The sequence below is a fragment of the Trachinotus anak genome, unplaced genomic scaffold (assembly GCF_046630095.1).
Source record: "Trachinotus anak isolate AG129_WGS33_773 ecotype Australia unplaced genomic scaffold, CSIRO_AGI_Tana_v1 ptg000003l, whole genome shotgun sequence".
Taxonomy (NCBI): Eukaryota; Metazoa; Chordata; class Actinopteri; order Carangiformes; family Carangidae; genus Trachinotus; species Trachinotus anak.
The window spans coordinates 16946586-17155179 of NW_027273854.1; the positions used below are offsets into that span (position 1 = coordinate 16946586).

Below are 208594 nucleotides of genomic sequence, written 5' to 3' on the forward strand. Positions count from 1 at the left end.
ACCATTGACAAGGAGAGCAATTGTGTGTGTGTGTGTGTGTGTGTGTGTGTGTGTGTGTGTGTGTGCGTGCGTGCGTGCACGCCTTGAGTGGAGTAACACTATGGCCATCTGCAGTGTGAAAAAAAGCCTTGGAGCTGTGAATGCTGCTCAAGCAGAGAGAGAGGGAGAGAGTGAAAGGTGGAGGAAGGATGGTGGAGGGGAAGAAGGAGAAGGGAGAGGAGAAGGTGTCGAGGGCTGAAGGCAGCAGAGGAGGGATGATAAGGGGAGTGTGAGATCAGGATAAAGAAAGGAAAGTCGAAGATGCCAGGGAACAAGAGAAGGGGAAGAGGAGGGATGAAGATGAAAGGGGGTCAGTCATCTGCTGATCTGTTTGGTCCAAACAGTTGGTTTTCTCCCAGTTCGGCCTTCCAGCCACTAACATGAAAAACACCAGTCTTGTATTGTGTAGAAGATAAGGAAACTCAGAGTATGGACAATGAGAGGTCGTTTAGGTCGGAGGATTTGATGGTAATTAAAAATGAAAATGATCATTAGTTGTGTTTCTATTATGCTTCACACCTGATCATTAAATGATCATTGAAAATACTGAAAATCGCATTAAGCAGTGTACAGCAATGGACTGACAGAAGAGATTCAGTGATTCCTCTACTCTTTTTGCATTTCAGCATCAACAAAACGATCTGAAAATCAGAACGAAATGGAAAACTCACATCACCCAAACACATTTCCAGATTCATCAGCGTTAGCGTCAAAATGGCCAACAGACAGAAGGGCAGTCAGTCAGTCAGCTTGCCATTATATTTCTAATCAGTGACTCATTCAGCTATCTAATTTATTAGTTCTGTCAATTAGTCAGCAGATCTGGGTACAGGTAGTCAGACAGTTAGCTACTCACAAGAAAGGATCAGTTTGCATTGTTCAGTTTTGGTGGGAATCTGTCCTAGCAAAATGCAAACAGTATGGTTTTCACAGATTATATGCATTATTTTACACGTCATGACAGCCTGTATTTAGTACTGGAAGATCACTTCTGTCAGGAAAAGAGCTAAAAGCTAAAATAAAAATAGTCATTGTAAGTAAAAAATTATGAGAAAGAAAGTCAAAATTGTGGCTTTCTATCTAACTGTCTTTAAAATTTTAGACTTAATGTGTCATAATTTTGCTGTCCTATCTGAAAGTTGTGATTTACTATGAGTATTTCTACTTTTCCATCTATTTTTTTTTTCTTTTTCTGGCTGAAATGGGTTTCCTTATGCAAATACACAAACTATAATATACTCCCATTTAAACGCATCATGCGCCAGGATATGAGATTGTTTCCAAGCAGGTCTTTGATGGCTGAGTCACTGAACATGTCCTGTATCATATCACGATAAGAAGAACATCAGTTTAAAGGCAGCAGCTGTTTCCCTTTCATCCTCTCTCCCTCTCTCTCTCCTTCTGCATCTCTCCATCCTCCCACTGCTTTCACAATGGTGTGCTAAGCCAGGGAAGATAGGGCAAATCCCTCCTCTGAGCAGAGCAGGCAGGAGAGAAAGAAGCCGAGCAAGAGACGGAGGAGAGAGAAGACTGAGCGTAAAACACTCCCTCAAACGCTCCTCTCTCATCTCCCGGTTCTCTCCCTCCATTTATCTGAGTCCAACCAATCAGCTTGCAGTCCCCAGTAAACCACTGTCTACTGGCTTCACTGTGATATCCATGCCTCATTGTGTGTTCGTGTGTATGTGTGTGTGCGTGTGCGTGTGCGTGTGTGTTTGTGGTGCCCCCCCCCCCCCCCCCCCCCCCCCCCCCCCACCAACCTGTGGCGATGATGTCATGGAGTCACAGAAGATTCCTGCCTCCTAAGCCCCTTGCTTGCTCTCATCTTGTTTCCTCACTTCTTTTCTCCTTCTTGTCAGTGGCTCCTGACGTCTTCACCACCTTGAAGATTTACATATACATTTCTGTCTCTTCTGCTGCTATTGCCAAGACACAAGCTAGTTTAGCTTAAAGGGATAGTTTGAGAAATGTGTTTTTTAGCTTTCTTGCCCAGAATTAGATGAAATACATCAGTACTGCTGGGCATCGCCAGGAGAGGGTTAGCTTAGCTTAGCATGAAGACTGGAAACAGGGTGAAACAGCTAGCCTGACTCTGTCCGACAGTTACAAAATCCACCTACTAACACCAACAAAAACCAACAACATATGATATATGTCAGTGAGCTTTAGAGGTATTATAGTATATACCACTAGACAGAGTCAGGCTAGCTGTTTACCTCAGTTTCCAGTCCTAGGCTAAGTTAACTAGCTGCTTTTTATTTTATATAATTCTCTCAACACTTGACAAGACAGTGAACGACCACAGAAATGTCAAACCATTACTTTAAGTTTTTTGTTTTGTTTTTTTCCACACATACCAACTGAATCAAATTAAACTGTTATAAAAAAGAAAAATTTGATTTTGAACATTTATTTTTGTTGTTGTTGCTGAGTACAAAATCTCAATGGCTTCCTCATTCAAAGGAACCTCATTGGATTTTTGCGCGTAGTTAATCTATACTGTGCAGTCACACAGCCTGACACTGGGCTTTATTCAGTCAAGGAGATAATCAAGCATGTTTTGATTTGGCAGTAATACCAAATATGTCAAAATATGAACCTTTCAGGGTAACAGCACACTGCAGTATGATTCACAAATCACAAAATAGCACCATAAATGATGCTTTGTCTCCCTCTAGTGGATTATTCGGGCTGCACACGCTCGGGCCTGCAGCCAGCTATTAAGTTTTGTTGTTAATTGTATGCATTTTGTAGCCTATAAAACAGCAACTTGTTTCCTCCGTGGTACTGAGTCTCGGTGAGCTTGGCCGGTTTGCAGTGATTCCACAGGGAATTGCAATGCGAAAAAAAAAAAAAAAAAAGAAAAAAAATTAACGTGTCAAATCTCCAACATAACAACTGAGAAAGTAATAACGATTATTTAATGTATAACGGGTGTAAATCTGGTTTTCTTTGAGCCAAGCCGGTGTGTTGTCCCCTGAGCCCAAACAGGTGCACTCCTCTGAGAGAGGACGCAGGATGTTGCCTTCAAGTGTCGGGGAAAAATGTTGTAAATCAAACAGAGGAGCTTGGCATACGACAGTTGACTCTTTAAGTTGTGGAGTGATTTCAGAAATAAAATAAGACATGGGTTTTTAGATATTAGTTTCCAAATGTTGTACGTAGGTCGCATTTTATGTTTATGCGATTATATTTAGTGTGGGATTTTCGCATTAGCTTTTCCTTTTAACAATTGCATTGATTGGGTTGACTTTTTTTGTCTTTCCCCTGCAGCACAACATTAATTAGACACTTGGTCTTTATTTCAAGACATGTTGTACATTTATTTCCTGCTTTTTGTCCACACTTGAACATACAGTGAGTGTAACTCATCTACAGTTTTAGAAAGAATAAAATAAAGCTGCAACAACTACTTGATTAATTGATTCATCGATTGACAGAAAATGAATCTACAACTAATTTACGTCAAGTAATCTGCATCACTTTAGTTATTAGTTTATTATTAGTTCTTTTTTAAACTGAAATGCAAGCCATTTACTGCTCAGCTTCTCAAATGAGATGATTTGTCATACATCACTGTAAACCTAATGCCTCTAGGTTTTGGACTGTTAGTCAAATGACATCTAGACATGTAAAGACATCTCTTTGGGCTATGGGAAATTACAACAGATATTTCTCACTATTTTCTGACATTTTATACACACAAAAAAAAACAAACAAATAATCGATTCGTTAGTTGCAGCTGTGAAACAAAATGTGATAAACTTGCAAAAAAAAAAAAACGTTTGAAATGCTAAAAACATATACAATGCTTATATGCTCTGATTAATTTCTTTGAGTTGTTATAATTTCGCATGGCGTGAGTTCAAACTGAGACTCAGTTGTGGAAACTGAGTCAGAGCGAAATTACCATGCAACAGTAACTTAGACGCTTGGGAGCTGGAGTGTACGGGGGTCGCGTGAACGCAGCATCAGATGGTGCTCGCACTGTGCTGACGAGCCGTTGCTTGTGGAAACAGCTGGTGGTTTCTGTCAGCGGACTCCTCGGACTGATAGCGCCTATAGCGGGAATAAAAGTTCAAATTAGACTCGAAAATGACTGAATGCGCGTTGACTTGAGCCTCCGCTGCTGTTCCGCCAGACGCCGGGACATGTCATGCTGGGGACGCCACTTTATCCGGCGGTTGTTAATTAACCACCTAGCTTGTTAGCGACACCGCTGACGCTCGACGCTGCCGGCTGCTAACGCCAGCTAGCTAACTTTGTACCACCGCGGCAACTACCACGATATAGGTTTTGTGTCACCGTAGAACAACTGTCAGCTGTCGGTTCCCAGACAGCGTAGGACGAGTTTTCTGCTCAGTTTCAGCATGACTCACGTTCATTATAAATTCTCCTCTAAACTCAGCTACGACACGGTGGTGTTTGATGGCCCTCACATCACGCTGACGGATCTGAAGAGGCAGATCATGGGCAGGGAGAAGCTGAGAGCCGGGGACTGCGACCTGCAGATCACAAACGCACAGACAAAGGAAGGTAATCAGACATATGTGTGGGGTGAAAAGGCGTGTTTATTCTGACAGTTAAACGGAAGGTTGACAATTTGAACTATGGAAGAAAACACGTGGTTGAGATTTGACAGCTGTGGAGGGGTGGAGGGTTGCGTCACCTCTTTCGGCTTGACGGGGGTCCAGAAAAGTCAAGCCGGGACAAAAGGAGCTAATGAATGGGTCACATTCCTGCTGCATTTAGGCTTCGTGCGCTTAGTGAAACGGCCCGATGGTGGTGGATCAGCCCTGTCTGTGCCATGCATGTAAAAGTCACAGGAGAGGTGTGGGATAAAAATAGCAAAAGTACAGACGGAGCACAGCCTAGTCATGACCATATGATTAAAGTCCAGCCAGGCTGACACACATAAATGAAAATAATCAATACAGGAAACATCTGCTGCCATGACGGTAAAGTAAAAACTGAATTAGGGAGAGACAAGGAGAAAAAGTGACATTCAGATTAAATGATGATAAGTATCATCATAGAGTGTGTCAGTATCCTGTAGATAAGATCTGTAACCCATCATATGCTGCATAACCACAGAAAGAGACTCACCTACTGTGTGAGAAAATACAGACACATACACAACTCCTGTAACATGTAACAGTTTGCAGGGATGGACACCACAAAGTCAGTCTTGGCTGGCACACACCAAACAAGTCAAGCAACATACATTATAGGAGGTATTAAAGGAGTCACCCGTCCCAGAAGTCTTTCATCAGGTTTAAGTCCTGCAACAATGCTGTGTCATGCCGCCTGTGTTTTTTTTGTAGACCACATTGCAGGATCCAGAAACTATGGTTTTGCTCACAATTGAGTAGTTGGTGAATCAGAGTGATGTGACACTGTTGACATAGACTGTAGGATTAATATAAAGTCTTAATTGTTTTTGTTTTAAGAAATGTGAATCATCAAATTTAGGGCTTTTTTTGGGATAACTACATAAATGATCCATGAGCAATTCATTCAATTTGTCTTATTTAGTAGATTTACTCAGTAGAATTTTCAGACTTTATTCGTTCATTCAGAGCTGAAACAATTAGTTGATTATACAATAATATTTTTTGAAGCAAAATGCCTATAATATATATAGAAGTCAAGGTATTTGCTTGTTTTCTTTGCCTTCTAAAGTAAGTAGTAAAAGTAGTAAGTAATAGTAAGCAAACAGAATGTTTTTGGACAAAACAGGCCATCTGAAGCTGTTATCTTGAGCTATTGATAGTTGTGATAGACATTTTTTTTTTTTTTTTTTTTTTTACTATTTCATGACTTTTTATAGTCTAAACAGTTCATCAGTGAATCAAGAAAATAATCAGTAGATAAATAGATAATGAAAATAGACCAAAGCTAAAGACTTGTTATAAAACCAATTAATCTCTTCTCGTTGCAGTCCGAGACTAGACTTTCTGACATTCACTTCTCATTAACTGACTGTCAGTGAAGGGTGCAGGATTTCTTATAAACCCAGAAGATAAGACATCTTCATAACTGAAATTCTTTAATGCAAGCTAATCCTCAGACTTTAAACCTTCACTTTCATGATCTCTTCGGCTCAGAGTACACAGACGATGAAGGTCTCATCCCCAAAGGCTCCTCTGTCATCGTCCGGAGAGTCCCCATCAGTGGAGGCAGGTCCAGCTCAAGCAGCAAGACCCAAAACATGTAAGTGTTTTCTGGGGTTTGGCACCTACTGTAGCTGAATTTCTTCACTGTTATTAGTTTTGCTATCCCTGCCATTGCAATGGCTCCACTTTTCCTGCAAGAGCTACACCACCTGGCACCTACAAACCAACTTTTATTGTTGCAAAATCACCCAGAAACAGTGTTTCAGCCATTCACTTTGTTACAGCAAGCGTAAGATGATAGATCATTTTAGTATAAAAATTTGACTAAATATTTTTATATTATAATTTTGTTGGCACCACCCATCGTCTGCACAGTTATGGTTTAATAGATGAGCTAACAATGGATCCTAGTCAGTGCGTTCAATATATTTATAATTATGAAAATTATTCTAAATTAAATGACTGAATCACATGGAGACATGAATTGTCATTTAGTCATTTAGTCATTTAGCAGACGCTTTTATCCAAAGCGACTTACAGAAAGGGGAACAATCAAGGTTAAGTGTGATAAGAAGCGCAGCAATAAATGCTAGTGACGATTCTTTAAATGTAGATTTGTCATGTAGTGCTAGGAGAGAATTGTACATCATAATCTCTCATAAGGTCTTATTAGTGTAAACACCAGTCTGGAGGTTAATTAGGAACGGTCCTTTTTGCTTACTGGGTTGGTTTTGAGCAGCAGCATGAGTTTGCAGTTGGAGGGGGTTTCTTTTTAGGGACCACACTGGTGAAGGAGACAATTCTAGAAACATCATTAGGCTGATTCCCTGCAGGGGCCTGACTCAGTTAACAGTTGAGAGCTGATTAAACAGGGTTCTGCATAACATTTCCATGATAAAATATGCTCATGAAAAGAGAAAAGAGTATGACTATAAGTCCATGGTGACATACACAAGGATTACCCAGATATTAGTCAGGCTTAGACAGGAGAGCCAGCAGTGGTGTGGGTTTCATGCTTGGAAAGCAGGAAAAGACCTCACTGGAACAGACTGGTGGTCATGTGATTAGCCCCATCAGCAACCATGCAGACGGGCAGAGAGGAATGAGGGCTGTAACACTGCCCACAAGATTAGATGCAGCAAATCAACTCTCCACCTGCACAATCAGTATGACATTCGCTTAGTTTCAATGTGATGCAAAGTAAGCCTTAAATGATGAGCTGGTTTAAAGGCTTTTACATTCACATTTTACACTAAACTTCCCATGAAATTTTAAACTCAACCAAAGGAAAAAAACACACTGTAAAGGCACGTCGCTAACACTGTTAAAATAGTTGTGGGTGACTGGCCTTTATTGGTCAATTTTATTATTGGTAAACATCAGTTTATGATGTAGAGTAATGCCAACAAATGAAATCTCTTCTTGGAAGAAGAAAACGTTTAGTGATGCAGCACAATGTGTTTTCACATGGGGTGACTCAGGTTTAAAATTATTTCTTTTTGTGTTTCAGTGAGCGTCCAGATGTCCAGCTTCACCACACCTTCACCGCCTTCAAAGCAGTACGTAACCAAACCACATCCCACTGCACTTTATAGCACAGCTCAGCACACACATTGTTAACACAGCAGAATAGCTGTGCTGGGTGCTTTTGAAATTACATCTTGCTATTTCCAAACATAATAGAAGATATACAAATGAGACCTTCATTGATATCATTGAAAGCCTCAGTTTCCTCTATTGCAGTTTAAGTTCTTGTTGCAAAGAGGAAGTTGTTTGCTACTCAGTGTTTAATTTATAGCAGGCTGCTGCTCTGATAAATCAAAGTTGTATATGTAGTTGCAGCATGTACACATGAGAGAAATGAAGCTTATTCGTATACATAAGGGTAAAAAAACAAAAAACAACTATGATTTATTATCTCTCATGAAGGTTTTCAGCTGTTAATTTTACAAGCTGCTGTGTCACCAGTCGGTGTTCATTGTTGAAGATCATTCAGTATCTGTCTGTGGGTGGTGGGAGCTACTGGGGCGGGTCAGACATTATCATGCAGGCCAGCTATTCACAGCTGATAAACCCAACTGCTGTTTTATGATGATGGCTCTGCTGACGGTCTTCACTCACTTATCCGTCATCCATGAGCGCCTGTTGCACTTTCTCACTTACCTTATATTTTTTTATTTGTCTGAGTCACCTCACCACCACTGCAAAAACACTATACAGTTTTATTCTTGATAGTCTTCAAGTTAATTTTGAAATTGATTTTTGAAGTTTAGTATATTGGAGCAGTATCAGTCCCCCCAGATAGGACTGGAGGCCATCATCCATCAAATAGATGAATGTGTCAAAATGAATGATTTAGCATCAGAATAATGTACATCTGTTGTGGGCTCCACTGAGATGAACAGATGTTGGGAGAAATAATTAACCAAACTTTCCAAATCCAGTCAAGAAATTGAAGAATTTGTACTTTTTCAAATAAATCTTGCACAGCACTATGATGTCAATGGATCCATAATAGAAATGATCTCCCTTTATTATAGAGAATAATGGGATTGAAGAAGGCTAATCGAGGCAGAGTTTGCAGCATTTTAACTTTAGTGTAATAAAAGGGGCCTCTCTTAAACCCACTCTTCAAGGACCAAGTGGTGCACAATTGTTGTTTTCTGCTGAATTGTTGTAGCGCTGTTTTGTCTATGATCCTCATCTCAACTCAAACACGTCTCAAAACTTTTACTTGCTGCAGTCTGAATTCGTGTACTCTGACCTGACCTGACCTGATTTTTCTCTCGAGTTTCTCAGTAGGAGAAGTGTCTGCCATTCTTCTTAGCACTTTGAAACGTTTTGTGTGTGTGATTTTTCTACCAATAAAGTCGTTTGTATAAAACGGTCTTATGTATTGATTATGTGTTTGACTTGACTGGACAAAAGGGCGTCAGTACACAACTACAGTCACATCAGTCCCTGTCATTATTTGACATTTCTGATTGATGGTTAAAATCTTGGTTTCACATCTCACCTCTGCAACCAAAGTGGACATAGATACAACAGATATAATGCTATACACACCAGAATCACCACAATCACCAGAATGGCCGTTTGTCAGACTCAGAGGGGTATTGTACTTTCTTAAAATCTGTTTCTTGGAAAAGAAACAGATTTTAAAAACATGAAACAGCAGAGGCCAAGAATCCCTGACTTTAAGTTCAAAGCATGGGTCAAGCTCCAAAAACCTGGATCTTACACTTCCCATAATGCAACTTCATAGTGTCTTTTATTTGACTTGCCTTACCTTATACACATTTTAGTTGCTTTTATTTATTTTAATTGTCCTTTGTACGCCACTTTGGTCAGCTCAAACTGTGATTTAGTGTGCTGTAGACATAAAGTTGACTTGAGTTGACTAAATACTGGCAGTAAATCTGTCATACTGCTACCAATAATATCATATAGTGCAGTCAGAAACTATTTTTATTGCTTTGAATGCCACACATTGGATTTGTAATGAAACGGTGACTAACTGCTTCAATTTGAGTGTGGTAACATCAGATGAATAATGTAGGAATCAATGCCTGACTGTTATGTTTGCCAGGCCATCTACACTTCTTGCTTGTTTCAATGTCTTTTTGCCTGAAGTCTAATGTGTTTCACTTTAGTTTAATTGGATTTAATTCAGGTGACTCACTTGTCCAGTGGAGGCAACCAAGTCTTCAATTGTTTGACCATTTAAAAAAAAACAACTTTGTCTTGTTTGTATATTAAGCATCATTATCTTAGAACTGGGAGAAAGAAATGCTACAATATTTACCCAATACAGATGTGGAATCTAAAGCTGAAAGTCAGCTCTTTAAGCTCAAACTCACTGTTTCATTTAAATCTACTATGTTGGTGTAAAGCAACTTGTGTCCTGATCCATCCTAATACTTTCTGACTATACTGCAATTTACTCGTACAAGACGTTTGTGAAGGACAGCAGTGCAAATGACCTGAAGCAATATCTTACAGTGTGACAGGGGATGAATCATTGATTGGATAGACAAAATTTAGCTACGAATGCATTTACTGAATGAATGTTGTATCTGTAGTATAGTGGCAGTACTAGGCTGTAACTAGCTGACCGACTCCTGCACAAAAATGTAACCATCAGAGTAAAATCTTAAAATGTCTCATAGTTAATGCATTGAAAGGAATTAATCAGAAAAGGAGCTAAGTTAGCATGCAAAACTGCTTACAGTGACAATGCTAACATGCTAATGTTTAGCAGGATTTTTTATATTTAGCAGGTATAAGCTTTGAATTTTGCACTCAGCTTATGTGAGGACATTCATTAGCTTTGCAGATATTTGGTCATACACTTCAGTTTGCTGGTAGCATGGCAGTGTCACACACACTGAGTGAAACCCTACTCAGTCAGGGAGGGAAAAAAAAGCAGGCGATCAGAAACAAAAGGGAAGTGAGGTGAGAAGAGGCAGGGAAGCAGACGCTATTGTCGGTGATGAGGGCAAATATGTTTTTCACCCAACAAAACGCTCACCTGACAAGTGTAAAATCCCTAGGAAGCATTATATTGTCTGCTTTTTTTTTTTCAGTGTTCAAGGATGAGAGGAGAGTTGGCAGGAGGTGCTGAGGTAGAAATCCTGAGATGAGAACAGTGTGATGACATTTATTATCCACCCTGTATGAAAATCTCTGCTGGATGCTGGTGTAAATTTTATCTCAGTTAAAAAGGATACAAGTGTGAAATATAGCACTTGCTTTCATGTTACACAAGAAAAATCACCAAAGGTATTGGGGTGAAAAGCATGAAGTTTAACAGGACAAATGGTTGTGTTTTGAATCTTTTTTTGTGTGTCTTTGCCAGGCTGTAGTTTTTTTTCTCCATATGAACACAAAGCTCTAAGTCTTTTTGATATGGGAAACTTGAGACTCTCATTGCTTTATTAGTAAAACTGATTTGTTTAATTATAACAGATGGATGGCCAGACTTCTTCCAGTGCCTTGCCCTTTTTCGCCAAGGTATACTCTCTCTTTTCCTTGTTTTTTCATTAGTATTATCTAGCCTTTATATATTCATCTGTGTTTATGTGAAACGGTTTGAATTAAACACTGACCTGCCATCTCTGTGTCTGTTGCTTACATCCATGCGTGTGTGTACATGCAGATGGCTAACCTGGCTGATGCAGATGTGTCAGAGGAGGATAAGATCAAAGTTATGCTAAATCAGTCCACCTACGATTCCATGAAGTGAGTCACTTCTGTAATGGTTTAAAATCTACTCCTTCATACCCATCTCTTTTCTTAAATTCTATATCTCATTGTTCTGATGTGTCACTGTCAATCTCTTGGATTTCACTACTTTGAGCCTTCTCCATACCACACTCCATTTACTGCTCCATTAAATTTTTTTTATGTGTTTCAGTCTCAATGCTTTTCTGTCATTTTCTTCTTCATCCATCCTCCTCTCATTCTCTTTCTTTTCTTTCCAGTTACAACAAAAAGTTTGGTAATGTTCTTCCTGCAAACTACACTTGTTATCGCTGTGGAAATACTGGACACCACATCAGGAACTGTCCCACCAGTGGGGTAAGAGCACATTCTATGGTATCTCTTAATTGAGGCAGTTTCTTTTGCAATCTTGCACAGATCTTGCTCAACCAAGAAACTGGTTTGCTTAGTGTGTGTTATCCAGGGCTAAACTTATTTGTGTGTTAGTGTTGTTGACTATCAGCTAATATGACTCCAAGTGTGAAATGTAGATGTGTGTGTGCTTGACAGCAGGATAAAAATTTTGAGGCCCCACTGAGAATAAAGAAGAGCACAGGCATCCCTCGTTCCTTCATGGTTGAGGTGGATGGTCCCAACATAAAAGGAGCCATGCTGACCAACTGTGGACGTTATGCTATTCCTGCCATAGATGCGTGAGTCCGAGTGTGTGTGTGTGTTTTGAGTGAAAAGTCTAACATTTTAGGAAATACACTTTCTTGCTGTGCCTTAGATGAGATGATTGATACCACTCTCATGGCAGTCTGTGCAATGTAAGCCTATGGCCAGTAGCCAGTTAGCTTAGCTTAGCATAAAGACTGGAAAAGGGAGACAGCTAGCCTGGCTCTGTCCGAGGACAACAAAATCCACCTACCAGCATCTCAAAAGCTCAGTAATTAACACATTACATCTTGTTTCCTGTCTTTATGCTAAGCTAAGGTAAGCTAACCAGCTTCTGGCAATAGCCAGAAAGTTTGATTTACAAACACGAGTGTTATCAATCTTCATCATGTGTCTCTTGGGAAGGAAGCCAAAGACTCTATTTCTCAAAATGTCAAACTATCCCCTTAAAGATTATATTAAAGCATGCAAAAAATTTAAAAAATTTAAATTAAAAAAAAAAAAAAAAAAAACTAACCCTAACCCTAACCCTCACTAAAAATATTCGGGATTGCCTAATTTCAAGATGCTTCCTACCTGTTTTAGTTACTTGAAATTTTGTGTATACAAGTTAATTATTGCACCGATTTCAGGGGCAAAATAGTCATTAACAGGACCACCTAGAACTGTTAAATCAATGGATATGGATATGTTTGTGAATGTGTGTACTTTTGTCTGTCTGTAGAGAGGCATATGCCATTGGGAAGAAGGAGAAGCCTCCATTTGTTCCACAGGAACAACCCAAGTCAGCAGAAGTCGATGAGGATCCTGTACCTGACGAACTCCTCTGTCTGATCTGTCATGACCTGCTGAGTGACGCTGTGGTCATACCCTGCTGTGGAAACAGCTACTGTGATGACTGTGAGGGACACACACAGACACATATCATATATACTTGCTGTACATAAAGAATAAAGCCATTCTGCATCTGTAGATCCATATTGGCAGCAAAAGAACCAATGTGTATGTTTCTGTGTTACTAAGTAACTCCTACAATTAAAGAACTAGTTAAACTGCATTACTGCAACTCTATTGATCAAGTGTAAATGTTTAAATATATAAATGTTAAAAAGATAGTGAGCAGCCAATAATTTGTCTATATTTTATCTGTTGGTAACAAAGAACACAAACAAATATAAATTTAAGAATCTCCTGACTGGAAAAATTTAGTTTATTTATAATACATAAATAAACTACATTATACATACAAGCATGTGTGACAAATGTACTAATAAATAGTGCTGTGCATTCTTCAATTGAACTCATATTTACATTTCAACTTTCTTTCTCTCTTGTGCAGGTATTCGTACCACCCTGCTGGATTCAGAGGAACATATGTGCCCAACTTGTAGCCAATCAAATGTCTCCCCTGATACCCTGATAGCCAATAAATTTCTCAGACAGGTGAATTAGCAGATGAATAGGAAACATGAATTGACGTTGAGAGGGGGGGACTATAATCAGACCATAATGCATCTTACAATGTGTCAGACTTAAGCATGTGAAATGCTCTGACAGGATTCAGTCTGCTGTCTGTTTCTCCCCACACAGGCTGTGAACAATTTCAAAAAAGAGCGAGGCTACAACAAAAGTCTGACAAGAAGGTGTGGTACCTCCCAATCCCAAAATCCAACCAGGACACCAAGCCCTGTCCCAACCCCACCCCCTCTTACCGTGCAGAGCCAGTCTCAGAAGCCTCACCAATCAACATACAGCCAGCAGGTAAACCTCTAAATGATGTGTTTCATCTGGGAGGCAAAAAAAAATAGTCCTGTATCTCTGACTCAGGAGCAAAAGGAGTAATTACTGTTGTCACAGTCTGATGTTTTTCAGCTCTCAGAGTGCTAGTTCTCTTATGGAAACCATTGCAATAAGTGTTAGAAATGACAGTATACAGCAGGTTTTCTACAGTATCCTCTATATTTAACCTAACAGGAAATATGCATGTATATTACCAGTCCTCCACCAGTCCTCCATCTTAAAATTCTCCCTAAACTTACTCAGATATTTTCTCTTGTCCTCTCCCCTCTTAGGACTCTCTCCTGCACCTCCCACAGGCTGCAGACACACCGGCACTGTCTGTAAATCCTCCTGCAACAACAGGCACTGCCTCTGCTTGCAACACGCCTAGCACTTCCCTCCAGACTGAGCAAAACAGCCTTGAGATACCTGACAAGTATGTTAACACAGAAACATGTGCATTCACATGTTGAGGACTGTGATATCACAGGGATACAACAGATTGCTAATATATTGCACAAATACGTGTGTTGTGTAAACTGCTTTGTAGAAGTGATGTTTTACTCATTTGTGGTGCCTCGACTGCCTCTTTTGGATGTCAACAGATTAGATTTTATATCAAGGAACTTGAAGACTGTGCCATTTTTACAAAGTTCGCTTCATTGACACATTGCTTTTCAGATGCTCTGGTGTTGTAATTATCCAGTTCCTCCAATTTATGTCATGGAAGAGAACAACACTTGCTTAATTTACCAACAGGGCAATAGTCTCATTTACACTTATCATTTCAAGTGTCTCATATCCAGAGCAGATTTAAGACGCTTCTGTTGACACATGTATCACAAATCCAACTGTAATCCATCCTGTTTTCTTTCCCAGGCTACATGCAAGGGTTGGTCCTACTCGAGGCAAAAGTTTAATCGTTTACATTGGGTCTGAAACACGCTGCTTTCCCCTGAACACATTAGGGATAAGATAAACACTAGCGCAGCTCAGTGCGGCTTCTGTATGATTGTATGTTTTGAAATAGCTGGAGCTGCTTTTTCTTGTCACTTTAATGAGACAGGGGGAGGGACGGATAAATTAATGTAAATTCAGCTGCTGTTATCGGAGGGGACTAAGTGTAAAGTTAGAGATGAAACTTGAACTAAATGTGTCAGAGGTTTTTATAGTTTTTAACAGTTGGTGTCGGTCTAAAAACATTTATAACAGTCTTCAAGTACCCAGAGAAATAGAACATTTGGTGCAGTCTCTGATCCAGTATGGCACCATGGATTTAAGATTGAAGAACTGGTAAACAATGACACTGTTGTTGCTTTCATGTGGCATTGACTGTGATGTATCTGCTGTTTATTCAGGGAGGCTGAAGAAGACTCGGCTGCTGCTGCTGCTGCTGCTGCTACCACCCCTTCTGTACTGGTGTCAAACAAAGAGTCCACTGCTCCCTCACAGCTGATACCAGTGGTGAGGACAGACAGACACACACACACTCTTACATACTAACTGTATGCAGCAGCACATCTCTGTATGAAATTGATGTTTGTGTCTGTTCAGGTTAACCTCGCAACATTGGCAGAACAGCCCCAGACAGTCAGTGTGAATCAACAGCAGCCCTCATTAGGTGAGTGACTAAGAAGCTTTTAATTATACTGTCCCTACTGTTAATTATTTTCTTTTTGTCTTAATTATTATGTTTAGAACTGCAGTAACTTCTCAACATAAATACAGAATGACAAAACAACAGTTTTTTCTGAATCCCAAGGTCCAGCACCAGCACACTCAGGGCCATCTACCAGCTGGAGCGGGTCAGTGGATCATGTGTGCGTGTGTGCATGTGTGTGTGTTTAGGTACTGGTCTGTATTTGACACTGTGCACTGTTTCATGACTGATTTCCTGATTTCTTCCTCTCTCTTCCCCACAGCTCCTCTTCCTCCTCAGGTTGTCCCACTGGAGGCTGGACTGAATCCCAGCGGCTTACTTCCTCCTCCTCCTCATCATCATATTCAGCTACTCCTCCATCTCTCTTTCCCTCCCCCCTTTTTCACACATACCTCTCGGCCCACCCGTCTCACAGCAGTTACCCTCCTGGGTACCCCCCTACCACACCCATCTGGACACTCCCATGTCCCCAGGGTGCCCCCATCCCTTCCCTCTGCTCCTCTACCTCCACTTCCTCCATCCCTGCCCTCATTCCCAAGGAGTGGTACAGGCATCAGAGAAAGAAGAAGGAAAGGTATACTGAACAATCAAAGGCTCTGCATTTTTCAATGTGGTCATGTCTTAAAATGATATGACTCTTATTTGTTTAATTGTAAGGAGAATGAATGTGTCAGCTGTCTCTCAGCTGTCTCTTAGGGAATAACAGTAGGTATCCACCCCTACAGAAATGTCAAAGGTACAGTATGTTTATAGCAATCATTATACATTTTGTCTACCAGAGAGCAAAAACAATAGGATCAAAATGTTGTTTATATTATGTGTTGTATGTTTATTTATATTTATTTATATTTATTTATATTATTGAATTTCTTTATAGTGAAAAAAAATAGATTTCATTATTCGTCTGAAAAATCCTAGAACTGGTCAGGCTATACTGTGAATCAGGAATGTAACAATCCAACCCTCTGCTTTTTACTCTGAAGACAGTGTATTGAGGATAATATGAAATCTATACATCGACTCATTTGTTTCCCTCTCTTTTTGTCACTCAGATCACCTCACAGAGGATCTGCCTACAGACGCTCCTCCTCTCGCTCTAATTCAAAGTCTTCTAAGTCCAAGTCCTCTCGGTCCTACTCTCGCTCTTCAAGCAGGTCCAGATCCCGTTCGCGATCCAGATCCCATGGCAGATCAAGGTTCCCTTTCTTTAAAAATTTGATTTGTTTGTTTGTTTCTTTCTTTCTTTCTTTGGTTGTTTTTTTTTTGTTTGTTATTGTTTGTTTATTTGTTTGAAAAAACAGGTACTGTATTTGGAATTGGAAATGAGATACATTCAAATAATAACAAGGCAATGATGCATTAAAATGTTTGTGACATGATTTAAATATTTCCTGTGGTTTTTTATTGTGTTTTCATTGTTTTTTTCCAGGCCCCGCTCACCTTACTCCCGCCACAGAGATCTCCCCACCCGCTCTCAGCCCTCCCACTCCTATAGCTATGGCTACAAACGCCCACGCTCCCATACACCGTCCTCATCTTCATCACCCCAAATTGGTTACCATTCCAGGTCCAAGTCTCCATCAGATCACCGGAAAAACCGTCACCATAGCCGCCATCACACTAAGAAGTCTGCTTTGAGCAGCTACAGCTCCAGGAAACGAGGAGACTGCTCAGAGAAGAAAGAGGAAAGCTCTGGGGCGAGTTCAGCCACTTCGCTGTACGCTCACCACGCAAATCAAACAAACAGTCTGGAGCTGGAAAGAGAGCGCTACCTGCAGTGGAAGAAGGAGTACAAAGAGTGGTGTGAGAAATATTTCAGCAGCTATGTCAGCCACTTCCAGCAGCTGCCTCCTCCATTCATCAGTCTTCCTCCTCCTCCTCCTCAGTGGGAAGCAAGCAAAAATCCCTCACATTCCAACTCGGACTCTCGCTGCGGACCCACTGACCAGATGGACGGCCGCTCCCCTCCATCGCAGTCCTCCAGTGATATTCACTCCCCGTCATCGCAGTCTTCAAGTGACAGCAGCTCCACACCATCTCAGTCGTCTAGTGACAGTCGCTCCTCTCCATCTCATACGTCCAGTGACAGCCGTTCCCCTCCCTCTCGGTCATCCAGCGATGGTCGCTCCACACCATCGGAAGATGGAGCTCAGCCAAGGGCATATCAACAAAAGAAGGACAGCAACTTGCCTACCACCCTCGCAAAGGGCAGTAAGGAGATGGAACTGCAAGAAAACAGCAAAAACGACAAGCAGGTGATCCTTCAAAATTTGAAGGACCTCAGCACCCTAAAACATGAGCCAAGGAGGATAAAGAAACATGAGAAAGGAAGAGGAGAGGAGTCATCATCCCCTGATGCTACAGACTCAACAGATGACAGAAGAAAGGATGAGAAGGGGCACAACACTGGACCACATGCCTGCAAGGATGGCACCTCACTACAGGACGAAGCAGCTGCTGGCAATACCTTAAAATCTGTCCAACCTTCTCTTAAATCAGATAAGTCTTTAGATAAAGAGTGTGAAAGTAAAAGCAGAGAGCAAAGGAATTTGGAAGCAGAGAAAGGATGGAGAAGAGGCAAAGATTCAGACTCCAGGCAAGATGTGGAGAGACACCACAAAGTAAAGCCCAGTAAAGAGGCAGACAGGGTGGATTCAGAAAGATACAATAACCCTGGAGGCAGCAGAGCTCCTGACTCAAGATCAGAGAAGAATAGAAAAAGAAAAGGAGAGAACTTGGAGAGAAATGAAACTCACAAAAGTGAATCCCCCAATCCATTTGACAGTAAGAAGCAAAAGACGGAGACGAAAAAAGAGAGGAAAACATGGCCTGTGACAGAGAGGTCCCCCCTCTGGGAAGGAGGAATAACGGTGAAACCACAGAAGAAAATAAGCATCAACATCAACCTGGATGGGAAAAGGAAGGAGGAGAAAACTGCAAATCAGGAGAGTATTGTTGGAAAATCAAAGGATGAAACTGAGAGTACTGGTGATGGAGAAGAGGAGAATTTAAACAGAGATGTTGAAGTTAAAGAAAAGATGGAATCTGTCAGAGAAAAGGAAGGTGTGTTTAAAGAAAAAATAAAACCAGATGAAAGAGAGACAAGACAGTTATGGGAGACAGCCACCTTCAGAGATGACAAGAGAGAAATGTGGGAGAAAATTGCAGGAGAGAAAGAAGGCAGAGAAAAGAAAGAGGATGGTGAAGAGGAGGACTTTCACTTATGGCATTATGCCCTTAGAGCAGTGAAGGAGGAGATGACGGAGAGTGAAAAACAGTGGGAAGGAGATGGAAAGAAGGCCAGCAAAGGAGAAGAGGTCACAAGAGACGAGACTGGAAAAGAGGAGGAAGAAGAGAGAGTAAGGAAAGAAAGACGAGGGCAAGAGATGGGAGAGTTGGTCCAAAAATACCTGAGGGAGAGGGCAAAAGGAGAAAGCACATGCAAGGAAAACAAAGGAAATCCACCAGGGGACATGAAGCCAAAGGAGGTGCTGATGGAAGGAGTGAAGAGGGGGATGAGGGAAGAAGAGGAAAAGGACATGATGAGGTTCATGTCACAGAGGAGCAGCGCAGAGAGCCACCATGACAGAGCAAACTCCTACATGGACGATGGCAGGTCTGAATGTTATTGCTTTTTTTAAAAATTGTAATCCTACAGCTTCATTTAACAGCTCAAATTACAATATAGAAAGGTAATTACTGAGTACAGTTAGATAGAATGGATATTGCTGAAAAGGTACTCACTATAAAAAACATAACTTCACTTCATGGACTATAACTTTAACCATCTGCTTTATATTGTTTCTTTGTTTCTGTTTGTTGACTTTCCTACATGATAAAAATAGATACTTTAATTAATATGTTAGCCAAGTCAATATATAAACGCCTAAGTTGGATTTAGCTGTTAACAGTTAGGAAATAATTTTCAGTCAAAACAGCACAGGAAGTGATTTATCACTTCTTTAAAAAGAGGTTCCAGACATGAAACCAATCAATTGCTATATCATATATATTAAAGGCTTGAGAATGACTTCAAGTTTGTGTTTTATAAAAGCCTGAAAGCCTTTTTCTAATGTAGAGGTATTTATTGATTTCGCTGTTCTGTGTGTACATTAATGCAGCGGCTGCGAGGATTGTGAGGAGAGGAGGACAGTGGTTAAAACTCTGGAGGAGTACAGTCAGGGAACAGCCGCAGAGAGGGAGGACCAGCTCGTGCTCATACAGGTGTGTCTGTGAGCCCAGATCATGATGACTTATGGGAATGAAAATAAAACTTTTGTTTTATACACATTCTCTTTCATGTGTTCTGTATGAACCTTGTGTAAGTAATTTATTAAGAGTTAAACTCTGATGGATGCTTTGCTTTGTTTTAGGGGGCTATAAGTCAAGTAAAGTAAAAACTGCATGTTGTCTCAGTCACATTTTACCTGTCTGTCTCAGGTCCCTCACTCCAAATGGGAGATGGATCAGTCTGAGGAGGAGGAGCAGAATGAAGGAGGGATCACAATTCAAGACCCTCTACCTGTGGTTCTTCCTCCACCATTTGTGACAACAGCCAACAGAGAGACAGAGGGCGAGAGTGAACTAAAGAGACAGAGGTCAGTGGACAGAGAGAGAGACAGGGAAAGAGTGATACAGAGAGGAGGGGACAGGGAAAAAGAAAAAAACTTCACTCTGTCCAGTTTAGATGTGGGTATGGCTCCCTCTAGTGGCAAAGAGAGAACTGACAGCACATTGTGTAGTGAGAGACACAGGGAGAGAAGGACGGAGACAGAGAGGTGGAGGGACAGCCAAAGAGAGAGGGAGAGTGAGAGGCCGAGGGATAGACATAAAGAGAGTAAAAGATCAAAAGAAAGGGCAAAAGAGGAAGAGAGAGGGAGAGACAGGGGGAGAGAGAGGGAGCACAGCAGCTTTGTCATTGGTCATGTCTCCTCTTATTCGACGTATCAGGACACAGAGAGGAGAGACCGGCAGCGAGGAGAGCAGGACCATGAGAAGCGTTCCAACTCCTTACGTCCTGATGGAAAATTCTCTAGCAGTGGAAGCAGGGAAAGAGGCTCAGTAAGTAGAGCTGCTGTACTGCCTCACAAACACACACACAAAACATATGGAGACATGTCACTGGACTCGAAAGGTAAAGACAGAAACCATCCCCACCACTATCAAAATCACAGAGATCCATCAGGGAACTATAGGCACCAAGGCAGACCTGCAGGGACCCACCACTCCTCACTATACCACTCTCACAGCCACAGTAAGGAGAGAGAGCCACCCCCATCCCAATCCTCCAGCCCTAAGACCAGTAAGCCCAGAATGAGTAGCCCTGGTGAGGAGTTACTGCAGAGCAGAAGTAGAACTGAGAGCAAGGTAGAGAGGCATGAGTGGAAGAGCAATAAGGTGGATAAAGTAATAGGCAGTCACTGGCAAGATAAGGCTGATAAACTGGCTGGAGAGACCAAGTGGCAGGGAGGGAAAGAGCTGGAGGAGGGAGAGAGGCCGAGCAGTGGCAGCCGCAGCAGCAGCGTCGGCTCATCAGCAAGCCAGGAGAGCAGCAAAGACGACATGAGGAAAGAGCAGAAGAAGAAACAAAAGCATCACAAAAAGGAGAAGAGCCAAGCCAGCCCAGAGCTGCTGGAGGAATGGGAGCTGAAGAAACACAAACACAAGAAGTCAAAGAGAAACAAAGATGGGATGGAGGAGGAGAGTGGAGGAGAGGTGGACAACAGGTGGGAAAAGGAGGAAGACCACATTAAGCTCTTCTCAGTTATGTTATCTTGATTGTCCTGGAAAAAAAGTAAAATTTACTTGAATGATGTTTTTCCTTTCTATGTCCAAAAAGTGCCTGGATTTATTTTTTTGACTTGTTTTGTTTTTTTCCAGGATACTTTTTGTATCGACTTAAGGTCTCTCATATTAAAAACAATGCATCATCTGAAAGATAGAACCATTTGTAAAGGAAAAGCACTTTATAGTATATATAAGAAAATGAATGTGAATGAAAGCAAAAGTCAAACCTTTGACCTCTTGAATTATTTTAAGTTCAAGGAATTTGCACATGCTCACAACTTGCTCAGGACTGCCAGCAACTACGGTTCATATTTACTGAACCCGCAATGTTACAGCTTGCATGATGAAAGTCTTACATTTTGACAAGAGGTCAGTCAGTACTTTGAGTTGCCTCACACAGGAGTGCACATAGAGGATTACTGAAATAGTTTGCCATTAATTTAAAACAGATACTGTAAATATTAATGATTTGAACCTCTGTGTTGTATTTTGTTTTTCTTTTTGATTTTTTGTAAATGTTTAATTTAAAACCAACTGCTGGATGGATGAATAATTTACTTGAGGAAAGTTGAGTTTTTCCTGTTTTGAAGGGAATAAAAAGAAACATCCATAAAATGTTGTGGGTTTCTTCTGTGTAGATTACGTTCCTTGTGTTCCTTATAAATATGTCAGTGTTCCAAATGTTGTATATTTTATGTCTGGTTAGTAGAGTGACTCAGTCATGACTGTGGTCAGACTGGATTTACTGCTCTTTGTCTCTGGTATTTGTATTTGTCTGCCAGCTAGCTATCCATACAAATATTATGCTTTTCAAAAAAATGTGTAAATGTTTGTTGGGACTGTGATTTTATTATGCAACAAAAGTGGACCTTGTACTTTTTTAGCCACAGTAGCAGTGTGGCTCTAATCACACACTAATGGGGAACATGGAAACATGACAGCTGCTTATTGTCATGGATGTTTTGAGGAGAACAAATTCTGACAATAACAAGCTGCCATTAAAGACCAGAACATTTTCTCTTCAGTTTCATTGTATTTAATAAGTAAGGACCTCCTAGCCACTGCCCCCCCACCCACCACTTCCTATCGTGCCAAAAGCTCCTGCCACCTCACGCAAAACTTTTAGATCTACCTCTCATTCGTTAATTTTTAAAAAATATTTAGCTTAGCTAGTCTTGCTATTTTTCTGCTCACTTTTAACATCAGACCCTTTAAAACCTTTCAAACAATCAAGCAAAGCTTTATTTATATAGCCCATTTCATTGTGGGTGGAAGCACAATGTGCTGTGCAAAGCATGATTTAAAATGGAAGTTGCAACCAAGAAAACTGGATAGTGTGAAGATATAACATTAGACAGAAATTAAAACAAACACACAAATGATATGTATGAATTAAAAACAATTTAAAAAGTAAAATAATTAAGACTGACTACTGCTGAGTAAAAATAAGATGTAAATTAAAACTTTTTAAAAGTCGGAATAGAATATGATTAAATAAGATAATAGATACAGAAAAGACCAAACACAGCTGGACTGCATAATGAGCTGTTGTAGCAACACAACTATACTGACAACTTTTATTTTGAAATGGTTTTATTGAATGGTTTTTTGACGGATGCAATTTAGAGTTTCCAGTTCACCTAGCCTTCGTGTCTCGGCTCAGGTCTGTTCCTAAGGGGTTCTGTGATGAGCACTGCTGCTGGGGGGTAGGAGTCTCAGCTGGATGTGGAGTCCTCCTCCCACCTCCTGCTGTCTTGTTGGGATCCCTACCACTCTCATACTGCTTTATTAAATATGCAGCAAGAGCCAGTAGCCAATTAGCTTAGCACAAAAACTGGTTGGTGGTGGTGGTGGTGGTGGTGGTGGGGGGGGGGGGGGGGGGGGGGGGAGGATCTGGGATGGAAAACACCTAATTCCTATTGTATAAGTTGGAGTTATATACTTATTTGTTGACATAATATGTAAAGTTGTTTATTTGGCATTTCTTACTCTGAAGAAACAACTGACCACTGTGATAATGTGACATCAAATTTGACAATCTATGTCATGATTATTATTTTGTTATTACAGATGAGGAGTGGAATGAATGATCCCTGAAGAACTGTATTATTTATGATCATCTCTGTGCTCTATCTTGTTGTTGTTCCTCTGCCTGTAGTCATCTCTCCACTCCAGGCTCCACTTCCTCTCTGTCCAGCCTTTATATCAGACACCAGCTTCTCATCCAACCAACCACCTCATCCAACTGTCCCTAAAATTTCAGACAGTCTGCCACAGACTGAATACAACGTCTCCCCTCCACTAATCACCTGTATGCCAGGTAACGAATGCTGAATGAATATATTTTTTGTTCTTTATTTCCTCTTTGCAACTCGGTCGTTCTTTACATCAAAAAGAACCGAAACAACACCAACAACAGACAATTTAACCACGAACAAAGACGTCGCTCACACAGTCAGTTTTCAGACAGGTTGGTGGCTGTTCGCCTTGTTGGGGTTTTTGTTTGTGCAGGAGGTGGGAACATGTTACAATAAATATGAAAGACGTGTTCAATATGCCTGCTGTCTGTGCTGGCTTGGGTTATTGTGCCCACTGTGTGTGCATGTGCGTGCATGTGTGTGTATTTGTGTGAAAGTTGATGCTTGAAGTGTATCCAAGCTTTTCTTGCTTCATTAACTCACTACAAGGAAGACATGGCAGAGATCCAGCCTCTCTGTCTCTCTTTCTGTCTCTTCTCTGTTTTGCCATTGTGACTGCAATCACCCGATGTCATGCCAAGGCATGCTGGGATTGAACAGAGGAAATCTGGTGGGTGTGGGTTGCCCGACTTGGCTCTGGTCCAGCTGAGGGGTACAGGGACAGTTGGGCATTCGGACAGTCGGGCATCTCTAGTGCTTTAATGAGAAAAGGTATTGGCTTGTTGTGCACCTCTGCATGTCGTCCAAAATGGCCGATTAACTTCATCCCGCCTCGCCCCTGCTGCCTGTGGTGTCTGTTTCCTCTTCACTTCTTTGCTCTGAAGCTCCTGACCGCTTTTCTGCTGTAGAATCTGAAGCGGTTGTCGGTCCATCTGTGCTTCAGTTTGTGTGTCTGTAAACAGGGAATGCTGCAGCAGACAAACAGAGACAGACAAACAGACAGACAGACAGTAGTAGACTGTATCTGTACATAGACTGGGAGACTGGCCAGTAAACTACAAAAGATGCAGAAAATGTGAGAGAACAGACACAGAGACAAACAAACAAACTCAGAACAATACAGACTGACAGACGAGGAGTCATATGAATCAAAATAAAGTAAACTGCATTAAGATATGAAACACTCCAGGAAAAAAAGGGCACATTAGAAAATATGAGACGGACAGATAGGTGCAGATGGCAGACAGATGCACAGACACACAGACAAAGATCCAGGCTGGCAGAAGGACAGACAGACAAACAGACAGACAGGTGGACCCTGTAGCAATCAAGAGCAACATCCCTCCTGCTCTCCCTGTGTGGTGTGGATCAGAAACGAGGTACGCTTTTGTCAGATTTATCTTTCAGCCTTCTTTATTTCTGTTGTCCCGCCATCCGCTGCGCTCTGTGTTTTCCTGTGAGCTTATTTTAGCTTCTTTCTTTCTTTTTTTGTTTTGTTTTGTCTTTCTTTCGTCTGGATTTCCTTCCCTCCTTTGTGCCCGTGATGTGTGCCGACGTCTCAGGGCACTGTGCCAGTGCTGCCTGATGGAGACCAAGCTGTGTGTTCTCTTGTTTGTGTGTGTGTGTTTGTTGATGTGTTGGTGTATGCAGATTGGCTTGTTTGGGGCCAGTGGCAGCTGCAAACAGTTGTTTGTGGCGTTACATCTATGTGGTGATTGAGAAAAGGACCCGGTGCCAGTCTGTCCTCTGAGATAACAAAGTCTTACTTCATTATTTGATGTTGAGGGGAAAAATTCTGGAAAAATAAGAATAGCCAATCAGCAAAAGGGAAAGCAGAGCATAAGACATATTATATATTTAGAAAAATCACAGTGCACAATTCTGTGAGCAGGGACCATTTTGAAAACTAACCATGTTGATGCATTCAAGGTCACTCCAACCAAATTCACATTATAATTTTCACAGCTTGATCAATTTTTGTTTCCCTCCTTGATTTGATTTTGTGAGATCATAGCTAATCAGTGCACTGCTCCTCAGGAGCTTGGATGTTGCTGCATCTTTAAATGAACTGGCAAGAAGAATTTTGAAAATAGCCCATTACACAATACAGACCATCTTTAGTCCGATAAATTAAAAGTTAGATAATTGGCATAAACATGCAAAATTATGTGCCAGTGATAGAGGAAGCACCCTTCACTTAAGTAAACGAAGCAATAATATATATATTAAAGAAAATACTAAGTTACAAAGAAAAGTCTTGCAGTAAAAATGTCAGTTAAATAAAATTACGTGTTAGTAGCAAAAAATATAAAAAATTACTATTGTTAGTAAAGCTGGTTAAAGGTAAGTTAATTAATGCATTAATAATAACATACCTCATATTTTATAAACTAATCATCTAATCCGTGATGTAGGTTCAGCTGTCATATAACTGTAGTGGAGTAAAAAGTATAGTATTTCCCCTCTGAAATGTTGTGGAGTATAAAGTAACATTAAATGGAGAGTAAAGTACAAGAGCCTGTGTGGCAAGGTTGCATCCATCCTCCCAGACTAATGTAAGAAAAGAAAACGGCACTGATGAGATACATTTGTAGCTGGTAGAGCAACGGACTGACATGCTGTACTGGAAGTAGCAGGATGTTTCAGCCTGCTGTGCATGAGAATACATGAAAATATGATCTTATCAAGGAAAACAGTTGTTTTTCTGGAAAGCAATACAACAACACGTGCAACGTGCAGTACAGTATGTCACTAAGAGAGCAGGATGCTGTAGACTGGACATCAGTTGACTTTTCAGGTTATGTGTGCAGGAGAGAAAGAAATAAGAAGCTCATGGTAAAAGGCAGGAAACAGGTGAACACTGGCTAATATCTATGTGAAGGTCAGAGGTCAGCTTTAGCAAAAACACTCCTGAGGCACTAGAGCTTCTGTGTCATGCTCAAAGACTCCAGCACAGCAACGCACACACAAACTGAGTGGACTCTGCGATGCCTTACAGTTTACAGCACATTGTGAGCCACGCTGGGCTGTAGGAGACAACAACACTGTGGGTTTTATGTTGCTGTTGCGTGACTTCCCTGTCAGTCCCAGTCAGGAAAAGGTCATGCTTTCTTCTGTCAGACTTGGGTGTAACAGCCTCTAGTGGAAAGCTGTGGAAAAGCTGCAGTTGAAATCAAACAAAAATCAAAAATGATAATAAACCACAAAGTCCAAAGTCACAGTTAAAATACAGTATTTTTTCCACTCGATGTGGATTTTTAATGTGCAGACAGGTCACAGTAAAACAGAAAACAAGCAAAAACGCATAGTTGGTACATAGTTAGTCATGCTGTAACAGCCCAAAGATTCTCAGAGTAACCTGTAAATTCATACAAAGCAGTTTTTATTGTAAATTTTCTGCATACTTTGTATTTCTGATGGTCAGTCAGTCTCTCTGTGTTTCATGGAGTGCCAGGAGGAAAGCTTGCTTTCAGAGAGTCTATTGGTGGCAGATGTTCCTCTGGCAGTGATGGAATGTGTGTGTTTATGTGTGGTGTGCATGTGGGTGCGTGTGTGTGTGTGTGTGTGCGTGCGTGTGTGTTTATGTGTGGTGGGCATGTGGGTGTGTGTGTGCATGTGTGTGTGTGTGGTGGTATGTGCAATTGAGTCTATGCAAATTGGGTCTGCTTTTGTATTTCTTAATCTTGAATGGTATTTAGCATTTGTAATGTGTCATGACAACATGTGCCTCGCTGTGTGTGTGCGTGTGCGTCTGCACTCCTGCCTGGCCCTGTCTGTGACCACAACTGTGTGCAGAATAACAATGAGCATCTCAGGCTACTCAGACTGTGTTTGTGTGTGTGTGTGTGTGTGTATCTCTTTGCCAAGGGCTAGTGTTGCCCTATTGAGTTAAATCCCACCTCCTCTCCTCTCCTCTCCTTCATCCAATGCAAAGATCTAATGTGTCACTCCTGAAGTTGATTTTTCAACAACAAATTGAAAAAAGGTTCTCAATTAGTTTCAGTGCGCTACAAAAACCACCTTGAGGACACTCACAGAAATGTGTATATAGGATAATTCATTATTGTGAGCATTTTCATGTGCATTTGGAAGCAGGAATTGTTTCCCTGGGTGCTACAGGAAACCATTGCATTCACGGGATATGAACACAAACAATAAGCAAACATGGACGTATGTTAGATGATTATGTGAATTTAGCGGCTTCTTTTATTTAAAAAACCTGCTGTTTGGCAGCTGACTGGCTGTTAAGCCAGTGTTTTCTTATGCACATCTGAACCCATAAAAAAAATATAATTTAAACTATCCCTGCTTACAAATGCATTACTACATCTATCTATCTATGTATCTCAGCCTTATCAGAAATATATGTAAATTGTTGAGCATCAAAAAGTTGGAAATAGCAGTTGACAAAACAATCTTATCTCCAAGTCCATTTGTTCACTTTTCTGGTGTCTTTTGAAACATTTCATGTTTTCATTAGCAGGTGGAGTTTGTTGTGGAATTGTAGGTGTTCAAATGTCACCTTAAAGACTTCTCCATGTTGGCTTGAGCAACAGGGAGTTGTCAAAGGTTGAGTGTTAATGTATTTTCTAACATCGAGTACCTACTGTTTGGAAAAAAGCAATAAAAGGAAGAGGTAGAAAGACAACAAAGCAACAAAGCAGATTTTAAGTGTCCCTGTTGTGGTGTGTAGGTGAAAACAGTTCTACTGGTGTGCTGAAGTGTGGATCTGCCCGTGTGTGAATGTTTGTTTACATACCTTGAGGTCAGTGCATTATTTTGTTTGTGTGTGTGTGTGTGTGTGTGTGTGTGTGTGTGCATGTACACGGTTGTCAAGGCCAACAAGGCAAGGCATTCAGATGAAGCAGTCTTTCCTAAAGGACTACATAAGTCATACATATTTATTTATATCCTAACCCCCCCCCCTCCCTCTCCCTCTCTCTCTCTCTCTCTCTCTCTCTCTCTGTCACTCTGATGGTATGTATGTTCAACACACACCAGAGGGCAGACTGACGGCTGTGCTGTCTAGACACCTTATTTATGGTTGTATGTGTGTCTGAGTGTGAAAGGCAGTGACCACCCTAAAAAGGAAAAGTAGTCATGTTACTTCTCTTTTGCCTCTCTTGCCTTGACACACACAAACACACACAACCTACAGTATTTACCTACAGCGTGTCGTCATCCAACATGTGTCCAGACGAAAGAGGAGAGAGACTCAGGTTGGCCTCCAGTATTTGTGTAGGTATTGTGTCTGTCGTCCATTTTAGTGTGTGTATGTGTGTGTGTGTGTACATTTGTGTGCTTGTGCTTGCAATGGATTGGCCAGTAAATGTGTGTGTGTGTGTGTGTGTGTGTGTGTGTGTGTGTGTGTGTGTGTGTGTGCGTGATGTCTACATTCCGCTGTACTCCTGATTGGGTCAGTGTGTGGCATTCTGTTTAATTAACGTGTCTATGGCAACAGCTCATTAACATGCAGAGGGGAGGGGAAAAGAGGGGTGGTTATGGGAATTATGCAAATTGGCGTGCTGTCTCGTCATCGAAGCTGAACCCACATTCTGACACACACTCAGTCATGTCCTTTCACTCACACACACATAAAAAACTATACACATATAACTACTACTTTACTACTATTTTCATTTTGTGCATAGTCTGTATTAACATATTGTGTTTGTGTTTGTGTTTTAGTCAGCTCTGCTGCTGTTTGTCTTTGTTATTTTGTGCACAGTAATCTGCTGTAATTAATTTGCAGTAGGGAACAATGAATCCAAATATTATTGAAATCGCAGTAAGGCCAAGTTTAATATCTAAATCACAGAAACTGCAATCTTTTGATAAAGGTAAAATGTGTCACAACAGACAATAAAAGGAGCATTGTGGTGATACAGAGAGGCCCTGGCCCAAAGGTCATATTCTCCAGATGTAAGGGAACATGCTTGTTTGGCACAGACCCCAGCAAGCTGTTAAAGTGAAATGAAAAAATAGCCATATCATAATTGTGACTCATATCACTATCGCAATAGCTGTCAAAATAATCGCAATATAATTTTTATTTATTTATTTATTTATTTTGCATATCATGGCCCTAATTTATACTTTATATATATATATTTTTTTTTTTATTGTTTTCAGCTTTTTCCCATTTTGGCCTTTATTGACAGGAGAGAGTAGAGACAGACAGGAAACATGGCATTAAAGAGAGAGAGTTGGAGATGACATGCAACATGGGTCTCTGACTGGAATCAAACCAGGGATGGTGCATGTGGTATGTGTCTCCACCATTAGACCACTGGGACATCTCAATATACTTTATATTCTCTCTTATTCAAACAGACCATTTGCATGTTTAAACGTGAGATAAGCAGTCGTACGCTACTCTGCGGAATGACAAATCTCTATGGCACTTGGGCTAATGAAGCACTCTTAAAGCCATTTAATTTGGTTAAAATGCATAAGTACCTGACAGTTATGACTGCTGACATTTTCAGGATACAAGGCTTTAATCAGAAGTGCTGCTTTGTAATATTCGCTTTTCTGTTTCCATTTTAGACCTGCTAGTGAGAGCACTGGCCTCTCTCACCCAGTTAGAACAGAACTACTGGTTAGGTCTGCTTAGGTGTAAGCATAAGACAAAATTTATTCAATTTTATATATTATAAATCACGTTACCACGTTCCTTATGTAGAATCATAATGTTATAGCAGACTCTGTTTTTGTCACAGTTTTCCCAAAAGTTTTTGATGTGATATACAGTAATTTCAAAGTGCAGTATTATATTAAAGGCCCTGATGTGGTGTAGTGTTTGATGGTAACCTGTTGTAGACGAATAAAGAATATGGTGACATGTGTTTTTTTTTCTTCTTGTGAGTGAGAGAGAGAGAGTGAAATGCACAAAAGAAAGAGTTGGGCTGAGAAAGTAGTTGAAAGAAAATGAGGGAGAAAGAGCACTGTGTGTGTGTGTGTGTGTGTGTGTGTGTGTGTGTGTTTCTGCCAGGCTGCTGGTGTGAACCAGCTAGTTGATTGTCCTGCTGCCATTGATATGGAGATGGAGAGGAAAGAAAGAAACTCTCTCCCTCTCTCGATCTGTGTGTGTGTGTGTGTGTGTGTGTGTGTGTGTGTGTGTGTGTGGCTGCATTACAATTGCAGAAGTTGTAAAACTCCAAGACAATACTTAATTTCATCCAGAAGTAAATGAACTGAGTGCAGCAACAACAAATTTTAGATGCAATAAACAAAACAATAAAAGCTGAGTAAATGAATAAAATGCAGAAATAAGTTCCTGGTATATCATCACCTATCCTTTTGACAGGTCAACTTATATTCTTGTGATGAGAGTTTGAATTATACAATGATAATTTCCCTCTGAAATGTAGTGGAGTGAAAATATACAGTAGCATAAAATGGAAATTACTTTCCACCCCTGCTAATATTATTACTGTCACATCACATATGGATTTTAATATTGTTGAATGACCCAACCAGGTAAAACTACTGAAGTCCTGAGCGAAAACAAAGTGGGTGTCTGTTGTAGAAGCTAATATAAAAGGTAAAAAACTAACAAAACCAACACAGCCACACAAAAGACTATTAAAATCAAATAATAAACTCTATATTAATGCCAAAATGTACCCCTGCAACAACTAATCCTCCATTGTCTCATTGCTCATGACTGAGCTCTAGTGTTTGCTAACATTTGATAATATATGACATTTTGAATTGGTGATGAAAAGGCAAGCTAACGCTGGAAATCAAAGAGCTTGCTATCAGCAACTGTAACTTGAAGCTAAACTTAGAAACTGGTTAACAATATATCATTTGTAGATATGTGTCAAATTCAGAAACTCTGAAAGTAAAACAGTAAGGTCCAGAGCTACTTGTAAGTTAAGCTATTGCTACATAGCCAACGTTAGCATTAACAGCTGTTTACTTACCAGTCTAGAGTAAACGTGAGTTCAGCATCAAATTTCACTCCTTTACTCACCAAGAGCTGTCTCAACAGGTGGAAAGCAACTGTAATTGCAACTGTTGTTTCTATCACGTATTTTCTTCTACTGAAGTTAGCATGCTAACCAGCTAGCCTTGGCCTGCGTCAGCCTGTCTTGTCACTTTTCCATAGCAACTCACAGTAGCCTTCAATCTGTCCTGAAGCCATAGCACTGTTCAGAGGGCGTATTATAACCCCTTGTATTATAAAGACAATGATGGCTGAAGATCTTGTCAAGTCACAATCATCACCACCCACTCCCAGCAAGAAACCACACTCAGCAGCAGAGAAACCTTATAAATTGCCCCTTGAAACAGGCTAGGTTGTTAGCAACTGCTACTTATGTGTACCAACAGTGTCTGCGCAATGCACAGAAGTAGAAACTTGAGGACGGAGCCAGTGAAGGACAGGTAATATAGACTTTCAACTAAGTCAATTAGGGATGTCTGAAATTGTATCACAACATTCTTCCAGACACGACTGTGGGCAATATATTGTAATTGTAATTACCCTTATGCAGAAGATGATTATATAGAGAAGAATATGACCAGGAGAGATTTTGGAGTTAACAAGATAGAGTAACTGATATTATGTGATGATAAAATATCTGTACAGCTCTGTTAAAAATGTTCTACTTGGAGGTGAAAAAGCCTCATAAATAGTATGTAGATCATAGTGGGACACATAAACTCTCCATTAAAAATCAGCTCTGCAAATGAGGTTGGTATCTCTATCAAGCATTGTGATGCAGGCTGTACTACTGAAACTGCTTCCTGACAATACCTGATTATCACCCGATCAAAACAGGGGAACCAAATGAAGAGTTTCTAATTTTTTACCACATAGCATATGACATATACAGCTAACAGTCCTAACATGAGAGGTAATGTTTGGGTTGCAGCTTTAAGAGGATGTGCAAAATAGCTGTGTTGTAGTGGAAGCCCTAATCAAATCAAAGAAAGCTTTACAATTGCTCTGCAAGATGTTAGCAGAAGCTCCTTTCCAGCAACCAGTAACAAATTTGATGAGAGTCGAGACACTGGACAAGAATAGGAAACCAAAATAATGACCTAAAAGAGGCTAAAACATTCAGCAGAGCTAAAGGAGAGCTGCAGAATTCTCTGTGGGATTTTTACTACAAGCAACTCCCTTCACATTATATATTTGATCTACTGTTAATATAGAAATATTGATTGGTAAGCTGGTAGCTTTGGGTTATCAAAAGCGCCTTTCAGACATGGAATCTGCAACATTGCTGGATTCATCCATCTGTTATACCCTCTTTCCAGCAAAATTAGCAGGTATAAATGGGGAAAAAGAGTGAGCTGCTAGTCGCCATCCAAAATGGTAAAACTGGTCTATCTCATTTCATCCCTGGGTTGGTGCTCCTGTACAAGTGTTGGAGCCTCCATGTGAGACACTTCGATCGGTGATTGTGTGTTTTTAAAACTTATTTCAGGGCTGCAGCTCATTCTTTCATCCTTGAGCACACTGTAGCTTCTTTGTTTCTGGTTTAACAGCACTATGCTGGTCGGGTGACTGGGCTGTTTATGGTGTCTATGTGCGATGAAATACATTACAGCAGGAGAAGGGGAGAAAAGTGGCAGGTTCACCCGGGTGTTGTGTTTACATCTATGCTGATTGGAGCCGAAGCCAATAAATACCCATGTCTGCTGCAGAGTCATTTGACCCAGGTGTGAATGCCGTTTGTAGCCCTTTCCATTGCCAATAAAAGCCTGATGTTAGCAGGTCTTTGTAGGTTTTTTGACCAGTGGAAAAGGGCCTTTAATGACTTTTCACATGTACAAGAGGTCTTTGTGATGGAGAGGATCCATGTTCCTTTTTGGATTTCAGTGCATGTCTGCAATGGGTCATAACAGACAAAAAGATGGTTGGTACCTGAGGGGATGGTGTAAGGAGGAAAAAAATGCTACATGTTAATAGTGTCATTGTTACCTTAAATGTGGTCTTGAAGGTGTAACAGCTCTTTTGGTGTTACTGTATGAATTTCTGATCTAAATGAAAACCCATTACCAATTGCAATCTAGTAGCTTTGTTATAAACTTAGCAAACTGACCTTCATCTCACCCTCTGTCCTCCATGTCTTTATTTCTCTCTCTTACACTCTCCATTTCTAATCTCCACTCATTTCTCGCTCTGTCCTCCAACTCACTGAGATGTGAAATCTGTAGAGCCCCTTCCTTATGTCATTCTCTCTCTCTTTCACTTATTCTTTTAACCTCTGTCTACTTCTTTATCTCTCTCTTTCGTTTTCTCTCTCTTGCTCACACGATCACACACTCTCTCACTCTGACTGTCATTGCTGGTCTTTTGTTCCTGGTAGAATGAGAACCAATTGCCATTTGGCACCAGGCCAGAATCCAGCAGAGGTGGGGAGGGGGAACACACACACTTTCTCTCCCTGTCTCTCACACACATCCATACACACTCATGTGTGTGAGATCCTCATGAATTTCAAAGCGAACCACTGATGATCCAGGAAAGTCAAATCAGAGTAGTACTCATACTTTGTAGAAGCCCCTTTGGCAGCAAGTACAGCTTTGAGTCTTCTTTGGTAAATCTACGAGCTTTGCAGACCTGGATTTGGGCAGTTTATCCTGTTCTTCCTGGCAGATCCTCTCAAGCCCTGTCAGATGGGAAGTGTCTATGAACTGCCATCTCTCCACAGATGTTCAGGGTTTAAAGTCCGGGCTTTGGCTGGGCCACTCAAGGACAGCCAGAGGCTTGTCTTGAAGCCACTGCAGTGTTGGCTTGGCTGTGTGCTTCAGGTCATTGTTGTGCTGAAAGGTGAAACATCGCCCCAGTCTCAGGTCGCGTGCAATCTGGGGCAAGTTTTCTTCAAGGACGTCTCTTTACTTGGCTGCATTCATCCCTCTCTCAATTCTGACCAGTCTCCCTGCCCCTGCCGCTGAGAAGCCGCCCAATGGCATGACACTGCCAACACCATGCTTCACCATAGTTATGGCATTAGCCAGGTGATGGGCAGTTCCTGGTTCAAATCAAGTTTACCACAGGTGGATTCCAGTCAAGTTATCTCTAGGATAATTAAAGCAAAGAGGACATATTTAACCACAATCTGGAACAGCAATAACATTAGGTAGTAGAAAGTACTGTACATGCAAATGCCTCTGCATGCAGTATTGTACTCACAAGCCTTTATCAGTCTACTCATTTAAGAGGACACTTGGTCCTCAGACTTCACTCTATGTGTGTGTGTGTGTGTGTGTGTGTGTGTGTGTGTGTGTGTACACGCATGCACACACATGCACAGGTGTAACTTTATGCTGTTATGAATAAGTAATGCAGAAAGAAACTCTACACACACTCTCACACTTGCATAAACACAGAAGGATTCCTATGGATACACACACCTGTCTTCATAACACACACGGGGTCCTCCAAACTGTCACGGCTTAATAATGTGAGGTTTTATTAGAGCTTCTGAGAGTCATCACAGAGGACAAGAGAGTGGTTAACAGGGGTAATGGACACAAAGGAAAGATGAAAGGAATCAGTATAAAATAGAGAGATGCTGAAGATGATAAGAAATGGGTGAGAAAACTGTTAAAGGAAGGAAAAGAGAGCAAAGAATTGATGAATGAAGGGAGACAGCGATATGAGGAGTAAAATGTTAGGAGAGTAAGTGTTTGTTTCACACGTCACCTAAGCAAAAAGAAAGAAATACTAAGAAAAGAAAAAATAGAAATGAAAACCCTTTTGTAGAAGAATACCAAAACACCACACCATACAGTAGATGCTGAATATCCCAATATTGATCAAAAATGCAATGAATTCAAATTGCTGAACAAGTTCTAAAATGGCAAACCTCTAAATTTGACCACCCTTAGCAATGCTGGAGGTGAATGTTGATTCACATGGCTTAATTACCTCCTGAAGTTATGTGCTCAGTGTGTGCGTGTGTGTGTGTGTCTGTGTGTGAGTATGTGTGTGTGTGTGTGTGTGTGTGTCTGTGTGTGTGTGTGTGTGTGTGAGTATGTGTGTGTGAATGCTAGATCCAGATCCATCTCAGAATGAGGACAATAAAAGGAAGAATTAATGTTGAAATGAGAGTTGGTCCATCACGATAAAACTAATTTGCATGGCTAACCAAAGGTCTACTGCCAATTTAATGTGTGTGTGTGTGTGTGTGTGTGTGTGTGTGTGTGTGTGTGTGTGTGTGTGCTTGCGTGCATGTGTGCGTATGCTTATGCACCATCCTGTAGAAATATGATGCACTGCATCTGGAACCTGCTCTGGCGTTGCCATGGTAACGCCCGTCACGCTGGTAGGCCCCCATTGCGCACTGAAACACACACATACACAGGCACACACTCTGATATACACACTGGTAATGAGAGACCGAGAGACTGGCAGCATGCCAGGACAATTGACACACACACCCCTTCCCCCCATGCACTAGAACATTCTGAGCACACACGCGCCCAGCCACACACACACACACACACACACACATATATACACACACACACACACACATAAACACACACATAGACACGCACTTCATTTTGGGCTGCTCAGACTGGCATGGGGGTTGGGGCAGTGTGTATGTGTGTGTTGGAGGAAGGTAGAGAGAAGGACAAGAGGGAATAAGTTAAATCGCCTTGAATGAAGAAGAAGAACATAAAAGGCAAAACTATAATTCCATCTTCTTTTTAGCTTGTTAACTAGATTGAGAATTAACTTCAGTGTAATTAACTTAATTGACCTCCTTGTGACAGAAATACACAACAGAATAGCTGAGAGAGGATGCAGGATAGTCAGAGATTGATTAGACTTCTATAATGGCTACATGTGTGATTTATGTGTGTGTGTCTGTGTTTGTGTGTGCAGCATTTAATGTGATGAAATTCTTTACTGTCACGATGAGCTCTCAGTGGTTTCTGTCAGCTTCTCTGTCTCTGTTTCCCCCTCTCATCTCCTGTGCCTGCCACTTTTCCCCCTCCCATCACGTCATTCTCCTCTTTGTCATTCACACTTTGAACTGCAGTTACACACACACTCTGTCTCTCTCTCTGCAAGGGGTCTGCTGGTCTGTCCAGCATTAACAAAAGGCCAGCGGTGGCTCTGTCCATGACAATGGCTCTCAGGTCAGCCTGCGTGCCACACATTGCATCGTGGGCCAGTAGGAACTAAACTGTGTTTTACGTTACAAACCCACCCAAAAATGGGCTATTTACTGACACCACCTACTTCTAATATTCAAAGCCCAAGCCTACATCTTTTAAATCCTTTTATCTCAAAATGTCCCTGTGGGACTTTTTTTCTTCCCTAAAAATCACAGTTGTTCCATTTTCAAAATCACTGAAGGGTTAGGAGTTTTAATAGCATTAGACCTGATGACCTTTACCTTGTGTTGAATGATCATCTCGAGACTTAAACAGAGCACCTACAGCGACTCAAATTTATAAAAACTGACATGGACATAACTACAGAAATGAGTATGTTGCAAATAAACAAAGCCCTTCAAATACTGTTTAGTTTGGCGTATTAGCAGCTCAAAACTTTGCATATACTTTGTAGCATATATCATGTGATAATACTGTATGACTGGTAAATTCAACAAAGTAGAACAATCTAAATGTACATCTCAGCTGTTTGAGTGGTTCTACATTAACAAGAACTTTATTACTGCTTTAAAATATTTAAACAAGGCTAATAGTCTATGCTAGGGCCTCTGTACTCAGGCACAGCTAAATGTTAATGTTAGAATGCTAACATTCACACAATGATATTGTTAACATACTAGTATTACGTGGTCTTGTTTACAATGTATCTTAGTTTAGCATTATATCATGCTAACATTCACTTAAAACCAACAAATCACTAAGATACATCATCTGGGTACCATGAATATCTGTATAATATTTTGTGCTATTCCACCTTGTAGATATTTAACTGGATAAGGGAAAGCTTTGACCTGCTGTTGGTGCTGGAGGAAAATTCATGAGATCACCAAAGCCACTAGGATGAATCATCTGGGGACCATACATGTCTATGCAAAATGTCATTGCGATCCATCCAATAGTTGAGATATTTCAGTGTGGATCAAAGTGGTGGACCAACCAATCAACCATGATCCTGACATTGCCAGCCCTACAGCCAAGCTACTAGCATGGGTAAAAATCGTATTATTTTATCTCACCTGCGTCATTCTCTGATGTAAAATTGCATTAACAATACATCTGTAATTGTATTGATTTATCTGTGTTGTCTATTTTTTTCATTCCCATATGAGAGATGCTACTCAGGGAAAATTGTCAAACATTATGCTTCTCCTCAGACTTAACATCAGTAATATCAGATGTAATATTAGTCATGATTCATCTCAGCTCAGGTGTGGCTTACAATCAGGCTTCACTTCATTCAGAGGTAAATCTAAGTCTTTTTCTCAGTATTTCCTCTGTACATATTGACTTTGCAGGGTAGGATTTTGGTCTCTTTCCATCTTTCTGAATTACTCTGCCTGCAAATGGTCTTCTTTTCTTGGATAAACTTGGCAGATTGGTGGCACGATGACCAACATAGGCAGCAATGATTTACATTCACTGAGTGAATAAGACATCCTGTATATTCAGCATGTTGAAGCCACAGATGAAGTAACAAACTAAAAGAAAGCTTTGGCTCTAAAACGTTTTGTGTCGGTGTGACTGGTCTTTGAATGTCGACAACTGAGCCAAAAGGACATTATTCTTTTACTTCATCTGGCCCTCCCTCCCCCTACATTTACCCCACACCCACACAGATACACTCCACTCACTGAACAATACCAGGGTGCCAGGGCTGTCTTTACCACTTTCATGGAGTGATACTAGCAGGTTACAAGGTGCAGAGTTTTAGCATGTGACTGGATGTGTGCAATTTAATGTGTCTGTGGGATTCTTTGTGGCTCCTCGGCCAAGTGTCACCTTTCTGTGCACAGTAAAATATGTATACCAGAGATGGATGACAATAAGACCAGCCAATCACTGTACCCTGTGACCACCGATCTGCATGAGTTCCTGCAGTAATAGAGGAGCAAGGCCAGCATTGGATGAGGGATATGAATATAAATGAGAGTGAATTTAAATAAAGGGATATGTTAGAATATGTCATGTTGTCACCCACCACACTTATCAGGACTATCTGCATATTCAAGGCATGGTGATGGATTATGGCGGCAGAAGTGGAAAGCTCTCCTGGAAATAACACAATAGTACCTTTCTCTATACAATATGTTGTAGAATTACCTGTTGGTGTGTGTGTGTGCATTGTGTGCATGGAAAACAAAGTCTGCAAGGATGTATTAAAGTCATCTTTGTGTAAAAAAATCACAAACAAAACAGCTGATCGATTAGGTTGGTATTCAGCTTGTTGTGCGTGTCTGTGTGTGAATGCCCTATGGGCCGACGGGGGATGAATTTTCTGGTAATTGGTTGAAGACCAGGTATAATTTTAGCCACAACAAAGAAATGGGGGAAATAATAAGACAGTTAAAAGACAGAGAACTCCATAGAACATAGAAAAGTTTAGTACAATTTTTGGCTGGACTGCAACAGTGGGACCAGCCCTATAATCATGAATGTCTGTGATTGACTGACTGACTGATCATTGATCATATTTGAGTTGGAGTTTCTCCATTGGCTGTCAGCTGTTGTCTTTGACTTATGTGTTTGTTACAAAATCAGGATTTTAGCAGCAGCAGAGCAGCAGCTTGGAAATGGCTTGGAAGTTAACATGTAGTCTTAATGGGCCACATTTCAGTCACTATTTCAACTTGTTCCATTGTCTAAAAACAGGAACAGAAAAACGTGAATGAGAACAGCTTCATTAGGAATTCATCTGTATTAAAATACTGTATATGTGAGAACAGAGAGTAGGAGAGAAGCGAACAGATAAAGGGCTGAAACTTGGTAACACTGGATAAAATGCAAATGACACACATTATTAAATGACACGATGACTGATCATTTTTTTATACAGCAGTTTCACAACAGTTTTCAACTACGTCCTCAGTTTTGCACATTGACCATACGTGGTCCAGCCATACACTAGGTTCTGACCTACTGTTCTTTCTTACAAGTCTTTGCAGTCAACTGGAGCAGTGCAAACACTGTGTGAAGAAAATCATAAGCATAAAAATAATACCTTATAATGATTTTTTTAAAAAATCGTAATTATTTTTAAAAATATATCTTTGAGGAATTTCATGGTTGGTGCTGGAATCCTTTACATTATTTTGCAATATATTTGACGTAGGGTCAATTGTGAGGAAAATTGATAAATAAATACATCTACAGTACAGACTGGCTTAGTTCATTTCTGACTCTAAATACTAAAAAATGAAACAATTCTGTCTTTTATGAAATGTCAAGGTTGCCTTCTGTCAATATCCAAATTGTAGCTACTGTAGTTTCAACTTGTGAACTTGTGCTGAAAACACCAGTAAGGTTCGTCTGTAAGTTTATTGAACATATAAGAATATAATTTTCATACAGAATGAAACATACTGAACATTAAGCAAACCAACAATCAACTATTCAGTTAATCAGCTAATTGTTGCAGCTCTGGACTTGATGAAAATGAACACAAGGATAAATAGAGGGAGAGTCAGAAATACAAAGGGAGATAGCACATGAGCCAGTGTGTGTTTGTGTTGATGGAAAGTGAGGGAGGAGGGTGGAGGCAGTGAGAGGATAATGAGGTTGAAGAGGGAGAACGTGAAAAAATGAAGAGGTTGTGATGGTAAGCGTGGATTGGATGGGGGAGGAAGCCTGAACGAGTGATGAATGATTTGGATCAGACTCAAAGAAATGGTGAAGAAAGAGGCCGAGCGGCATCAAAGTCAAAGACATTCAAACACATATATATGTTGTTTTACGGGCTTTGAAACACAGGATTGTGACTGGAGAAGCTAGCAGTAACGTAAATGTGACAAGTGCAGCAGCAACTAGTTTAGGCCGGCGGACACAGGAGAAATAATGCACTGCATGCACACACGCGCGCACACTGCAGCATTATGAACACTGCAGCTTAGTAGTGTGCGTGTCTGTACTCAGGACAAGCCTATTACTACTTGACATGCAAATCTCTTTTCTGACCTTCTTCTTTCTGTCAGTCTGTCTCTCTCACACTCTCACCCCCTCCACATAATCTCTCTCTCTCCTCAGTAACTTTGTGTTCCCTGCTCCAGCCTGCTCACTTTCCCTTTTCCTCCTGTACATTCACATTTCAGCACAATTCTCTATGCCCCTTTCTCTCTCTCCGGTACAATGGTCTTCCCATTTTTACACGCTCCCTAACTCCTGCAGCTGCAACTTTTCACAGCAACCTGTGTGTGTGTGTGTGTGTGTGTGTGTGTGTGTGTGTGTGTGTGTGTGTGTGCATAAAAAAAACTGTGGATGAGATAAATCCACAAAACAAGCAAATGATGGACACAGAAAACATTTCACCCACCGAAATAAAACAACAAAAAAACTTAAACACTCAAATGTGTGTGCATAATGGACGGGTTGTAGGGGTGTGCTCACATATATGGAATTGCATAACCTTGTCATAGTCAGTGGTGAGCTAGTAAATGTGGACAAAAATGTGTTCTTGTAACATTTGTTTGCCCAAGTAAGCAGGCTCTATTTCTTGTGTGTGTGTGTGAATGATTAAACCTTGGCCTGTTCTGTGTACACTGCCCTGCGTGTCAAGGTGACTGCCTTGTCAGAGACTATTACCAAACTCTTTGACTTCACATCTCTACTCTGCTCCCAGTAAACCTATTCATACACACACACACACACACACACACACACACATACATACTTGTACACCATCTTTGTGAGGACACTCATTGACATAATCCATTCCCTAGCCCCTTACCCTAACCTTAACCATCACAACTGAGTGCCTAACCCTAACCCTAACCTTAACCTAAACCTAATTCTAACCATAACTCTAAAACCAAGTCTTAACTCTCAAAATGTGATTTGAAGGTGTCTCAAAAAGTGAGGACCGGCCAAAATGTCCTCACTTTCCCAAAATTTCCTCACTCTGTTAGTAAAATACTTTTTTTGGTCCTTACTATGTAGCAAGTACAAGTACACACACACACACACACACACACACACACACACACACACACACACCATCTTTCAAATTGTAGATTTATCATTCACTGTGACAAGCAGCCAAAAAGTTGTTTTCTGCCTTTTCAAATACACCTGCACACACACAGGTTACTATGGTGTTGGTTTGTGGGCCATTTCAAAATAAAAGGTAGAAGCTTGGAATATGGCCTGTGTACTCTTGATGTTACCACAGATGTGAAAATCCACCATTTTACTGATGCTGGTGATCTATTTTTGTGTGTAGCAAAGCTGTTTTGCTCTGTTCTCTCCTGTCCGTGTCTGCTCTTTATGTTTTGCTTTGGTTGGGTTTTAACTCTGGCTTTCTCTGGACTTTTTTGTTTCCTTACAGACAACCAGCTTAATCCCATGTTAGTTTGCCTCTGTATGATCTGAAGCATATGATGTACTGCAGTTGGCCTCACTTTTAACTTCACCAAACTGTGAGTCAGGGCTCAGGCACAACTTGACCTACGGGACAGGTTGTGGGGGTGTATGGTTTTATTGACTCTACACTTGCAGTATAGAGAAAAGCTTCTCTGTTAAGTCAACTATAAACCTAAATGCTATAACTGTTGCTGAAGTTTTCACCTTCAGCTGCACCAAACTTGCAAAACTGTGCATTTATACATTCTCTTTATAACTGGCATTTGCTCTAACTAATGCCAGTTGTGACTGTTGTGACACCGCCCGACAGGCCTGTGAGCTCTGTCTGGGGTTTGTTTGCATGCATGTGTCAAAGTGCCCCAAACCATCTGATATCATGTCAGTACATCCTGTAGTCTCCCATAGTTTTCTAGCTATCTACCTACAACATATACACTTGAACTGCAGGACTGGCATTTAATATTGATATGAAGTGTTTGTTGAAAGTGAAGTTGAAGTACAGTATAATAATATCAATGCTTGATTATATTTTATCAACATTACGGTCATGTTCTCTTGACTTCTGGTTGAACTTGCAAAAAACCTGTAATTTCTGGAAACATCCAGCTACTTAAAGGAGCTATGTGTAAATTTGGCTATTGCTACATAGCCAAAGTTAGCATTACAAACTATGAAATTACCAGTCTAGAAGTAGCGTTCAGTATCAAACTTCATTTCTTTACATGCCAAGAGCTGTCTGGGGTGCTGGAAAGCAATCCCAATGCTAAAGTTAGCATGCTAACCTGCTAGCTCTGACCCATCTCTTCACTTTCCGACAGCGACTCACTGTAGCCTCCAATCTGCCCTGAAGACGTAGCGTTGTTCAGAGTGCGTATTATAACCTCTTGTATTATAAAGACGACGACGGCTGGAGCTCTTGTCAAATGACAATCACCACCACCTGCTCTCGGCAAGAAACCATGCTCTGCGACAGGAAACTTACAAATAGCCCCTTTAAATATGACGATTAGAGCAGAGCAGCAGCAACAACTGTAATAGCTGTGTTGTGGAGCTCTTTAGATTTCTGAATAATATAGCCCACGAGTTTGAACTCAATCACCATATCCACCATCACCTAAAATACACAGTGATTACAAGTGGGAGCATTGGAAGCAATTGCGATACAATTAAAGAGTTGTGACGGTTTACTGACCTTTTTCATACAACAATAGAAAAAACATTTTCCTACACGTAATCCAAAGTTTGTGGTGAAGAACACGCCCATGTTCATGCATTACGCATCAGATATCTTTCCTGTCTGCTTGATTTTGTTGCAAAAGAATAATAATGCTTCCAAGGTATAATTTTCTCAAACTAAAGAACCAACAACCTCTGTGTCCTCCTGACATCCTCACGGTGCCTGGCTTTGTAATTATGACTTAACAACTGTGAAATAAGACCTTCAAACAAGTGGATAAATGCTGGGAGACAGACAGGGACAATCAACTAGATATTTTCCTATTTGGAGACCAATTATATCTGAATTCCCGGTCGTCACAAACACATCAGCAGCATTACGAATCTATTGGGAAACCAAGCTTTGGGTTGCATTTGGCAACGGCCCCCCTGGGCTGAGATCTTACTTGTTTATATACTGTATAATCTAATCTTGCTGTCTTTGATACCTGGTCAAATAAAATCATTACTTGGCAGTAGATGAACTCTACCTCCCTCTCTCCCTCACAGTCAAATACACACAGATAAGGGAGGTAATTCATGCACAAGGTTGGGGGTTGTTTTTGCCAGTGTTGGGTCAATGGTCATTGCTTTGCACACTCGTTTTGCTGGTCTCTCCTGTAAGCAGCAACAGCCTTTGTCTCGTTGGTGAAACGTTGGCAGATTCCACACTGTATTTGTTTCTCGTCTGTTTGGGCATCACCCCTCTTTCCCTCTCTGTCTTTCTCTTTTTTAAAAACTCTTTTTCAGTGTTGTTTTCTTACATAACAGCCAAAACCATGCATGGATGGCAAGACAAGCCTGTAAAAACAAAAGAAATGCTGAAATTCTCCACATTCTTGGTTTGTTTGTAAGCGTGTGTGTGATAGATATTTTCACTTTCATTTCAACACACATTCACAAGAACACTCAACAATGTTGTGCAGAGCATTTGCATTTCCTCTTGTATGTACCAGAAAAAATGGAGTCACTGCTGGGAGCTTTTAGTATTCCGAGTTTGCTCTCTCTGTCTCTCTCTCTCTCACACACACACACACACACACACACACACACACACACACACACACACACACACACACACACACACACACACACACACACACCAGGTCAGCTACCTGAGTTCAAGCTTATGCAATTAAACATAATGATAATAATGAGATCCATTACATCATTGACAAGAATGTTCTTATTTCACTTGATTTCTCCTCCACAGGGAGGTCAGAGGTCAGAGTCACCTGCTGTGCAGACAGACACTGGGGATTCAGTTCAGTAGGGTGTACATATAATTTCATGTTGATGTGGAGGTTTGACTCTCTGGTTGAAGGCCTGTCTCCTTTACTCCCAATCAATAAAGCATTAATGCTATTGTCTACATCTACATCTTTTTAAATATAAATTTGAAACTGCAGATTTAGTTCCATCTTACATAGTTACTGGTTACTGTGTGTGTGTCAACCTTTCTTTACATTCCTATATGAAGGCTTAAATGCTTTTGTTGTCATAAGCCAATTAATGTCTGAGGGGAGGAGGGGCAGAGACTGGCCATAGAAAACAAACAAATAAACAAAAACATTACAGAATGACCTAGTACAAAACAGTAACTGTAAAAATCACCTTATCTTGATACTTAACAGTTTAAAATAAATGAGAAGAAAACAACATAGATACCTTCAAATGGGGACTTAAAATATGTAAAAATATTTTAATGCTTTACCATGTATTTTCGGCTATAGTATTTCTAAGGAATTTGTGTGCCATTGAGGACAACAGAGTTATGTTCTCATTGTTTTTATTTATTTGTTTTATTCGTTTATTTAGTCCTGTTCCTGGGCAGATAAATATCAGTAGCATAAGATGTTTTTTTGTGTTTAGAACAATCATTTATTTATCTATTATTTTAAATTGCCCAGCCCAAATTTGTGGTGTTTGTATTACACGTGATGACATTTTTATTCTCTATGGAACATTTAAATTTTAAATATTGATTTTAATGTTTGTTTGTTTGTTTGTTTGTTTGTTTTTTAGCTCTGATGCATATGGCACCGTGCCTACCTTTCTCATGGGTTCATGAATTTGATGGGAGACAACTGCTTACCTTGCACAGGGTTGACATGCTTGGCTTCCCACAGTTTTACGCATAGTTTCTCTCAGCACCACTTAGCTACCTTTGCCTGTGTTTGGTTTTCTCAGTCAGAGGAAGTGGTGAATGTGTTTCCTGCCCTCTCTCCCCCCTCCAGAAACACACACACACACACACACACACACACACTGAGCCAGAGCTGAAGTGAATGCAGAGAGAGAGAGGAGGGGAAAGCAGAGCTCAAGCGAAAGAAGGTTTTAGCCAGCAGCGAGTGAAGAAAATGGCGATCATGCAGGACGAATTCCTCCCCTCGTAGATGCTGCAAACGCGCTGAATTTCTTTTAGCCTTACAGCCGGCTTTCCTTTCCACTCTGTTGCACTTTATACTTCAATGAGGTGAGGTTGGTTTTACGATGTTTTTCTTACCAGAGGACCGTCTCTTTTGTCGAGCTAATGTACACAGACAGTCCGGAGTAGGGAGACTGGGGGCTGGTGTAGATAAGTTGAGCAGCCGCTGTTGTTTAGCCGTGACTGGTCTGTGCTAGCCGGCTAGCCTCCTGTTCGGCTAGCACCTGACAAGGCGGCTCGGTTGCATTGCAGTTTGCCATCGTAAATGGCAAATGCATCGACTGACAAACCAGGGGGGTGCGTTAGCCTGCAGACGACTGGGCACTTCAAGGCGTCTGTGACAGGAAAACACTTGTGTTTGTCGGCAGCTTAACCTTGTGCTAACGCTAACTAGTACGAGCCTCGGTTAACCTTAACGGTAGCTTACCGGCTGTGCTTACATTTCTGTCAAGTATATTTCGCATTTCGTAATTTTAATGTCTCCTGTATTTGTTTTTCAGTAATCCGTCATTGTCTAGGGATTCCTTGTACCTCTGTGTTGAATAAATACCTCAATCGATGTATTTAAAATAAGACCGGGTAAGCTAACTAGCTGCTTCGTAACGTTAGCTTATCGCTAGCAGTAGCAGCCATGCTATTTTAACGACGTAGGTTGCTCGGTGGTGACTGCGGCTGATTGTCCGGCTTTTTGGTGACTTGCACAGGGGACGCGGTTGCTCAAGTGTCATTAAACATCCAAAAGTTTGGCAGTGAAAGGTGATATCAATGTAAATTTGGTGGTGAAATTGTTAACCTGCAGAGCTGTATTTGACCAGAGTGTGTAACACCCTCTGTCGGCAGAGAGACGGAGCAGCTGGTTAGCTCAATACCAGACCTCCGCTATGCTGGTTTTGCAGTCGTGTTCACTTAACTTTTTACACTCGGCCGACGACGCTGCAAAGGCGGCCAAACCAGACCATGTTTTAATTGCAACGACTGTAATTAGATGCCATGTTAAGGCCATTGTTAGTCTTGGCTGCGCTGGAAAAATACCAGACTCGAGAGAAGCCATGTTGGTTAAGCTGTAAGTCAGGCAACAGCTGAGATAATGGCCGATCAGGACCAGATCTGTAACTCTGACCTACGCACACACTAACTCTCTATGTCTTTATCTGTAGTTCTCAGACGCACACATTTTCTTTTCACTTTGATGGGACCTGCGCTTAAGGGGCCCTGCTCCTGCATTGCCCTGTTATGCAGTTCAGCCGGCATTTCCACATCGCCTAGCTGAAATACTTTTCATACGGCAATTAGTTTAGAGTCTCAGTGTTTTTGTGAATGCTTGTCCTTATGCAGATCATGTGGGTGGCGTTAATGTCTTTTAACCTGTGCATCACGAAGGACTGATGTTTACTATTTCAGGTGTAACACTTGTCTGTCCAACCCTCTCACATGACGTTATTTTTCTTACTGTATGCTGTTTAATCATAATAAACCAATAAAACTCTATCACACCCACATGCAGGTAATCTTCTATTTGTAGTCGAGGTGTGTTTTGATAAACATGGTCCTTATTATCTGAAGGATTAACCTTCTTATCTCTTTGTTCCCTTTCAGAGATTCGGAATTGGAAGCTGTTGCCACCAAAGAAACTGAAGCATCTTAACAGGTGAGTGTGACAACATTAACGCACACATACATTCACACTCAGTTTAAGAGCATGTGTACCACTTTATATCACCTGTCTAGCCATTTTCTTTAAATGGTAGCAGGACCTGTGTGTGTCTGTGCGGTGGGCTGCTAAAGGGGTGTGTGTGTGTGTGTGGGTCAGGGGGACACAGGATGGGCAGCTGCTGCTTATGCAAGCACATGCAGTTCCGTTTGAATTGAATTGGAGGGTCTGGGTTGGTCTAGGCCGTATTGTGCTGAGTAAGCTTTGCTGTTTTAAAATCGCTAAATGAGAAGCCAGAGTCCTGATGTTTTGTGTGTGGAGAGGTGTTTGTGCAGCTCATTGTGTCCATACAGTTGGGCTACATGCACGCACACAATAGAGCCATGAACCACAACTAGTCCATCACACTGCACCAAAGGTTGCTTTTAATGTTTTTTCTGTTTTTAGATCCTAAGTCTGTTTATGAATCTGGTTGTCATGCTCAATTTCCTGCATCTGATTTTTATTATGACTGTGTTGTAATTATAGAGAGCTGGTGCATCAACTCATTGCCTTTGACAGTTCTCATCTCAAAAAGTGTTGTCAGTGTTGGGGTATGTTGTTCAAACGAGACATATAAAACATATTAACTGCCTTTTTTTAAAATGCTGGTTGGGTCCTATGTCTGTTGAAATATATTTACCGTGTTTCAACGTCTAAATATATTGTTTCTCTAATGGCTTCATACTGTATTCTATTATGCTGGTTTGTTTGGAGTTTGTTGTTAAAGACAGATAATGTTTCACATTTTGCCAGCATTGTAGTGTTTTTTTCCAGGTGTGTGTGTGACTGCTGCTGAAGTAATGTAAGGGGAAGCAATATTAATACCCTGAGATGTAAAATAATGTGAATTATTTTTCATGTAACAAGTCACATTTGGAGCTGAATTTCCCATACTAAGTTTTAAATTATTTGCCACATGGGGACCATGTTTCATTTGATCTACTACATGAGCCTGAAATATGTTTCTCCCATTTTACCTCAGCTTAATTCTGGGATGTGTGCATTTTCGCTAAGTAATTAAGATAGAAAGTCTGATTTTGTTTCATAAATAACACACTGCTAGGTGTACATTGTTTCTTCAGGCATTTTCAGTTTCAATTCATAGTTTTTGGGAAGTGGTTTTTTTTTTTTTCAAAAAGATGTCCTGCCCTAAAGGCAACCCGCAATATCATAAATTTGATGTATTTACAGCCTTTGTGGCAACAATGAGGATTACATACTTGAATGTAAAAACTGAATAAGAGCAGAAGCAAAACTAAACTGTGAGGGCGTTGCTAGACACAGCCTCACCATCCAGCTTGCTCACAGATACTCACAGATCTAGTTCAGTTTGTAGTTGTAGTCATAACACAATGACAAAATAATGTATTTATGTATGTAATTAGTCGTGACTAGTGTTATCTCCTCTGACTTTGACTTTGAAGAACAATGTGCTGCTAAGCTTCACTTTCAGTTTTCATTGTTGTCTGGCTCCATTCACCAATTGCTGTCCTCTCAACATGTTTTTCATTCTTGTGTAAAAACAACAATTGCTGAATCTGTTGCACTGTAAACTCACATAAAATGACTCCATGCTCAAATAGCCAATTTGAGATTGTTGTATTGACAGTTTGATACTGCAGTGCTATAAATTCCTAAAGTCTTGCAGCATTGTTACATTGGTTGGGGATCAGGTAGTTGACCATTGCCCCTCTGAGCTGTAAAGCCACACCTGCAGATGGTCATGAGACTGGAGCAAGCAGGGAGCTGGAATGGAACATTTGATTTCTTTGACCTGCACAGGTTCAAACAAAATGCAAACCACACAAAGCCAATTTAACGTGAGCAAATCATTTAAACAGTGTGGATGGGCATTTGTGTCTTTACAATTTGAATCAAATTAGTATAGCTGAGATTGTGAGGCAGAATTTTTTTAGTAGAAAATTTTGACCTTAATTCCATTTAACCCTGGTGTAATGGTTTTGAAACGGCTAATACAAAAGGTCTATTAACTCTGTAAACTATTAAAATATTTAAATACAGTATCATTACTTCAAAAAAAAAACAAACAAACTGAATCTGCATTTCTGAAACCCGCAAAAAGCCTTGCTGCAGGAAATACTTTGATTCACATCTTGTCCCACCCTCTGCTGCAAGCATCAAAATGAAATAGCTTTTTTTTCAGCCTGAAATATCACATTGCCTTCCTTAAGTTACCATGACCTGAAACGAACCGGCCTGATTTTGACTTCTCGGCTGAAACGACAGGTTTAATGCAGCCAGGCTGGAAGTGTCACATCTTGCAATGTCAGCCTCGTGGAGCCTTCCCTGTTGGGCTGTTTGTGATGAGGAGATACCCGCTGTCATTCACTAATTGAGTGATGGCTTTCCTGAACGGAGGCTCCAGTGTCTAGCCTCTGTGAGAACATGCTAATGCAAATTGATGCAAATGATGTGGTGTTGTACATGCAAATTAGCCACGCGACTACCCTCCAGTTTTGATTCTTCAGGGACAGAGAACCCCTTGAGTGTGTGTGGATGCTCACGTCTGTTGGTTTATGTTTGGGTGTATGTCTGGTGTTTGTGTGAAAACGGGTACTTCCACAAGGCAATGCAATCAATACTCCGTCTCCTATAAATTTAACAGTCCTTGCTGGCTTCACTGCATGACTCACTACTGGGGGCGAAAAACACTCTCACAGGGTTTAAGGATGCAGTAGTCTAAAATCTCAGACTTCTGATCTCTACCACCTCAGAAATCCAAATATAGTTTGATTATTTTTAAAGCGTTTCAGCTTTATTTGACAGCAGGAAAAAAAGGACTCAGAAAAAAAAGGCAAGTGGGAGGCAGAAAAACCTGTCTACACTATGAATCCCAGCAGAAGAAGATTTAAACTATATGGAGCAGATTCCCTAAAGTTAAAAGATAAATTCAGGGAAATTAATGAATATAGAGATGGATTAAGCATTTTTTTCTTCATTAAAACCAGGATTCTTTGCCCAGTTAAAGTGGGCTTTCAATGACTGTAATGTTGTCACTAGTGACCTTTTACAACTATTTTCCTCCTCTTTCATCTGTCAGCTGCTCTTTATCCCTTTCAGCCCTCCCTCTGTCTCAAGATGGAAAAACCAAAAAGCATGGGCTTAATAGTGGAATCAACTGTCCAGATTGTTATTTTATCCACTTTAAACACCACAAAGACCATATTTAGAGATAGGATATTTTTGGAAAGCAATGCCTCTTTTTCTCTACTGTGTATGTTGCAGTGAAAATGGCAGCCCATTTTCTGTCTGAAATTTGTTGTAGAGTGAAGCAACACAATCAGAGTAGAATTAAAATGTATTTTGTGGCTTGGACAGAAACAGAATATAATTTCACATCTTCAGTTTTAATCACAATGCCCATGAAAATAATAGCAGTTAAACTTGCAGTTTTGTACATGCTGAATTTACTGAAGATCATCTTCACAAGTACCTGTGGTCATGCAACAGGGAAAGACAATTATCATATCCATGCATGATTTAATGAATCTGTTGTAGCAGACTCATTAAAGAACGGTAACAGTAAGTAATTACTAGATGTTTTGAATTATTACCCATTTATAAATACAAAGTCCACCTGGGGTGAAATGATTTTGAAACAGAGACTGAAACTGTGAAAGAAACGTCCACGTTTTCATGTCGTAGTACCAGAAGATGAAACTGCTACCAAATCTTACACCAAAATGCGAGGTTTGGAAAACATTTCTTGTAAGGATGATTTCCTGAGGAGATGAGAAGAACTTGTTGGAGGCCGAAGAATTTGACAGATATGGAATAATATAGTAGATACTGGAAGGTCGAAGCTCAGTTGAACATGCATTCAGGAAATATTGACAAAGAGCAACTCTTGAACACAGATCTTATATAGGTTATAACGTGTTCTAACAATATACCATACCATACATAGTAACTCCTGACTACCGTAAATCAGTATCTTCTTGCATATCTGCTAGACTCCCTGGTGCCATGTAAGAAAGCAAACATCATCACATTGTCAAGTGCCAGTTATGTAAGTACAGGTTAGACATAGGCCCAAAACAAAATTCCACTATCATTTCTCAAATAGTGAAATTAATAATACCAGGGAAGTAGTTTGTAATTATTTGAAGTTATTTTTTAAGTAAGCTGCCAGTTTCTGGCAAGGAAAAGCACAGATTTTTTGTTTTTTCAGATTGGGTCCACCTTCTTGAACCCTTAACATACCACACCCATAACCATGACCTCTAAAAGTAAATATTGAAGTTAATATTCCAAAATATTTACTATCTTTGGGTTTGGACTGTTAGTTAGACAAAACATGCAATAAGTAGGTGCCACTGGTGTGTTCTGGGAGCAGTTTTACTATTTCACAACATTTTATAGACTAAATATTCATTTAATTGGCAGATCAATCAATAATACAATGAAGCCAAATTAGTTGCAGCCCTAAAACTATGGCAGGAGACAAAATGGTTTTGCACATTATCATTTTTGTTCAAAAAATGGTTAATTATTAATTATTTAAAAAAAAAAAAAAAGCTTAATGAATGAAATTGTAAGGAAAAAAGGTTTTAAATTTTATAGACTCTAGAATAGATAAAACAAACCATAAAACATGTTTGGAGTCACAACTTTGTTGTCCTCTCTTTTCTGTCCCTCCTGCTGTCCTCAATGCTGTGGTCTTTATCCTTTCTTTTGCTTTTGGTGACTGGAGGTGCCCCCCTCCCTCTGTCAGCTGTAGCTGTCGGGGGATGGGCAATTGTCGGTCCATTCATAAACAGATGCTGTCCATGGTGTGTATGTGTGCACTCCAGGAGGGCCCCCACCATGCTCTGTTGGTGTTGTTGTTGTTGAACCCAGAGCCATCTGCTGAAGCACTTGATGGTTGGAAAGGAGTGGAGGAAGGAGATGGGGGAAGTGTGGGAACAGAGGGAGAAGGATGGTGTCTGACGGTGATAGGAAAAAAGATTGTAACTTAATTTGCATTTATAGTGTGGATTAAGTCAAATGCCCAATCTAATCAGACAATTACACACATTTACCAGGATAGTTTAGGGATATTTAAACCCATTTGTGTGGGAACTGAAAATATCTGACTTAGGTGACTTTTGAGAGCAGTGTCAAACAGCAACGCAGTCACAGGTCATTCACTGGTCGTCTTCAAACTGCAGCTCATCAGAGACTGTAATTCCACACATAACATTGTATCTCAAACTTCAGCATGTAATTAAGATATATCAGACCCTTTTCTCTCATAAAAATATCATATAGCACGGCTACAGTATTAGCGCTGATAACTGCTGCTGACAGAGGCTCAGTGCTGTTTGTAAGATCTGTAACTACACAGTACTGAAAACCCTAAATGTCCCTCTGACACTTACTAAACAAATCAGATGTGGTGGTTTCTTTCAGGTCAAGACATGGTAAAAGATTTATTTTTATTTTTCACAGGGACAATGCACATCGATCAACATCACAGTAAATGTACCAGTGGCTGATTGTTTTTGTTGTCCCTTGGCCAGTCACCAAATTATCCATTAGATTTAACTGATATTAATGAGTTGGTGCAGTCTTGAGGGGGTGCCTCCACCTGTTTCACAATAATTGAGCGTGATAATTTTTTTTTGTTTCTTAATTGTTTCCTAAATAGAATAATAGGAAAAAATATTCAATATTAAGTCTTTGTTACAGAATATTTTGGATCTTAATTTTTTATACGGTAATTGTTTCCAGCATACGAAACATTTTTTTGCTTCTGCAGGATCTTATACTAGCATCTTGTCTTTTATAGATACTGAAAGAACATTTTAATATTTCTGAGCTACTGTGCAATTTCAAACTAAAACAGTGCCAAATAGTTAAACATTTAATGTTGCAGCCACAATGACTGTCAAAGTTGTTTCAACATCTCTGTGCGTCTGTCTGTTTATAGCTAAGGTACGTGCTGTGCTGTAATCCCATTATCGGATTAGACTTTCTCCTGCAGGCTAAATTGCACACCCACCGGGACCAGTGCAGCTAAACTTAACACTCACTGAGGGAGAAGCTACAGTCTGATTATTAACTAATAGGACACTAATTGGAAGACATTTCTTTTTGGCAGCAAAAAGAGATCAGCCAAGAGCAATGAAGATGTTTTATTACAAATGTCTAAGTGTATGAGTTTTTCTGTTCTCAGGCCAGATGTATCATCTTGTTTCAGGTTGTCACCAAGCACTTTAAACTGATGTAATATAACAGTATTACTTTAAGTATAAGCAATAATTAACGTGAATGTGGTTTATTCTTTGAAAACACCATGAACCTAATTAAGAAACGGATTATATAAGATCTGCAACTAGTGATTATACCAGTCATTATAGATTCATTTGTTGAATAGTGTTTAGATTAATTGAATAGTGTTTAGATTAATTCAGTTAAAGGTTTGGTCTATTAAAGGTCAGAAAGTAATGAAAACTCCCAGAGCCAAAACTGACATCTTCAAGTTGTTTGTTTTGTCCGATCAACAAATCTCAAAGGTACTCAAATTACAGTGAAAGTATAAAACTGAGAAAATCAGATAAGCTTCCCATTTGCAAATCTTGACAGTTTAACATTTTTGCTTAATAAATTAAAGTATTTGTATATTACAAGAATTGTTTATTTAAAAAGGATTCCACTTCATTTCTTGTGAAAATAACCGCCATTCAATATAAAGACAGCGAATGGGAAATACATTTTGTGATTTAAAATAATGAAGTGAGACAGTATGGCAGCCATCTCAAATTTTTTTGACATGTATACAATAAACAACAAATATGCTCCCCACCAAATCATGTCCTTATGAGTAAATGGTGGAGTTTTCATGAGAACAAGTTGTCCATTAAGTGATGGTTGTGTGGATTTGTGCACATGTTGGCTCAAAATGAAAGATGTTGCTGGATACTGCTGGCACGCTTTATCTGCCATATCAGATTTTCCATACTGAATATATTAATCTCATCTTTTGTTTGGATGGCAACCAGCTCCCCCATCTCACAGTCAACTTTTCCATCCTTAAGTTCGTCAAGGTTTTAGAGGTTAAATTATCAGATTGGCTTGATCTGTTTTTAAAAAACACTCAAATCCTATGATGCCACATTAAACATAAAATTTAATAATGGATAATGTGAGTAATGGTGCCTCCCCCTGTTTTCCTCCACAGGGATCACACCCATAGAGGGAAGAACAGTGGATGGAAGAGAGAGAGAGACGGAGAGTGTGAAGAGGAAGGAGGATAAGAAGATACAGGACTGGACAAAAGGTGAGAGACAGTGTCTTGGCTTCTGTCAGGAAGCTGTGTGTTCTAGGTACAAAATAAAACATTCAAATGCTCATTTTTGTTATTTCCTTTAACAGTGTACTTTATGGAGTCATTAATTTGGACAACAGAGTTAAGCAAAATCATAAAATGATATGATCCCACTGAAAGCCGATTACATTATTGCTCAGTCCTAAGTCCAATTGTTTGTAATGATTTGCCATTGTTAAGGTAGTCTTCCTGTCTGTGGACTCTTCTGTATTATTAATTTGTCAGCATCTGCTACTTCTAGGATACCAACTTCTGTTTGCCCTGAACAGAGCTTTTCATCTATACTAAGCAATGTGCCACTAAAACAGTCAGGTCCAGCTCTCGTAGTGTTCAATAGGCCCATTTTGCCAACCACCAAATACAATTCTGCACAGTAAGCAAGGATAAGATTAATATTGCATATCAACAGAATTGTACTCTAGGTAGTAAAAACTGAACACTGCAAGCTTAAAATAGTTTCATAACCCTCAGTGCTGCAGTTTAGTGTAGAGAATCTGGCAATACATGATAGGAATTGGCTCAGTATGAAAATAACCAGAGCAGAAAATCCACAAACTGCTTGGCTCACAACATCAGAACAGAACACTCACATTGACTAATATTAGACTATTTATTCACTTAAGCTATGAAGCCTTCAAGAGCTTTAAAATATTAAAATGTTTATTTGTCCAAATTCTTTCTTCCTTGCATGGTCTGGGTCCTGTCCCTGTTTATCTGCCCCAGTACTGCAGTGTGCTTTGCTCTAATGACAGTGCTGGTGTACTTTGCCATGTGACGTAGTAGCGTTTTCCATTTGAATTGCCGTTACAGTTTCCATTGAGTCCTGTTTGTATGAGCCTACTACTGTTACAGCTGAAACTACTGCCATGGCTAGTTTAGGCAGGAAGTCTGATAGCGTATATCTCTGACCTTGAGTGTGTCTTTTGAGTTTCAATTGCTCTTTCAGTCTCACTTTTTGTTCTCACTCCTCTGCTGTAGTTCTGCTGTGTCTCTAGCTCAGTTTCTCCCTCTGACTGTATTGTTAGATTTGGTGGTCTGTCTAACAGACAAGTAGTTCAGAGTCTCTGTAGTACCAGAGTGTGAACTGGCACAGCCATTTATTGTCATGGAAGCTCTTCCCCCACATAATGGTTATACAGTAACGAGAGTGTCATCATTGTAAATCTGATAGGCTCAGTGTCTATACTCTGTTACTATAGCACAAGTTTATAGGTTAACATTTTAATCCTGTTTTTTTTTCACCACACTGTAAAACTGCACTGATAAGTTGTTCAGGAAATTGACAGAAAATTAATCTGCACGATCTGTAATTATGGATTAATTTAATGTTTAACCAAAAATTCCAAATAAGATCTGGTTCCACTTTAGTACTGTATATTCTGATTACCTTTTGGTTTTGGATGGTATGTCAGACAAAACAATCAATCTTGTTTGACTCTGATTTTTACTGTTATTTCTGACACTGTATAAGTCAAACAATTAATTGAATATTCAAGAAAATAACCAGCAGATTAATTGAAATTAAAATAATTGTTAGTTGCAGCCTTACACATAAGGATTATGCTTTTAAAAAATCAGTGACATAAAAACATAAATATATGCTGGAACCCCCAGTTATTTCAAAATAAGAGAAAATAACTCATACCCACTTGCTTGTTATCTACCTTGTGACTGGTAGAGGAGATAGACGTCCTGTAAGCTTAAAATAGTTTCACAACCCTCAGTGCTGCAGTTTAGTGTAGAGCCATGAATCTGGCAATACATGATAAGAATTGGCGTAGTATAAAATAGCAAAGCATGCTCAATTCCCTGAAGACAGAAGAAAATCCACTTGCTGCTGGGCTGAAAACAACAACTAGAAAGAGAAAAACCAATGCTCATATTGACTAATTTTGAACTGTTTGTAGAGGAGATAAAAGTTTCTAAGCATGACTGGTGGCAAATACTACCAACCTTGGTATGGGTGGACAGGTGAGTGTAAAGTCATATGGATGACTGAATAATGGACAAATCAGCTAATGAGTCATAAGCAAAACCTGATGCTTGTACTTTTGTGCACACTGCCCTCAGTTTGAGTTTGGATTGTGCGTGGGTGCCCCTCCAAACCCCTCCCAAAGTTGATGCGACAGCGGTGGACCATATGACGATCGCGCTTATCTGCTCCTGCACACATTTGCGCTGCACATGTAATCTTAGGCACTGCATACTGTTTTGAATGTGAAGCAAACATGTGCTGCACAGTCACTCCTGTGAATTGCACCTCTTCTTAAAACTTCACACATGATCCTCAGTCCTTCATGTTGATCTCACATGAAACCAGTTACAGCAGCAAAGATGCAGACTGCCTGCTTTACATGTTTGAGAGAAACACTGGCATGTGCTTCTTGCACTGATGTCAACTTGGTCAGACAAGCCCAGAGGAATTGGGAGTGTTTAGGAATGTTGCTATGACAACAAGGTCTTCCCTAGCAAGCTTCTTTACTGGTTACGTCAGCTCTAGAGAATACATTTAAGATGCGTTGCTCTGAGAAACATTAAATTAAACTGAGTTTAAAGATAAATCTGTTATAAATATACAAAAGCAGCAATGCAAGCCACCAAGATTAGATATGTGAGCATTAAGAGTATTTGACAAGATGCTTGTGTTGAAGCTGGAGCAGTTTTCCACTACCAACTATACTGCCTGCCCTTAGTGTAACCTTGTTTTCTTCATTTTCTATGTTAAGGTTTGTTGCTGAAGGCCTGTTGTGTTTTACTTTCATGCAAATGATTAAAAATATGTCAGCTTTGGGCAACAAAAGCTCATGCTTCAAATAGATTTTTCAGTTGCATAGCAACAGCAGGACACATGAAAAGTGCCCGTAGCAAAAAACAGTGTTCAGTTGACAGTTCAGTTGCATCCAGAGTGTTTTAGACAATCAAATCAATCAGTGCAAAACCTATAACAATGAATTGCTTGTCCATTTAATAACCTTCAGACTGTGAATGTATGGCTACTCCAGTAATTGTTTGGGATCAGTTTCTAAACATAGAACATTAATCTAAAACAAGACACATTTTAAGGAAGTATTTATAATCCATATCTATGTGAAAATAATATATGCGGGAAAGAAAATACCAGAGATTCTGAGAATAAGAAACATGGTCTTTTTTGAAAGCGCCTAAGAAGTTTAGGTGATGTCTTGAACATTTAAAACCAGTTAAATGTTTCACTTAAACTCATCAAAGGATAACATTTTGATTATATGTTTACTGCTATTTAGCAGTATAGAAAGTTACACAGTTTTTAAGAAACTCAAGTGGTTTAAATCCACCTCTGTTCTACTCCTACTCTACAGGTTAGTTTATGTAACTGGTAAGGTAGAAAACAAAGCCAAACAATTGGTTAATTCTCTTATTTCTTTACCACTGTTCAAGGGTTCAGCACGTTGGCTACTTTGCCTCGCGCTCTGTAGTTTCTTTTGCTTCTTACTCTGTTAAAGGAGGGAGGGTACACATTGCACTGGGTTTATGTGCTGCTGACTTCAGGAAGTTGACCTCTCTGCTTTTTATACATGTTAGAAGCTGCAGCTGCATTCCTCTCACATCAACCTCAATGACAGGCTATTTTGCCTCTGCCTCTTTCCCTGCTTTATCACATTCCACTTCTCTCTCACTGTCTACTCTCTTCCCTCCTCCTTACCTTGGTATCATTTGTTTTTTTTTCTTTTGCATATTTCTCTTCCCCTCAGCTGCACTCTGTTTGTGTCTTGTCCCTATATTCCCTCTCCCCCCACCCCACCCCCCTCTGTCTGTAAGATGATAGCAGCAGTTGAGCTGCTGCCAACTCCAGGGGCCCTCATGAAAGCCGTTCTCTGATGGAAGCAGGGGGAAAGAGGAACAAACTGTACTCTATGTACTGAGCAGCAGCAATGAGCATGATTACACGCACCAGTAATGAACAGTGTTAACGTTTTCACTTTAGTAATTAGAGATAATAAAGATATGTATTTGTTTCTTGACATTGCATATTTCCCCACTGTGGGAGTATCTTATCTTATATGTTGTAATAATTCCCAACTAACTTAATAAATGATCAGGCCTTTTCATAAATTACAAATATTATTATACACAGATGCAAGTGCTGCAACTAATGATTGTTTTCATTGTTGATTAATCTGCTCATTATTTTTTTGAATAATTTACTAAACATTTGTGCCTATAAAATGTCAGAAAATAGTAAAAAATGCCCATTACATTTTTTTAAACCCAGGTTTACTAGTTTTATTTGGAAAAAAATCTAAAGAAAAGAGGATGGAACCAGCAAATGTGAGGCGTTTGGCTTTAAGCCTTAAACTGCTGATTGATCATCAAAATAGTTGTTTACCTTTCTGTTGAAAAACAAATTTATTAACAAATAGTTTCAGCTCCAGTAGATGCATGTAAACAATATAATATAGACATAGAATTTAATTAATGGAAAATGATTTCACTTTAAATTGTAATACTGTTCAGAAGAATCATTACTTTCCCCCCAAATCATTGAGCACTAACCAACAGTGGCTCAGTACATGATGAGCACAACCTGAGCTAAAGTGTTAAATATCTTTCTACATTATTTAGATTTGCGCTGCCTTATAAGGATAAATGGTTATCCCTGCGTAGGCACTTTGAATCAGATGCTTTGGGGTTGACATAGGTCTTTCCATGTTGGAAGGTTGAGTCAAGATTCATGGAAGTAAACAGCTCAGTTTGCTGGAAGGGGTTTGCCCTTTTAGTGTGGTGGCTGCCAGAGAGAGCAGGTCAATTCCACAGTCAACGTTATTAAATAGCTCTGTTTCTTCCTCTTTTTTTTTTTCATTCTGCACCTTCTTTACAATACTTTTTTTTTTTTGACGATGATACCATTGTCCTGTCTGTTTTTTTGATTTGTTCCAGAAGGCAGCTAAGCAGCTTCTGGCAGGCTTTATGTTTAGGTGCTGGCTGTATGCCCAGTTTAGCTAGTGAGTTTCAAGTTAACAAAGGTGGAGTTAGGCCTCAGTAAAGTGTGTTTGGTCAGTATCTAGGCTTTTATAGCACTGCTAACCTTTTTTCCATAATATAAATTGTAATAGTTGGATTACATTTTGCTTTACTGGAATGATTCTCACTGCAATAAGCTCACCAGTCAGCATTGTACATTAAAATCATTAAAATTTGCTCTAAATTCTCCAAACTTGTAACACATGCATGCCTCATTGCATCTGCACACTTGGTCATTGTCCACACATGGGTTTGTTTGGCCTGTTATCATGTTGGCTAGTGAACGAGTGGTTGCTATTTGAACTGAGGGTTTATAAATAGACCTGTGTACTGCTGCAGCAGGCAGAGAGAGCTAACACGCTTGCTAACCTGCACTGAGAAAAGGTCAGGAGACACGTACACATGCCTCTCTTCTTGCTGTCAAATACACTGGTCCACTTTCACTGAAGCATGTCTTTATCCCTCTTCCTTCTCTTGGTTCATGCTGTTGTCCTCTTTCTCTTTTTATTGTCTTTTTCTCCCTGTCTCTTGTTGTCTTTGTCACCTTGCTACTTCTCAGCTCTAGGATAAGAGGTTTTGCTTGCCATGGCGTCCTAAGACAGTGCTGCCAGCTTTAAGTCTGTTGTATAACCCTAATCTAGTCCAACTCATACACATTCATTCCCCCTCAAGAGGAGAAGGTGTATGGGGTGGTCGTTCTCTTTCTTTCTTCATACTACTTTTCTGACTAACCTAGCTGACTCATATACTTGTCTCACACTCAAATGTACCATAAGCAGGGCCGAGGACAGATGGGAATAATTACAGGAGAAAGAAAGAGGAAGCGAAAAATAGGACAGGATAAGGCTGTGTTCGGACAGCGGTGGCACTGAATCAGAAAACACGGACCCCTCCTTCATGTCCATACATTTACAACTGCAATGGCACAGTGGAGGTACCACAATTGGCAACTGTGGCTTTGGCTGCAGGGCCAGCACATGTACCCTTCATAGCTATGCTGTTGTTGGATACCTTCTCTTAAATTTAACTACGCGTGTAACTATGCATCAGGGCTATGACGGCTAAGGAGATGCCACGTGGACACCATAAGAATAGTGATATGCTTGTGTGGCATGATACTTTTAGGGATTGTTGACAGTGGAGACAACATCAAACAAGCCAAATAGAAGCTCAATAATTTTCTTGTTTTCACTAGTTCAAGAAGCATTTTGTTCTGTAGCAAAACCATTTGCACCACAAACCTCCTTGTGGCCATCATTGCTCTATCACAGGGTTTGAAAAAATTTTTTAACCATGATTACTTTAGCTTTGGCTAATTTTGTAGTCACTATACAAGGCCAACTCTCCCACTGCTTTATCACAAACAGATAAAGGAAAGTAAATGCCACTACCGCCTGTATATAATGGCTGCATGACTGAAAAACTGCTAGAGGTGTGGACTAGTGATGGATGTTGTGATGAGTGTTTTACAAACCGGTGATTGTTAGTTAAGTTGCTGATAATGGATATGCCATATGTTTAATTAGCATTCTTGTTCTTCTCTGTTGTCCTTTCTTGTCCTTCTCTGCAGTGCCAGAAAATACCACGTCAAGGCAGAGTCGTAAATCTAAACCACATCCCCCCTTTCCCCCTTCCCACACGTATACCTACACACCCACATACACATACAAACACAGACATACAGTCCTCAGCGATGCCAAGGGGGCCTGATCAGCCTGCTGCCCGCTCTGACAAGCCCCGCCTCTTCACCTCAGACCCTTGAGGCTGTGTCCTCTTAGCTCTGACCTTTGACCTCCCCTTTGTCGAACTGGGAACCAGAGGTCACCTGTTCTCCACTCAACCCGGGGACGCCCTCCTGCTCAGCCAGGAGCCGCAGCCACAAGCCGCACTCACAGGTAAATTCTGAAAAGACAGAAAGGAGAACCAGCTAATAGCAGAGCATTACATTCACTTAGTTCTGTCTGCATCCTCAGTTACAGTCAGGGTCACTCGTCGACACAAGCATGCTGTCTGCCAATGTTCACATTCTTGGATAAACAAAGAAACAATCAGTTACATTTAAATGGCAGTAAATGTCAAAATGTGGACATGTTCTTGCTGAAAGCTCCTGATGAGTTTACTCTTGTTCTTCTATCTTAAGTAGCAAGAAAAAATAAGCTGTCTAACTAGTGATGAGACAGATTTGTGGCCTTTGAACTAAACAGCATATTAAAAAAAACACTTTAGTTCTTTTAAGTGACATTGAAATTTTTTTTATTTTTTAACAATTTCTAGTTTCATGAGGTTTTTGAAGTATTTTCATATGTGTTGGTTTGCTCTAAATTTATATCACAACTGTAATATCCAGCAAAATAACAATAATTATAGTGTATTATAGAAACATTTACAGTTTGTTAGTATTGCGTCTACAGAGGTAATATAAATTTGAACGGTGCTTTTTATCCTTTATATTATAATCTGAATATCCAACTGTAACTGCTAATCTAGGTACAGGTTCCAGCAGTGTCTATCCACCAATATTCTACCTGCAATCCCCTCTCACTGTGAGCCCCTCTGACTTTAACACTTGTGTTCTTCTCTGTTTGCTTGATTCTCAGTGAATGATCTGTCTGCCCTAACTGCATTTAACCTCTTCCCACCCTGTTTGTTTTCTGTCTCTATCTTTAACTCCCTCTAATTCTGTTTGACAGTCTTTCCTCTCTCTGTTTCCAGGCATGGCTCCCATTCGGGATTCCGTCAGCCACTCCCCTAATCAAACAGGTGACTACACATGGCTTCCTTCTTCCTCTTTTCTACTGCTTTTCATTCTACCTTCCAATGTCTTCCCTTGACTGTCTGCTTTGTGATTGTCAGACTTTGGTAGAAGCAGTCTGACCTGACCCTTGACTGATGATGCATTTTATTCATGACAAATCAGAAGTGTGGGCAGAGAGATGAATGAGTGAGAAAGTGGGTGTGAAAGAGTGGAGAGGAGACTTGGCAACCAAACGCAATAAGTGGCACACAGAGCTGGCAACCATTTTATGTGAAAGAGGCTTTGAAAGTGAGAGAGGTGGCCAGCCAATTGGTTGAGAGACTAAGCATGAACTGTCAAATAACTCAAATAATAAAACGCTGCTGAGGCAATGTAATCTTCCTCAGTTGATGCTTTGGGTGTGTGCCTGCATGTTGTTGTTTTTTCAGAGGTCATTGCTTATTCATAATGTAGACACTCAGTCTTTGTCATTTCATATTTTGTCTGAAAATCTTTTTTGTCCTTGCAATGTGACAACTTCCATGCAAGAAACTGGTAAAGGATATATATATATATATATATATATATATACATATATACATATACATATACATATATATACACATAATATATAAGTTGAACTTTTTAAGAGGTGTTTTCATAATTTAAGGCCTGCTTCACTGTCATTAAACAACTTTAACTGTCAGTTATCAACAGTACTATAATGCATTTACATTGGTTCCCCACAGCAAATGAATGGGGACTCCTACTACAACAATACTGTTTTAGTGACAAAGACTGCTGGCAAATGCTGATAAATAAGATGATATTGTTCACAGAGTTGTTGCCATTGTGACATGAAAGCAAAATTTATCCCAACTAGTATCTGTTGTCTAATTAATGCAGATGATTTTAATACATTTGGAAAAAATATCACCTTGAGTTTTTTTGGGGTTTTTTTCAGTTGCCATTACCTCCCCTCCCTTTCTCCGTCCTCCCTCTTTTCACACTCAATTGACACCTCCCCAATGCCCTCCATCTCTCGTCTCCTGCTGTTGGTCGTCCTTCGCCTCCCTGAATCCTAGTTTATAGCTTTGGCATGCTTTTGGGTCCTGCTGTGGTGACAAAATGGTGGCAGCTGTGTCCAGGCTCAGGCCTGGCGCTGATCACATCCAAAACAGTTGGGCAGCTGAAGGTTGGAGGGAATAGAAAAATATAAAGGCGACTGAATGAATGAGGGAATTAAAACCACATCTGTTATTTTATTTAATATAGTACACCAAGCATAAATGAACACCTTTCCTGAATGCTTGAGTAGATGTACTGGGCTTTTGTTTTTGAAAATGAGAACATTTTTAAAATCTTCAATCTAACAATGTTCTCTGCCTCATCCACCTTTTTCTCTCTCCAGGTCTGGAGCATCCTGGCTTGGACTCACAGTATGAGCCATCCCCTTGGTCTTCTGGCTCTCCCTGCAGCAGTGACAGCAACAGCAACTGGGGGAAAGTCCTAGTGGACGGAAGCACGGACAAACCCAACAACCCTTCTTCAACCAACTCTTCCGTCTGGCCTCCCTCCTCCTCCTCATTCTCTTGCTCCTCGTCTTCTTCCTCTTCTGGCTGTGGGTCAGGATCAGACCCTGAGCTGGCATCAGAATGCATGGATGCAGACTCTAGCTCCTCGATCGGCTCAGAGAAAAACCTTGCCGCTGTTGCTGTGACAACAGTGATGATGATGTCAGCAAATGCTTCTTCCTCTGTGTCTTCTACGGCTTCTTCCCCCTCTTCCTCTTTGGTGACTTCTGCCATGATGGTCGGCGTTTCGGTGAATGGAGACAGCAACGGCAACAGTCGTCAGGTTATTGGTGGAGGGATGGGAACCATCAGCGGTGCAAATAATGGAAATAATAACATCACTGGGCCCTCGCACTACTCTGTGGCTGGGTCCAGCAGTATTGGCAGCAATAACATGGGTAACCACAACATCAAGCTCGTCAATAACAGTGGTGTATGGGGCACCCAGACAGGCAGCAACATGATCACCACGGGCGGAAGCACCCCTTGCATCAATGGAGGGTTAAACCCAAACACTTTAAACCCAAATGCCAACCACGGTGCCTGGCCACAGAATCCAACCCCAAGCCCAGTTTCCCAGGGCCAACGGCCTGCACAGGCTCAGGGGATGAGTTCCAAACTGGGTATAGCTCCCCAACAGAGCCCCTTGCTGGGGTGGGGTGGCATGGCAGCTCCAGACAACAGCAGTATGATGGAAGATGCTGAGGTGAATAATGGTACAGCAAGCAGCAAGGTGTTAGGAAGCAGCAACAGTGGAAATGGTGGCCTGCAGCCTACCAACCTTAACACTGAATCCAATGGACCAAATAACACTATTATGATGAATACTACTACTACTACTACTAACGCCACAATGACCTCTAGTCCACCAAACTCTACCGCCTCACCCCAACTCAGTGGGGATGGTTCCTGGGGCTCCATTGGAGGAGGGAATGGGGGTCCGCTGGCCAATGGAAACCCTTCATCAGCCCCCCAGAACCCCCAAGGAGAGATGGGGGGTCCTGGGGCCTTCGGTACGCCTTGGGGCGCAACTACCTACCCTGGAGACAAGGGCCCCCCAAATGCAGACACTGTGAACCCCCAAAACCCTGCCTTAATGCAGGCTGGGAACCCCCAAATCTCCTCTACTGCTGCTTACAAGAGTAATAATAACCACAATAACACTGGGGCCCCACGCTGGGACCAGGGGCCCACTAGTAACCCAAACCAGCCTCAGAGCAATTTGTCCTGGGGTGGCGGCTCAAATCAAATCCCAGGCTCTGCAGGCCAAACACCGGGAAATGGGAACCAAACTACGATGGGCCCCCCAGCAGGGATTCCTCGTCCCTGGGGGAGCAGCGCGTCGTCTTCTTCCTCGTCCTCATCGTCTTCTTCCACATCAAATACCAAGATGTCAAATGGAGAATGGGGATCAGCAGCTCCTGGTAACAACCATTCAGATGCTGGAAGTCAGAAAGGAAGCTCTGCCAACAATGGGTGGAAGAGCCTGGAGGATGACGCCATGGGCATGGGAGGTGGAGGGGGAGGAGGTGGAAGCCACGGCTTGGGGAGTGTCACTGGAGGCTGGGGTCGCTCCGGAGGAAGTGAAGGAAGCGGAGAGAGCTCCGGAGGTCGATCTAGCTCAGACAGAGACAGCAGCCAATCAAGAGGGGGAAATCGCAGAAAAGGTACCCATTCTGCATCAGTAGTATCAGCTCTGGCCCGGGCTGATGTGGATCCAAGAGTTCTGTCCAACACTGGGTGGGGTCAGACGCCCATACGGCAGAACACTGCCTGGGATGTCAATTCTCCTAACAATCAGCCCCATGGTCCCAGAGGAGATGAAAGAAAGCACAGCAGCGGAGGCTCCAGCTGGGGCACAGCAACACCGGCAGCTCCATCCCAGACCTCTGGAGGTAGTTGCGTAATGTGTATGAAGCTTTTATATGAATGCATTTCGTGATATTGACAAAAAATATTCAAAACTAGAACAGGCAATGCTTTTGCAATTGAACACAAAAGTAAAAAATTGATCTTCCTTTCATTTACTTGCAGGCTGGGGGGGTAGGCCGGGCAGCTCAGGCCCAGATACAGGAGGTTCTGGCTGGGGAGAGCAGAGACCAACCTCTGGCTGGGACAGTAAAGTCCCAGCAAGTGGAGGAGGTGGGCAGAGTGGCTGGGATGATGGATCCAGCTACAAGGGTAGCAACACCAACAGTAACACATGGAGCAACAACTTCAACAAAGATGACAGGTGAATAATGTCTTCTGTGTTTTTAGCACTAAGTGATATCTTAGTATCATTTCTGTGCATTACACAGTCAGTATTGTCCATTTTATATTTTACTGATCACCTTGATTGTTTTTGTTTAGGTCCAATACCTGGACTAATGCGCCCAAACCGCAGCAGGGCTGGGGTTCCAACAGTGGTAATGGAAGTGAAGGCTGGGGTAGCAGTGGGGATGGTGCCAGAGGAGGAGCCAACAACCACTGGGGGGAACCTCAAAAAGGTGCAGGCTCAGTGGGCTGGGACAGCGACAGTGACCGGTCTGGCTCTGGATGTTGGAGCGAGCCAAGCCGAACCAACACCAGCAGCAGCAACACCTGGGTAGGGAGTGGAGGATCAAATACACCAGACCAGAGCACGCCAAATCAAGGCTCCAACTGGGGCGACTCAGTCCATAAACCCAATTCTCAGAGTAACAGCCAGGGCTGGGGTGAGCCAGTGAAGAACAACCATGGAGCACAGAACTGGGGTGAGCCAAATCCCAAGCCCTCCAACGAGTGGGGAAAAGGTCCTGAGTCCAACATGTCCAGAGGCAATCAAGGCTCCAACAAGCCCACAGGTAGTTATGAGGATCATTCATCACTATTAATGTCTCAAACAAGATTTATTTTTTGTTAATTAGCAAGTCTTACAGTGACTATAGGACACAAACGGAATCCTAGCTCTTAACAGGAGTATTGACTCTGTATAGCAAGACATTTCAGTGGGAGGACATAAAATTGATGACTCACTTTTGCACTTTTACTTACTCTTCCATCAGGCTGGCTGGGAGGCCCCATGCCCACAGTAGGTCAGAAGGAAGAAGTGGCAACTGGGTGGGAGGAGCCTTCTCCAGAGTCCATACGGCGGAGGATGGAGATCGATGATGGCACTGCAGCTTGGGGAGACCCTGGTAAACAATAATCCTTTTTTTTTTTTTTTTTGTCCCGAGGCGAGCTGTGCAAGGCCAGAACAACATTAGATGAAATTCCAGGCTTCTCCTTTTCAGCTGACGACAGTCATTTTTAGCTGATGACAAAACATTTAATAAAATCTTCTTTCTAGGCAAATACAGTGGTGGTTCTGTCAACATGTGGAACAGGACTAGCCAATCAGACCAGGAGAACATGGGCATGTCCTCTCAGCACCAGTCCCATCCAGCACACAGCACGATGCATCCTCCTCAGCCAATGCAGCCTGTTTCCCAAGACAAAAGCTGCAGTTCTGGTAAGTTGGGATTTGTATGCATGCACACAATTCAGGCACATACACATCCATATGTTTGTATTTTTGCACTCCCTAATAATTATCAATTTCCTCACTGAAATATGTTCAGTTTTATCAACTTTTACACCTAGACTAATCAAGTTGTAAACTAAATTCAAATATTCAAGTTTCAACAGTCACAACATCTTTTCCACAGCTTTCACTAAGAAAACACAAATAGACAGAAAATAATGCACACATTCGCTCACACCTCTAACATGTGTATACTTGTGGAAAATGATGATTGTTGCACTGCTGTCGCACATTGGCTTGTTTTATATCTTAGGCCTATGTAGATCTGGTCGGCTAGGTTACAACAGGTCTTACAGTGTTTGGCCTGCAGGGATAGTTTCATCTCAACATTCTTGAATGACTGTTTCAATCAATTCCTTTGCTTTCTAAATTCTCAAATGCACAGTCCTTACAACTTGTGGTGAATTAGCTCGCAAAGTAATGTTTTGTTTTGTTTCTAGTTAAATACTGGGGTAGAAAATGCACAGACATGAGCTTTTGTCTAAAATGGTACGAGCATGTAAGTGCAGGCCTTCTGGTGCAGTCTGTAAGCCTTGAGAATGGATAAAAAGGTGCAAGTCCCACCCACATGCTCTTTTTGAAATATGGTCTGAAAATGATTTAGATTGTGACGGCACAAACACAAGAAGCGTGGATGCACATGCACTCATAGATGTATACAAAGGAATACATGATTTGCACAGAAGCGTAGAGAGGAAAAAAGCATTTACAGCCATTCTCTCCCATCTCCCTACAGTGTTGCCTGTGCTGAGGGCTTTTTGTAACGCAGGTTGAGTCATCCCTTTGGAATGCTAAGAGCATCGATTTTTCTCTTCTCTCATTCGCCTTTTTTCCTCCTCCCCTTCTCTCTCACCCGCCAATTCTGCTTGCTGTAGAAACACAGGCTTTTGTTTGGTTTTACAGAGAGAGGAGGTCTGGTGACTTAGTTATAGGAATGGTTCCAATGTAAGATGGGAAACTAAAACGAGTAAGGCAGCTATTCTGTAGAAGTGGGCTGAGAAGGGGGGGGTTGTTAGGGTTATTCAGGGTTGCTGGTCTAGCAAGCTAACTGGAGCAGCAGAGTGGAAGTGGCTAGGAAGGGCGGGGTGAACTAGCTAGCTATTGTACTGAGAGAAAATAATGAATTGGTGGATTGTGATTCATTTTAGTTAATATTGGTTTTATTTTTGTCGAGAAAACAGCAAAATTATACATTTATAGAAAATTATTTGAGTGAAAGAAGTGTTGATAGATAAAAACAAACACATATTCAAGTAATTTCAAAAACAAAATTGAAAACTGGATGAAAATGTTAAATCTCAGTTATAAATAATATATTTTTGTCTGCAATTAGATTATGACTAAAACCAACAAATTATCAAACACATTCATACTCACGTGCACACACTCACTTATCTCCTTGTTGTTTTTAGATCAGCGGACCTGCACCTACATAGTGAAATTGGAATAGATGCAGGCTTGGGTTACAAACTGTTATTAAAACACACACTATTTTGTGTGTGTGTTTGTATCTTATCAGATGGACATGCACCCCTGTTTGTGTACATAGCAAGTCTGCTTTAAAACTTGTGACAACTTTTATGTGACAGTTTGTGTATATTTGTCTACCTCTGTGTTTGTCTAATTGGCTGTGTGTGCATGTTTCTTTGTGTTATGTGCAAGTACTCGTGTGGGAGCATGCTCAGTCACATGAGGGACACTGGACCCTAAGGCCACCCCATGATCTGTCCTATTTTTACAGGGAGGTATCCCTGGCATCTCCCCAAATATCTCCTGTGGAGAGAGAAAGTAGCAGGTCTGGGTGGTCAGCTGTAACAGGAGCCTTTTGAACTCATACATGCACGCACTTGAAAACACAGTGTCACATTTGAAAGTGAAAAGGTGCCTGTGCACGCATCTACACACCCACAAGGGCTAAAGTAACACTTTAGTAACACTTACATAAGCTAGTTGATGCAGGGTTCCCCAGGGATATGAGCAGGGCTGTCTCCTTAACCTCTGACATATTTGTATTTTCTCTGCTGGAAACAGGTCAGTTGAGCTTCAGCAAAGATTATATGTATTGGGGCATTTATGTTACTCTTCATGTGATCCAACCCCTCTGTCCACCTCTGGCAAAACAAGTCCAATACAGCTGCTCCTAATTGGTAGTGATATGTTACCAAATATAAAAAAAAGAGATCTGAAATAATGTGGCTCTTTGTGTGTTTGTGACAAATACTGTCTCTGTTCCGTCCAGTGCTGAGCCCAGAGGTTTAATAGACAGCTGGGATTAGAGGTGTTTTTATAATAAATAAAAATAATTTTAAAACAAATAATTCATAAATACAAATAATTACATTGACATTAAACTAGGGCTGTCAAGATATCAGATGTTCACTACACAATTGTTGTGCCCAAAAGAATTCACACAAACAAAATTATACCAATTATGTTTAGAAAATTTGAAAAACAAGTGATGATGATAATAATAGTGCTATCAATCAAACTTATTTCTAACTTCATTTATTGTGTGTTTGGTCTCTTTTTTTTGCTAAATGAATTAGACTTAACTACAAGAATAGGCAGGTGGAGAGACTGTGGCCATAACTGTACAAAAGTGTAAAAGAAAAATTACACTTAATGGATAGAGAAAAGGCAGCAATGATGAACTGATAAACAAAAGATCTGCAAGGCCTAACATCTGCCATCAATATATCATCATCATATTATGTATATGTGTATTATTGACACAATATGAATATTTCACTTTTTAGATATCACGGTTATATCACAACACCTCTGCATTAAACTTACAGGTTTAAGACCACACACAGCATTAGTCTACAGAAAGTATATAGTGGTTCTAATGGATGACTCCCTCTCTTTGCCTCCAGGTTGGGGTGAGCCATACCCCCAGCAGAAGGAGTCCTCATCATGGGGGGAGCCTGCTGCTGCTCCGCCTGTCACAGTGGACAATGGGACCTCTGCCTGGGGGAAGCCCATGGACAGCAGCTCTGGCTGGGATGAACCCAGCAGGGACAGCAGAGAGACTGGGTCTGGATGGGGTGGCCAGCATAAGTCAGGTAGGTGCATACATGAATATGAGTATTGAGCAAAAACCTGTGACCCTATAAAGAGGATATTAATGTTAAAACAGCCCTGACTGATTGGGATAGGACCAAATACAGTAAATGGTTGGTATTCAGTTTCTTCCTCCTTCCCCTTCCTTCTTGATAGCTCCAGGTCCCAAGCCCATGGAGACATGGTGTGGTGAGGAGGTGTCCATGGGCAATAGCTGGGACCAGGAAGAAGAAGTGGAGATTGGCATGTGGAGCAACAGCCAACAGGACAACAGGTCCCACGACCAAAACACCTGGAACTACAAGCATAAAGGCGCAAACAAGGTTTGTTTACTTTTGTTCATCCTAAACATGAAAACATAGATCTTCACTCTTAACAAAGTTAAGAGTTCTTGCAACCAACTTTATTTTTGACAGAGCAGCTAAAATGATTTGTCTGCTTTGTTTCAGATGAACAAACCAGTCAACAAACAGGATGAACCCTGGATGAAACCTTTCATCAACCAGTTCAGCAGCATGAACTTCCCTGTAAGTAGTATTTCCCATTATTTTGTGTATATGCAACTTCTGATAACATTATCATGAAAAACATCTTTTGATGAAATGGTTTGTTTGACAGTTGTGTTTAACATGCCAACTCTCTGCCATAAAGTGTGTTTTAATATGTAGCTAAAGCCTCAGGAAGAGGTCACTCCTGTCTAAAACAAAGTGCGTTTATATATGGCAATGATATGGCTTTAATAATTTTAACCAGCGCAGCCCAATCATTGCGACTTAAGTCAGTGAGTGAGATACATGTAGAAAGGAGTAATGAGATGATAGTCTATATACGAAAGACAGGCAGAGAAATAAATAGGGAAAGTAGTGGAAATGAAAAGGAAATGAAGATAAAAGGAGCTGTTTAGTCTAATTTGTCCTGTTTGAATTTTAATTGAATACCCCTGTTCCATGGCCACAAGATCAGAAGAGCCATACTGACATACTACCAGGGAATACCTGTCCATTTTAAAGTTATAGTTGCATCCGAATGTGTTTCCGTATTCCTGTAATGGTTTAAATATTGAAAGTGTATCATTCTCTTTTAAGAAAGAAGGCAACATATTATTTTCTGTCTCTTTAATTCTATTTTCTTGTCTTCGCTGTAACAGAGAGATTCTCCTGATGACTCTATGAAGACAGGAGCAGGGATGGTGCAGGACAAGCGTATGGATATGGGCAGTATGGGAGACTTCAATGGAGTAATGGGGAAGAACCCTGGGTCTCGACACCAGCTCCACAAGGAGCCTGCCATGGATCGCAGTCCTTACTATGACAAGGTAAGCAGAAACAACGACCTTTCCTGGGTGTACTATAGGTACAGATAAAGAAAATACTTGAGGTTTGTTCGGCCTCTTCTGCCGTTGTGGCGATTGTGAGGTAAGTATGTGGAAGACAGTCTCATGCTCGTATGCTGCGGCAGACATCTGGCTGGGTAGTGCTCTCTCAGCCCTGTTGTGCCCCACAGTGGTTGTTTTAACTCATTGCATTTGGAGTGTGGATGACTGAAACGGATGTTTCATTCAAAACTTGCTGTTTGGATGTTGCAGCATCTCATCCTTACAAATTATTAATTAGACTGTGTCATTTATCAGCAAAAAAAACAAATGAAACATGCACACGTACATGTTTAATTATAATAACAGTTGGTAGTTTTGCGAGTGATTTGTAATTATGCAGTAATGAATCATTCCCTTTCATTGTCCTGTAGAAAGCTGCAGTGGGTTTGTTTGGCTTTGCTGCTTTTCCTTCCTTCCTCTGTTGCCATCTTTCTTACTCCCATCATCTCATGCCACCTCCTTGCCATCTATTTCTCTCCTTTACTCTAATTCTCTTGTACTTATCCCATTTCACTCCTACTCTTTCACTTTTTCCTACACTGTTCACTGTCTCTCCCGTTCTTTTATCTGTCCTCACATTTCTCACTCTTTCTTCCTGCTCCTCCTTCTGTACTTCTGCAAAATTAACTCTTTTCCTTCTTTTCTCCTTCCTTCTCTGCACTTCTTTGGCTGCTGATGTGCTTCCTGTTCCTCTGTGCTTGCCGTCCATCTACTGTACACCTGGCCTTGCCTCTGCAGCTGTCTGTTTCCCCCTCTGCTTATGATAGTCCAGCTTCTGATGGGCTCTCCTCCAATCAAAGCATGAGCTTTTCCCCTTCCAATTCTGCTCAGCCTATCCCCTGTCTCGACTCTGGGCCATCTCCTGGCCACTCTAGTCCTGGGGTCACTCGGCAGGTGAGTGTGGAAGAATGAAGAAGGTGTTGTCTTAAGGTCTTGAGCCGGATCCTGTGTCTACAGTCTGCCCAATACTTTTACTGAGACACTAACAATAAGGAGCTATTAATTCGTGATTGCACTCATCAACAGGTTAATGCCCTGTGATCATAAAGTCAACAATTTTTCTGTTTGCCTCAGTACATCATGATTTTTTTTTCTTTTTTTTAAGTTGTGCGGTCCAAATTATTTGAAATTTACAACCGTGTGTGTTTTTGTGTCCTCCCTGCTCAGAATGTAAACCCTATGTTGGGTGGCAGCAGCGTAGCACAGGGCCGAGGCGGCCCCCAGTCCCAGGTCCCCCCCCAACCCAACCTTCGTAACCAAGTGCCTCCACCCATCCTGCCCTCTCAGGTAGCAAGCACACACAAAAACACACGACTCACTACCTATCATCGCATCCACTGCACATTAAGTTTGAAAGTACTACTTTTTACAAGTCTGGTCTCGTAGCTGTAATAGTCTAAATGTTTCCCTGTGTTGAATGTGAATACACGTTGAGCATTTTTCAAGACAACACATGTTGATCTATCTCCAAATCAGGCCTTAGCTTTTTAAATTTATGAGCATTTTAACTTTGTTCCAAGTACTATTGGTTTCCTGTATTTTATCACAGTATGAAAATCAACTTGCAGGAACCTGAATCTCACCAGAGATGGATAATCACTGTACACACCACTTAACGCAATGTTGCCTTATAATACAAAAGAAAGGACTGTCCAAAACTCTTGTGTAATTATTTATCTAGTGCTTGGGGTTAAATAGAAAGACAAAATCTTTAAGGTTTTGGTAAACACCCATGCTGGTCTGAAAGGAGCTCAAGCTATCATTTTATGTAATTATTTAGTTATGAATTTTACAGATTTGTGTTAAACGTGCAATTCAAAGAAAAATTTGAATGGCATTAGATAAATCCACTAAAATCTTGTTTGGTTTTAGGTCCCTCCATCCCTGTTGAAGTACCCAGGAGGTAACGGAGGTCTGAACCCTCTGTTTGGCCCTCAGCAGGTGGCAGTGCTCAACCAACTCTCCCAGCTCAACCAGCTGTCACAGCTCAACCAGATCAACCAGTTACAGGTAGAGCAATGGAAACATGCACTTAAACACAAACATATACACACACACACGGAAAAAAGGACGTTTTCTGCTGTCAAAATTTAGCATATAGTTTTATAGTTGTAGAGACTTACAAGATTCATATTTCACAATGTCTTTGACACAGGTGATAAATGTTTGTTTCGATGAACTGAAAAGAGACAGTACAGCTATTATTTACATTTTTTGTTCTCCCTCTTGTTTTTCTGCAGCGTCTTCTTCTCCAGCAGCAGCAGCAACAGCAGAAGGCCCAGAGCCAGAGAACCATGCCTGTGGGGCGACAGACTGAACAGGTGTGTATGTCTGAAAATCTCTATGGATCCTGACACACTACACACACAATTTGGGATATGAAACAGTACAGTGTCTCTGTGGTGTTGCCTCTTTGGATGATTTCTCTAACTTCCTGCTTACTGTCCTCAGACACGTCCTATTGGTTCGTCTCCATCAATGATGCAGCCCCCACGTCATCTGGACCCCTCTTTGCTAAAACAGGCCCCACCTCTCAAACCGTACCTGGATAACTACTTGTCCCACAACACCCCTGAGATGCAGAAGGATGCTGCCGCTCTTGGATCCTTCAGCAACTTCCCTTTAAGTATGCTAAAATTAAAAGGTGTACATGTTTTCCTGTTAAAAAAAAAAAAAAAAACATCATAGATTTTATCATATGTATTTTAATATGTAAATTACCCTTTATTTTTGCTGTATTTCTTCATGTATTTAAATTCAGATTGACTAAAATTCTTCTTTTCCCTCCTTCCTGTCAGGCTTGAACTCTAACCTGAATGTATCCCTGGACATGGGTGTTGGTGGTGGTAGTAGTGGTGGTGGAGCTGTGAGCTACAAAGAGCCGCCCCAGTCCAGACTGAAGAAACTTTGGGCTACTGACCCTCTGGAGCAGAACAGCAAACCTGGTACAGAAGAACCTGTTTATGTTTGTGACATTACATGCTGCAGCATGAAACTAGCCTGTTGATGTTTGTACCATTAGAGTTGTTGTTGATCATGTACTTGTGTACAGGCTACCACAAAGACAGTTAAAGTTTCCTGCACACTGGCCCCCTGTAGTTTTTAAAGTTTGTAGCATGGTCATTTGTTAGTGTGTGGTCCTGTATTCAGTCACAGCATGGAACATGTTTCAATATATTTAATGTTTCAGTTGAACATAAGCCATCCATTAATTTTGGATAGAAAAATACTACTGTGGCTGTTGAATTTTTCTTCTCATCATAAAATATTATTCTAAAGAAATGTTTATGTGTGAAAATAAGTTGAAGATTTTATAAATCTCTAAGCTGCTGTGGTCATTGAAACCTTGTATGTCTGTACTTACTTGCCTACAAAATAAAATACTTGTGACTAAACACGGTTCATCCCACAGGTGCTATGTCGTCTGGGCTGCGTCTGGAGGACTCTCCTTTCTATGACTTCCTGTCTCCTGGCCCATCTCCCCTGAGTCCTCCCGGCCAATCAATGGGCTCGGTGGGCGATGGCTGGCCACCCCGTGCCAACTCCCCCCCGCCCCATGGAAACACTGTCACGTGGCCCCCAGGTAGAGCTGCTTTCTCAAACACAAAAACAAGAAAAATGTTTGCTTTGAAAACTGCTAATCACTGTGTGTGTGTGTGTCTGCGTGTGTTGGCAGAGTTCCGGCCCGGGGAGCCTTGGAAAGGTTACCCCAACATTGACCCTGAGACTGACCCCTATGTGACCCCCGGTAGTGTCATCAACAACCTCTCCATCAACACCGTCCGCGACACAGACCACCTCAGGGACAGGAACAACGGTAGGTCTCACACACACACACACACACACACACACACACTGCCAAACAGAAACACAAACTAGGGCTGAATTTAGAGAGCTTGTTAATTTTTAGCATCTTGTACTAAGTTGGTAAACGTTTTGTTTTCATTAGCAGTGAGCAATGTGTCAAACTATGTTTAATTAGAAGCCAGCAGCGATCACTGGCAATTATCAATTATCAATTGTAAGTCAGTCTCTCAGCCAAGGATAGTTTCTTAGAGAAGCACTGCTCTTGATTATTACAGGGGGTCTTTAAATCTTATACCGTGTATCAATCGTACAGCTGAAATAATTTGCCTAAAACATTGATTAGCTGATTGACAGACAATAATAGGCAACTATTTTGATAATCTGTTAATCATAAATAGTGAATTGCCAAATATTCTCTGATTCCAACCTCTCAATCTCATCATATATCACTACTTGTCATATCACTGTAAATGAAATATTTTTGGGTATTTGGACTTTGAACTAAACCTGAAAGGTTTAACAGGATGCTTTTGCACTAGCTACAACCTGAACTTATTTCCAAGTACTAACCTTTCTCTTTATTCTCAGGGCCATCCTCATCACTGAACACCACGATGCCTTCTAACAGTGCCTGGTCATCCATTCGTGCCTCCAGCCACAGCGGTTCCCTCACCAGTACAGCACAAAGCACTTCAGGTATGTACTCCAGTTTGTAATTCAGCCTTAAACATTTGTGGCCTGAGTGAAGAGGAAGGGGGCAACAAGATGTTTAAGAAGGACATTTAGCAGATCTGTGGAAATTATTGAGAGTGATGTAAAAAGGTTTAACTTTGTTCTCCTCTCTCCTTGCAGCCAGACCCAGCGAGTCAAAGTGGTCTCCCGGCGGCGGTTCTGTGTCCAACTCCTCCCTAGCGCATGAGCTGTGGAAGGTCCCCCTCCCTCCCAAGGCGCTGTCTGTGGCAGCCCCCTCCAGACCACCACCTGGCCTCACCAGCCAGAAGCCCAGCCCTGCCTCCTCTGGCTGGGACGCCTCTGCCCTGAGGTTGGGGGGTTGGGGCTCCTCTGAGTCCAGATACACACCTGGTGAGAACCTCTGACACTATTGAGTCACAAGAAAAAATTTTTTAAAATTGTACACTAGCCTCATTACATTGCCTTTAATTGTCTAGTGTCATTTTGGAAACCACTATAGGTAATTAATACTTTTTTTGGATACCAAGTTGGTATGGATATCTAGTACGTGCTGCAGATTTTTCAGGGTTAGGGTTAGTCAGACAAGAGGTGGCACTACATCACATTTTTAAAATATGTTGTCAACTGCCTTTGCAGATTCCTCTTAAACAATAAAGAAAAAAACTTAATTACTACTGTAGTAGTTTTCAGTACTGCAGCCTATGACACTATCCAGTTTGATTTCTTGGGGTTAGATGTCTGGTAGGTGTGTGTGACATTTTATGGCTACAGGACACCTCATACCTGGGCCCTTCCAGTCCTTATACCTTTTTATATTTGCGTTTTATCTGAAATACACATGACTTCAGCTGATCATGATTTCACAATGTGTGTGCATTGGCAGGTTCCAGTTGGGGCGACAGCAGCAGCTCAGGGAGAACCCAATGGCTTGTTCTAAAAAATCTCACACCTCAGGTACTCACTCATGAATGTAACGTTTAATCTGTGTATTTTTTTTGTTTATTTCTTATATTCCAATTGTTTTTGGAGACAATTTTTTTTTTAGAAAAGGTTTGTGCATATTATCAATTGAACTATTTGTCTTCCAGATTGACGGCTCTACCCTGAGGACCCTGTGCATGCAGCATGGCCCTCTGATCACATTCCACCTCAACCTGCCGCACGGTAACGCCGTGGTATGCTACAGCTCCAAGGATGAGGCCGCCAAGGCCCAGAAGAGCCTGCACATGTAAGGACACCAGAGACATTCATACATATTACACACATCCTCTTCTTATCTTTCCATCATGATTCCATTATAAATTAGTTATAATGTATTTGAGCCAGGCTCATGATCGTAGATTTACTGTCTTCATTCAGTCACTTCTGCTCTGATGGTATCATTAGTCATTTTTCACCAGGTAACCTTTACATTCAAATGTGTTCCGCACACACAAAATGTCCCTGCTAGGGGCGACCTGATAGCCAAATGGTTAGGTTGCACCACACTGGCGCAAATGCTCTGAGCAGCGAGTCCTCTGTTTGATTCCCAGCTGGTCGGACTCTTTGCTGTCTGTCATTCCCCTTCTCTCTGTCCCTGCATTTCCTCTCTTTACGCTGTCCTGTCAAATAAAGGAATGAATTGTTTAGTGGTTAAATATGTAAATTTATACAACCAGCCCATGTTTATTGCAGCTGTGATTCATTCAGTGTCTTTACATAAGCTAAGGTAAACATACAACTGTTGACTTGTACTAGTTTGCTTAAACATCATGTGTATGAGAAACCCAGTTACTGTAATCATGGTAAGGCATTGTGTAAACCAGATTTTCTCCAGCTAGATTTCTCATGGTTTCTCTGCCATGTATACTCCTAACCAGGTTTCTCCTCAGCTTTTTACATGTACACATGCAGAAGAGAAAATTAAAATTTCAGAAGGAGAAAATATCTCTGACAGCAGAACAGTGGTGTAAAAGACACTGTTACACATTATTCTCACTTGGTTGGTTCCACTTATGTACATTTGATAATTTATAAAATTCAGACACATTCTGTCTGTGTTTCTACCAGACTTCCATCTCTCTCTCTCTCTCTCTCTCTCTCTCTCTCTCTCTCTCTCTCTCTCTCTCTCTCTCTCTCTCTCTCTCTCTCTCTCTCTCTCTCTCACACACACATACTGATAAAACAATACAATAAGAAAGGATAATGCTTCACCATTACAACCACTGGAAAATGAAAGTAATGCTCCCATAATAAGGTCAGGGGTAGAGGGAAATTTCATTGTTGATGCTGCTTTATGGAAACACATCTATTGTAACCAGGTTACTACACTGTATGTAAACATTAACTGCATAACCCAGCTCCTTTGAGTGTCCTTGTGTGTGAGAAACAGACACACACTCAAACACTTTCAACTGGTGTTTCTCTTTAGGTGTGTTTTGGGGAACACTACTATTCTGGCTGAGTTTGCCAGCGAGGAGGAAATCAACCGTTTCTTTGCACAAGGGCAGTCATTGGCCACTCCCTCCTCCGGCTGGCAGGCCATCGGCTCCTCTCAGAGCAGAATGGATCAGTCTCACCCCTTTCCCAGCCGCGCTCCTGAACCTAACCAGTGGAACAGCAGCGATCTCCACAGCTCCTCCCTCTGGGGCGGGCCCAACTATTCCAGTAGCCTGTGGGGGAGCCCCAGTGGCACCGAGGCGGGGAGGATTAGCAGCCCTTCTCCAATCAGCTCCTTCCTCCCGGTGGATCACCTGACAGGGGGTGGGGACACCATGTGAACCACCTGCCAATCAAACAGGCTGGGGGAAGGGTCAGTAGAGAATTATCAATAATCAGCAGAAGAAAATGAAAAAAAAAAAATGTAGTTATAAACGCAATGGCACTAGTCGGACTCTTTCTCACTTACAAGATATTCAACAAAACGGGGTCTCCCCTGTGGAAAACAAGTTACGTTTCTCTCTGCACATATGTCCACTTTGTTTTAGCCCAAAAACATATCAGTCGGAATACTTGAATCATGCAGGCCAATTCTATAATGTGAACGGATGGATATTTGCTTCCAGGTAGTGCTCTTTCAGACCGAAAAAAGCTTCAGTCGAGCTCATTATTATATATATATATATATTTTTTTTGTTTCATTCATCATGTTTATTTGAATTCCAATTCTTTTTATTTTTAACGTTTTCTTTTTGTTTTATTTTTTTTTTTTTGCGTTTGTTTGCTGACAATGTTGGAGTATGAGCTTTTTTAACTTTGCACTGAATGTGGTTTTTTCTCAGTATATATAATCTGCAATATAGAGGGAGCAGCCAGTTTTTCCAGTGTAGCTGTTTACTCATTGAGGTCCTTACCGTATGTGTGTATGCGTGTGCACGCGCACGTGTGTGGAAGTACTTTGTGCGTGTGATTGCGTGTGTGAATGAGTATGTGTGCGCTCCTCTCTGCCTTGGCACGCCTACCTTACTGCGTTGTCGTGGAGTTCAAGATCAACAGATAGTTAAAGAAGAATAAAAGCTGACTTAGGAGGATTATCTGGTGATAGTAAAAGTGACATTAAAAAGTATTGCACCAATTTTGTTTTAAAACTAAAGAACGTTGAGCTCTGCAGTGCAAAGGACTGTAGCCGCAGCTGGGACTAGCAAGCCCCACCCACCCTAATATAGGGGCGGGGCCTATCTAGCAAGCCCCCCCCACTTGCCCCCTGGTGGGCAGGGGGGGAACAGCACTTTCAGAATAGGCTTTCAATGTTTTGGAGGTGCCACACTGCAACCTCTTGTTTACAAGACTTAGGAGGCGGAACGTGTGTTCATTCTTCATTTTAAAGAGATGGAATAAAATTTAGAAAAATACACAAAAAAAATTCAAAATTATTTTTAAAAAAACTTTAAAAAAATGTATAAAACAAAGAAAATCAACAAAAAATTTAAACTCTTACTGAGGATGAAGATGATGCTTTGTAACTCTGGGAATTCGGATCAGTGTTTTTGGCCATGGCGTTGGTTATTTGAACTATTCCTCTTTGTCTGCTAAATAACCAGCAATGGTTCTCAGGAAATCAAGCCAGTTTTCCCCCCCTTGTAGTTGAATTAAAAAAAAACTACTACTCCTTGTAGGAAAGGAAAATCCAACTTCTAGCACTGAAAACGATGTATAGGTCTGTAAATTTTTTTTCTCTGCCAAATAACTGCTTTAAGCTGGAGAAGCTCAACACACTGCTTTCGATATGCTGTCTTTTGGGGGGAGGGGGGGTCCTAATGTGGGGGGGTGGAGGACGGGCTGTAGAAAACCCAACGCTCCCTCTCTCCTCCTCTTCCTCCACTCCTCCACTCCACTGATATAAAAAATCAAAAGTGGGGAGTGTGTATTGTGTGAGTGTGTGACTGTCAGTGGAAAATGTTGTCTTGTCGGACTTAAAAACCAAGAGAAAGGCGAATCTGTATCTATGCATACTGTAGCCTCTCATGTGGCCTACTGAGAGGCGTTTTTTTTTTTCCCATGTCTCACAAAATGTTTTAAATGTTTAATTAAGTACAACAAAATGCGAAATATGACTTGCTTTCTTTTTCTTTTTTTTTTAATTGCTCTCATTGCCACAAATGGTGTTTTGAAAAAAGGAAAGAAGAAAAACCTTAAAAATCTTGTTTTGGTTGAAGATAATATTTTAACAGTGCAAAAGTCGTCCACATTTCATTGCCTTGATCCTAATTGTGTCCGAAGATGCAACAACAAGTCAAGTGGCTTCTACCTGTTTACAAATAGAATATGATTGTATTGTTGTACTGTTTTGTTTTGTTTTTTTTTCCTTTGTTGTTTTTTTTTTTTTTTTTCATTTTTCCTTTGAGGGTGGGGAGGGGGGGTTACTCATCTGAAGTTCCTGACCTGATGAAACGTGTGTGTGTGTGTGTTTGTTTGTTTGTTTGTTTGTCTGTTGGTGTGTGTGTGTGTTAGTGTGTGTTTTGGATGCTCCGTACCAGCAGATGTGAGTTCTACTGCTGGAGAGGATGGAGTTGGGTTTGGGGGGAGGGAGGGAGTGTGTGAATAGCGTGAATGTAAATCCACCAGTGGTGTTCGTCAACGAAATACACGTGAATAATAGAATCTACCAGTGATTGTTTAGTTACTATGATGCACAAGTTTTCGGGCAAAACAAAAGCTTCAGTGCATGAACGAGAAGTCAGCATTAGCGAAGCCATGGACCTTAATTTCTTTTCTTCATCGTGTAATTATTCTGTGTTAAGCCTGTTTTGTGTGTGTGTGTGTGTGTGTGTGTGTGTCTGTGTTTTCCCTCTACAATATAGGTTTTTATTTCAGAAGTACTAGAAACGTTGGCTTTAGTTGTGTTTTTAAGTTTAGCAGTGAATATTTAACAACTTCAAAGCATACATAGTGAGACAAAACCTCGAGTATTAGCCAGACTTGACAGTGGTGTGTGCCAGTATTGAACTGCTCTCTACCAAATAATTCAATCATACAAAAGATTAGTTTACTTAATTCCAGATCTCTTTGCTTAAACTATATATATCTCTTATTTGTATTTTTGTCTTGTTTAACAAATGTTATCAAGTGGAACATCTGAACCATGTTTTTCATTTGTTTTTGAATTAACTTAATTTGACAAATTGAACTGAGGAGCCTTGGATTTTGCACTTGGGTGGATTGGAGGAGAGACCAGTCGGTCAGACAGACGGTGGTGATGTAGTTTGGATTTTTAGGTCTGTCTGAGGGAGAAGGTGCGTCTGTGAGTATTGTGACAGGGTAAAGTCTGTGTTTGTTTGTGTGTGTGTGTGTGCGTGTGTGTGCGTGCGTACATCTACATGTTCTCAACTGAAGTGGAAGTTTGTGTTTATGTGTGTGTGCTATGATTAGAGAAGATGGTGCTTTGTTGGTCCCAGTGAGGGAGCGAGAGAAGAGGGAGGGGGGTGTTGTCCCCCTCTCCAGGTTTACCTCTCCTGTTCACTGGGCAGGCCGGTCAGCGCGGTGACCTCGCCACACCGCCTGAACTGAGCCAGAATGTAGCTGAAAACGGTTTAAAAAGTATAAATGACGGCCTCAGACATGGAGCCACCATGCGGAAAAAGGAAAATAAAGCAACCACTACTCATTATTGTTGTATTTGAATAAGTATTCAGCTACTGTTCAGACCACGCCTGGTTGTCATGGCAATCGACGGTGGCTGTTGCCGTGGAGATGCTTGCATCTTGAGGCTGACTTAAATGAGGCAAGGCTTCTTGTTGGCCCGTAGTGACTCAGGCAAGGGGATGTGACTTGTGATCGGCTGGTTCTTCCTGGCTTTTCAGGGACACAGGGTTGCACTTGCCTCTTTGCTGGCTTATCCAGGATCAGCTCTCCCTCTCCAGCTCCTAAGCTTAACTACAGGAGAGGAAACACAAAACTGACAGGAGATCTGAGGCAAGTCAGCTCTTCATAGTCTATATTCCCTTTCCACTCTTGATGAAATTACTTTACACTTCATTCATTCTGATTTTGGCAGTGCTTCTTTCCTAGCTCTGATCTGGGAGAAGTTTTGTCCCTCCTCAGTATCCTTACCTTAACCATTAGTGGGACAAAAACAGACCCCTGATCTGCAGCGCAGGAGGCAGCATTGCTCTGCTGTTAGAGAAGGGACAAGCAATGTCTGTAAAACGCCTCTCATTGATGTTGATGTTACTGTTTTGGTTCCCAGCTTAATCTTGCTCTGTTTCCGTCTCGTCCAATCTACTGTTAGTGAGTTTGTGTGTGTGTGTGTGTGTGTGTGTGTGTGTGTGTGTGTGTGTGTGTGTGTGTGTGTGTGTGTGTGTGTGTGTGTGTGTGTGTGTGTGTGTGTGTGTGTGTGTGTGCGCATGTTGTGGGAAGAGCAAAAACCCAGTCTCATACAGAAACTGTGTGTGTGTGTGTGTGTGTTTGTTCGAACACAGTATCATGCCAAATTGAGGAGGGAGGGTGAGAGGGATGGAAAGGGATTGATAACTTTTTTTTTTTTTTTTTTTTGGGTTGTTGTGTACGTGTGTGTTTGTGTATTTAAAAAGCTGGACAATGTTAAATGCTTGAAGAAAAAAATGTAATTTGCAAAAGGATGATGTGAGGAAAACCTTTTCAGTACGTGAAAACCACCATGAGCAATGTACAATCCCCAGGGCTGCCAAGCAGCTTCCCAACAGGGCCAGACAAGGGGAGGAAAGAAGGAAGGAAGGAAAGAGGAAAAGAAAGAGGAGGGAAGCTGGCTGGTGATACTCTACTACTTTTTAATATTTAAGAAATATAATGTGATTCTTTGTTTTTCTCTTGACTTAACTATCCTGTGAGCAAATGCTATATTATATCATAACACACACCCAACGGCTCCTACTGTCGATCAAAAGCGCTAAGGCTATTTTTTTGACACAAAAAAAACAAAAACAAAAACAAAAAAAAAACAAAAAAAAACAAAGAAAAGAAAAAACACAAAAACTGTGAGAATCTGCTGTCTTTTTTTGTCATTTTACATTTAGTATGAATACACACAAACAAACCCTGAAAAGCTTTAGTCTAACCAGCACAAAGATGTGGGTGGGGCGGGTGGGATATCCGGGTGGGGGTGGGTACAGTACAGAGGGAAGGGGATGGGTGTTGCTCAGAGAGACTATGCAGTGGAGTGTTGAACCCAGGCTTCCATGTCCACCTTGGGTTTTTTGCTTTCTTTAAATAAAAACAAGAAAATCCCAAAAAACTTTTAAAAAAAACAGCTGAAATGGGATTCCCAATAATATTCCTCAAACATGTTGTGCCATCGTTGAATCGTACTACTAGTACTACTACTAATAATAATAAAAACTGAAAAAAACTTTATTACTTAGCAACCGTCGGGCCAGTTGTAGCAGGAGAGGAGGACAGGTTAAGATTTGCAAAGTCCATTTCTTTATTTTCACAGCTTGTCTCCTCCTTGATAAGCCGAGGGGAGTGAGGCCGGTGAAACTGCAAATTTTACACAACTACAATGTTTTTTATAGAGATTCTATCAATCCACAGTGTGTAGTTGGATCACCTGTAAACCTATTATGCACATTGCTTTGGGAGACTGTTGAAACTATATATATAATATATATATATATATACACATATATATATATGTATATATATGAGAATATAAACGTACAGTGTCTATAATCAACGAGAGGAAGTCTTCCTCTCTTACAAACACAACAGGAAGTACCTTTTTAATTTCAAACGTCTTCCTCGGGTCATCAAAGGATTTTATCTTAAACTTTGGGGGAAACTGCACTTTTTGAAGGACAATCTTTATTTGTATGGGTATAAAAATTGACAAAAACGAAGTCGCCTGATATTACAAGGTATAGAAAACCAACTCCAGTGTGCTCTAATAATGAATGTCTCCTCTGATGCTGTCTGTCTGTTTGATTTCATTTAATCTTTATTCTCCTTCCTTTGTTGCTTGGTTTGTTCTGTATTTTTTTTCTCCTCTTATTTTTCTGGATTTTTAGTGCTCTTAAGAGAATCTGTACTAAGGTGTAGAGTAGTAGGTAGTAGGTCTTCTGTTGGCTGTACTCGTATACTGATTACTGTTTGTAACCCCCTGGCTCCTGCAGCCAGCATACAAAGCTGTATAACTTGGGTACAACCCTCAATAAAAGACTAACAATGACTTAGTGGTTGCCTCCTGGAGTTTTTATTTCTCCTTCTATGATTGTTGGTAAAAATCTGGAATAGTTCTTAACCATATAAATAGTTTGTAAAGGAAACCTAATGTTTTCATCTGTCAGTTAACCTTCCATGTTTTTAAGTTTAAAAAAAAGACAAGAATTCAATGAAAGATTTAAAACAATGGTTAAAATCAAAGCTGCAAAAGCCAAGACATCCTGACTTGTCTTCCCTAAGGGTCAGTCTCTAAAAACACCGAATCCTACATCCAACAACTCCCATAATTCAGTACCATTCTTCAGCAGACCTTTCCTCCACGTCTCCAGTTTATAATAGAGGTTTTCTGTTACATGTTTGACGTCCTAACTGGATTCGTCTTCAGTTATTTTCTCAGACTAAAGAAAGATCCTCCAGAGACACAGAATAATTTTACAACAGTTTTCAAAGACAGTAATAACAAGATGAGTAAACTAACCATGTGTAAAATACATGGATAGCCCCTTCTAAAACTACACATATATAGTGCAAGTAAACCATAGATAAAAGCGCCCAAAATTCTCATGATATCAATTTCTAAAATCCCTGTTTGGCAATTCTTACTTAAAAATAGGAAATTGGACTTAAAAGGTTTAACACAAGATGTTCAAATAAGTTTATGATCTTTTTTTCTTGCTCTCAAGTGAAAATGCAGTTGGTTATCAGGTCAGGAAAAACATGCATTTGACCACTGCTGGTATTCTGTTTCCAGCTTTGTTGCACAAAGTTTATAGCTCTGTCAGCGCAATGCGTGTTTGGTTCAAGTGTAGATCATCATGATATTTTCTTACTTTTTTCACTTGATGTGAAAACTATTAATATCAAAATATAATTAAACAAAAGGTAAAAGTACTTATTATGCAGAATGGCCCATTCCAGAGTAATATGTATATTTCTGGATCATAGTGTCCGATGCATTAATGTGGCCACCTTGATCCTGTAGCTGGCTCAGGTGGAGCTAAATTTGCAATTACTCTCTATACTGCTGGGTAGCTTTTGCATTTACCCCTATGATCAATAAAGTCTAATCTTAACCTATAATAATACATCGTAATTAATTTTTTGATTACATGTTGCATTATTAATGTAAATCTAAGTAATTAACACTGAGTAAGAAACATACTTCTCCCTCAAAACAGAGTAGAAACATACAGAAACACAAAATGTAGATACAGTTCTGACATACTGTACTCGAGTATTTGAGTGGATGTACTTAGTCATTGTGCCAAAATTCGTAACCTATCCCCATCTTAAAATATAAGTGAAACATCAGGAATGCGTCATTCTGTAGTTCAAACACATCACTGACAAAAACTACAACTCAAGACCAGTGGAAACTTTGGATCAAATTATCAATTGGATTATTCTTTTTTTCACTCTCAATCATAATGGATATAAATGGAATAAACGAGAAAAACACTGTGGAGCCTGTTGTTTCTGACCTGTATGTAGCTACAGCCGCTGCAGACTCATTGGAAACAACAGCAACCTGAAAAGTGTGAAGGGCTCCTTTCTGCATTCAGAAGATTTTGTGACACTCAGAAACAGATGCAGTTAAACTAAGCTTTATGGCTTTTATGGCATGTTGACATTAGATTTTTACCTGACAGCTACATAATATTCTATGTTAATGCTCCTAAAACCAAGGAGATTCAAAATATCACTCTTGCGACAAAGAACTATACAGCATGTGTCTTTATTGATCTATTCATGAGAAATTATACATCGGAACCACAAGGTGGAGCTGAAGTTAAAGAAAAAGAATCCAAACTGTGATTGAACCTTGTTTAATATTTTGTTTTATCTCCGAGCTCCCAAAGCACATGTTCATTTAAATACAGTTAAACACAAGACACGGCAGCACACGCCATAATTGACAGAAGAGCTGACGAGGGGGGAAAGTGGGAAATGTTTTGGCGCCCATCTGCTTCACCAGTACTTCCTGGGTGGGTCACGCTGAGGTCAACCTCTCTGGAAGAAGAGGAAATGCAAGGAATTATTTCACAGGAACAAATGACACGACATGAGAGGGCACGTGTGCGATGTAAGACAGAAAACAGGGACTTGCCTCTGTAGTGAGCTATAGAACAGATTATTCATAAACATCCTTCTTGTCTGCGATGTACTGTACAATCTCCTCAGGAGTCATCAACTTCTCTGCTTCTGCATCTGGGATCTCAAAACCTGAAGAAGAAACACACACCGAGTATAAGATCCTGTAGATTCTGCCTCTGATTTTTAATGTCAAGAACTGTACTTGAATGCACCAAAAAAGACCATTGACATCTGCTGCTGATGTACACATAGTACATAATAGTACAGTATGTAATAAGTATTTCTACTCTAGAGTTCATCACACAAACAAACCCGCCACCCATTCTGATGCCACAGTAAATATTACGTATTCACCTCATAGATAAACTGACAATATTTTTCATAGAACTATTAATCTATCAGCTGGCACTGCAAAGTTATTTCGCACTGTTGTAGTCAGCATGTCGTTGTCAAATGAAACCCATTAATCTCCGAATTTGGTGATTTTGAACTGTCTGCATGAAGTGAAGGATTTTATGTTCCTAAATTCTCAAATTCTCATACTTCTCATAACCAAACAAGCCACTTTCACGAAGCTGACAACAGACCTGTTTTTATGAACTTGAGAAAAGGGTGGTTTCCACAGGACAGGGATGATATGGTCTTGTGACCAAAAATAAGGAAAAACTGACTTTTAAGAAACTCCAGTAAAAGGTGTGTGATCAGAAGACTGAAGTGACGCCCCCTTCACAGAGGACCCAGGCTGTCATATCAGTTAAATTTGGGCTGACAAAAATTGTCAGGTTTGTGCCCAAAATCTGCATTTCCAAGTAAGGCACCACTGGCATGGTTGGCACGACTGTGTTGTTGTTACACTAAAGCTAACACGCTACACCTCCCTATTATCATCTGTGACCGACCACAAGCTGTTACAGTATCGTACATGACCAGTTTCTCTGGAAAATGTTGCCTGAAATGAACTCTTACATTAAAATCAACACAAATTCAACTACAGCTGCAGTTGCACTTATTTATAGTCCTAGTCGTGTCAGTTTGCTTTTTACAGCATCTTCTAACTTCATAATAAAGCTTTTTCTACATGAAGTCATTACCCCTATATTCCTCTGAGCAGCATCCCCAAATATGAGCAGTTTGGGAATCACTTCTGCACAACACTAAGATTTCTTGTTTGCAGAACTAATGTCTAAACCCTCAATTTGTGATTTCCCGACAGACCAGCTGCTACACGAGCAGGTCGGCATGTCGTCAATACACTCACCAAACTCATCCTCCATGGCCATGATGATCTCGACCTGGTCCAAACTGTCCAGACCCAGGTCTTTCATGAAGTGGGAGGATGTCTGCAGCTGTGGAGCAGAATTTAACATTAATTGAACATCCTCTCACATGCACCTCAATATCTCACGTACATGAAGGGATCAGATCACTGTTTATGCAGGTCCAGCAGGTGGAGTGTGTGCATGTTAACATGGCTTCTGACGAAATGCAGGACACAGTCTGTAGCAACATATCATTCAGAGACGTGTTTTTCTAATTATAAATAAATCCACTATTAGAAATTATTCTTATTGAAAGAAGTCAATGGAAACACACATTTGGAAACAAAAACACTGCCACATGTGAGCTGTTCCGTAACAGAAGAGTCATCAATCTTTCACATTTCCACTTCATTCATCATTTTAACCAAAAGTGAGCAATATGTTCTTGACAGACTGGGGATAATCGGCGCTCGCTCTTACCTTCTCGGGGTTGATCTTGTCATAGAGCTTGAGCACATACATGACACGGTCTTTGATGGTCTCTAGGGTGAGGGGGGGCAGGTCTCCATACTGTCGGCAAAATACACCCACCGAGGAGATCTAAGGAAGAGGGAGGCGAGAGCGTCAGGGGCAGAGGTGGCGAGGTGGATGTAAGGTGGGGACAGGCACAGATGACAAAGAAGCTGTGATCACTCAGCCCACGAATCAGCCTGAAGCTGCTTATGCTCACTTCCCAACTGCTTTGGGTCATGGGTCAAACTGCGACACGGTAAACTGGCTGTGCCCCAAGAGTGTGTGTCACACACAATTATAATGATGCAGGAGAGTCTGGAAGAGACTTCAGGCGAATGGGACAAATAATCAGTGTAACAACATGTGGCAAATGTTACCTTGTAAACATAGTAAGAAGGAAAAAAATATAAACAAAGATAAAAACAAGCAAGTACTGCAGGCCAGAGCACTTAAATATAATAGAAATATTTAACAATAAAGTAAAGTATATACAATAAAGGTGTGATTTTTATTTTAGAAAATATAATTATATACAATACATTAAAACAAAAGCAAAGCAACAAACAAAAACAATAAAGCAAAATGAAAACTTTTCTGTTTTCCCAAGCTTATAAGTTGTCCTGTAGGGAGGATAAAGAGTTTATTGCTACTGAAAAATTGAGTTTATCACTTATGACTTCAACCGTCTCGCCTTCCCTATAAATATTTCAACTGACTTTAAGTGACTCGCATTAGACAGTGTGAGCGTTTCGGTTATCACTCTCCTCGCACCCAAAAACAATAATTACACTAACAACATTTTGCATAAGAGGAGGACACTTCTGCATGATGTTAATATTTCACTATAAGAATCCTGCATCATCAGCTGCTGCTCAACAAATATAACCCGCAGTGTTTGAAGGCGCGTAGGTTAAGCCTGGGCATCCAAATGAAAACAGGCTGCAGGCGACAGGGAGGAAACAACACAAACGTGTCAATGAACTTACCAATTTTGCTAACTAGCTAGCTAGCCAACAAGCAAAACATGGCTGTTGTGTAAGCAGAAATAAAAGCCGTTTCGTGGGTTTCAGAGAGGATTTCGAGTGGCAGATTTTCACTAATCTTATAATAAACTGCTTGCATGCCGCCACGAACTTTATACAGGCAAGGTTAACCTGGTAGTTTTGAAAGACGTCGGTAGGTCACAGCGAGCGCTAGGCCACGACGGTTCAATGTTACCGGAGACTCACCCGGCTCTGCCCGAGCAACCGCGTCCTCCGGCTGTCTGCGGCGAAAGAGAGAGGTCGGTGAACGGATGCTGCCGAGGCGGCAGCGGCTCTGACTGCCAGGTTACCGGAGCACAGCCTCAGCGAGGGCCGGGCGAGCGAGCGGACACACTGCTGCAGGACACGGGCCGCCATGACGGTGAAAAGTGACTGGTGTCTCCCAGCGTGCAAGGCGAAGAAGAAACGGGGTCAAGGGCTCCGCAGTACGCATGCGCACATCACAAGCCCTGTCTTTGTTCTACATATTTTTTTATTTTATTTGTGCATTCTACAGTGTTATTTTCGAAACTCACGGTCGAAATTATTTGTCAGCAATAATAACAATTCTGATATTAGGTGAAATATAATCGTGCTGAGGAGCTCGGATTCACCTCAGGGAGGATGAATCGAGCACAGAATAATTTCCCGGATTAGTTGTTTCATAGTTGTCTAGCCCAAAGAGGTAGAATGATTCAATACTTTATATAATTGATAACACTTGAGGCGATACAGCTTAATACTAATTCAGTTTCATTTATTTGTTTTTAACTAAATCAATCCATGATTTTGTGCTCAACTCATATAGTCTGAGGGTCTATTCAACACAGTCGGCTGACAGCAGAGCGGAGCAGAAACAGACAGATGCGTTAGCTATTATTGTCGAGTAATCATCACTGGATTCAATATTTGACCGGATTACAAGCCATGGAGTTGTCTGAAATATTGTATAACAAAGCGGAGTACATCGAGACGGTATTGAGTTTGATACTAAGTCCTTGCTAGCTAGCTAATCGCTTGCTATTTGGCTAGCTGGAGCTCAACGGGGCGTTGGGCGTTGAATAACTGAAAACATTATTTGTGCTTAATTTAGACGGAAAATAAAAACGAAAAAAAAACGCTTTTAGACGAGTATTAACCATTGCTTTTGTTTCATTTCAGGCTTCTGGTAACAAAGTGAGCAGACAGTCAGTGCTATGTGGGAGTCAAAATATCGTCCTCAATGGCAAAGTAAGGAAAGAAAAACCCCCAAAACGGCTGTTTTTTCTGTTGCAAATGTGATTGTCAGTGTTTTCCGTCGGGCTGTGACTCAGATGGCTTCTTGTGTTTGTGTGCGTGTGCTGTCTCTCCTTCAGACTATTGTCATGAATGACTGCATCATCAGAGGAGACCTGGCTAATGTCAGGGTGGGCAGACACTGTGTCGTGAAGAGTCGGAGTGTTATTCGGCCGCCTTTTAAAAAGTTCAGCAAAGGGTAAAGGACCTTTCTCTCATGGCAAATATTCCAAAGACGTAGACTAGAGCTGGGTCAAACTGACAACTCAAGGTGTAATATTATTTTGACTAGAAGCCTCAGTGATCGTGTGGGTATTACTGATGTTGCTTCTTACAGTATTTGAATTGTGGACAGGTGATATAGTCAGTGAGAATGTGTAATTATCTGGATATAAATGTTCATGCAGGCAGAGGCATCCACTGCCTGCATGAACATGCAAATATGTTCAGAAACTTCACTTAAATGTAATACAGAAGCATTTATGGCCAGGAAGAGAACTCTGTAACAATATTACAACAACCAAATCAAATGTTTTTCACTTGTAAATCTCAGTGATAACTCATTATAAAAACATTACTCAATTGTAAGGTTGCAATTAACAATAACCCAAAAATCGTACGTTTACTATCGGAAGAGAAAAGAAAGAAGCAAATCCTTACTTTTTTCTGGAAAATGACTGGAATAATTAATTAAATAATGAACAATTAAAATTGTGAATATTTTTTTGTCAATCAGCTTTTCAGTGAATCAACTAATTGTTTCAGCTTTGAGTGGTAATGTGACTCATATACACCAGAGTACTGTAAAGCAGATATTCTTAACGCAGGGCTGATTGTGTACTTTTGTGTGCCTAATTTCTGGACCCTGCATTTCTGTTAAACAAAGACCTAAACTTCATCTTGCTCCACCCTCCCTGTTTCCCTCCAGAGTGGCGTTCTTCCCACTGCACATCGGAGACCACGTCTTCATTGAAGAGGATTGCGTGGTCAACGCAGCACAGATTGGTTCCTATGTCCACATTGGCAAGAACTGTGTCATAGTGAGTGGGATAAAAGCACACACACACACACAACCGAGCTGATAGACAGAAAATAGAAACCATGCTGAGAGACAAATCCATTCAGAGACACATAAACAGCAGCAGTGTCTCCTCTCGCCTGTGGTGAATCGGTCACATGGTAGTCATGTTCAGATGAACTGAACACAGCAGCAAACTGCTTCAGGCCGCTTTGAGCAGACCCTGGCACAGACCTGGGTTGAAATGTGAAATTAGATACTATGAATTACATGTTTTAATGCAATTGCAGCTGCGATGCAGTTGTCTCCCAGCAGTAACAGATTACATTTAATAACTAGCATGGCCTTCCGCAGTTGATGCAAAAATAGGATGTTGTATGGGGAAAAGCTGAAATTAAAATGGCCATATAGGCAGAGAACTCTATGAATGTGCACAATCATATGTCACACACCATCACATTGATTTTGGTTTCTAGGAGAGTTAAAATGCATTATTGGTTAATATATTGGTTGTTTTTTTTCTGTTTCACTGGTTGATTGTGTAGTATATAAAAGTTAAAAAAAAAAAAAAACAATAGACAAGTGCCCATGAGATGCTGCCAGAGCCTACACTCAAACCTTAAAGTCTGTCTGCTCAAGGCTCTTACAAGATCATTAAAAAAAGCCAGTGCAATTTACAGTGGCAGATATGCAGCTTAGACTTTCTTTTATTGGTGTTGAATGATGAGCATTGTGCCTGCTATGAACAACTGAAATAACAATACTAGGTCAAAACCAAGTATATGTCTAGACCATGTTGTAGGCTATTTGCAGTCTGCCTAGTGTCAGTCGGTTTCAGCCCTTTTAACCGTTGACGTCTCTGTTGACAGACAACAGAAGAAGTTTGAAAATCACCAAACACACAAGTTAAACACTAAAACTGAGCTGTGATTTCAACTATGTTTAATTGTTGCTACAAACGCTGTGATTGTAGGTATAGATGTGACTCCATACATAAGATCCCAAAAGTTGCATATACATGTGTCAAGACTGTAACTGGGCCTTCAGCTCAGCTCACTTTTCCTTTTCCATTATAAGGATAATGCTTACTGCACTACTGTTTTGAACAGCCACCAACCACTGCATAACAGACAGGATGCAGAAAACACTTGGAGTCAGTCGAAGCATTTGACTCAGTAGGAGATGTTTGTTAATTTGCTTTTGCCTGTGTTGTGTGTTGTTGTTCAGGGTCGTCGCTGTGTGCTGAAGGACTGCTGTAAGATTTTAGACAACACTGTGCTTCCTCCTGAGACAGTGGTGCCACCTTTCACTGTCTTCTCTGGATGCCCAGGTCAGACACACCACACCAACACACACCAGACCCGCCCACGCTCTGTGTATCTATCATTTCTTTACCTGTGTTCATCTGTCCCCTTTTCTCAGGTCTGTTTTCAGGAGAGCTTCCGGAGTGCACACAGGACCTGATGATTGATGTAACTAAGAGCTACTACCAGAAGTTCCTGCCTCTCAGCCAGATCTGAGGCCCACCCTCAAAATCTTCAGCAGGGTCCACACCTTTTCCAGCCAGTTCTAGGTCAGGGTTTGGTCTTGACTGTCAGACTGAATTAGACTCTGAGAGCTCACCTTCTTCACCTATCCTTCATCTACCAGAGGCCTTGAGTTGTTTCTCTGCCCAAGGAAAAACAATTGGTCCTGTTTAGAGCCCTTATATGATTCTTAAAGTCATTTTTGAGTATGAGAAAAGCACATAGCATCGCAGTGAGAGTCTTAAAAAGTCTTTTAAATTTGAAAATATCATAAGGTGTTGTTGCCAAACTGCACACAGCAAGCATGCTAATGTTTACCACCCAGCTAGTCCTCCTCAAAACCGCTTAATCCATTTCTGTTTCCTACGAAAGTTTAGATTTTCCAATGAAGCTGGTTTATGTGGATCAGATCATTTTTCTGGTCAGTGGGCAGTGGAGAAACTCAAGGTCCTCTGCAGGGCTGCTGATAATCACAGGGACCCGGAGAAAGAGAGAAGCCCATGTGTAGGAAGTTGATGCTCTTTGGCAGCCGCAGTAGGTGAAGATGAGGAGGAGGAGGAGGGTGGAGGTGAAGGATGTGGGAACACAGCTTGTAAGATACTGTACAACACCCATGGACCAAAACAATAGCAACAACAGTTGTGTTTGAGGATGTTGGCTGAACATTTGCATTATTAATATCCACAGTTCATTTGGACGACAGAGCAGTGCACTCAATGAAGAAGTAGTTTTAGTCTCTGTCATTTTATTTTAAATGTTGAAGATTGTGTGTTTGTTTGCTTTCTCCTTTACTGGCTTATGTAAATTGTCTTAAATTGTGTTTAATGTGGTGTGGAATTTTATTCCACTATGTTTCAAACAATCAAATCAACAACAGCATTGATTTGAATATGTTGAGGTTGCAGGATGGCCCTCTATGCTTTGCCTCTGTCCTTTTCTGTCAGCATTCAATAGCCACACCCAACATCTCAAATAATGAAGCTTATAAATAAATATAAATGGTTGAAATTCTGCCTGGTATAGGAATTCATCTTTGGAGATCTCTTAATTTAAAGGTACTGTGTTGAGTATTGACCACTGGTATTGCTCTGGAGCAACTCCTTTATGAGTGGGTCCTTGGTAGTTCAGGATTTACATTTGTTTTATGAGGAAATACAATCTACTCAAAGTCCTCAAGGTTACAGTGTGTGTTTTGGTGGGGAGAAGACTGAATGTAAACATAACCTTTGTTTGTGTACAAGAAGATTCAACAGAGCACCTGTAAACTTGTAGACAGGATCTTTAAAGGTGCCCTTTGGAGTTTTCTTGTAAACAAACAAAAATTGTATTTATATTCAGTGTCGCCCAACAAAACCCACGAGTGTACCCTTGAAGTCTAACAAATGCGTTGAATACATTTCCCTCCACATGAAACCTCTGCAAAGGTGATTTTTCCTAAGAGTCTGAATCCTGAATCTTTTACATCCGAGGTTTACCACAGTGTGAAACCTTTGGTAGGACTGTTTTTTTGAGCCACATGCACGTGCGTCCTGAACAGGACACTGCTACTACAGGTCGATACCATGTGGGTACCTTTAAGACACCAGAAAGGCTGAGAGACAGAAAGGACGGGACAGAGTCAGGACTGTACATATAACTGAGGGTTAAATGCTACACTGCAGTATGGGAACAGGATAATACACTAACATTGCAGGCTTGTCTGCACATTTCTTCATCTTAAAGACATGAAAAAGAACATCTTTCTAATGCTGTCCTCTGGCACCACCTAGAGGCCTGTGGCAGGGCTTCTTCGAAGAAGAAGTTATTATTGAAGTTATTTCTGTTGCCCTTAAGAGCTCAGCCCAGAAATGAAGTCACCGTAAACTCAGAAAAGACAGTTCTGTTCTCTGAGGGTGATAGGAAAAACTGACAGCTCCACAGTATTTCAAATGCATGTACGGTATTTGATTTCACTCACCTGTAAATATCAACTACATCAGTGGTCTGTACAATGAAAGCCGACAAGGTGACAGGCATATTTCTATTTCTTAAAACAGTTTATCTAAATACCATACAAAACAGATTTTTCTTGCTCCTGCATAATCTCTTATGAAATTTGTTATTTTCAATCTCTGCACCTCCTTGAATTGAATCAAATACACTAAAATAGAAAATGATTTCCATGTTGTGAATATGCAAAACCAGACCACATCAGTCCAGTCTATAGGGGAAATCCCTGGTGCAAGTTGAGTTTACATAATGTATCTGCAAATGCAGCTTGGTGTGACAAACAGAAACTCTGAAAAGTTTTTGTTTATTTACTTTGCAAAAACTGTCAACTTGCCTTACTTGCCTGTGTATAGGGGGTCAACAGGGAACTCTTATGGATAAAATTTAAGTAAAAGCAAATCCATTTTTTTTAAAGCAACCAAACAAAACAAAACTCGTAACATTTTCCTTTTTTATTGAAACATAGTCCATCCAATTGCAACTCAATGATTTTATTTCTTTTACAATGTGAACCACATATATCATACCAACAATTAAATGTTAAGTATATAGATTAGCCATTTATTACTTTTTAAACAAGTAAGTATCAAGAAACAGCTAATAATAGTGTTGGCTCCAGAGACACGTGGCATGAGTCAGCCTATTAAAACAATGTGGATGAAGGCCTGTGACTGGCTCAGAGGAAGAAAAGAAAAACACAAAGTGCCCCCTCTGTTATAACCAGGCTGAACAGTGGGGGTCAACGCTGCAGGTTGAACAGTGGGCTTGGAAAGACAGCGCCACCCTGCTTGTAGCCAACTCTGTAGTCAAGCCTTTTGAGAAACTCTCCTTTGATAGTCTGAATTTTAGTTTTTTCCTGTCAGCAGACACTTCTCACCTTCCCTTTAAACTGACATGTTGTCATGCAACAGAAACACTAAGAGGTTAGAACTACTAACTTGTGGCTAAACGCACAATTTGGTTTCAGTCAGCAATGCTACCAATGCCAATGTGGAGTGTCAGACACATAACAGCGAGAAAAGTGTCTGGAAAGAAAACTAAAATAGTCAAAATGCATTCCACTGATTTAAAAAAAGAGCGTGCGGCAGTAAGGTCAGTCCTCAGGATTCACTCCATAGCCAGTCCTCCTCCGTCCCCCCAAACACTGTATTCTACCATGAGGACTCTACAGGGTTGAGTCAGAGAGATTAAAACTCAATGGACTCTAAATGTGACTTCTAGGGCAATGTTCCTATTCAAGAACCATCGATCCTTCCTATGTTACATTGTTCACTAGACCTGTGATAGCTGAAGCTACCCAGAACTTACATGAGTTTGCCTTTTTTTTTTTCCTTTTTTTTTTTTTGCAAAAGATACATTTTTAAACCAGAGCCAAACGGCCTCAACATGGGTTACTTGTCGACCTTCCTTCACGGTAATCAGAGGCTCTCTGTAGACAAATCAAATCTCACTTTCCCCAATATGAAGGTTACATTTTCAGTCTCAATCATTTTTTTCACGCCTATGCAAGAACAAACTCCTCAACGCAGAGTTCATTTTGACAATCAACAAATATCAGCCTGGTTCTTTTCTTTCATTGACTAGCCAGTGATCATGTATGAATATAAAAGCCAACTTATATGCAAAAAAGAAAAAAAAAAAAAAAGAAATCTGTGACCAAAATGTAACAGAAGTTTAAAACTGGCATGCTTTATACAACTAAAGAAAACCTACTTTCCAGGTTATAAAGGTGAAGGGGAGTGAACAGGTCAACAAAAACTGGGAAAAAGAGCAGAAAACATTGAGATCTCATAAGTCAGCTCCAGCGGGTATTTACAGGCAGAAAGTTGACTTTTTTGATTAATGTACTGTATCACTACTATGGCAGGGCATCAGGGGAAATATCCATAATCGATTTATTAACTAGACAACATTTTGAAAAATCCTTTACACTTTGTTAGCTTTCTATGCTAAATGAAAGCATATTCCAACAACTGAGTATACCACGCTCACGAACTAAGTTTAGACTGAACTCCAGTAATGTTATTAATACCCTAAAATGAGACAAAAGTCAGTACAGTAGCAGTTCATATTACTTTACAAATTGATAAATATACCCACATTTCTGACTCATGTGATATCAGTGTCTACTACTCTACTTCCGTACAGAGAGATGGAAAGCAACAACCATTTCAAGAATGAATCAAGCCCCGAGTTGCATCATTCTGTACCAAGTTAAAAAAACAAAACAAAAAACAAAAACAAAACCCATTCAGGTCTTATTAATGCACGCACCCCTTATACAAAAAGTAGACAGTTTCCCCAACAACCAATCCAACACTGTCGCCCTATCATCCAGTGACTTGTGTGCACTGGCTGGCCTGTTTAGTGGGTCTGTTCAGAAAGGTTACCTTTGTCAGAACATTTCTGTGATATAAGCTTTCTTTACAGCACCAATTATCGTCTAATAAGTTAAATGATTTGTTAGACAGGGAAGGACTCCAAGTCTCTGAACACAAGTTGTGTCCACACACTGAAACGCTCCACAACTTCAAACACTTCTGAAGAGCTGTCGGAACTAGAGGTGTGCACAAGAGCTCCTTTTCTAGCCATAGCAAGTGTTAACTATTTCTAAGCACCAACAGGTAAGTAATGTGTGAACTGACCACAGGCGGGTCTGTTTAGGGCTGAACAAGGCTACAACTGGGATACAATGGAAGAGCCGATTTGTTTGCATGAATTGGAAGTGAAAGCTAAGTGCAAAAATCCTTATTGCAACTCATCAGAATAATCACACGATCACATAAAACAGCAGCTGCTTTTGTAATAAGTATAGGGTAAAGGGGGGAGAGGGCGTCACAGTCAGCAAATAAGCTGTCTGAGAAGCTGTATATAACAAAGAAAATATTTTTCCTTTCCATTATCCTGAACCAAAAAAAAAACTAAGGTGGAGAAAAATGCTAAATTAACTTGGCTATCACTGCTGCAAACAGTGGAGACAAACCAAGAATTTTAACACTGGTGGTTTAAAAACAAAAAGGGCGACTGGCTGAACTAAATCAAGCCGCTGTTGAAGCAGAGTTGTTAGCAGACAATAAGGTTTAAATGTCCAAACATCAATAGCCTGCTATTGGTAGTTACGTGCCGTCAGCCTAGTAACCAGAGAAATGTAACTGGTTCCAAGCGGCAGATGAGGCAGGATGATACCACAGATGTACTCCTACTGGGCAATTTAGCTCCACCAGTGACAGACAGGCATGGTCAACTAAGAGCTGCAATGATAAAGTAACAGAAAGAACAGGTGGGTTTTGACGCAGAGTTGAGTCTCTGACAGAGCTGGGTCCAACATTTGGCGAGCAACTCGATTCACTGAGTGAGACAATTTGATCATGGCCCTCACTTCCTTATTAAGGTGGTGGGTGAGGATGAGTGAGGTTAGGGGAGGGAAGGGCACAAATGTGTCAAGGATCAAGTGGCTTTTTACTTGTAAAGCAGCACAGTGCATTTTCACCCTTTAGAGAACTGTCTGCATCCCAGAATGAGTTGGTTCCTTCGTTGTCTCCTTTCCAGGGCAGCGATGTCTGAGGAGTGTGTAATGTCGTCCAGACCTCCCAGTCTCTCTCACACTCACACAAAGTGTTCTGATTGCAGGCCAGTGATTTGTAGTAATAGTGTCGGGAAAGGAGACAAGGAAAAGAATTCATCCAACATCTGATCAGACTGAACTAAGAACCTTCAGTCTCTGTTTTCATTTTCAGCCCAGGTTCTTTTGCACAGCCAGGCATCCAAAACGTCTGTCTGTCCATCTGCGCATCTGTCCCCCATAAGCCCATCCATCCCCCTCTCCTAGCCTTGGCTTTGAAGGCCCCCCCACCCCCTAATACACATAAGCAGACAACAGATCAGATCATCCTGTTGCGTTTGTGCGTGGGTGAGTCTGTGATGACATCACTACACTGGGTGGAGTTTCGTTTCCTGGTTCCTCCCCCTCCAGCTGAGGCAGAGCCTGTAGAGTCCAGATGAAGTGCCATCTCCTCTGAGATGAAAGTGTTCAGGTCGACGTCTTGAAGCCCATTACGCCTGCTGCGGCACACTGGCCCTGAGCCAGAAGAACCACCTCCACCAGCACCGCCTCCGTTACTGCTGCTCCCGCTCACATGTGTGGGAGAACCTGGAGCACCGGAGCGCACACTGATACTTGCCATAGCTCCACTTAGACCTGGAGGAAGGAGAAGGAGATGGGATGGAGGAGAGAGCAGCAACAGACAAAGAGCATCACTGGATGGAGAAATAAAGCAGATAAGCAAGCAACTTCATAAAATGATGATGACCTGAATTAAAAAAGAAAAAAAAGTACTGCTATACAACATTAAGTTCAGCAGCCGCAACTTTGCATCTCCATTACATCCATTACTGCCTTTTTAAAATGCTACAGGTTACCCATTACCTAATTTCAAGTTAGCATAGTGTCCAAATGTTTTTGCAAGACATTTACAGGGTTGATGCATATACTTGTTTGTATGTTTGTCTTGTTTCATATCCCTCTGTGGGGTCTATTGAGTCAAGCAACAGTGATCAGTGAATTACAACTGAGCAAGCATATCATAGATATATCAATCCAATACTCATATTTGTGTACGCCAAACCAAATGGCAACTGTTTGCATCTCCCCAGAGAGAAAATGTATCAAGTCAGTGATCAAATCTTGTAACTATTCTTCTCAGACATGATTTACAGATGTAAATTGTGCTACTTTTGCTCTCTCTCTCTGAGATATATGCAGGGCTATGAAAATGTGGCAAGCTAAGCTCACAGCTAGAAACCAGCTCCTTGACAAGACTCCATCTTTTGTTAAAGTCACTTGCTCAGGCTGTTATTCATTTTGGATTTCAGACAAGAGCATGGGTCACAAGGTTCCAGTTTCTACAAAACAGCATTGGTCGGATGTTTGCCACAAAACAGTATTTGACACAGCCATCTCACAAGCAAATGGGTCATCACTTAGTGCCAAAACTTAGGCTAAACTAAATTACTGCCATGCCTGTGACTTAACATGGGAGGTGACAGGTGCAACTTCAAACTGCACAGGTAAACCAATAAAGAAACCATTTCTATCATACATCTGTAAGAATGAAAGTGCCGTCTACTCATGATCAAGTATATGCTACATTTGTGAAGCAGCTTACGCATTTTTAAAGTTTAACATTTTACATGTTAAACTTGTCTTTACCACGGTAGTGATGTTTGGAAAATACACAAGAACTGGTTTGTGCCACAACCATAAGAGTTGAGAATACAGTTGACAGAAATGTGAAATGCTACATTTAGAATAATTTATAATAATAATAATAATAATAATAATAATAATAATAATAATTCACTGAGCAAATAAAAATTATTTTGTTGGTCCCAACACACACACACACACAAACATCACTAGTGAAATGCAAAAGATATGTGATAACTGAGAAAGGAGACACACTGAAGCCTCCTGACACAGACTGAACTTGTGTATCTGTAACCTAAACCACCAAATGCCTACCATCGCTCACCCTAACCTCAGTGACACCCTAATATGGCCCCTTTAAAATGTTAGGACTTTTAAATTAAGTACTGAATATTCATTTGGACCAGACAGCAAACCAAAGATGGACACCAGAAATACCAACCTACTGTAACATAACTGATTTACAAATGGAAATAGATGCATCTATGTATTTAAATACTACTTGGCTTTCAGTATAGTGAGATGTTTGCTCTTAAACACAAACACACAGGAGGGGCTAACAACGTGAGGCCTTCTTTCACCATTGGCCAATACTTACACACCCAACATACTCTTATCTCTTGAGCCACATGTAGCAGAGTGTGATGACTACAGGACAAGCACCATTCACACATATACACTCTCACACAAACTCATACTGTAGCTCAGTGCTTAGACAACAACACTAATAATACAACTTATTTTCTATCAAACAATGTAACTGCCTCCCATGTAAATCAATTTTAATAATATGTCTAATATAACAAGCTGTGAGCCAGGTTGGCACTTAACATTTCTTACCATGCAGTGCTATGGCCTCCCTGAAGGGCTGGAGATCTGCTTCCACAGATGAGCCTGTCTCAGCTGGTGAATTAGCCCGACTGGGGGCCACCATGGCCAGCCGGGGGTTGGCCCTGCTAGTCCTGTGTGGTGGAGCTTTGCCGCACAGAAAGCTGATGAGATCCTCCCTACGGATGGTTCTCCGGCGTTTCTTCACCCAGGCCAACATGTCCTGCAATCCATCCATCAGTTGGCAAAGGTTTAACAATCAAATACAAAAATGGGGTATAATTTGTCCAGAAACAATGGAACTGATGTGCCTCATAAAAGAAAGCAGAAGTACAATACCCACTTTATTACGGCGTTGGTGGCCTATTTGGATGCCCCGATCAAAGCTTCTCTGGTGGGCCTCCACACTCTCTGCATAGGTGGAACATAAAAATAATAATCTTCATTCATCAAGTATTTCCAAGGTCAAGCACATATATATGTGGTACCTTAAACTGTAACAATTTGTTGGTTTAAGACCCAAAACCATTAAGAAATTTACAGCATAGGTTTTAATGTATATTTTGTTTTTATTTCTGTATTTTTTGCAAACATGTAAAAAACCTACATGACTGGCAGCTTTTAGATCAACGAGTTACTTCCAGAGGATGTCTGCAACTCACCAACTCACTACTACATAATCTAAACTGGAATCATCTGCATTTTATAGTTCAAATGAAGACCAGTGAACTCCAGTCCAACTTTGTTCTTATTACTGCAAAACCTGTTTCACTGGTGTGTTCTTAACATTCTTATAATCAAGTTTTAAATCATCATCTATTTTTTTAACCTCACAAGAACATGTCGTTACCTGACACACAAAAACCTACAAGTGCTGACTGATCGATATGAAGCTGATAAGAGTGACAACAACCAGGTCGTTTAGCACTTGATGGATGGGCCTCTCAATAAAAACATGTCTACAGTTACAAGTATAGTGACAATCAGTCATGGTCCATATTGATAGAATGAAGCTAAAAACAAAGTAGTTGGCAAATCAATAAATCATGCTCAAGAGCTCAAAGATGGAGAGAGTGGATGTGGTTTGTTACCTTTGTAGAGGTTGGTAACTGCTGTAGCAGCGTTCTGAAATGGCACCCACAATGACAGGCCCTGCTGATGGCATACTCTGTCTGTGGAAGGAAAAGGGAAAATGTGGTTGGTTTTTATACGTGACGTGCGGCCATAATTTATAAGCAAGCCCCTTTGGGATATTTAGATTAATATGATCAGAACATCTGAGAGAGACACACGACAGCCTGGTGATTATGGGGTTGAGGTGAAGATCATTTTCATTCGCCATTTTGTCTTGCATCTACAATTGCAGGGACAGGGTTTTGCATAAAAATAATTGTAAGCTAACGCTAACGTTAGACAGCTAGCTTGGCAGCAGCTTGTTTAGCAAGAAAGGACCGACACACCAACTTAACTGCCTTCTCAGCAGTAAAGTTGCAAAGACATGTCAAACATACATATCAAACACGGAGAGGCTTAACAAGACAAGCTCCGTTAGTTTGGACAGGAATTTTGTATATTTGAGAACACAACAGCCATAGCAAATTGTAGACAAACCAATATTTCCACATCGAACCAATATTATCCTCGCCATTTTGTGATTATAACGCCAGCTACGCGTTGCTGAGCAAACTGCTCACTCAGCAGCAAATCGGGCGTTTAAAGGCAAATGTACACTTAAGCGCTGCTAACTTTTCATCTTTACAGGCCATTTCAACAGCAAATCCGGTCTGATATATCAGACAGTAACACTGACAGTATACAGGAGTCTGTCATCTGGGAATGTCGCGTAGCTACGATTGTTGTTACCATCGCCATTTTGTAACTAGCCTGGCTAACGTTACGTTAGCTATTCGCTGCTGTCTAACTTGTGACAACAGGGTAGCTTATTAACAAATATATTTACGCCAACGCAAGATACTTTAATTATGTCAGCCAATCAAACTGTTGTTGATTAACAATCGAAACGGGTGTATCAGGCCAGATTCGAGTTCATAACTGTTTTTCATCACTGGCTAGCACAAGCTAGCTAAATTTAGTATTGCAAAATCAGCTGTAAACGTTACCCAGTACAGGCTAGCGAGTTAGCTAGCGAGCTAGTTAGCATTACCAGTACTGACGCTAACGTTAGTTCACAGTAACGCTGGGTAAATAGCCAGGTTGCTGCCAAACAAGCTAAAGGCTCGGTGGTAATGTTTGTTCCCCCTAGACGAACAAGCAATCAGAAAGCGCTGGTTTGAACCTTTGTATAACTGTGCCACAGCAGTGGCGGAGTTCTGGAAAAGATGCCACAGTTTATCCTGGTCGTTGTCGGCCTCTTCCTCGCTCGGCTCCCTCTGCTCCGCTTCGGCCAAACACTGCCGCTCCCATTTTGAGAACCAGTGCTCGGGTCCGTGTTCCTGTATCTCCGAGTCTCCGTCTTCCTTCTTCTCCTCCATTTAACGCACCAAAACTCGAGGAAATGCGCTTTTAATCCTTACAAAATGAATAAATGGATACTGTGTAAAGACTTACGTGAGCAAAGTCATTAATACTGCTATCGTTTTTACTATTTCGCACTATAGTATAGTCTTACAGCCTGTTACTGCCATCTGTGGAGATAAGCTTAGCTAACTGTTTTTCCTAGTTGCCGACGTCGGTATTATATACAACGCAGACAACCATGTTATGCGATTCATCCCGCCCATCACTCTAGATGGCGGCGATAATTGGCCACATGAGCACCGCAGGGTGGGCTTAGGGGCCCTGCTCATCGTTGATTGGGTGTCTGGTACGTCCGTCACAGCATTGACACAAAAGAACCTCCGTGAAAATTACCCACAACAATAGCTTGCTAGAGCGTTTCAATTTGTTCATGAATATAATATAATATAATATAATATAATATAATATAATATAATATAATATAATATAATATAATATAATATAATATAATATAATATCATATAATATCATATAATATCATATAATATCATATAATATATGAATCGTATGATAAGATTCACCACTGAGAAAAGTTGATACGATACATTCAAAATTACTTTAATAATGGTTGACTAATGCTATAATGATGAACGCTAACATAACATAAAGTGACATTCAGTAAACTGGAGTGGGCCAGTCATTATAAAAAGCTCAAATGCGACGGCATGTTCCGGTGTAGTACTGCTTTTATCCACCGGATGGAGCCATTTACTTAAAATCTGAAGGTTTGCCTGTGTCAGCCAGGGGCGGTCTGGTTGCTTTCAGCACTGCAGATAAGGACCAGCTAAGTGCCTGTAACATGATGGACACTGCCTTGTTCAAGACATAATTCATGATTGGACGCCAGTTGTCCTGTACAATAGCAATAGCGATTGATATAATTATTAATTGCAGACGTGTGCCACTGCGAAATACGTGAAAATATTAACACAGGAAAAAAGTTGCAGGCTAGTAAGTGGATAATTCAGGAATTCTGGGTGCACCTGATCTAAATTAGTATCTGGTTTGCAACTTTTTTCTGCTTATTTTCTGTAAATTAAAAAACCTTGAATGATACAGTATTTTGCAGCAAAAGAGGGACATTGAGAGAAACACCAAACAGGCCCCTGGAAACTTTTGAGTAAACACAGACTAACATTAGGAGCATCACAAGAACAGACTGCATTACACTCATATTAAATAAAGTAATGTAAATCAGATACATTTGTAAATAAATGAGCGAGTAAATACAAGTAAACATTTTGAGTTACTTGAATATATAAGGGTTAATAACTATGATAGATACCACAAAGCAGCCCATGGCTGAGACTATCAAGTTACTTAACAACAGTCTGCTAGACTGTACAGTGGAGAGTAACCTATTGAAATGCAATGTAAAATACTGCATTAAAGTAGAAAAATAAATAAATTTAAAAAAAATCTTGTTTTGATATAAGATGATATAAAATTCCACAGTGAAAATAAGCACATTTTGAAAGAGGACCCATGCTCCTTGTTAATGAAGAGGCTACATTCTGTTTTTCATTATTTTGTTTAATGGGTGATATATGCTGCCTGCTCATATTTTGTATTAAAATTTTTTACTTGCAGCCATAACTACACCCGTAGTATTTTTGTCGTTCCCCGGAGAAAAAGTATGAGGATTACAAATGAAGCAAACTGAGTGAACGTATTAACTTATTTCAACACTTAAGTTTGTTACCAAGTTCAGACAATGATTATTCTCATCCATCGTAAATCACTGATTGAGGTCCCAGTTCAACACACACTCACCAGTATACCCTGTCATTCATTCCTAAAATTCCCATTCGTGTAATAATTGTTGTGACTACTTTTATTTTATTGCAGCCCGTATCAGATGCGCACGGCTAGCCCCTATCATTTAACATGGATGTGAACCTGGCCGGGGATGGGCCAGTGTTTGGATCTCCATGCGGATGTGACATTTCAGAGAAGAGCGCGACCGCCATTTTGAGATTTACCTCAGACTCAACACATCACAAACCACGGGAGGAGCGGGTTGAGAGCCACACAGCTCAGGCTAACGTTGTATGACCGGGCACATTCCTCTCAAGAAACAAGGGGTTAGCTAGAAATGCAACGAGGTGCCGCGTTTTGTCGTTTATCGTTTTAGGGGCGGTTTGGGGAAATTGGTTCATGTCGGGCCGTGGCAACTCTTGTCTCCGCGAACTTCCAAATTAACATTAGTGCTATTCCGTATTGGAAACTGGTTTGAATGGATAGCTTTTTCCTCCGCTCTCCCCCAGACGAGGGACAATCGGAGGAGCACACGGACTGGGGATATCGCAGGGAAAGTTGTTGAGTGTTTATTGCAAATGAGCCTTTGTTTTCATTGTTGTTGTACCTTTATCACCCGTTGGCTGCCTAGTGTCAGGTAGCTTAACGCTAGCTATAAACAGGGTATTTGTTCGTCAAGCTGCAGGTCGTGCTGTGAGTTGTCTTATTGCCCCACATTCTCGGGGTAAAGCCGGATTGAATTGAGTAATTTCAGCGGGCCCCCTCCACGGAGCCCCGGTCCATCCATCCCACCCCCCCCACCCCCCCGCCGTCAGCCAGCAACTCGCACCCACCAAAGGCGCCGAGATTGGGCGAATAGCGAGCAAATACGTCCGCGTTTCTCTACCCGCTCCCCCGCCGACCTCCCCTCCTCACTCCCCGGCGCTGACAGCGGACAAGGCCGAGGTCGCAACAGAGCAGGCCCGGCCGCCAAGGCTCGACCTGTCCGCCCCACCTCCGCATCCTACCGCACCTCACCAGCAGTCCAGAACCCGGTTCCCCACCGAGCCGACCCTGGACAAGGTCGAGGGTAACAGAGATAGCAGGGAGCACCGCATCACAACCACAACAACAGCTGCCAACATGAACCACCACCATCACCACACGCAGCAGCAGCAGCAACAGAAAGCCGGCGAGCAGCAGCTCAGCGAACCAGAGGACATGGAGATGGAAGGTAAGTAATGGTCCCAAGAAATGCGAACGGGCACTTTACAACATTTTATGTCACAATTTAACACCTGCAAGAGAAACCCACGGAGATTTATTTGTGCAACTTGAGCTCCACTTAACAGTAAACACGAAGGCCCGAAGCTAGCTAGGATAGCCGGCTGCATTTTTGCTGATTGTGCGTCCGTTGCAGCATACTTGTATGGAGCTGACCTCATTTTGCGTTATAAGCGAATGGAGCATGTATCTATGTCTTCCCGTATTTTTGCAGTATGCCATTGCATGCAGATAAACCAAAATAGTTATCCCTGCTAGAGATTAGCCACTCAAATCATTCATTCGGATCGGCCACTGTTTTTCTAAATACTCTGTCCAGGTTTTGATAACTTGTTACAGCAGACGAATGTTATCAAATGCAGTTTTCCGAACCGTCGCTGTTTAGAATCCACATACAGCCAGGGGACCGTAGGCCCGCTGATTGTTGTTAACCGAAATGTTTGTAAACAGTGTGGTTGTTAGTCTTGCAATTAACATGGATCCTTCGCTAGGTAAATTAATCTTGCTACTTTGACTTCACTGTCGCTGTTGGGTAGATTTTGGTAGTTATCGGAACCTGTGTTCCTCATCAAAGTTAGCTATTTGGTGATTTAGGTAGCAGTCGCTTAGCTATCCTTGTAACTGATAACGTTTAAATTCTAGTCCGTTAATAACCGTTCAACATGGTAACGTTACGCCAGCTTCTCCGGAATATGTTAGCATCATGTCTGATGGCTTGTACATTAAATGTGGGCCCTCAAAGTAACGATATCGGTTAACTACAGGGTAAAAATAGCAGGTTTGCCCCCTAAGCGAAGCCAGTAAATTTGACTGGTTGATAATAGTTTTAAAAACGTTTAGCAAGCACAGTGCAGGATATCTCTTTTAGTCTTCTATTTGTTCCGTAAGCTGATGAAACGTAATGAAAGTTGCTAGCGGAATAGCTAATTGTAAGCTAGTCAATTAGCCCCGAGGCCTACTTCGTTACGTTCATTTGCTGGTTAGCATGCTAGTTAGCTGATGAGCTAATGCTCACGGAGGGGGTGTGTGGCGTTCCAAAATGGTGGCTTGTATTTTGCAACGTTCGATTTGGCTATTGCTCGAATGTTAGGCCTTGAATATTTGCCTCACGTAATCTAGATATTTTCACTTATCTCTAAAGACTGTCTAACGGTACAATGTACTCCCTCTGGGCGATAGTCCTCTCTAGCATTAATTTTAGCTAGGTAGGTGGTTCAAATGACTCCAGCTAATGTTAGCTAATAACGGCCTGCAGATGAATCTGAGGCTAGTGTTTGCTAGACGGCTAAATAGCTAACGCTAACGCAGATGCGTCAATCCTGATTTGCTAAATTGCCTGTCGTATAACAAGTGTAACGATTCAAGTTCAGATCTTGATATTTTAATACACCGAATGTAAATTATACTTTTGCGTAGTTGTCTGTTAGTTTGTATGTTGATGTTTAACAGTGTTTAATGTGAAACGTGTGGAAGTGCTGGCAAGTAACGGTTGTCGCCGCTGCGGTAAGCCAGGCCCGCACAGAGGCAGCGCGGGGATTTGCTGCTTCATTGTATGCAAGACCAAACGGCATGGAGCTCGCCATTTTTAATGATCTGTGTTTTTGTTAGTCCGATTTGGACTCGGAGCCAGCCCTGGGCACCATTAAATTTCCAGCACACCCACTCTACCAATATTTTTATTGAGTTTTTACTAATGTCAACTTTGGATTGAGACGAGGCTTGTGGGAGCCCTCAGCATCACTGCGTCATTTGGTCCTAGTGATTTTATTATCCGTTCACAAGCAGCGTTGCTTGTTATTCCGCAGCACACAATATATAGCTTATCTCATTTGATTATTAGAAACAATTAAGTAGAAACAGCCTCAGATGGCAGTTACATTTTTTTCAATCATTAATTTTAGTACTTGTTTCACTAGTAGCAGGTGCAATCCCCAGACTTTCTCACCCCTGAGTTGCAGGCTCATCCCTCTTGGGTTCTCTCCCAGTGCACTGCAGCTTAAAAGGACAGTGAAAACAAGTTGACACAATAAACTCCTCACTTTTTTTTTTTCTTACTGCTTATAGCAGCACATGCTACATTTCCTTTATGGTATGGGGCTCCATACAGTTGCAGTGGGGTTAATCCATCACCTGCTCTGCATATCTGTCATTTTATCTGTTTTACCACAGTATTGTAACTAGGATTCCAGGTTGTTGCCGCTACATGATCGATCTAGCATTTATGCCTGTAATAGCCCTCCAGAAATGTAGATTAACAGAAAAAAACATGCCTTTGTCATACATTTTTATTTCCTTAATAGGGCAAGATGAAGGATTATGACTAGCACACTTATATGTTTTTAAGTCAAGACTTTGTTCAGTCATTATTTGTACTTCATGATTTTGTTTTAGGAGCATATCTTATTCTTACTGCGTCTGTCAACATTTACACAGTAGAGAAACACCATAGTATGGCCTGATTCAGCAAACAACATTACACCCTCTTAGTGCCAAGTCATTGTAACAGGATCAGCTCTACTGTTACGACCCTCTTGCTGTAGGTTAAACACACATCTGGATTTGTTTCTCAGTTTGCCTCTTAATTTTGTCCCATCAGACAAAAATTTTTCTTGATGACTAAAACTTTTACTTTTGGTTTTCAGTTAAAGGCTGTCACTTAAAAAGATTAGGAATGATTAGAATACTTTTTTCCGCCTCAAAATAAAAACTGTGTATGTGATTTTTTTATTAACGGTTGCTGTTGTATTACCACCACAGAAGGCATTCAGATCAATTACTGTGATGCCTCTCTGAAACAATAATATCAATATCATATTATTATAAGTCTGACATTCATCCCCGGCTTGTGCAGATTTCAGTGACTGATGTGTTAGCACATTCTTCTCAGAGGTTTCAGGATAGACCAACACAGTGGGCGGGACCAGAAGTTGTCATGGAGTTGACTGACAGACCCCATTAGCAGGGTGTAATCCACTTGGGGAAACGAGGTCAGTCTCCTGGAGGACTTGGTCAGTAACGTTACCTGGAGGCACCACTGCGCCTGTAAGCTTAGAGGAAGACGAGGAACAAAGATACACATGAAATCCAATGTAAGAGACGGGCTGACACAGCAGCAACACATTTGGAGACATGCCTGAGCGTTCATGTCAGTGCTGTCGTTACTCTCTAGTCTGGTTTCTGTAGCATCATTGTCATCATCACAGCATCCAGGCAGATTTCACTCGTTCCTAGAAGTCTACTCAAAGCTCCTCTGATTCTGTCATCAGTGTGTTTTGATAGACGAGACTGTGCATCGAGCCGTCTCATTATTCAGCTCGGATAATTGTTGTCCTCTGTGCGCGTGTGTTTTTGTTTGAGCGATGACTTGCAGCTTAATCCTGCATTGTGTCCATAATTACCCAGCCTGCTGTAATGTTGCATGGTCTTTATGTGCACACAAACATTCTCTCTTTGTTGCCCTCACTCTGACACGGACCGGTAAAGAAGACTTGTCATGCTGTCTCAGCAGGGTTTTCCCCAGTAAAAATGCAGGAGATAAAGATGGAGACAGTAGTTGCAGAATTGTACAAGTCCAGTCTTTGTTGATGCTGTTTTACTGTGTGCCTCAAATGATTATTATCATTGTCAAGAGGGTCAGTCTGTTGTGCTCTTTCAAAGATACATATATTGAAAGAAACTAGTGAAAAATAAGAATTTTGATTTTGTTTAAACTCACTTCACATTTTCTACCTTTCCACAACCAAAGGATAAAATTCTATTAGCGAAAGCATTGAAAGAATGATAGTTTGAGATTTATTGGTTTGTATATTCAGACTTTCTAGAATTAAAATGGATCCACACTGGTAAGACAGTAATCTAGCAGATTGTCTTGTCTGTTGGTGCAACTTTTAGTTTTAAATGATCATTGCTGTTGCTCAGTGAGTGGAAAACTCATGTTTGTGCCTTTTTTTTAAGCTCTTGATGCCATATTTTATTGGTCTTGGTGGAATAATTTGTTTGACATTTCTGACCCCTTGTTTCTGACCCGCTGAAATCCAGTAGTTAGCTTGGCAGAGGCCTCAGCCAGGTTTTCCTCCAATTGAAGAAAATCTCTACCCTGCTATCTATGCTAGAACCATGCTATTCGTACAGTCTTGTCATATAGTTTCTCTCTTTGTATAGCTGGGGACGCAGATGACCCTCCAAGAATCCCTGCCAACCCAGTGATCAATGGTAACGTGGCCATGGCAGATGGACACAACAACACAGAGGAAGACATGGAAGACGGTGAGTAGGATGTGTACAATTGAACATGGTTATAAGCACCTTTGCTTTTCAGAAGCTTGTGCTATAAACAAAATTGTCCTAGGTAATGATCGAGGTTTAACATAATCCTGTGAACGGCTCAATTCAATTGGCTGTGGAGTTATTAGTCCCAGAACGCTGATATCCAGTGATCAATCACTCCAACTCACGACAGGTAGACCTGAATGAAACCTGTTTTCTGTCCACCATTTAATCTGTCCATGTTTCTTCCCTTGCCTCATCTCTCTGCAGACACCAGTTGGCGGTCAGAGGCCACTTTCCGGTTTGTGGTAGAACGCTTCAGCCGCCTGAGCGAGTCGGTGCTCAGCCCGTCCTGCTTTGTCCGGAACCTTCCATGGAAGATTATGGTGATGCCACGTTTCTATCCCGACCGGCCACACCAGAAGAGCGTGGGCTTCTTCTTACAGTGTAATGCAGAGTCAGACTCTACGTAGGTATCTTGGTGGGGTGGGGATGCGGTGTGCATTATATAGATTTTGACAAATGCAAAAAAAGGGATTTTCCTGGTGCACTCACACAAAAATAGTGTTTCCTAAACTAATGTTTCAAGTTGGAAAGTTAGTCTGTGCAATCAATTCAGGACATGTACTCCAGTAAAACTAAGACAAAATGTTGTCCATATATATATGCTGTTGCCTCCCCACACATTCACACTTCTTTTCTATAAATTTGTGTCAAAGTTCTCTTGAAAGTGACCAACTCTTTCATGTCAGTTTGAAGCAATCTCTACAAATTGATGTGTATTAATTACAGACAAAAACAGAACAAGGATTTCTCTATTTTTGTATTAATTTTACATCTGCATAAACCTATAGGAGCAGTTAAGCTTTCCACAGCTTGATGCTGTGCCATCATGCTTTATAGTGGGCATGATGTGTTACTGTGCAATGTTTGGATTATGTCAAACGTGGCATGTTGTTAATAGGCAGAAACCTCAACTTTGGTCTCATTAAATCATAAAACCATTTTCCAGTTTGTCACAGCCTCCCACATACAAACACTTTTTGGCAAACATTAGCCCAAAAGCCACATTAGTTTTTTCAGCAATATCTTTCTGCTAGTCTGTCATAAAACTGCAACCACCAGTGTGTCAGTTGTCTTAGCCATGAAATCCTGTAGCTCTTTCTTAGTTGCCATAAGCCTCTTGGTGTCTTCCCTTACTGGTGTCCTTAATGAGATAGTTTGTTTTATTTAATACGGGGTTGTGTGAGGTACTTGTACGTAGTCAGCGAAGTACCTGCAGTAGATTAGGATTGGCACCCTCGCAGTTTACAGAGGTAGCCAGGAGTACTAGCACAAAAGCTACGCAATGTACTGCTGTGGATGGGGCCAGCCACAAAAAACGTGTTTTGACCACCTTAAAAATGCCCACAGGAAAAAGCCAATATCGGTTGGAGTGTGCGCTGTATATGTGGTGAATATTTTTACCATCAAGCAGCCCTTTCCTTTGGCACTTAAGTTTGTGAACTGCAGAACTACCATATTCCTTCACATGAGCGCACCCACCGCAGATCAGCTGTTTTAGCAGTTTGTGGAAGAGATGACAAATTAAAGGAAAGAAAATGAGCGGTTATGATAACGATGATAAAATGCTGTTTAGGTGGAGAAAAGAGGATGCCTTTATGAGCCAGAATGCAAAAGAACTTTTCCAACTGGAGAATGAACAGGCTGAAACAGAGAAAAGGAAAAACTTCTGTGAAATTTAGAGTCCAAGAAAGAGCCAGGGCTACCAGCTGGTGCAGATGTGTGAACTAACTATAAGCCCATGTCCACGGACCCAGACAGCTACTGCTGCCATGAGTGGAACTTGGTTGCAACACAACTTGAGGATCTTCTGAGTCAGAGGATGTCAGTCCCTCACACCCAGTCACAAACCATCCAGAGTTCCCTGCCTTACTGAATGTTGACTGAATACTGAATATAACCATGCACCATCTTAAGATCTTTACAAGAGTGAAGTTTAGCTCTGTATTACGCCACTTGTCAGCTTTTTGAGTCAGTGTCTGCTGTAGCTGCGCTTGTGTGTAGGAATATGGTAGTTTAACGGTTGAGAAAATGTGGTGTTGAAGGAAAGAGCTGCTTGACGGCAGGATAAATATGTGAAAATATTCAAACTATAGCCTACACTTCAACTGACACTGGCTTCTTTTTGGTGGGCATTCTTTTTAAAAAACTTGCTAAAACACATTTTTGATGCTGGCCCTGTCCACAACAGTGCATCGCTCAGCTGCTGTGCTAGTACTCTCAGCTGCTTTTCCAAACTGGGGTCACACCATCCTAAAGCTACTGCAGGTAATACACTGACCTCCGATAAGTACCTCACACAACCCCATATCCAGATGTAATTTTTGAGTCCTCAGTTTGATTTCATTGCTGACTGTGATCTTGATGACCTGATTTTCTCCTTAAGTAAAAAGTGCTTTTGAATACCACAGAGGCTTTTTAGTCAAAAAATATTCTTCACTGTTACCACCAAGAAACATGAAAGGAAGTAAAATTAGCAATTAAAGCCTGGTCATCTTGTCATTCCTCACATTTTCTTATGCTTTTTGTTAATAAAATTGGGCCCTGTGTTAACAAGCTTACTCGGCTCAGTGTTTTGCATGTTTAACACTACAGTATTCTAAATTAGTTATTTTAAGAACAGCATATGTTAAATGCTTAAACAGCGTTAAAGTACACATGAGGTACATTTGCAGTTTTTAATTCAAGGAAAGACTGTTATTTATGAGAAAAAAATACCATTACTCAAACATGTCCCACTTCACCGTGCTAAGAAATGCCTGGATCCTGTTCTTGGTGTTTCAGGTCATGGTCTTGCCATGCACAGGCCATGCTGAAGATCATCAACTACAAAGACGATGAGAAGTCCTTCAACCGCAGGATCAGTCACCTCTTCTTTCACAAAGAGAATGACTGGGGCTTCTCCAACTTCATGTCTTGGAGTGTAAGTACAGAGGCTGACAGAACTTGATGATAGATAAATGGTAATAGCCAGCAAGTTTTTCAGATGGGACAAGAACCACCAATGCAGCACATTTTCTTTTGTTTTACAGACTGGTAGAGATGGCACACATAGGAGATACTGGTAGAAAGTTCATTTTCATTTAGTTATTTATTGACCGGGTAGATAAGAGGCTGTGCTGAGAGGGCTGTTTTATTTTTGTGTAGCATAATGCCATTTGCTCACTGTCTGTTTGGACCTCTGTGTATTGGTTCTTTGTTACAAATGAGGTTAAAAATATACAGAAAGTGCATGATTTTGCCTTTATTCCTTAATATTAATTGTTTTGGTGGTGGTGTGTTATAGGATGTGACTGATCCAGAGAGGGGCTTCATTGATGATGACAAAGTCACCTTTGAAGTCTACGTCCAGGCAGATGCCCCACACGGAGTGGCGTATGTAGCTTTTCATTTTCTCTGGGGTCTGTTCTTTATGGGCTGAGTTTTCTTCACTGGTCCCTGGTTGCATTTTCTCTGTTTAGGTTTTATGAATTATAACCCTAACATCAGCTTTCTCTCTATAAACAGCTGGGACTCTAAGAAACACACAGGCTATGTTGGACTAAAGAACCAGGGAGCAACCTGCTACATGAATAGCCTGCTACAGACACTCTTCTTCACCAACCAGCTACGGCGGGTATGCTTTCATCTTTGTGTTTATGAGTGTCTGAGTTTAGACTTTGTTCGTATGAGGTGTAGAGTGTATTTTTCCCTGTTGACTGAATACATTAGTTTGTGCTGAACAGATAAAGATTAGTACTGTGTTCGTATGTATGCGTATGTGTGTCTGTACACACATCAAATACAGGCAAAATATTGAAATTCATACTGAAATTCACATCCTGCATGTGTAGTGTACTTCTACTCTGCGTGCTGCATGTTTTGATGTGGGAAGAAGTTGTGTTTTGTAATGTAGCTGCTGTGGCATCACTGAGGCCCTTTAATTCACCATACTCTTTATCCTGTTTCATAGCATTTTCAAGCATCAGCTCTGAAAATGTGGATTTAACTTGTCATGAAAATAAGAAAGTTTCAATATTGTAAATGTCTTTGCAAAACAGTGAAAATAAGTAACTTTAATCTGAGTATTGCCTTCAAAGACTCCTATTGGACAAACCCTGGTGTGAATCCTCCTGACTCCTCTTTTTGCAGGCGGTGTACATGATGCCCACAGAGGGAGACGACTCGTCTAAGAGCGTCCCCCTGGCACTGCAGAGGGTTTTCTATGAGCTGCAACACAGCGACAAACCCGTTGGCACCAAGAAACTCACCAAGTCCTTTGGGTAGGTCAGACTCTTTTTTTTTTTACTGGCAGCTCACTTTTATCTTAAGATGACAACAATTGAGGCTAGAACGAGAGGTTAAACCAATATTAACTGTTGTAATTTCTTCCCTTTATTTTCTTGGTATTTAAATACTCAAAACATCAAATGTGGAGAAGATAGTGAGATACCTGCTCAGTTGGAACATCATAAAGATCTTCACATACAGCATTTGTCAGCTAACCCTGAATCAGAATTTCTTGGTATAAATTAAACATTGTCTCTCTGGCAAACCATTTTAACATTTTAGGACAAAGTTAAAGGATTTTCTGTGGTGTTGTCTCACTGAGTTAATTAGTATTTAAGATAGTTACAGCGACAATGTTTTCCTGATCTGTAGTTATCATATCTAACAGTTTGTTGTGTTTTTTCTTGTAGATGGGAAACACTAGATAGCTTCATGCAACATGATGTACAGGAGCTGTGCAGAGTGGTGAGTTCTCTCATAATAACTTGAAGTACGTGTATGTCTACATACTGAATCATTGACATACTATATGCATGTGTCTCTTCCAGCTCCTGGACAATGTGGAGAACAAAATGAAAGGCACTTGTGTTGAGGGAACCATCCCCAAGCTCTTCAGAGGAAAGATGGTGGTATGTTTTCTCCTCTTTCCCTCTGTGGTTACAGACACATTTTGTGTATTTGTTATTAAAAAAAACATCATGAAGTTACTGTTCAAAAAGGCAGGTTTATTTGTTGAAAGTAGACTTTTTCCAAAGTAATGTCAGTGCAGCATGTATGTAGATGGTGATGAACCAAAATAGTCTAACTTAACACAGCATGTAGCCGAGAACAAGGTCAGTTTAAGAATAGAAGGAGGTTAAATCAAGAAGTGACCCTCTTAGAAATAAATTTGTGACTCACTAGTAGAATCATAGCCTGACCCCTGTGTGCGTATGTGTGTTCTCACTTTCCAGTCATATATCCAGTGTAAGCATGTGGACTACCGATCAGAGCGGATAGAGGACTACTATGACATCCAGCTTAGCATAAAAGGAAAGAAGAACAGTGAGTAGCAACAGCAACGCAACATCATGGCTTTACTCAGTAGAACAGCAGTGATTCTCTGTCATTGTTTCCCTGATCTCATCAATGCTCTCTGCTTATTTCCAGTCTTCGAGTCATTCAAAGATTATGTTGCAACCGAGCAGTTAGATGGAGACAACAAATACGACGCAGGAGAGCATGGCCTGCAGGTGAGGCTTCACACTGGCTAGATCTAAATTATTTATCCTTTTTGTTTGTTCCAGTTTATTTTAGTTTGCTTACATTTAGCTTTAGGTAATTTATTTTGACATATCTGAATTTGCATATAAACTGATTTAAACTCAACATTTTTATCAAATCTGTTAATACCCAGTAAAGCAGAGCCCTGTTGACAGTGTAAAATATGAATTTGAGACAGTACTTTTAAATCGGACAACACTTTACAGTTCCAGTCATGCACAGATTTAGTACGTCCAAATCAAAAAAAAAAGGAAAATCTAATGTCTCCATTCCAGTTTTTTTCCCTCCAAGCTCAATAGCTATGTGGTCTAAAGTCAGATCCTGAGGCATCTTATCTCAGGGTTAGGATGGAGGACAAGTAGGTGCAATAATAAGAGAAATATCTGGATAGAGTGGATCATAAGATACTAACATTGTGTCCAAGGCTGTTTAAAATAAGTTACTTAAAGCTGGAAACATTCATGGTTGGAGAATTAATATCAATGAAATGTTTTTACCAGATGTCTAACAAGTTTATGTTTGCATTGCAGGAAGCAGAAAAAGGAGTGAAGTTCCTTACTTTCCCTCCAATCCTTCATCTGCAGCTGATGAGGTTCATGTATGACCCACAAACTGACCAAAACATCAAGATTAATGACAGGTAATATACCAGGCCTCACTCTTGCATTGTCATCACGTTCATTCTTTTGATTATGCTTATTTGTGTATTACTTTACAAACACATGTACACACAGCCCTGCTTAAAGTAGATTAGTTCCTGTCACACTCACACGATGTGTCAGTGGCTGTTGCTCAGACGTAATTTTAGAGAATGTCTGGTCCACATTAACATAGGTTAAAGGAGCAATCTATTTTCGGAAACTGTACTTGAGCCGTCATTCTCTGGACAGCATGCCCTGACCTTCTGCACCAAGACACTGAGAAAGTGAATCACTGAGTTTCCTGTAGGCCCTATCATGCTTTGTAGGAGCTTATGGTGTTTTAACAATCCACCAGGATAATGTGACACTTGCAGAACACACACAAAGCCATCCAGAATAGCTAATTTTCCTCTGTGGCGTCTCTTACAAGCCCTGAGTCATCCTTGTGACGCTGCCACAGGCACCTGGCCCCCTGAGGGCTTTGCATTTATACACAAACACACACACAACCAACGTGGATATGGCGGGGCAGGGGAACTCACATCGTGACTGAGTGTACACTAATTTTTCTAATCCATATATTTGTTGCTCATTGTGTTAATTTTTGACCCTTCTATTTTCAATCCTCTTTTTATTCTACCCGTACATTCTTCCAATCTGTATGCCCTCCCACCATTCCTCTTACCTCTCCCATTTTCTCTTGCCTGTTATATTCCTATCTCTCCATCCCTGCCTCTCACATCCTTGTCTTCCATCTTCTGTTTCTCCATCCTCTCACACTTCCCCTCAATCACTCCTCACACCCCCCCCCATCATTCATCTTTTTGTCCCCTCTGCTTCTCCTTCCTCCTCTCCTCAATAGGTTTGAGTTTCCAGATCAGTTACCTCTGGATGAGTTCCTTCAGAAGCCAGACTCTAAGGACCCAGCCAACTACATCCTGCACGCAGTGCTGGTGCACAGCGGGGACAACCATGGCGGTCACTACGTCGTCTATCTTAACCCCAAAGGAGACGGCAAAGTGAGTGTCAAGGAACCAATAGTGAGAACAATTTTTTTATACACCTTTCACCAAAAATTCTGTGGGTGTGGGTCTTGGTGGGGATAAGGGGGAGTTTATACAAGTTGGAGATTGTGCATTACTAGCTATAATTTTGAGAAGTACTGGCCCTAAGTATAGTACCACTTTTTGTCTTTAATTGGGATGAACTAAGCCATGGGTGCTCAGATTTTTTTTTAGATGCAAGCTCTACTTCATGACTACATTCATTTTATATAGTCGACTTCTACACTGGTCTACTAAAGAGCTGACATTTAACACAAAAAACTACTGAAAGTAATCATTCTAAACATCATAATGGTATCAGGACCACTTAAAAAATTTTGAAAACTAAATAAGAAGCATAATTATTATTATTACTGTTAGAGTTATGATGGCCTTTAAGATAATGGATAAGAATCAAAGAATAATGTCCAACTATAGCTATAAATATCATAATTATTTGCATAGAATTTCCCCATAGATCATTGTATTAAAAGGCTAAATACAGATAAATGAGAGAAATGCAAAATAAGCAGGGTGAAGTATTTGCTGCGCTATCCACTCAGACTCACGGTGCAAATGCTTCACAAAACCAGTGTTGAATCAGCTACATAACAGAAAAAAAAAGTCCCTGTCAGGAATCGAATATAACTGACAAGAGTCTGGCTTTTGTTGCTGACAATGCACATGGCATACTTTCAGCTACAGAGTCCTGTCCCTCTATTGTCTGTTTTTTTCACACGCAATGTTCAATCTACAAATCTGAAGGTGTAGCATGTTTAAAACCTACTTACACACCTACTCACCAATACCCACAGCCACTCCCTCACACCTACTAAACTCCTGACTCACACATACAAATGAGTGCATTGTAGTGTTGTTTATAGACACGGTCAACTGGTTGAGCACCCCTGTACTTATCATTCCTATAAAGAGGTTGAAGATGGAAAATTTGTGGATATTATAGCTCAAGTAGTTTTTTAGCATTTTGAGTTTGCATGTTGGGGTTGATTGAAAGCATGTTAAGATGACTTGACATAAATGGTTGTCTTAAGTGCACTCTGGTTTTCTCTTTTTCTGCATCTCCTTCCCTGGCGAAACCTCCCTTTTTTGCCCTACTCCTGCTCCCATTCTCCCCTCTTTTCCTTTTCCTCCTATGGCTTCATTGTCTCTCCCTTTGACGCCACCCATCCTCCTTTCACAACCACCTTCCCCCCCTCTATCATTCTATCTCTCTCTGCAGTGGTGTAAGTTTGATGATGACGTGGTGTCACGGTGCACTAAGGAGGAAGCCATAGAACACAACTATGGTGGACATGATGATGACCTGTCAGTGCGCCACTGCACCAATGCATACATGTTGGTCTACATCCGTGAGTCCAAGCTCAGTGAGTGACATATTCCCTCATTCTGCTCCTCTCTCTAATATTAATGGTGTCCTTAATTACAACACTACATATATGTGAGGCATGTGGGAAAATGCAATGTCTTTTTCCACTTTGTCATTTAGTGATTGAATCGTCAACAATGGCTGCTTTAGTTTGCTGTCGGAGTGGCTGTAGTAAACACAAATGTTATTGTATTGCTCCCTGTCCAACTAATAATTCTCTCTCTGTATCATAGGCGAGGTGCTCCAGCCGATGACTGACGTAGACATCCCCCAGCAGCTGGTGGAGCGTCTGCAGGAGGAGAAAAGGGTGGAGGCACAGAAGAGGAAGGAGCGCCAAGAGGCTCACCTCTACATGCAGGTCCAGGTAGGAAACCAGGAGGCTATTTCATCTTTAAAATGTCTTTGTGTGAGCTGTCTACTGCAAAGTAGTCACTGTGAGAATGTACATGAGAAACCTATCTACAGTTTTAGCTTCATTCAAGTTTTACAGATTGGAAAGTACAGTAGAACAGTGACGCTTACCTGTTGTTACCTTGCTGTGCTTAACAGGTAGGAAAATTAAGTAGCGGTGATTTAAGATTGTCAACACACCAGACGAGGCCGGGTGGGCCTTGGCTGGTCACATACTGTGATGTGAATGAAGTGGTGCTCATTACTTGAGATACTTGAAGATTTTTAAATAAGGTGTTGCCTTGGGTACAACCAAGATGCTGCAATAGCAGTTTGTGCAAGATGGGAGCTGTGAAAATACTTGTATCCAAAACAGTATTGAGATATGTTTCATAGTTGCATGAAAATGACCTTTTATCTGAGCAGCACACTATAAGAAATCTTGTGTTAAATGACAGTTAAGCACAATTGTACCATTTAAAAAATAAATAAATAAAAAAGAAAACATCTAGACACAGGTGAAACTGTGGTTATGGTGACACACTTTTATACTGGCACACACACTGAGGGCGACCAATCAGCAGACGGAAAGAATGTTGGCACTCTAGCTGAGCTGTGGCAGTCAGTGTGGTTTATATGACTAGAAGAGCAACGAGAGATAATGAGGAAACGGTTTGTTAAAAGATAAGAAAGGTTTATCCTGTTGAGATGTCAGCTGCTCTGACTTTACTGTTTGGCCAATTTTTAAGTCAACACGTAGTCAACACAATGCTAATTTTTCTCATAGGAGGAAGAAAGAAACATCAGAAGGAGGTTGTGTCAGTATGCATTTTACCTTTAATCCTGTTTTGACTCTGATTTGTGGTCTCAGGAGAGGGTCTCAGCTCTAGACAGAATGCACCCTGCAGTTCTGTGTATGACAAAAGGTGTCACCAAGTAGGGTTGTGCTGATGAACGGTGATTGCTGTGATTGATCATCAGATTGATCGAGGCAATATTTGGCTTGTTTTCCAATTAATGTTCTAACTTATCATTTGAAATATTAAATTGAATTTGCCCTGTCATAATTTGATGTCAGCTTCTTTTGCATATAACCGATGTCTACAACTTGCACACAAGCCAACCAGCTGACTGTCATTGACTGTTGTGTGTAGGGCACAGCAGAACACGTCAATTAGTTTTTCTTTGCTGCTGCGTCTTATGGTTATAAACAGAACTTTCGGTTCTAAGAGGGACGTTAAGGGAGAGAGAGAGAGAACTGCAAGCCGTAAACAGCTGTTTCTATGTGCCTCCACCTGCTGATTTTAAGTGAATATTGTGAATGCTTATTAAAGGTAAATAATTGTTTAGTTTGTGAGGAGAACTTTGTTTATTTTTAAAATGGCCATAAAATGTATATGTCATCCTGCCTTGTCACTCAGGCTATCCGAGAGAGGGAGGCAAGCACACGTTTATGTCCGAAACTCAAGAATTCATATGCTGATTATGACGAAATTTAACACAAATGTCTAATAGGATAAACAAACCCCGTATATCCAAAACGTCAAAAGTCAACTTCACTGTGACATCACTGTGGCCAAACTGCCATAACAGTTTGGCCATTATTCAAAACCATAGCTCAGGAACAGAAGAGGAGATCATGACCCTATATGGTCTGATACTTAATTGGTTACACTCATCTCCAGTGCCCACAATGAAACTGTGGTGATTTTATAGCTCCTCTTGGCTTCTGGGCTGAAGGTGTCTGTGTGTCTGTGTGTGTGTCTGTGTGTGTGTCTGTGTGTGTGTGTGTGTGTTTCTTTGCTGCAACATCCATGTTTGAAGTTTTTTTTTTCCTGCTGTTAGGGTATCAACTCTTTATTTTGTCAGAATCAGCTTTATAGGCCAAGGATGTGAACATGTACAAGGAATTTGACTCTGTTTTTTTGTTTCTATCAGTCTATTTTACAAAAAATGCACTTAATACCTTATTAAATTTCTTTAAAGTCCTCACTACATATTTGAGTCTGCACAAACGCAACTTGAGTGGTTGGCACGAGCCACCATAAGGCAGTTATTCTAGTTCTTGCTGTTTTAAATGTGTGTGATGCTAAAATAAAGGCAGCAACAGTTATATGGTTAGATGAGAAGAAAAGACACTGGGCATGTTTTCTTAGTGTATTTTTCCCCTCAAGCTTTTCATTTTTCAAGTCTTTGTCCAGTTTTACGGTCAGTCACTAAAACTGTGTTTCTCTTCTCTTCTTCCCCCCTCATGACAGATGGTGACAGAGGACCAGTTCTGTGGTCATCAGGGCAACGACATGTATGACGAGGAGAAAGTGAAGTACACGGTCTTCAAGGTCCTGAAGAGCTCCACGCTGCAAGAGTTCGTCCAGAACCTCTCCCAGACAATGGTGAGGGACTCAAGAGTTTGTTTGAGGGGAAACAATTGTGGAGAATGTTTGTGCGGAGCTTGCATAGAGGCCTTCAAACTAAGTCAAACTACAGGTACTTTGACTTAGATTTTTAACATAAAGTCTGACTTTTGGTATTTAAATTGTTGACACTAACACTTTTTGGCTGGACCACAACAGTGGGGCCCTATAATCTGGGATGTCCCTGACTGGCTATCTGAGTGATCATGCCACATTACTGAGTTGGACTTTTCTCTTAAAAGCCCGTTACAGTCTAGAGTAGAGGTAAATGAAGGCTAAACTATTGGTGGATCCCAGAGAGAGACAAAATATCAAAGATATTCTGTCTCTTCTAACTTTGTCTTTGAGCGATCATCTTACATGTAAATAAATATAGCCGAAAACACAGCACAGTCATGGTCTTTGATTTATGTGTTTGGTGATCTTTGTCAGTCAGTGTCGCGGTTATAAAATAAGGATTCGATTACAAGTGGTCCAGCCATATATTAAGTTATATACCTATCCTACTATACCTAGTCTTGTTACAAATAATTCCTGCTGAATAAATGTATTTTAAATGGGATTCAGATTTGTTACCATGCCATGGAAAACCCAACCTAACTCTCGGCTCTTGTACTTATCTGTGCCCATTCATAGTTCATTAAACTTAAAGTGTTGCCAGTTTTTGAAGCAACTAATGTATGTATGACTGCACTTTATTCATCCCAAAGGAAACTATCTTTGCACATAAACTGTATCAACCCCAGCCTCTCTGAAGCGGAGGCTTGTTGATTTTTCCTGTTTGCCATGCGTAAGCTAGACAGCAACTCAACTATGTAGAGCACAAAAACATGTGCACACATTCACATTATTTCTCTCCCCCTTCCATTTATCAATGGTTGATAACAGGATACTATCATGACTCAGGAAAAATAAACAATAGCTAGAAATTTTAGTGTGAAATGGCCACAAAATGTAAGTAAATGGTCTGGAGCCCTGCCATGACACTTCTTGCCTGTGTTACCTCCTCTCTCGTAAACCTCTTTCACACCCTTTTATTGTCTGCTTGATTTGGTTTTCTCCGTCCTCTAGCTGCGTCCCACCTTTTTGTGGTATTAAGTCATTTTTGGCTTTGAGAATGAAAACTGTTAGATAGAAACTCACACATTGATGTGCTGCAGGGTTTCCCACAGGACCAGATGAGGCTGTGGCCCATGCAGGCCCGGAGCAATGGAACCAAGCGACCTGCCATGCTCGACTACGAGGCTGACTGCAACAAGTCGGTAAGTGTTTGTGTCTGGAAGACTGGTTTGCTTGTTTGTTTGGTAAACATGCAGATTTTTGTCTGACTGTGCCCAGTGCAGATATAGGTTCAACCTCCCATTGCTTAATGGGGATGTTAAATGTTTTATTCACTGCTAGACACAGATTTGGAGTCTGTTTTGTTAGATTTGTCTGTTTATTTTTCACTCAAGTGTTTTCACCTGTTTTTTGCACTCTTGTTGTGAATAAAAGGGGAAAAAGATAACAAGTAAAATGCAGGGTAGTCAGCTGAAATGGGAGCGCCTCGGGTGTTAAACTGTGACAATCAGTAGTTTTCAGGGAGTTAAAATGCAACATGAAGCTTTGGAAATGCATTCAGAGGTCCCTTTTTGTAGTGTTAGTTTATCAGAAGTAAAACTCTTAATACAGAATTTTGTGTTAATATAAACAAATGAAAATATCTTAGATTGAAATAGGAAACAATTCTGCAACTGCTAGAATGTTTAAAAATTGTGCAAAGATAAGTTTTGTTTTTTTTCTAAGTGCATCCTTCAGCAGTAGTTGTGCATTTATGTCTTTTGTAATGCATCAGCTGTGAGGAAAGTGGTCCATATATAATCGTCAGTTCAGAGTCACTTAATTTTTGGAGCCAACCCTTCGTGTATATATGCTTTGCAACATGGGCATTTTGTGTGCAGGAATGCATACACTAATCTGTACATATGTCTGTTCCACTCTTTAAAAAAGTCAGCATTTTATCACTTGCTCAAATTAGTCATTAGAAAATGAAATAGTTTCTAATGTTTTTGCACGTCTGTGTTTCAGATGATCGACTTGAGTGACAATGAGAACCCCTGGACAATATTTCTGGAGACAGTGGATCCAGAAATGGCGGCCAGCGGGGCCACGTTACCCAAGTTTGACAAAGACCGTAAGTCCTGCATCTCAACCCTCATCCTACCCAGTGTCTCTTCTTGTAGCGTTTCACACATTTACTTTACTTTGTTAATATCATGTGATTTAGAGAGCTCAGTCCGTATAAAAGACACTGTTCAGTTTAAGCTAAATGCAGGACAAATGACATCTAAATTAGTCCTCCTCTAATTCTCAAGCATGTGTGTGTCAAACTGACTTTGCATTCAGTTTGTGATGGCACAGGGTCATTGCAAATTAAAATACCAGAAATGCTGCTTCACAGCATTGACATTTTGGGGGAGACTGTAGAATGTGATATAATAGGAGGAGTTTCAGGTTTTGTGTCATTTGAGTAGCCCTACAAAGTTAATAAGCTCTTTCTGTGTTTTATTTCTGAAATTCTTTTTTAAGCAGTCAATTCTTCAGAGACCTGTTGTATCTTTAGTGATGTTGTCTCCATCTTTCTAGATGATGTCATGTTGTTCTTGAAGATGTATGACCCCAAAACCAGAAGCTTAAATTATTGTGGACATATCTACACACCTATATCCTGCAAAATAAGTAAGTAGCGGCAACATGCAAATTTATTTTGAGCTTTTCACTCTGTCACTAGATAACAAATGTTTGAGTTTAAACAATATAAACCTCATGAGTTCTCTGTCTACAGTAAAAATTCTTTGACCTCAAGGATTAAATCATGTTTCTGTTGTTCTTTTCTCCATGTAACCAGGAGACCTGCTGCCAGTCATGTGTGAGAGAGCGGGTTTTCAGCAGGAAACTAGCCTTATCCTCTATGAGGTGATCTATTTATGTAGTGCTCACTTACTGGCACATTCCTCTGTCTTTTTCTCACTTGTTCTAACTCTTCACTCGTTCCTTCACACTCTCGCATTACCAGGCTCATCTATCTGACACACATGCTTTCTCTTTCCAACTCTTGTGCACACTTTCACACTGTCATATGCAGTATCAGTTTTTCTCACACTTCCCCGTTTTATAGTTTTGTGTGTTTATGGTTCCTTAACCAAACACTCTTGTAGACTTGCAGACAGCTTCACTTTGATTACATTTCCCTTGATTCCTTGTGTGTTATAGGAAGTAAAGCCCAATCTAACAGAGCGGATACAGGACTATGATGTCTCTCTGGACAAGGCCCTGGACGAGCTCATGGACGGGGACATCATTGTCTTCCAGAAGTAAGACTGTTTGTGTGTGTGCGTTAAAGTCTGAGCAGTGTGAGCTAATTCAGAATTTGAGGAGGAAATTTGGTGGGATCAAATAAATATAAGGGAAGGTTGAGAGCACTTATACAACACAGCTTGTGTTGTTGGCCTTTCAGTAACACTTCCAGCGTTAATATCTGCTCAGGTTCATAGCAGGTGACACAATATAGCTAAATTCATGTCTTTAAGTTTTGCATGCTATCTGTTTGGCCTAAAAACAAAACAAAAAGACAGAGGAGTTACATATCCCTGGATCTGTTGGTATTTCTGATGGATAAAATACAGAGAAACAACAGAAAGGAGAAGAGGGGGAATTAAGAGACATGTTTTTGCCTTTAGAGGAAGATCTTTTGTCAGAAGGGATTAAGAAGTTTTAAATATTTTGTCTATGCCACTTCAGTGCATTGCTCTGTTCCTCTATCCCTCTAGTGCTTCATAACCTCCTCCTAATTCTTTCTCTCCAACCTGCCTCAACCTACTTCCTTTCCTGTGCTTTCTGTCCTCGCATCTCCCTCCATCCCTCCTGCTACCTATCCTGTCATCTGCCTTTGTCACACCTGTCTGTACGCTTCTCTCCCATTGTCTTTTCGGCCTCCTCCTATCAGCACTCCACATTTATCTCAATTTATACATTTTCCTACCTTTCTCATGCAGGGACGACCCAGAGAACGACAGCAGCGAGCTGCCTACGGCCAAGGACTATTTCCGGGATCTCTACCACCGGGTGGACGTCATTTTCTGTGACAAGACCATCCACAATGACCCTGGCTTTGTGGTCACGCTCTCTAACCGCATGAACTATTTTCAAGTACGTTAAGGCAATGTTTGAAGTGTAGGGGGAAAGAATACCATGGTGCTTTCCTTTAAATCTCCCTGTTGGCCTTTCAGTTAACTGACACAGATGAAATCTGACAGGCCTGTGGTGATTCCCCCCCCCGTTTGTAACATTTGTGTTTTCTATTTGTCAGGTGGCCAAGACAGTAGCGCAGAGGTTGAACACAGATCCCATGCTGCTACAGTTCTTCAAGTCACAGGGGTAGGAGGCTTGTCTCATTCACATGCACTGATAATAGACAGTTTTCCTCATGATGATATTGATAGACACAAATGTCACATCACTACTTGTCAGATATTTGTTCAAACAGCAGAAAGTAGAGCATTATTTTCAAAAAATTGCCCTCCAGAACAACTTGAAAACAAAGACCCGAGACATTCTGTGCACACTGTGTGAATGTAGTAACACGAATAACACATAATACTGATCACCTGTCATCAGCTCTTCTGCTCACTGTATGTCAAGTCTAGAAAAATGACTCAATGTCAGAATTTTGAATATAAAACAATAGAAAAGGCTTTGCAACAATTCTGAAAATGAAAAAGATGAGAGGGCTTGAGTACTTGTTTTGCAACTAATTGACTAATTATGCTTATACTATTCCCATTTGAAAAGCATAAGAGATTCATTTCATATTGTTTTGGTTTGAAGGAGATGATTCCTGGTAGAAATGTTTAGAGTTTAACTTTGATTTCATTTTCATTTTCTTTGTCATGTTTGCCTTTGATTTGATTACTTGCAGTTGTCAGTAGAAATGTTGCGTAACCTGTCCCCCCCACCTTTCTTTGTTGGTTTCCTCTTACTCCTCCCACTTTGGCTCCCTCCTGTCCTCCTCTTCTCTCCTCTGCACCTCTCTAAATATCCTCGTCCCTTCTTGTTCACCTCCCTCTCCCTCTTCCCTTCTCTTTTTGTCCACTCCCTTTCTTTCTCCTCTTCTGTTTTCCACCTTTTGTCTCTCTTCTCCTGTCGTCCTTTTTTTTTTTTTCCCCTCCCCTTCGTCGTCCTCCCCCCCTGCCTGGTGGTGTGGTGGCCAGGTACAGGGACGGTCCAGGGAATCCTCTCAGACACAACTATGAGGGAACGCTGCGTGACCTGCTGCAATTCTTCAAGCCTCGGCAGCCCAAGAAACTCTACTATCAGCAGGTAGGAAAAGTTTGCCAGCTCTGGTCTGTCGGGATTTTTTGTCTGAAGTGTTTGTTTTTTTTTACCGTGTGACCACGGTATAATTCAGCTGCTATTGTTGCCTCAAAAAGGTGGCTTTAATGTAGTCTGCGTTTTTATTTCTTAATTAGTTGTTTCTCACCCTTCCTCCAGTCCAGTGTTAATCTTAACACTCAGTTTTGTCTTTGGATGTGTTCATTCCTTTCTGTCTCTGTCCTTGTTATTCTTGCCTGACCTTTGATTTTTTTAAACATTTTCTCTTGTTTATTTTTTTCTCTAAAATGATTTTCCATCATATTATTATAAAATGGTGTCTGAAAGATGATGTATAACTGTTTTTTCTAGCTTAAATTTTGTCTGTATTTTTTTAAAAATTAGCAGACAAATTGTTCCATTTTTTTTTCAATGCAGTAAACCATATTCAAGATGGAGACCCAATCTATGTCAAACACTGAGTCAGAAGCTAGTCCTGCAGGGAGATCTGGTCTCCTGCCGGGCCAGCTGCTCATTATGACATGGCTTAGTTTGTAGTAGATGGTCCACGCTGAGCTAACACAGATAAAGCTCCCTTAGAAAAAGACAAGCTTCCGGAAAGATGAGCATTTCATTCATCATCTTCCATCACTATGTTTATATATGCAGTATGAACATAAACAATATGAAAACACATCCAGTGTGACCAGTGACCACAGGGTGTCACCAGCTCTGCTTCCAAAGCAACACTTTGAAACGGTTTTCTCCTTTCTCTCCCTTTCATTTGTCCACAGTTAAAGATGAAGATAACAGACTTTGAGAACAGGAGGAGTTTTAAATCCATATGGCTCAACAGCCAGTTCAGAGAGGAGGTAATGGAGACACACACTTTTTCTCAGTCTTCCTCTTAGGAAGATGGAATGGGCATGCTAAATCAAATGTTTTGTCAGCAGAGACATGAACTGTGCATGTGTATTGATTGCAGGAGATCACCCTCTACCCTGACAAACATGGCTGTGTGCGGGACCTTTTGGAAGAATGTAAAAAGACAGTGGAGCTCTCTGAAAAAGGCTCTGAGAAGCTCAGGTATCCACCCTGCTGGAGAGTGTGTGTGTGTGTGTGTGTGTGTGTGTGTGTCATCGTTTTGTGACTGAAATATAGCTGGGAGCGTTCCTGCAGTAATATAATGCTCGCCGAGGGGTTGAGCCTCACAATGATCAACCAGTTTTTCTCCAGTCATGACCACTGATCTCCAACAGACAGAAAACTAAACTTTCCCATCTGCTCCACCCTGAGCTGCAGTTTTTGTAAATTAAAACGTGCTTGTCACTTCTTGCAATCCAAACCTTCCACTGAACAAACATTGTTGAGCTTTGCTGCAGGTGTCCTACCTGATTCAAACTCACACAGTGACGGTGCATGTAATGTGAGCTGAATACAAAAAAACAGTAGTTCATCCCCAAAGAAAACAGTCCTGGCATTACCACCAGACATTTCTGATGGAGACTGCAGTCTGATCAATTTCAACCAATAAATGTGGCCACCACTTTGAATTTTGTTGAACTGTTTTCAGCCTTTTTATCTAATTTTAATCATGCGCAAATGTAATTTAGGATATTCAGAGTGTAATGTGTATGATTGAAAGGGATTTTTGATTTAGATTTTTACAGATCAGTTTAAACATGGCCAGACAATACCAGACATGTTCCTCCCTCAGACCCTCAGAAGTGTATGCCATCATCTCATTTTTATAAAACTGCTATCTTTAGCAACACAGAGATTTTTAGGTCTGCCTCCAGTTATTATTTTTGTTCACTAATATGTATGTTATCCCATGTTAATGTGATTTTATGCTCTGCAAATCAGTTTGTCTTTGTAAAGCTATCTTAGAGTATTAATCCTTCCTCTCTCCGGCCCCTCCCCCTGCCCCCCCTCCCCTGCAGGCTGTTAGAGATAGTAAGCTATAAAATCATTGGGGTTCACCAGGAGGACGAGCTGCTAGAATGTTTATCTCCGGCTGCCAGCCGCACCTTCAGAATAGAGGTAAGTGTGTATGTGAAGCATTCACTGTGTGACCCTCTTCAGTTTTTAATCTTTAGTCAGTTTTCCTCCTTAACAAGGATATTTTTTGACACAGTTTGATACATCTATCAGCACAACCAGCCACTCTTGGAGCCATTATTTGCAGGAGTTTAGTTACTTGAAAATAATATGGTTCAATTATTAAAGAATAACTAAACACCAAGCGGAAGCACTGACCACCTCTGGCTGAACATTTCAATTAGGGATGTTCCTAAAAACTAATTTCCCTGTCAATTAAACAGAAACCACTCTACCAGTATCAAAGTGAGAAAACAATCAGAACAGTCAAAACTGAGCTGTTTAATTGGGATCACAGTGTGTGTGCGTAAACAATTTCATTGGTTTCCCATGTGTGGATAATGTTAGCGATGCTAGCAGACACAATTTTTTTTTTTCCCTTGCTGGTTGATGTCCACATGCCTGTGCTGAATGTGGCTCCACATTGCAGCGGTCAAGTGACTATCAGCCAGTTTCTTCTGAGACATCCTTAGTTTCAAATGTGTTGTGTCTTTAACTACACCTAACAGTGATGTCTAGTTGTATTGACTTCACCTGGAGTGAGGTCAGCAAGAATGGCTTGGTTTAATTGCTCTTTAAGGTGGCAGGTACATTTTGAATTGAACACAAACACTCTTTACTTTTCCCGCAGTAATTAGAGAAACTTGCTGTGAAGTTGATAACTGACTTGACTAAATCCCTCCTCCTCGTTTCTCCTGTTTCCTCCCCTCACTCAGGAGATTCCTTTGGACCAGGTGGACTTGGACAAGGACAGTGAAATGCTAATCCCTGTCGCTCACTTCCACAAGGAAGTCTTTGGGACCTTTGGGATCCCCTTCTTGCTCAAGATCAGACAGGTGTGTGTGTGTGTGTGTTTGTTTGTTTGTTTGTTTGTTTGTTCACATGTGTAAAAGAGAGTTTGTTGTCTACTTCAGATAATGTATTTCTCACTTACCAAACTAAATGCTCTGTTTGTTTCCTCACATAATATGCAACCCTCACCTCACAGGGCGAGTCATTTCGGGAGGTGATGAGGAGGATCCAGACCATGCTGGACATCCAGGAGAAAGAATTTGAGAAGGTACAACATCATGTTTTGCTGCACAACCAGGGAACATTACCTGTGTTGAGTGCATTTTAAATGTTTCCTGATTCATATTTAATCTTGTTTACTGCCCAATATATAGATGATAAACATTATCATAAAAGTGCTAAGCAGTGTTTTATGTTGTATACTGTACAGTCAGTAGTTTGTTTGTTTGTTTGTTTGTTTGTTTGTTTGTTTTTTTTTATTATTATTAAGAACCAATCAGAATATTTTTAGTTTTATGCAGATAGACAATGAGCTAACGTGTTTGTGTGTGTGTGTTCGTTCTCAGTTCAAGTTTGCAATTGTGATGATGGGGCGACATCAGTACATCACTGAAGACGAGTATGAGGTCAACCTGAAGGACTTTGAACCACAGCCAGGTATTTCCTGCTTCTGCTGCTCCTGAGAGCATAGCTAATACAACTACTACTATTTTTACAGTTACTGCACTAATCGCATAAACTTAACAAGTGCAACAGGCTATAACCCAGCTCCACAAAGGAAACAAAAGTGTGCAAATGCATCACAAGAACAATCCCACGAGATCAGTCGTTTAAACGAGGCTGTGGCGTTGGCACAGCAGAAGGCTCCAGTGGAAATAAACGTTCGTTCCTCTGACCAAAAAAAGTTTACTTTTATTCAATTTTTGCCACAACACAGTCAAGAGCACATTCCTGACGGATGCTTTTGATGCTTTCTTATGCTGGAGACACACCGGATGCATGGCGTTTGTGTCGCAGCTACTGCTGCTGAACTGCAACAGCTCTTTTCTCTCTTTTCTTTTTTTGCTGCCAAACATGCGCATCACACGTGAAAAATAGGCGAGACACCAAATCTCTAGATCACGCGACCCAGCTACAACGTGAGAGACGTGCATCTCAAGCAGTGTGTCTGCTCTAATCTGTTAACATGGCCGCAAAATGAAAACCAAGACGTTCCACAGCCGCTACACACACGCAATGCATCCAGTGTCCAGAAATGGATACTGATTGCAACCTGGAGGAGACACTGCAACACACAGTAAACACTTAGATCTGCATAGAACCACATTATATTGTGACTTAAACCATTGATTAAATGTTTATATACTGCTAATGAAGGCTACCTATGGGAAATTAAAGTGTAACTGAAGATGCCTGTAATGACAGTTTTTTTTCACTCCTGGAAAATGTGATTCTCATCACGTAACGATCCATGATTACATCAACCACAGCTGCTCCAGTCATGATGGTTGCTGTACAAGCATAGTTTAGAATTCTTAAGCACTTTGGGACACACTACCCCTGGTCCCTTTAATCATTTAAATCAGTCCATAGCCCTCAGTTTTACAAAAGCTAGTTAAGAACTAACACACGTACGGATTCAAAAAGCTGGGACAGCGACAGCTGCTGTTCATTATGAAGGAGACCTGGCTTTGCAGCCCTGCACCCACCACTGAGTTAAATGGAGTCCAAAACCACATGACTACACTACAGGCGAAAGCTGCAAAAGGCTCAATCTTATGCAAATATCCTCCGATGCAGTGCAAGCGACAGACACACAAGAGCCAATCATGATCATCTTGATTCCAACGGAAACAGAAGTACAGTTATTCACTTTTCAACTCCACTACGAGATAATAGAGTAAAAGTAGATTGTCAGAGTCTCAAGCTTCCCAGATCTCTATGATGTGTGTTTAGTGAGTTACTGTGACTTAAAAAAAGAGGAACAATGTGTGAAAATCAGACACTGGTGGTGTGTCTGGCAGTGGCAGATACTTCAGAAAACAACTGTCTAGTCTGAGCAGATGTAAATTACATGCTCAACACAGCACAACCCCAGAACCACAGATTCCTGAGAGGCCAAATACCGACAACTACTTTGTATCTGAATGTGTGAATGCACTGTTCAGACCAAAAAAAGCCCTGCTTTAAAAAACTCTATGGGCTGAGTTTGTGTTGATTAAGGTGCTGGTGAGAAGTTGATGTACCGCTCAAGATGGCCCGCTTGAGTAAAAAATAAAAATGCAGCACCATGGTTTATTATGCTATAAGAGGATTTTACAACTGTGAAAGGTTATCACAGCAGCAACTGCTTTACTGTTTGTCACAACATTTACAAGGTAAACAGGAGAGATAAGCTGTTAACGTTACACATGTACAGAGTAATCTACCAGGAATGTGGACTTGCACTTGTTTGACAGATATCGTTGCCTCTGTGGACAGGACTGATTTAGATGAACAAGGAATTGAATTTTTTTTGACACAGTGCCAAAGTCATTCTTATCGCGGCCATAATCAGATCGCTTTACTTTTCTGTAACTACTCAAAAAACATGTGTATATTCCTTAGGATTGTTGACACCTGAAAATTCAGTTTGTCAAATCAGTTTCCCCTGAGAGAAACTCTGCTACTACCGGTGCTGATTAAACTATTACTGTGTTTTCACCTCTGCAGTCACCAACTCTGTTGACGCACTTTTTTTCCCCCTGAATAATGATTCTCAGAAGGGAGATTTGATGTGCAATGACCACCCTGACGTATCTCCTTCCTCACAGGTAACATGTCCCACCCGCGCCCCTGGCTAGGGTTGGATCATTTCAACAAAGCTCCAAAGAGAGGTCGCTACACTTACCTGGAGAAAGCAATCAAGATCCACAACTAAAGCAGCCCGCCCTTCCTCTTTGTCCTCCTCCTCCTGCTCCGCCTTCCTCCCTACCTACTTTAACACACCATAACCACAGACTGTAACCAACCGTGTGCGTGTGAGAGACTGTGTGGGCGTGAGTGCGTGCTTGTGTGTGTGTGTGTGTGTGTGTGTGTGTGTGTTCATCACTTTTAACACCCTGCCTGGACACCTCTACAGCTCTACACCGGCACTATGTCTTCAGCGATACGGATCTTGCTGCAGCTGACGGATTATTCTTCAACCACAAAATAAACTGCACCAACCACCTCCTGACTGTTTATTTTGTTGTTTATTTTATTTTTTTTAAATGGTCTCCCTCTATGTTTGAGGCTGTTCAGTTCTTTTTCTTCTGGCTTCTCTACCTGTTGACTGCCTGTTTTTTGTTGCCTGTCTGGAAGTGGGAGAAATGAAATTGGATTTTAATATAAAATAAGTGGAGAAGGAGAAGGGAGAGGACGTGGGACACAGTATACATATAAGTGTATATATATGTGTGCATGTGTATATATATTTATATATATTTACATGCATAAACATATATATACATATACATGTGTGTACATTCATATATATACATATATGAATATATATGAACCTCTAGAATTAGTTTTTTTTCCTTCTCCCATCTCACTCACCAGTTTCTTTTTCCTTCAGATTATTTTGGGGGTTGTTTTTAAATAAAGAATTGTTTGAAGAGGCATCATGCTGCTGTGTGGAGAGTTTGATGGAAGGATGTTTGTGAGGACTAACTGACAGGAAAAAAAAAAAAGAGGAAGGTGGCAAATGGTCATTTTGCAGAAGAATCTTTTGAAAAAACGGCTGCGATCTGGTGTCCATCCTGAGGCTGACTAGTTGCCCTGACGTGGTTCTTTACATTTCTTGCTCCCATCTTTTAGTGCTACAGAAACAAGTATTTCCCAGTTTACACACAGTTCTTTCTCACTTAGTTTGGTTGGAGGAAAATGAATTAATTTTTTTTGTCTCTTTCTGCAGATCTTGTATAATAAAATAAAAATCCACAGCATCTGTTTAAAAATAAACGGGGAAAAATAAGGAGGAAATTTGTCTGTATTTCATCTTGCACGTTGGCACTTAATGTCAGAGGTTTCTCAGGACTGGCAAATGTACATTTTGGTTGTGGTTTTGACTTGTTCAATGACTTTAAAGGAACACACGCACGGACATTAACCCCTTAACATTCTCCTATTTTTTTATTTTTTGATTGTTTTCAGGGGGTTTAATGTCTTTCTCAGTCATTCCTCCTCTAAACACAAACACACATGCGAGCTCTGTCTTCTCCCTCCCATCTTCTCTCTTGGTTGAAACTGTCGCCTCCATGTGGTTGGGAGCAGTAACTGGCTGTGCTTGGTAGGGAGCCGCAGACACTTAGAGCCCACAGGTTTGAGGATTGTGTAGAGACAAAACCAGCATTGTAAGAAACACTTAAAGCCCTATGAATTTATTTTTCTTTCTTTTTTTTTTGTTTCTTTTAAAGCACAGATGGAATGCTCCCCTAATAGCGTATAGCTGGCTCTGTAAAGACAACATTTAAGAATTGTATATTTAAAAATATGAACGTGTAAAATTTAAGAGAAACACACGCCTTTGTTGTTGGGTACAGAAGGAGCCAGGTGTTCATATTTCTTGTGTGTAGGTTTTTTTTTTCTTTATTTTGCGTTCCTGATGTACCATTGACGATTTTTTTCTGTTACATTTGGATTTTTTTCTTTTCAAAACTAACTGCATTGGTTTTGTCTTGTTAAAAAGTGCAGTACGAAGATGACCTGCAGAATCACACCTTAATTTGATCTTTTCCAGTTTAAAATCCTCAGTGTAGCAGCAGTGTACGACAACTATTCCTGTATATTGCCTTTTTGCTGGAAAATGTATGTTGAATAAAATTTTCTATAAAAACAAAAACATTACTCTGCTGCTTGTCCATACCAGTGTTTGATTGGGACGAAACACTGTTAAAGAATCAATTTTTAATTTTTGTAAATACATACTTTTTTTTTTTGTTAAGATTGATACCACTCTTGTGTCTGTACCACAAATTAAAGGTTACAGCCAGCAACGAGCTAGCTTAGCTTAGCATAAAGACTGGAAATGGGGAACCTGCTAGCCTGACTGTCCAAAAGTAACACAATTAGCTCACGAGCGCCTCTGAAACTCACTAATGAACATACAAAATCTTGTTTCTTCAATCTGCACAAAAAGTGAAGCACAAAAGCAGCAGTTCACCATTGCACTTTATGAACGTTATGCGCCTTGACTTTTTCTTGGGCGGGAGCAGTAACTTCGTGGTTGCCTGACCGCTGCTCACAGTTAAGATATAGGCCGGCTGTGTGTGCTAGGCTAAGCTAAGCGGCTGCTGACAGACAAGATAGTAGTATCGATCTTATTGTCTAACTTGACAAGAACACTGATAAGCGTGTTTCCCAAAATGTGGAATTATTTAACATTTAAAGCTGCATCAACCTAGGACTTGTGGCTATTTTAGTATGGGGATGACTGAGAATCTTCAGTGCCTACATGCAGTTTGTTTTCATGACCTTCAGAACCAACACGGTATGTTTTGGGCTGATGGAAGACATTTTCACTGGTTCATTTTGGTTCAGGTCCAGATACAAAACATCAAAACCAGGAGCTGACAGTGATTTCTCGCTCAGTGATGCTCAGCAGAAGAGTGCACATCGCCTGTTAAGAGTAGCAAAATGAAATGTCTGCATACTCTGAGGTGTTATTCTCCAGTGTGTTTTTTTTTTCTTTGTGTGCACCAGAATTGGTCCAGATGTGGAAATAGCATCTGACAGACATGCTGTATGTGGGCCGGACTTGGGCCGAGAAACCAGGAATGTATTTAGCCAGCAGAAAAAATATGTGGAATGATTTTGCTATCTAATTGAAACAAGACTAAGAGGTTACAGACATACTATGTGCTGTACAAGCATTAACATTTACATCACTGACATTGTTGGTTTGCTGTCTATGCAAAGTATTTGCAGAAACTCAAAATTCATGACCTTTGGAAACAGTGACTCACAACAATATCTCAAACTAAGTCCATTTAGTGACTCCTCTGATCTTCCCTAGCAGATGCAGTTTTCCAAGCTGTCGAGTTAAAGCTGATGTTCAAATTTTTCGGAGAATTTCAAGCAGATTTCAAAAGTGGAAGATTGTGTAACCAACAGGTGAGTTTGTCGGCCCTGACCTCTGACCTCTCTCGAGGGGAAAAAAAGGGGAGAAAAAAACAAACAGCAGAGTACCGTGCATGGTCTACATAGTCTGCTTTTATTACATAGTCTACTTTTATTAGAGAAATAATGTTATAAAATAGTTATTAATAGTATATAACAGAAGTCCAAGCATACTCAGTTTCATCCAGGGGACAATGTGAGAGGATGAAGAGGATTTAAAGCTCACAACAATATTTTTGCCTGCTTTCTCTTACACATCATTTGTGTATCATGAAGCAGAAAGATCTTTTTTTCAACAAGTTGTAACAATAGAGCAACCAGACAAAAACATATTTCTCCAGGAAAAGAAGATTTTAAATATTCAAACTTTGAGTAGTGTTACCATATTTTATTAGTAATATAATATATTTTTAAAGAATATTATTACTATTATTTAAACATGTTGATCAGTGACTCCACCAACATTTTTGGTGTCAAACGCTGAACACATCATATCATAGTACAGTAATGCTTTAATTTTGCATTGTCTTTGCCATTGTAACACAAACACATAGACAAATCCTTGTTTGGAGCTAAAGATTCAAACAAAAGTCAAAAATATATTTACAGCCACTGTTGCACATAAGCTTTTCTTTGAACTTCATGCTCACTAAGACTGCCCTTCATCCCTTCATATAAGAATTATAAGAGTAATTTCTGATTAAAAACTTACAACAAAATAATATCAACACAAATTTATTGTGCAATAACTGCAGATGAGAAAATATGCTAGTATTATGTCTCTGCTCTTAATTGTCTAATGCATTGTGTTAGCTTGCATTATGTTGCTGTTGCTTATTCGAAAGTTGTGATAATACCTTCATTTTGTATGCAAAAGTTTCAGCGCAGGAAATGGGAAAAATATGTAACGGCTTCGAAAAAGTGCATGGGGTTTGATTTACTCTTGCAGAGTAAAAAAAAGGTGAGCATGATATTTAAAGTCTGAAAACACAATCACTCCGAGTCTATTTGCTAAAAATATGATGTAATGAGGAAACCATTCATGTTTGACGTCACCTTGGCAAATATAAAGGCTTATCCATAGAAATAAGTTACATTTGAACTGTGACCTTTCTCTGTCAGGTTCATAAAATGGTGAAACAGTTTGTTTTTTACCAGTTAACCCAAACACAGATAAAGGTAACAGGATGTTATTTCTTATTTCTGTGGGTCCATTTCTGCCCTCATGGTCGTCATTTACAGCATTTTTTCTTCTCAACGTGCAGGACTCTGTTGCAGCGGGGGCATGTGTGGTACACATCCTTGAAGTTTTTCAGGAAAAATGGAATTAGGCAGCAGCACAGGACCAACCTGCAACACACACACACACAACCACAGTTAGTGTTAGCGTCATGCAGCTGTATGCCTTAATTAGCTTTGTTTTATCCTCATGCGTTTGCAGTTTTGATCATTTTTTGTTCACTTTTTTAGGGTCCATACAAAAATTATTTGAAGGGAAGGGAAGGAGGGGCTGCATCTTATATTTCATCTCATATTTCATTTTATAAAAAGCAAGACCCTGCCTGATGCCTGTATAATCAAACCAGTTATGTAGGCTGTTTCTACTTTGTCGTGGTGAAAATAAAGGTCTAATGCAGAGCCAAAGCAACCAATTACTTTTTTGTTTTTACAATAAATCTGACAAATGATAAATGGAATAAATATATTCACACCACATGAAGTCCCTGGATTTAATACACTATTATTCAGTTCTATTACAATTTTTTGGCCTATTTTTTTCTTTACACTCTCACTGTACTATATACATGGAAGACTATTTAGACAACATAATACTATCATACACACTTAAAGGTTAGGGACACAGTCGCATTATACTGACATGTAACACCTAAGGCTCCTGACTCTTTGACCAACCTTCAAAAGTAACTGGAGATTTCAAAGCAGCCAAAATCACTAAAGTACAAAATTAACAATGGCAGGTCCTACATCGTTCGCTGACTGTGGCCTTGTCTTGGGTCTGTGCTGCTTATGCACACAGTCTTCTGTGTGTTTGTACTTAATGGGGACGTGGAGGTATGGTGGCTGTCTGCTGGGGTCCAACAGCAATTCTTTGCCCTGGCGCCCTCTGAGTAGGTCAGTGGCCATGCCAGTAGACTGTAAACTGTAACAAGCGCCCTGAACCGCACACTCACCCACAGCAGATGAAGAGTAGGCACATCAGCCAGGCGTATGTCCCTGCTTTGTAGCTGACGTTGGTCATGACTTGCTGCTGGCAGGAGGTGCAGGTCGTCATGCCTGGATTTCGTCCCAGCGATGTATCATAGCTCACAAACTTTCTTCTGCCATCCCCAGAGTCGGCGCCTGAACCGAGGCCAGCACCGAGGCTACCTCCTCCACTTGTGTACACTGATGGAGGGAGCGAGGAGGGGACGGAGAACAGTTAATTAACAATGTGAACAATGTGCTAGAATAAATTGTATTTAAGGTTTTTAACTAACATGATTTACCTGGGGTCTCATTTGAGGGAGGGGTGAAAGGGGTGTGCACGTGGTAAACCTTCACTCCATCGCCCTGACCTTGTACTGGACCAGAGGAGGAGAAATGAAAGTGAGAAGAAGAGGAAGGGAGGAGAGACATAAACAAGGTGGTGTTAATGAGCCAATCAGAAGATAATGTTGACAATGACGATGTGGGAGTGTGCATGTGTGTGTTTGGGCTCACCTGGGACGAGGTAGGGAGGGGGCTCTTTTCTTCCATCCGCACTCATTGTCCTACAGAGAGAGAGCAGAGGATTATCATGATTGGTGTTATTCATTATCAGTAAAGACAAAATCCATTAATACATAATTAAGACATGCCTAAGATCTTTTTAAGTACTTCAACAATAGTTCACCATCCTCTCTCTATCTCAGCAGGCAAATGTGATGCTACTTATTGCCACTAGATGGAGCCAAAGTCTGGCTGATGGACCTAAAAATGTCTGCCCGGCTCTGTTGAAAATGTCTGTCATCCCTAACTGACACATACTCAGCCCAAAGTGATGAATTAGCTGTCACCCTGGGGTATATACAGTAAACCACTTTGTGTGGATGTTTCTTGTCATCCACACCCTGGGGGAAATGTGTGGGTGTGACTCTGTCTGGAGTGTGATGGCTGACATGTTTCAGGTGTGGTCACTCGCCAAAGCTTTTTTTCTGAAATACTTGCAAGACTCATGCTCACTGAAAAAATGCAAGGCGTTATTTGTTTTATTTATGATATTTAAGTTCTGTTTGACTAGAAAACTCGTAATAGTAACTGCTCTAAACTTATACTCGTCATTTTCCAGTGTTTGTTCATGCTTCATCAGTAATCAGCCTCGCAATACATGGCTCCTCCGGTCAATATGACTGCAATGTAACTTTGTGAAACTGCTTATATTTACAGCTGACTGTAAAAGATATGTGAAAAGGCATATGACGCCATTTATATATGCAGCAGCAGCAGTTGGAAATGTTGGGTTTGTTCTAGCTGTAACAGCTGTAATATGACATTAAGAGGCAGAAAATATAAATTAAAAAAATATATCCTGTATGTGGGGTTACATATATGTATTGTTTCCTGTGAATCCCCCGAGCACTTGAATGGCAGACTCCACCACATGCAATGAAAACTACCATAGAAATATAGAAAGATATATAAATTGAAAAGATATTGCTGAAAAAAACAAACAATATTTAAAGACAGGGGTTTAATTTCATGAAAATCTTAACGATTACAAGATTGTCTCTTACAAAATGACTTCATCAAAAAATACTAACTACCTTGTCAACAAGTGAATGAAGAGATTCAACAGAATGTGTGAATGTTTATATGGTAATCTACAATAAAAATGAAAAATGAAGGATTGAATGTCTATGGCAGTTCTGTCAGTATTAAGTGCCATTACTCAAAAAAATGTCTGTGTGGGATGTGCCCTCATTAAAACGTAAGTACTCTTTTCATGTGACAGCAATCGGACCTGCAAATTACCAAACACTTTCTCAATAGTTTGACAAAAATACAATATGGAACAAATTTCAAATGTTCCATCCCGTTGTTTTGATGGATTCATACAGTTTTCTGATGTCTGCGTCGATAGGTAAAATGTAATTCATTGTTCATTGTAATTCATAGTGTATAAAGTTCTCACATATTCACAGATCAGTAACTTTAACATGGGCCATTCTTCTGAAAGAGCAGGTTTAGTTTAACCTTTGTCATGATTTGCTGTTGTCTGCTTGGTTATTAGGCTGAGTGAAAAACAAAAATCATACTGGAGGAACCCCAGCTAAAAGATAAACATGACTCTACCTCTCCACTGTTCTCTCCTCTATTATTCCCTCCTCTTTCTTTCTCTCTTTTCATACAAACACACATTAGCATGAGTTTGAGCATTCATTCTCTCTCTCTTTCTCTCTCTCTCTCTCTCTCTCTCTCTCACACACACACACACACAGTAGCATTTCCATCACTTCAGACGACTATACTTTGACCTACCCTAGCCTGAAACCAAGTCTTCATCCTAGAATATTTGTTCGGGCGGACTTGATTTTTTTGTCCCTTAATTTGGAAGTCCTCACATGATTCCTGTCCCCACAAGTACACACCCATTCAATAACACACAGTGCACACCCTAGCTTGACTGTCATCTAGCATCCTCTCTGCATATGCTTCTCAGTTTCTCTCTCACCTCTATACACACACACACACACACACACACACACATACATTACACTATCTTGACAGACTTTCCCCCCGCCATTCATTACATGCACTGAGGTGTTGCCATAGTTTGGCATTTGTCTTCACAGTCGGGATTTGCAGGGGATGAAAGACTGCTTTGTCATTATGTCTCTCTCTCTCTCTCACACACACACACGCACGCACTCACAGAGGGCTTGTATACACCCATATGGTGGTGCAGGAATGCGACCGAGCTGCATGCTTCTCAATGTGTCAGAGACTGAGGGTGTGTCGATCAAACCTGCTGATGATGAACTCACACAACTGCAGACTAAACTGCTGTCTTGCACAAACCTCAGAGATCTGTGACGTTGGGCTGTCTAAGGGCATAAAACCCTGACATCATGTGGTGTGAATGACAGTTTTTATTCAAAATATTGTGTCTGAATAACTATGAAAATTAGAAACATACTTCACTCCAAAAACTGCTGAAAACAATCCCAAAAGGACACGGGTGTCAATTTAAATCTGTTTAAAAAATGTGTAATTTTTGTTGCCTGGTCATTGAAGAAAAGTGTTTCTGTGTTTCTCCACAGTTTCAACATTTTACAGTTCCTTTCCTCCAGACCAGTATACTTGTTTTGACAAAGAGGTACGGTAAAAGCCGATTGACAGGGTAGGAGAGCAACTGGTTGCTCTTACACTCACTGGCTCCGTTCCACTGTGCCAGAAACTGCTGCTGCTGGAAAGTTTGGGCGTGTTGGGTTCAGGTTTGTCAAGGAAACTATTGTTTCCATCAGTTTCATAGTCTTGATTTTTTTTTTTTTTTTTTTTTAGTAAATTTCAATCACTGAGAAAATAAGGCTTGGATAAGCACTGCCATGTGGCTGTAGAAGTCATGGTGTTTTCAGGAGATCATGAAAATAGAGGCCTTATATGTTAAAAAAAAAATGAAATGAAAATTTGCATTGTTTCTATCACCATGAAAAAGATTGAACAGAGAGACAGAAAAATAGTTTCAATTCCCAAATAGTTGCTATGCTGATGTTCCTGTCATCAGACAAGATATAAAGCTGCTGATGGATGCGACGACTGGGTGCAGCTTCTGAAATATTCATCAGCCACATTGCAGAAATACTTTAAAAGGATGATGGTGAAAGGTTATAGGCTACTGATCAAACAAAACGCTCTCAGTAAGAAAGGACTGAGGCTCGTGACCTCAGCTCAGACAGAACCTGCTCTCTATGAAGCTTTATTAGTGCAGCAGGTGCATGGGGATGGATTCATGAAAGAAGAAATGGGTGAGACTGACTGAGAAAAACTGGACTCTGACCAGGCAGACTTTTAGGGTGATTTCCAAGAGAAATGCTTCGGCTGTAATTAAATTATAAATTGGCCAAAACTGATCTGTTGAGCTCAGTGAAACACGCTCGTTCTGATGCTAAGCAGGCTTTAGATACGTTAACCCCCCGGGACACATCTGAGTCATACGCCTGACTATGCAACATCTGTGCTGGTCAAACCTGACTCTGACTCTGTGTTTATGTGAGAGAGAGTGGGAGGGAAGAATGCATTTCAACAACAAAGAAAGGAGTAGTTTAGATGTGGAAATTACCCAGTTAATCACTTATCACTTCAGTCACTACGGTCTCACCTCAAATCTCGTCTGAGCCCCAATCAGCCAAAACACAGGCTCACCCCAGTCTTGTACAGTACATTTATCCCACATAAAATGATAAAATCCAAACATGTGTATGAGAGGAAGTTAAAAGACTTCTGCCAGAAAAGGACATTTGTTGCATGTTATGAACAAATTTAAACCACTACACCATCATATTACACTTAAACTTAAAACTATAAATGACATTCAGTGACTTCAAATGACAAGTCATTCAATCAATGTACATTTTACAGTTTTGTCCTTTTACTTGTGTTGTTCTTGTGGCTGTAGCTTCTCATTTTATACACATTACTGTTAAAAAGAAAAATCAGAAAATAAAAAAGGACAAAAGAAAAAGAAAAAATTTTATCCTCTGCTCAAAACTCCACTGACAAATAACTCTTAAATGACCTATCAAATGTTTGTTTTTAAATTGTAGTGCACAACTACAACTTTTTTTTTTCCTTTGCTAAATTTGGAGCTTGTTATTCCCTCTACTGATACAATACTGTACTGCTGCAGCTAAGATAGCTGCTATAGTAAAACTACTGGTGCTACTACCCTAAGCGTTAAAGTTATCAACACTAAAGCTGCTACTATCTGTGACTGGCATCAAGACACAAACCGGCTTAGGGACATGTGAAACTTAAAACTGCATTACAACAACACCCACACATATACACATGTAGCCTACTATGAGCTTGATGTCCCATACCCTAATAGTTAGGGGGAGTTAGTTCTGCTGAAAAACATTTTCACTCCAAACCAAGAAAAAGTCAAAGTCATACACAGGAGCTGGATTATTATCACAGCTGCATGCACCCTGGGCAACACCCATGTCTGTACATATTGTTCAAAACCTCAAATACCAAATCCACAGATATAAAAAAAACCTGTTGTGTCTGTCATCACGATCCAGCAGTAAAAAGACAACAGGTTTAGGTCACAATAAATTCATTATCTCTACTTTCCAGCCTGAACATTCGACCTAATGCTTTGCTTCTCAGTTGATCTCCTTTTGTGCAGAATAACTTGTCATTAAAATTGGCCAAACTTACTGTCATCAACTCTTTGTCTGTCATCAAACCCATACGAACGCTGCAGTATAAAATTAAATCCTCTCTCTGTACACATATTCATTTCTTACCTTGGCAAGGTGTTGCGGTCAGTATGCTGAGATGTGTGTTCGATGCTGCTGATGTAGAGTCCAGACTGGTTGTAGCTGAGATATCCACCTGTCACACCTGTACCTCTACAAACCTCTCCCTGGATACGCCCACAACCCCACCCTCCCTGACAAAGATGTGAATATACAGCAGGAGTGAGTCACTCTGTGGTTTAGGTGTAACTTTCAAATACTGTTCTTATTTGTCCTTTGTCTCTTGAAAATAATTGAGGGAGTGTGTGACTTGACCATAGTTTTATTAATTAATTGGGATGTGATTGGAAGGCCATCGACGAAATCTGAGCAACATCAATTTACACTTGTTAACACACTTCCCAAATATGATAAGAATTCAGTGCATTGAATATTTTTCATATCTGCACAGAAGAGCGGCCAAGGAAGGAATTAAAAACTCACCCACTCAAACCAATGACATTTTTCATTGTTGTACTCAAGTCCCCATGGATTTACTCAGGGGAGAATTACTGGGATACATTACTACCTTTACATCATTTATTGATTGTTGAATTATAACATAAATAAACAAGACAAAAAAGAAAATGTGTATAATTTATTTTTCCAGGATCCAGAACAGAAACAGACTGAAGCAAACACACATACACCTGAGAAGCCCTGTTAAAAGAAGATTTTTGAGCTGTTGCATGATTTTGTACAGAATTATGTCACTGTGTATTCTGTATGGAAACGCAGTGAAATCCATGATGATGACTGTAACTGACACGATCAAAATACATTTTTATTTTGTAATCTAACTCAATTTAAGCAGGCAACGCCATTTTCTCACTGCATCTTTTTTTTCATATCACGAAATCCAGTAAGTTCAGCCTTAATTGACAAAAAATTACTTCACATTAATTTAGAATTTGTTAGCTAGCAGCTAACAGCTTTGTCAAATGATAATAAATAATTCTCTATATAAATAATCATTGGACATTGTTACATATTACTTGTTTAATCTGTGCAAAGGGGCGATTTCATGAGTTACTGGACAGTGGTCATGTTTTCACACTTAATTTTTTTTTGTGCAGACCAAAAAAAAGAAATCAGTTTAATGGTTTCCTCCAGTTTCTAGTTTTAACGCTAAGCTAATCCAATTGATGGCTGGCCCCAGCCTCATACTTCCTGTACAGACATGAGAGTGGTATCAATCCTCCTGATCAACTGTCCACCAGAAAGTGTAATTCCCAAAATGTCAAGCTATTCCTCAAGAGTAGTGTTGCATCAAACCGACAATTAATTGTTTGCCAGTAGTAAACATTAGGCTCCTGGGAGTTGGCAAATGATGCAGTGTTGAGAGGTTTGGCGCTTTTATGTCTCTTGGCTCTATTTTGCCCACATGAACACGGCACAGTTCTTTTTATTTACAATATACAAACCTGCCCAAGTTCACTTTGGTCATGTTAGCATCAAATTTCAGCTCAAAAGATGTGTGTCTGTGAAGGTCTACTTTTTCTCTCACTCAGCTGGGAGCAGGCCTGTTCAACCACATTTTTCTATGCTGGTCACTGAGGGCTGACTGCCTTGTCTAACCACACCTTACACGTATGTTAAGGGAAGATGAAGAAAATCCATTCATGTGTAGGGATTTGAATCAATGACCTACCAACCTGAAACTCTCTTCAAAAAAGGCCTTTTTTTCAACCCCACCAACGTTTTAGAATTACAGACTGATGTTGCACAAGTAAACATTCACAACCATTTAGTTTTTCTTTCTGTAATAAAGATACCAGAGTTTCCAAATGTTGGAACTGCTCATCTATAAAAACAAGAGCAAGCAACAATCTCATAATGCAGAAGGGAATGAGACATTCTGGTTGCTGATTCTCATAAAATGGGAACAATATAAAAGATTACAGTTTACATCTCATCTTTTTGAAGGATATACAGTAGTTAAAGGCGTATTTGAGACGGTGGGGTGTTGCCTCTGCACATGAAGTTGGCTGGGTGAGGTGGTAGTGTGTGTACGTGTGTGTGTGTGTGTGTTTGTGTGTGCGTGTGTGTTTCGATGGGCCTGATGAACAACATTCCAGACAACGGACCAATCCCTACAGAGTTTTACATTCAGGGTGTGTGTGTGTTATGTTTTGCATAAATTGGGACATTTTTAAGTGATTACAGGTCAGGGGTTAATCCGTTTGTTGATACTAATTGTAATTCTTATTAATCCAGTTTTTATACCCAGTTACTCACCTTAAAGAGAGGGGAGAACACACAATTAATCCCCAAACACTGTCAGCCAAGAGTCAAGACTAAACCAATTCACTTTGGTGGTGGGGCAGACTAGATTATTATTCTTAATGATTTCACGCAACCCAGACAAATGATGTGTCAGTGAAACTACAGGCCTTTATTCACAGTTTTATGAATGAATTGTGGTTTATTTGGTGGCTTTTCCTTGTGTGGTTTTGCATTAGTACTGTACAGACAGAGAGGGAGACCTGAGGTAGAACTACCCCCTGCCCCTCTCCCCATCTCCCTCCACCTCTGAGAGTTAGAGAGGAGACCTTCTCAACAAGCAGAAGAATCATTGATGTGATGTGCAAATGTGTGATACTCACTCATATCTAAATCCCCCATGGCTTTGGAGACCTAATGGACAAGTAATAATTATAAAATAGTAAAAAAGTTAGTTAAAAAATAGAAGAATTTTATTTTTTTTAAAAAGCTGTGTAAATATAAATAAAATATTTGTAAATATATATATATATACATATTATCATTATATCATTTCTTAATGAGTTTATTGCAAACATAAAGTCAGGAAAAAGGTCATACTCCAGAGGTCAAAAATGAGAAAAAAAGAAAATACATAGGCTAAGTATTTTTATACACTAGCCTATTTTTATTCATTTTCAGTTTTCTCTTTTTTATTATTATGGTATGCAAAGTGGGGTCTTCTCAGATCTAATGGAAGGTGCACAGGTGCAACTTTGTTACTCTCTTGATTAGTGATCACATAATGCATAAAAAGAGATGTCACTGCCGACATCTCGACATTGCCCATTGACTATGAATGAATTAAAACTAAACACTGGAGCAAGATGTGCTCTTTTTTTGTTCTCTTTTTTGCCTTTTCCCAGAATTTGTTTTTGGGAACTACAGACTGACTCTTCCTTTTACCAACTTTTTTTGTTTCAGGTCATCACAAATCATTCATCAGTAACAACACATGACAGCGATGGAAGCTTTGGTGACAGAAAAAAAACACCCAATGAACGCAACATTCAGGTGGTGAGAAAGCAGGGAAGGTGGAGTGGAAGGGAGGCATTGGCCAGGGCAAGAAAGGAGGTGGGTGTAATCAGAAACATAAAAATAGCCTCTGACTCATGAGGTATATAAACACTGCCAAAGGAAGATAAAAGCCATGAGACGCTGTCTGTGCGTTCATCCTCTGATGCCTCTTATACTGCTACAGTATGTTTATCTGTCTTTCTTCTTATCCATCTGGTCATCTGTAGATATAACAATATATTTATAATATATTATTATTATTATTATTATTATTATTATTATTATATATGATATATATATCAGAGATAAATATGTTTCCATTTTTTAAAGTGGAGAAGAGTTGATTTTCCTGGTGAAGTGTCTTACAAAACACTTCACTGGTGAAGTGTTTTCTTATTGTGTTTATGAATTTTCCTAAAACAGGTAACATCAGCTTCCAATAATTTACAGCAAAATACTGGCACATAATCAATCAATATTTTATACTGTGACACACAAGTGCACTCAGAAACCAATCATCATCATATCTGCCATAGAAACATGCAGTGGCGGATCTAGAAGTTGACAAGCTCTGCGGCTACGCCTAGAGCACCCAGAGCCAGGGCCAATTTTTTTTTGGATGGTTTACATGCACAGAATTTTATTTTAATGCAATGTATGATTACTGCAAAGGTTAGTAGTAGTAATAGTGATTAATCAATTTTTTAATACTATTTTTATAGTTGTAGTATCATAGTGTCACTGGTGCAATGGGTTTATTAGTTCAGTTGTCTTTTGAGAGTATATATATATCTATATCTATATATAGATATAGATATATATAGATATATATACACATACACACTAACATGCCACCTGCCAAAGTGGCTAGTAAGAGTGGGTGTGCTACCTGCCACTGCCGAATCCCACCCTCATTAGGCGGGTGGGTGGGTGCTAGTATCAAGCCCTGGATGCAACAATAAAGAATCTTGAATAACATAAGTTAGCTTACTATCTGAGTACAGCTGCAGATTCACAGACACCTGTCCGTGCTTCACTCTTTATGAAAAATGTTCTTATGTCCATCTTGTTATTAACCACACCAGGACCAAAGAATTTGGTGTGGTTAGTTTTCCAAAGCATTGTAGAGCACAAACTAAAAATTCCTGCACCAATGCTGTAATAAAGCCTCTCTCCCACCATGTCAATACACACACACACACACACCCAAACACACCAAAACCTGAATTGTGTCTGCACTTCTTTCGTCCATGTCAATCAAACACTGTACAGACTACAGATTTACATATGACTGTACATATGGATATAATTGTTTCTGTAACGCAATAGGTATGTCTCTTCAAACTCGCTAAAGACAATGGGTGGCCAGAATAACAGGAACACAGTCCTACATACAATTACTTTGCAAAGCTACCTTTGTGAAGGTTTTTTAAGGCTGTGTCAGAGATGGGTTACATTTTAAAGGCATTATATTTATATCATCCACCAGTTCTTGCCTTTACCTGGTGCTCATTTTTACTGCAGATCATCTACTGTATAGAAAATAAAGAAAGAATTTAGTGTTTTTTTTTTATTTCCTATGTTTTGGACTATTTAGGTCTATCTATTAGAGATTTTACTCAGATAACAAGACAACATGTATAAATTCACTACATCCACTGACCCTTAAATACAAATCAAACTTTTTCTGATTCAGGAAAAACAGATACCCCCACAAAACCTGAACAGCAGTTTTTCAACCTACATATCTTGTATTTTACACTGCTCAAAATTATTATTGGTCATATTCATCCCTTTTAATTGGTATATTGTACCCCTATATTGTGCACAATTTTTTGTCAATTCATACAGTAACAACAACATAAACATTTGTTCCATGTGGTTACTAGACAACTGGGAGGATGGGGATGCACTGGACAGTGATGTGCTTCATTGGGTGAGTCAGACTCAGTCCTATGACACACACTACACTGTGGCATGTGACCTGGCCTGCTGAGCCAAACAAGACAAGACCTGTCACTCTTTTTTTAGGCACAGAGAAGATGATGGAGCTGTTGTTTTTTTCTGACATCCTGTTCACATGGTTAAACCTTTAATGATATTATATCTTTGTGCAAGTTTATTTACATTATAAACTTTATGCATATTTAGATTTTGTAGCAGAGTTTTGATCTGTACATGTTAACCAATGTAAAAAAATATTGTATATAAAGAAATACCTACTATCCATAACTGATCACTGTTACATAACAAAATAATAGTCCAGGCTCGCAGCAAAATCAGCACCACCTACAGAAACTCAAAGTTGGTGTTAACTGCTCATTCTGCCATATCTGCACCACCCCTCTCAGAGATCAGTCAACAGTGTGGCAGTGTTGTGTCTTCTTCTGCTGAAGACAGTTTGTCATGCTCAAAAACAAAAATAATTTGCTGCTGTTGCTGCTGAAATACAGAACAAATCACTTGGTGTGAAGTGGATCAGACTTTACACTGTCTGTGACTGATTGCTGTACAAATGTGGGCAAACTTAGCATTGATTTTCGTCTGTTAAATGTCACAGTGGGAAAACAAAATTGACAAAAATACCATATAGAACCTGTAGACATGACAAAATCAATCCTCATCTTTGAGCCTCGGTGATCTTTTAGAAAGCACATTGTCGAAACAATATATGGACAGTTAAACAAACTAAGCAACAACTATAATTTAAAATTCAATTGAATGTTTATGAATTCTGTGAACATGAAACTGGCAAGCTATCTTCTTCTGTTGGTACATTGTTGTAAGTTTTCACTTTGAAAGCACTTGTAAAACATACAGTGCATATCCATACAGAATAAATTTCACACAGTAAGTTGAGAACGACCCATGTTGTTCTGATGTACTCCTGTGAAAATAATGGCATGTTGCAAAGTGGAGCAATGGGTCCATCATTTTTTATAAGTAGACATATCAGAGTTCTTTATTGTGTTTTCATCACAGCCACTGACCAATGAACTAAAAGGAAGGCTGTTCAAAACTCTCAAACTCAGTCTGTGCTCAGTAATTATTGTAGTAGTCCTTACATGTTAACCTGAAAATATCCCTTTACACTAGCCCTGCTTTTGAGCTACATCATGTGAATGACTCATTTTTTTGATCAAGAGGATCTATGAGCTTTCATTGGGCCTGCACAGAAGAATGGCTCCGTCTGATGGTGAACGTACGGCCTGTTCTGAAATAGTTCTCTATTTCCTCCAGCGAGCGGCCACGAGTCTCTGGGATGCACACGGCATTGAACAGCAGGCAGACGACACACACCACCGTGAAACACAGGTATGGCACGTACAAGCCATACCTATCCACAAGGTGTGTGAAGGCGTGTGTGAGCATAAAGGCCGTCAACCAGCTGACAGTGACACACAGACCTGAGGCCACACCCCTGGCAACCAGTGGCAACACCTCTGACATCAGCAGCCATGTGATTGGACCCCATCCCATCGCGTATCCTAGGAGACAACCAACAATGTGATGACAAACAGCTCATATGAGGGATAATAACACAATAATAGCACCAAAAGAAAGTGTTTTGTTAGTGCACGATCACACCCGGCTGTGTTTTGAGAAGTTTATCAGACTCTGGAACATTTGCTTTACAGACTTAAAATAAGTAAAATAAGATAAATGTCACATGAAAAAAGGTAGGCTACTCCTATTTCAGAGAGATGACACTGGGATGTTTAAAAAGTTTTCCAAATCAAGTAAGGTGTGAGACCATAATTGAAACCAATTTAACAACTGAAAAGGTTTGATGAGTATGAGCAGGTGGATGTTGACGTGTAATACACAGTGGTTAATAATGCTTTGAGAGCTGTATAACAAAGTGTCCTGAGGACATAACAGGTCTTAACTTGTTGGAACAAGACAAAAGGTAAATACAGGGACACATGCCTGACAGGTTTATCAAATCTACACCCACTGAACAAGCTAACTGTGTATCCATATGTTGATTTTAAGAGCTAATTTGCTTGTACCTTTGCAGCAATGAACCAAAAACTCGAGCCAGGCTTGCAGCTCCGTAAAGCTGTTCTCACTGGTGCTTTGGGCTAAAAACAAACATCAGACCTCAAATATGTTCCCTATGATAATGCTAACTGAGCTCACTTTAGTGTGCTAACAAGCTAACATTTGGTGATTAGCAATAAAGATTAAGCACAGCTGAGGTGGATGGAAATGTTATTAGTTTTGCAGGTGTTTAGCCATGATGTATCTGACAAATTCAATCTTTGACCTGTTAGTGGCACTCGATGAAAAGTCGGGGAACTGACAAAATTATTACAATATATACAATTTGTACCAAATTTCATGGGAATACAGACAATAGCTGTCAAGATGTTTTGCTCAAAACCAAAAATATAAACCCAATGGAGGTGCAAGAGGAAAAGTCCAGGGATCAAAGTCAATATAATTAATCCTCAGGGGAATGTCTGTTATATTTCAGTCCGTACCAAAGTGTTGGACGGACTGACCGACATTACCATCCCTAAAGCTGCGCTGGTAGCATGGCTAAAAACAATGGAGTGATTTGGGAAAGCGTGGATTTTCAGCAAGAGTTGACAGTTGCTTTCAACACTCACCAAATATAAACACCATGGTGCTGATGAGAGGAATGAGGCCTGCTGATCCTGGTTGGCTGGCCTCTAAAGCGTTTCCGATGTCATTATGGGGGATGTGGTCCAAACTCATGGTGAGGTTTGGAGGAGAGGGGCCTGGAGGGCAAGGTGTGGTGTGAGAGATCATTGTCAGAGTCAGAGTGGACAGGAACATCAGCATGCTTGACGTGTACAGCAGGGCTTTGCGTCCGGCCCTGTCCATCAGACTGGCTGCCGTGGCAACAGAAAGGAGGCGGACAGCACCTACAATGGCAGCATCATACCTGAGAGATACAAAATGAGTATAGGTCTGTATTTGATAGATAATATAAGTAGATGATAGATGAATAATGGTTAAATAGGACATATCTCCTACTTGGCTTCCAGGGACACTTTGCTCTGGGCAAAGATGGGCTCCATGTAGACCAGAATGGGCGTGACACCTGTCATTTGCTGTAGGAAACGCATCACCACTGAGATAATGATTGGCCGGTAGTAGATTGGTGTGGCAAGCTGGGACCATGTGACTCTACTCTGTGTGTTGATGCTGTGCTGCATTGGGAGAAACATAAAACACATACATGTACTAATTTGTATTTATTTGTAAAACTAGTCCACGCGTGAGTACAGGATGATGTGAAACCTTATCTGTCTCATGTTGTTAAAAACATTAAAGTGGCGGTCAGTCTCTCACTTGTATGGCACTCAGCTCGATGTGTGTGTCGTAGTGACTTCCCCTCAGCCACCGGAGGGCTTTCGCAGCCTGCTGCTCTCGGCCCAAGGAGAGGAGCCTCCTGGGAGAGGAGGGCATGAATGCAAGCAGCACAACCATCAGCACAGCAGGCACCTCCCCGGCTATTGCCAGCCATCGCCATGGTACCACCAGGCCTTCACATCACAAGACATGTTAAGATTATGGTAACATGAGCAACAGAGCAGAAAAAGTGAAATTAATCAGTATTATCTATGCTGACCCAGCTATCAACTCACCACCAACAGATACAATAAGCTCAGAAATGAATTATGTATCCATTAGTGATAATAAAATTCAGCTCAAATGTTGATATTAAGGTTTGACTCTTGCTACTGTGTCAACTTACTACTTAAGACTCTGAGCAGCCAAATGTGCAAAGAGTGAATGTAACTTTCAGTAATGTTATTTATGCAGCCGTGTTGGTATATTCTTACTCAGGGCGTAGAGCGCCAGGGTCCCAAACACAGCAGTGACCTGAGGGCAGGAGCCCAGAGCTCCTCTCACTGATTTGTGCGAGATCTCAGAGATGTAAACCTGTGACATAAACACACAAAAGACACACATGTCATTGTCATGAACATATGCATGTGCAGATTTCCATCTGTAACCATGGTGACCTACAGGAATGGATGCTGCTGTCATCCCACCGGCGACACCTGTAAGGAAACGACCCAGATGGAGCATCCACAAGTCCGAAGCCCCTCCCATCAGCATGTATCTAAGACACATATACAGATGAGAATAAAAAAAATAGTACACACAGACTCATATACACACATAATAAGTTCAAACACATTGTGTTTTTACTGTTGTGTGTGCACTTTTGAATAAATTATAGCATTCTGCAAGTTTGTGCACAACAGAGTACAGTTAAATAGATACCATTAATGAATGACTCCTTTTGCAAAACCTGCTGTTTTAACCATGCAATGTGCACGAAGAATTTTCTTTAACCAGGCCAAAATTTAATGGCTTCTTCACTGGTGTGGATCCAGTTAATAATCTGGATCTCACAGACATGTCTAGGACTGTCTGGCTTTGGCGGAGGTATGCACTCTACTGAGTGCAGTTGTATCTGTTAGGGCGGGACTGTCATCATTTTTATTACTTCATAGACTTTGGTCACATGGTATTCCCAGAATAAAGCCACCAAACTTTCACCTCACTTGAGGTCTATGCAGCATATAAAAACAGCTGTGTGGGTGTGCAGAGACTGTAATTTGCAAAGTAACCGGTAATTAGAGCTTTCAAATAAATGTAGTGGAATAATAAGTTCAATATGAAATTTAACACAGTAAAAGTAAAGTATGATAACATAGGAATATGTAGGCACAAATACCTCATAATTGTACTTAAGTACAGTACTTAGATAAATGCACCACAGCTATCAGAGCACAGTCTAATGCCTGCATGCTGTTTCTTAGACCCACCCAATAGCTGATGGCACCGCTGACATCATGATGCTCAGCTTCCGCCCAATCATGTCATTGAGCAGCATTGCCCCCAGCCCACCGGCTGCTGCACCCAGGGAATAGATTGAGCCGAACCATGCAGCTTGCTCCGTGTCCATCTTGAGCCGAGGGTCGGCATCGGGGCTCTTGAGCTTTGGTAGGACGGGGGATGAGAAGACCAGGGAGTAACCGAAGCTGAAGTTCCCCAGGACTGCCGAGAAAACAGCCAGGAACAGTTTGGAGTTATTGATCTGGGATAAAGAGATATGGATGAGTTAGAATTTGGAAGATAAATATTGAGCATGTGGACAAAAATTCTTTCTTTAAAATAGTAATAGTAAATATTGATGTTCTTGTCAGAGAAATAAATGAAATAGATGCAGAAATATGTGCACTTGGTTTTTGGAAGAGTGTTGTTCAGTGAGGCCACCTTGTAAAGAGAAGAGGGGGAGGTGTGTTTTGAGTTTACACACAGTACTGCCTGCATTAGTGAAGTCCTCTCATGGAAGTGAACAGTTTTACAGCAAGTATTACTCTGCTCTGTGCCAACACTTTAGTAGGATAAAGAAAAAAAATAAATTATGCTAAACAAAAGTGATGTTGGATTAGCTGTAATCTGGGTGTTTCTTAGGTTTATGTTAATTTGTTTTCTACTGATTATGGAGCTTTTCCTGCAAAATGACAAGTTTGTTCTTTGTTGATTGTCATTGGGGAAGGTAGGAAGTCTGTGTAGCTGCGTGCCCGATCATGCCTTTAGTTCATTATGAGTTCAGTTGTTCCTCAGTTCCTGTTTTCTTTTCGTTTTTGGGTTACACATGTCCTGATTGCATGTGTAAATAAATAAACTTTTGGGGGTTTTTGACAACCAAGGACTCATTTCATTAAGACAGACTTTGACCATGGCTTTGATCTGACTAATAGTCCTCAGATAGACATCTAAATGTATCGATTGTACAAAGCTGTCTAGTAATGGAATAATCGTTGGACTTCTTTGCAATTAATTAAAAAAACAAAAAACAAAAACAAACAAAACAAAAAAAACGTGGCCACTGAGCAACTGCATCAAACTTTACACTACAGACAAAATATATTGGGTTATAATCTTTAAAAAAGAAACAGAGAATTTGTCTTCTTTGTGTATTAAATCAAACAATCACAGACTGAATCAACAAGCTATTGCTCGGACAAATTTTAGATAAATTACAATGAGTGAAAAGTTTCCAACCTGGGATTCAGATGATGTTAGTCTTCTGTTCACTAGTGGAGTCTCTTCGTTCACGCGTGTTGACATGATGACAGCAGCCTTTACCAAAGGTGTCTGATTTATAAAATCTGTGTACCGTATATACTGTTTGTTCCTCCTCCTCAAGAAAAATGAAATATTACTAAATTTTAAAAAAAAGTTGTCCTTTTAAAAAACACTAGCAGATGAAAAGACATTTCAAGTCCATCCTGTTCCAGTGAAGCTTACAGCACAGGTGAGTCTTCTCTACAGGCGAGTAAGAAAAAAGGAAGAAAGCTGTTAAATGCAAAGACTTTTTTGTTTTAAAGCGGTCATATCCACCCTGCTCAAGTACTGAACTATATCTTCCTGTGGTCAATGTGGCATTCAGGATTTTCCAGACTGCTAGACGAAAGCAGTCATGATGAAAGTGAAACTTGAAACTGGGTTTACACTGGACTTTCACAAGTGAAACATTCATGGTGTGAATTTTTGAACACTTTAAAAACTGCTTGCTTTTGCAACTGCCCTAACATTTTTCTTTTCTTTCTCTTCATTAATGAAAAATCAGTGAGACATTATTTATTCAATCTGTTCAGTAAGGCTTTGTGTGGAGTTTTAGTCACTTTTCTAGAGAAATGATGAATGATTGTACATTTGTGAAATGAAAATTTTACCCAAAATTTGCTATTTATGGGTTCAAATGTATCTAGTTTACCTGTTCAAAAACAGATTGTTCAGATTCTCATTGAAACAGCTAAGAGACACGTATCACCCAGCCCTTTCTGTAGTTAACTTTTAAAATCCAGTGTAGACGAAGCCACAGTGTTGTAACCTGATCATGAGCAGAAAGCAGAAGAGAGATAACAACAGCATGATTCTTGGATTGAGCCATTCAACAGGAAAGCAGAAGAAGAGAGCCAGATCCCTAGTCAGTAGAGACAGGGGAGGGAAGAGGAAAGTACATGCTGCTTCTCCCTCAGCCCACTCATCATGAGATTTACTGCAACATTACAGAAACACACAAATAAAAGCATATACATTTATCAAATTTAGGGAAATTGAGGGTGTGGTACAGTTTAGTAATACCGTGCTGTCAGCTCTTTTGGTTTGTTAAAGTTATGATATGTAACTTCCCTTTTCCCACATTTCATTTGTCTGACTGCAGGGTAATAAAAGTTTTTAATAAAACAAAACTTTATCAATAAAAGATCCACAGAAATGGACCTCCCAGTGGTGTTGCAGTAGAGAAATAACACAGAAATGAGCACAGAGCAACAAACATAACAAAGAAATCATGACAAAAGTCACTTTCTTATTTTTGCACTAACATCCTTAAAAATGGTTTACGAATCTGCTTTCTCTATTCTACATTTGAATTAATAATGAACAGTTGGTGTTGGTAGTTGGTGGAGTGTTTTGAACACTTCTCTTTGTGTTCATTTGTGTAGGAGAGAGGAGACAGCAAGAGGCTGAATATCTGTTAAATCCATCTGCATTTCCTCTCAGCTCCCCAATGATGTTGTGGAAAATGGAAAGTGTGCTCTTGTCCCAGTCTGTGGGTGTTTATAGTGTGTGCATTTCTTTCTTTCCTCTATTTGTTCCTTCACCTCCACCACCACTTCCAGACAGGGACCCAGTCTCCCAGCTCTTTTTATCCCTGCTCTTCTGCACCATGATCAGCCTCAAGCCCAGCCACTGGCCCCTGATCCTGGTTCACATGCTTCTGCCGCAGCTCCAGTGTGTAAAGGTGCAGGGAACTGATCCTGTGTCCCAGAAACTACGACGGCTCAACGAACAGGTTGGCTAGAATCAGACTGTGTGTGTGAACTTTCAGCAAAGTAATGGGATTTCTTTATTACATTAACAAGATTGTTATGAAATCACCATACTGGTATTTGTTCCAGTGATGCTAAGATATTACAGTAGCAGTTGTAACAGTAGCTAAACAGTTGGTGCTACATCAGTTTAAGTTTATAACTAATTATCTGACTCCTCTGCAATAATGTGGCTCTGTGCAGAAGCTGGGTCTACTTCATGTTTTTCGATGACTTACTGTATGTGTTTATATCCCATCATAATAAAAGTTCAAAATAAAACGAAACCTGTGCAACCCCCGGGATTAATGTCTTAACTCTGTAAGGATACTTTCCATTTTAAAAACAGGATTTTAGTAAATAAAAAACAGCAGAACAACAAAGGTAGAGTCATAATATAAGATTTTATGATAAAACAGTATGTTCATTTGTGTTGGAGCTATAGATACAGAAATTATATTACCTAATGGATGGACCTTTTGAAAATTCCTAAAGCATGAGGTATTGGACTTCATTTACCTATGGATTTATGAAACTAACAAAACATTTTGTTATATCTGCCCTGTAAAGCTTGAGTCTACCTTTCTTATGCTTGTGTTACCATATATAAATTATTGTACTATTTAGGGAGGAAAACACATCATGTAAAGAGTTAAAGCTAAAGCAATTGCCTTTGCTAAAGCAATTTCATGTAGAAAAAAAGATAAATATCTGAGTAATTGAGTTTGTTAACCACACAAATATGGCCGTAGGTGACATATCATAACAAAGGAAAAACTGTAAAACCAGATACACTGATCCTCCTTAAACTTACATAGCCTAGCTTACCAGAGTAGCATCTCTGCAGGATTGAATTGATCAGATTTGACTTCCTAATCACATGTTTAAATATAGATTAAAAAGTAGTAGTTAAAAAATGGTCAAGAAAACTGAGGAAGAAACCAAACATATTTTGTGCAGATTAATGCTTTTTAGGTTTTATGTATGGTCTGTGATTGTGATTAATGATTGCCCTTAAAAATTCAGGTTTTACGACTCATATATCTGTCACACAGTCAAACTACAGGCCCCTTCCTGTTTCTGTACTGCTCTTAGACATGTTAGTAATTTTGTAAAAGTACAGTAGTGGTAAAGTAAATTATGGAAAGACTGTTGCAACAATGATAATTGTTCAAGATATAAAGTCATCATCAAATCTGTTACAGCTGCAGAAACCCATTTCTTCTCTGTTAGTTCCAGCAATTCCAGGCGCTGACCCAGGCCCGTCTGGACATGTTGGCCCTGAACCAGAACAGGAACTCCTCGCGGGGGCTGGAGAGCCGTGTTCAAGACCTGAATGACCATTATCACCATATGTCACAGAACCTTGAGCACCTACAGCAGAGCACAACGCAGGAGATAGAAGGTGTCAGGTTAGAGCTGAGGGACAAGCGGTCGTTGTAGGTCTGAATATACTTGTGGGCTGATGTGTCCAGACAGATTTCTGTTAACTGAATATATTTGAGAACAGAGGGGGGTTATTTGAAGACAGCCCAATTTACTGTCATCCCATTCATGAAATGATAGGGATTACATCCTTAGGATTTAAAATTTGACAAACTCTCACATGAGTGACATTATCCCTTCAAAAACTTTTTATGTTGGGAAATCTGAAATGTTGAGTGGGTGGCTTTTCCTTTTAGCATCTGTTCTGAGCAGCTTTTGGACAATATTCTCTGATTAGATAAATTTCTCCTCATGCAACTAAAAGAAAAGATTTTTTTCAATTTTTTGAAAATCTACTCTGTGGAGATATGTTTGAAGTGCATTTGCAAAGTATTGTGGAATATATTAACTATTACGTTTGCAATAAATTGCTGAAATGACCAATTATTGATGCTTTTCCACATATGCACCACAATGCAGAAATATATGAGTATGTTTGTTAGTTAATAGTAATATATCTGTGAAAGACATTAATCATATGGCAGTATTTCAACAATATGGCAGTATTTCAACTCATGGATAATGACCAAATACATTCAAAATTAATGACATTCCCATCAACAATAAAGACCCCCCCTCCAATGAGAATCAAGTTTTTTAACCTTGTTAACATGTCCATATGATGTTTTTTTTATACAAGACATAACATGAGCAAAATACTCAGTCAATACCATCTTGGAACTGCAGTGAACCAATGACAGAGATTCAGTCAGCCAAGGATTCATACATCATATAACTAAGGAACCAATCCCGTCAACTTGTGGAGACAGGATTGGAAGGCAAAATAAACCTGAAACCTTGTCAGTACAGAGAGCTAGAGTTTGCATGAGCACAACCACTAACACTGTATCAGCCACTGCCAGTGCAAGCAAACAAACAACGTAAATAAGTAAAAGATGCTAACTACTGTATACTAACCATTCTGATATGTCTGCTTGTCGCTGGTTTTAGTGCACATGACACTCCCCAGCTGAATCTGGGTCTGACTGAGGCTCAAACATGTAGCTGAGTCTCTCTGAAGTTTCCTCTAACATTAAAAATCTGGATATGTACTGCTCCCTAAGCAGTTACTGAAACTTTGTCAGTACAGAAAGCAAGAGTTTTCATTAGCACAGCCACTAACACTGTGTGTTGCCACTGCCAGTTACAAGGTAACAAACAACATAACCAATTGACTAAGCTTACTGTTCTGATACGTCTTCTCGTTGCTGATTTTGGTGCACTATAAACTCCTCAAAAACTCTTGATTCTGGGTCTGACTGAGGCTCAAACATGTGGCTGAGTCTCATGGAGAAACCTATTTGCTAATTTCGCCAAGGTCTAAATGTACTATATGATGCATCTTTAATAATGAGTAATACATGAATTTAACAAAAACATTCTCTTGTTCTTTATCATCCCAGGGAGTGGAGCAGGAAGCTTGAGAAGAAGAGTAAGCGGATGGAGGGTCGTCTGGCTTTGATAGAAAGGAACCTGAGGGCAAACCATCGCCATGACCAGAAAGAGAAGGCAGATCTTGGTCAGGACCTCTCCAACCTTACCCTAGAGATCCAGAGCCAAGAGGAAAGGGTGGCTGCCCTTCAAGCCCAGCGTGATGAGCTGTTAATGGGGCTTAAGGCATTGCAGGAATCCCTGAAAAACCAGGTGCTGCGTGTGACTCGACTAGAGGGACAGGTCGGTGAGGTCCTGCAGTGGAATGGAGTAGGGAACATCAGGGGTTTGGCGAGGGTGGGAGAGCCCCTCAGCTCCAACACCACACCACAAGAGTATTACGAACCACGCCGAAGAGCCCCGACCCTAAGAGGAGCGAGACCTGGGAGGATTTTGGGTGGGCATACTCAACCTAGACCAGAAGGAAGCAGTCAAGCCAAGACTGATCAACCAAGACTGTATAAATACCATGCAACAAACCAACATTCAAAAGCTCAGAAGCCAAGGCCTCAGCCAGACTCTCATCCTCAGATACAAGACCAGTATTCAAACCCTAAACCCCAGTCCACAGCTCACCTGCCCCATGATCCATACCATTCTCAATCACAGATCCAGATGCGGGCCCAGACACGGCCTTACCCGATCCAGCAGGAACAGCTCCAGTCTCACCAGTCTGTGCCTTCTCGTCATGCTCACATCCAGCCCCAGGACCAACAACCATTCCAGTCTCAGTTCCAATCTCATCCTCAGAGACACCCCCAGTTACACAATCCCAATTATTCCTCCTGGCCTCAGCCCCTGTCCCAAGATGAAACCCACTCTGAACCCACCAAAGACAGGCAGAGCAGTTCCAGACTAGGGGGTCCTGAGCCCCAGGCCTCAGATGTTCTACCTAATCCCCAGTCTGAGGCTAGTAGATGGAAAGGCAAAGAAGAGGAAGAAAGTGACACAAAAGTAGAGACTTCAGTGATCCATAACTTTCTCCAGCTTCCCTTGAGGCACAAGATCCCAGCAAGGCCAGTTCCTAAAAAGGATGCAACCAGTAAGTAAAAGTCAGTACGCTGGGCAGCCTCTGCTCTGACCAATGTGTATGTCCAAAAAAGAGCCTTATATTGAATCTGAGAATTTTAATTTGATAAAAATTTCCGGCAGAATGCATTATGTAAAAACCAACCTTTCAAGAAAGAAAAAAATATTTTTCAACCAGTGACATAGTTTTTCTCTGCACACACAATTCTAAGAGACAAATCATATCAGGTTTAGAGTTCCTACACATCAGATAACTTAAATCAAGGGTTATCTTGCATACAACAGTGGACTCAAAAGCTCTTCTTCCTATCTTTGCAAATTGCCTCTCATAGCCTACATTGTAACACCCACTCACTTATACATAAGTGAAGACAGACAGAGACAAACAGGAAAAGAAGTGTTGAATGGTACAGTGAAGGTCCTTCAGCTGGGATTTAAATGTTGAGATCTGCTTCCATCTGAAAAATCCATTTACTTTTTCTAAATTCATGCTGAATAACATCTGTAACCCTTTTTAGATCTTATAGAGGTTTTCACATTGTGAGCACATTGTTCCCAAACGGTTTGGTGCTTGATTCCTATTTGTAATCTGTTATATGGGGGGCTGCATTATGTGGCTTCAATGGTTCAATTGTTTTGATGTATGCCCTTGACCAGTGTTACAGAATGTGACCAGGTTACCTGAGAATGAATATATGTTCTCTCTCCCTGTGTCTGCAGTCTGTAACGTGGACTCCATGCTGTTTTTCCCCCCTGCATCAGCGGAGAATTATGTCACCTTTTCCCTGACTCTCCCTAACCTTCCTGAACTTTCTGTGTGCGTGTGGCTCCGTGTGGAGGCCTCACATGTTGGCACCCTGCTCTCCTATGCCACGGAAGACAATGACAACCAGTTAGTTCTGTATGGACGCAACTCCGCTGCCTCATCTACATCCTTCTCAGCTTCTTCCTCATCTTCTCACCCCTCCTACTCCTCTTCTCCATTCTCATCTTTCCCATCTTCCTACTCTTCTGCTTCTTCACCCTCTCTGGACTTTGTCATTGGAGACCCTGCCTATCGCCATCTCCCCATGTCGTCGCTCCTGGACAGTTGCTGGCACCACCTCTGTGTCCTATGGTCCTCCATCCAGGGTCGATTCTGGCACTACAGTGATCGTCGTCTCACCTCTTCGGGCTCCAACTTTAGGAAGGGTTGGGAGATTCCTGGCGGTGGATCAGTGGTGCTGGGGCAGGAGCAGGACTCTGTTGGTGGAGGGTTTGATCCTGCAGAGGGTTTTGCTGGGCAGGTGGCAGGGTTCAGGGTATGGAACCGGGTGCTGAGCCCATCAGAGGTGGAAGGGGTGGCAGAAGGGAGAGGTGTGCCCAGAGGGGTGGTGCTTGACATGGAGGATATAAAGGAGGTTCATGGGGAGGTGCAGCAGGTGGCATGTGAATGTCTGGAGCACTGTGTCTGACAAAGTTTTGGAGAAGGATTCCAATGAAGAGGCCAATTAAAATCTTTTTTTCTTTTAGATTTAATTTTTTCATATTTGGGTCCTTGGATATCCAAGCACCCTCTCACTGGACTTAACAGCTCATATTCATAACACAAGCAATTTACAAAACAGTGTCTTGCTCAGGCACACTTTGGCAGGGTCAAAACAGGTATTGGACCAGTTGGACAATGGTTAGGTCCACATTAACTACGCAATGATAACCTTAGTTTAATTCAACAACCAAGTGATAAACATTACAACAAATCCTAGAATGATACCTTTAGCAAGAATATAGCATTATTTCTTGCCTGTACTGTATAACTGCAGATAGAGATACAGCATGCATATGTTGTCTTTTGGATTGTTAGTAAAAGCTAATATTACTTTTTTTTTTTTTTTTTTTTTGTGGAATAAACTCAAACTCATCATGCCTTAACATGTTTTGTCCTGTTGTTTGGCACATAGGTGCAAAATCCAATTCAAATAGCAGAACTCCAGCAAATTAATGATGAGTGAGTTATTTGTTAGGGTTTGTGTGTCTTTAAATCATCATTTCATTTTGTATTTGCACAATTTTAAACTAAATTTGTATTAAGAATACTCTTGATTCAAAAACGGTACTTACACATCATCATCATATCATACGGGATAGAATAGTAACACTGAAAGGGGCCATTTTTTCCAATTTATGAGTAGGCCAACTTTTATTTTCACTACTACATGAAAATGTTTCTAATAATACTGTACTGAAGTGACATTTTCCAGGCAGGACTTGTACTTGTAAAGGAGTATTTTATATTGTAGTATTGCTACTCTGATATAAGTAAAGGGTCTGAATACTTCTTCCTCCACTGGTGAAGACAGGACAGTCGGCACTGTTGTGTTTGCGCGCATACTTCAGTTTTAGCGCACAACCGGTAAAACTACAGGTCCCAGCTTGCAACGCGCTTCGCAATTATTTTTGGCCCTGCACGCCAGCCTTACAAAGCGTCACGAGTTACATTGTGATCATGGGGAGCTGGGGGAGAATAGTTAGCCAGCAACAACTGCTGTTAATGAAATAATTTAGCGACAGTGAGAGGGGGCGAGCTACCGGACGCCAGCATGGCCAACATCACCAAGAAAGTGTCGTGGTCCAGCCGAGCCGACGAGTCCGGGGCAGCCGGGGAGGGAACACCGCTGCTCAACGGCTCTGACCAGCCCAGGCTGTCCAGACAGGTACAGCTAGCATGGCGGCTAACAGCTGTGACTGCTGCAGCAGTACGGAGATGCTGTGTCATGTTTTATTAACCATTTTAAGGTTATCTTGGGTCATGTTTTTAAATACTGCATGGGCCATGTGCTTGAAATACGTGTTAATGCATTGCCGCATACACGACGTTCATGTTTTTTGGGCGTTTTTTTCATGTTTGCAGTCAGGAAATAGATGCAACAAGAAGCTTTGTTTGGGACGGAATGCAACTGGATGAAAGTAATTAAATTAGTGTTAATTAAATTACTTGCACGATGCATGTAGTTAGATTCAGTTGCCTAGAAAGATAATATTTCAGAAAGTTTTGAAAATCTAGTCTTTCTCATAGCTTGTTGCCGGAAATGGCTCACTTGTTTATTTGAAAGTTGATGTCCGACGGTGACATTAATGACATCTGTCACAGGTCAACGGTGCCTGTAATGGACACACTTTTAATCATATACAAGGTCGCTGTCAGTATGTTAGAGGGCAGAAAAGTATTAAAAGGGAAATGTTGGCCTTTGAAGTCATGAACTAGCAGACCCACTGTCTTCAGACTGAGTGAAGCTGTTGAGTAAATATGGAAAAACACTGGAAAATCCAACTTCCCTTGTTCCTCTAATATAGCCACCATGACGAGTCACTTAGTTCCTGCACCATCAGGACCAAAGGTGGAAGTAAACCAACTGCACTGCACTTCTTTAGTTAATGTAATCTCATATCTGTTGCTTGAAGTGCTTTTAAGAGACTGCAGTTTAGTTTTTACGTAATTATTGATAGCTGAAATCACATCCATCACAGACTACAGGTGTTGTCTGTGTATCATAAGCATCACAAAATGAAACTTACAAAGAGCAAAAGTCGTTTTATATTACTTTATTTGTGGACTGAAAATATCAGTACTATCATTACCATTACCATTACTCTAAGCTGGATTCCAACATCTGTATGATGTTAACACATCAGCCTAGAGACCGCTATGCACAGCTATATATATATATTTCTGTTGCTGTCTTTGATGTCTGTAGCCATCTGAAGGAGGCAGTATATTTCAGATAGGCAGACTCAGCACGGTGGATTTGGAAGAGGAGATAACGTCAGATGAGGTAAAGTCTGAGCTTGAAACATTATCGCATTCTTCTCTCTTTGTGTCTGTCGCTCCCATCAAGACCCTTAGCAGCACTTCTTAGACTCCTGAAACATAGTTCGTTCATCCACTTTAATAATAAAACCTCACTTCTTACGAATCAATGAGAAGCAATATGCTTATGTATTAAAATTATGCCTGACGTGTCAAGCAGTGTGTGTGGGGCGTTAACAGTTGATAAAATGCTATTTAGCCTCACGCTCATCATGTGCGTTTTGTTATGTGTGTCTGGCACAGGAAATCTAGTCTGGCTGACGTTGTGTGCTCAAGGAGCTTTAAAGGCTGATTTATGAGGTACACCCTGAGATATAGTTTAAGGATCTGACTGCAATGTATTTAATTTAAGTAATGTATTTAATTTAAGCTCAGCAACCTCCTGCTGAATACAGCTAAAGCCGAATGTGAGGAAGCCGACACAGAAATGGCCTAATAACTGGCCATGTCGACACAGCAGAGCTTGACTCATCCAGTCTGCATGAAAGGCACATGTTTGGAAACTATGTGATGGTTCCCACTGATGCATTGCGAATGATGAATTGAAGCCATTCAATACTTTGTTTTCAGAAAACTGATTCCATGCACTGGTCAGTTATGATAAAAACATATACTGTTCAGAGTGACAGGCAGTTTAGGTAACACTTTATCAAAATAGTGCTTTAAAGAAAAAGATGTTTACATATGTTTGCATTAGTTTACACCAGAGTCAGATTATCAAGTCGATTTGTACAGCTCTTACAGTAAGATCAATTGGGCAATATAAAAATTAAAAAAAAAATCGTAATAAGTAATTTAAATTCGGTTGTTCAGATATGCTCTTTGATTTAAAGAAAAAGAAAAGCTGAAATTCACTGCTTTAGGCCACCCTTACTGGCAGCCCTGCACAGGACCATATGACAATGCTTGAGGCTATTTGGGCGTCACCTAGTTTAGTAGGACATTGCACCCCTTTCCCTCCATGACAGAAACCATCAGATTCAGTTCTGTTTTCATTGACTGATGGGATGTGAATGTCATGCCATGCATGTGATCTGCTTGATTGTTGTTTGCTGTCAAGAGAAGTTTGTTTCCACTGTGTTTATGAATGTCATTTACTTTATTTAGTTGCCTTAGTTGCTGCTGATTGTGCTGTCTGACAGAAGCCCACTTAATGCCGCATGTAAATGTGAATTGAAGTACTTTTAAATTGGCTGTAGCTAGTTTGTATGCATGTCAGGATGCACTCATTTGCACCAGTATTTCCTTCAACACTAAACAGTCTGCATTAACAAGAACCTTTCAGCTGTAGACCTGAGTTTTATATCTGAGATTTTTAAATGAAATGTTCTGGAGGAAACACTGGTGCATTTTTTACACAGTCACTGCATCTCTCATCTGCTTTGTTACTCATGCACAAGTGTGTAAGTAAAAAGTCTGTCAAACTTGTCCTCTCTGTTTCTTTTCAGCTGACTTTTGAGTGTAAAAATAGCTTTCTGTTGTTGTTTCAGATGCTTTTGAGCTGCTGCTGTTCTCACTCTCGTTCCATCTAAACTGTCTGATTCCCTTCAGTAGCTTAGTTCCCAGCTCCTTGCCGTCCCTCAAATGATTCAGCAGGTCAAAGGTCGTAGGTCAGTGTTGGTGTGGTCACCCCTGTTTTTTTTCTGCCCCCCCCCCCCCCTCCCCCTCAGGACTCTCTAAGAGGGCGGCCCAAAGAGATCCCTCACAATGAGAAGCTGCTGTCACTTAAATATGAGGTAAGTCTGCCCACTCGCCCTGAATCACATTCAACGATCAATTAAAGCCCCTGTGTGTAGGATTTGAAATGTTCCTTTAAAAAGAAGACTGGTTTTCCTCAGTAATGAAAACAACAAAAACAGTAAAATTTGTCAGTAACGCTGGTATAGAAAATACCTCTTAGGCCATGCACACAGGGCAATAATCTTCTTAAGCAGGCTGGAAACTGGCAACAGTTCCCCAGATCAGCTTTGTATTACCATATTTTTGATTTGCAATAACATTGAACCAATATAATATCTACGTGCAGCTTTGTCAAATGTTCAGGATACACTGAAGGTTTTATCATGAACATAAGTAAACATTAATATTTATTTTTATTACGTGTGTGTCTTACTCCAGAGTCTGGACTATGACAACATTGAAAACCAGCTGTTTCTGGAGGAAGAGAGGAGGATGAGTTACATGGTGAGTGAGCTTTGAATCACCTGCAAATAAGTTATACAGTCTTCATTTTTTATGATTTTTTTTTCTTTTCTTTTTTTCTATCTGCTCTAATTTTATCATCTCTCCTCTGCTGTTCGTTTCGTCTCTCCACGCTCTTGTGTCTTCAGGGCTTCCGCTGTCTGGAGATCAGTCGCTGGGTGGTCTGCGGCCTGATCGGCTTTCTGACTGGTCTCATCGCCTGCTTCATAGACATCGCAGTGGAGGAGCTGGCTGGGTTCAAATACCAAGTGGTCAAAGAGAGTATCCTGAAGATTTGTACATGATACACCTAGTCAGGCCAAACTGCTAGCACCATATGACAGGGCTCACCATGTCATCATATATTTTGTTAGATTAACATAGCATCTTTTATTATCTGCCAAGGCGGGTTATGGTTATTGATCCTCCCAGTCTTAACTAGCATTTACCTGGTGTTATAACTGGCAGATAAACAGCTTGGCCAGGTTTGGCTATTTTCAGCCATGTGCTATCAGTATCCCCAGACCTTTCCTTGACCTCTGACCACACAGACATAGAGAAGTTTACAGAGGTGGGCGGCCTGTCTATCTCTCTCCTCCTCTGGGCTGTTCTCAACTCCGCCATTGTCATGTTGGGGGCCATCATAGTTGCATTTTTTGAGGTAAGACTGAAAGGAGAAACAGTTTGACCTTTTGGTAATTATCTTGATTTTAGAAACATAATTCCTGTCCCGTTTTAGTTGTCTTCCTCTTTTGTGTGATTGATAACATTCCTCGAGTGTCAGAGTGGATTTTAAAGAAGTTCAGCCAGTTACATGTCTTGGTTAAAAGCCATTCAAACTGATGTGGAAGTGAAAACATATTATGCAATAGCATGTCTGCACAGATTGCCTCCAATGGTGTGTAATACTGAAGATCTGTAAAAATCAATGTGCTTCTCTATTCCTGCAGTCAAGTAAGCCACAGTTTATCAGCTCGTGATCAGTGACAGCTGAGATTTTGTTTTGAAACATTATAGTTTTCTTCTGCAACCAGGCTGATTAAAGAAGTGGTTCAGTTGTGGTTTTCATTTCCAGAAGCTTGCTATGTCAGTTTTTAATACCATCACATATGATATTGTTTCTTATGAATATATAACCTTCTCTCTGATCATATCCACACGCTCAGATACAACTCATGTACTGTAAATGTAGGTCTCTATGTTTGCCACCTATGATGTAAACCCCCCCCCACATGTCTCATCCAGCCCATTGCAGCAGGAAGTGGTATCCCTCAGATAAAGTGTTACCTGAATGGCATCAAGATTCCCAGGGTTGTACGACTCAAGGTACACACACATACACACACACACACACACACACACACATACACACATAAAAGACACATATAAATAGATGTACTTGAACCACTGTAGTCATATCCTTACATTTTGTGTGTTTGTCCTCCACAGACACTTATGGTGAAAGTGTTTGGTGTTATCTGTTCAGTGGTCGGTGGACTTGCTGTCGGAAAGGTAAAAACGTTCATCAGAGAAAATGTAACATGCATAATGTAGATGTCCTTTCTCTATCATTCAGCTTGAGGATGAAGTGACATGATACAAGCTGTGTTTTAGCCCAATTTGAATATTTCACTTGACGTGTATATGCAAGTTTTGCAATTTTTGGTTGTCTTTTCACACCTGTCCTTTTGTTTGCCCCTCCAATCCGTCAGGAAGGGCCCATGATTCACTCTGGTGCTGTTGTAGCTGCAGGTGTCTCTCAGGGCAGGAGCACCTCTTTAAAGAGAGACTTCAAGGTCTGTGTGTGTGTGTGTGTGTGTGTGTACTTGTACTTGCTACATAGTAAGGACCAAAAAAAGTATTTTACTAACAGAGTGAGGACATTTTGGGAAAGTGAGGACATTTTGGCCGGTCCTCACTTTTTGAGACACCTTCAAATCACATTTTGAGGGTTAAGACTTGGTTTCAGAGTTATGGTTAGAATTAGGTTTAGGTTAAGGTCAGGGTCAGGTTTAGGGTTAGGCACTCAGTTGTGATGGTTAAGGTTAGGGTAAGGGGCTAGGGAATGCATTATGTCAATGAGAGTCCTCACAAAGATAGAAGTACGTGTGTGTGTGTGTGTGTGTGTGTGTGTGTGTGTGTGTGTGTGTGTGTGTGTGTGTGTTAGTCTACTCAACGACAGTTAGATTTCTCTTTTTAATTAGAGTTACCTTGGTAGAAACACTGATTTAGATTTCCTTACTTTGAAATATTACTGTTAGTTGGTCAAGTATGGTCTTTCATCATTCATATTTTAAAAATGTCCATGGATAGGGTGTGTTTGTGAGTAGGATTTAATAATTGTTGGTGTGTGTTTGTAGATCTTTGAATACTTCCGGAGAGACACAGAAAAAAGGGACTTTGTTTCCGCTGGAGCTGCTGCCGGAGTTTCAGCTGCTTTTGGAGCACCAGTTGGTAAAAACACAGCTGCCTTACAGGAGCACAGTATAAACACGCGCTTTCTTAATAATCTGCCTTAGTTTTGCTGGCAGTTTAGTTTAGCTAGAAAGCCAACAGTGCAACAGGATGGCTGCATGCCCAAACTAGAAACCTATGAGGGAAAACAGTGTTTGGTGAACAAGTGCAGGCTGTGTACTGCCACTCTGTGCTTTTACTGTGATCATTGATAATGTCAGTGATACAAGACTGTGAGAACTGTGTAAGAAGTTGAACTTTATGCCTGTAGCTACTTGGATACAGCTACAAACAAACAAACAAACAGTTGAAAGTGTAGTGGGGTGCCCAAATTCACTATCATCAGCAGGTTTTTAAAAGTAGCAGTAATGTTAGTTCTAATATGTTTCAGTCGGCACCGTCAGACCTGTCAGTAATGCTAGCTACAGCATTAAGGAGGCTCATAATGGGCAAGTGTCAATTTTGGCAAAAACTTTAAAAGAATTAATAATTCATCCATTTTATGTCACATTAATTTTATCATTAAAAATAATAGCTGGGATATATATTGCTGGAAAGACTGACTGATCATATTTCCACCGCTAGTCAGCCGAGTATTTAGACTTAGAGTTTCTGATGCAGACAGGTTAGTGGGTGTTTACAGTCTGCAGTGTTGCTATTTAGCAAAGTGTTGCACAGTGACTTTTTTCAAACAAACCTGGTATAAACCTGGTACATGACTGGACCGTGTATGGATGCCAACCAGGGGCTTAGGGCTACACCTCTTGTTATGGGCAGTCCACCGAGCCGCTCTGGTTTCCCAGCTGCTCGGGAGCTGCAGGAATGTGGAGGAGCTTTCCACTTCACTGAGCCTCACCTCCATTACAGCAAATAAACTACTTTTATTCCATTTATCATTATTACTAAAGGAGGCAGAGGAATAAGTAAACATCCAACACACTGAGCAGAGAGAGCAGGAGAGGGAGGGAGGGAGAGAAGTTGTCCCGCTATGACCAATTCTACATATCAAACAGAGGGAGTTAGACATAAAGACCTGCCTCCAATAAAAATCTGTTATGTTCTCGATTTGGAAGTAAATAAAGACTAAACTACACAGAGACTGCGCTCTGTGTGCGAGACAAATGAAGAAAAATAGGCTGTTTGTGATGGTGGCTCACCTGGTAGAACGTGTACCTTTTGGGCTTAGTCCTACGGTTAGGGTTAGGCTCAGGTTCAAGTCCAGCTTGAGGCCTTTAGCCTAGTCTTTAATCTATGTGTTTGGTGATTTTGTCAGACAATGTCGCAGTTATAAAATTGACCTTAAGTGGTCCAGCAATATACTAGGTATTGACCTAGTCTTATTTCCTGCAGATGTTACCACCATTAGTGTAGACCCGCTTCAGAAACTGTGTCACAGACTATTATCTCTTACTATTATATGAAAAAGTTGATTTTGTGGTTTTTGTTTCTTTGATCGATAGGTGGGGTTCTGTTCTCTCTGGAGGAAGGAGCTTCTTTCTGGAATCAGATGCTGACATGGAGGATAGTAAGTCACGGTGTCCTGCGTGCACCCATTTTATAAACCTATAATTAATAATCACATTGGATTGCGAGTGTTGTTGTATTCCCTGCACTTTAAGTTTTAGCTTTCCTGTTTTTTCCTCCCTTTTCCGTTCTCTTATGCAGTTCTTTGCCTCCATGATCTCCACTTTTACCCTGAACTTCTTCCTTAGTATCTATCACAAAAAACCCGGAGATCTTTCCAACCCTGGTCTCATCAACTTTGGACGCTTTCAGAGTGATGTGAGAAGCTTCTTTTATATATCATGTATTTTTCCAGCTTTATGCTGTTAGTGAAAGAAATAGATGACATGTATTATTGTTCTTTCTCAGAGTGTGACCTATAACCTCTATGAGATTCCCCTGTTCATTGCTATGGGAGCTATAGGTAAAATCATCTTTTTGTTTCTGGAAATATGTGTGATTCTTTGCAGGGTGTAAATAGATGTTTGCCATGAATAATGTTACTTTCACATATTTCAAGCAGTATATTTGATTCTGTTGCTACATAGCTGTATAATTAAGGTAAGTTTGAAAATTTAATTAATGTTATTTGTTTACATCCCTTCCCTGTGCAGGTGGATTGCTGGGAGCTCTGTTCAATGTCCTCAACTACTGGCTGACCATCTTCAGGATCAGGTAAGGCTTAGAAAGGAATCAAACGCTTACAAGTGCAAAACACATTCTGATCCACTTGTGGATTACCTCACCTGAACACCAGGTGAGGTGAGACGTGAAGAATTATGTTTTGTGTGTTTTGTGCAAACAAAAGCAACACATGGTCGCATGAAGGCTTTGCTGTTGAGGTGAAAGATGAGGAAGTTTTTAAGTGAGCAATTAAAACTGTTTCTCAGAATATCAACATCTTGTGGCTGAAAAGTTTAAAAATAGTCAGTGTAAAAACAGGTATGATCACTAGGAGACTGACGGACACCTGTGGATCCTGCTTCCTTGTCTGGAGCTGGATGGTGCATGTGTCCATATTCACGATAATGACATGGTGAACTGTGTTTTTCAAAAGTTTTACAATCAATGAGTAAATAGTTTGACTCTAATAGATAGAAGACTAAATAATAAATAAGATGATGATGATGATTATTATTATTTTTGTTGTTATTATTATGTTATTATTAGTATTATTATTATAACTGGACTTGTCAGATTTTAGAGCCATTTATATCATAACATTTGCCATTCGTTTCGAACTAGAGCAAATATTTGATTTAAAAAGAAAACTGAAATGTTTATTGTATGTAATAAACTGCAGTTTGTTCTGCAGTGTACAAGGTGAATGAGGGAGATATAAATTAGAAATGTAGAGGTGAACTAGATAAGGTGTAGAGTGCACTTAATATCAGAAATAAGCTATAAGCTAAGATATATGGTAATTGGTTTACTTTAAGACGTGTACAAATGTGACAAATGTCTGTAATATGGATGTAATGTTGTTTATTAGCGTGAGTTCTTCTGCTCATGCTACGTTAATGCTATGATTATCGAGATTTTCACCCACGAGACAGAATTTAAAGTACATAGTTATTCATTAGTTTGTTAAAAATACCTCAGCATGCCTAACCCTGTGAAAACAGATATTTATGTCTAAATTTAGATTTAATATCTGTCTTCACATGTCTTCAGTTTAGTCATAAATTTAGACTTGATATCATAGTCGTAGCCATGATTTGCCAGTGTCAGTATCCGAAAAGATCTTCATGATTATGTTCTATGGCTGTGTACTATGTTTTACAAGTGATTAAGGGATTGATTAACATTTGATTAACGTGTGTGTGTGTTTGTTTGTGTGTTTTTTTTTTTAGGTATGTCCATCGCCCTTGTTTGCAAGTCATGGAGGCCATGTTGGTTGCTGCAGTAACCGCAACAGTGTCATTCACCATGATCTACTTCTCCGATGACTGTCAGCCTCTGGACTCAGAGCACACTGAGGAGTATCCTCTGCAGGTACACACACAAATACACACACCTTTTGACACCTATGACATGTAATAAAGCTAAAACTGGGGAAGTTTTAGTTAGATGGTGTCACAAGCACAGTCAGGCATCATAACAGTTTTAAAGTGGACTATGTGTTTGATGTGTATGATCAAGCAAATCAGACAGACACGTGCAGATGCAGATAAGATGTACACTTTTCACGAATCTTAGTGCTTCCTATTTTTTATCAGATGGCAAGTTTCCGTTCAATAACCAGCATTACCATCAATAATGTCATGCAAACATGATAAGTGTCATTCATTCTCCCCAGAGAAAGAATCCTTAAGATGTTGTAGATCCTCTGACTTTTCTTTCTTGACCACTACCGGATGGATTACAATTTGGCGCTTATGTTCATTGTCCCCTTTAGGATGAGTTTTAATAACATCATCAGATCAACATTTTAATTTGTCCAAAACTAATGGCAGTCTCATCAGCCACAAATGTACTTTGTTTTTAGACCTAATTAGCAAATGATAGCATGCTAACACTGCTAAACTAAGATTGTGATCATGGTAAACATTACTACTACAGTATATTCTTAACATTAGTGTGTGCGCATATTAGCATACTGGTTTCAGCATTCAACTCAAAGCACCACTGTACCTGACCACAGCATGGATGTATTATAAGACCTGGATGCTGGATCTAAAAATGGTGCCCATTCAGTTCAATACGAGTTGCTCGCCTGGCGCATAGGCCGAAAAAGTTTCTGGCTTCTGGGTTACTTCCGCGTTATGCAGCCCATAGAGACTGCGCAGTAGTGTCACTCCCATCATGCCTTTGGGTAATGAGAACGATTGAAAAACGTTCTCGATCTGGTGCTGCGCACTCACGAGTGCTCTGCTAGCGGACTTGATGATGGGTAATAGACTAATACAGGACCGGCCCGGGGCTTTAAACCACGGATTTAAAACGGCAACAACATTCAGTTTGAAGCTTCAGAGCCTAAAGTCACATTGGAATCAACATTTTAAAAAATCATAACCAGGCAAAAATATTATGTTTAAATTGTCTAAATTTATTTTATGTTTTACACTCTGTCATGACACCAAAATTGTAAAAAGTAAGACACTTGCCTTTGCCTTTTGTTTCTAAAAATAAAAATAAAAGTCTGTTATTGGGCTTAAAATTTACAATATGACCAAATCAACATGGATAATTAAAAAATTCATGAATGAAAACATGCTTTGTCAGCTGAGGCTTTTTCCCTCCCTGCCCAGCAAGACAAATACAAATTCTTTATAAAAAACATGCGTTTAATTTATTTATTTATTTACTTTTTTTAACAAATTGAAACTATTTAAAAACACTGGCAGAGACGTCAACCTGAAGTTAGCATAACATCCGGTAACAAGATGGGTTGAGGTGCTTTTTAAATCGCGCAACATTCGCGGAACGTTCCTCAAACGTTCCCGGGGGAGCGGATGACAGGCTGGTGAACTGCAGTCAGGATGAGACACTGCTGGCACACACATGACAGAAACTATCACATAGAAGCTAAATGACTCACGAAATTAAAATACCTGAAGAAAAGTGTTACTGAGGTAGTTCAGAAAAATCATATTGGCGTCTTAGTGAATCCAGTTATGCGGCTAATATATCGATTAAAAAACTATTACATTCCTGAAAAAAAATGTAAGAAGTGACGAATAAGTGCGACAAAAAAAAAAAAAAAAAACAATGTACCTTGATGTGTGTAGAAGAAAACTCGCCTTTGTGTTGTTTATTCACTTTTCACACTAACTTGTTCTCGTCCTGACGACGCTAGCAGTAACCTAGCAACCATGCTCGTTCCCGAGACACAGCGTGACCGTGGAAAGAGTGCACGTACACAGTGGTGACGTCACTCAGAGAAAAAAAACTTTTCTGGGCTTTTTCTGAGCTTTGAAAAACTTTTACAAAGATTAAACCCCCATGCCTTAAAAATATCCATCAGAAAGATTGATATTTGGCTGTGTGCACAGCTGGAGGTGTCCTGTTAAGTTTTACAGGCCTCTCTTTTACTATTGCGGTCTATGGGAAAAATGCTTTTTGGGCCGCAGGGGGATTTTTCGCTGCAACACCACGAGTGGCCACTGGAAACAATTGGCTGAAAGGCTGAGCGGCGGCGCCGTATCCAGGTCTCATAATACATCCATGGACCACAGCCCTTCAGAGGTGCTAGCATCACTGTAGACTCTTAGCCTTTTCCAAATACTAGAGGCAGTGCTACATAAATAAATAAATAGCAAATATTAAATCCTGGTGAGTTAGTTTCTTTTGTATTTTGGCGTTCTTACCTTTTATTCATGAAGGAGAGATGAAATATTGAGGCAGATAGGAGACACGTGACGAAAGAAAAGGTACACACCCTGCACATCATGTTTACATTCTATGCACTTCTGACCACTGATCCACGACAAATATGATTTGCAATCCTTCACTGATCCGTATCTGTCTTAATGCTCTGTTTTAGAATCATATTTAAGCTCGTAGATGGCACTTCAACTTCAACAAGGACACGAGCATAGAGAGAGTGCTTCTCCTTCTCTCCCTTGTTTTGCCATTCTTATTTTCTCTCTATCTTTTTTCTAGTTGTTTTGTGCGGATGGAGAGTATAACTCCATGGCAACAGCCTTCTTCAACACTCCTGAGAGAAGTGTCCGCAGTCTCTTCCACAACCAGCCAGGTAATGCTGTGCTGAAGCAGAGGGAGGTTACTGAAATAAACAAATGATATGTATGAGCAAGTGCACAGCTTTCTCACATTTCTCTCTGTGTATATGGATCCATGTGCGTGGAAGCATAACTGGATTGATTTAAGTTTGAAACATTATTTTTTGCTCGCCTACCATTCTCTGAAGTCACTTGTTTTATTTTAATGCGTGTTGTTTTTTTAAGGAACTTACAATCCTCTGACCCTGGGCTTGTTCACTCTGACTTATTTCTTCCTGGCGTGTTGGACCTACGGCCTGGCGGTGTCTGCTGGAGTTTTCATCCCGTCTCTGCTAATAGGAGCAGCCTGGGGGAGACTGTTTGGTATACTGCTGGCCTACATCACCCCCCTCCCGGTTAGTGTAGTATTTGTCACTCTGTAGGATGAGGACAAGTTAGTGTCCTCATTATTATGTTTAAAATAAAGCTGGTTCTCCTTCCTTAGTATCTCAATGTCTTTGACTTCTTTGTTTTCTGGTCTCCAGTTGAGCATGTTGTTTGTTGAGGGAGGCCGTAACAACAACAACAACTTTTAGTTCTATTATTTAACCAGGCCATATTTATGCCTTGATTGAATTTAAGTCATAGATGAGAATTTATCTGACCTCTTTTTTGGCTACTTAAATCATTGTAAACTATTTGTAGTGCCAGACCAACAGTTAAGAAAACGTAACTAAAACCTCTTCTATAAAACCTCTGTGCTACTCAGTGCGTAGACGCGCTTGTGTATGGATGTGCTGTATCTTCCATATGGTAATTACCATGCTTTATTTATTTATTTATTTAATTTTTTACCTCTTGCTTACACTTTGGAGCAGTGCTCAGCTCAGTTCACTGTTGCAGCTGTTAAGTGGAATTCACACTTGTTTTTGCGGCTGAATGTTGCCTTTAAAAAAGAAAAATAACTAATCATAACTAATGGCATACTTGATGAGGGGATGCAGTACAAAGGACCAAAACTGCTTTACAATATCTCAGTGTTCATAATACAAAAGTGAAAGGAAAAACATACCTGAATTTTATTTATTTTTTATTATTTTAAGAATTGGTGCGTAGAGTGCGTCTTCTTCTTAAACTAAACTAATATTCCAGATGCTACAACCTAGTGTTTGACATTGCTGTGTGTGTTTTGTTAGATTTGGGCTGACTCTGGTAAATATGCCTTGATTGGAGCTGCAGCTCAGTTAGGTGAGTGACTGTAACCCTTATGTTTTTTTTGTTCATGTTTTTTAGTTTTTAGTGCTTAGCAGGAAATAAGAAATGAACTGTGTTATTGTAACCAATCACAACAAGCTGTGAATTGTCTTTCCAGTTCCAAAAGACTGTCCTGTCATTTTAACTCTTTTTAAAAAACTTTTGATACCAGTCTAAGACAAAAGATGAAAGTATGGCACCAGTGACGGTGACAGCAGTCCAAATCCCCACGCTGCCCGACATAATTGATGGAGTGAGTAAAGCTGTAAGCACTCAGACTGTGATTGTGAACCGCAACTTGGGAACCACCTTGGAAGGAGCTGTTAATGCTCAGACTGTGGTCATAAATCGCAACATGGGTCACATCTTGGAGAAGCTTGCAGCTTTGAAAAGGAGAATGGATGGAGATGACCAGAATGGACTAACAGAGTAAGCCGTGTCTATTGAAATACGACTGCTCGCCCTAACCCAAACAATCATAATCTAATCTGCGTTCCGGCCCCCGCAGCACCAGCCTTGGCCAAGGCCGGTGCTGGAACAACTCCCCCACGAGATCGCTGCAGTGAGACGCTTCTACTCCTACCCCCCCCCCCCCCTCCTCCACGGACACCTGTGGATTGTTGACTCCGTCCAGGAACCGATCAAGGATGTCTCCATGGCAACTTGCTGTGTTATCGCGATGACACCCTGCGAACTGAGGCACTGATTGTGAACTAGACGAAGCGACTCCCCAGGCCTATGCACACACACACATTCACGGACACCTCTTACATGTACATATGCAACTCACAACCCAACCCCATCCCACGCCTTCGCCGCTTCCTCCCATCCAGCGCGGCGGGCGGGGTCCGATAGCTGCGCCTTAAATGGCAGCGGCTGCGGCTGGCTGCCTGTCTGCACTGGAATCACCTCCTCCCCCCTTTACCCCCTCCCCTGGAGCAAATTGTCTTGAGTCACTGTGTTGTAAGATGTGTTTGTTTATATATGCCTATGTTGCTGAGGTTTTTTTTCCCGAATCCCACACTGTACCCCCCCCCCCAGGAGTATAGTTTGGGTTCTGTTATTTTTTCTCCTCTCCTCTCCATTTGTTTTTCCCCATTCCTCCTTTTTAAATGGCGCCGCAGATGGCTGCCTCGGTGTTTTGGTGCGCTCTGCACCATTCACCAGAACAAATTCCTTGTACGTGAAAACATACTTGGCAATAAACCTGATTCTGATTCTGATTCTGATTCTGATTCTGATTCTGATGAACTGCTTTCCTCAGGTGGCATCGTGAGGATGACTCTCAGTTTGACCGTCATCATGGTGGAGGCTACAGGAAATGTCACATACGGCTTTCCCATCATGCTTGTCCTCATGACTGCCAAGATAGTAGGAGACTACTTTGTAGAGGTGAGTAAAGAGGCAGAGACATGCACTTTGTTCCGACCTCCCTCTGTGTCCAATTTGCTCACCAACAAATTCAATACAGAAAGGAGGAACAAACTCATGAAATGTCCCACAATTTTTAAACATACACAGAACACTTAATATGTATTGCAGGAGAACACTAGAGAAACACACACACACACGATTCTCTTCATGAACTTTAATTGACATTGTCATTCTATATTCCCGGTCTTATTGATTTACAACAGCGTGCTTATTTACGGTGGCATTTTAACAGTTACGTATGTTGATTTCTGGTATAATATCTGCAGTATTTCAATAATTACAGCTGCAACAATTAGTCTAGGAACAGAAAATTCATTGCCATCTGTTCTGATAACTTATAGCTTCTCAAATGTGACAGTTTTCTGCATGAATCAAAAAGAAAATCATCAGATTAATTGACAATTAAAATAACCTTCAGTCAGTGTGTAGTATGAACTGGGACATAGGCAGGGTCTGTAACCCATCTCTTCCTGTTTTAGGGTCTGTATGACATCCACATTAAGCTGCAGAGTGTTCCTTTCCTACACTGGGAGGCTCCTGCCACCTCCCACTGGCTGACTGCCAGGTAAGGTCCTGTCTGATTTGTTGATATTTGTGTGAGAGCCACTCTGATTAGACAACCCCCTATATTTAAAACATTCATGGCTGTGGGCTTTGTCAGTTAGCTTTTTCTTGTGCTGTCCTCACTTTTGCTACAATTAATTTTTTTCTCACCATCATCATCCTTGCTGTCTTTCTTCCTCTTTGTATCTCCTCCCCCTATTGGCCCCATCCAGAGAGGTGATGAGTTCTCCAGTCACCTGTTTAAACAGGATAGAGAAGGTGGGAACCATTGTGGACACCCTTAGCAACACGTCTACCAATCACAATGGCTTTCCTGTCGTCGTGCAGATTTCTGGTAGTGATGAGGTACCATATAATCACTTGTTTGCTGTTTTTGAAATGCTGTTTTGTTTATTAGGCATGGCAATGAACTGGCTAGAATTAAGGAAATTATCATATTTCAACACCTGCTTCGATATGATATAGTGTCAAGTCTGAGCTTTGATTTAAATAACTTTAAATCAATATAGACAGAACTGTGTGGGAGATTTAACCCTTTAAACATATAGCGCCCAAAGCAACAGGATGTAGACAGTCACTGACTGTTCAGGATTTTCCACAAAATATTAAATATGATGATTTTGTTTGACTTCATGTGTATCTATGCAATTAATTTTTAACCCTCCAACTTCAGGCACCATGTTAAACATAGCAGATATCAGGCAACTGATCTCTCTCAAGATGCTTTTAATACATTTTTTTTTACTAATGGTCAGTGTTTATAGAGAGAGATTTCTTATGTATACTGGCACCTACAGCATCAAATAACAGATTAGAGTGCATCACAAACTCAAGATGTGTTTGAGGAAGTTTTAACCTCATATTGAGTCCACTGTCAACTTCCCATTCTGTGAAATGATTACATTTGGAAGTACAACAAAGCATGCTGACCACCGAAAAGTAGCACATACACAGTAACTCAAAGATAATTCCTGGCATTGAACATCCCAGACTAATAATACTGTATCACAAAGGAGTTAAATTTTGAAATTGAGCTTCATTGCAAACAGAAACATTTTTTCTTTCATTAACCACACATTCATTTGTCCTTCTCTCCCATTCAGCCAGCAAAGCTCTGTGGGCTCATCCTCCGCTCTCAGCTCATTGTTCTTCTCAAGCACAAGGTAACATTTACAGAATGAAGATGGTGACAATATTCTGAGATAAACCATTGTCATATTTCACATGGAATCACTCACTTTCTGCTCCTGCTCTGTCCCGGCAGGTTTTTGTGGAGTTGGCTCGGTCCAGGCTGACCCACAGGAAGCTCCAGTTGAAGGACTTCAGGGACGCCTACCCTCGCTTCCCCCCAATCCAGAGCATCCACGTCTCCCAGGATGAGAGGGAGTGTATGATGGACCTCACTGAGTTCATGAACGCAACGCCGTACACGGTACCACAGGTAATACGCACACACAGACATACTGCAGTGCAGTAGTACAGATTTCCCCAAGATTCTAGGAAGATTATAATTTTGAACCTGGTTTCAATCATGCTGAGTCACAAAAAGTTTAAATATATGTATAAATATATGTATGTATATTTTATTATGACAGGAACAACCTGAAAATGTTGTAATGTGGCCACAGCTGTCACCAGCATGAAGGCATTTTGTTTTCAGGCCATCCATCCTATTTTTGTGAATGCAATATCCCAGTAACATCTTAAGGAAAATTTCTTCGAATTTGGCACAAGTGTTCACTTGGACTCAAGGATGAACTAATCAGAATTTGGTGGTCAAAAGTCAAAGGTCATTGCGACCTCTCAAAACATGTTTTTAGCCATACCTCAAGAATTCATGTGCTAATTATGACACAATTTAAAACAAATGTCTATTAGGGTAAAATAATGGAGTGATGACCTTTTATATCCAAAAAGTCAAAGGTCAACTTCACTGTGACATTATATAAAGTTGTATTAAATTCCTTTAAAGTCTGGACTGACATGGATATAAACTTCCACTTGAGTGATTGACAGGCACACACCCGCAACGCAGTAATTCTTATTAACAAATCTTCAAATCTAATCTTTTTGTTTCTTGGTGTAAACTGTTAAATGAAAATTTTCAGGCTTGTAATGTCTACGCCGCTGTTTTTTTACTACTGTAATTGTGGGGGTCATTGAGTCTAGTTTGGTTTTTACTTTCTCGGTTTCCTTGTGTCTTGTTTTTTTCCCCTCTTTGAAAACCCTCTCTGGCTTGTTTGTAAAGTTAAGGTATAAAGTTTTGTATAAATAAAGTTGAACTTACATGAGGCTGTTTGTTTGCAGGAAACATCCCTTCCTCGTGTGTTTAAGCTATTTAGAGCTCTGGGACTCAGACACCTGGTGGTAGTGGATGATGAGAACAGGGTAAGAGTGTGTTTCCATCTATCCCTGTATGTCTTGTTTTATTTCCTGTGTGTCGTCTTCTTTATCTTTCATGATTGCGTTCTTGTTGCTTCTTGTTGCTGATGTTACACTTTTGGTTTGTGACTGTCTGCAGGTGGTTGGACTGGTGACACGGAAGGACTTGGCCAGATATCACCTGGGCAAACATGGACTGGAGGAACTTCAGCTGGCCCAGACATAGTTCACACACTCACACACAAACCCACACACACACTCACAAACCCATGAACTATGACCACTTGATGCCTCATAAATCTGTTGACCACCAGCTATGCAGTCCAGAAGGATACCATTGACAGCCAAGAGATCACGTTTATTCTTTGATGCCAATATGGTCACCATGACAACAGAAGGTGACCCCCGCCTCCACTATGAGTATCAGTTTTTTTTTTTGGCGGCTGCTGTGCTGAGGCATCAGTGGAGAGTTTAGCACAGGGCTTTTTCATATGTTTTCACAGACCTCATTCAAGACATTTGATGAATGAGGTCAAATAAAGTGAATTGATGGTACAGATAAAATGAATCATAATAGTAAATAATAAATATTAGTAATAATGAATTGGGGATAATAATAAATTTGGGGAGAGCCAGGTGAGAAAAGTCAGTTTGATCTGTGGTAACTGGTAAACAGAAAATGTTTTGTTCATAAAAGCATCTGCATATGTCTGTTCTTACTCCTCAACGTCACACAAATCGTAGTTCCTTTATAAAGTAATGTTGTGGTAATGCAGCGATGCATAATTAATCATTGGGATCATTGGATCCACCAATTCATTTATCATGTGGAAACATTGATTAATTATATTTTTAAATATTTCAGATGGATGCTTTTTATGTCATGCTATTGAACTAAAGACATTTAACCTGGTTTGTGTTAAAAATGATCTGAAACTGAGTGCGTTCGTGTTCAAGAGTCAGAAATTCACTGACAATTTAATGTTTTCTTTGGCAATGAAGCAAATTTACTATTTTCCATTTTTGTGTAGTTTTGCACTGAAAGAATGTTATTTATTGTTGATGATGACTACTTTTTTTTTGTTTTAAAGTTTATGGTTTGAAAAGAAAGTTTGGGTTTCACATCATTTCTCAAGACAAGATTTAAGAAAGGAGAGGGGACTTATTAGTCACCTGATTGTTTGGCACTTCTCTGATTTTGCCACAAGATGCAGTTTGAGGCAGTTTTAGCAAGAGACAGATGTGTTAGTACATGTAGATACAGAATCCTAACTTCCTCTTCATCTTTGCATCAGCTTTACTGAGCACACACATACACACGCACAATGTCGTCCAAAATTCAGAGACCACTTTCCCATTATAGTGAATGGGAAAGTGGTCTACCAAGAAGTGTCCCCTTGAAGCTCTGTGTGAATGTAAAACTTTGTTTACAACACATCCTCTGTTTAAACTAATCAATTTATCCTTGCATTACCCAGCCAGGCTTCTGCACAAAACACAAATATTCAGATTTATAATTATGTAAAAATGTAACATTTCTTCAATTACCAGTGTTAATTGTTTTCTTCGTGCACTCCATTGTTTCTACGTTTTGATTTTGTCTCCTTTGTGGTCTTTGTTCTACATGTTAAAATATTGACTATGCTCTATTTTATAACCACTGGATAAGCCTTTTGTGAATTAATAAAGTTGAATTTATCTATTGTTAAATGATTTTTATTTCTGTTTGATTCACAAGACATGAAATCTTTGCAAAGGAATTATCTAGTTTTTTTTTTTTTTAAATTTACCAAATGGTATTTGTAAAAACTCATCTGTATAAATTATCATTCAAAATGAACTGAAAAGTCTTGGCAGTGTCAGAACCTCCATTAAAAAAAACCTCAATCTTCCCTGAAGTAATTTTGACATAATTTAACATATTTTACCTGGATCAGACTTTCCAGTTGCAGGACAGTGTCTCTGGTTTGAACACATTTACCACCAAAAGACTTTTCTCAGTAGAATAGATGGTATTCAGGAAGCTCATACATTTTACAGCAGTAAGTAAATGGGCAGAAGACATGACAAAGTGATATCCTACAAGCGTTAGCAGCCCACAGGAGGAATAAATAGTATGTAGTAGGTTAAACTGATAATGCAGATCATTCAATCCACCAATTTGTTTACTATATGGAAAAATTCCTACCTGGCTAAAAGCTAAAATAAATGCTGTATTTATCTGATTAATGATGCAGAGAATATTCTTTTTTTTTCTCCATCCACCTGAAGCAATAGTTCATTATTGCAAATGATTGCAGCCACGAATGGATCAAATTGGTCATCCTTCATGAGCATAAACCCACAATCATGTACAACCAAAAAGAAAAACAAATATATGAGCACAGTCAGTCATTTCACACTCACACATATGCAACAATCCCTAAAGCGCTTCTCTCTGTCTCCACTAGAGGTCAGAAAAAGTCTTGTTAAAAACAATCACTTCTAAAGAGAGACCCTTCCACAGATGCCAAACTACTCCACTGCCAAAAAAGTTTCTATTTTTATATCAATATTGCTTGTAAGTGGCAGTCCATGAACGACTGCATTAAATGCAGCAAAGTCACAGATCCCGCAGCACAGTGGCCTCACAAAGTATTACGTTTGGAAGTTAATCCTCGAGGCACCATGACTCTTCCTGTGATGACTTGTGATGCCACTGACGATGTCATATTGTCTCCTGCAGAAACAAGCAAGTCTACAAAAAATCATGAGATTATTAAGGAGCTGCAGTGATCGTCACCACAACAGAAGTGATAAGTGTATCTTTCCATCAAGAGACACTGCACATTTTGCATGAGGCACAGCAGTGTGAATTCACTGATTACTTAAATCTCTAGACACGCTGATAGGATTGGTCAGGATCTAATGTTAATTAATGCGCTGTGCTTTTCTGCACATCCAAAAGGTCAGCTGTTACACACACAGTCTAGGTTCAGACAGTGGAACTGTGTTTGGTAAAGCAGCTGTCCTGATAAATACTGAGCTCCATCAGAGCTTCAAAGCTAAAAATGTCTGTATCCCCAGGAGAGTTTCCTGTCCTGTCAAGTTTACAACTACAGCTCCTTCCCCCACTCCACTATGTACTGGGTGTGTTTTGTTTTCTAGACCAGTTCACACAGAAACAAGTAAAATATTTGAAACAATCTAGGTTACCATCCAACTGGTTGGTGTGCAGCACCCTGGGGATGGCTTCCTCAGTGTTTACAGGCTTTCTTCAGCGATTAAGAGAAATGATAGAAAGTATGGTGTTAAAACGGCCTCATAACTATTCACAAAGACATGATTCACGTGATTTATATCTGTACCTGTGCCTCTAATTTACAGCTCATATATTCATTTGTACGTCACCTTAGAATTTTTAAATGTAAATATAGTTCTTAATCTCCACCTATTCATGTCGATCCTTTTGCTGTTTTGTTTCACAAAAAAATGATAAATACAGGAGCACCAAGTGCTTTCCAGCAGATGGGGTTAATGCATCATTTACAGATGCCAAATACTGTTAAACTAAACAGAAGAAGAAAGAGCTCAGATCAAACAACGTGAACTTGTTTGTTACTAGTTTTGAGACTTTTTTTTTTACCACTGTAGAAAGCTAACTAATGCACATTATCATGTAGGTAGGAGTAAATTAATGTCATGAGAACATTTCTCATTATTTCTGAACTATTAAGTCAAAATTTTGAAAATGTTTCTCATTATTTTGCAGTACTTAATGATTTTGCCATACTAACTCATTATTTTGATAAAGTTTCTCACCATTATTTTTGAGATATTTGCAGGGGGAATCAATCGTCAATCATATATAGCTCTACATCAAGTTGACACCACATGGCAGCATTGAGTGATGCTGCAGGTAAAGTCTGTATGGGTGCAACAGACTGGTTCATCATGCATGGGGGAGATCTCACGGTTTTTGCCACAAACACGTTCAACATATCCAGGTTATCTTTTTGTTCTCTGGCTTAACTGAACCTAAGAGCCATGCTGGATAACCTGTATGTCGAAACTAGTTATTGACTGACTAAGTTAACACTTGTTAGAAGCTCTGTTTAAACCAGAGTGGACACATGGAAAGACTCAAACAGCAGAACGATTCAAATGATCTATAAAACATCTATTGCTCTTGATTATTTGTCATTAGTTGTCAACGCCTGAAGCACTGATGACTCAGTTTTTCTAGTAATCTGACTGGTCAGTCAGGCTGTCGATAGATTTTGACCTTATCCTTTCAAGTTTGCCTGTTTCAACATAAGTTACCATGGTGATCTTCCCCAGTAAGATGTGGACCTAGCTAATAACTGAAAAACAAGAGTTAAATTCAGATTACATTCATCACACAAAGAAGATTCCATGATTCCTTGTTAATAAATCTCAAATTGTTTATTTTTTTCTCAGCTTTAATTTAAAAAACAGCTGGAGGAAATATGTGTTATAAAACGTTTGACCGGTTGTGTATTAGGTTATAAAGAACTACTTACTCTCGTGTGTTAACTATAATGTACGTGTTTTTTCTAACGTAATAAAAAAAAAAGAATAATAAAAAAGAAAGAAAGAAAGTGAGGGCAGCTGCTCTGTGCTGTCATTCCGGCTCCTCTTTAAACAGCCCGAATGGATGAACCATCAGAAATGTCCATTCAGAAAGAATCAAGACGTAAAAAAACAGTAAAAGTTGTTGTTAGCGGTCTGCTGGCAATCCCATGACGCCTTGGGTTGAGTCTGGCAACCAATCAGAGGCTGTGTTCCTGACTTGTCGACCAATCAGAGGCTGCGTTTCTGACTAGGCACGTGTGTGACACCTCTGATCTCAAACGCATTGGGCAATGAAATAACATGAGACTGACCCATTCTCTCATCTATAGCTCTACTGTCAGAGCAGCGCCCCAAATAATAGCGTAAATGAAACGTGTAAATTCAGCTCTGCTTGTTTGGATTGCATTTTAAGGCGTGCGTCCAGGCCGCATTAAACCTTCAATAAGCTATACAGCTGTCATGGAAACGAACCGGAAGTGATGTCAGAAGACGGGCAGTAGTTCAGATCAGAGGCTTTGGAATGTGATGATGTCACAGCATGAGAGCACTGAGAACAAAGGCACCAAACTTTGAAACAGATCAGTTTTAAGGTTTGTCTGAAGAGAGAATTGCATAAATCCTCAGTGCTGTGTATTGACAAGAGTCAGTCCTGACCTGAAGATATTATTACGCACCCAAAACCTGGGCTTACTCTTATTGTTAAGATGGAAGTTGTGTTTGATACATATGTGCCCATGACCAGGCCAAAAATGACAAAGCTGGACAAGGCCATAGCAGCGAAGGAGCGACAAATTGAACCCCTTGAACAAATGATTGTGTTAGAAAATGACAAAATTGAACAATCTCTCAAGGCAGTTGAAAAGAAGACTAAAGATGCTGAAACATTGTATGAAAAACAGCACACACTCAAACAGGAGATGAATGCTGCAATTGAGAAGTTAAATGATGAAATGGAGACCATAAAAAGTGAATCTGCCAATTTCGAGAAAATGTTAAAAAAATGTAAAAGACACAAAAACACTATATTTAAGTTGATGTGTTCAGAGTGGCAGAAGTCCCAGGAAGACATGATCAGAAAAGTGGTCGCAAATCCTAAAATGGATAATCACAGTTTAGAATATGAGGAGAAGCCAGAGCAACAAGTCTCTGATTATCAGCAGGTATTTGATGAAATGGCACGTCTGACAGACCAGAACCTGTCCCTGATTAATAAGATCAACAAGGACAAGCCCGTATTGGACGAAGTCCGGCATACCTTGCAGAACACCTTGAAGAAAGCGAAAGAGGCTGATGACTTACTAACATTGCAGGTAAATGAGAGCAGGAATAAACTGAATGAAGAAAAGATGAGAGTGGCCATGTTAAAAAAGATGGTTTGGATCCATGAATCTTTAAAAACAGCTGACGAGGACATTATGTTGGATGCTCTTGGTAAAAAGGTGAAAAACATTTATCTCAGATTCGTGGATAAGCGAGCGCACTACCTGGACACTCTGGAGATGCTGTGTGGTATTGAGAACCATGTTTTGTTACTGCTCCAGGTAATTGAAGACCTCCCTGAAGAAAGCCTGGAAACACTGAGGAAGATCAGGGAGAATGCGAGGAGGCAGAGGCTCTATGAGGAAAAGCTGAGGCTAGAGGCAGAAAGACAGCAAGAAAAGCAGAAAAGGTGCGAGAAAAGAACCAGGGGTAGCATCAAGAAAAGAAGTAGAAAAAATCTGAAACCAAAATGGTTTGACTGCCAGAACGCACAAGTCAACAATGAGGACTCTGAGACACCTGATGAGATTACTTGGGACATAGAGGCAGTAGGCATGGATTACAATGCCACTATGGCTCTGTGGAAAGACTGGAAAATTAGCAGGGCTATAAGACAGGCCGAACCTCCAAGGCAGCACAAAGTGCAGGCAACCTTGCCAACCAGATATAAAGAGACAGACAAGGACCAGCACAATCTGAGGCCGCCCTGCCTCCCACCCATTACCAAAACAGGTAAAGCTGCTAAGGATTCAACTGGAGGAGGGTTTGGTTCCACTTTTGGCATGGCTGGGTCCAGTCATCTCTCTGCTGTTCCCATGAAACTGAGAATTGGTGGGGCTAAACTTCCAAGTATCGAAAAGCAGCAGAGCCATAAAAAACTCGAACCCAAAAAATGTGATGAGACCAGCAGCATCCAACCGCAACATACCTGCCGCCCCTCTGCACCTGTTGTTGGTAACAAGGGTGCTACAATGCTTCAGCCTATCCGTGTTCATGGACAGAAGAAGATACAAGAGAAAGAGCAGGAGAGCCTGCCAATCAGGTCCAAAGAGACAGACGGAGGCCAGCCCAATCTGAGGCCAACCCGCCTCCCACCCATTATCAAAACAGGTAAAGCTGCAAAGGATTCAACTGGAGGAGGGTTTGGTTCCACTGTTAGCATGGACGGGTCCAGTCATCTCTCTGCTGTTCCTGGGAAGCAGAGAATTTCCTGGGCTGAACCTCTGACTACTGAACAGCAGCAGAAATGTGAAGAACTAGAACCCAAATGTGAAGAGACCAGCAGCATCCACCTGCAACAGTCCTGCCGCTCCTCTGCATCTGTCGTCTGTAACAAGAGTGTTACAATGCCTCAGCCTGTCTGTGTCCCTGGACGGAAGAAAGTCCAAGAGAAAGAGCAGAAAAACCTGCCAATCAGGTCCAAAGAGACAGACGGAGGCCAGCACAATCTGAGGCCAACCCGCCTCCCACCCATTATCAAGACAGGTAAAGCTGCAAAGGATTCAACTGGAGGAGGGTTTGGTTCCACTGTTAGCATGGACGGGTCCAGCGATCTCTCTGCTGTTACCAGGAAGCAGAGAATTTCCTTTGCTAAACCTCTGACTACTGAACAGCAGCAGAATCGTAAAAAACTGGAACCCAAATGTGAGGAGACTAAAAGCATCCACCCGCAACAGTCCTGCCGCTCCTCTGCATCTGTCGCCTTGAAGAACCAGCGGGCCTGTGCAGCACCATCAAACACCCACCTCCCCCCTATCCGAAATGCTGTCAAGCAGAGGTCCAAAAACTAATCATCTGGACTTTTAATTCCTTAATCCTTACCTTTCCTTTTCCCTTTCTTCCCCCTTCTTTTTCTTCTTTCTTTCTTCTTCACCTCACACCTCAACACCTCACTTCTGGTTCAGGCCTGAAAACTTTGGCCTGAACCAAAACCTGGCTGTGAGGCATATAAACCCGTGTGTGTCTAAAACAAACAAACAAAATAAAACCAAATAAATGAATAAAAATCAACCAACCAAACAAACAAAAAAACACAATAAAAACAACCAAATAAATAAATAAAAATGTGAACTGATATTTTAATGTAAAAACCAGTTTGAGTGTTTTAGATGAGCCATATCACCACCACAAACTAACCTTTGTTACATGTCAAACTGTAGTTGGATTTACTTGTGATTCACGTGTGGATGTAGTTTAAGTGGTTTATTCTGTGGTAACTGTGATACTAAGACATACTGCAGTTGGTGAGAACCCATCTGTGTTTGCACATAGTCATTAAGCACTAGGTTCTACATGGAACATGAAATAAATTAAAGTCACTTTAATCAGAGCTTTCCATAAGCACTGCTGCCAGCCAAATAGTTGACTATTATTTAAGTAGAGCCTACAGTACAGCTTATTTATTATATTCACTTTAATAATAAAATAGTTTTGATTGACAAGTTGTGATTCATTATGCATGTATATTTTTTATGACCACATAGCTTCTGCATCAAAACAATGTGAGCATGACAATGAAGAAATGTGCTTCTGTCTGTATCAGTCCTTCCTACATGCTGAATGTGTGTGTGCAAGCCCCGACCCGAGAGGGTGGCTCATCCGGCCCTACATCAGCTGCCTACCTACTCTTACCCCATTTGCGTGTTTGTGTGGAAGGCCCGCCACGTTAAGAATGTTATTACAAACCAATTACCATTAAGTGAGAGTGGGTTATATAAGGCCCTCCAACACAGAGTCTGCGTTGATTCAGGCGTACAAACAACCCCCCAAGAGAAGTGCAGCATGATTCTGAAGTTAGTGAGTTTTTGTTTCTTAAAATTTTTCCCTCACAAGCTTAGAATGCCAACATTCATTTGGATTCAAGGATGAACTGATTAGATTTTGGTGGTCAAAGGTTGAAGGTCAGAGCATAACACCTTGAATGAACTTTCTCAAATTTGGCACAACTGTCCATGAGGGCATTTTGGTTTTTCCATTGTTATTTTTGCTTCTTGATAGCTGAAATCACATCCATCACAGACTACAGGTGTTGTCTGTGTATCATAAGCATCACAAAATGAAACTTACAAAGGGCAAAAGTCGTTTTATATTACTTTATTTGTGGACTTTATGCTTGTAATTTCCAACCTTTTCACTTAAAAGAATTTGTTTGGAGCCCTTTCCTCTCAGCCTTCAGGAGTCACAAATATCCAGCCAAAGACTTTTTATTTTAAATTAACTTAAGTTAAATATCAGTACTATCATTACCATTACCATAAATCTAAGATGGATTCCAACATCTGTATGATGTTAACACATCAGCCTAGAAACTGCTATGCACAGCCATATAGATATATACACACACACACATATATATATATATATATATGTGTGTGTGTGTGTGTGTGTGTGTGTGTGTGTGTGTATATATATATGTATATATGCTTATGGGTTAAAATTACACCTGACGTATCAAGCAGTGTGTGTGGGGCGTTAACAGTTGATAAAATGCTATTTAGCCTCACGCTCATCATGTGCGTTTTGTTATGTGTGTCTGGCACAGGAAATCTAGTCTGGCTGACGTTGTGTGCTCATGGAGCTTTAAAGGCTGATTTATGAGGTACACCCTGAGATATAGTTTAAGGATCCGACTGTAATGTATTTAATTTAAGTAATGTATTTAATTTAAGCTCAGCAACCTCCTGCTGAATACATTTCAGCCAACAATTTCAGCCATGTGCTATCAGTATCCCCAGACCTTTCCTTGACCTCTGACCACACAGACATAGAGAAGTTTACAGAGGTGGGGGGCCTGTCTATCTCTCTCCTCCTCTGGGCTGTTCTCAACTCCGCCATTGTCATGGTAGGGGCCATCATAGTTGCATTTTTTGAGGTAAGACTGAAAGGAGAAACAGTTTGACCTTTTGGTAATCATCTTGATTTTAGAAACACAATTCCTGTCCTGTTTTAGTTGTCTTCCTCTTTTGTGCGCTTGATAATATTCCTCGAGTGTCAGAGTGGATTTTAAAGAAGTTCAGCCAGTTACATGTCTCGGTTAAAAGCCATTGAAACCGATGTGGCAGTGAAAACTCATGCAATAGCATGTCTGCACAGATCGCCTCCAACAGTAACACTGACAATATGTAAAAATCAGTGGTGGGCCATCAAGGCCAGCAAGGCCTTCTCTGCTGGCCTAAACACAAGTCAAAATCACTGACTTATGTTTTATTTTTTAATTAAAATATTTTTTCATGAATATGTATAAAATAATTCCCAATAGTCTATTCTCTTCATTTCATAGCTTTTCTCTTGGTTGAGCTGCATCCAGTAGTGTATGTTTATGTTACAGCTTTTATCCAATCATATTTCTGCCATCATGTGTTACCAGGATAAAATAAATCTGCCTTGACCTTCAGAATCAACAATGTTGGCGCCTGTCGCTTAAAATAAATGGCAATGAAACTTGCTTTAACCAATCAGATTTCCAGCTGGGGAAACCAACAGCAGGTACACGATGACGTCACTCCTGTGATTGGACGGCCACAGAGTCGTTTGCTAGCGAACCGCATCTGTAGCAACCCGCTGAAGCTAAAACAAATTCGTGTAGATTTAAGATTTAAGATTTAGTTTTTTCAACCCACGGTGGCCGACAGGGGAGAGGGAATTGATTTGGTCGCAGATGTACTTTCAAAGCCATTTTCAAGACGGACTTTTCAAGACAAGCTGGACATCGTGAGAGAAGGTCGGCCAACCCCGAAGCTAGCAGACCTGTCCCAGCCGGGGAAAGGGTTTTCCCGCCACTGTCAATCCGGTAACTACGAGCGGTGCCCCCGGCTTACAGCCTCCGAGGAGCGCTGCTAATTGTATTGCTGGGAAAGCCTGTTATTCGCAACAGATCGACTTGGTGTTTGGAGCCACACTGGATTTGCAAACTCGAGTTGTCTAACCAAGGGAGCAGCGGGATACCAAAGCACAGCCGGACACTCACAAGCAACGGAAGCCGGAGTGGACCTACAGCTCAACGAACAGGTGAGCAAGGAAACGGAGCTCCACAACGAACAGGTGAAGAAAACCAGGGAGAAAACACCGATGGATTGTGTCATATTTTCAAACAGGGACCTTCATTTAGGGGACACGATGAAAGCGCAGGATCCACAGACAGAGTTAACTATTTGGGACTGAAAACAACACAGACTTACATTACCACCTGTCCGCTAGCAAAGTGTTTTGCGGGACGTCAGGCAAAATTCAAAACGACCTAATTAATACTATTGCTGAAGTGATGGGGGAAGAGATAAAAAGGGAGATTAATGAAGCAGCCTGGAGGAGACGACAGACGTGAGTAATGCACTTATTGTCGTTTGTTATGAATGTCTGGATAAAGCTGTATCACAGTGTTTTGATGGGGCGCCGGTCATGTCATCCGGATTAAATGGGGTGCAGATGAAAGTTAAGGAGAGGGCACCTATGGCATTATTCATACACTGCTATGCACATCGACTGAGAATGCAAAATCTTTTTTTGCCAGAAATACGACTGGACAGACTGGACTTATTGTTGGAACCGTATAACCCTGTACAGCAGGGACTGAGCTGTTGTTGAGGACAGAAAGGAGGATGGATTTTGTGTACAAATAATCAGTATTTTTGGTGAGTACAGTGCATGTTGTTTGTCACCTCCATTGAAGGCCTAGATGTGAAATGCTCGGCCCGCCACTGCTTAAATGGTATTTTCATGTCACATGACCACAGGACGTCACATCGGATGATTTTTTATTTTATTTTTTTGTCACATCGGATCATACTTTGCTGTCCGCCATTACCTCCACTGGTGAGTGAAGACTGTCCTTTGTCAGAGAAAAATCTTTTAAACAAGGTAAGAGTTCGAAATGTTGCTGTTTTTTTTTTAGGAAACTTGTGTTTTCCACGTACATTTATGAAGGGTGACAGAATGAACAAGGACTTTTTCAAACTATCTCTGCATTATTCCTGTGTGAATTAAGATAGCCAAACCATGTGCAAACGGTGAAGCTTTCCACGCCTCCGTTTGACTAAAGCAAAGTTAATATTGTTGCTGAAGTTATTTTGCTGTCACATAAGATAAAAACAGAGGAAGTATGACAAGACTCCTTTTAATAAAAAAAAAAAAGGCCTCTTTTACTATAGTGCCTGAATTAACATGGAGAGAGCCTGTGATAGCCGTTTGTGTGGCCATGTTTTACTGAGGGCGGGAGAAAAGTGAAAAGTCTGTGGGGACATTTAATCAGTTGACGACTGAAATACATTACAATGCATTACGCGAATGCAAGTGACATAAACCTTTGGATTTAAAACTAAATAACACTTTATCAAAAGTTTTTTAACGTAATTTGACAGGCGTGTCTCTCATACACAGTTATTGTGTTTAGTCTTGTGTTTAAGTCTAAAGCCACTGCAGACATGACCCCCTTTCGTTAATCTGCAATTAAATGTGTCGCCCTAATTTCTGATTGCATGAAGCTGGTGGCTTCTCCCTAAAAGTTATGTATCCTACATATGGAGGAGGGATTAATAATAGGTGATCCACACTTACTCTTTATGCTATATGGTGACTTGTTTGCTCTTGAAACTAAAAAAATGAATATTTATAATTATAAATATTGTGTATTCATATGAATACTAAAAATGAAGACACAATATTAAATACTAGGCAGTGAGTACTGATTGAAGAGGAAGAATTCATATTACATTCTTACTTACTTCTTATCTGGCAGTATAATGCAGTGTTGTACAATACACCTTTTCTTTTATGTTAACAGGTTTACTGTTGTTTCCAGAAAAAGTTTTGCAGCTGCTGAATTTGGTAAGTTGCAAAATGAGCAACTGTGAACATTATTTGCATGTATGTATAAATAGGAATGACCAAAATAGAAATTACAGCATTTAGAGAATAGTTTTGACAGAAATGAAGTATTAAAAGTAAAAATTTTGGTTATTTTGGTTTTTGTCTCAGTCCAGGTTTTTTTTTTTTTGTTTAGTATGTGTATATTCTCAGGATGGTGTGATTAATTCAACAGATTTATGAAGACAAATAACGGTAGCTTTAGTAAGAGTTAGAAAATGTCAAAATACTTAATGAAAAACTAAAATTAATGTCGACTCATTTCAAACCATAAGGCACCCTCTAAAAAAGCATCTAAGACTTAAGCATTGTTCGAAAACTAATAACTTGACATTCATAAAAAAAAAAACCTTTATTACTTAGCCTCTGACGCAGATAGAAGCATGAAATGAAAACCATCTGAGATCTTAAACCTTTGACTTGTATTGTAAATTATCGGCCTTGCCTTTGAATTCGGAAATGGCTGGAAAAACAAGCATTTCTCCACATTCTTAGTTCAGTTCATTGGTTTTTGAGGTTTATTGAGATATATTTATATATTTACGTTGAACATTAGGGTAAAGGCAATGATTTACAATACACGCCAAAGGTATAAGGTCTCAAATGGTTTCTGTTACGTGGACTATCTGCCTCAGAGGCTGAGAAATAAAGGTTTTAGTGACAGCGTCACATCAGGTGAATCTTTACCTCGGACTAGATTGATGCTGGCTCGCCTTCTCCGACATGTCTGACCCTGAGTGTTTGGCAGCCGGGCAGGTTGAAATCAGTGGCTGATTTTTTCTGAAGTTTTTGTCTTGTTTTCATCCAGGTGACTGCTGTAATTTGCTTCAATATCACTCCCCTCACTTGTGTTGTCAGCCATTGTAACATGTACATGTGCTGTTTTGTGTTTTAAAGTTCAATGATGACTTTCTGAGAATTACATCCACTCCAACTGCAATTCCTGGTATCCTTGGACATAGGCTACAGAAGTTTCTGATCAGGTGTGTACTCGCTCCATATCTCAAAATATGTCTCATATCTTAATAGTGTTAATTTGGTCATCACTTTTGATTGTGGAGTTAGATGATACACTGGAAGATGAACAGTATTTATCCTCTTACACTCATTTTACACCAAAGTTAGAGGGTGTAAACAGGTGTTTTAAATGCGGGTAAATTGGCTACAAAAAGGTGATTAACCTTATTCACTGCCAGCCGAGTTTGCCTTCAGACACAAACACCTGCAGGTAGAATTGTCATCACATTCACAGGGTTTATACAGAAATCCTTAAGTTAAATTTAATACCTTTTAATACCTTTTTTAATACTTTCTTAATATTTTTTAAAACCAACACGACACTGATTTGCAACTGTTTTAATCAGCAACTTTTCTAACTTTTACACTGATTTTGAGATTTATAACACTACACACTCTTGGCCAATACAACAGAATTTAAATAGGGAACGTGGGTCAACAGAATAGATTTAGAGACTCAGTGATTTTGAACACATCTTGCATTTTTTTTACTTCTTGAATAAAAAAATAATAGATTATATAAAATGTTCAATAAAAGGAAAAAAGTTAAGGATAAAAAGGATAGAAATTCACTACATGAACTGGTTATGCCATTACAACCAGCAAATGGACTTGAACCTGTTTAACACCAGTGTCTAGACACCACAGAACCTCGGCGCGCAGTGTTGGTGTGGCGCCCGGAGTCACCCGGGGATCTGCTGTCGATGTAGCCGTAACGTTGGTTTGGACGGTGGCACTGGTTTGCGGTGGTGTAACGGTAGCAGCAGCACAGAAAGTAGAGATTGATAACTGCTCTCCGCGTCCGTGTATTCCAGATTTATGGCCATTGCTTTGCATATGCGACCGGAGAGCGTTAACCCCCATCCAGCTGATATCTGTTTTTTTTTGTTTTTTTTTTTTTTGTTTTTTTACAAACCGAACAGTTAGTCTGCCAGTTATTCCCTACTACAGGCCTGAGCCAGTCTTTAAACGCCAGGTCCTCTAGCCAGTTGTCTGAGAATTTGCATTTACCCTTGATGACGATACGCTTGGTTGTCCGAGCATGTAAGATATGCCTAAGCAAATAAACCTGAGGAGTTTGACAATCCAGCCAGTATCCAGTTCAGCGCGCAAAATGTTTGAGACGTCGAACGACCATTGAATGTAATGTCAGTATCATAGACATCGCCTAACTAGAATGAATGAGCCTAATCTCACATTTAAAGAAATTTACGTGAACTTTAGCAGATAAACATTTAAACACAAATAGACAACTCATAGTTTAAAAAAAAAAAATCTAAAATTTAATACCTCATAAAATGGCGTCTAATACATTTTAATACCTTTTAATGGCCTTCATTTTTGCTAATTTTATTTATTACCTTTTGATACTTTTTAAAACCCCGTGGACACCCTGCATCCACTTAGAAAACACATACACAGACTCAGGGGAGAAAGGACGAGCTGCTAGCTGCTGTGCAGACTGGTAATACAGGTCTGTTGTGTCTCAATCCTGGGTTGGTGCTGCTGTATGTCTACACTACTACATTTTCATTTTAAAAAGTATCTCTTTTGCTCCGTTTTCGCTTCCATCCATACTACTCTGGAGTTTTCAAGCCCTGAAAATGTAGCGTTTTAGAAACGCTGCTGGCCCGTTTTAAGGCATACCATACATATAATTATTGTGGAATTCTCTATCTTCCAGTTAGTCCTCAGATATGTATAATACAACAAGGCTAGGTCAGAACCTAGGACATGTCTGGACCGCCTATAGTCAAATCCTGATTTTATAACCATGACGTCATCTGACAAAACATCTAACAGAAATGAAAGACAAAGACTAAGCTGTGATTTCAACTGTATTTACTGTAAAATGATCACTCAGAGAGAAAGTTAGAGGACACACAATGTCTTTCTTACACCAATAAAAGTCTTTTATGTTTAGAAGTGTAGGTAAGTAAAGGCAGGTCTTTATTTCTAACTCCCTCTGTTTAATATGTGGAATTGGTCTTAGATGTATTTTAGTACAAAGCTTTTTTCTCAGTCATTTGTAATAAATGTTTTGTCTTTTTCAGGTTGTTCAGAAGGATGAGGCTGAAAGAGCTTGAACGGTGTTTGGCAGTGTTCATCATACGGGTGAAGGAGGATCCTCTCCAGCTACTACATGACATTCGGGTTGCCACAGAAGTTGTGGAAGTACTTAATGACTTGCCATCAGTCACCTGCACATGCCAAGTTAATTGGCCTCATCTTTGCTCTAAACCTGAACTAGCCAAGTGAGTTTAAAACACACCTTTGATGCAGAAAATACTCATGGAGATAAAACCAAAGAAGCTGACCTGGGGATGGGTACTGCAGCACCCCAGGCCAGTGCTCTGTGCTGTCATTCCGGCTCCTCTTTCAAACAGCCCGAATGGATGAACCATCAGAAATGTCCATTCAAGGACTCTGATTAAATCGTATCCGTATTTTGAAGCTTTGTAATCCAGCCTTAAACTGGACTGTCTTTTTTGGACAGTTGGCAAAATAAATTATAATTATATATATCAAACGGTGAATGTATTCTGTGATTATTTATCCACTCTTCCGAGTGAAAATAGTTACAGTTGTTAGCGGTCTGCTGGCAATCCCATGACGCCTTGGGTTGAGTCTGACAACCAATCAGAGGCTGTGTTCCTGACTTGTCGACCAATTAGAGACTGTGTTTCTGACTAGGCACGTGTGTGACACCTCTGATCTCAAACGCATTGGGCAATGAAATAACATGAGACTGACCCATTCTCTCATCTATAGCTCTGTGCTGTCAGAGCAGCACCCCAAATAATAGCATAAATGAAACGTGTAAATTCAGCTCTGCTTGTTTGAATTGCATTTTAACCCTTTCATGCATAGAGGTCACTACAGTGTACAGCTGTTTAAAAGTGTTTTTTTCTCTATATATGCCTGCAATTTTGGGCACTGCTGCATATAGTCCACTCTAGTTGAAGCTATTGCATCATCCCATACAAAAAAATCCCATTGGCTGGTCATTGCAATGGGAAAAAGTAGTCAGTGAAACCAAGATGGCCGACAGACAGGGAGAAAGACCAAAGACCTCGGCTATTTCGGTTTCTACCTTCTATAAAAAGATACCATTGCAGGTAAAAAAAATATAATTACATCAAGTAACATCTAAGGTTATGTAAAGATTTTCCAAGTTTTGATTTTATATTTGGAGGAAATACAGATTAATCATCTGTCCATCATGCATCACTATGTTTCAACTTCAATGCAATGTCAATTACTACCAACGTTGTTCTTGAAAATAATTCATATCCTATAATGTTTTGACTGTAAATCGACTTCTTTATGTTTTTATAAGGTAATTTGAGTTTTTTTTTTTCTATATATCCTTATATTTTCTAGAGCTCAAAAAGACAGACATACAGGGTAATAGAGGAGTTTCCAGACTCAAGTGAGGAAGACTGTGCTTCTGGTAGCAGTGATGAGGAATGGCTGCCAGTACAGACAGGTGCAAGCAGAGAAGTAGGATCAAGCAGTGATAGTGAAGGTGAGGAGAATACCATATTACAACTGTATAACTAAATTACAACTATACCTATATAACTACCATGTTATTACATTGATGTTTTTTTACAGTACAGAATACATGAAGTACTCTTGAGTGGACAGATAAATATTTCTTTATAGAATAAAGATAGAATTTTTTTTTTTTTTCAAACCTTGTTTTACATCCCTAAGGATGTATAAAAACACAAGAGTCTGTCCTGAACTGAAGATATTATTACACACCCAAAACCTGGGCTTACTCTTATTGTTAAGATGGAAGGAGTGTTTGATACAGATGTGACCATGACCAGGCCAAAAATGGCAAAGCTGGACAAGGCCATAGCAGCGAAGGAGCGACAAATTGAACCCCTTGAACATATGATTGTGTTAGAAAATGACAAAATTGAACAATCTCTCAAGGCAGTTGAAAAGAAGACTAAAGATGCTGAAACATTGTATGAAAAACAGCACACACTCAAACAGGAGATGAATGCTGCAATTGAGAAGTTAAATGATGAAATGGAGACCATAAAAAGTGAATCTGCCAATTTCGAGAAAATGTTAAAAAAATGTAAAAGACACAAAAACACTATATTTAAGATGATGTGTTCAGAGTGGCAGAAGTCCCAGGAAGAAATGATCAGAAAAGTGGTCGCAAATCCTAAAATGGATAATCACAGTTTAGAATATGAGGAGAAGCCAGAGCAACAAGTCTCTGATTGTCACAAAAACACAGCCACCACCCAGCTACAAGAGGACATCAGACAGGAGGGCCAAAGGAAGAGGAAGAGGTGCGCGATCCGTCCAGTTTTGAAAGACAGAAAAGCCAGCAGCTGGTGTTCCCAGTGCACCAGGCCTGTGTGCAAGGAGCACAAACACTTAGTGATCATTTGTGAGGCATGTAAAAATTTAGATGGCAATTTGTGCTCCAGTGATGTGTTCAGTTGTGTTTTATTTTGTTTGGTCACATTTCACCAGTTTACAGTTGTTAAACCACAGATAAAGTTCAGTTCAATAGCCATGTTATCTGTTATCAGGAGGTATGTGAGTGTGTGACAAAATGACAAACATGTTGCAAATATTAAATAACTGTTTGGCCCCATTCACTGCTAAAGTACTTACTTGAAACAAATTATTATTATAGTATTAAGACATTTAATTTTAAATCACACTTGGATGACCCATGTGTAGTAATATAAAAAGTATTTTTGTTCATAAAGTAGGAAAGAAAAAATGAAATTAACGATCTGTGGTAATTTGAAAACAAGATATTTAAAGAATACTTGGAATATTCAATCATAAAATAAATTGATTTCAAAAGATAGAGCAAAGAAAAACTCAGCATGAAATAACCTGGAAATTGAATGCAGTTCATTTTTGGCCCATGTTGTGCATGAGAAGGGGTGTGCATATATTGTGCATCAAACAGCAGACGAGGACATTATGTTGGATGCTCTTGGTAAAAAGGTGAAAAACATTTATCTCAGATTCGTGGATAAGCAAGCGCACTACCTGGACACTCTGGAGATGCTGTCACAGGCGTGTGTACGTGTGTCACAGACAGATGCTGATTGGAGCAGCGAGCCCAACCCACCTCCAACCAGGTGATGGAGAAAATGCGAGCCAGGTGTGTGGGGACAAAAAGGGGAGGAGAGACGCCAATAAGAGCGGCGCGGAGCAGACGGTGCGGCGGAAAGAGCCCGAGAGAACGACAGCCTATGGCCGGATCGACTGAACCCAAGCAGACGAGAAGAGTCTCAGTAGCTGGACCACACCAGGAAGGAGCAGCAGCAGAGAGACCATAGACGTCCGGCTGCTACAGAGAGGGAGACATGCTACGTGGGAAAGTGGAGGGGTGAATGCACGCTTCGTCCCTCCTCCAGTTAAGTCTCCCTCTTTATTCATTCTATCGCCCATCGCTGACTATGCTCAAACTCACTGAACGGCTGATGCCAGAAGAGTTTATGTACTGAACGGGAACAAAAAGGGTAGGGCCACTAGTTATTTGCATGTTTATTTTGGGTGTATTTTGTTGATGATTTTTCTCATTAATTTAATTAGTATTATAAATAGTAATTAAGGTTCCCTTAACTCTTAGCCACCCTCACGGGTGTGACAATGCTGTGTGGTATTGAGTACAATGTTTCGTTACTGCTCCAGGTAATTGAAGACCTCCCTGAAGAAAGCCTGGAAACACTGAGGAAGATCAGGGAGAATGCGAGGAGGCAGAAGCTCTATGAGGAAAAGCTGAGGCTAGAGGCAGAAAGACAGCAAGAAAAGCAGAAAAGGTGCGAGAAAAGAACCAGGGGTAGCAACAAGAAAAGAAGTGGAAAAAATCTGAAACCAAAATGGTTTGACTGCCAGAACGCACAAGTCAACAATGAGGACTCTGAGACACCTGATGAGATTATTTGGGACATAGAGGCAGTAGGCATGGATTACAATGCCACTATGGCTCTGTGGAAAGACTGGAGAATTAGCAGGGCTATAAGACAGGCCGAACCTCCAAGGCAGCGCAAAGTGCAGGCAACCTTGCCAACCAGATATAAAGAGACAGACAAGGACCAGCACAATCTGAGGCCGCCCTGCCTCCCACCCATTACCAAAACAGGTAAAGCTGCTAAGGATTCAACTGGAGGAGGGTTTGGTTCCACTGTTAGCATGGACGGGTCTCGTGATCTCTCTGCTGTTCCCATGAAACCGAGAATTTCCTGGGCTGAACCTCTGACTACTGAACAGCAGCAGAATTGTAAACAACTGGAACCCAAATATGTAGAGACTAGCAGCATCCACCCGCAACAGTCCTGCCGCTCCTCTGCATCTGTCGCCTTAAAGAACCAGCGCGCTTGTTCATCAAACACCCATCCACCCCCCCATCCAAAATGCTGTCAAGCATTGGACCAGACATCTGGACCAGACCTGTCCTGCCACCTTATTTTCCTTTTTTTTCTTCTTTACTCTTCTTACCTCTTTTTCAGGACACCATGGTGATTTCTAGAACTTGCACATCAGAAAAGTTTGGCCTGAACTAAAACCTGGCTGTCAGGCGTATAAACCCATGTGTGTCTCAAACAAAAAAAAAATACACACAATAAAACAAACAAAACAAAACAAAACAAAAAAAATTAAAAAACAACCAAACAAACACAATAAAACTACTATGGCTCTGTGGAAAGACTGGAGAATTAGCAGGGCTATAAGACAGGCCGAACCTCCAAGGCAGCACAAAGTGCAGGCAACCTTGCCAACCAGATATAAAGAGACAGACAAGGACCAGCGCAATCTGAGGCCGCCCCGCCAGTCTGTGGCTGCCCACATGGTGAGGACATTGATGGCCTGACTGACTGTGTCTCTGAGTACATTGGGTTCTGCATTGACAACACCATCCCCACTAAAAAGGTCCATGGGTAACCAGCGACCTGAAGACCCTTCTCAACGAGAAGAAGAGGGCCTTTAGATCAGGGGACCGAGTAGAACTCAAGCAGGTACAAAGGGAGCTCAAACGCAGCATCAGGGAGAGCAAGGACAACTACAGAAGGAAACTGGAGCACAAACTGGAGGACAACAACACCAGGGACATCTGGAGTGGGATGAGAGAGCTCACCGGCTTCCAGAGGAGAGGTGGGGGTGCAGCTGAGGGGGACGAACGATGTGCTAATGAGTTGAACATGTTTTTCAATAGGTTCAACTCCAACCCCTCCACCCCCGGCAGCCCCTCTACTGCTTCCCCAAGCAACAACCCCTCACCACCCCCGTCATCCCCACCCCCTTCCCCCCCGCTGATACTCACCACTGACTTCTTCACATCTCTCACCCCCAGGACATCCTCACAGCCCCCCACCCTCTCCTACAGCAGACACCTCTCTGCTCCACCCTCGTCACCCCCACCCCCCAACCCACTGCTGACATCCATCTCAGGCCCTGTCTTATCCCCCACCCCCCAGTCTGGACTCCACATCACATCCAGCCAGGTGAGGAGAGAGCTGGAGAGGCTCAAACAGAGGAAAGCTGCTGGACCGGACCGCATCAGCCCTCACGTGTTGAAGGCATGTTCCAGCCAGCTCTGTGGAGTTCTCCAGCACCTCTTCAACCTGAGCCTCAGCCTGTAATCAGACTGTACAACTCATCTACCTCTGTCAGAGCCAAGATGACACAAGATGACCTGTCACCCTTTGCACTCTAAATCATCACAACACTCCATATCACACACGCTCCGTATTGATATTATATATCATATTCATACAATATTTGTATCCTTCTTTTTGCACTTTCTATTTACATATGCATATTCATAGTATATTATTATTTATGGTATTTATATCTTGCCATGCTGTATTTTTATTTCTATTCTGTCTACCTCAGTATTCCATTCTATTGTATTTTTGTATTCTAATACACCGGACTGCTGTAACAACCTAATTTCCCTTCGGGGATGAATAGTAGTCATCTATCTCCCACCCATTACCAAAACAGGTAAAGCTGCTAAGGATACAACTGGAGGAGGGTTTGGTTCCACTTTTGGCATGGACGGGTCCAGTCATCTCTCTGCTGTTCCCATGAAACTGAGAATTGGTGGGGCTAAACTTCCAAGTATCGAAAAGCAGCAGAATCATAAAAAACTCGAACCCAAAAAATGTGATGAGACCAGCAGCATCCAACCGCAACATACCTGCCGCTCCTCTGCATCTGTCGTCTGTAACAAGAGTGTTACAATGCCTCAGCCTGTCTGTGTCCCTGGACGGAAGAAGGTCCAAGAGAAAGAGCAGAACCTAAACCCCAACAAGATTAACATGAGCTCGATCAAATGTAAAAGATAACGTTAGATGTCATTGGCATCTGGCAACATGGGTGGCTGGTGCATGCTATCCTTAATCAGGATAATATTGATTATTGGTAATACATCATTTACAGAAGGAGGTCGGCTCAAACAATGAATTTGTGAATAGTTTCGAGATGCTGTTTATTTTTTTGTCTATTTTTTTTTTTTGTAGGAAGCTAGCACATTACCATGTTTTGAGAACATTTCTCATTAATTTTAGGTACTAAATTATTAATTTGGGAACATTTCTCGTTTTTTCTGAGCTGCTAAGTCAATATTTTGAGAATGTTTCTCATTATTTTGCGATTTTGCCTTACTAACTCATTATTTTGATAAAGTTTCTCACCATCATTTTTGAGATATTTGCAGGGGGAATCAATTGCGTGTATATATGGCTGTTTTTATTTGTAGTCTACATCAAGTTGACACCACATGGCAGCATTGAGTGATGCTGCAGGTAAAGTCTGTATGGGTGCAACAGACTGGTTCATCATGCATGGGGGAGATCTCACGGTTTTTGCCGCAAACAAAACAACAAAAAATGTAAACTCTTGATCCCGTTGGGATCCTGAAGCACTGATGACTCAGTTTTTCTAGTAATCTGACTGGTCAGTCAGGCTGTTGATAGATTTTGACCTTATCCTTTCAAGTTTGCCTGTTTCAACATAAGTTACCATGGTGATCTTCCCCAGTAAGATGTGGACCTAGCTAATAACTGAAAAACAAGAGTTAAATTCAGATTACATTCATCACACAAAGAAGATTCCATGATTCCTTGTTAATAAATCTCAAATTGTTTATTTTTTTCTCAGCTTTAATTTAAAAAACAGCTGGAGGAAATATGTGTTATAAAACGTTTGACCGGTTGTGTATTAGGTTATAAAGAACTACTTACTCTCGTGTGTTAACTATAATGTACGTGTTTTTTCTAACGTAATAAAAAAAAAAAGAATAATAAAAAAGAAAGAAAGAAAGTGAGGGCAGCTGCTCTGTGCTGTCATTCCGGCTCCTCTTTAAACAGCCCGAATGGATGAACCATCAGAAATGTCCATTCAGAAAGAATCAAGACGTAAAAAAACAGTAAAAGTTGTTGTTAGCGGTCTGCTGGCAATCCCATGACGCCTTGGGTTGAGTCTGGCAACCAATCAGAGGCTGTGTTCCTGACTTGTCGACCAATCAGAGGCTGCGTTTCTGACTAGGCACGTGTGTGACACCTCTGATCTCAAACGCATTGGGCAATGAAATAACATGAGACTGACCCATTCTCTCATCTATAGCTCTACTGTCAGAGCAGCGCCCCAAATAATAGCGTAAATGAAACGTGTAAATTCAGCTCTGCTTGTTTGGATTGCATTTTAAGGCGTGCGTCCAGGCCGCATTAAACCTTCAAGAAGCTATACAGCTGTCATGGAAACGAACCGGAAGTGATGTCAGAAGACGGGCAGTAGTTCAGATCAGAGGCTTTGGAATGTGATGATGTCACAGCATGAGAGCACTGAGAACAAAGGCACCAAACTTTGAAACAGATCAGTTTTAAGGTTTGTCTGAAGAGAGAATTGCATAAATCCTCAGTGCTGTGTATTGACAAGAGTCAGTCCTGACCTGAAGATATTATTACGCACCCAAAACCTGGGCTTACTCTTATTGTTAAGATGGAAGTTGTGTTTGATACATATGTGCCCATGACCAGGCCAAAAATGACAAAGCTGGACAAGGCCATAGCAGCGAAGGAGCGACAAATTGAACCCCTTGAACAAATGATTGTGTTAGAAAATGACAAAATTGAACAATCTCTCAAGGCAGTTGAAAAGAAGACTAAAGATGCTGAAACATTGTATGAAAAACAGCACACACTCAAACAGGAGATGAATGCTGCAATTGAGAAGTTAAATGATGAAATGGAGACCATAAAAAGTGAATCTGCCAATTTCGAGAAAATGTTAAAAAAATGTAAAAGACACAAAAACACTATATTTAAGTTGATGTGTTCAGAGTGGCAGAAGTCCCAGGAAGACATGATCAGAAAAGTGGTCGCAAATCCTAAAATGGATAATCACAGTTTAGAATATGAGGAGAAGCCAGAGCAACAAGTCTCTGATTATCAGCAGGTATTTGATGAAATGGCACGTCTGACAGACCAGAACCTGTCCCTGATTAATAAGATCAACAAGGACAAGCCCGTATTGGACGAAGTCCGGCATACCTTGCAGAACACCTTGAAGAAAGCGAAAGAGGCTGATGACTTACTAACATTGCAGGTAAATGAGAGCAGGAATAAACTGAATGAAGAAAAGATGAGAGTGGCCATGTTAAAAAAGATGGTTTGGATCCATGAATCTTTAAAAACAGCTGACGAGGACATTATGTTGGATGCTCTTGGTAAAAAGGTGAAAAACATTTATCTCAGATTCGTGGATAAGCGAGCGCACTACCTGGACACTCTGGAGATGCTGTGTGGTATTGAGAACCATGTTTTGTTACTGCTCCAGGTAATTGAAGACCTCCCTGAAGAAAGCCTGGAAACACTGAGGAAGATCAGGGAGAATGCGAGGAGGCAGAGGCTCTATGAGGAAAAGCTGAGGCTAGAGGCAGAAAGACAGCAAGAAAAGCAGAAAAGGTGCGAGAAAAGAACCAGGGGTAGCATCAAGAAAAGAAGTAGAAAAAATCTGAAACCAAAATGGTTTGACTGCCAGAACGCACAAGTCAACAATGAGGACTCTGAGACACCTGATGAGATTACTTGGGACATAGAGGCAGTAGGCATGGATTACAATGCCACTATGGCTCTGTGGAAAGACTGGAAAATTAGCAGGGCTATAAGACAGGCCGAACCTCCAAGGCAGCACAAAGTGCAGGCAACCTTGCCAACCAGATATAAAGAGACAGACAAGGACCAGCACAATCTGAGGCCGCCCTGCCTCCCACCCATTACCAAAACAGGTAAAGCTGCTAAGGATTCAACTGGAGGAGGGTTTGGTTCCACTTTTGGCATGGCTGGGTCCAGTCATCTCTCTGCTGTTCCCATGAAACTGAGAATTGGTGGGGCTAAACTTCCAAGTATCGAAAAGCAGCAGAGCCATAAAAAACTCGAACCCAAAAAATGTGATGAGACCAGCAGCATCCAACCGCAACATACCTGCCGCCCCTCTGCACCTGTTGTTGGTAACAAGGGTGCTACAATGCTTCAGCCTATCCGTGTTCATGGACAGAAGAAGATACAAGAGAAAGAGCAGGAGAGCCTGCCAATCAGGTCCAAAGAGACAGACGGAGGCCAGCCCAATCTGAGGCCAACCCGCCTCCCACCCATTATCAAAACAGGTAAAGCTGCAAAGGATTCAACTGGAGGAGGGTTTGGTTCCACTGTTAGCATGGACGGGTCCAGTCATCTCTCTGCTGTTCCTGGGAAGCAGAGAATTTCCTGGGCTGAACCTCTGACTACTGAACAGCAGCAGAAATGTGAAGAACTAGAACCCAAATGTGAAGAGACCAGCAGCATCCACCTGCAACAGTCCTGCCGCTCCTCTGCATCTGTCGTCTGTAACAAGAGTGTTACAATGCCTCAGCCTGTCTGTGTCCCTGGACGGAAGAAAGTCCAAGAGAAAGAGCAGAAAAACCTGCCAATCAGGTCCAAAGAGACAGACGGAGGCCAGCACAATCTGAGGCCAACCCGCCTCCCACCCATTATCAAGACAGGTAAAGCTGCAAAGGATTCAACTGGAGGAGGGTTTGGTTCCACTGTTAGCATGGACGGGTCCAGCGATCTCTCTGCTGTTACCAGGAAGCAGAGAATTTCCTTTGCTAAACCTCTGACTACTGAACAGCAGCAGAATCGTAAAAAACTGGAACCCAAATGTGAGGAGACTAAAAGCATCCACCCGCAACAGTCCTGCCGCTCCTCTGCATCTGTCGCCTTGAAGAACCAGCGGGCCTGTGCAGCACCATCAAACACCCACCTCCCCCCTATCCGAAATGCTGTCAAGCAGAGGTCCAAAAACTAATCATCTGGACTTTTAATTCCTTAATCCTTACCTTTCCTTTTCCCTTTCTTCCCCCTTCTTTTTCTTCTTTCTTTCTTCTTCACCTCACACCTCAACACCTCACAGCCAAGTTCTGGTTCAGGCCTGAAAACTTTGGCCTGAACCAAAACCTGGCTGTGAGGCATATAAACCCGTGTGTGTCTAAAACAAACAAACAAAATAAAACCAAATAAATGAATAAAAATCAACCAACCAAACAAACAAAAAAACACAATAAAAACAACCAAATAAATAAA

General features: G+C 40.6%; 11 protein-coding genes and 1 long non-coding RNA gene across 22 annotated transcripts; 8 read left to right on the plus strand and 4 right to left on the minus strand.

Annotated features, from left to right (window-relative positions):
• Positions 1 to 3984: 3984 nt before the first annotated feature.
• LOC139618319 (E3 ubiquitin-protein ligase RBBP6-like) lies at positions 3985 to 22281 on the plus strand. 3 transcript variants are annotated; one of them, XM_071474161.1, is made up of 20 exons: positions 3985 to 4575; positions 6147 to 6252; positions 7666 to 7714; positions 11124 to 11168; positions 11314 to 11396; positions 11639 to 11735; positions 11928 to 12070; positions 12760 to 12935; positions 13375 to 13478; positions 13626 to 13796; positions 14108 to 14250; positions 15173 to 15278; positions 15369 to 15435; positions 15577 to 15619; positions 15737 to 16048; positions 16527 to 16670; positions 16904 to 19090; positions 19596 to 19698; positions 19915 to 20072; positions 20425 to 20674. In XM_071474161.1, the coding sequence occupies exons 1-20, from the start codon at positions 4410 to 4412 to the stop codon at positions 20537 to 20539; spliced, it is 4518 nt and encodes a 1505-aa protein (XP_071330262.1). In that variant the 5' UTR covers positions 3985 to 4409; the 3' UTR covers positions 20540 to 20674. The 3 variants fall into 3 exon arrangements, with proteins under 3 accessions (XP_071330262.1, XP_071330260.1, XP_071330261.1); XM_071474159.1 differs by having other exon boundaries at positions 19915 to 22281; XM_071474160.1 differs by having other exon boundaries at positions 11931 to 12070; positions 19915 to 22281.
• Positions 22282 to 45381: 23100 nt separating this feature from the next.
• Positions 45382 to 80201, plus strand: LOC139618320 (trinucleotide repeat-containing gene 6A protein-like). 2 transcript variants are annotated; one of them, XM_071474162.1, is made up of 26 exons: positions 45394 to 45594; positions 47143 to 47194; positions 54423 to 54521; positions 61141 to 61465; positions 62283 to 62330; positions 63716 to 65773; positions 65913 to 66111; positions 66231 to 66703; positions 66905 to 67036; positions 67189 to 67350; positions 70299 to 70487; positions 70642 to 70808; positions 70935 to 71012; positions 71633 to 71800; positions 73028 to 73147; positions 73733 to 73870; positions 74101 to 74181; positions 74312 to 74486; positions 74659 to 74805; positions 75273 to 75443; positions 75537 to 75677; positions 76256 to 76363; positions 76520 to 76750; positions 77244 to 77314; positions 77449 to 77588; positions 78771 to 80201. In XM_071474162.1, the coding sequence occupies exons 5-26, from the start codon at positions 62285 to 62287 to the stop codon at positions 79117 to 79119; spliced, it is 5544 nt and encodes a 1847-aa protein (XP_071330263.1). In that variant the 5' UTR covers positions 45394 to 45594; positions 47143 to 47194; positions 54423 to 54521; positions 61141 to 61465; positions 62283 to 62284; the 3' UTR covers positions 79120 to 80201. The 2 variants fall into 2 exon arrangements, with proteins under 2 accessions (XP_071330264.1, XP_071330263.1); XM_071474163.1 differs by lacking the exon at positions 62283 to 62330 and having other exon boundaries at positions 45382 to 45594.
• A 6491-nt stretch (positions 80202 to 86692) lies between these two features.
• On the minus strand, positions 86693 to 90292 carry ndufab1b (NADH:ubiquinone oxidoreductase subunit AB1b). The gene is made up of 5 exons (XM_071474166.1): positions 90069 to 90292; positions 88807 to 88926; positions 88326 to 88413; positions 87081 to 87196; positions 86693 to 86983 (listed from the first exon to the last, which is right to left on the minus strand). Exons 1-4 carry the CDS (start codon positions 90237 to 90239, stop codon positions 87105 to 87107), a joined length of 471 nt encoding a protein of 156 aa, XP_071330267.1. The 5' UTR covers positions 90240 to 90292; the 3' UTR covers positions 86693 to 86983; positions 87081 to 87104.
• A 370-nt stretch (positions 90293 to 90662) lies between these two features.
• On the plus strand, positions 90663 to 94688 carry dctn5 (dynactin 5). The gene is made up of 6 exons (XM_071474165.1): positions 90663 to 90836; positions 91023 to 91091; positions 91217 to 91335; positions 92065 to 92176; positions 93382 to 93484; positions 93577 to 94688. The coding sequence occupies exons 1-6, from the start codon at positions 90789 to 90791 to the stop codon at positions 93672 to 93674; spliced, it is 549 nt and encodes a 182-aa protein (XP_071330266.1). The 5' UTR covers positions 90663 to 90788; the 3' UTR covers positions 93675 to 94688.
• A 1418-nt stretch (positions 94689 to 96106) lies between these two features.
• On the minus strand, positions 96107 to 104394 carry hapstr1a (HUWE1 associated protein modifying stress responses a). Its single transcript, XM_071474164.1, has 5 exons — positions 104000 to 104394; positions 102795 to 102875; positions 102047 to 102114; positions 101716 to 101926; positions 96107 to 99867 (listed from the first exon to the last, which is right to left on the minus strand). Exons 1-5 carry the CDS (start codon positions 104193 to 104195, stop codon positions 99551 to 99553), a joined length of 873 nt encoding a protein of 290 aa, XP_071330265.1. The 5' UTR covers positions 104196 to 104394; the 3' UTR covers positions 96107 to 99550.
• Positions 104395 to 106206: 1812 nt separating this feature from the next.
• On the plus strand, positions 106207 to 136103 carry usp7 (ubiquitin specific peptidase 7 (herpes virus-associated)). 5 transcript variants are annotated; one of them, XM_071474168.1, is made up of 31 exons: positions 106207 to 107212; positions 111424 to 111528; positions 111799 to 111997; positions 114376 to 114514; positions 114878 to 114966; positions 115099 to 115207; positions 115723 to 115853; positions 116271 to 116325; positions 116409 to 116489; positions 116814 to 116904; positions 117010 to 117092; positions 117654 to 117763; positions 118627 to 118804; positions 120048 to 120192; positions 120428 to 120558; positions 122843 to 122977; positions 124159 to 124260; positions 125066 to 125171; positions 125624 to 125716; positions 125886 to 125953; positions 126251 to 126351; positions 127033 to 127186; positions 127347 to 127414; positions 128248 to 128356; positions 129142 to 129219; positions 129333 to 129433; positions 130291 to 130390; positions 131164 to 131283; positions 131436 to 131507; positions 131806 to 131896; positions 134053 to 134453. In XM_071474168.1, the coding sequence occupies exons 1-31, from the start codon at positions 107122 to 107124 to the stop codon at positions 134157 to 134159; spliced, it is 3342 nt and encodes a 1113-aa protein (XP_071330269.1). In that variant the 5' UTR covers positions 106207 to 107121; the 3' UTR covers positions 134160 to 134453. The 5 variants fall into 5 exon arrangements, with proteins under 5 accessions (XP_071330269.1, XP_071330271.1, XP_071330270.1 ...); XM_071474170.1 differs by having other exon boundaries at positions 106209 to 107212; positions 118627 to 118783; positions 134053 to 136103; XM_071474169.1 differs by having other exon boundaries at positions 106241 to 107212; positions 128254 to 128356.
• Positions 136104 to 137453: 1350 nt separating this feature from the next.
• Positions 137454 to 144991, minus strand: litafd (LITAF domain containing). 2 transcript variants are annotated; one of them, XM_071474173.1, is made up of 5 exons: positions 144892 to 144991; positions 140102 to 140151; positions 139888 to 139962; positions 139573 to 139786; positions 137454 to 138730 (listed from the first exon to the last, which is right to left on the minus strand). In XM_071474173.1, exons 2-5 carry the CDS (start codon positions 140145 to 140147, stop codon positions 138613 to 138615), a joined length of 453 nt encoding a protein of 150 aa, XP_071330274.1. In that variant the 5' UTR covers positions 140148 to 140151; positions 144892 to 144991; the 3' UTR covers positions 137454 to 138612. The 2 variants fall into 2 exon arrangements, with proteins under 2 accessions (XP_071330274.1, XP_071330275.1); XM_071474174.1 differs by having other exon boundaries at positions 138388 to 138730; positions 139888 to 139959; positions 144892 to 144966.
• A 3563-nt stretch (positions 144992 to 148554) lies between these two features.
• slc2a6 (solute carrier family 2 member 6) lies at positions 148555 to 156630 on the minus strand. Its single transcript, XM_071474175.1, has 8 exons — positions 156223 to 156630; positions 154977 to 155248; positions 154168 to 154264; positions 153981 to 154080; positions 153487 to 153680; positions 153169 to 153344; positions 152778 to 153076; positions 148555 to 151649 (listed from the first exon to the last, which is right to left on the minus strand). The coding sequence occupies exons 1-8, from the start codon at positions 156286 to 156288 to the stop codon at positions 151321 to 151323; spliced, it is 1533 nt and encodes a 510-aa protein (XP_071330276.1). The 5' UTR covers positions 156289 to 156630; the 3' UTR covers positions 148555 to 151320.
• Positions 156631 to 157848: 1218 nt separating this feature from the next.
• ptx4 (pentraxin 4, long) lies at positions 157849 to 164133 on the plus strand. Its single transcript, XM_071463005.1, has 4 exons — positions 157849 to 158020; positions 159270 to 159448; positions 160925 to 161994; positions 162702 to 164133. Exons 1-4 carry the CDS (start codon positions 157895 to 157897, stop codon positions 163433 to 163435), a joined length of 2109 nt encoding a protein of 702 aa, XP_071319106.1. The 5' UTR covers positions 157849 to 157894; the 3' UTR covers positions 163436 to 164133.
• A 297-nt stretch (positions 164134 to 164430) lies between these two features.
• clcn7 (chloride channel 7) lies at positions 164431 to 183974 on the plus strand. Of its 2 annotated transcripts, XM_071474176.1 has the most exons (25): positions 164432 to 164674; positions 165716 to 165793; positions 167499 to 167564; positions 167947 to 168012; positions 168159 to 168291; positions 168561 to 168670; positions 169255 to 169335; positions 169459 to 169521; positions 169722 to 169805; positions 170370 to 170463; positions 171924 to 171988; positions 172129 to 172245; positions 172336 to 172390; positions 172581 to 172641; positions 173820 to 173961; positions 176572 to 176665; positions 176877 to 177046; positions 177827 to 177878; positions 179149 to 179276; positions 179798 to 179883; positions 180095 to 180227; positions 180986 to 181045; positions 181147 to 181323; positions 182190 to 182270; positions 182404 to 183974. In XM_071474176.1, the coding sequence occupies exons 1-25, from the start codon at positions 164561 to 164563 to the stop codon at positions 182488 to 182490; spliced, it is 2397 nt and encodes a 798-aa protein (XP_071330277.1). In that variant the 5' UTR covers positions 164432 to 164560; the 3' UTR covers positions 182491 to 183974. The 2 variants fall into 2 exon arrangements, with proteins under 2 accessions (XP_071330279.1, XP_071330277.1); XM_071474178.1 differs by lacking the exon at positions 165716 to 165793 and having other exon boundaries at positions 164431 to 164674.
• Positions 183975 to 186490: 2516 nt separating this feature from the next.
• LOC139618329 (uncharacterized) lies at positions 186491 to 189986 on the plus strand. The gene has a single exon (XM_071474179.1). The coding sequence runs from the start codon at positions 187544 to 187546 to the stop codon at positions 189887 to 189889; it is 2346 nt and encodes a 781-aa protein (XP_071330280.1). The 5' UTR covers positions 186491 to 187543; the 3' UTR covers positions 189890 to 189986.
• A 1422-nt stretch (positions 189987 to 191408) lies between these two features.
• LOC139618330 (uncharacterized) lies at positions 191409 to 195885 on the plus strand. 2 transcript variants are annotated; one of them, XR_011689719.1, is made up of 3 exons: positions 191485 to 193415; positions 193606 to 194918; positions 195855 to 195885. It is a non-coding gene; the product is annotated as an uncharacterized lncRNA (long non-coding RNA). The 2 variants fall into 2 exon arrangements; XR_011689718.1 differs by lacking the exon at positions 195855 to 195885 and having other exon boundaries at positions 191409 to 193415; positions 193606 to 195322.
• Positions 195886 to 208594: the final 12709 nt, after the last annotated feature.

Coding starts and splice junctions, on each gene's coding strand:
- LOC139618319 (XM_071474159.1), top strand. CDS start 4,410: ATGACTCACGTTCATTATAAATTCTCCTCTAAACTCAGCTACGACACG. Junction 11,169..11,313: donor CCTTGCCCTTTTTCGCCAAG/GTATACTCTCTC, acceptor GTGTACATGCAG/ATGGCTAACCTGGCTGATGC. Junction 15,620..15,736: donor CCATCTACCAGCTGGAGCGG/GTCAGTGGATCA, acceptor TCTTCCCCACAG/CTCCTCTTCCTCCTCAGGTT.
- LOC139618320 (XM_071474162.1), top strand. CDS start 62,285: ATGGCTCCCATTCGGGATTCCGTCAGCCACTCCCCTAATCAAACAG. Junction 73,871..74,100: donor ACCAGATCAACCAGTTACAG/GTAGAGCAATGG, acceptor GTTTTTCTGCAG/CGTCTTCTTCTCCAGCAGCA. Junction 76,364..76,519: donor TACAGCACAAAGCACTTCAG/GTATGTACTCCA, acceptor CTCTCCTTGCAG/CCAGACCCAGCGAGTCAAAG.
- ndufab1b (XM_071474166.1), bottom strand. CDS start 90,239: ATGGCGGCCCGTGTCCTGCAGCAGTGTGTCCGCTCGCTCGCCCGGCCC. Junction 88,414..88,806: donor ACAAGATCAACCCCGAGAAG/GTAAGAGCGAGC, acceptor TCTGCTCCACAG/CTGCAGACATCCTCCCACTT. Junction 87,197..88,325: donor GGCCATGGAGGATGAGTTTG/GTGAGTGTATTG, acceptor TTTCTTCTTCAG/GTTTTGAGATCCCAGATGCA.
- dctn5 (XM_071474165.1), top strand. CDS start 90,789: ATGGAGTTGTCTGAAATATTGTATAACAAAGCGGAGTACATCGAGACG. Junction 90,837..91,022: donor AAGCGGAGTACATCGAGACG/GTATTGAGTTTG, acceptor GTTTCATTTCAG/GCTTCTGGTAACAAAGTGAG. Junction 93,485..93,576: donor TGTCTTCTCTGGATGCCCAG/GTCAGACACACC, acceptor CCCTTTTCTCAG/GTCTGTTTTCAGGAGAGCTT.
- hapstr1a (XM_071474164.1), bottom strand. CDS start 104,195: ATGGAGGAGAAGAAGGAAGACGGAGACTCGGAGATACAGGAACACGGA. Junction 102,115..102,794: donor AGTTACCAACCTCTACAAAG/GTAACAAACCAC, acceptor CCACCTATGCAG/AGAGTGTGGAGGCCCACCAG. Junction 101,927..102,046: donor GCCACCAACGCCGTAATAAA/GTGGGTATTGTA, acceptor GATGGATTGCAG/GACATGTTGGCCTGGGTGAA.
- usp7 (XM_071474168.1), top strand. CDS start 107,122: ATGAACCACCACCATCACCACACGCAGCAGCAGCAGCAACAGAAAGCC. Junction 114,515..114,877: donor CCAACTTCATGTCTTGGAGT/GTAAGTACAGAG, acceptor GGTGTGTTATAG/GATGTGACTGATCCAGAGAG. Junction 126,352..127,032: donor GACATCATTGTCTTCCAGAA/GTAAGACTGTTT, acceptor TTTCTCATGCAG/GGACGACCCAGAGAACGACA.
- litafd (XM_071474173.1), bottom strand. CDS start 140,147: ATGAGTGCGGATGGAAGAAAAGAGCCCCCTCCCTACCTCGTCCCAG. Junction 139,963..140,101: donor CCCTCCCTACCTCGTCCCAG/GTGAGCCCAAAC, acceptor CCTCTGGTCCAG/TACAAGGTCAGGGCGATGGA. Junction 138,731..139,572: donor CTACTCTTCATCTGCTGTGG/GTGAGTGTGCGG, acceptor TGTGTGTTGCAG/GTTGGTCCTGTGCTGCTGCC.
- slc2a6 (XM_071474175.1), bottom strand. CDS start 156,288: ATGTCAACACGCGTGAACGAAGAGACTCCACTAGTGAACAGAAGACTA. Junction 153,681..153,980: donor CCTGGCGCTCTACGCCCTGA/GTAAGAATATAC, acceptor TGTGATGTGAAG/GCCTGGTGGTACCATGGCGA. Junction 153,345..153,486: donor TCGAGCTGAGTGCCATACAA/GTGAGAGACTGA, acceptor CTCCCAATGCAG/CACAGCATCAACACACAGAG.
- ptx4 (XM_071463005.1), top strand. CDS start 157,895: ATGATCAGCCTCAAGCCCAGCCACTGGCCCCTGATCCTGGTTCACATG. Junction 158,021..159,269: donor TACGACGGCTCAACGAACAG/GTTGGCTAGAAT, acceptor CTTCTCTGTTAG/TTCCAGCAATTCCAGGCGCT. Junction 161,995..162,701: donor TCCTAAAAAGGATGCAACCA/GTAAGTAAAAGT, acceptor CTGTGTCTGCAG/TCTGTAACGTGGACTCCATG.
- clcn7 (XM_071474176.1), top strand. CDS start 164,561: ATGGCCAACATCACCAAGAAAGTGTCGTGGTCCAGCCGAGCCGACGAG. Junction 167,565..167,946: donor TGCTGTCACTTAAATATGAG/GTAAGTCTGCCC, acceptor GTCTTACTCCAG/AGTCTGGACTATGACAACAT. Junction 168,292..168,560: donor ATACCAAGTGGTCAAAGAGA/GTATCCTGAAGA, acceptor CTGACCACACAG/ACATAGAGAAGTTTACAGAG.
- LOC139618329 (XM_071474179.1), top strand. CDS start 187,544: ATGGAAGTTGTGTTTGATACATATGTGCCCATGACCAGGCCAAAAATG.